General features: G+C 38.9%; 8 protein-coding genes, 1 long non-coding RNA gene and 1 other non-coding gene across 22 annotated transcripts in view; 4 read left to right on the top strand and 6 right to left on the bottom strand.

The window, feature by feature from the left end:
• Positions 1 to 23,159: 23,159 nt before the first annotated feature.
• On the bottom strand, positions 23,160 to 48,303 carry QPCT (glutaminyl-peptide cyclotransferase). The gene is made up of 7 exons (XM_032410315.1): positions 48,062 to 48,303; positions 39,996 to 40,142; positions 33,937 to 34,215; positions 28,553 to 28,729; positions 26,704 to 26,803; positions 25,216 to 25,332; positions 23,160 to 23,787 (listed from the first exon to the last, which is right to left on the bottom strand). The coding sequence occupies exons 1-7, from the start codon at positions 48,182 to 48,184 to the stop codon at positions 23,642 to 23,644; spliced, it is 1,089 nt and encodes a 362-aa protein (XP_032266206.1). The 5' UTR covers positions 48,185 to 48,303; the 3' UTR covers positions 23,160 to 23,641.
• On the bottom strand, positions 29,868 to 30,009 carry LOC116636499. The gene has a single exon (XR_004300346.1). It is a non-coding gene; the product is annotated as a U4 spliceosomal RNA (small nuclear RNA).
• Positions 48,304 to 68,323: 20,020 nt separating the features above from the next.
• Positions 68,324 to 154,647, top strand: PRKD3 (protein kinase D3). 4 transcript variants are annotated; one of them, XM_032410304.1, is made up of 20 exons: positions 68,324 to 68,470; positions 72,103 to 72,164; positions 75,798 to 76,753; positions 108,440 to 108,578; positions 110,130 to 110,261; positions 111,402 to 111,559; positions 116,257 to 116,449; positions 121,732 to 121,809; positions 125,189 to 125,372; positions 126,782 to 126,905; positions 129,140 to 129,217; positions 130,301 to 130,577; positions 133,446 to 133,498; positions 137,891 to 137,963; positions 139,044 to 139,150; positions 144,946 to 145,107; positions 145,349 to 145,447; positions 147,740 to 148,007; positions 150,126 to 150,211; positions 151,103 to 154,647. In XM_032410304.1, the coding sequence occupies exons 3-20, from the start codon at positions 76,466 to 76,468 to the stop codon at positions 151,274 to 151,276; spliced, it is 2,673 nt and encodes an 890-aa protein (XP_032266195.1). In that variant the 5' UTR covers positions 68,324 to 68,470; positions 72,103 to 72,164; positions 75,798 to 76,465; the 3' UTR covers positions 151,277 to 154,647. The 4 variants fall into 4 exon arrangements, with proteins under 4 accessions (XP_032266195.1, XP_032266194.1, XP_032266196.1 ...); XM_032410303.1 differs by lacking the exon at positions 72,103 to 72,164; XM_032410305.1 differs by lacking the exons at positions 68,324 to 68,470; positions 72,103 to 72,164 and adding an exon at positions 68,775 to 68,955.
• Positions 122,638 to 124,520, bottom strand: LOC116636016 (U6 snRNA-associated Sm-like protein LSm3). Its single transcript, XM_032410311.1, has one exon. The coding sequence runs from the start codon at positions 124,338 to 124,340 to the stop codon at positions 124,032 to 124,034; it is 309 nt and encodes a 102-aa protein (XP_032266202.1). The 5' UTR covers positions 124,341 to 124,520; the 3' UTR covers positions 122,638 to 124,031.
• On the bottom strand, positions 129,260 to 186,839 carry NDUFAF7 (NADH:ubiquinone oxidoreductase complex assembly factor 7). Of its 4 annotated transcripts, none has more exons than XM_032410307.1 (12): positions 186,758 to 186,839; positions 186,290 to 186,450; positions 167,204 to 167,284; positions 166,298 to 166,408; positions 163,270 to 163,483; positions 162,379 to 162,437; positions 161,602 to 161,712; positions 157,624 to 157,767; positions 156,214 to 156,387; positions 155,396 to 155,682; positions 134,625 to 134,783; positions 129,260 to 129,743 (listed from the first exon to the last, which is right to left on the bottom strand). In XM_032410307.1, the coding sequence occupies exons 1-10, from the start codon at positions 186,810 to 186,812 to the stop codon at positions 155,470 to 155,472; spliced, it is 1,323 nt and encodes a 440-aa protein (XP_032266198.1). In that variant the 5' UTR covers positions 186,813 to 186,839; the 3' UTR covers positions 129,260 to 129,743; positions 134,625 to 134,783; positions 155,396 to 155,469. The 4 variants fall into 4 exon arrangements, with proteins under 4 accessions (XP_032266198.1, XP_032266200.1, XP_032266201.1 ...); XM_032410309.1 differs by lacking the exons at positions 129,260 to 129,743; positions 134,625 to 134,783 and adding exons at positions 147,917 to 147,998; positions 149,080 to 149,347; XM_032410310.1 differs by lacking the exons at positions 129,260 to 129,743; positions 134,625 to 134,783 and adding an exon at positions 147,920 to 147,998.
• A 36-nt stretch (positions 186,840 to 186,875) lies between these two features.
• CEBPZ (CCAAT enhancer binding protein zeta) lies at positions 186,876 to 205,892 on the top strand. 4 transcript variants are annotated; one of them, XM_032410301.1, is made up of 16 exons: positions 186,876 to 187,085; positions 189,109 to 190,610; positions 192,447 to 192,678; positions 193,247 to 193,424; positions 194,551 to 194,639; positions 196,624 to 196,677; positions 197,245 to 197,347; positions 197,447 to 197,515; positions 198,911 to 198,977; positions 200,554 to 200,654; positions 201,545 to 201,602; positions 201,886 to 202,079; positions 202,456 to 202,554; positions 204,766 to 204,827; positions 204,907 to 204,988; positions 205,747 to 205,892. In XM_032410301.1, the coding sequence occupies exons 1-16, from the start codon at positions 186,930 to 186,932 to the stop codon at positions 205,890 to 205,892; spliced, it is 3,192 nt and encodes a 1,063-aa protein (XP_032266192.1). In that variant the 5' UTR covers positions 186,876 to 186,929. The 4 variants fall into 4 exon arrangements, with proteins under 4 accessions (XP_032266192.1, XP_032266190.1, XP_032266193.1 ...); XM_032410300.1 differs by lacking the exon at positions 186,876 to 187,085 and adding an exon at positions 187,521 to 187,725; XM_032410299.1 differs by lacking the exon at positions 196,624 to 196,677.
• On the bottom strand, positions 187,101 to 196,217 carry LOC116636018. The gene is made up of 4 exons (XR_004300270.1): positions 195,128 to 196,217; positions 193,841 to 193,984; positions 189,660 to 189,774; positions 187,101 to 187,496 (listed from the first exon to the last, which is right to left on the bottom strand). It is a non-coding gene; the product is annotated as an uncharacterized LOC116636018 (long non-coding RNA).
• Positions 205,168 to 210,719, bottom strand: CEBPZOS (CEBPZ opposite strand). Of its 2 annotated transcripts, none has more exons than XM_032410312.1 (5): positions 210,652 to 210,719; positions 207,906 to 208,021; positions 206,568 to 206,612; positions 205,920 to 206,004; positions 205,168 to 205,787 (listed from the first exon to the last, which is right to left on the bottom strand). In XM_032410312.1, the coding sequence occupies exons 2-4, from the start codon at positions 208,018 to 208,020 to the stop codon at positions 205,922 to 205,924; spliced, it is 243 nt and encodes an 80-aa protein (XP_032266203.1). In that variant the 5' UTR covers position 208,021; positions 210,652 to 210,719; the 3' UTR covers positions 205,168 to 205,787; positions 205,920 to 205,921. The 2 variants fall into 2 exon arrangements, with proteins under 2 accessions (XP_032266203.1, XP_032266205.1); XM_032410314.1 differs by lacking the exon at positions 210,652 to 210,719 and adding an exon at positions 210,547 to 210,629.
• Positions 210,720 to 214,015: 3,296 nt separating this feature from the next.
• Positions 214,016 to 230,306, top strand: SULT6B1 (sulfotransferase family 6B member 1). The gene is given in 7 exon segments (XM_032411178.1): positions 214,016 to 214,214; positions 215,413 to 215,525; positions 219,888 to 219,977; positions 220,846 to 220,972; positions 224,674 to 224,768; positions 227,641 to 227,797; positions 230,164 to 230,306. Coding segments are annotated over 7 exon segments (924 nt in total).
• Positions 230,307 to 236,056: 5,750 nt separating this feature from the next.
• EIF2AK2 (eukaryotic translation initiation factor 2 alpha kinase 2) overlaps positions 236,057 to 266,424 on the top strand; it is a 32,989-nt gene continuing 2,621 nt past the window's right edge. The window contains exons 1-14 of one of the 3 annotated variants that reach the window (XM_032410297.1): positions 236,057 to 236,142; positions 241,048 to 241,179; positions 241,569 to 241,689; positions 243,192 to 243,346; positions 244,755 to 244,881; positions 245,406 to 245,485; positions 245,652 to 245,745; positions 247,284 to 247,318; positions 248,532 to 248,594; positions 250,450 to 250,572; positions 254,096 to 254,215; positions 255,991 to 256,171; positions 259,961 to 260,089; positions 265,527 to 265,628. In XM_032410297.1, coding sequence (XP_032266188.1) covers positions 241,061 to 241,179; positions 241,569 to 241,689; positions 243,192 to 243,346; positions 244,755 to 244,881; positions 245,406 to 245,485; positions 245,652 to 245,745; positions 247,284 to 247,318; positions 248,532 to 248,594; positions 250,450 to 250,572; positions 254,096 to 254,215; positions 255,991 to 256,171; positions 259,961 to 260,089; positions 265,527 to 265,628 — 1,449 coding nt within the window. In that variant the 5' untranslated portion in view covers positions 236,057 to 236,142; positions 241,048 to 241,060. Of the gene's footprint in view, positions 236,143 to 236,176; positions 236,443 to 240,510; positions 241,180 to 241,568; positions 241,690 to 243,191; positions 243,347 to 244,754; positions 244,882 to 245,405; positions 245,486 to 245,651; positions 245,746 to 247,283; positions 247,319 to 248,531; positions 248,595 to 250,449; positions 250,573 to 254,095; positions 254,216 to 255,990; positions 256,172 to 259,960; positions 260,090 to 265,526; positions 265,629 to 266,424 lie in introns of those variants that run through there. The other 2 variants (XM_032410298.1, XM_032410296.1) reach the window with 2 other exon arrangements.

Below are 266,424 nucleotides of genomic sequence, written 5' to 3'. Positions count from 1 at the left end.
TATATATATATATATATATACATCTTTATTCAAATGAAAATGAAAGCACAGCATGCCAAAACTTACAAGATGTAGCAAAAGCATTTCTAAGAGGGAATTTTATAGCAATAAATGCCTACATTAAGAAAAAAAGGTCTCAAATAAACAACCAAACTTTACATCTCAAAGAACCAGAGAAAGAAGAAACTAAGCCCAAAGTTAGTAAAAGGTGTAATAGGTGTAATTTTAAAATAAGTTTCATTAACCCAGAAGCATAAAGCTCTTAGATGAAGATACACTGGTAAAAATATTATTAAAACAAGTCAGTGGATCGTTATTCCCATTGGAAACTAGGTCAGTTGGCCATTAAAGGATAGAAGAAAAGGAAGGAAATTAAGAATGGCCCTGGCCTCTCCCAGTTGCTTGCCTCTGGCAATGGGATGTGTGTGCTTGCCCAAGTGCCAGAGCCCCCATGAGGAGAAAACAGCCATATCCTTGCCCGCCAGATGGCCAGAACGGATTCCAAACTCAGAGAGCATCCATAAACTAGGGTACTCATCCCAGCTACCATGACTCAGAGCCTGGAGGACACTCTGGGAAAGGTCAGTCCTGGGGTAAAATGATTTTCTGAACAGAAATACTTAGCTCCCTTTTGGTGTTAACCCAGCATGGGTGTGCCTGATCCCAAACTCTCCTTCTAAGAGCAGTACCTCAAGCCCTCCGGATGCACAATACATTCAAATGACATCATTTAAAAATTAAATTAAAAAGTTAATAAACTTTACAAATAAAATTAATTAAATTAACCTTGTTCTCCCATCAAGCTATTGTAACCTTCCTTTACCACCAATTTTTTCAAAAATTTGTCTATGCTGACTCTTCCTCACTGCTTAGAGTGATGGTATATTTAAGTAGAGACTCTTAGGGGGTGGTGTTTAAAAGATTTAACAACTGAAATGGCCTCCATCAGAATGGAGCTCACACCAGACTGGACAGCAGCCATGGAGAGCCAGTGTGGCTCTGGGGGTTAGCACCCCTAACCAGCAACACCCACTCACCCACGTGCCAACAAAACTTCTAGGACTCTACAAGTTTAATTAACTAAAATCCTCAATTTAATACCAATGTGATAGTTACTATCAGATGTGGGCCCATTGTCTCTCCCCTAATTCCTCACAGGTCTAATTTTTCCAGGTCTTCAAGTTTATAACCTGACTTGGAATATCTAATACCCACTCCATTCTCATGCTTTATAGTCCACCTCCCACCCACAGCCTGGAAATCAGGAATCACAGGTGACTTCTCCCCTTCTCCTCCTAAGAAATTGCAGGACCTTCAACAGCTTTTATGTGTTGAATCTTGCCCCCCATCCCCGCAAAAGATACGTTGAAGTCTTAATCCCCTGTACCTCAGAATGACCTTACTTGGAAATAGGGTCATTGTAGATATAACTAACTAAAATGAAGTCATAGTGGAGCAGAGTGGGCCCCTAATCCACTATGACTGCTGTCTTTATAAGAACAGTGAAATTTGAACAGAGACACTGACGGAAGATGGTGACAGAGACAGAGATTGTAGTGACACTGCCATAAACCAAGGAACACTTGGAGCTACCAGAAGCTTCAAGAAGCAACAAAGGGGGCATCTGGGGGGCTCAGTCAGTTAAGCAGTTGACACTTGGTTTCAGCTCAGGTCGTGATCTCAGGGTCCTGAAATCAAGCCCCGCATCTGCCTCCGCACTTAGCGGGGAGTCTGCTTGAGATTCTCTCTCTCCTTCTCCCTCTGCCCCTCCCCCCATCATAAACAAACAAACAGACAAACAAACAAATAAATGAATGAAATATTTTAAAAAATAAAAGAAGCAACAAAGGATCTCTCCCTGGAAGCTTCAGAGGGATCGTGACTCTGCCAGCACTTTGGTTTCAGACTTCCAAGCCTCCAGGACTTTGAGAGAACGAATCTCTGTTGGGGTAAATTTCTCAGCTGTGGTTCTTGCTACCACAGCCCTAGGACACCTCTCGAGCAACCACCTTGAATTCTCTCACACAGGTCACACTGCTTGCAGAGCCCTTTAAAATGTCACACCTCGGTTCTTCTGCTTCCTTTTTGTGGCTGGCTTCTTCCCCCAAATCCTATTAATTTTTCTCTCCAAAGGAAATCACTTTCTTCAGTCTCCCTTGGGGCCTCCCTTTCTCACCCAAAAGCTGTCTGGGGGATTCCCCCTTTTGCATATTAAAAACCAAGGTAGATGTTAAAATGAAAGTCTGTTTTTGAATTAGGAGGTGACAAATTTGAAAGCTTTTTGTGAACTTCTTAGAAGCACATTTCATCCCACCCTGGGGTACTTTATTTGAAGGAACAAGCCAAATGTACTTCTGCCCTAGAAACTTAGCTAACTAATATTTCTGGAGAGATCTCATCCTAGCTCATTTCTACTTATGTGTCACTCAGTATTCCCACCAAATAATTTAGACATGTTCTGGACATGATTTTACAAAAAACAAAATTTACAAATTTAAGTAGTAGAAGTTCAGGTATTAGTGGATATAGATGATATGTAAACTCTGAGAACCTTATTACTAAAGGTTAGTTTTGCCTTTATCAACAGTATACTAGAGTTGATAAATATTAAATTTGCAAATATAATCAATACAATGGTCTCCAAATTGTTTTAATTACTCTCCCATCAGTTTAGGGAAAAAAAAAACTTTTGTAGGCCCTCACTGTATATGTATATTACTTATAAGATATAAACATGTATACTGTACATTAAAACATACTAAACTTTGAATTTTTAAAAGATAAAATTAACAACTAAATATAAATAATAGGGGTTTTTATTTTGTTTTCACATAGACCATCTTGAGACCCTCACTTTGAACACCACTAGCTTACATAGTAGTGTGTATATGATATCAGTAAACTATGAAATCAGCAGTAATATAAGGATGCCTGGAGGTATTCGAGAAGTATCACAGCCCTGGGCTATGGGGAATCCTTTTCAGGCCCTATTACTCTTCTCTCACTTCCACAAAACCCTTCCCAACCCTTCACAGCACAAGTTAGCGGGTTAGCAAAGCATAGAAATGGTCAGAACAGATGCTTCACCAACAGATAATACATATTTGCAGCCAATGATAAATTGAACAAGAGCAAACCTTAAATTTCAGAATGATATGGATGTACACCAAATGAAATAATAGTAAAATAGCCATCAATTGGGAGGCAATATATAATATTTAAGGTTCTGGTGTTAGACAGACCAGGTGGAGAGGAGATGAGTCAAGAATGCTAAGTCATTTCTTAATTTTAATTTCTTAATACACCCACAAACAGTGAATTCATATGACTTGGAACAGGACACACAAAACCCTATGTAAATGTCTTTCTGTACCTCTTTCTGGATTTGGTATGGATCTTTTCCAGATACCAATAAGACTATTGGTAATGGGCTCACTTGATGAGAGGTTACTTACTGAAGTAAAAAGTTTTTATAGCAGCTCTGATTTATTGAGTGATAGATAAGTACCTTTCAGGTTTTATCCCACCCAACTTCTTAGGGTCTGTTTTCTCATCTACAAACAGTAATAACCATCTGCACAAGTAACTCCTCCAGCGTTTTCATACAGCAATTAGGTCCCAAGGACAGGATTCCAGGCCAGGGCAGGTGAATGCCAATGGGCTTCACCACTCTTATACTCTCAGGAAGAAAGACTGCTTCATTCCACTTGATCACAGAAAAGACATCAAACTGTCTTCTCAGCAAGGCTAATTACTCCATTAAATCTTTTTTCCTTCTTGGCAAGTCAGATAGGGCAAAATATCATTAAGCAATGTGTTACCCATTCTTGTTTTTATCCTTATGAGCCTCAGATAAGGACGCGCTTGCTGGAAGGAGTATTTAAGGGGAGTTTATGAGAAGAGGGGCATCCAGAATCTTAAGTGCTATCAAAAGAGACATCCTTGAATTCCTTTGCTATAAGTTCAAGACTGACCTGGTTATTGCTGACATCACTCTCCAAACTGATTATATGTTGATCTTATTTTATTTTATTAGAAAGATACTATTAGACAGTTTCTGGAAGGAATGAGCCATTGATTTGGAGTGCTAAAGATTTTCTCTCAGTTTAATGATTTAAACCTGAGGTTGGGAAATGGGGGGGGTGAGGTGAAGAGGAAGTCATTTCCAACATCCTGGGCATTGGGTACCAACTGAATAATAAAAGGGGACTTATTCTTATCCAATGTTATTATATTGTTGGGCAATACACTTACAAAAAAAATTATTGCGGTTTGAAAGCCCCAGTAACCCACTTTCTCCTCTGCCAGAGTTTTGCATTTATGGAGAGTGACAAAGGAGTAAAGCAGATGGAGAGCATATTAGCGCCTCTATTATTAATAGAGGCTGTGTTCAACAGTGACAGCTTTGTCCCAGAAGGCTCTAAAACAGGCCCTAGAAGTTCCATCAATTAAATTGATCCCAATGCCACTCTTCATCCTAGGTTTAACATTCACTCCCTATTCTATTTTCCATTTCAAATTAGTCCATCCACACTGTCCAAAAATATCTTATCAGCAGTTCTGCAAAAAATAAAAATAACATCATAATAACACTCCAATGATTATATGCTAAATGCCCTATGTATAAATTTAAGCCTGCTTACTATAAGGTTTCTAGAGAGAAATTAAAATCCTCAAATTAAGTCCCTTTATAAATTTAAGTCTTAAAAAAGGAAAATTCCAAAAGGATTCAAGTCTAAAATCAAATTCACTTTCTTCTATATATTGAAAAGGCAAACCCTCCAAAATCTCTCTTTCTGGCAATATAGGACCAGGTATCATGAAAACTTCCCCCAATAAAAGGCACTTAATAATGCTGAAAAAATATACAAAGCATTTCCTTAAATGCCTAACAGCTACACTGGCAAGAAAGTGATAGAAATCCTTCATGGTCAAAGTTCCTTTTTAAAAAAATTACAAATCCAGCAAGATAACTAGACATTGAAGCCAACAGCTGCCCCCTGGGATCTACTGATCTCTGGTAACCTAGAACTTGAGTTTCAGTGAGACCTCAGCAACAAAGCTTATGTCCTGAGCAAAAATGAGATGCCAGATGAAGGAGTCCTGATAAAGGATGGGCCCCTATAATATGATATCCTCTGAGAAAGAAAAGCAATAACTCATAGAGATAGACCATAAAGAACCTTGACTCTTAGTTATGGATTTAAAGGGGAAAAAGTATATTCTCTGAGAATTTATATCCATGAACTGACCCCCAGTTGGGTTTGGACTGGAATTTATAGTATGCATGTTGCCAAAAAACATCCAAGTTGCAAATTTAAAGTCATCCCAAACTGGTAGTGCCACCAGTCACACAGAAGAACCAGGTATAAATCCTCCCTGAAGGAATGCAACATAATCTCATCCCTAAAGAATTTGTACAACTAAAAGTTCTCAGGGACATGAGCTCATACTTAAAAATCACCAAAAAATATAAAAATAAAAAAAAATAGGAAAACAAACCAATATGATTGAGAGTTGATAGAAAAAAAAAACACTGATTCATATCCACAATTAATGCAGGTATTAGAATTATCAAATATCAAATATAAATTATGTTAAATATGTTTAATGAACAATTCTGAAGTTATGATGAAGGAAAAAAAAGTTTAAGCAGGCTTGAAAATAAAATGACTATTATCTAAAAGACAAGAGATAACTAACATGGGCAAATATGCAGAGAAAAGGGAACCCTTTTCTTGTTGGTGGGAATGTAAATCAGTATACTAACACTATGGAAAATGGTATGGAGAGTCCTTAAAAAATTAACATAGAATTACTATATGACCCAGCAATCTCGCTGCTGGATATTTATCCAAAGAAATGAAAATGAAAACAGGATATCAAAAAGATATCTGCACTCCCAAGTTCATTGCAGCATTATTCACAACAGCCAAGACATGGAAACAACCTAAGTGTCCACTGACTGATGAATGGATAAAGAAGGTGTGGGATATATATATATATGAATATTATTCAGCCATAAAAAAGAGGGAAATATTGCCATTTGCAACAACATGGGTGGACTTTGAGAGCATTATACTAAGTGAAATAAGTCAGAAGAGAAAGCCAAATATTCTATTATTTCACTTATATGTGGAATCTAAAAAAGCCAAACTCATAGAAGCAGAGAATAGAATGATGGTTATACAGTTGACTCTTGAACAACGTGGGTGGGGGTTAAGGGCACCAGTCCCTGCATAGTCAAAAATCAGCATGTAACTTTTGGCTCCCCAAAAACTTAACTGCTGATAGCTTAATGTTGACCAGAAGCCTTACAAACAATGCAAACAGTTGATTAACACATATTTCATATGTTAGATGTACCATACACTGTATTCTTATAATTAAGTGATCTAGAGAAAAGAAAATGTTATTAAGAAAATCATAAGGAAGAGAAAATACATTTATAGTACCATATGAAAAAATCCACGTTCAATCCCATGTTGTTCAAGGATCAATTGTATATCACATTTTCTTTATCCATTCATCCATGGATAGACACTTACGTTGTTTCCATGTCTTGGCTATTGTTAATAATGCCGCAAAATTAATATGAGGGGGTGGGGAAGATATCTTTTTGAGATAGTGATTTCATTTTCTTCTGATACATGCCCAGAAGTGAAATAACTGGATCACATGGTAGCTCTATTTTTAATATTTTAAGGAACCTCCATACCCTTTTCTATAATGGCTGCCCAAATTTACATTCCCACCAACAGTGTGCAAGGCACTAAGATAGTTCCACATATTGTAGGATCCCATTTATATGAAATATCCAGACATGGAAAATCTAAGGAGACAGAAAGCAGATCAGTGGTTGCCTGGGTCTGGGGGTAAATGATAAATAAATGCAAACAGGCAGGAGGGAACCCTTTGGGGGTGATGGGAGTATTCTAAAACTGGATTGTGTCAATGGTGTTCTACTCCATAAACTGACTAAAAATCATCAAACTGTACACTTATAGTTTGGATGAACTTTATGATATGTATGTAAATATATCTCAATAAAGCTGTAAGTAGCTAGAAAAAAGACAGTTTTCTATGTTTAAAATAACTTTTTTTCTCTCCCTGTTATTTAATCAAATGGGTTTTTTCCTATCATTTCCTAATCACCTATTATGAGACAAGTGCTGAATATCTCACTTTTACGGTTAATAACTTATTTAATATTCATGTCCACTCTATGATGTAGATGGACTATGCCCATTTTTGTGAGGAAGATACTGAGACTTTGAGCTTAGGTCATCTGGCCAAGATCAAAATTGTGAGTAGCAGAGCTGATGCAAATCCAGGCCTGTCTGGCTTGGAAGCACAGGCCCAGTCCACAAGCCACACTGCTACTCTGCTAAGGAATGAAAAGAGTTTCAGAGAATCTTTTTTTAGCAAAAGAAAGAAAGTGGTTGCCGAAGCAACAAAGCTCTCAATTTCAAAACATATTATATGTTCTGGGCCAAGTGAACCCTAGAGTATTTCAAGACCTTTGCTGCTGGCATAAAGTGGGAATCGGACAGGTGACTCCCGACTCAGACCACCAAGGTCAATCCAGACTCTCTAGTCATGATCTCCAGTTGGTTCAGTTGGTCATAGAACAGATAAAATGGGTGTCTCTTGAATGCACATTTAAATCTTCCAAGAAGGTTGTTTAAATGCAAATTCTAGGGCCCTGTGCCCAGATGTTCTGGTCCAGTAGACTTAGGGTGGGGCCTCAGAAGCTATATTCTTAACAAGCATAGGAAAATTGTCAAAATTACACGCTTCAGAGATTAATGCATCTGAGTTGGATGCTGCTGTAAGCCATTAACTAGCGTGGCACCTTGGCCAACTTAGCATCTCTGAGCCTCAGTTTCCTTACCTAGATAAAGATGTTAATAATACTTATCTCCTAAAATTGTTGTGAATTTTTCATTACTCTATGCTTTAAGAAAGCACTCAATAAACAGTAGCTTTTTTGAACATTTATGCGTGTTTTTTTTTTCCTAGAGAGTCTGAAAGGATGGAGTTTTGCCAGCAATCCAGATTGAACACTCTCAGAATCGGGTCAGCAACAAAGACGCTGCTGGGTTGGATGAAATCAGCCTGAGAGAGGAAGCAATATAGCCAGGCCTGCAGCCCTCAGGCACTGTTGATTTGTGTCTCTTGTGGGAGATTTTAATATCTAAATTTGAACTCCATTGACTCACAAATTTATTCTATCCCTAGCTTTCAAAAACACTCCTGCGGAAAACCGGTAAGAGGAGAAAACACGAGGCAAAGCTGACACCTACTGGCAGCATCAGGCCCCTGCAAAGGGCATTTCTGTTGCTCGGCGGCTTCCAACATGGATTAATCCTTGCTACCTTCTGACACAGGAAACATTATGTCAAGGAAATAATCAGAGATGTGGACAAAGGTTTACATGTGAAAGTTTTCATCAAGTATCACTTATGGAGGTGAAATATTGGAACGACTTAGTGTCCAACCCTGCGACATGGGTTAAATAAATTTTGGTACTTGTGTATAATGAGCTATCGATCATCCATTTGAAGCTATGTTTTCAAACCATTTTAATAACACAAAGAAATGCTCATATAACGATTTTTTAAAGGTTTTATTTGTTTATTTATTTGAGAGAGAGAGTGAGCAAGAGAGAGAGAAGGAGCAGGGGGAAGGGCAGAGGGAGAAGCAGACTACTCGGTGAGCAGGGAACCTGACCTGGGACTCGATCCTGGGGCCTCCAGGATCATGACCTGAGCCAAAGGCAGACACTTAACCCACTGAGCCACCCAGGCGCCCCTTAAAATATTTTTAAGTGCAAAATGAGGGCTTTAAGGAAACAGTCAACAAAACCAAAAGACAACTGACAGAATGGGAGAAGATATTTGCAAATGACATATCAGATAAAGGGCTAGTATCCAAAATCTATAAAGAACTCATCAAACTCAACACCAAAAGAACAAAGAATCCAATCAAGAAATGGGCAGAAGACATGAACAGACATTTTTCCAAAGAAGACATCCAAATGGCCAACAGACACATGAAAAAGTGTTCAATATCGCTCGGCATCAGGGAAATCCAAATCAAAACCTCAATGAGATACCACCTCACACCAGTCAGAATGGCTAAAATTAACAAGTCAGGAAATGACAGATGTTGGCGGGGATGCGGAGAAAGGGGAACCCTCCTACACTGTTGGTGGGAATGCAAGCTGGTGCAGCCACTCTGGAAAACAGTATGGAGGTTCCTCAAAAAGTTGAAAATAGAGCTACCGTACGATCCAGCAATTGCACTACTGGGTATTTACCCCAAAGATACAAAAGTAGGGACCCGAAAGGCTACGTGCACCCCGATGTTTATAGCAGCAATGTCCACAATAGCCAAACTGTGGAAAGAGCCAAGATGTCCATCAACAGATGAATGGATAAAGAAGATGTGGTATATATATACAATGGAATATTATGCAGCCATCAAAAGGAATAAGATCTTGCCATTTGCAACGACGTGGATGGAACTGGAGGGTATTATGCTGAGCGAAATAAGTCAAACAGAGAAAGACATGTATCATATGACCTCACTGATATGAGGAATTCTTAATCTCAGGAAACAAACTGAGGGTTGCTGGAGTGGGGGGTGGGGTGGGAGGGATGGGGTGACTGGGTGATGGACACTAGGGAGGGTATGTGTTCTGGTAAGCGCTGTGAATTGTGCAAGACTGTTGAATCTCAGATCTGTACCTCTGAAACAAATAATGCAATATATGTTAAGAAAGAAAAAAAGAAGAAGAATATAGCAGGAGGGGAAGAATGAAGGGGGGGAAATTGGAGGGGGAGAAGAACCATGAGAGACGATGGACTCTGAAAAACAAACTGAGGGTTCTAGAGGGGAGGGGGTTGGGAGGATGGGTTAGCCTGGTGATGGGTATTGAGGAGGGCACGTTCTGCATGGAGCACTGGGTGTTATGCACAAACAATGAATCATGGAACACTATATCTAAAACTAATGATGTAATGTATGGGGATTAACATAACAATAAAAAAAAAAATTAAAAAAAAAAAAAATGAGGGCTTTAAAACAAAACATTTTAGGATAATGATTAAATAAAATTGATGTCTGTATATGCCCCTAGAAAGGAATCTGGAATGAAATGTAGAAAATGTTAATAGTGATCATTTCTGAGATTAACGTTTTCTTCTTTGTACAGTTCTGTATTTTGCAGCATTTCCGCAATAAGCAGGTATTACCTTATTGAATAGAAAGCACAGGAATGAATTTTTTTTATATTTTTTAACTGTTTTCCAGCTTCACTGAGATATAATTGGCACACAAATTTAAGGTATACAACCTGAGGGTTAGATACATATATATATATATATATATATATATATAGTTACATGATTACCACAGTAAGGTTAGTTAACACTTCCATCACCTCACATAATAAAATGTGTGTGTGTGTGTGCGTGTGTGTGTGTGTTAAGAACATTTAAGATATACTCTCTTAAAAAATTATTTCTTAAAAAAGAAAATAGCATCCTGAGGGAGAACAGGAGACCCAAAACAGATACTGATGGGATAGTGAGAATCCCGTGGTGACATTAACAGCATCTGATACTACAATGCGACAGGACCACGGAACAACAGAACAAAAGGCTGAAGCCACTTCGCCGACTAAGAAAGAGAAAGCATTTTGTCTTCCCCAGCCAAATCATCCCTCTTGCAACTGGCTTTCCTTTTGTATTATCTCTAGAGCGTTTTCTCACATAACGACTGTGAGTCAAGTTCTGCCCTGCTGGGCAAGTGAGTACATGTAAATCTCCTCACTGAACGTCTGACTGATGCACCTCTTGCTCCCCCCACCGTATCTGGCAAGGCTGCTGCTCTATCACACACCAGCTCTGTGAATCACCCGACTTCTCTGAGCTTCCCTCTTCTCATTGGTAAAATAATGATGATAACAGCTCCCCAGCTGTCCTCCCACAGTTGCGAGTTTTGCATGAGATAATGTGTTTTGAAAACAATGCCATGGGAATCATATGCGAGGTCATAGAAGCCAATATCCTTCATTGAATGGTTACATGCCAGACACAAGGTGTTTTCTTACATATTATTTCATTTTATCATCATAAAAAGCCTGTGAGTGAGTAGAAATGAGAAAACCTGCTCAGAGTTGAATATTTTGCCATTGCAGAGCCAGGATTTGAACTCAGTTTGATCTCCAAAGGCCAGGTTCTTGAATATTATGCTTTATGACTGCATAGAATCTTAGTGCTCAAAGGGACCCAACAGGTCATTAAGTTGAATCTCTGTAGTTTGAAGATGAGGACACAAAGATCCAGAGAAGGGACATGACCTGCCCATACAACCAACAAGAAATGCCACAAATTTCACTTCACAGAACACTATGAGCTTCTGCATAATCTGCCAGCCAATGTGGTTTCTAGTTACTCAAGCCCAGGGAGTGGGCTGGGGTTTCTCGTCTCAGCTCCACTTCTCTATTGCTGGAAACCAGAAACTCTTGGGTCCACCCTATTATTCAATGGCCAAATAACATATTCTAAACTGAGTGAAGCTTTGAACTTCTGGGGAAAGTGTACTCCCACAAAATCACTACAAATATCCACATTTAATATTTGGAGTTGAACCCCGTTGACTCACAAATTTAGTTTGGGGGAAAGTACTCCAGGCAGAGGGAACAATCTGTGTGAAAATCCAGAAGTAAGATCAAGTCTGACATGTTCCAGAAGCAGCAAAGAGGCTAATGTTGCTAGAGCAGAGTGAGCAAAGGGGGAGCCTGGTCAGAGATGAAGTCAGAGTGGTGTTAGGAGAAAGATCACAGGGGGTCAAACAGGCCACTGTAAAGATGTTGGTATTTATTCTGAGTGAAATAAGAAACTAGTGTAGGTAAGGGTTTGAGCAGAAGAGGGACACAAACTGACCTACTTTCTTAAAGGATTATTCTTGCTGCTGTATTAAGAATAGACTGAAGAGCTAAGGTAAAAGCAGGAAAACTTGGTAAGACCTGGTAAGAGGATAAGGAGGTCTTACACTCTTCAAGGCAGGGTAACAATGACTTGGACCATCGTGGTAGCAATGGAGGTGGTAAAACGCGATTGGACTTTGGATGCAGTTTGAACAGAATAGACCTGGTCTAGCTATTTCCTGACTAATTGGATATGGGATATGGGATGCAAAAAAAAGTGTGAAGTCAGGAATGGCTCCAGTGTTTGTGGCTGAGTTACAGGAAGAATGAAGCTACCGTCCACTGAGAAGGAGAAGATCAAGTGGAGCAGCTGTGTGAGGAGAAGATCAAGAGTCAGCGGAGGGATGTTGAGTGTGACCTCCCAGTGGAGCTGTTCAGTAGGCAGTTGGATACATGAGACTGGAGGGCAGTTGAGAGCTCTGGGAGTCATCAACAAACTTGAGGTGCTTAAAGACTTGAAGCTAGATGAGGTCCACAATGGATTAAGTAAGATAGAGAAGACGAGAGAGACCAAGGACTGAGCCATGCCTTCAACGTTAGCCAGTCTAGAGACAGAGAAATCAGCAAGAAAGCCTGAGAAAGAGCCACCAGTGAACTGGAAGAGAACAAGAAAGTGCAATAAAACAGATTCTAATTTCAATGGGCACACAAGCCAGGAATATTCTATTCTCCAATAACTTTATTTGGTTCCCTGAATCAGTGTGAAAAAATTCTAAACCTCCGAGTGCTTTTCTACTTTGCACTTGATGCCCAACCATTCCCAGCCCTCTCCCCATGATTACTGTGTAGGGCTGGTAGCCGCCAGAGCAGTAGCACTGATGTCAGGAAAATGGCTCAGTCAGGCAGCCTGTGTGCTGCTTTGATACACTCCACGTCCAGAGGGAGAACTGCCAATCCAAACAGATCCCACAGATTGTGCCCTACCCAACACTATCAAAACACAGAACAAGAGAAATCTCAAGCCAGCTGTCTGGGAAAACTGTCAAGGTATTGTGCAGCTTGTGGGAGCTCAGCAGCATGTAGAAGATGATGCACTGAACCCGGGGTAAAAGAACAGACTCAGGGACCTGGAGCATCCTACAACTTGGGGTTCGAAGCCAATTGCCCCTGCAAGGCTCTTGCCCTAAGACCTTGAGGACAATGTGCTGAAGTGGCCCTAGGAGGAAACAATGTCCAGGAATTAATATCTGCATTTCTGAGAACACAGAAATATCTTCAAAGCTTCAACTCTACAGTCTGATTTATACAGATCCATGTTTGAAATTCCACCATTATCAGAGTTGAATCTCTTGATTAAAAAATGTTTTTCATAAACCCTGCTATCTATCACTTTCAGCTCAAAATGGAAACATAGAGTTTAATAGAGAGGAACAGGAAGAAGGAAGGGGGCAGGGGACCAGGAGGATGGAGAACCCCCCCCAAAAGTGCTCTCCCCCACCTCCCACCCCACCCCCAGCCACCACCACTTCTACCACCTCCCAGAAAGGAAAATAGTCCAGAACAAGGAGGCAGAAAATGGAGGAACCTCACCATCTGGCATTTCCCCTGTTGACAGATGTGGGAGGGAGTCACCAGGATGAGTCAGAAACTCTTTAGTTGATGCTTTAGAGCTGCCTATGCAAATCTTCTCAGGCCTTCTGTGCTACCACAGAGTAAACACCCTAAACCCAAAGGCCTTGCTAGTGCACAGGAGATCGTGTGTGACTATTCTGAGGGGTTGTGGGCAGGCTTCTCGCTCAAAGCCTAAGGAACCTCAGCTCTCGCTGCTGTCCTTCCCACCTCTGTCAACTTCTTCTGGCCTTTTGCCCCCCACCTGAATCTATATCTCACCCTAGAACTCTACCCCGTGCTGAAAAATACCCAATACTGTGATTCTTCATTCCACTTTATTTCATATCCCATATTTCTCATCTCCCTTCCCTGAGCTCTCCTCAAACATCCTTCTTTAGAAGGAGAAAGGTGAGAGGAGGCAAGAGGGATACAGAGTTCTCTGGACCCATTGAAGCTTGTTGCTGTTCTGGTTCCAAATCAGCCACTTCTCTGAGGGCAGTGGTCTCAGAACCTGCTGGAAACTGACGGCCAGGTGTCAACCTTGAGCCCAGAGCCTGCCATCAGGCTCCTAGCTCATGAGTTGTGGTTTATTGCTACATCTGCTCCCTGGGTGACTCAGGAACATGCTCAACTTGTTTTGGAAAAGCCAGGAGGTCAGTGTGACCAGGGTGAAGTGAATGAGAAAAAGAGTGGGGGGAGGTGAGATCAGAGAGGTACAGAGGCCAGATCACATGGGGCCTGGCCAGCCATGGTGGAGGCACTAGATTCTATTTCAAGTGAAATGAGGGGCTATTGGAGGGTTTTGATTGAGCAGTAATATGACAAGATTATAATGTAAAAGGATGGCTCTGGTTCCTGTGTGGACAGGAATCTAAGGAAGCAAGAATGGAGCAGGGGAGTCAGGTGAGAGATAATGGTGTGTCTTGACCCGGAATGGAAGCAGTGCTCAAAAGTGGTCAGATTCAGGACATAGTACAAAAGCAAACAGGATTTGCTAGTGTTCTGAACTGAGAGAGAGGAGTCAGCAACTGGGTCAAAAGTTTCCATTAACTGAGATGGGAAGGAAAAAATTTGAGGAATTGCATGGAACCATGAGTTGAGTTTCACATATCTTCATTTGAGGTGCTCTTGGCCCATCCCAGTGGAGATGTCTGGAGTTAGTGGAGAGATTGGGACTGGAGATATAAATTTGAGAGTCATCTGCACATGACATTAGAGCTGGTGGGGGCTGGATGAGATCTCCTGAGAGTGAATACAGCGGGAGAAGAGGTCCAAAAACTAAGCTCCAGAATATTCCAATATTTAAGAGTCAGGAAAACAAAGACCACACAACAAAGGAGACGGAACAAAGAGATTGATGAGGTGGGAGAATCAAGAGGAAGTGGTGACCCAGAAGTCAGGAGTGAGAGAATGATCAGACAAGTCATTTTCTTGAGAACTGAGTAAAGAAATGGCTGAGAAGGAAATCAGAGTCCCCAGAGATACTCTGCAGCCCTGGGTTTCAAGGTGCCCCTGTGGGGTCTTAGCCAACAGGGTTCCAGGCCTTTTTCCCTATTTCAACCATGTCTGCTCCTCTGTTGGCTTTGGGGTTCCATGTGAGATTTCTTCTGAAGAAAGCTCTTTAAAACACAAAGCTTTGGAAACCATTGGAGCACCTTCTACCATTGGGAAAGGGGCAAGAATGTGGAGAGGGACTTACTCTGTAGTGCCACCCCCAGGGAAAAATCTAAAACTGAGGGTGAACACCATAGAGCTGATGACTTCTAAGGCCTTTTTCAGTTCTAAAACACGTGAGTTCCCCTCTCTTGGTTCCAGCCCCTGGACAACAATCTCACTTAAGACTCCACCCATGCTCTGGTCTGATAATGACCTTGATAAAGACATAGGACCTGCCTGGCCCTCCTACATGGGCTTGATAACACTTGGGGGCCTTTGAGGAACGGTATAAGAAACATCTATTTGATCCAAGTGCTGCTTTGAACTCTGATCCTCAGGAGAACTGCTGGACTAAACACCCTGCCTCCACCTGCCTCCCTGATCTGAATCAACCTCACAGTCTGTCTGGAATCAGGCAGTGTCTGGACAAGGTCTCACCCATGACTGCCAGCCTCCTAGAACAGAGGAGACTGGCTGGTCAATTTTTAAGTATTAAAAGGATTATACCTTTCCTGATCAATTTTTAAGTATTATCTATTTTTCTTGGTTTCTCAGATACTGTAGCCTCTCTGTCTTCTGCCAAAATGAAATGCTAACAAGTTCAGGTATCCATTACACCTTTAGATGTAATTTTCTAACTCTGTCAACTTGCAATATAGATCTAGGGAAGAAATGAAACAATCCTGAAGAAAATTTAAGCTTAGGGGAAACAACTTGGCTTTCCTTGGACAGACTTTCATTTCCAACACCAGGATCCAACTACAAGGAAATGAAGCATGAGCAGCTGAATTTAGGAAACTTCTCATCCAGACTTAAAGCCTGAGGCATAATCTACTCTTTTTTTTTTTTTAAGATTTTATTTATTTATTTATTTATTTATTTATTTATTTATTTATTTGACAGAGAGATCAAGAGCACAAGCTGGGGGAGCAGCAGAAAGAGAGGGAGAAGCAGGCTCTCAGTTGAGCAGGGAGCCCGACGTGCGACTCAATCCCAGGACCCTGAGATCATGACCTGAGCCGAAGGCAGACGCTTAACCGACTGAGCCACCCAGGCACCCCGGCATAATCTACTCTTATAACTCTTGTGCTTCTCTTCCAAGATTTGTTTTAATTAATTTATTTAGTTGAGAGAGAGAGAGAGAAAGCGCTTGTGCACGTGAGTGGGGGGAGGGGCAGAAGGAGAGAGAGAATCTCCAGCAGATTCCCCTCCAAGCTCGGAGCCGGACATGGGGCTCCATTTCATGATCCTGAGATCATGACCTGAGCTGAAATCAAGAGTCAGATGCTTAATGGACTGAGCCACCCAGGTGCCCCCTCTTCCAAGATTTTGACCCTGTATTTTAAGAACTTTGATGGAGGATCAAGTGTGTCTGCATCCTAAGAGATTATGTAACGCCACATCCTGTGCAAGATATGAATAATGACAGCATGGTACCATGCCTTAGGATTGCGAGTAAGCCACCTAACTCACTTACTTATTGATGTAGTTTTGAATGTAGGTGAAGTCCGGAGCCAGCAGCCAAGAAAGAATTCCTGAGACATCTTTGGTGCAAAAAGGTGGTTTTATTAAAGCACAGGGACAGGACCCATGGGCAGAAAGAGCTGCACTGGAGTCACGAGGAGTAGCCCATTATATACTTTCAAGTTGGGAGGGGGTTAGGGATAACATAAGTCTCTAAAGAATTTTAGAAACAAGGTTTCCAGGACCTTGAGGGGGCTAGCTATTGTTTGGAAAAGATCATTTATTACTGTCTAATAAAACCTGAGTCATGAGACCCTTCAGATGTATATCGGTGGTCCATATGCTTGGGGGATGATTGCCAACATATATCTTGGGAGGTAGAGATAATGAAAGTTTCCAAAGGAATTGTTGTATGTTAAAGTAGACTTACAGGATCCTGGGGGTTGGACTAAGATTGGCTTTTGTCCTTAGCAATGTATAAACATTGAGACAGCTGAGATCCTAGAAGACTGTCACTCTGCCTGTCTCAAGGACTTGTCAGTGGGCTGTAGGTAGTAAGGAAATTCAATAATTTTTCTCTGCCCTTGTTTCCCGCATCACTTACTGTGGTGAACATTTTTTGGTCTTGTCTGTACAGCATCTTTTCTCTAGACTTTCCTTTGGGGAACCACCCCTGCCTCACCTTCATCCCTGTGGTTTGTTTAGGCTAACTCGTCTTCTATCTATAGGAGGGGGATTGAGCCACAGGTCAGATTCCATCAGTGCATTCCATTCCCCAACCCAGAGACTAAGTCAGGAATGGACCCAGAACCCAACTTGGGGAAATGGCAGTCAAGCCTATGACTTTGTGGTAGTGTTAGATAAGGAGATGAATACTCTTCTTCCATTAAAAGTCAAGTTAAGGGGTGGGTACCTGGCTGGCTTAGTTGGTGGAGTGTGCAACTCTTGATCTTGGGGTTGTGAGTTCGAGCCCCACATTGGGTGTAGAGATTACTTAGAAATAATTTTAAAAATCTTTTTAAAAATAAACAAATGAGTACATCTCTTTTAAAAAAGCAAAATGAGAAAGCATATGGAGACTTCCACTATAAAAAGTAAAGTTAAGGGGATATGAGCCTGGGGCGACCAGCATCTATCTTACCCCAGGATGGAAAGCTAACTTAAGTTTGGAGCCTATTCAGAGGAGGGCAGAGCAAGGGGATAAGAAGATACAGGATTCTGGATTCAGCTGTGTCTGAACAGAGGCATGAAATAAATTTTGTTTTGGGTTAGGTAAGTTTGAAATGGATTTTCTGTCACTTGTAACCAAAAGAATCATAAATTATCCATCTTCTCCAGATCGTGATACCTGAGCCTTTAGAATGAGAGTGTTTAAAACTAGTCAGTATTTCTTAGGGGAGGCACTAATTGCATTTGGTGGGACAATTCTTTCTCGTGCAAACTATTCTGAACATTCATTTTTGCCGCTGCCCACAAAATGCCAGAAGCACCCTTCAGTTATTATGACAACCAAAAACCCACCATCTAGCCCACTAGAAACACATACACACATTTCCAAATGGCCCCTATGGGCAAGTGTTTCCCAAGTTGAGAACAAATAAACTAGAACATCTCTAAGGCCCCCCTCAACTGAAATTAGCTATATCATGTACCAGAAATCAAGTTCACTAGAGTCTAGTCTTAGCACCAACTGAAAATAACTTAGTTTCTGTGTTTGCTTATTTTAAAAATGAGAACACTAATATACAGCTATATGAGTAACCTATCAAAGGATCATTGTGATAAATTACTCAAATGAAGTAATCCTAGCATAACCTAAATGGATCCATATCATACCCAAGGGAAATAACCCAAACACTTTTTTCCCAAGTCTTTATGCACCACACTTTATTTATCCATTCACTTACTGAAGGACACTTCGGTTGCTTCCAAGTTTTGGCAATTATGAGTAAAGCTGCTATAAGATCTGTGTGCAGGGGGGCACCTGGGTGGCTCAGTTGGTTAAGTGGCTGCCTTCAGCTCAGGTCATGATCCCGGGGTCCTGGGATCGAACCTCGCATCCAGTTCCCTGCTTAGCCGGGAGCCTACTTCTCCCTCTCCCTCTCCCCCTCCCCCCCGCTTGTGCGCGCTCTCTCTCTCTCTCTCTCAAATAAATAAATAAATAAAATCTTTAAAAAAAAGATCTGTGTGCAGGTTTTCATGTGGACATAAGCATTTAACTCCTTTGGGTAAATACCAAGGGGTCTAAATACTTTTGAACACCATTGTAGCTTATAATTTGTCCCATAAAAAGATAATTTTTTAGACCCTGAAATTTTACAGTGACCTTTTCATACTCCTAATTCATCTATCAGTAAAGAGTTAAAATCACAGCTACCCTGTGTCACCCTCATTTTCCTAGACCTCTTTAATTGCATCTCTAGCAAGAGAGGTTGGCTTAGGAGGTGGGGAGGGGTCATTTCTAATAAACAAATGGGTTTCATTACTTCCTGAGTGTTACTCCAAGGATCACTATAGAACACCACGAAGTTGATGGCTGTCAGTCAGCTAAACTCACTCACTTCTCCGCACCCATCTCTTAGCTCAGATAATTTACTGCATGTCATTCTTTGTTACTGCAAACCACAAACATTAAATCCTTGAATGCCAAGGACTTCTTGTACCCCATAGTGCTCTGTAAATACAAGAGAATAAAGTTTTCAGTGCCTTTTATAAGTCTTCGGTTTGTAAATTGATTTTTTTATGGTACCTTTGTAATCTTTTCTTTTTTCTCTTCTTGGCAATTTTGCGCTCTTAATATTTATCCTCAAACGAATGGTCTAAACTCTTCATGGGCAAATTTGGATATGTCGGGAGAGTGGGCTTCGTTCCATGGCCTGCCTTTGAAATCTGAGCACAGTAAGATGACTTCACATTGCATGAGCACAGCCAACCAAATCCAGGCTGAGGGTTACAGCCACGACAGACAGCGCTTTCATCTCAGCTCTCTTCAAAACTGCCAGAAATTATTGCTGCTGAAAGTAGTGCCAGGATCCTGGGGCCAATTTTCAAGTTTAGGAGGATTTGAGGGGTATCCTATACCACCCTGCTGGCTCAACTAGCTAACGACCTCTCCTCTCCGCCTCAGCCCTTCCATGAAACATGGCGGCGACTTGACACAATGGTCCCTGCCCCTGGAGACAAAGCAAGAGTTTAGCTATCTGAAGGCTAAGAGAGATGTCTCATAGAAGTCAGAGAAGTGAGACAGAAGGAGAAGTAAGGGGAGGCAGTTAAACCACTTCAAAACTACTCTTTGACTTTCAGACTGCATAGAAAGTGGCCCTGAAACTCAGAATGAAACCTCAATCTTTTGCATATTCATCTTCGAAGCCAAAAGCTGGTGGGAAGGCTGGCTATGAAAACACAGCCCCATCCCTTCATGAACAGCAAATTTAAGCAATTTCCCCAAATTTCCTACAGCAGTATTGCTTTAGATTACTATGGCTGTTGTAAATACTGCCGTCCCTCACCTTCTCTCTCTGCCCTTCATTCCTCGCATTTGGGGCTTGCAAGGAAACTGAGATTTCATTTCAGCAGAATATACCGTGAGCAAGCCTCATGCAGGGCCCTCTGTACATTAGAGACATGGAAGTGTCTTGTGTCTTGTCCATCCCTCCTTTACAAGAAGTAATTACCTCCAGCTGGGCCAAGTTGATTGAACAAATATTCAATTTTCACATGATTTTGCTGCAGCACCATAATGAATGCACCTCTTTGATGAGATAAAGAAGGTCCATGAAATGAACAGTTCAAGGATTTGGAGCTGGAGCTGAAACATGGGCTGCTTTGTTCTTCGGACAACTGCTTCACCATCTAAAACATCCTCCCCTATTGAAGGCTCTGTCTTTTCTCTTCCAGCCACAACCCTCAAGCTACAACAACAGACTCATGATTTTGTTTGATGCCAAGGTTATGAATACTCTTTTATGAACATTTTCCTTTGAACTCATTTTTCTTGAGGAAGAAAAATAGTCCTATGTATTGCAGGGCTGACGGTAATAGACAAAACACACAAATTGTTCTCTTAGGGGCAGTAAAATGCTCCAAGATGCACATAGAAAAATTCCAAATACAACATAATGTTTAGGGAGCACCGCCTTTGCAGCCATAATTTTCAAAAAAGTAATATTTCTGACTGGCATGTATTACATAGAACATATTTCAGAGATTAATATCAAGATTAATACCTTAAAATGTCTCCCTTCACAGCATCACGCTTGCTTTTTCCCGTATCACGGCAAACGATTAGTGAATAGTATTTTAGGATGTGCCATTTGGAAGGAAGGAAACCTTCATTGGATTAAGCTGCTTATGTTTTATTTTTCCTTTTATCTCATTTCAACATGTCCTCCAACTTCCTCCTCTAAGAATAATTCAACTAATGCCAACATAACAGATTATAGCAGATCTATTAATTTCATTCTGCCTCAAAAGGAAGTTATTATTGAGGCTTATAGTCATATATGTAGTACTGTCAACTAATGTTTAGGTTCCTTATTAAAACTTCTTTTCATTCAGTGTTAATATAATCAGTGAAATCATTTCTTTTCTGGTGTTAAAATATATATATATATGTGTTTTCCCTAAGCCCCTTTCAAAAGTTTTATCTCATCCAAAAGTTAATCCAGAAAAGAGCCTCCTTTAATCCTGCTTTGTGGCTTAGATTCTTTAGCCCTGGAAGCATTTGTGTTGATTTCTGTTATATCTATGCTGATGTAAAAACCTTTGCTATGGCAGAGAAATCATTCTGCATGCAGATGGCATGCCTCTGAAGCCTACAGCACTGGCAGGTGAATTATGGCAAGGGTGATGTAAGAATGCTTCTCTGGACTGAGCGAACGACCTATAAAAATTCCAAGATACAATTGTTGCTTTGCATTTGGCATTAAGAATATTCTACAATATTCTTTTCATGTGAAGAGGCAGTACCCTACAGTGGTTCACAGCATGAGCTTTAGAGCCAGACTGCTTGGGTTCAAATCCCATTGTTGCCACTTACTAGCTGTGTGATCTTGAAAAAGACACTTAACCACCTTGAGCATCATAAAATAGGGTTAATAATATCACCTGCCCCTTAGGATTGCTGTGAAGATTTAGGCTGGTAAAAACACACAAAGCACTTACGACACCATCCGACACATAGTACCTGGTAAGTGTTAACTCATCATATTATTCAACTCACAAGGCACAACTTCCCTTTATATAGCTTTAGAAGCAGATTTGTAAAATAAAAAGAAATCCTAGAAAAATCCGATTCTATGAAATTTACCAACATGAAATTACAGACATGTGATATACATGATTTAATTAAATTCTGGCTATAAATTTATATAGTCAATAGATAAAAATATTTATCCTTTTTTTTTTTACATGGAAAAAAAGGCTTTAAAAAGTCAATTCCTTTCCCTATGACTTCCTTTGTCGCTGAACTAAAGCTGTCATTGCTCCCCCACTCAGCCGGTCTGTCTCACCTCCAACCTGGCAGACCTGGCCCCAGCACGTTCGTTCAGTGAGTATGCAGTAAATGTCTGCTCAGAACAGCGAGCCCGTGAGGAACGGCATCCCCAACTAACTGCATCTACATGGCAGGATCAATTTCCTAAATGTTCAACTGATCAAGTTTGTTTTCTAGATAATTGTTTCCTATAACTAAAGAAAAAAATCTATGAATTCCTATGTTTCCAGCCAAACAATTTTGCTTCCATGAATCTCTGGAAAGAAATATACTATAATTAATCAAATGTGAATATCATATAACTTAACTACACAAAAATTGTCATAAATTACTGTACTACTACGGTTGCCTTAATATTAACCCTGGAGGCCACACTCGTATTCATTTCAACCCAAGATCAGAATGGCAGATAAATGTCTGGTAATTATATAATTTAACAGGAAAAAAAGGCTGGAATATTATAAATACAGTTTGATTATAATGCCGGGTTTTTTTTAACCTGAATTGAAAATATGTGAGGAAAAGCTAAAGAGTGAATGGCGATCCTGTTAGTATAATGAGTTTATAATTTTCTCCATTTTCAGTTTTTTCTTACTGACTATATTATTTTTACAATAAAGATGTTAAATTTATAAAACTCTATCAAAATCGAACTAAAAGGGTGCCTGGCTGGCTCAGTCAGTAGAGCATGCAACTCTTGATCTTGGGGTTGTAAGTTTGAGCCCCATGTTGGGTGTAGAGATTACTTAAAAATAAAATCTTTTATTCTTTTTTTTAAAGATTTTATTTATTTACTGAGAGAGAGTGAGAGCGAGAGCAAGAGTGAGAGAGAAAAGCAGACTCCCTGCTGATCAAGGAGCCCGACACAGGGCTCGATCCCAGGACCCTGAGATCTGACCTAAGCCAACCGACTGAGTCACCCAGGCACCCCAAAAATAAAATCTTTACAAATGAACTATAAATTATACAATTTTTCATTTATGTGTAAAAAAAGTTGGCATGGCATTTAATTCTGATTTAATTTTTATGAAATAAACCCTACAAAGATTTCTCAAAGAAATCTGAAGGTCCTCAAACTTCATCTCTGTTTTGTATTATAAGTGAGAGATTCTCAAGTAAAAAAAAAAAAAAAACATAAAACCAAGGCTACATATTGCACATCGCCATCATATCTAAGTACTATTTGGAAGACCATGACACTGTATCTATGAATCTGATTTAGTTTCATAGTTTCTTATCTATTTATTTTCTGCTTTCCTAACATTTTTCTTTCTTCATCTCTAGATGAAAATTAATGAGCAATTTAGGACATGATGTAAATCTAGGGATTTATTGATCACATATTCAAAGACACCTATAGAATGAATCTATAGGATGGAAGTTCCACATGACATTTGTCTGGAGTGAGATTATTTTAAGTTGTGCCTTGACGTCTGAATGTGAAACTAGATACAATTACCATAAACTAAGACAGAATATTACAAATGAAGGTACTCTAACACAAAGACTTGTAGGATTTTGTTTAGATTGTTAATGGCTGTTTCATCCAAATTTTCTTCGTTGTCATCCATGGTGTGCCAGACTTCAGGGAAAGGAAATGGGATCAGATGCAAAACTGGAACACCTAATAAGAAAGAACCAACTGGTAATTAAGTGCATGTTTCCACAGAGTAAAGTAGAAAGTATCGTTCTTCAAGCACAAGTCTGAGTGGGAGCTTGGTACCATATAAAGACAGCTGATAATTCAGCATTTTCTATGTACTTCCTTGTATCTTACCCTTTTACTCCAAAACCACTCATTCATTAAACAAATGTCTATTAATTCAGTAAATAATTATAAAGTGCCTACTACGTAACGGTTGCTATTTGAGATGTTGAGATTTCATCAGTGAAAAGGCAAAGCCCTACTCATACAGAGCTTACATTCCAGTAAAGAAAGAAACAAGTAAACAAATATAAAAGTAATTTTAGAGAATGATAAGCGTTCTAAAGAATAATAAAACAAGGCAGGGGAATAGAGAATGAGGGGCAGACAGCTCGACCAAGAAAGATGTATTTAAAGTCAGGGAAGACCTCTTTGAGAATCTCACATTTAGTTAGAGACATGCAACAAAGGAGAAAGCAGGCTAGGCAAAGATCTGGGGATGAGCATGCCAGGCAGCAGGATTAGTAAGTGCAAAGGTCCTGGGGTAGGAGTATGCTTGGCCTGCTTGAGGAACAGCAGGAGGACAATGTAGCTGGATCAGAGCAGTAATTAGAGAGAAAGGCAGGAGGAGATGTTGGTGAGGAACAGAGTCAGAAAAAGGAGGCATTTGTAGGTCATGGTAAAGACTTTGGGTCTTATTCAACATGATGGCAAGCCACCAGAGCTTTAAAACAGGGAAGAAACGTAATTTTTTTAAAGATTTTATTTCTTTATTTGTCAGAGAGGGAGGAAGGGAAAGAGAGAGAGAAAGCACAGCAGGGGGAGAGGCAGGCAGAGGAAAAAGCAGGATTCCCACTGAGCAGGGAGCCCGATGTGGGACTCAATCCAAGGACCCTGGGATCATGACCTGAGCCAAAGGCAGATGCTTAATGGACTGAGCCACCCAGGCCTCCGGAAGAAACATAATTTGATTTACATTTTTAAAAGATAACTCTAGCTTCTATGTAAAGAATAGGGAAGCAACAGCAAAAGCTAGAGACCAATTGGGAGGCTACTACAAGAGCCCTTGAGTTGATTTAGACTTCCACCATTGACATCAAGGGTATTGCTTCCCTATTAATCAAAAAACACCAGAGTTACACAAAATGTAAGACTATAATCTTACTCTATGAATAAGAAGGCAAGGTCAGTAAAATATGAGATTTTATGAATATGCTGGAATGGGGGTGGGGGCTTAAGGATTTGGAATGACTTTCATGAAAAAATAGAAGTCATGAGATGATTAGTGGATGATTTAATCTATCGAGTAATTAAATGTAATGGCTCCTCACCCTTCTAGATTGTTGCAAATACACAAAATACAGTAAGTAAAAAATGCATGTGTGCCCGCACATACACACACATTACCTCTTCTTAAAAATGGAATATGGTCATCCTGAATCACACCTCCATAACCATAATTCTGGAAATACCACCTCTCCGAAGAGTGATCCTCGAGCAAACCTAATCTGTGGAGTTCGTGTTCTGCAGATGACAATTAGACAGTAGATGATTATCAATTCTTATCTGAACAATGCTCAGAATGCAGAAGGAATTTGAAATCTCAGCACATGTGGCCATCACTTTTTAAACAATATGCAGCCATGAGCCCAACTACACCCCTGACAATAAGCATCTGGGCTGAACTTGGGTACATACATGGAGAGAAGAACCACACATGGGCTCTAGCTTTACACATAAGGACCTCCTTAGAGGTAGATAGTGAATAGGACAATGGAGAGATGGAGAATGAGAAAACCACAGGAAAAGGGGGGGGGGGAGGGACAGAGGTTTGCCTGAGACTCAGGTAAAAGTTTCTCTTATAATATTCTAGATTTGGATATTGGCAAATTCTGAACTCATGGCAAAAGTATGAATTGAGAGGGTAGTGTTTTTCCCCGCTGCTTAGAAAAAATACAATTCTTTCCCACTCCAGGAAGTATATGTAACTACTAAGGAATTCCTAGCCTGAAGTTTCTTGCCTCAAAAGCAGATCTTCTGGCCTGGATTTTATCATTTCTCATTAAAGATCTATCTCATTTTCATCTCCCCCTGATGCCAATTGGCTCTGTGTGTTTGTGTGTGTGTGTGTGTGTGTGTGTGTGTGTGTTACGAGGTAGGAAGGAGTAGTGCAAGTATGAAGGAAAGAAGTCGTTTCCCCTTTCCTTCTCCAAACACCACATCTCTCTCTCTTGAGCCATAGATATTTTGTTTCTTTGCCTGGCCTGGCTTGACCTGGTCCAGACTAGTCTACTGTCATTTAACTGACACCACACTGTCCCTTAAATGACTTTTGAAGGATCCTGGCTTTCTCTTACATTCCGATCTCTTACTTCCTTAGAAAATTGAGATGGTTATAGATTTAAAGGAAAATCATGTCTGAACAAGGTAGGAAATAGAAGATGACAAAGACAGGGATAAAAAAAGAATGAAAAATTAAAGAATGCCTTTTGGTATCATAAGGATCATAACAGTCATCAATAGCCAGCATGCTTTTCTGAGTGGAGTTTTCCCTAGACATGCATTCCATACACTGCACCCAGGACTCTGAGAAAATATTTTCAAACCATTGCTAGGGATATGCAAATATTAAATGTAGCCTTGTATGTTTCCAGTTCCAAATGCAGTCTCATGCAGGGAAATAAAGTGGGCCTACTGAAAAAGATAAATAGGAACAATAAACTAATCAGTAAAGCAAGAAAAAAAGCCAGCAAAGTATATTTTCAAATCATATATTTAAGTCATAGATTTTGAATTTTCTTTTTTTCTTTTTTTTTTTTTGTTATAAATTTAAAATTTTAAAATGTAGTGTTTGTCCATAGGAAGGAACTAAGTTGACTCTTCAGTGGTGCTTACCAATTGCTTCAAGTCTATCAAACCATCTGGCAGATTTGGGGAAAAAATTGAGAAATGTTGGGTTGGGAGCTCCAATTAAATCCAATAAGACCAATAAATCCTAAGAGAGAAAAAAAATTGTTTAATCCCTATCACCAAAATATATTTCACATTCATCAATGGAAAAAAACAGACAAAACTAACCACATTTTAACAATTAAGAATAATCCAGGGAGCTCTATAAATGAACAAAAGGTTTAATAACACTGTAAGCTGATTATTTTGAAGAACTTTTTTTTTTAAAGATTTTATTTATTTATTTGACAGAGAGAGACACAGTGAGAGAGGGAACACAAGAAGGGGGAGTGGGAGAGGGAGAAGCAGGCTTTCCCACTGAGCAGGGAGCCTGATGCGGGGCTCAATCCCAGGACCCTGGGATCATGACCTGAGTCATTAGGTCGCCTAATGACTGAACCATCCAGGTGCCCCCCTTTTTTTTTAAAGATTTTATTTATTTATTTGACAGAGAGAGACACAGTGAGAGAGGGAACACAAGCAGGCGGAGTAGAAGAGGGAGATATTTTGAAGAACTTTAAAAAAAATCTTGCTTATGCAATGTGGACAAATGGCAAAGTGTAGATTTTTTGTGTGTGTAACCCCAAAAGGATATCACTAAGGATAAATTAGAAAGAGGACATTTAGATAATATTTTATAGATCAAAAAAGAATACATTTACTTTTTATTTTCAGATGGGATTCCAAGCCTCTCTATTCCATTCTAATTAGTCCTTTTCTCCATAGTCTATAAATGTTACAGGTCCCTACAGGAAAGCACTTGGGTAGTAATTATTTATTCCTCAAAGCAGCATAAAGGAAACATTTCTTGACTTAGCCACTTGGGCCAAAGGACTGAATGAGGAGCCAACCATACTCCTTGGCCAATGAGCTGCCAAAAGACAACAAGGTGGAGAGAATGCCGGCATGATGTGTTAGGGCCACAGAGGACATATAGTGTGGCCATCTGGACTCACAGGGTAAAGGTCAGTGATCTGGCAAAGGAAAGGGATGCGTGGAGGGGGTTAGGAATAGGCTTTCAGTTCACAGGTAGGGTGAGGGTAGGGATGGATGAAGGCACAGGGATGAATGAAGTCTCAAGGGTAGCATGAGGTTCCAAGCTGGGGTTAGTGAGGATGTAAGACTGCGTGAAGGTCAAATATGGGAAAAGAAACAGAGTAGGGAGAGAATTCAAAGGTGAGGTGAGGGACTAGGGATGGAGTGTGGGCCCAGAAATGCGAATTAAAATGGAACCATGTGTTGCACCCAGTACTTGATAATAAGAGCAGGATTTTAAGGCAGCATCAGAAATGTTTCCATCCCTATGGCAACAATGTTAGACCAAAACACATCCGACACAATGTCACATACACACTCGGAGTCATTATAACACTTTGAGGACACCAAGGAAGTTCTTCACTCCCATCCCCTATACCATGTCTCACTCACACTCCAGTTCCCAAGACCCCAGCCTCCTCAGGCTTTATAGAGGCCTCAAAGAAGGGATTTGCTCTCACCATCTCTATACAGAACTAGGGAATGTGCTCCCATTGGACCGAACTGAATCTGATGTTTTCTTAATCTGATTTTTTTACATTATTTTAATTATGCTCAGTCAAACATAACTTCTAACCCACATTCATTCCTTTTAGTTCTGGGATTCCTCAAAAGCCCAATGCTTGCCAAGGAATGTTCTATAATAAACACTCTGCTCCAAGAATGCCGTGGCATTTTTAGGTCTTTAATTGGCGCTAGCTTTGGTTTCCTTTGAGGCAAAGCCTGCAACTGCAGCACCATGAGAATTCCCCAGACTCACCATGCCGTGCAGTTGGTTGGTGTCTTTCGCTCCAGGTGGGTGCGGGGTCGATGCCATCTTGGGAGCTAAGTGCCGAGACCCATACAGAGAATCACGAAGAGACCAATGAAGTAAAGCCTCTTCCCCATCAAAGAAAATTAGCTGCAGTGAGAGATCTGGCTTGGAGTCTGGAATATTCTGGTAAAAAAGAATCGTAAAAAGATAGCAAAAACACTGTGAGGGTTTAAAAAAACAGCATGGTTTCCTATTAACCCGGCAAAAAGACAGATAGGCCATGAAGAAAAGGAAGATACCAAAGCAGGTGAAAATTGCCAAAATGGATTTTGTACCACTTCACCTCCAAAAATCATCCCATTTCCCACAGTCTTCACCCATGTAAATTTCACTTTTCCCCACTCTCTCTGAATACAGAAGTTTTATATGTTTTCTAATTCCTTAGAGAAATTTGAAACTGTGAAACTGTCATTGTGGACAAGGTGATACACACCCAGTTTCCTTCCAGAAGGGTGTGTCGCCCCTGCCACCAGGAGAGCTGTCTTCAGGTCTTCAGCTGTTAGTTCTTTTAGGGACTGCCTCAGCCCTGGGGGGTGTCCTATATCCAATGACTGATCTAAGCAGGTCCCACAGGCTCTATAGGACCATTCCACCTCCAGAGCTCCCCAGGGTTGGCTGAGCCTATTGTTGAACCTGCATGGCGGATTGACTTCTCCCTCTGCCTAATCCCATTTCTCTCCCCTCCTTGCTGCAGCTGTTAAACCAGGGCTACTCCCTCAGAAAGGACCTAAATGCTAAACTCCACGTCAGTGTGCGTCCCGGGAAACACAACCTGAAACAACTGCAAATCTTCCTTCTTCCCACTTTATTTGAGTCTGTAATTTTTTCACTGAATCTAGGTTCAAGGATCTGCCTTAGGAATGCAACAGGGACTCAACGAATAATAATTACAGCCTCTCCTTTGAAGGAGTCTACACGTCAGTTGGGTCAGGAAAGATAAAACAAATATGTGAACAGGACAAAGTGTGCCAAGGGTCACAGATGCAACATAAAACTTTTCTGAGAATTGGATAGAATGAGAGGTCAATCTGAAACAAATAATACATTATATGTTAAAAAAAAGAAGAAGAAGATAGTAGGAAGGGGAAAATGAAGGGGGGGAAATCGGAGGGGGAGACGAACCATGAGAGGCTATGGACCCTGAGAAACAAACTGAGGGTTCTACAGGGGAGGGGGGGAGGGGGATGGATTAGCCTGGTGATGGGTATTAAGGAGGGCATGTATTGCATGGAGCACTGGGTGTTATATGCAAACAATGAATCGTGGAACACTACATCAAAAACTAATGATGTAATGTATGATGACTAAAATAATAAAATAAAATTTAAAAAAAATTTTTCAATTAGCAATAATTGCACCTCAGATAAACCTCATTGGCTACGATACTGCCACTGTGCAAAGCTAAATTAAAAAAAAAAAAGAATGAGAGGTCAAATCCTTGGGGTGTCAAGGAAGATATTATGAGTCAATATTTGAGCAGAACTTCGAAGGGCTACTAGGATTCCCATTTGATTTTATACTTTTCACTGTCGCCTCTCCTTTCACATGAGTCCTTCTGGTACCCTACCCTCCACAGTCCTCCAGCCCCACTGGAATCCCTGATCTATTGAATCCTTCACCTGTTCACAGTCCTTCAACCCCATGAAATCCTTCACTCCATATTCAGCTTAAATTCCACAATCATTCTAACCACTCCTTTGCATACATCCTCAACTCCCTGGCCTCTCTCTGCCTTGGTCAAGCTCACATGGCAAAAATACAACCTTTAGACCAACTTTCTGCCTACTTTATGCCTGCATGCAGCAGACCTGCCTGGAGAAAAATATACAACTATTCACTCTCTCCACCTCAGCACAGTACTGGGGATATGCTCCCATCAGACTGAACTGAATCTGAGATCTCCCTAATCTGTTATGGATATCATGTCATATCAGGTTCAAACCTCTCTAAGGATATTTATTTTTTTATTTTTTTAATCTCTAAGGATATTTAAAACAGTGTCCCTTAAGTTATCTCCTGCTCCTTGTGCTTTATTTCCTTTGAATTCATTTTTCAATTCATAGTGTTTTACTCCCTTTCTTTCATGCTGGAGACTCTCCTCAAATGTCTGGTCGTCCTCTGTGTTCATTCATATTAAAGAGTAACGTACCAGGGGCGCCTGGGTGGTTCAGTTGGTTGAGCATCCAACTCTTGATTTCAGCTCAGGTCATGATCTCAAGGTCGTGGGATTGAGCCCCATGTTGGGCTCTGTGCTCAGCAGGGAGTCTGCTTGAGATTTTCTACCTCTGCCCCTCTCCCCACCACTCTCTAAAAATAAATAAATAAATCTTTAAAAAAATAAAGAATAATGTACTAAAACACTGATTAGAGACACAGATTGGTTGGCTTCACTGCAGGGCAATCGGGTGCCCAGTTGGTATTTTTCTACATATCCCAGTGCTCTTTGTGCAGACTTACAAATGCTGCCCCCCGCCCCAGCCTCACTTCTACTTCCCTCACTTTCTCCACCAATTCCTGAGCCACTCCAGGATTTTGTCAGGGGACCACTGACTTTTCCATTTCCTCCTCACTCTGGGGAATGACTTCTCTCTACTCGAATATGTCATTTGCCATTTCTCCATTTACCTTCTGTCTTCATATTGTGGTTCCCATTAACACATGTTCCCTAGTTTCTTCAAAGATGGAATTTTCCTGATTGTTTTAGGGTGATTTCCTAAGATGGAAAAAAATGTCTTTATCATCCGAAAACTAAGTTATCTTTGTATGTTAATCATTGCAATTGTTTTAATATTGCTCCTTAATTAGACGACAAGAAAAGGATAATTTACTACACTCTGAGTCTCTCCATAACTCCTGACAGCATTAAGCACAGGATGTATTTGTCTGTACAATACATACGTATTCAGGTTTTAATAACTACTAAGTAAGTAAACAGATTTTCTCATCGGCAAAAGGTGTAAGGTACATACTTCAATGGAGACATGCTAAGTTTCCAGTTGTTTAAAGGGCCTTGACTGGTTCCAAAGTTCTAGCTCCAAACCAAAGAGCATAATAATGAAATACCAGAGCAGAATAAATTGCCTGGGACCAGAGACATTCCACTTATGCCCAGGGCAGAAGCAAAAGCAGGTAGCTTTCATACTTTGTAGGCTTAAGTGTTCAGGTGCCTCACTGAAATTTCAACAGCTGAGTGACTCCAGTGGTCAGTACAATGGTTTACTTGCTGTTCCAATCATTAAGACAAGAGTAGACTGTGTAGACAATGATCCTGAGTCCCGTGAGGCACCCTGCTCTTTTTGTTTTTTTCAGGATTAGCAGGAAAATAACTGTGGCCCTCGATTTCTGGTAACACAGTCTTGGAGCTGGGAAAATCTGTGTAGCCTGATTTGTGAAGGTCTTTCAGTCCTTCATGGTACTGTGATAAATGTCTAGTTGCCAGGGTCAACAAGTAGGTGAATTATCTGTGGTCTTTCCCCATCCAAGGCTAATGCCACAATAATAAGGTATAAAAACCCACCCCAAACTCAGGGGCTTAAAGCAGCACTCATGTGTCCTCCTGGGTCTGTAGATCAGCTGGGGGACAACTGATCTAGACTGGGTTTGGTTGGAGGAGCTCTGCCTCACCATGCCATCATTAAGGTTGGCTCTGCTCCACATGTCTTATCCTCCCCAGGGGATCAGCAGGCCAACCAGGGCATGCCCTTATGGCAAAGACACGAGAGATCAAGCCCCATTACACAAGCTCATCTCCAGTCTCTGTTTTTGTCACATCTACTAGCATCCCATTGGCCAAGACAATTAAACAACCAAGTCCAGAGTCAAGGAATGAGAACCTAGAACCTGCTACACTGGGAAGGCAAAAGATGGGAATGTCTAACTGTAATCTTACCACTGGAAGGTTGCACAGAGTTGGAGCCATAATCCAGTCTATTCTCCTGTCCTCTCCCACGTCACATTCCACTACCACCTACCCAATCCATGACAGCTGAAGAACTAAAACAACTCCTTAATACAAGTTTAGTTAAAATACGACTGGAAAAATGAATCTGGTACTCTTCACATTTCAATTAAAACTAGTCCTTTTTTTTTAATTGTCCACATCACTGCTACTTCTATGAGAAAGGATAATTAAGAGAATGCATGTGTATTTTTTAAAACGGGGATGTCCAACCAACAACTCATTCAGCCCTTTCTGTTTCTAGTCACTAAAAGCAGGTATGAACTACATAGAAAAAGGCAAAGGAGCTCACCCAGAGAAAACACACCCACCGTACAGACCATGCCTGTCACTTAAAGTCCTTGCCCTAGAATGCAAACAGGAAAAATTAAACTTTTATATCAGCTTCTGAACTCTCTCACCCAATTGCTGGGGAAAGGTACTAGTTGAAAGCAGAGCAGAGAATGAGACGAAGACATTATAGAAGGTTCAAGAAACAAAACAAAACAAAAAATGGTGAAAAGGATGCGGAGAGGTTACAAACAATTCTTGCTTTCTTCAAGTTCAGCATATCCAGCAAAAATAGATCCGATATCTCTATTACTTCCATTACAAGATAAACCTTTTACTTCTTTACCCCCATTGTAGCAAAGGCTGGCCCCTTCATAAAGCTCTGAGGGGGAAAAAGAGGTATTTGTTGCCTGCGAACCAAGATTTTTGTTTTTGCTTTGTTGTGTTTACTTGGTTATGGGTGATATCTGAACAAAATGTCTTCATCTAGCTTAGCACTTTTTTCCAATATACCCTTAAGAACAGGGACTGAAATAACATCTGAGAGTCCCAGAAGTATTTTGAACTGAGAACATAACAAAAGCTCTACTATGCTACATAAAATTGAGCCGAGATTCACAGATAATAACAATAATGCATTTCTGCTCCATGCTTTTCATCTTAATATGTCTGAATTACCCACTCTCAGCACCACTTTACAGCGGCCCCCTCCCCCAACTCAAGAGCCACATCTCTCAGATTAGAAGGTTGTGATGTTTCACGGCTACAGAAACAAGAAGAAAAAAACATACTTCTCATATATACACCTGTACCAAACGTCCACCTGCTTCATTTATGGCAAAGAAATGTGGCATTTCATTTAATATGTATGCCAAATTAAGCAATCAAGTGCCAGTGAATAAATTCACTTCCGTGTGTCATAGTGTAATCTTCCAATTAATATTCATTCAACCTCACATCGTTTTGCAACAAATTAGCACAAAATGTCCTGAAAGTCTACATTTCTAAATGGCCTTCTTACTGCCCCCCAAGAATTCTAGAATTCCCTCTGAGTTCTTCTAATGTCTTTTATCCCAAGAATCTACGAGGAGGAAACAAATACCTCCAAGGAAAGGAGTTGCTTGTCTAAGGCACGGGCAAGTTCCAGCATCATTGCGCATGGCACGGCTGAATCAGTGGCTCCCACAAACACCTGGTTGTCCCAAGGGTGAAAATACTTGGAGTCGTAGTGACAGGCGAGGACCAGGTGTCGCTTAGCACTGGGATTGAGGGTGCTGATGATATTTGAGAAAGACCGGTACCCGTAGGGTGTCTGGCTCAAGAAGGTGTCTACTTCCAAGACCCAGTCAGCTTGAAGTCTCTGAATTCTCTGCATGATGTGCTGATCAAAAGAAAAACCAAAATTTCAGATCTGGACAGTTTCCATTGGTTAACTATATAAATATATGTATTTTTTAATTTTATGTGATGCCTTTCAAGTTAAAAGCACAATACGTGGTTACAGAATTAATAGCAAGGATGATTAAAGGAAAAGTTATCCCTCTCCCTTTCCCCTAATCGTCACCCTGCAAAGCAATCCCAATCAATTGTTAGTATTAACCAATGTTAATAGTCTGATGTGTATCTTTCTCTTTTTTTAAGACTTTATTTGTTTATTTGAGAGAGAGAGAAAGAGAGTGAGGAGGGGCAGAGGGAGAGGGAGAAGCAGGCTCCCCACTGAGAAGGGAGCCTGACATCGGGGCTCAATCCCAGGACCCTGAGACCATGAGACCATGACCTGAGCTGAAGGCAGACGCTTAACCAACTGAGCCACCCAGGCGCCCCATTAGTCTGATGTATATCTTTCCACACTATTCTTATTGTTTATATGAACATATACTAGCACACAAACACGTAATTGGCGAAGGGGTACATGCTTTTATAGGAATAGAACCTACATTACACATTATTCTGCCCCTCGCTATTCTCATTTAACAATAAAGCAGGGTCATTTCTACATATCAGTAGAATTCAGTACGTATTAAAGTCCATTTGCAATATTTCAGGAGGCTAAGAAGGCATTTTGAGAAGTCAGATATACTAAGATCCTATAGGTCTCAACTCCTACCCTCAGCTCTTTGAGGGCAAGAACAGCAAATGGTAGCTGATAGGTTGCAGATGGAAAAGAAACACTGCTTCTGAGTCTGGCAGTGTCTTCCTGAAGAGTCTAGAATGTGTGGTGTGAGGAGCTATGGTGAGCTCACTGCTGTTCCCTTGTCCCTTCCCACCTCCATTTTCCCTTCACCTTATTTTTCTCAGTAGGTTTCATTTATTTTATTTTATGTTGAAGTATTGCATACATCTTTGTAAGTTTGCCTGAAAGGATTGGTTTAAAACATCAAATGAAAAATTAACCATCTCCAGAACTGGCAATTTGTTCCACAATTAACATCCAGTAGGGATGGACTTTGAGGTGATAAACAAATAACTCATAATAACTGGAAAAGAATGGAAGGGTTTTGTCATTTTTTTTTTTTGTTTTTTGGGGGGCTCCCTCCCTCCAAGGAATTACAAGATTTTCCAGCGTAGCCAACTCTTGTGTGGCCTGTCCTAACTAACGTGACATGACACAAAGGCAAAGGCTTTGGAAAAACTGTGGCAGGAAGCTTCCAGGAAAATAACTAAACCAGAGAGAGGACAGTGATTCTCCACTCAACACTGCAAAAGCCAAATAAACACAGTCCCCTCATTCTCACTCCCTGCTTTCTTTAGTGTGGTGGACTTTGGCGGAGTCCCTTACCTTTTTGATTTCAAGTTTACAAGTTCTTTTTTTAAGTAATAAAAAGGAAATGTTTCTAACCTTTTTGAAATCATCGTTCACATCTCATTCACTTTGTTTTCATCCACAATTCTTAACACTGGGCTTTGCTCACAGTAAGCTATCACTAAATATGGGCTGATTATAACTAATAAGTTAGTCTCAGTGGGAATACACAAAATTAGATGATATTAAACATTGGTAGTTTGAACAGAGAGAAATCACTGTGCACCTCAGATAAGCTTTCCACAGAATATGAAAATAGTTATTCCTCGACTTTAAGGAAAAGAAATTTTTTTCCATAAAAAGGGTCATCTTAAAAAAAAAAAAAAAGGCATATACTCCAGAACATCTGGTATCCAGATGCTGAACTACTCCAAAACCAATAGCAGCCTGTATGCTTACAAAAATGAATTGAGATTTAAAATATATATATATCTGTTAGCTTTGTTCAGCTAAGGTCTCACACACAAACTCATTTCTCAACTCCTAAACAGGTTGTGGACATAATTTCTGATACCTTATGTTGACACTAAAATCCACAAAAGCATCAGCAAATGCCCCCGGAAGAGTTCTCCCTGAAGCAAACTTTTTTATGCAGTAAAAATATTTAATTATCTTAGCAACGAATTTCTTTATAAACAATCGAATTGGCTCCATACTCTAATTAGGTCACCAATATCCCTTGCTGTGCTTTTGGCTTTCAGCCTTAATCTGCAAGTTCCCACTGCAATTCTCTAGAGTAGGCTCCCAAAATTACTGTTCTGCTCTCTAGAATGCCCGAAGCAGGGAGTGCTTCCTGAAGCCAGGTAGCAAGAACTCAGGCCCACCAAGAGTGCAAAATGTAGTTTAAGACATAGATTGTATTTTGGATTATTACTGATTTATTTTTTGGAGTGGAGAAAGGAGAAAAAGAAAGATGAAGAGAGATAGAGATGGATAGATACAGACAGAGAGAGATGCAGACAGAGATAGACAAACATTGCATAGAGCCAAAAAGGATACAAAGATAAAGGTAGAGACAAGGAGAGAGACAGAGAGTGAGAGAGGAAAAGAGAGAAAGATAGATATAAATAGGACACTCTACTTTCAGCATGGGGGGCAGGCCTGGGAATTTTAGGTTAACATTAGTGAATGATTCTGGGTCTAATTTAATTTCATTTAAATTCTCATTTCCAGGTTCCAAGAAACAATGATAGTAGTAGACCAGGTTTGTTTGTTTGGAGGAAGTAGATTCTACAGTATTTGCACAAAGTCTACAAACAGATCACTGTCAGGATGCTGAATTCTGCCACCGGGACTTCAGGGTACCTATTCCTTCTTGGACGGTATACATATAAGTCTCTCCGGCTCCACGCTGAACACTCTCCGCCCAAGATCCTTAACCCAGGGATATCCATACTTTCAGCTAAAGAAGCCCAGCTTCAGCTTCTCAGATGTACTGTTCATCTATAGGGGGTTTTAGCCCTGAGGTTTCTAGCTTGCCTCTTTTAGGCAAAGTTTCTGGCTTGCTCCTTAGTGAGATTTTATCATCCTGATTTTTAAACCATTTTTTATTCCCAGCTCAGAGATAAGTCACTGAAATACCCCAAAATTTCACTCAAACTATTTAGTTTACAAATAAAATCTCTCCTAAAAATATATATTCTAAAAATCCAATAGGTATCTTTAGGCTCATTGATCAGGGGCAATAAAAATGGAGACTATGGAGGGCGCCTGGGTGGCTCAGTTGGTTAAGTATCCGACTCTTGATTTCGGCTCAGGGTTGTGAGATCGAGCCCCCGCACTGGGCTCTGCACTCAGCGTGGAGTCTACTTGGGATTCTCTCTTTTTCCTCTCCCTTTGCCCCCCCCCCCTTAAAAAAATAAAGACTACGGGACATTGTTCCCATATTATTCTCTGAAAAAGAATCTATAGCAAAGCATATCTTTATTGATAGCTGCAAAGGTCAACACAATAATCAACTTTATACCAAGTCCACGTATCTTCAGATTTGAGAGTCTTCTCTAGTTATAAACCCGAAACTCTATAAATGATAAAACATCTGATCAGGTGCTCAAAAAAGTCTCAGGAAAAAAAGTAGATTTTCCACCATTCGTATTTGAACTTAGTTCTGAGTGACAGGTACTGATCCTGGTCAAATTGAATCCATTAGCATAATTCCCTCATCATAACCTAAATATCATGTACCTCATCTTCTAAAGTGGAAACATTTTATCTTTCACAGCTTAGGGGACAGCTCTCTAAAAATTCATGGTGATTTTCTTCTCAAAAAATTACAAAATTGAATCTCTCAAGTGACATTTCTATCATAACCATCCTGTTCAGATTACTGCCACATGAGCTAGAAAATGCATAAGCAGCCCAGCAAACAGGTCCCAGCACATTCCAAAATACTGTCAATAAACTTCTCATTTGCCTCCACCCCGTACGGCGTGGAAAGTGTCATGGGTTCAGTCAATTTAATGTATTTTTTAATCACAACAGTGTCTATGTGTATTATTCATGCTATATATTCTGTTGAAAGCTAAATACATATCCAAATAGCAATATTTGTTGAGTTTATGGATTTCTAAAGCCCACAGGCAAGGACCCTCAGGTCTGAAGTATTCATAAATGTTTCTGGGTATATAGAGTCTTCTGATCAAATGGTATGGGGAAATGAAAAAAGTCGAATTGAATGAGTGAATCTATAGACCTAATTTTTTTTTTCTAATGAGGAACTGAGGATTTTGGAAAGCACCCATAAGCATCTTGAGCTTCCTTTAAGAAAATGCTCGGGAGCTAAGGCCCAGGGAATATCACTGAAATGAATGGTATGTGTCTCACTCTCCAACTCAGGCAAGAGAAGATCCAAAGCTGGAGACTGTGAACACACACTCCAGAGTTCGTTCCTCCTAGCCGCTGCTCTTTAGTGATAGTGAAGTCAAGCAGACTTGGATCCAAATTCTGGTCTCATCACTACTATGTGTATAACTCTGAAAAAGTTAACTCATATACCTAAATCTCATGCCTTTTCAATCTGTAGCACTATGATAATAATAGTACCCACATGACAGCATTGTTGTGTGAGGACCGAATGAGAAAATCCATGCAAAGAACTCCATAAAGTGCTTGATAAAAAAAAACAGTGCTCCATGAAAGTCAGCCATCATCATTATTATTCCTTGCTCTGCCTAAAGGTTAGAAAGAACTAAGGTGCTCTTTGGGTCTCCACTGTCTAATTCCTTAGGAGAAACAGGTGCCGTTTGGAAGACAGGAGCCTAATGGAGCAACAACAATGGCTATCTAGGCTAGACACGAAAGGCAGGAGCCATATACTGGGCACAAAAGGATGAGCCCAACAGCTGTGTTGCTGGATCTTGCAGGTGTCACTCTAGCACAGAAGTGGGTGCCAAGGTCTTTTGCCTGGAGAATTAGGCAGGTGGAGTACTCTCAGAGGAGGATTTGAGGGGCAAGTCACTCCCCATTCTTTCTCGAGCTGCCCCTTGAAATGGGGCTATTTTGAAAAAAACATTCCTAGGTAGGATATCAGATCACTTCAGACTGGCACTAAGGAGGCAGAGACATTCAAGGTCTAGCCCAGCTATGGTTTAATTTACTCTCTATAGCAGCGTCTTTCAAACTGCAATGGTAAAAATCAGTGGATCTTGAAATCAGTTTACTGGGTCGTGACCAGCATTAAAAAACAAAATAAAACCAAACAGCTAGTAAAGTAGAATTAACAATATCAGAGTCAATCACAGGTAACACAGGTAGGAAGAGTGCCGATTTTTTTTCATGAGACTTTTGTGTCATTTAAATCTATTTTTATGTTTGTGTGTATAAAATGTAATTTTTAAAAAATTTTTTACTATTTTTTTTAACAAGGGTTAGAGCCAGAAATTTCAGAAGCACCACACTGGTACAAATAGCTTATCACTGATCTCAACTTTCCCTCCAGGGAGAATACAATTTCCCACGAGGAATGAAGGCCCTGATAGGACAGTAACTCACCCTTGGCACAGAATTTTCAGGCAAGAACCTCCTAGGGCTGTTTAGGGGGGTGGTTAGGGTCCAAGAAAAGGTAGTTGGGTGCCTAGGGATGTGTTATAGAAATGACCAGGAGTTGAATACTTAGTACATTATCTCCTACTGTACCCCGACAGAGATTGCACACATAAATTGATTTAGATTAACATGTAGCACTCAGAACAGGCATTCACTCTCAGTTGTTTGGTTGTCTGGGTTGCTTATTTTGGTGAATAATAAGATGAGATGACAGATCTGAGTATCAGACAACTCAGAACTTGGGACATGTGTCATATCTCTCGTGTGAAAGCAAAGTGTTCAACAACCTTCACGTTCGTGGGCTGCATCCTTACCTGGCGAGCAGCATAGCTTCCAGGGGATCCGGGATAGCGCTCTATCAGCAACGGTTGTAAGTCGTTTTTCCACATTTCAGAAATATTGGTGCCTTCTGCAACTTGTCGAAGAGACGATGAGTTCAAAATGGCTGGTTGGTGATAATACTGAGGATTGAATAACATCATTTAACTGGCTATCATTTCATAAAATGGTCAAGATTTAACCCGGAGACATTTGCAGCAGAGAACTATTTCCTTTGAACGTCAGACTGAAAAGATAGCTCTTATGTCATAAAGCAAATTAAACTACTCAACTCTAAAACTGGCCCCTCAGATCTAGAAAGTTACACTGTTTTGGCAGCTTATTTTAAAAACAAAATGAATATAATGTGTTGAACCTGAGAATTAGTATTTGGCACTTCCTGTGTAACTTTTAATCATTTTAGTACAAGTGCTTTGTAAAACTAAGATTTAAAATATCAATTATTGATCTCCCATTCTTAAGAAAACCCAACATTTACAAAACTGCAGCCAACGGAACAATTATACTTTGTTAGCACAATGGCTTTATAATAGGCAATGTGGCATTCTAGAAGAAGCACTGTCTTAGAGTGTCTGGCTGTCGTTTATAGGTTGTATGACTTTGGGTAGGTCCCTTAACTTCTCATTCCCCTCAAAAAAACTAATAAAGGAATTTGAGCTACGTCTTCACTGTCCAATATGGTTGCCACTAGCCACATATGACCACTAAGCTCTTGAAATGTAGCTAGTTGAATTGTAATATTCACATTAGATTTCAAAGACTTTGAATAATAAAAAAAAAGAAAAAATATCCCATTAATAAGTTTTATGGTGATTACATATTTAAATTTCATATATTGAGTTACATAAAACATATTATTAAAATTAATTTCACCTATTGCTTTTTACTTTTTTAATGTAGCTACTAGAAAACCTAAAATTACATACATGCTTCTCATCATATAATTTTATTGGACAGCTCTAAACTAGATGATCATTGAAATTCCTTGCAGCCAGAGTTTGATGATTCTATAACCCACTAGATAGTACACTTTTTACCTTCAGTAAAATTATTTTAAAATTCTATTAACACTCACACTCTTAGGAACATTTACCTATTAGCTGAGTTAACCTTAACTTAAAGAGCTAAATAAACATAAAAATCAAATTTGTATTTTGTTTTGTTTTTTTTAAAGATTTTATTTATTTATTTGAGAGAGAGAATGAGAGACAGAGAGAGAGCACACGAGAGGGGGGAGGGTCAGAGGGAGAAGCAGACTCCCCGCTGAACAGGGAGCCCGATGCGGGACTCAATCCCGGGACTCCAGGATCATGACCTGAGCAAAAGGCAGTTGCTTAACCAACTGAGCCACCCAGGCGCCCCAAATTTGTATTTTGGATATGACTTTATACATGCTGTATTTTCTTGTGATTAATCATTCATTCATTGCATGTTTATCAGACACTCAGTGTTGGAAGGTGTTAACTCTTCCCACAGGGAAGTGCGTGATGATCAGCTGATTTCTTCCCTAAGGGGAATGATGAAGGTAATATAAGGATAGTAAGTTCTTTGGAATGCAAAACAGAAGCTGGAGGAGCCCTGTCTACTTCCCAGCTCTTCCCAGCACCCGTGTTGGTGCTGTATCTCAGTAATCACATAAGTATTTTCACTCCATGTGGCTAGTGAGAAACTGTGGAATTAAAGAATGCTAACTGCCCAATGACTTACACTCATCTACCTTTTGCTATGTCTCAACGTTACTCTCTGGGGTGATCATGCAAAGAGCATGGGCTGTGGGTACAGACACACACTCTCAACTCAGCCCCCCACCACTCACTAGCTGTAACTCTGGGAGGTTACTTAACCTCCTTAAGGCTCAATTTCCTCATCTGTAAAATGGAGGCAATATCACCTACTTCCTAGAGTAATTATAATTAAGTGAGCTAATAGATGTAAGCTGTCATAGTAAACATTCAACAAGTTGTCATTCTGTTACCTTCTATCAAATACAAAAGAGGTATAGAATTTAGAGCTGAAAAGACGACTTAGAGATGATCTAGTCCAACCTCCTGGATTTATGTCAGTGGAAACTGAGGTTCATAGAGACCAGATGATTTTCCCAAGGTGGTAGGAGAGCTCCAGGTAAGTCAATGAAAATATCTGGATTTCGTGGATTCCCAGTCCCGTGCCCTTCTGCTCTGTCTCCCTGCCTCTCTGCCTCACTACCCTGGAGGTAATCCCAAATATGGATGCTGTGCTGAACCTCTTAAGGTTTGTCTTTGTTTACTGATAATATATTTTTAAATATATTTCCTGCATAAATTTGTCGCAGCAGCCTTTAAATTCCTTGCTACATTCAGGATCTCAGTCCTTAAGTTAGCTCTCAAACAGCACTTTGAGAAGAAAGCTGACTCTAACAGACAAAACAACAGAAATGTGAAAAGGACAAAGAAGGAACTGGAGGCAAGAAGTGGGATGACATCTATGGTTAATTACTACTTAAGCAGGTCGACAGGAACCTGTCTGGTCTTTCCTACTGCCTCACCGCCCCCAGGCAGGGCCACTCACCCCAGCTCACCATGCTTCAGTCGCCCTGGCCTCCTTCCCGGTCCCCAAGCAGTGGGAGACTGCCCTGTCACAGCATTTGCACCTGCGGTGACTTCCAGCTTGCAGGCTTTTTCCTCCCTTTTCACCTGACTCTCCTGCTTACTCAGGTTATGACTTGGAGACCACTTTCCTGTGTGTTGAGTTGTTTAACATCTGATTTCGAGGGCAAGGACTGTCTTTATATCCTAGTCCCCTCCTGCATCCACATGGCACCCCGGGGCATACTGAGTACTCAGTCAATGTTGGGTGTGGTCATCAAATAAGGAATTGACAGATGAAAGGTCTCTCTGAAATTGTCTTCACTAAGCCTGTGTCTACATAATAATAAAGTAAAATGAGCATTAAAAATATCAAATCAGTTAAATGTACAAGCAGTTATAAAGACAGGAGAAACGAGAAGCTACCTGCTGCAAAGGGCTAGAAAGGGCTGTGATTCAATTTTGGTGTCTTTGCTCTCTTTTAACGTCTCTGTGACAACCAAGACCTGTTGTGTCAGGAAGGCTGTCTGACCAGTGACTCCTTTTCTGTTTAGTGTCCATTACTCCATCCCAGAGCCTACCTGGATCCTGTGAACCAGGTCCTTCACTGCATGTCCACGGTGGGAGGAAATCAAGCTCATGTTTAAACAGGCAATTTATGGCAATGTATGAAAGAGTTCTTAAGAGATTTAATAAAAAACAGGAATAAGATAAATAACCCTCCAGCACTGCTAGCTGTAACAGATACAGTAGATGAAATATAGTTGAGAAATAGCACCAAAAAACTGCTTGGTGGAAGAATGAAGGGTAAGTGCCGCAGACAGGCCCATTGATTGATGCTTCTCAATACCCAGAGTTACATGTGTTACTCCTCAATCTCCTGGGCTCAACCATTTAATTAACTTCATTCAGTAAAGAACCCCCCTCTCCTTGCCCTCCTGGAAGGAAAGATGCTCCCGTGAAACCATACAAATAAAAGTTTCCCAGTCAGTGAAGGACAGAGAAGGGGAAACCACCACACTCCGTTAATTATTTAAGCTTTCCTTTTTCATCAAAGCCTTGTACAGAAAAGCACTGGACTCTTCCAACCAAAATGGTGCCCATTCAGCTTTCATGGAGCCTCACTCTCAGAACCCAGTAAATATAAAAGTCTATGTGGAGATAAGAGGAAGGAGTGAGAGGAGAAACCTGGAAAGAAAGTGTGGGCTGGACATGAGGAAAGTAAATGAGGCAAAAACAGTGTTCAGCCCAGTGTTAAATGCAAACCCCAAGTTAGTCTAGGCTTATTTCACTTTAAAGGCACATAGACAAGTTTCTTTGGTATAGGCATTCTCAGAGGAACGAGTCTCTATTACAGCCCCTGCCTTGTCTTTTCAGCCAGGCAGAAAGGACAGTAAGTCTGCTTTGGGTGACAAGAATCTTTGAGCTAGAGAAGTGTGAACCAGATATCCTGAAACATCTCCTCTAGACTAATCACATGGTGCCAGGCCAAAGAGGGGTTTAATTACATAATTTGTAGAGTTGGCCCCACTTGCAAGGGGATTTGAGGTCCCATGCCATTGAATTAAAGGGAGATCATTATAGAAGTCCAGCAATTTCAATTCCAGTTCTCATCCCATATGAGTGTCTCCCAGACAGCACTCAGATTCACTCCTGTGTGTACTGGTAGATTCAACCCAGCCAGCATTTACAGAAATCCTTCCAGTGTGTCCGATTCCTCCGACATGACAAATGCAGTTGTGGAAAAGTTGAGAACTGAATAAGATAAAGTTCTGTCTTCTTTCAATGCAAGGAGTCCTCTACCTAAAAGAAAAGCACTGTAGGCTTTGAACCGACAATTCAGAGTCAAATCCCAGGTCCCTGACTTACTGGCTGTGACTAGGAAAGGCTTAATGATCTGTAAGGACGTCATAGTACTTACTCGCCAGGTGGTAGAAGCTCAAAAATGGCACATTTTGTCTTTCTCCCCCCACCAATGTCCCGCCTACCACTGCCCTCCTCGTGCCTGCCTTGGAGTCTCCATTGCTGTTTCCCTAAGAATCATGGCAGGTAAAACAGTGAATGGTTAAGGACTTTAAAACCATGGAAGAGGGGAACCCTAAAAACTTTCAGAATATGTGTAACTCCAGAAGCAGAACAATGGGCAGTGCTGAAGACAGCAGTAACAGCGTGCAGATATGATCCCAGAGAGGGACCCCCAGGGGAGGCCAACCCTCCCGTATACAGTTCCTCTGTTCAAAAAATCTGCCCCTCCACATCCAATATTACTTGAGATGTTCACCTTTGTTATAATAAAGGAAAATTCTACCAATTAAAATACATTGGTTCCCAACTTTATGACAGAGCAAGTTTGGAAACAACCTAAATATCCAACAATAAGAGGATAAATTATAGAATATGAATGATTTTGCAATCATCAAGTGATGATTTCAGTGAATTTTACTGGCTCAAGGAGATACTCATAATTTTAAGTGACTTAATAAAATATAAAACCATATATGCAGCGTAATCTCTAGTATGAAAGAAGTATTTGTGTGTGTTATTTTAAAAATAAACAATTAGTCTTTATTGAGCATTTACTATAGGGCAGCAAGGTGCTAAATGCTTTACATGGATAGCTCTATTCTCATAAAAACCTACAAGATTGGTATAATTGTTATCCATTTCCATAAATAAAAATACACATCATACATACACATGTGTATGTGTGTGCATATGAATATGATATATATATATATATATGTATAGAAAGAAAGAGGGAAGGAGGGAGAGAGAGAAAGAGAAAGAGACTAGGAATAAAAATACCAAAATGGTTAACAGCAATTATCTCTGAATGTGGGATTCTGGGTGACAATAGTTTTCTTTTACTTTTCTGTATTTTCCTAATTTTCTAAAATAAGCATGCTAACTTTATAATTGGGAGATTTCAATAGAAGCCATACTTTTTAACTAATAGCTTCCTTTAAAAAAAATATGCAAACTTCCTAACAGTCATCAGTCTTTCACACCTAAGAGAGGACTGATTTAATGAGATTCCTTTTAATAGCCAGTTGACAAGGTTGTACCAAAAGAATGGATCTGTACCAAAGAAACAGGGTTGAGGATCAAAGTTGGGACAGGATTCCGGAGAAGTAGTTTGGGAATATGGTCAACCCCCAGAATAATAACCTTTAAGCTCCAGGAGGGAGATCAGGAAAGGGGGGAAATAGGAGAGAAGTTTCCAGAAACAAACTATTTTGGAATTCTATTTAGGGTCCACTATAACCCAGAAAAAGGGAAATAAGCTCTTCCTCTGGCCCCCCAACCTTCCACCAGTCCCACCCTCCTTCACTAACTGAACAGTTTTCTACACCATCAGCCAGGACTCATTTACTTTGGAGAAGAGAGTGGAAGAAGACAGAGGAAAGCTCTTCAGTTCACCGGTGTAGGAGTGGTCAGCTGTCCTCACCTGTAAATTGGGGATGAATCTCCCCTCCCCCCAGGGGCACTGTGAGGTTCAAGTGAGATGATTATATATAAGAGTCCTGGTGCTCAGATGCCAATGTGCCTCTAAATACACGCCCGTAGGCCACCCTGAGAATCTAACCATTTACATTATTGTTTCTATGGGAAAATGTCTGCAGATTTCAAGTAACCAAATCATAGTCCTCTGAACTCAACCATCAAGTAGTTTTTACATTCTAGATGCCACTGAAAGAGACACACCTTTAGTTCAAAGCAAAGAAAACAGATTTCAGAATCAATGTTTTCTTTACTAAACCTCACCTTTTGGCAGACCAGTGTACCTCAATGACTAAAATAATTAAATGCCGTATATAGCAGGAAGGCGTGTATTTTAGTATGGACCAATTCATTTCTCAGGCTGACACTGTACCAGCCACCTGCAGGGCTTTATGTAGGCCTACAGAATACAGGAGGAGGGGACCAGAAATTGGGAATTGTCATGGCTGATTTTGCCATTCGCTTCATTTGCTTACGGCGTTTGAAAGCATCCAGCTTTCTAGTAGAACAGTGATTAGAAGCTTCTTAAAATAAATATAAAAGGGATTCAGGCTTTAAAAGACTTTTCTCCAAAGTTAAATTCTCATTAGTTCAAAACGTGTCCAGAATCCAACACCTCCCACCTACAAATGCATCTTGCCTACAAATGATTCCTAAAGAACAGCTCATTCAAACAGTTCCCATCTTACTTATTCACCCATTTAGATGAATCAGAAAGACACATTTGGTGTGGCTCCATATTCTGGTTATTAGTGCCCCCTTCCCAATTTCTGACCAGGAAGGTACTCAGGGTGAAGTGGAGAAGAAAAGGATTTAAGTATGGGACTCAACGTCCCTTAAAGGACGTTACTCCTACTGAACGCCCATGGAAAGTTTTTCTTCTAATGCAGTTATTCTTGAGTTGCCTTCCCACATCCTCTCCAGGGTCCCTGTGGCTGGTGGTCTCCATGTGTAAGCGGGGGCACGTTGTGCCGTCTAAACGGTGAAGCAAAGGAAACAACACAGAGAACTGAAGTGGGCTATTCATATACACATGCGGGTGGTTGCGTACAAGTCTGCATGTGACCCAGACAGGGCCGGTGCATTCACCAGTGTGCCCTGTTTTCCCACCGTGTGAGGAAATACAAGCATACCGTAAGCATTTAAAAGATCTGTTCCACAACACTGTCAAAGTTTACAACCCTTTACTGCTTTTCTTAGTATTTTTAAAAGCATACCGTTTTACTCCAATACCATTAACGTATGCATAATTCCCTAGCAATGTCCTGATTTCAAAACTGAGAAAAAGGAAATAACTTTGAACCTATTTACTTCACACAGAGGAAACTTGCAACCTAAGTTCTTTATATGAATTTCCACCTACAACTAGATCTATCGCTCTGACAACTGCATTTATTCTCTTTTAAGAAAAAATATATTTTTTTTAAAGTGAAGCTGGTCTCCAGTTAGAGCAGCTGCGCTTAAAAACCTAAAACAAACGGTAACACACATCTGTCCGGAGACTGCATGGAAACTCCAACGTCCCAAGGGCGTCCGCGGATGCCGCGGTGGGGGAGCGCTGAGCACACCCACGGCGCGCCCGGCACCCCCGCGGCCGCCAAGCGCCGCGACCGCCGGCCTCCGGGGTCCCGAGTGGGCGGCGGCGCGGCGAAGCGCCCCCACCTCCGCGCTCGGCCGCCGCCGGCTAGACACACTTCCTGTGCCTATCGCTACCCGCATCAGACCGCAGCCGAGGGGAGGCTGGTGACATCACTCTGCTCCCGTGGCGTCTCCAAAGCAGCCCCGGGGCCAGTGAGGCACCCCGACGAGGACGCAGAGCCCCGATTCCTCCGGGTGCCCTTTGCGGGCACGGCTGCCTGGGCCGGCGAGCGCGGCTCTGCGCGCCTCCCACCCTGCCAAGGTGGGCTCTCCCGACCCCGGGTGCCCGCACGCCGCACCAGCCGCGCAGGTACAGTCACGCAGCGGCAGCCGCTCACCTTCTCCTGGATCCAGTCCGCCGAGCCTCGGTGTCTGACCCCCTGGGCCGCCAGGGGCAGGGCGGCCACCAGCAGCAGCAGGTGGAGGGTGTCCATGACGCGCCGGTCCCCGCCGCCTGCCATCTCCGAGACTGTCTGCGCGCCGGCTCCTCTGGCCGCCAGCGGTCACGAGCCCGGGAACGCGCGTCCTTCGCCGTCCCCCTTCTCCACCCTTGGGTCGACTGCGCCCGCCTCCCCATCGCCTCCGGGTCCCCTCCCCACTGCGCTGCGCAGGCCGAGGACGCAGCTCTCCTCCGCCCACCCTCGACCTTCGCACCCCGGGGGGCTGGGCTGTCCTGGGAGGCAGAAGCTTCGGAACGGAGGGACGGGAGCGGGCCACTTCCTTGTCCTGGAGAGGAGAGACAGGGAAGAGGCATTTTTTATGATCCCCAGGGCCGTGTAACTGGGAATTAATTGAAAGGGAGGAGAGAGAGTTCATCAGACCCTGTGTGGTTATGAAGTGTTTTCTCACAGGGAATCGACGTTTACTGAATACGTCTGTACCAGGCCCTGTCCTAGGTACCTGGGTCCTCTGATGTCCCTTCTGTAATCTTCATAACCACGTGGGGTAGGTATTAACCCCACTTTACAGACGAGCAAACTGAGACTCCCCCTGCACAAAGCCTGAACTAGAAACCCTCAAAGTATTTCCTTTATAACAGCCCAGCATATCTCTTCTTTTTCTCACACATAATTGCCTTGCCTGCCGTATGCACATCATCATACTCCCCAACCGCGAGGGATGGTCGAAGTGATTATCTGAAAATGTTTGCAGTGGCTCTTTAGATAGTCCTCTTCTCCAGTGCATACCTCCCAAAAGAAAACCTAAGCACAATTGTATTTACTTTGTAACATCGAAGATCAGTGTTATCAAGATAATCCTAGAAAAAAATACAACAATATCTCAATCTTGTCTGTAGGTATGTGGTCACATACCTCAATTACCTCACCATCCTCTTTTTCTTCCGGACAGTGAGGATCAGGGTGTGGTCTGCCTGAGTCATCTCCTAGTAACATATAGATCCCAGAAAAATCAAAGCAAGGAAACTGAAACAGACTTATTTCCCAGAGATGGAAGGTCTGAAGGTAATGGAGTTGGCCAGAAGACTCACCCACTCTGTCTCCTAAACTCTTAAGAGTGAGTTTCAAAGACAGGGCAGGCCTGGGAATCCACTGTTCTGCCCTCCTCTGGAGCTACGGGGGAAGACAGGATGGAGTTCCTACTTTCCTGTTTATGTTCAAAATTACTAATCCTATTCATGTCTCAGAATTCTGAGTGACAATTAAAATCTTCAGGCTTAAAATTAAATTCTTTCTTACCTTCAGGGGCAGTTCTTTTAATAATCAGACCACTTCAGAACTTTCTATTAGTATAATATTGAGAACAAAACCATTGCCACATCTCCCAGTATGTTTCCTCTCTTGCTGCTTAAGCCAACCTTGAAATAGTGGATTTCCTGAGTGGCTGGGGAAGAAACCACCTAATTGTTTTTCTTACCCTGTTACCTTTTTATCTTTCCACAATAGGATTCCTGTAAGAAAGGAAAGGTAGGGGGGCGCCTGGGTGGCTCAGTCGTTGGGTATCTGCCTTCGGCTCAGGTCATGATCCCAGGGTCCTGGGATGGAGCCCCACATCGGGCTTCCTGCTCAGCGGGAAGCCTGCTTCTCCCTCTCCCACTCCCCTTGCTTGTGCTCCTGCTCTCGCTATCTCTCTCTCTGTCAAATAAATAAATTAAAAAATCTTAAAAAAAAAAAGAAAAAAGAAAGGGAAGGTAGGAATAGCAAAGTGATATGAAACAAAATGTTAAAGGTAGTATCACGCTAAGTATAAGCAGATCGAAATGAGAAATAAGGAAACACTTGAGTTAAAGTGTTAACACGTAATTTCATGATGATTTTCCATCGCCTAGCGTTCTCCAATTTTCTTCAATTTTGGTTACAGTTTAGTCAATAGATGCTGCTGTAGTTTGGGAGCTACGGGAAGCCAACTCTGAGACAGAGTTTAGCATTCAGGGTGTGTCTCAGGGAGTGCCCTTGGGACAAACCCCTGAGGAGGGTAGAGGGAGGAAAGGGACTGGGCAGAGGGAAAGGCTAACAGGGAAGTGGGTCCCCCTCCACAGCCGCACCTAATCCCGTGGGGCGCCCTTGAGCTGAAAGCCCTATCAGAGCTGTCACACGGTGAGCCAAAATGTCTAGGGCTTTCTACCCCCACCACAGTGGACTGACTTCCTGCAAGCAGCTCTCTGCTGCCAAAGGAGCTGACAGCTAGAGGCTGTCTGCCAAAAGCACTCCACCAGCTGGAGAGGAGTCCTTCCCTGAAGGGGCATCTGAGCGGTGCCTCTCTGCATCCACCACAAGTGCATCCACAGGGTGCATCTCGTACAAATAAGTGACGCTGATTTTAGTAAGTAAGTAAATTTAGTTTAGTTAGTAAACTTTTTTACACGCGAGGTCTTCTGACAACTCTCCATAAAACTACAAATCCGACACAGGCCTCTATGTGTCCCTACTACCTTCTTTATTAGTATCTTTTCTTGTGCCTGATACACTAAATAAATATCCTTCTTCCCTTTTCCTTTACTCATTCTACTTTTCTCCCCTCTTTTGTTCTGGAAATTGTCAGAAATCCCTTAGATCTGCTATTTTTTTTTCCCCTGCTGCAACTTGTCCCTTCTTCACACTCTTCCCATGACTATTATATCCAATTAAAGAATTTCAGGCCCCATTTCTCATCCTGGAAAAAAATCAGTTGTGTATGCAGTGACAACACTAATCACGAGTGGAGTGCTTATCATCTTTATTAGAGAATAGATTCTATACTGTGATACATATTAAGGACCCAACTGCTATAAAAGATCATCCCCGTGCAGTTGCCATGGCAGGATTTTCACACAGCTAGTCCCACCATTAGACTAATGCAGTCATAACCAGAAAGTTTGTTAAAACAGTAATTCTCAGGGCACCTGGGTGACTCAGTCAGTTAAGCGTCTGCCTTCGGCTCAGGTCATGATCCCAGGGTCCTGGATTAGAGCCCTGCGTTGGGCTCCTTGCTCAGTGGGGAGCCTGCTTCTCCCTCTCCTTCTGCCCCTCTCCCCTGCTCGTGCTCTCTCTCTTTCTGTCCCTCTCTCAAATAAATAAATAAAATCTTAAAAAAAAAAAAAAAAAAGACAGTAGTTCTCAAAATGTGACCCATGGATCCCTGGGGATTCTCCAAGACCCTTTGGAATGTCTGCAAGGTTGAATCAATATTTATAATGATACTAAAGCAAAATTAGCTTATTTTACTGTGTTAACTTTACACGGATGATGCAAAACTGCTGATACCTTAGCACTTACTAGGACAGGACACAAAACTGTACTATTAAAAAAACTGTTACTTAGAAGTCATTGTATTATTCACTGATTTGCACAGGAAAAAAAAAGGAAAGGAAAAGAACAGACAAAAGAAAACAAAAGAGCCAATCTCACTTAAGAATATCACAATGAAGCAATAAAAATTGTGGTTATTATCAAATCTCAACCCTTGATTGAGTACATGTCTGGTTTTTAACAGCTTTATTGAGATATAATTAAAATACATTAAACCATACAAATTTAAAGTATATAATCGGATGAGTTTTGACATATGTTTACACCTCTGAAATGATCGCCACCATCAAGAAAATGAAAATGTCCATCTTTTACCCCGGGTTATTTAAATTATGTTATTTAGTTTCCAAATAGTTGAGGATTTCTCTGATATCTTTTTGTTATTGATTTCAAATTTAATTCCGTCCATGGTCAGGGAAGAGACTTGATATGGATGAATCCTTTAAAAATTTTTGAGAATTGTTTTATAGCCCAGAATCTGATCTATCTTAGGAAATTTTTCCTTCTTGACATTAAAAAAATATGTATTTTGCTGTTATTGGGTGGAATGTTCTATAAACATCCACTAGGTAAGGTCATTGATAATGTTCTCCAAATCTTCCAGTTAATAACTGGTTTTCCATCTGTACATCTGATTACTGAGGGAGTGAGGCTGAAATCTCTGACTAATTGTGGATTTTCCTACTTCCTATAGTTCTATTAATTTTTATATCATGTATTTCTAAGCTTTCTTATTGAGTACATAAATATTTAGAATTGCAATGTCCTTTTGACAAATTGACACCTTTATCATTACAAAACAACCTTCTTTATACTTTGCAATATTCTTTGCTCTGAAATTTACTTTTTTTCTAATATTAATGTAGCCACTCCAACTTTCTTTTGATTAGTGTTAAAATGGTATATCTTTCCCATTCTTTTTACTTTTGAACTATTTTCTTATTTACATGTAAAGTAGGTTTCTTGTAGGCAGCGTATAGTGAGGTCTTGCTCTTTTTATCCAATTGGACAATCTCTGGTTTTTAAATGGAGTGCTTAGATTATTTATATCTGATGTGATTATTAACATGGTCAAATTTAAATGTACCGCTCTATTGTTTTTTTTTCTATTTGTTCCATCTGTTCTTTGGTCATTTTTACCACTTTTTCTGATTTATCTTGGATTAATTTATTACTTTTATTATTTCATTTTATCTCCTTTGTTAGGCTGTCAGCTATACCTCTGTTTTTAGTAGCTGTTTTAGGATTTATAATATATATCTTTAATGTGTTACTGTCTACCATCAAGAATTTATTATATCACTTAATGTATAGTACATGAATCTTATGGGGCACCTGGGTGGGTCAGTCAGTTAAGCATCTGACTCTTGATTTCAGTTCAGGTCATGATCTCAGAGTTGTGGGATTGAGCCCCGTGCTGGGCTTCCCACTCAGCAGGGTTTGCTTCTCTCCCTCCCCCCCTGCCCCTCCCCCCCCCACATAAATAAAAAAAAAGAATCTTACAATAGCATACTTCTATTTCCCTTCTTAGTCTTTGTGCTATTTTACTTACATATTTTTATATATATTTTACTTGATTATCTTTGCATTAAACAATTACTTTTCAAAGAAATTGTTAAAATAAGGTCTTTAAAAGTCTTTTTCATTTACCCAGATATTTACCATTTCTGATACGCTTCCTTCCTTTGTATAGATACATAGGTCCATCTGGGATCATTTTCCTTCTGCCTAAAGGACATCCTTTAACATTTCTTGTAGCACAGGTATAGTAGCAATTTTTGTATGCTGAAAAAAATTTATTTTCCCTTCATTTTTGAAAGACATTTTCACTGAGTACAGAATTCTATGGTGACAGCTTTCTTCTTTCAGTACTTTTTTTAATAAAGATTTTATTTATTTATTTATTTATTTATTTATTTATTTTATTTGAGAGAGAGAGAGAGAGAGAGTGCATGAGCGAGCATGAGCAGGGGGAGGGGCAGAAGGAGAGGGTGAAGCAGGCCCTAAGTCTGGCTCCCTGCTCTACAGGGAGTGCCCCTCTTTCAGTACTTTAAAGATAGTTCTCCAATCCCTTCTTGCTTGCTTTGTTTCTGAGAAATCGACTATCATCCTAATCTTTGTTCCTCTGCCCGTAATGCAGTTCAGTCTGTCTTCAGATTTTCTCTTTATTACAGGGGCGCCTGAGTGGCTCAGTCGTTGGGTATCTGCCTTCGGCTCAGGTCGTGATCCCAGGGTCCTGGGATCAAGCCCCGCATCGGGCTCCCTGCTCGGGCGGGAAGCCCGCTTCTCCCTCTCCCACTCCCCCTGCTTGCGTTCCCTCTCTCACTGTGTCTCTCTCTGTCAAATAAATAAATAGAATCTTTAAAAACAAACAAAAAAAATATCTTCTCTTTATCACAATTCTTAAGCAATTTGATTATGATGTGCCTTGGTGGAATTTTATGTTCTCATGCTTGGGGTTCACAGAGTTTCTTGGATCAGTGGGCTTTAAGTTTTCCTTAAATTTGGAAAATATTTAGCTATTACCTCTTCAAGTATTTTTATCTGCCCTCCTCCATTGGGGCCCCACTTATACACATATTAAGTTGTTTGAGGTTTTCCCACAGTTCACCAGGGCTCTGATATTTTTTTCTGGTTTTTTTCCTTTGTCTATTTCACTTGTATCTATAGTTTCTATTTCTATGTCTGCAAGTTCACTAATTTTTTTATGGTACCTAAACTGTTATTGATTCCATCCGGTTACTTTTCATCCCAGACATTGTTGTTTTCCTTCTCTAGAGGTTTAATTTAGATTTTCTTTACACCCATCCTTAATATGTTCAACCTTTCCTTTACCTTCTTGAACATATGGAATATAGTTATGACAACTGTTTCTAATATCCTTATCTGCTAATTTATCATCTGTGTCATTTCTATTGATCGATTTTTTTCCCTTCATTATGGTTGTATATTGCCACTTCTTTACATGCCTGGTAATTTTTTATTAGATATCAGATGTTGTGAATTTTACTTTTTTGGGTGCTGGGCATATTTGTTTTCCTTTAAAGATTCTTAATCTTTGAAACACCGTTGATGTGAAAATAGTTTGATCCTTTGGAGGCTTGCTTTTAATTTTGTTAGGCTGAAGCAGAGCAGTTTATATTCCAGGTATAATTTGACCCCTAGCTGAAGCAATACTCTCTGGGCATTTACTTTTGCCCCTTGCCTCTTTTTTTTTAAGATTTTTATTTATTTATTTGACACAGAGAGAGAGAGAGCGCGCGCACAAGCAGGAGGAGCGGCAGGCAGAGGGAGAGGGAGAAGCAGACTCTCCGCCGAGCAGGGAGCCTGACATGGGGCTCGATCCCAGGACCGTGGGATCATGACCTGAGCCGAAGGCAGACACTTAACCGACCGCACCACCCAGGCACCCCTGCCCCTTGCCTCTTGTATGTTGAGATTTTTCCACTTTTTTTTCCTTTTTCCTTTTTTTTTTTTTTAGATTTTATTTATTTATTTGAGAGAGAGAGAGACAGAGAGAGAGCACAGAGGGAGAATGAGAGGGAGAAGCAGGCCCCCCGCTGAGAATGGAGCCCAATGCGGGACTCTATCCCAGGATCCGGGGATCATGACCTGAGCCGAAGGCTGACACTTAACCAACTGAGCCACCCCGGTGCCCCTCCACTTTGACTAGTAGAAACACAAAAGATTCCTGACCCTATCTGTGCCCTGGAGCTTGTTATGCCTGCTCCTTTCTGTTAGCTCTTTCCTCCACCTTGGTGAATTTCCTCACCTGCACATGTTGATCCATACTCAGATGAAGACTTACGGAGAAACCTTAAATGATCTCTCTCTCCTCCACTCTGTCCTGCAAATTCTAGCCACCTACCCATGTTCTCAACTCTGTTCTTTCATCTCACAGAGACCACCTGCCTCTGTTGGGATTCCTCCTATCCACACTGCATCCTGGAAACTCCTCAAGATGGCAAATGGGGAAAGCATCTAGCTCATGTCACTTACTTCCCTTCTGCCATCCCTCTTTTGTGATACTTGTTTCCCAATATTTGAACACTGTTGTTTGATTTTTTTTTTCAAGATGGGATGATAAATCTAGTCTCTGTTACTCCATCTTGACTAGAAGCAGAAGTTGAGAGTATGAATCTTTTTATATTCTGCATGACAAAATAGGAGGTACATGGGTGCCTGGGTGGCTCAGTGGGTTGGGCAGATGGGCATCTGCCTTGAGCTCAGGTCACGATCCCAGGGTCCTGGGATCGAGTCCCACATCGGGCTCCCTGCTCAGGGGGGGAGTCTGCTTCTCCCTCTCCCTCTCCCCTCCCCCCTGCTCTGCTCGTGTGCTCTCTCTCTCACTCTTGCTCTCTCTCAAATAAATAAATAAAGTCTTTTTAAAAAATGGGAAGTACAAATAAAGTACTCATCCTGCCTACTGAAGGACAACTGTCTCACGGAGAAGTACTCGTACTACTGTTTGAGATGTGTAGTGAACTATCTTCTTTTTTCATAAGATTCTACTTTTACTGATAGAATAATAAGTGACTGATCACATATGATTATTCAGAGTTGGATATTTGGCAGACATTTGTTAAAAAATAAAGTGTGCCTATGCCTTCAAGGAAACTAACTGGCAGTATTTATCACCAATGATAAAACTAGATCTTTCAGGTAAAAACTGGAATTTTGAAAAACTGGTATAAGCTACTATAAGCCTGACAGTTTCCTTACATGTAACAACTTTCCTGACAAAGTCAGTTATTTTAACAAATGTAATTTTTTAATAACATATAATAAAATGTTCAACATTTGGAGTATCTGTGTAACTCAAAGAACCAATATTTTCCACATGCTCAGTGCCCAAATCACAGAGAAAAGATCCATTCAAAGTGTGAGAGAGACCAATGGATTTTAATATAATGAAGTAAAAAATTTTATTCATATGGTCTTAGATTCTGCATTGTACCTAACTTTTATGACATTACCATCTATCATGCTTTGATTGAATAACAAAGAAGATTTTCCACAATTATCTGAAGAGGCTATTAAAATACTTCTTTCTTTTCCTACTACATGTCAGCGTGAGGCCAAATTTTCTTCATATACTTCAACCAAATTAACATATCTCAGCAGACTGATTGTATAAACAAATCCAGTTATTTTCTAATAAGTCAGACCTTAAAGAAAATTTTCAAATATTCAAAAATGTCAGTCTTTTCACAAAATTATTTTTGTTTTTAGAAACACAGAAATTTTCCATAAAAATGTGTCATTTAACATGCAATGCTTCTGTTATTTTTAAATTAGTCATGATTAAACATTTATAAAATGCCCATTTTAATTTTCAATACAGGCGACATTGATAGACATAATTCACACGAACAAAAGCTATTTGTGTTCCTCAATAATTGTTAGTGAAATAAAGGAGTCCTGAGACCAAAGCATTTGAGAACCGCTGTGTTAACATTATTTTACCTGGGAAAGATAATACATTAAGCCAATGGTTTTAACTTTACATAGTGAAATCATGTAGAAAGCCCTTTTTTTTTTTTAAATAATGATGCCTGAGTGCCACCCCTGCAGGTTTTGATATGATTAGTCTGGTGTGTGGCCTGGACATCCAATGTCTTTAAAACTTGCCAGGTGATTCTAGCAGGGCTAAGAACCATTGCATTAATCCCACACTCTGAGAAACACATGAGCAAAAACCATATAATCAGATTAATGATAACATTAATAATCATTTTGTGAAAGCCCTGAGGACAATGATAAAAAAAAAAAGATTGGTAAAGTGGGCCTGTCCTAGACAAATTATGAAGTAGACAAGATTAGATCCAAAACTCTCTGCTTTCCCCCTCACTTTTTTTTAAAGGAAATTTGCATTTTATTTTATTTTATTTTATTTAAGATTTTATTTACTTATTTGACAGAGAGAGAGAGAGACAGCAAGAGAGGGAGCACAAGCAGGCGGAGTGGGAAAGGGAGAAGCAGGCTTCCCGCCAAGCAGGGAGCCCGATCCGGGGCTCGATCCCAGGACCCTGGGATCATGACCGGAGCCGAAGGCAGACGCCCAACTGACTGAGCCACCCAGGTGCCCCTCCCCTCACTTTTTGTCAGTGTACAAGCCTCACGCCAAAACACCTTGCCCTTTGTACCTTGAGTAGCCACAGAGACTATAAAGACGCCCACATTATATCCCTGGCCAAATCTGTCCACTGCAGCTTTCAATAATGGAATGAAAAATTAAAATGTTTGCTTCCGCTGTACAGAGTCAGACCTTTGCCGTTCCTCAGAAATCTCAGGAATCCAGATTTCCTGTAAATCTTCCCAGCTCCTTTCACCTTATCAGAGGTCAAGTAAAGGTGGCAATAAAAGTTAGGGGAAAAAAAATCTCCTTTCCTCTGGTTTTGTGGCCCTCTCCCTTCCCAGCCCTTTAGAATAACAGTTCACTCTCCTCTCAAAGAAAAGGAGGGCAACATTCCCCATAAACCCTGATTCCTTTCACTGACACTCATCTTGCCTCCAAACAAAATTCCTCTTACTCCTTCATTAATTTTATCTTGCTTTTGAATCAATTTTTCTCTGCAGGCTCTAAAAACCAAAAGCTTTCAAGATCCAAAAAAATACACATATACACTTAAAAAGGAATTTTAATCTACTCAAGGAGATGAGGGTAGAGAGAATCAAAAGATGAAGAACCCCCTCCCAAAAAGTTCATCTCTTTACTGCTCACAGAATAGATAGCTCTGATCTGTAGGATACCAAAATTGACTGTATAGTTTCAATAAACCAATTGTTATGAAGAATATGTATCCATAATAGTGTATGTTTGTGTATTTGTAGATTCATTTTGATTTTTTACTTAAAAGATTCTGTCTCCTTTTTTTTTTTTTTTTTTTTTGCATTTTAAGGATTAAATAGGTGACAAGGCACCAATTTCTGGAAAATGTCAATGATAATATGTGAAAGACAAAAAGCTATTAGCATAAGAACTTGTTTCCATTCAAAGTTACTAACTAAATATTTTGATCAAGGTAAAAATATGATCAGAGATAGTAGGTATGTCAATGATATGTTTCTTAAGATCCTCTGATTCTATATATTAGTATGATGAAAGATATTACTATTATCCTCATTGTTAGTGATAAGAAAATAAAAGCACAGGGAGGTCGAGTAACCTGCCTGGACACACACAAAGCCGACTCAACGGCAGGCGGTGTATGTTCACTGTAACCTACAGGCTTTGCCAGTTTCCAAGGAGAAAATTTAAGTAGTTATAAAATTTTTAATATATTAAGGTAGGCTTTTCCTGAAGGTAAAACCAGACACCTTTGAAATTATTTTATTTACAAGTGTTAAGCAGAATACTCATTTTGGGTTGCTGTCTCTCTTCATCAGATGTCTAACACCATACCTATTAGAAGGGGAAACGTGACTCTTTTTTCAAAAAAAATGAAATACCACAACGTAAACTAATACAATCTAAAGTCAAGGCTAAGGCACTTGGTTGTCTTTTGCTTTGGGGTCGCTTACAGATTTTCTAAGGTATTCTATTCCATTTATCTTTGTTCTAATGGTATGAAACTGTGAGGATTTTCTACTGATCACACTACACAGTCTGTAATCAGAGTTAACTGTAAAAGCACCCTTTCTCTCAGTTTTGTGATCCTAAAGCAGTATTAACTGTGGTTGTTAATTAGGCCCTTTCTGACTTTTCAGGAAAGGACAATAATTCCAAGAGTAATTTTCAAGTCGTAAACAAAAAAACAAACAAACAAAAACTTGTTTTAAGAGTCAGGTTAGGCCCAGCAGCTCAAATGAGAGAAGAAGGAAGGCTCTAAAATCTCTTGTCGCAGGATTCCAAAATAAAATGTTAAGAAAGCAAATAAATATGACGCAAATATACAGAAAATAGCAACACTCATTTAAAAAAAAAACAACACGTTGGCTATGCCACCATAGCTATTAATAATAATGATAGAAAGCTGCAACATGATACCATAACCTAATTCTGTCTTAAACCACATATGCTCCTATATATATCTTTAGTTTTGCTTAAATTTAGGTTTAAAGTTAGGATGAATTTATGATGTTTGTTTTATTTATATATCTGAAAACATTAGCAAAATATTTCAAGTGTTTCTGTAATTCTAAAACAGCCCAGATTGAGGTCATAAAAAATCCTTTCCAACCCTACGGTTTATATATACAACGTTGTTCAGACCGTAATAAATTAGATGAGCTAATCCACCTTCAGTTTTAATGTTTGAAAAAGCATTTCAACAGGGTTGTCATTAACACCAGGCCGAGAATATACCTGAATTTCCCTTTAAAAGAAGCTTAAATTACCCAGCATACAATTTTAGTAAGGCTAATCCCCTTCTGTCCCTGGCCAAACCTTGATTTTTTTCTGATTCTCACTGCGTTAGGTCACATGCCTATTATGAGCAACACTAAAGTTTGAATTTAGAGATCCGTAAGAAAGTGAAAGAGATCGAATAATTGTCTTTCATGATGTTTATCTAGTCTTCCAAGAAAATCTTTCCGACAGTCTAGGGTTAAACCTGTATTACAAATTAGGAAGAAACAAAGTTGAAATTTTAGGAAGCAGACGGGGAGGAAATTTTGCAAGCAAAGGAAGTGACCAAAGAAGAATTGTGCATCTTCATTGCAGTCTGAGGCAAGTGGTCCCCTTTCTTTCAACTCTACTCTTAGATTAGAGAAAATAAACACCGATCAGAAAACAAGCTAATGGCTCAGACAGGAAATACGTGACATTCAGGACCATGCCCTATACATAGGATACAGGAAAAATTATTATTCAGGGTTTTTAGAGACTGAAAATATGAAGGAAACTTGGTATGGTGGCTACCTAATACCTTTCTTACACACATCTCTGTGTGCTAGTATTTCACATGTTTATTATATTCTGCAGCTAGTTACATAGTACTATTATTTTATAGTACACACACATCTTTAGCATATACTTTACATGTGCAAAACGTTTGGATAATATAATCCTTACAAGAGCAGGGACCTGGAAGCATACGAAATTCTCAATAAAATATTGAATGTCTGAAAACAAATACCTTATGATTATTCAGAGTGGGACCTGCCAAAAATACGAGGAAATACTTGACTTGTCATAGTGCATATAATAGCACAGTCTACCAATAACAACAGGCAGACAATGATCTTGCTTTGGCACAGCTACCTTCTTTAATTATTGCCCTTCTTCCCTCAGCTTCTATTTTTTTTTTTTAAGATTTTATTTATTTATTTGACAGAGAGAGAGAGAGAGACAGTGAGAGCAGGAACACAAGCAGGGGGAGTGGGAGAGGGAGAAACAGGCTTCCCGCTGGGCAGGGAGCCCGATGCGGGGCTCGATCCCAGGACCCTGAGATCATGACCTGAGCCAAAGGCAGATGCCCAACGACTGAGCCACCCAGGCGCCCCTCAGCTTCTATTTTTAACGTAATTAACACCATTAGTTCCCAAATGCTAGTTCCCTGTTAACACTTGTCCATGACTATCCTTATTTAGTCTGTTACAAAATGAGAAAATTAAGAAAAATCTGTTTTGTCAACAAGGCAATTGTATTTAATATTTATTTTTATACTCCTCCTTCATGTTTGATGTTACATATTTTTTAATTAATGTACTAGCTGGTGTAAGTTCCTGAGTTAGTGTTGCTCTATTGTTGTTGTGTTTTTTAGTTGTGGGAAAATCTACGGGACATAAAATTCGCCATCTTAGCCAATTTTAAGCGTACAGTTCAGTGACATTAAGTACATTCACGCTGTTGTGCAACCATACCCACCATCTCTCTCCAGCACTCTTGTCATCTGGCAGAACTGAAACTCTGAATCTGTTAAATAATAACTCTCCATTCCCTCCTCCTTCCAACCCTTGACAACCACCATTCTACTTTCTGTCTCTATGAAATTTGACTACTCTAAAGACCTCACATAAGTGGAATCACTAGTATTTATATTTTTGTGACTGGCTTATTTCACTGAGCATGATGTCCTCAAGGTTCATCCATGTAGTAGCCTGTGTTAGACTTCCCTTTTTTTCAAGAGTAAGACCTCAATAAATGTAATTTCCACTCCTGGTCTTCCTGCAGGTAATTTCATCCCTTCACATAGTTTCATTCTCCGCCCTAGGCAATGACTCCCAAATCTCAGTGGAGCACTAAGACTGGGTAAAGCACTCTGCAAAGAAGACAGGGATGAGTTATATATGGTCTCTGCTTTTCAGGAGCTTTCAGTTTAGTAAGAGAGAGAGTTGTGTGATAAAGTGTCACAGGTGCTAAGAAAGCAACCTGTCTGGAGCACAAGCAAAGGTGTGGTTATTCCCAGTCTGCCTGAAGTAGACAGGAAAGGCCTCCTAGAGAGAGCCTGGACTGATTGAGTCTTGGTTACCAGGTGGAAAAGGGGGAGAAAGGTGTCATATCAGCAAAAATACAGTGGGAAACTGTCAGCAGTTCCCCACTGCTTGAGGTGCTAGGTATGTGAGGAATTGGAGATAACAATAGAAGAAGGCAGGAGGGGGCACATTGTGCACCACGCTAAAAAGTTTGCACAGTGAGGGCATCGGTTAGCTACTGAAGGATTTCAGCCACAAGGAATCATATTCTGCATTTTAGAACAATCACTCTGGTGGCAGGGTAGAGAATGGACCAAAGAGAAGATTCAATCAAGCAGGGAAATGTCTTAGAAATTTCTTAGATGGTCATTTCAGTAGATCAGGTAAGAGCTAACAGAGGCCTGACCTAAGACAGTCATAGGGAAAAAGAAGAAGAGGCATACAACACAAGAGCTAGGATGGTATGAAATTGATGGGACTTGGTCACTAATTGGATTTGAGAATGAGGGAAAAGGAGTCTAGGCTGACCAAAAGTTTCTGTCTTAGATGACTAGACTGATGGTAACACTACACACTAAGATTGGAAATATAGGAAGAAGAAAAGGTTTCAAGGCAAAGATGAGTTCAGTTAGGGACACTTTGAATTTGTGATCCTTCTGTGGAACATTCAAGTGGTTATGGAAAGATATCAAAGCTGGGGCGCGTGTGGGTGGCTCAGTCGTTAAGCGTCTGCCTTAGGCTCAGGTCATGATCCCAGGGTCCTGGGATCGAGCCCCGCATTGGGCTCCCTGCTCAGCGGGAAGCCTCCTTCTCCCTCTCCCACTCCCCCTGTTTGTGTTCCCTCTCTCACTGTGTCTCTCTCTGTCAAATGAATAAATAAAATCTTTAAAAAAAAAAAGAAAAGGGGGCGCCTGGGTGGCTCAGTCGTTAAGCGTCTGCCTTTGGCTCAGGTCATGATCCCAGGGTCCTGGGATCAAGTCCCGCATCAGGCTCCCTGCTCCGCGGGAAGCCTGCTTCTCCCTCTCCCACTCCCCCTGCTTGTGTTCCTGCTCTTGCTATCTCTCTCTCTCTGTCAAATAAATAAATAAAATCTTTAAAAAAAAAAAAAAGAAAAAGAAAGGGATCAAAGCTAGAGGTAGAGATTTGTTAAGTCGGTAGTTGAAGCCACGTGTAGCAAATACAGTGTGTGTCCTGCCAGTAGCCCCTCCACACTCACCATTCCCCCCACCTGCCCACCCAAGGCCTTCCAACTGCAAGTAACTGGAACTCCATTGGGAGCCCTCTTGGTGGGCTGGCCACCTCTGGGGGTCACAGGGAGTGACTGCTTATGGATACGGAGTTTCTTTTGGGGGCAATGAAAATAATATTCTGAAATTAGACAGTGGTAATGTTGCATAATTTGTGAATATACTCAAAACCAGTAAACTGTGCACTTTAAAAAGGTGAATTTTATAGTTTGTGAATTACATCTCAATTGTTAAAAATTGTGTGAGGAAAAAAAATCTACGGCTCAGCCTAACTGAACTATTTGGTCCCCATGTTTTTATACATATGTGCTTCTTCTCACTGTTGTTTCCACCTGGACTTTTCCTTTATTCCCCATTCCCCTCTCCCATATTTCCAACTCCTACTCGTTCTTAAAAGCCTAACTAAAATCCTCTTTGTCCATGTATTTAGCCTTCTCCAGGTTAAGGATATGTCTTGTTCTTCTTTGCCATCTTCTATCCTTTTATTTTGCTTCCTACTTACTTTTTTACTCTTTTCTCCATGTGACAGATCTTAACATACCTTATTTAATAAACAGTAGTCCCCAAGAACAGCAATTGTCTCACCTATAGATCCTATCAAATAAATGCCTTGCACCTAGTAGCCTCTCAAAAATGTTTATGGAATCAGTACACCAAGGACTGTAAAGTCTTAAGGGGAATCTAGGAAAAAGGGCAAGCCAGCCAAATTCACCTCAGCTTCCAGCTGCACACTCCATCATCATTTAAAGACAGTTTAAAGTCTAGGGTTAGTCAGAATTCTTTCTGGAGATACTTGAGATTTGGACATTTGAGATGTATGATCAGAGTACCAATTATAGTAAAATGTTCAGCTCAGTATAGTCTGGTTAACTTTACTAAAAACAATGGGCGCCTGGGTGGCTCAGTTGGTTAAGCGACTGCCTTCGGCTCAGGTCATGATCCTGGAGTCCCTGGATCGAGCCCCGCATCGGGCTCCCTGCTCGGCAGGGAGTCTGCTTCTCCCTCTGACCCTCCCCCCTCTCATGTACTCGCTCTCTCTCATTCTCTCTCTCTCAAATAAATAAATAAAATCTTTAAAAAAAAAAAAAACACAACACCAACAAACATAAAACCACTTAGTGATTTCATCCTGCATGGGAACACCTGAAGCTATCAGCATAGAAAGTGGCACAGTGATGGCTTCTGGTCAACCGGGTTCCTGTGCAGTAGGATCTTCCTTTGACGAAGTAAAAAAGAATTCACTCTATGGCCATAGGGATTTCTGTGTCATTTAAACTCTTCGCTATTATCTTAAATTTCCCTTCACAGACTCAAGCTTATTAACTTTTCTTTCTCTGTGCTGTCAGGAGATGTGGCACCCTGCCGGGAGATGTGGCACCCTAAAAAGCTCTAACCCTTTAGCGTGAATAATAGCTAACATTTACTGAGCATTCACTTGTGCATTTTTCAAAGTGTCTTCCACGCGTTGTGTCATTTAGTTCTTGCACAGCTCTCGGGGTCAGGAGTGCTATCATCCAAGGATGATACCGGTTACCTTGGATGTAACTGGTGCTGAGGCGGAAGCTGACTGAGGTTGCTGTGCGCATGGCCACACGGCTGTTCAGTGGCAGAACCACGATGCGTACCTGGGTGGACTATCTTCAATGCCCACTGCATGTGTGGTGCACTCGAGGCATCTCTTCCTTCTCACAACAACCCTGTGGGGTACATAATCATCTTTCCTCGTTTCACAGGTAAGAACATCAATTCTTAGTTGAGATTGAGCAGCGTGCCCCTGCGACATGGCAGAGACTGGGTTGGATTCTGTCTTCCGAGTCCCATTCCAACCCTTTCCTTCTAACTGGCTCCTCCAGGCTGCTGCAGTTTCCAGACTGCGAGGGAGAGAGCCCACTTGCCTAACTCCTTTGCTCTGGCCAGTGTTGGCATGAGAACTAATTTTAATACTGGCTCCCTATCCAGGTCCATAGCACCTTTGTTCTCCTTCTCAGTTGGCTTTTAAAATACATTATAACCAGTCTACAGTATTTCAAAAGAGAGGTTTTTGGGGTGCCTAAGTGTCTCAGTTGGTTAAGCATCTGACTCTTAATTTCGGCTCAGGTCATGATCTCAGGGTCGTGAGATCGAGCCTCCAAGTTGAGCCCCAGGACAGGCTCAGTGCTGCTGAGCGTGTAGCCTCCTGAAGATTCTCTTTCTCCCTCTTCCTCTGCCCCTCCCCCATGCACACGAGTGCTCACTCTCTCTCTCAAAAAATAAGTTTTTAATTAATATTAAATTAAAATGAAATCCAAAAGCACATTTATGCATTATTTTGTCCTTCCTGGAGAAACATATTTTGCAACCATAAAGGTAAACAGGAATTACTGGGGATGAGCAAAGCAATCGTTTTTTTATTACAGATTACCCGAATATTAAATTTTAAGGACACTGTATGAAACCTGAGGTATAGTTTATACAGTAGCCTCTCCCTTTAATTACCAGATTTTTTAACTCCTTTTAGTTGAGCCCTCCTTACCACAATTGATTATATACTACATTATATTGGTAGCTATAAACGTGAATATCTACAAATATATTTTTAACATCAAATGGTAAGTTACATAAAGCTAAATATAAGTGCATATAAAGAAAAGGGAGAGGTTATGTGTAATAAACAGAGAAAGCTATATAAAAATAGATGAATGTGCCTGGTTCAGAGCTGATGTTCAATAAATGATAAATATTACTAGCTTTTATATCCAAGCAGAAGACCATGGTCTTCTACAAGTTCAGTAGGGGGAACTTGTAGAGAGAATCCAGGTGGATCTGATGTACACTCAGTTTATAATAAAACCTGATAAATGACATGAGAATGATCTATCAAGGGCTGTAAGAACACATAACAATTACCGAGAGCCTGCAAATCGGAGAAGACAGTTCCAAGGATGTAACAGTTCGAGCTAGTCTAGGAGACTGAAGTCTCTTGCAGTAATCCAGATGTGTGAGTTGTTGGGGGGGGAGGGGTTCTGGTTTAGGGTAGTGGCAGTGGAAACTGAGGAAGGTCATTTTGAAGGATATATAAAGTGTGTCTCTGCTGATTAAAAAAATAGATACTAATGCATTTTCTCCCACAACTATTTTACTCTGTAGTGACACCCAAATGCTTTCTGCACTTTTCACCTATGTTTCAACATCATGAAAAAAAACCAAAAAAACAAAATAATTTTTTCAGTAATCACATTCCATAAATTAAACCCAGCCGAAGTTTTAAAATAATGAGCATTTCCTCTAGTAGGGGCCTTAGCAAGTCATCTTTTTCTCCTTTTAGGATTCTGAATTAGGTAACTCTGCTCTCTTAAGTCACAAGTGTTGACCCTCTTCGCTTGTATCAGATACACATCTGAATGATTGTGTCACATGGCATTGAATACAAGGGAGGCCAGTGAATGTGGGACCAGACTTGCAACTGTAGTCCCAGAAGAGGAAGATTGTAAGCTTCCAATTTTCATAGGCCACCACCAAGAAATAAAATCTTTTCCATCATGGTCACTCTCTCAAGGCTAAAAAAATCTCACATGGGAATACATTTACTTATTAAACCAAATCTTAATCACTGCAATGCTTTTGGAATAGGAATAAAACGCCTTGACAAAATTGTAGTTCATGTCAAGCAAAAACTACAGGTACAAAGATAGTCTTACACTAAAATATATTGTTGAAAGATTCATCTAAAGTGGAGGAGAGAATTTTATTTTTAAAATGAGAAGCAGAACAGTGGATATATACATATTTTTTTCTCTCACACAAATCCTTAAATCTCTATATAATGAGCTTGATTCGCTTAGAAAAGTTACTTCTAGGAAGAGTAACTTCTGTCTCTTTAAGGACCACGAGAGAAAATGGAAGTCACTAGTGAGATGGGACTGGCTGTAAACTGCTCCAATGAGGTCCTGGGAATCTTGCTGAGAAGAGAATATTTGGGGCTGGACTAAAACGTCTGTTGGGAAGTGGAAGGAAGAAAAAGGCAAAGTTAAGTAAGAGCGTTCCTTAAAAAGAATGTAGACTCGAGTGGATTTACTTTCAATTTTAAAATAAAACAATAGCAGAATAAGACTAAATATAAAATATTAGATCAAATTAGATGCATACTACGGGATATGGGACATTTAGCAGCTTCCAATTCCTGAGAATATTTCAGAAATGTCTTTTCGAAACAATAGCTTCAGAGTAGATCAGAGTTATACACAATTTTACTTGCCCCATCTTTAATATAAATTATTTAAAAATTCCCATTTCTTAAGTTTAAATACAAGAACATCCGTCAAATTGATGACTTAGTATAAAACAGAGGGACCCACTTAACTTTCTTTTCTTTCTGTTCTCAGAAGCTGCCGTAGACCACTGCGTGGGGATGGATGGATTGTTGACAGCAGCTCATCCAGCTTGTTTCAATATATTTCACTTAAGTATTTTTGAGATAAAATACTGACAAAAGGAGAACGAGGTCCTTTCTGGGACAATAACTGTCAGCTGGTCAGGTTTTCCTCTTACATGAAAGTTATAATTTACCACATAGTGTATTTTCCCTCTAGATCCTCCATCCTGACACCCACCCTCCCCCTTCCCCGGGCATTGTTACGCTCGTTTCCCTGGACGTGGAAGCGTAGGTTCGTGATTCTTGACTGCACTTCACTTTGATGGTAGGCGACACCCGCGAGTTGAATGATAGACAAATAGGAAACACAAAACACACTGAAAGTAACCACTTCAGTTTACTCTGCTTAGATGAAGGGCTCTGGATGTCTCTGCCTCGGGTGCGGAATGCCCGGGGCTGCGGCGCCAGGCGGCCACCTGGGAGGCAGGCCCGAGGGAGGAAAACGTGGCGAGCAGGGAGAAGGGCGCTCAGGGTGGAAACTGCTCTCTGCTGTGGACCCCTTCCAAGTCCCCCGTTCAAGTTGTCACCTCTTGGTTCCTTGCCACCGTGGCGTCTGTCAGAGCGGACGAGAAAAGAGAAAAAGGCAATGATGGGGCTCAAGTACCATGTGTAACTGGTTTAAATACACGGTCGCGCCCCGCTCCCCCGCGCCCACGGAGACACAGGGACGTCCGAGGGCGCAGAGCTCCCGCTGCCCCTGCACGGTGCAAAGGCACAGTGACATCCCCGCGCCGCTACCACCCGCTCGGGCCCGCCCGGAAACTACAGCTCCCGGCAGGCCCCGCGCCGGCCGCGCGCCCCCGCCCCGCACGCCCCGGCCCCCCCCTCCCCCGGGCCTCAGGACGGGACGGGGAGGAGGGAGGGAGGAAGGGGCGCCAGCGGCGGGCGGGATCCTGCGAGGCGCGTGAAGCCTCGCTGGCGCCTCGTCTGGGATCCAGACGCTGGCGGCTGCGGAGTTTCTCACGACCGGCGGAGCTCGCCTCTGTAAGTAGTCGCCTCAGGGAGCGCGGATCAGACACCGAAAAAGTTAGCGCCGCCGCGGCCGCTGCTTTGTTCTCGCGGCCCGTCGGGTGAGGCGGCGGCGGCCCTTCCCCCACCCTCCCGCACGCGGCGGCGGCGGCGGCGGCGGGACTCGGGACTCGGGCCCCGCGCGGGGCTGGGCGGCGACCGCCGGCGCTGGGCGGGAAGTTGGCGGAGCGCGCGGCTGGAGGAACTGGCGGGGGGCGCCGCGGCGAGCGGGGGCGCCCGCGCGGCCGCCTGACGGGGCAAGTTCCGGCGTGGGCGCGGAGGCCAACTTGGGTCCGCGCTCCGCGGGCGACCACCGCCCGCGACCGCTTCGGGAGCCGGCTCTTTCGGGGTGCCTCCAGCTGGCTCCCGACGCCAGACCGGCCACAGTCAAGCTGCCGAATCCGGGATGAGCCTTTTTTTCTTTTCATTTCATCACTTCGTCTTGTAGCCGTCTCAAAGGAGTGAGTAAATGGTGCTTAGAAAACGTGTGAGCCCCCACCCCAGTTTCCTGACTGTGCTTAGAGTTTTGCAAGTTGCAGCCTTGCTCTGAGTTGTTCTTACCCCCGGGAGGTTTTTCTTGAGATGAAACGCTGAGGAGTGCGACTGTTTCTTTGAGCAGTAACAATAACCACATACTACTCGATTGCCAGTTGGATATTTTGTTTGAAGTCGTCGCAGCATAGGCCTTGCCGACTGCAGGCACGAATATAAATCAAGCGACAAGCGTGTGTGAGACCTGCAGACTTTTCCATATACAGATTGATGGCTTGGACATAACTGTCTCTTCAACCACACCCATCCCCACAGGAAGTAAGATATCGGTGTCATCTTTGATAAGGAAGGATAAGTTACACCCTGAACGACTAGTCTGTACTACACAGCTTTAATGAGCTGTAGCCGCAAATGAAACAAAAACTTTTTAAATGCCTTAATCTGTACCCTAGAAAATGCTGTATTGTATTACTCTGACACAGCTTCTACTTTGTACTTAATGTTGCAGTTCTTTCCTACATTTTGAGCGACAGTGATTTCGCTTAGATCAAGTTTACTTACCAACTTATAATGCGTCGAGGTCGGGGAATACCTCTGGATTTGCTGCTGAGGACATCCATAAAGTTCCCTGACCTAGCTCTGGACTTCTGAGTTTTATTTTATCGAAGAACTTTTTCTTCCTCCCCTGTTAGGATCTGAATTGAGAGTAAGCATGAAAATTCAGCCAAAAAGAAGTTTCAAGTTTTAGTAAAAGTATTTTAAACATGTCACAGAAGCCTTCATGTTAGGTTTTGCTTCAGTGGGTAATATAGATGTGGTAGACCTGATCAGAAAAGCTTGGAGTATTTGACAAGCCAGTTTCCATACTAAGTTCTGTAATTTGGTGGATAGCATTTCACTTTTTAGGATGACTCACATTCAAGATGTTGACTGTTTCATATCTTGAGACTAATTTTTTTAAGCATCTCAGATAGTAGTGAGTCTTTTAGATACCCAAATTTTATAAGCTTTCAGTTTCAACAGATGACCTCTTTAAAATCGAAATTTCTCTCAGTGGGTTGTTTTTAACACTGGCATATGCAAAAAAGGCTTTAATAAATCAAGCTTTTGGACATTAAAAATTTAAAATTACATTAGGATTGAAAAAACCTCATTTAAATGCACTTTTAAGGGACATTTTCTCGTCTTTTAAAAAGACTTTCTAAAATTGATGAAAATATTACCGTATTGAAATTAATTGCTCATTTTTAAAAGAAACTACTTTTACAGAACTGGCTGTATGGGGAAATTATTTGCTAGTACAGATTTTTATTTGGTTTAGTAATAATCTTATGGTTCACAGCCTTCTGTGCTGGTACTACTTTTGAGTCTCCGATTATGTAATTTAAATTGAACTTGTATGTGTGCCTCTTTGGAGCAGTGGAAAAATTTGAGATGATATACTTAGGAGATGTTTTAATTTTAATTTTAGTGCAGAAAAAAAGTTTTCTCCACTTGTGTGGTTAGTTTACAGTGACATTGTGTGAGAAATTGCTCATTGGCTGTTAGCCAGTCAGATTTCTCAGATACCACTGGGGCAAAGAGAGGCGATGAAGGTCCATCAAGCCCAGCATAGATTGATACAGCATTGGCCAGATTGGCAGACTGTAATCTTATTATGGGATAAACTTTTCAGTGCCTGAGCAGAGAGCAGACATGGTGTGCTCTCTGTACTCTCTCTGAGAGTGGAAGGACCGAGGTTCAAATATCGCTGGTCCAGATGAGCAGAATTTTAGCAGCAAACAATTTAGTTGAATGCTGAGCTCTTAGGAAAAGTATTATATTAACCTAAGGTAGTAGTTATATTTTTGAAAATATATAAATAGATGTCGGGATTGCTACGGACTACGATTTAAAAAACCGAACACAGTTATTTGAATTGTTAATGCAGTATACAATATAAAAACAACACTGGGATTATTAAGCCAGGTCAAGCCTGTGTCAAGGCAAAACATAGACGTTGACTACAGGACAGTCATCAGGATTGCCCTGAAAAAGGCCACGTGTTTTTTTACGTGCTAAAGGAATACGTGTACATGTCAACAGGAGGGAAAAAAAAGACCCTCCATTCATTAGCATTCCTAGCACACAAAACTCAGTGGAACCAGGACAACCCATGACTGGTAGGAAGTCATGGTAAATATTATGCTATTCGGGATAGGAAAAGCATTTTACCTCTTTAGGCTTTACTGATTACAGAAAGGACACTGGCTATACTAAATAATGAGCTTCCTTTTGAAGTATTTAAGAACTGGATTTGTTTTGTCTTCCTGGAATCCTCTTCCCTCCTCTCTCTCCTTCCCTGACTCCTACTTATCCTTTAGGTCTTAGCTTAAGCACCACTTCCTTAAGGTCACCTCGCGTGAGACCCCGGTTTAAATTAGGTCCTTTAAGTATACTTTGTCATATCGCTTTTTTTATTTTGTAGTTAACTTGCTATTTATGTGAATGGTACTTGTTTAATATGTGTGTCCCACATCACACTGCAAGCTCTAGAGAGAGCAGTAGCCATGTCTGTTTTGGTTACTGCCATATAACCACAGTGTCTCTAGTAACAGTCTGGCAGATAATAGGCACTCAGTAAATGTTGAATGAAATGCTGCTATTTGAGCTTCTAATTCGAGGCTTTGCTAAATTATGAGATATGTACATGCAGGGGGGAGGTAGGGGAGTGAGAGAGAAAGGTAGATCAACTTGTGATGTTACCATAAAGTAATGGACCTGTTTTACCTTGTCTGTAGTAATAGGGCAGGGTGGGCTCAAGATTCCTTTAATATTTCATCTTTTGATTCCATTCAACAGTGGTGATGGATATATAAGCTCATTTGAATTGGATATGTGACACATAACTCCCCAAAAGAATATTTGAAATGTTCCAAATAAACATACTAGAAATGCTTGCCAACTCATAGCTGCTAGAAACAAACATATCTAATTGATATACAGTTTATAAATTAGTAATTGTCTTGTCTCAGTTTTCCTAATTGAAACATAAAGACAAAATAAATTATAGTTATTAGATTTTTTTTGATATTAATCTTAATATTTTTCATCCTACATCTTGTTGCATCTTACAGAGCAAATCAGGGTTCCATAAAATAAAAGGAGAGAGAAGACAGATGGGATGAGTGGGCAGAAGGTAATATGACAGCTCATTTAGTTTCTTCTATTTGTTTTCATGCTGAAACTTTAAAAAATATTTTTATACAAAGTGTAACATAGTTTATTAATAGTTATCAATAGTTCTGACAGATTGGCTGATTGTATTATTACTGTTATTTGGCTAACATTAACAGGTATAATAAAATGAAAATTTAGTGGGAAGACATCCATTGAAAATAAATTATTACTGAAACACAGCAGCATCTTGTATTTTGAAGTATTTAACCTGAATACAGTATTATTCGTAGATATTTTATTACCTTTTTTATGATAGTTGTTCAGCTTTTGAAACTACTCGAGTTGTATATGTTAAGTAGCTCATCTCAGGAGGAAACCTGTTCTGTTGTTAGGCTGTTGGAGGTGGAATGAAATAGTAGAAAGAACGTGGGCTTTGGAGTCAGGGAAACTTTTGTTTGAATCCGAGTTCCATCTCATATTAGATGTGAACAAGGAACTTCTCTGAAACTCTGGTTCCTTTTCTGTAAAACAGAGTCAAACAAATCCCCTCGGGTTGTTGTAAGGATGTCATGATGTATCATATCTCAGTTGCAGCGTTTAGCATAAATTATTATTAATTATTAATTCTTTCATGTAATTACTATGAAAATTATTGGAAGTTACTGAGCACTTCATTGTAAACCAGGTCCTGTTGAAGGTACTTTATATGCAGTAGCTCTATCCTCATAACGTCCTGTGAGGTAAACAAGTACTGCTGTTACCTTCATTTTACTTCTCTGTGGTGATACTGAGTAAAGCCGATTATTCTCTTAACACCTTTTCAAATATTTGAAGACCATTATTCTGTTTAGCTTTGTTAAGCATATATTTGTCACACGACATTGTCTTAACCCTTATCTGGATACATGCTTTTATTATTTTTAATCAGTATAGCTCTTAAAAATGTGGAGTGTAGAAATGAATGCAATGGTAATGTAGGCTGACTAGCAACAGAGTTTACAGACTGACGTTGATATGTTCTCAGGGTCCGAGGGAGTTAGATTTGCACTGGTTCTTTTAGTCACCGATTAGCAGCCCTTGTTAAACTCTTAGGTGGCTAACTCCACTTATGAACAGCTTCTAAGTGAGCACTTCATTTCTTCTCCATTGCACTTTTTACTTTTGAAACTAAATGTAAAGCTTTACACTCACCCTTGTTACATTTCACTTTAATTTTAGTTTGTTTCTCCTGGATTGTACACTCTGGGGATTTTATAAGCATGTCTTCTGTGTCTTTATCTTATAAATAATCAAAATCAATGTAGGCCAAGGACAGAGTTCCAGGGCACATCCCCTAAAGACTTCTTTCATCTAGGTTGATATAGACCAGTAAACTTACCCAGCTACACTAATATCCAACTGACACTCAAACAACTTATTTGCAAAAACAGCGTAAAAAACCATCTTGAATACTGTTTTGGCCAGAATACACTTTTTTCCCCTGGCTTTGCTAATTGTGTGATCTTGGGCAAGTACTTTAATTTCTAAGACTGTTTTTTCAACTATAAAATAGGTTGTTGCAGAGGATTAGATGAAGTAACACATATGAGGCGTTTAGAACAGTGTCTGACAGATAGTTGGAGCTCAGTGACCACAAGTTATTATTTTTCTTTCCTGCATCTAAGAAGTGTGGTAATCAGTCTCTTTCAAGATGTAAATGTATTGGATTTGGCATTATTTGTTTGAATTCATGCTATCATCTAGTGATTATTATATTCTTTTTTAAGTATTCAGAAACCACTTGTTTTCATAATCTATTCTCAGATTTGACTAAAGATTAATATTAAGTTTATATGTCTGTGATTTCTGGAATCCACTTCCCCACTCCTCCAGCTCATAAAATTTGAAGCACCTCTGACCCATCTCCAGGCCCTGATTGTTTCTTTCTGAGCTCTTTCTCCAAGATTATAGGAGTCAGCTTTGTGATTATACTTGCTAATTGCTTTAGCAGCATAGAATGAATTGCATCTGGAACCAAAGACTTGCACTCATATAAAGTTGTTTTAGTCTCTCATTCACCAGGCTTGGGTTTCGGTTCTCATTGCTCTTCTACAACTTTAGTTTAAAAACTGAGAGAAGATAAGCAAAATAAAAGTTGAGCAATTCTGCCTTCTCTGCGTGCTCTCTCAACCTTAACAACATCCTCTCTGAGCAGTGATTCTCTCAGTTCCTTGTTCTCTTTGATAAATAATGTGTTATTGTGGAGACAGCACTTGGTAAGAAGGTATAGAGACTTAGGTACTAATTCCCACTCTGCCTCTTTTTTTTTTTTTAAGATTTTATTTATTTTTGCTAGAGAGAGAGAGACCAACCATAAGTGGGGGGGAGGGGCAGAGTGAGAAGCAGGCTCCCCGCTGAGCGGGGAGCCCGATATGGGACTCAATCCCAGGACCTGAGATCATGACCTGAGCTGAAGGCAGACGCTTAACCAACTGAGCCACCCAGGTGCCCCTCCCCCCCACCACTCCTCCTCTTAATACCCATGTGATGCTGGGCACATTGCTTTATCTGCTTGTGCTTCTGTTTTTTCATCTGCAGAAATCATATTTGTCTCCAAAGATATGCATGAGGTAAAGTATGTAAAACATTTATAAGATGTTAAGTGCTGTACCATATAAGTTGGAATAATATTTATTTGAATATAGTTATAAAAGTTTTTGTTATCTTTAAGCAATTTTTTCTAAGCCTTAGTTTTTCCTGAGCTTTCAAATTCCTGTTACCATATCTGTATGTTTTTGCTCTTCTGTTATGTTCATCCTAATTTATCTAGCCCCATTAACTACTCTCCAGAGAGTCATTCTGCAGCCACATTGGATGCTTCACTCTTTTTCATCATTGGAATTGTTTACAGGTATATGTGTAAAATTTAGAAAGATCCCTTCTGAGCCATTTCCCTTAGGCCATCAGGGTCATACCTTTTGTTTTTGAACTGTCTCTTGTAAACTGTGATACATTTGTAACTGAGCCTAGTGCTCTCTCTTTTTTTACTTTCAGAAACCCTTTATAATAAGATCACTTTCTCCTGTGATCCTGTCATCAATACATCGTTCACATTATAACTGTGCATAGTATGTTCCCTTCTGCTTCCTTAGCTTTCTGAAAGAAATCTGTCAACAAAGCAAGTCAACAATCATATTTTGGCAGAATTAGATTTTTTGATATAAAAAAAGAATACTTTTGACGTGTCTTTAGTAGGACAGTATTATACATCTTTTGTATGGCTGAGTGGTTTGTACTTTAGTTCTATGACAGTGTCCATTTTAACCTTCTTTTAGTCCCTTCTATTTTTCGTTGTTTCTCTCCTAACTCAGTTGTATATTTGTGGAATAAAAGTGTTTGATCTTCAGGTTTCAGGTATTAGTGAGGAGTGCCAGGGACTTGGTGGTGGTGGTGGTGGTGGTGAGCAGGAGGCTCTCCCTAAAATTATACCTCTAGGAAAATAATGTCTCTGTTAACTAGACCCCCCCCAAAATGGCTACCCATTAGGATTCTTGGTGAATTACAAACATACAACCAAAACTTACCATTTAAAAAAAATACAGGGATTCTTGGTTTTTTAAAATAATGTCAAATGAGTATAAAATATTAAGAGTGTTTTTAAAATTCCTTCCAGGCTGACTGCATTTCAGAAAGCATCAACTTTTCTCAGTGGACCCATTCATCAAGTGAAATATGCCTGTACTGTTTTAAAAAGTTTTGTGCTTCATCATGGAAAAATTTGCCCCCCCAAAAATGAAAGTAAAGACATTTGAAAAGGTGATTTAAGGTATGGACATTTGAAAAAGTGTCCCATCAAATCAGTAAACCTCAAGATAAGGGTTAAATAGATTAATCCTAAACACTTATTTTTTAAACCAGGAGGATTTCATCTTAATAGAAAAACAACTTTTATTCACTATGTATTTTCTGAAATTAAAAGAGAGAGACAAGAGTAGACTTAAAAGAAAATAAATGAAGATGGTTAGTAAAGAAGCAATGTCAACTCTTTTCTGATGAGGAAAATACAGTGATGTTAAATCCTTTCCAAATCTCTGGTTGTGGTCCTAAAGACAAGACTCTTTTTTGATGGGACTGATACTAAGGGAAGTAGGACCTTTTGTGTATTCAACTCACAGTTGTAGAAGTTGCAATCATTGGCATGAGTGGCTTAAAAGAGGAAATAAAGAAGTTTTCAATTAAATCCAAAAGTACAGTCATTTTTTTACTGCTGTGATTTTAAAAGCCTCTTCATAACCACTGAAAAAAAATTGACAACTATTTTAAAATATTAAAGAAAGGCAGATGTCTGCAAACAATTCCCCTCCATCAGCCCAGAAGTCTGTATTACCTGCAACTCTTCCTGCTGTGCTTCCAGCTCCTTCTCCGTGTTCAAGTCCTAAAACAGGACTCTCTGCCCGACTCTCTAATGGAAGTTTCAGTGCGCCATCACTCACCAACTCCAGAGGCTCAGAGCATACAATTTCATTTCTGCTGCAAATTGGCCTTACACGGGAGAGCGTTACCATCGAAGCCCAGGAACTATCTTTATCTGCTGTCAAGGATCTTGTGTGCTCCATTGTTTATCAAAAGGTACCGTGCATGCTATTTATGTCAATAGTTTTTCTAATTAATATTGTATCTAACGCCTTCCTATAAGTTATACATGCAACAGTGAGTTAACATATATGGATCAATTGTTTATATCCTAATTTGGATCATTTTGGTAGAGTGCTAATAGATTAGAAGCCTAAAGTCTGAAATTTCAGATTCTAACAACTGGAGCCTTTATCCTAACTTTAAAATACTGCCTATTTATTTTTTCTTTTAAGAGCAGGAAAATCATATAAAATCAAGAGGACTTGAGAAATCTCATTTGTTTTTAGAGAAAACAGGAGGCAGAGAATACAAGGCATCCAGGTGGCTTACCAAAAGGATGGGACACAGCTGTGGCTGAGTCCCAGGTCCACACCTGTTTTTCCTAGGTGGCTCATATTCTGCACTCTTTTTTGTACCTTCTTCCTTCCCTTTAGGTCTTGATTTCACCTATACTGCCATTTAATATGAGAAGACCACTCTCTCTTGCTTAAAAAAATTGGTAAATGAGTTTTGCATATATGACAATATAAAAAAAATTTGAAATTGAGGGTGGTTTTATTTTGTTTCCCTTTTGCCTACCTCCTGCCCTATACTATACCATTTTTTAAGGAACCTTAACTAAATGTCTTTAATAATCTTGATTTGATGGATAAGTGGGTATGTTCTCTATTTTGTTATAGAACTATATGTTTAAGTAGTAAGAATTGGTTACATTTTATTTTTAATGGACTGAGCATATGTTTCAGATGTGTTTCAAACAAATTAGTGTACTTTTTATTGGAAAAATCATATCAGGTGAGAATAATATATTTGTATTTAGGCTCCTCATTTTACTGTTTTTGTTTTAATTTCTTATGCTTTATATGATTTGTTACTATCTTCTGATGTGGAAGTAATTAACAGTCTTAAAAAAATGTTATGTGGTTTGTAGAAATAGCCTATGCCTCCTGTGTGGTAACAGTAACTTGTCTATTGAAATGTAGCCTAAAGATTCACTTTCCTTTTGTAGATCTGTAGAATCATCTGCGTGTCTTTTAAGGATTTTTGCTTTTATTTTCCCTTTCATTAAATGTTATAAGGGTTTTTCACAAATATCTTGGCAACTAGGTTTTTAATTTAAAGATAAGAATTTATCTTAACTACAATTTGTAACTTGAATGTTTCCTTTTTATTTGAGCCTATAGAAATTTATAACTAATATTTTGGTAGAATCTGTATTATTGTTTTCAATCTTAACAAATTTCATTTCGTTCTTATATTCATACAGAGGCATACTGATTTTCTACAGGATTATTTTAGAATTCATGTTACTTCATCTTTAATACAGATGTGAGATGTGGGTCAGATGGGTTAACTCTTAGGAAACTAGATTAAACATCATAATCCATGAAAAAATACAGTGATACCAAGGAAATAGGATAGAGCTGGAAAAATAACTCAGGGTAAACTTTATATAGATATAAAATAGAATTATTGATTATAGAGATAGCCAGCATAAAAGGAATATCATAGTAAACTGAATTTGAATCAATATTATAGTGAAATGGGGATGTATTTGGCAAAAATATATAGTATATATAGGCATAAGCATATTACACATTCCTTTTGACATTTGCTGGGATCCTAACTGTTGTTTAAGTGTAGTGTAAAAGAGTTTTGAGCTTGAAACTAGGTCAGCTGTATTGTTTATTTACTGTATAACTTTGCACAAGTGATTTGACTTCCCTGGATTATAGTTTCCAAATCTATCAAATGATTGAGTTGGGATGATTTCTGGTGTGTAATTCCAGCAGTGAGATTCTGAATCATTTAATCTAAATTTGGGTCTTCACTGCTAGAGACAGATAAAAGAGAAAGGAGTTTCAAGGGATGACCTGTTTCAGGCTAAATCAGAGAAAAATCTTAAGGGAACCAGCTCAGATCCTAAGATTTTCTAGAGATGTTTCATGGATCCCTAACTCATCTGGAGGATGGAAAAACCTGTCAGAAGTTCTTTCTCATTTTTACCTTTCCTGTTGTCTTGGGCACTTGCTCATCAGTCATCCATTTTACACATGTACAGCTCCAGGTTTACTGCCAGGACTGTCATGGGCACACCTGCTTTTCTTTTATCTATTCTTAGTAACTGCATCTACCTGAACCTTCTAAAAGATAGGGTACTGGTTAAATTTTAGGAAATAGATTAATCAGATGTCCCTTCCCTCAAAAAGCTTAAAGTCTACTGAAGGAAACCTATTCACCAGAGTAAAACATAAAAAGTAGAAAGTGAAGTTACAGAGTGCCCTTCTCAGTTTGATAAAGGATGTAGAAGACTTGGAACAGAAAGTAACATTTCATTTGATACTTAATGAGCAAGATTTCAATAATATAGGAGGTGAGGAATACATTCCAGGCAAAAGAATCAGGAGGAGCAAAGATACAGAAAGGGAAAAGAGGAAGATTATAATAGGCAACATTTATTGAGTGCCTACTCTATGTCAGGAGCTTTACACGCACTTTCTAACTAATCTCACAAGTTTGTGGTGCATCTCAAACTGTAATGTGTATGCCAATCATCTAGTGATTGTATTAAGATGCAGATTTTGAATGAGTAGGTTTGGGGTGGGTCTGCATTTGTAATATACTCTTAGGTGGTATTGATGCTCCTTCTCCAAGGACCTCACTGAGTGGAATGGGTATAGGTGATATAATTGCTGCTGAATAAAGGAGGAAACTAAATTTCAGAGACATTTAATTACTTGCTGAAAGTCAGACTTCAAACACAGATCTTTTTTTTTTTTTGAGATTTTATTTATTAGACAGCAAGAGAGAGTGAACAGAGGTCGCACGTGAGCGGAGGGGAGGGGCAGAGGGGGAGGGAGAAGCAGGCTCCCTGCAGGGAACCACACGTGGGGCTGGATCCCAGGACCCCAGGACCATGACCTGGGCCGAAGGCAGACGCTTAACTGACTGAGCCACCCAGGTGCCCCCAAGCACAAGTCTTTTTTAACTTATAAATCTGTATCCTCTTTTCACTGCCCCACACTACCTTCCTCATGCCAAAGAAAAGTTTCACACTTGATTCCTGTAAGAGTGTAGATTTAACAAAGGTCTATGTGCAGCAACCCAACATGATCAGATTTGTGTTTTGGAAAGCTTAAATGTGTAACCAAGTATGACATAAAGTAAGGAGATCAGATAAGAAGCCATTGTAATAAAGATCTGAACTGAGATGGTTGGAAAGTGATGATGATATATTTGAAGGGTATTGGGAAAGTAGTGTTGGTAAAACTTAACAGCCTATTGGACATAGAGGAAGAGCAGAGGATGGAAGGGCAGCATGGGTGACTAGATGGGTGGTGATGCTGGTAACCAAGATAGAAAATTCAGGAAGAAAAGTAGCGTTTTTCTGGGGGAGATAATGGGACTGATTTTTATCAAACTTTAATAAGACAGAGTTCCTGTGTTCCAGAAATTTTTGAAGATTATGGCCCTAGTGTTCTGCTATGACTCTTGAAATGGAATCATTATTCCTCCAGAAGAACCTTCCCATCTCTCTCTTTTTTTTTTAAGATTTTATTTATTTATTTGACGGAGAGAGAGAGAGAGACAGCCAGAGAAGGAACACAAGCAGGGGAAGTGGGAGAGGGAGAAGCAGGCTCCCCGCTGAGCAGGGAGCCCGATGCGGGGCTTGATCCCACGACCCTGGGATCATGACCTGAGCCGAAGGCAGACGCTTAACGACTGAGCCACCCAGGCGCCTCCCCATCTCTCTTTTTATAGAGAAACTAACAAGGCTGAAAAGTGATGAAAAGAGCTCTTAGTTTAGGGGACCAGAAGAAAGGCCTCTAAAAGTTAGTGAAATAAACCCAGAGGGCAACCCAAGTTTTAAATTAAGCGAGGAGGGTTACCTGACCTATAATTTTATATTAATAATATTTAAGGTATTTTAAAATCTATTTTTAATGTAGTCATAATACCAAAGGTATATTCCGTCTATTTTACATTTTTTGCCATCCAAAGCTAACAATGTATTAGTAATAATTGACCACAGACATAAGGAATGGGAATTTGACCCCAGATTCAAGAATAGAGTTTACAAATTTACAGATTTGTAAGGCTTTTTAAAGTACCACTGTAGTGATCCAAGGTGTAGTTTGTGGGATTCTTTAAAAGTTTTTGCAGCTATTAAAAAAGGAAACATTTTGTGTGTACGTGGATGGGGGAGAGGGAGATCTGCAAGATATATAGGATATATAGATAACGTAAGTGCAGAACAAGGCATACTATGCTATCATTTTGTATTACACACACTTAAACATACATATGTATGCATACATTTAATTTCTTGATTGTTTTTATTTTTTTATTTTATTTATTTATTTATTTTAAAGATTTTATTTATTTATTTGACAGAGACACAGTGCGGGGCTCGATCCTAGGACCCTGGGATCATAACCTGAGCCGAAGGCAGATGCTTAACGACTGAGCCACGCAGGCACCCCTCTTGATTGTTTTTAGATGACTTTGGAAGGAGAGAGAGGTTTCTTCCAGGAAGGGAACTGGTGACTGGGGAATAAGAGTGAAAGGGAGATTTACATTTCATTGTATACCCTTGTGTGCCTTTTGAATTTTGTGCCTTATGCGTGTATTCCATATTCAGAAATAATATTTAAATATTTTTTAGAATGACAGTGCAATGATCTAAAAAGAATAACTATTACATTTTTAAATTATTTTACTGGGTAAGATTGGATTTTATAGTTTTTCTAGCACCTTTCAGACATTAAATAGAAATGTGCCATATAATATATGCAGTTATTTTTTTCCCTTAAGAGCTATTTTTATTAGGTGTTTGTTTTTAAAAAATCAGATAAGATAGAATTTACCTATAATAAAATCCATCCCTGTTGAGATCATAACTTTGATGAGTTTTAGCAATTTTATGCGGTTGTGCAACTATCACCCATTCAAGATCTAGAGCATTTCCATCAGCCCATAAGTTCCCTCTTGTACTTCTGCAGTCTCCTTTCCTCATCCTGGTCCTGGGCCACCACTGCTCTGCATTCTGTTACTATGGTTACACTTTTTTTAGATTTTCATATTAACGAAGTCATAGTATGTAGTCTTTTGTCCTGCCATCTTTCACATACCTCAGTGTTTTGTGTTTTTGTTTTTAATTCATCCATGCTGTTAGGTATGTCAGTAGTTCCTTTTTGTTGCTGAGTACTGTTCCATTGTATGGATATACTATACTTTGTTTATTCAGTCATCAGTTGATTGATATTAGAGTTTTTTCTAATTTGGGGGCATTATGAATAGAGTTGCTATGAACATTCTCATTCAAATCTTGATTGTAGATACATGTTTTCATTTCCTTGGGATAAATATTTAGGAGGAAGATGGCCATATCCTTGCCAACACTTGGTATTTCCAATCTTTTTAATTTAACTGTTCTGGTTGGTGTGTAGTAATATCTCCTTGTGGTTTTAATTTGCATTTTCCTAATGACTAATGAGATTGGTTATCTGTCCACGGGCTTAATTGCTATTCACATATTTTCTTTAAGTTCTGTACAGATTGAGGTATAAAAGTTCTTAAACATCTTAGATACAAGTTCTTATCAAATATAAAATATAGATATTTTCTTCCAGTCTGTGGTTTCTTTTCATCCTCTCTCTTTTTAATCTAAATAATAGTCTAAATAATCATCATTTTAAAGGCTACTGCATTCAGTCATCTTGAAGCATAAAGTTTACAACCAGTTTCTTATTTTGGTCATTTATGTTGCTTCTAATTTTTTTCCAGTTTTATGGAGATATAATTGATATATAAATTTGTATTAGTTTAAGGTATACAACATAATGATTTGATATGTGTATATTTAGCAGAATAATTACAATAAATGTAGTTAACATAATATCACCTCCCACAGTTAATTTTTTTCTTGTGATGAGAACTTCCAAGGTCTACTCTCTTAGCAGCTTTCAAATATACAGTAAAGAATTGTTAACTATACGCACCATGCTGTACATTACACTGCCAGAACTTATTTATCTTATAACTGGAAGTTTGTACCCTTTGACTACCTTCACTCATTTTCCCCATTCCTGCCCTCTGCCTCTGGTAACCATCAATCTGTTCTCTGTCTCTGTGAGTTAAGTTATATGAGATTCCACATACAAGTGAGATCATACGGTAGTTGTCTTGCTCTGCTTGACTTACTTCACTTAATAATGCTTTCAAGGTCCATCCATGCTGTCGCAAATGGTAGGATTTCCTTCTTTTTGTGGCTGAATAATATTCTATTGTATATATACCACAATATCTTTATTCATTCATCCTTGGATGGACATTTGGTTGTTTCCATGTCTTGGCTATTGTAAATAATGATGCATTGACATGGAGTACAGGTATCTATTAGAGGTAGTGATTTCATTTTCTTCAGATATATACCCAGAAATGGCATTGCTTGATCATATGGTAGTTCTCTTTTTAATTTTTTGAGGAACGTCCATACTCTTTTCTTTTTTCCTCATCCGTACTGTTTTCTATAGTGGCTGCACAAATTTAGATCCCACCAGTAGTGCACAAGGGTTCCCTTTCTTCCACATTCTCACCAACACTTCTTATCTCTTGTCCTATTGATGTTAGCCATTCTGACAGCCAGGAGGTTATATCTCCTTGTGGTTTTAATTTGCATTTCCCTGATGATTAGTGATGTTGAGGACCTCTTCATGTGCCTGTTGGCTACTTGTATGTCTTCTTTGGGGGAATGTCTATTCAGTTCTTCTGCCCATTTTTAAATTGGATTGTTGGGGCACCTGGGTGGCTCAGTCGTTGGGCGACTGCCTTCGGCTCAGGTCATGATCCCAGGGTCCTGGGATTGAGCCCCGCGTTGGGCTCCCTCCTCAGCGGGAGGCCTGCTTCTCCCTCTCCCACTGCCCCTGCTTGTGTTCCTACTCTCGCTGTGTCTCTGTCAAATAAATAAATAAAATCTTTAAATATAAATAAATTAAATAAATAGGATTGTTTCTTGTTATTTTTGTTTTTTTTGCCATTGAGTTATAGTTCTTTATATATTTTGGGTATTAAACCCTTATCAGATACATGATTGGCAAATACGTTTTCCACCTTCTGTGGTTGCGTTTTGATTTTTGTCAGTGGTTTCCTTGGCTGAGAAGAAGCTTTGTAGTTTGATGTAGTCCCCCTTGCTTATTTTTGCTTTTGTTGCCTTTCCTTTTAGTGTCAAATCCAAAGAATCATTGCCAAGAATGATATCAAGGAATTTATCCCTTATGTTTTCTTCTAAGAATTTTGTGGTTGCAGGTCCTACATTCAAGTCTTAAGTCCATTTTGAGTTGATTTTTGTGTATGGTGTAAAAGAGGTGTCCAATTTCATTCTTTTGCATTTGGCTGTCCCAGTTCTCCCAGCACCATTTATAGAAAAAGACTATCCTTTCCATTGTATATTCTTGATTTCTTTGTCATAAATTCATTGGCCATATATGCATAGGTTTATTTCTAGGCTCTCTGTTCTGTTCCATTGATTTATATGTCCATTCTTGTGCCAATACCGTACTGTTTTGATTACTATAGCTTTGAAGTATAGTTTGAAATCAAGAAATGTAAATGCCTCCAGCTTTGTTCTTCTTTCTCAAGATTGCTTTGGCTATGGGCGCCTGGGTGGCTCAGTTGGTTAAGCAACTGCCTTCGGCTCAGGTCGTGATCCTGGAGTCCCAGGATCGAGTCCCACATCGGGCTCCCAGCTCAGTGGGGAGTCTACTTCTCCCTCTGACCCTCTCCCCTCTCATGCTCTCTCTCACTCTCTCTCTCTCTCAAATAAATAAATAAAATCTTTAAAAAAAAAAAAAAAAGATTGCTTTGGCTATTCAGGTTCTTTTGTGGTTTTGTATAAATTTTAAGATTGTTTTTTCTATTTCTGTGAAAAATGCCATTGGAAAATAGGGATTGCATTGAATCTGTAGATTATTTTGGGTAGTAGGGACATTTTAATAATATTCTTCCAGTCCATGAACATAATATTTTTCCATTTATTTGGGTCTTCAGTTTCTTTCATTAATGTCTTATAGATACAATTTTTGGGTCTTCAGTTTCTTTCATTAATGTCTTATAGATACAATTTTTAGTGTGTAGATCTTTCACCTTGGTTAAATTTATTTATAGGTATTTTATTTTTGATGCAATTATACATGAGATTGTTTTCTTAATTTCTCTTTCTTATAGTAACTTATTAGTGTATAGAAAGGCAACTGATTATTGTATATGATTTTTGTATCTAGCAACTTCACTGAATTTGTTGATTAATTCTAACAAAATTTTTTGTTGGAGTGTTTCATGTCACCTACAAACATAGACAGTTTTACTTTTTCCTTTCTGATTTAGATGTCTTTTATTTCTTTTTCTTGCCTAATTGTTCTGGCTAGGACTTCCAGTACTATGTTGAATAAAAGTGGCAAGAATGGACATCCTTGTCTTATTCCTGATCTTAGGTTTTCCACTGAGTATGATGTTAGCTGTGGGCTTGTCATATACACCCCCTGTTATGTTGAGGTATGTTTTCTCTATACCTCACTTCGTTTAGAGTTTTTGTCATGAATTGATGTTGAATTTTATCAAATGCTTTTTCTGCATCTATCGAGATCACTTATTCTTATCCTTTATTATGTTAATATGGTATATCACATTTATTGATTCCCAGATGTTGAATTATTCTTGCATCCCTGGAATAAATCCCACATGATCATGGTATATGATCCTTTCAATGTGTTGTTGAAGTCAGTTTGCTTATATTTGTTGAGAATATTTGCATCTGTGTTGATCAAGAAGGTTGAGCTATAATTTTTTTTTTCCTTGTAGTGTTATTGTCTGTCTTTAGTATCAGGGTAATGCTGGCCTCATGAGCTTGGAAAAATGTTCCTTCCTCTTATATGGTTTGGAAGAGTTTGAGAACAAATGGTATTAATTCTTTAAATGTTTGGTAGAATTTATCAGTGAAGTCATCTAGCTTTTTTTTGTTTGTTTTGTGACGATTTTGATTACCAGTTCAATCTTTTTACTATAGAATTGGTCTGTTAATATTTTCTACTCGTTCATGATTCAGGCTTGGTAGGTTGTTCTAGGAATTTATCTATTTTTTCCAAGTGTCCAGTTTGTTGGTGTAAAATTATTTATAGTAGTCTTTTATGTTCCTTTGTATTTAAGTGGTATCAGTGTCACCTCTTTCATTTGTAATTTTATTTGAGTCCTCTCTTTTCTTTAAGCTAAAGGTTTGTTTTGCTTATCTTTTCAAAAAACTAGCTCTTAGTTTCATTGATCTTTTCTATTGTCTTTTTAGTCTCTATTTGATTTAATTTCACTATGATCTTTGTTACTTCTTTCCTTCTGCTAACTTTGGGCTTAGTTTGTTACTTTTCTAGTTCCTTGAGGTGTAAAGTTAGGTTGTTTATTTGAGATCTTTTTCTTCATGTACGGGTTTGCTGCTATGAACTTCTCTCTCGGAACTTATGCATCCCGTCAGTTTTGGTATATGTATTTTCATTTTCATTTGTCTCAAGGTATTTTTTTATTCTCTTTTGATCTCACCTTGACTAGTTGTACAATTCATGTTGTTTAATGTCCACATAGTTATGAATTTTCCAGGGTTTTTTTTTGTTTGTTTTTGTAATTGATTTCTAGTTTCATACCATTGTCATAGGAAAAGATGTTTAATATGATTTCAGTCTTCTTAAATTTATTAAGACTTGTTTTGTGGCCTAACATGATATGTCCTGGAGGATGTTCCATGTTTGCTTGAGAAGAATATGTATTCTGCTGCTTTTGGATGGAATGTTACAGTAAATGTTAAGTGTCTGGTCTAATGTATAGTTTAACTCCAGTGTTCCTTTTTTGATTCTCTGTCTGGGTGATCTATCCATTGTTGAAAGTGCAGTACTAAAATCCCTTTATTATTATGTAGTTGTCTATTTCTTCTTTCAAGTCCGTTAATATTGGCTTTATATACTTTATATATTTAGGTGCCCCTATGTTGGGTGCATAAATATTTGCAAAGATTATATCCTCTTGTTGGATTGACTCCTTTATCACTATATAATGACCTTCTTTGTCTCTTATTACAGTCTTTGGCTTAAAGTCTATTTTGTCTGGGGGCGCCTGGGTGGCTCAGTCGGTTAAGCGGCTGCCTTTGGCTCAGGTCATGATCCCCGGGTCCTGGGATTGAGCCCCGCGTCGGGCTCCCTGCTCAGTGGAGAGTCTGCTTCTCCCTCTCCCTCTGCCTACCTCTCTGCCTACTTGTGCTCTCTATCTGTCAAATAAATAAAGAAAATCTTTAAAAAAAAAAAAAAGTCTATTTTGTCTGATCTAAGTTAGTTTATGTACTTTTCATTATAATATGCTATATTCTTTGTTCTCTTAACAGTATCATTTGGAGAGCCAAAATTTCTAATTTTAATGAAGTACAATTAATTTTTTCCTTTATGGATAGTGCTTTTGTTTCATATCTAAAAAATATTTGCCTGAATGAAGATAACAAAGATTTTGTCCCCTGTTTTCTCCTGGAAGTTTCATAATTTCAGCTTTTATCTTTATAATCCATATGTTAGTTCTGTGGGACTACCACAGCTGCATGGCTTAAGCAATAGAAATTTTTCTGACAGTTTTTGAGTCTAGCTGTCTATAACTGAGATATCAGTAGAGTTTGTTCCTTCTGTGAGGGCTGTGAGTAAGAATCTGATTCATGCCTCTCTCCCAGCTTCTAATGGCCTCAGGCATTCCTTAGCTTATAGATGGTATTCTTCCTATGTCTTCATATTGACTTCTCTCTATAAATGTCTGTCTGTGTTGACAAATTTCCCCTTTTTATAAGGTCACAGTCCTGTTGGGTTAGGGCCCTCCTTAATGACTTCATTCTAACTGGATCATCTATCTACAGAAACCCTGTTTCCAAAGGTCACATTCACAGGTCCTGGGGGTTAGGATTTTAACATCTTTTGGAGGAACACAACTCAACTCGTAACAATCCATTTCAAAATAATTTTGGGGGGCGCCTGGGTGGCTCAGTGGTTAAGCGTCTGCCTTCGGCTCAGGTCATGATGGGATCGAGCCCCACATCGGGCTCCCTGCTCCATGGGAAGCCTGCTTCTCCCTCTCCCACTCCCCCTGCTTGTGTTCCCTCTCTCGCTGTGTCTCTCTCTGTCAAATAAATAAATAAAATCTTAAAAAAAAAAACAGTAAACAGCTTCCAACCCATTCATCTGAATTTATTTAAAAAATAATAATTTTTGTATATGGTGTGAGATAAAGGTTGAGCTTCATTTCTTTGCATTGGACATCAAATTTTTTCAGGATCATTTGTTGAAAAGACTATTCTTCCCTCACTGAATTACTTTAGGACCTTTATTGTAAATCAGTTAACCATACATTTTGATCTATTTCTGAACATTGTTTTGCTTTATTGGCCTATATCTGTGTACCCCTAAACTGATTTCACATTGTCTTGAATTCTTTAATTTTATAAAGACATGAGGTCAGGTGCATTAAGTCCTCCAACTTTGTTCTTTTTTCCAAAATTGTTTTGACCGGTCTGTGTCCTTTGCATTTCCATTAAAATCAACTTGACAATTTCTACAAAAAGAAAACCCTATAGAAATTGTGTACATCATTTTGCTGATGGTTTTGGTGCTATTATAAATGGGGTTTTGGTGCTATTATAAATGGGACTTTAAAAAAAATCTCAGTCTGATTTTTCATTTTATTATATAGAAATATTGTGATTTTTGTACATTGACATTGTGTCCTGCAACCTTGCTAAACTCATTTATTACTTCTAGTAACTTTAAAAAATTCTTTAAGATTCTCTATATAGATGATCTTGTCTTTTGTAAATAAAGATAGTTTTATGTTTTGCCTTCCAAAATTTCATTTCATTTTCTTGTTTTGTACTGGAGGCTAAACCTCCAGGACTATATTGCATAGAAGTGGTAAGAGTGGACATCTGTGCCTTGTTACCACTCTTAAAAGGAACAGCATTTGGTCTTCCACCATTAAGTTGCTTGTAAATTTTTTTAGATGTTCTTCATCAAGTTAAGGAAATTCCTGTCTATTCCTAGTTGGCTTAGACTTTTTATCTTGAATGACTGTAAATTTGTTAAATACTTTTTCTGTATCTGTGTATTTTTATCCTTTAGTCTGTTAATATTGATGAGGTATGTTGGCTTACCTTTGAATGTTAAGCCAACCTTGCATTCCTGCAGCAAACCCTCCTGGTCATCATATATTTATCATTTTTATACTTTTCTATATTTTCTTAATATTTTTCTGTCTAAGATAATGTGTTGGCCTGTAACTTTTTTTTCTTCTATTATCTCTGTGTGGTTTTGGTATCAGGGTAAAGTTGGCTTCACAAAATGAGTTTGGATGTATTTCCCTCCTGTTTTCTGAATAAATGTGTACAAAACTGTAATTATTTCTTCTTGACATATTTGGTAGAATTCACCAATGAAGCCATTTGTGCCTAGAATTTTTTTTATGAGAAGGTTTTTAACTCAATTTCTATTTCTTTAATGGGCATAGAACTATTCAGATTATCTATTTCTTTGTGAGTGCACTTTGGTAATTTGTGTCTTTAAAGGAAAATTTTCATTTCATCTGAGTTGGCAAATCCATTGGTGAAAGTTGTGTTTTATGTTCATTACCCTTTAAAGTGATTTCTCTATTATTGTCTGTTTTCAATTTTTTAATTTTCTTTTTTCTACCTTCTTTGAGTTTAACTTTATTTTTTCAGTTTCTTAAGGTGGAAGCTTGGGTCATTGATTTGAGTCTTGTCTTTTTTATAATGTGTCTAGTGCTATAAGTTTCCCTCTAATCACTATTTTAACTGCATGCCACAAACTTTGATATGTTGTATTTTCATTTACATTTTGTTTAAATTAATTCCTAATTTCTCTTGTGATTTCATCTGCGATCCATGGATTGTTTAATTTGGAAGCATTTGAAAAATTTTCAGATGTTTTTATGTTATAATGATTTCTAGTTTTATTTTAATTTTGGCCCAAGAATATAATTTCAATGTGTATAATTTGAGGGGTTTTATTTTTAATAGTGTAGGATTCTATCTTACACTACATTCTGAATGTTACTTATGCAGTTTTTTTAAATGTATATTCTGCTCTTGTTGAGTGAAGTTTTCTGTGAAGGTCAGGAAGAGTTGGTTGATAGTGTTTTCTTTATGGATTTCTTTTTACTCGTTCTACCATTTATTGAGAAAGGAGTATTGAAATCTGAGTATAATTTTAGATTTGTCTATTAGTCCTCTCAGTTTTAATTAATAGAGCTTAAAAACATGAAGCAAAAATTATTTGCATGCACATTTAGGATTTTTACGACCTTTGATATATTGATTTCTTTTTCAGTGTAAGTTTTTTTCCTTATCTCTGGTAATGTACCTTGTTCTGAAGTCACATTTGTGTGGTATTGATATAACCAGTCTTATTTTTTTCCCCAAAAGATTAGTGTTTGCATTGTGGTATATTTTTATATGTTTTTGCTTATATACTTTCTGTCTTCATATGTGAAGTGGGGTTTTTTGTAGATTACATATGTTTGGGTCATGCTTTTTAAATTCAGTCTGACAACTTCTGTTTTTTAAGTGCTTAAACCATTTATATTTAATATAATATTTAATATAGATGCATTTAAATGTATTGTTTTCTGTTTGTTTCTTCTGGTCTTGGGTCATTTTCTCTTCTTTTGAATTGAGTATATTCTGTAAGTCCATTTTATCTCCATTGTTGATTTATTCTCTTTAAAAAAATTTTTTCAGCAACTTCTCTAGTGCCAGGGTCAGTAGACTACATCTATGGGCCAAATCTCACCCACCATCTCTTTTTGTGAATAGAGTTTTATTGGGACATAGCATGCTCATTCAGTAATATCTTGCCTGTGGCTGCTTTTATGCTACAACAGCAGAGTTAAGTAGCTGTGACAGAGACCATATGGTACACCAAGCCTAAAATATTAGTATCTGGTCTTTTATAAAAAATTTTTCATCCTTGCTCTAGTTTATATAATATGCATCTTTATTTCATCAGAGATGTCTTCAAACAATATCATACTATTCTAAGTATGATGTAATGTATACCTTAGAATAGTATATTTCTATTTTCTTTTGTCACTTGTACTATTGTACATTTTATTTCTGTAAACAGTTGATTCTCATAATTTGTGATAGTTATATTCTGTAAAGTGACCTCAAACATTAGTGAATTAGTGAATTAGTGAATATTGAAGAGTTGCTCCTAGGGGAAATACAGGGTTGGGTTCCTGTGAGCATCTGGTCACAAAATTTTTGTCAACCAGTAAATACATAACGTTGTTTTATATGTGTTTCTGTTTAAAGATGCCTTATTTAGTATATATAGGTGATTCATTAACATTGATCTCACAGCCAACAGCACTGTAACTTATGCCTGAATGAAGCTTCTCTAACACACATATTCTCTCCATAAGGCATATTATAGACTACTTGATCTTAGGAACACTTGACAGCACTTCAGCATGATGCTTGGGGGGTCATTTTAAACAGAAAAATCACCATCAAAAAAGCCCCCAAATTCAGAACACATGACAATAAACAGACCGTGAAAAGGACATGTGTTTTTACACCGTGAGAATTGAAACAAGAGCATCACCTTGTTTGACTTCAGCTGGGAACATGCACAAGAGTGACTCAAATTTTTTGTCTTCTTTGCATGTCTGTGAATGACTGTAAAAGCACAGAAAGTATTGATTTTTGGTTACAAATAAATTTTGGCGAGTAGGCATGTTCACAGATCTAGAATCTGTGAATGATGAGGATCATCTGTTGCTACAAATCCCACAACACATTGTTTTTCTTCTTGCTTTTAACAGTAAATTATGTTTTAAAGAAATTAAAAGTGAGAAAAATTACCTTTTATATTTACTTCCATATTTAACGTTTTCATTACTTTTCATTACTTTGTGTTGGATCCAAACTATATGCAATATGTTCTTTTCTCCGGCTTCATTTACAATTTTTGTCTTCTTGGTTTTCAGCAGTTTGAATATGATTGCTTTATTGTGGTTTTTTTTTTTTCTGTTTTTGTTGCTGGGGTTTGTTGAACTTGGTCTTGAGGTTATAGTTTCCTCAACTTGGGAGACTTTTTGTATTCGTTAAAGCTTCCTTTAGTCTTTTCCTGTGTGCCATTTTTACTGCCCCTACAAAATTTTCCTGCACATGTTTGTTTGCTTTCCTCCTCGTCTTTCTATCTAATATTTAGGCTTTCACTTGAAATATATAGTGTAATGGAAAGCTGTATTTGAATTGCCCCCAGGTTGTGCCATGACCACATCTTGAGTGAATGCATTATTGTAAAATATTTTTCAGTCCCAGCCTACTGTTGGAAATAGGTTGAAGGAGTGTGGACCAAGCTCCTTATTAAAGTTTTCCATGATTCAGTAATTTTTGATAAGATAGTAAATTGATTACAATCAAATGAACAATCTCTAATATATATACTTTGACAAATACACTTCAATGTTTGTGTCTATTTGTTTTCTTTATAAAATCTTTTTTTTTTTTTTTTTTTTAAAGATTTTATTTATTTATTTGAGAGAGAGAGAGCACATGAGAGGGGGGAGGGTCAGAGGGAGAAGCAGACTCCCTGCCGAGCAGGGAGCCTGATGCGGGACTCGATCCAGGGACTCCAGGATCATGACCTGAGCCAAAGGCAGTCGCTTAACCAACTGAGCCACCCAGGCGCCCTCTTTATAAAATCTTATCCAACTACTTTTAAACACCCCACAAAATTTTTTGATAACTGTGTCAGTGGCATTTCCTAAAGACCAGCTTTTTTTTTTTTAATTAGGAGCAGAATCTTCAAATTTTGGTTTGTCATATTTATGCAAAAGTAGCTAAATTTTCAAAAATCTTTATCATAGGCCACATGTTGTGAAGGATCAAGATTTTTAAATGTTTACAGATTCCACGTATGCGGTTTCATGGTTACATGCAACTTAGTTTGTAACAATGATTTTCAACCCTGGCTGTCCCTTAGAACAATCAGGAAGCTTAACAGACCTTTCCCCAGACCAGTTAAGTCAGGCTTTCTGGGAGTAGAGAGTCTGTTTAAGAGCTCTACCTATGGTTCTAAGGAGTAGCCAGAATCAAGAACTTAAGTGTAATGGAAATCAATAAGCTTAAGAGACCAGATAAGTAATAAACTGAAGATATTTTTTCCAAATATTTAAATTGCATATTTTGTTGTATGAGCTTGCCATCATATAAAATATAATTATATGTATATTTTAAGTCTTGTATACAAATTCATAAATTCAGTGAGGTCTGCATCTGATTATAGGTTACTATGATAGTTGAAAATTTTAGAAAAATAAGAGCTAGTGATTTCATTTCTTTTACTTGGCAGTTTGCAGAGAGCTAAATAGTGTGGTACAATGAGCCTTTACCAGGGGCCATTATCTGTATGGCTTCATGCAATTGAACAAATATTTGTGGTGCACTTATTCTGTTCAGTCACAAGGCTGGATACTGTAGAGTTACCAAGATGAAAGATAAATTTTCTGCCCCAATGATTTATGCTCTGGAAAAAGAGAAGATGAGTGAATGTAAAATTACCGTAATATAGGGTAGATCATGGTAAGCCCAGAAATAAAGGTACAAAATGGTAAATGACTAAAGGAATAACTACCATCTCATTCAGGAGGTAATGAAAGCTTGCTTTAAACCCAACTTTTTGCTTTTATTGTCACCAACTATGGCCCTTCACCTGAGGAAATAAACCTTAGTGGCTAGTAAAGTGCCCTGCTACTACTTTGATAGCTTGTAGCATGGATAAAGCAAGATGCCTTTAACATCCTCAATAATCAGAAACCTGTGTATTTATGCACATATGGACTTTTCCCCCCATGGGCAAATGAATAAAGCTGTATGATTCTGCTTCCTAGTAGTGTTCTAAATTTTATGTGAGCTAGAAATCCGTGGTGATTTCTGTTCTGTTCATGGTAATTTCATTTACCATCTCCACCATCATTTTTCTTCCAGTACATTAAACCATAGTTGCCTTTTATGGAGATTGTGAGAATAGTAAAACATAACATTTTATATATATCCATTTAATTACCATGTGCTATGCTCTTCATTCCTGGACAACTTGTGTTTAAACTTTCATTATATTGATTGTTCTTTTACTTGAGTATAGCCACCATAAAACTGTAAGCTCTGTGAGGTCAGACATGTCCACAGTAGGTGTTCAACAAATATTTTTTGGTTGAATAAATTTTAAAAATTCATATGAAACAGTATAGTATGGTTATTAAAAACATTTGGGGTCAAATTTGGGCTTATCTCTACCACTTACTAGTTGTGTAACCTTGGTTTCTTATCTAAAAAATGAGGTTTAAAATAGTGCTCATTTCATGGTTGTGTGTGTATAGGTATATTATTTGTGTGTGTGTGTGTGTGTGTGTGTGTGTGTGTAGTAAATTTGTTTTGCTTAGCCCAGTACCTAGCATATAGCAGTCTCACAGTATTAGTTTCTTAATAATAATATTAATCTGACCTTAGTGGTTTCTAAACTGAAAAAACAAAACTTAAGTCACACATACTTTGGGAACCTTTTTCTGTTGGGAGTTTATTGGAAATTAGTGGTGATCCAGAAGTGAGTGAAAGCTACTACCAGTTAAGCTTATGTTTCGCTTTTGTGCTTTATAGAATATACACATGTCATAATCTATTTTCTGCTGTGTAGAAGACAACCCAGTTGTTCCTTAATCTGTATAGGTAAATTATTCATGTTTTCTATTAGCTCTACAAATGTTCTCTTTATTGGTGCAGAAAATTGGAGGTTAATGGTATATCAGTTCTGTGGCTTATCTAATTGTTCTTGGGCCGTATGTGTCTATTTCATGTGCGTTCTTTAGCTCCTGAAAACCTGTGATTTTTGTCTTGGTATATTATTTTATAATATAATAGTATATTATATTCCTCAGGGGATGAGGTAGTTATATGAGTCTTTAGATTAATGGTGATTACAGATGTGACTTCAGAATCACAATTTTGAGCTCAACTGATTTAATTAGTTACTATTATTGAGCAGTGAGTAAGCATGCTTTTCTGTATTCCTGCACCGTATGCACATTCCCAAGGACTAAACGGCCAGAAGGAGCCTATAGAGCAACTACAAAGGCCTAGGGATAGTTAACTGAAACTATATAAGATCTTTTGATAGCAAAAGAAGGACATGAAAACTAACCAAGAGTACATTAATATTTCCATTAGGAAGAGAATGAGTAAAGTATTTTTTGATAACTGTCTTAAGAAATGGATGAATCAGATATAAATAAAATTTAAAAATTTTATGAAGTATTTAAAAGACTTTGTGAAATGTATTATCATATTCTGAAAAAAGAAGACTAACAGTGTATAATTTTTACTTCCCAAATTAAATTATGTTTTCCATTCAAGGTTTTATTGGGATTCTTTTTACCCTAACAATATTTTTCTAAAGTTTAAAAAAGTAGGCAAAAGCACTAAGTTAAAAGTCTGAAAAATAAGAAAAAGGGGGGAGAAAAACAGCTACAATAATGGAAACTGTATATGACTTGAACAGTAATAGACCCATCGTACATTTTAGGTATATGGCTAAGGAGGCATGAGAAATAAAAGAGAATCATTTTTCGGAAATGGAGTTGAGAAAACAAGTTAGGCAATGAGAGGAGCATTAACATAGACCTCCACTTAACACCTGACACCAGGATAAATTTCAGAGGAATTAAAGTAAAGGTTAAATATTGAGAATTTGGATCAAAGGAAAAAGAGAATAAAATGGAATTGAATATTTATCAAACTTACAGAGAGGGGGATATCTCACTTTCATATCAGGAAAAGGAAGCACAAGGGTAAAGAACAGTTTACAGATTTGAGTATTGAAAATTAAAATATTTACATATATAAAAATAAAAACAAAGATAAGATTGGAGAAGTACTACACAAGTATTAAATATCTAACATCTTTCTTCTGTAAAGAGCTCATGTATTGGTAAGAAAAACATTGATCTCTAAATATTTAGTCAAATGATATAAAAATACATTTCACAAAAATATTAAATTAGTAAACAGGCATGTGGGGAAATGTTGAAAATAGTAGTAATAAATACAGATTAGGTATGGTGTTCAATTAGGGGGAAAATGAAATTGGTATTTCCAGTATAGATGAGGATATATAAAACTTCATAGAAATAGAAAGATTTCAGACTTATATTTAGTTAAAATTGGGATTGAATTCTAATACAGATAATACAAAACATATACATTGAGATTTTTGTTTGTTTCCAGGAAAATATCTAACAGATCACTTGTAGTTGAGCTTTGCTTAAAACTTGGATATGACCAAAAGTGGTCACTCTTTGAATTCAGTCCAATTTCATGACACGTTCCGAGGGCGGATTGGGTGGAGTTTCTTTTGTTGTTGTTGTCTTTAACTTAAGCCAAAAATTTAGCTTCCTTTTCTTGAAGATTTGAAATGCTTCAACATTTATGTTACATTGAAATTGGTTCTGTCTTACTCATCTTTCTGTCCCCCCAAATGCCTTAGTCTCAGTAGACATTTGTTAAAGGATACGTTCTACCTGCTTTTACTGCTGAAAATAATACTGCAAATAATCTGTGGTGATAGTTAACCTCTGTTGATTAAATGATTTATAGAAAGAAATAAGCAGATAAGCACCAGTATTCTTTTCCATTCTGTTTCATGTATTGGTACCTTAGTTGTACCAAACCTGCTGTGACTAGTTTATATTTTCCAGATATTTAATTCAAAGAACTCTTTCTTCCTAGGATTGTGCAAAAGGCCAGCTTCTTGAAATACTTGAAATTCTCAAAGTTATTCACTCTGAGAACACCAGTAAACCTTTTCCTTATTCCTTGTAAGAATGTAGATTAGCACTACTTAATTGGCAAATATTATAGCTCCAATATCTCATTTTAATGTATAAGATTAAATTAAACCAGTGGTTCTCAACCAGAGTGATTTTGATCCCTGGCAACATTTAGCAGTGTCTGGAGATTTTTTTGCTTGGTTGTCACTACTGGGGAGAGAGGGCGTGCTATTGGCATCTAGTGGGTAGAAGGCAGGGATGTTACTGCAATGCTCGGGGGAGCTCCCCACAACAAAGAATTATCTGGCCCAAAATGCCAGTTGTGAATCTTCTAGATGTAAAAGGGTATGTATTTTGTATGGGTATGTATTAACTCAAAATTGTAGTTTGAGAGCTTTCAAATAGGATTGCTAGTTTGGCTTGGATGTGTTTGTTTTAAGTATATAGTACACTGTTTCTGTTGTGAGTATGGATATAGTTAATGTAAATGTTAATTTTTATTGACGTATAGTTGACATACAGTGTATATTAGTTTCAGGAATGAATATATTTTTAGATGTATACAGTAGATTCCTTTATCAACATATTGGCTTATAAAGCAGACTTAGCAACAAACGGTATCTCTGCCTTCTAGGAGTTTATATGCTGAAGAGAACGCTTAAACTGATGAAACTCAAAGAACTAGTGAGACTGGCTATCAGGAGAACTGAGAAGGCAGACAGATCTGAGCAGCAGGTAGAATTGAGATTGAGCCAAACGGAAACTAGATCTCTGCTGGGAGGCCACCACCAAAGAGTCAGATTACAGTGAGCAAATCAGAACCCAGGGAACAGCCCAAAAGCTTTGCCCAATCTTAGAGTGATTGTTTGTGCATGGATTCCCAATGTCAAAATTACATTAGTGTTTAAACTTGTACTATTATTTTTTGTTATTGGCGTATGTTTAAAAAAAAAAAAAGAATAATCCAAGAAAGAGATAGCAGGGTTCTAAAGCCAAAGAGACAGACTCAGGGTGGAGATTTTGATTCTTAAACTTTGTTTTGAAATTATAGACCCTTTTCAGGTCACTTACTTCAGATCTTCATCTGGAAAGCTAGGATCATGATTCCTACCTTCATTAAAAAATTACGGTGATAAAATGTAAAGCTCTTAATGCAGTGTCTGCCACATAATTAGTGCCCTCAAAATAGTAATACTCATAGTTTTAAAATCTCTCTTATCTGGAAAGATCATTGATCCTGTTCTGTTCTTAAAATTTTAGTAAATACCAAAACATGTATAGAATTTTTTCTGTACAATGACATTGCTTTACTCGTGTCTTTTGATTTTAGTATTTAGCATATGACAAACTATAAAAAATTGAGATCAAGTGTTTATTAGAGGACTGGGATTACTTGTTTTAGGAGTTTTGAGAAAATTAAATGAGATAGCAATGCCAAGTGCTTTACATGGTGCCTGGTGCATAGTAACTACTCTCCGAGAATGTTAGTTCCTCGTGTTCTTGATTTCAAATTGCCAAGAAGCTTAGAAAATAGCACTATGATGCTACTGCTGTATTGTGTTAATTTGTTGAATGAACATAGTAAATGTAATTGGAGTAATAAGAAAGGAAATTGGCCAACAGCAATTCATTTTAAGCTGTAATGGTATTTACTGAAATTGAATCTAACTAAAGCAAAACTCTCTGCTTTCAGCTGATTTAAAACATTTGTTTTTCGTTTTGACCATTTACATGACACTAGACATGAAAAATCTTTATGTATCCTAGTTTAGGAGTGATTTTGATCTACTCGTCAAGTGAATACATTGTTTCTGCAGACATGGATTGGGTATAATTTTCAGGTCCTGCTGAAGTAGAGCAAAAACCCCAGCTGTGTCTTTTGTTTTCTGGAAACCAGTTGTCATTCTGTGTTAGTTTTTTTTTTTTTTTCTCCCCTATTTCTACTACAGCTGTGTTGCAGTGGCTAGGTGACATCTTACTCTTTACCCTACATTTTTTGTCTTGGCAAAATAATGTCAGGCAACCATTACTAATCTGGAGGCTCAAATCGGAAGAAAGTTGTTTTTTGTTTTTTGTTTTTTTTCCCAATCCTGCTAGATATTCAGGTAAATATGTTGGCTAGGATAGAAAGTTCCAGAAAGTTTGAATTAAAGATAAACAGAACTGGGGCGCCTGGGTGGCTCAGTCGTTAAGCGTCTGCCTTCGGCTCAGGTCATGATCCCAGGGTCCTGGGATCGAGCCCCACATCGGGCTCCCTGCTCCGCGGGAAGCCTGCTTCTCCCTCTCCCACTCCCCCTGCTTGTGTTCCCTCTCTCACTGTGTCTCTCTCTGTCAAATAAATAAAATATTTAAAAAAAAAAAAAAATAAAGATAAACAGAACTAATAGCAAAACAAGTAAAAAGGAAATGAAAAAAGATTACTCTGGTTTGTGTCAAAGAGAAATGGTGTTAAATGAAGCAGCTCCTCTAATGTATCATATCCAGAAAATCCTAGGTTGAAGATTAATGATGAAAGTTCAGAATAAATTCAGAGTCCCCACTGAATAATTTTCTCATTGACTCATCTAGACTGTAGTGCCATCTATCTGTATATAGAAATAGTCATTGAAATTCTTCTCTTCAACTACATACTTTCCTGAAAAATGATGTTAAATAGGATATTTGTTTCTGGGAATTTTATTAGTGTTAAATTAGTTACCTTTGCTCTCTAGTCAACAGCTTTTTTCAGTAAATTAAATACTAAGTTCTAGGTACTGGACATTCAGTAGGGAGTAGGAAAAGAGAATGCGCTTCCCCTTGTGGAGCTTATTTACTATGATCTGGTTTATTATTAGACTTACTATGATTTACTTGACATCAAATTTAAAATTAGTATTCAGCTTCTCAAAGTAAGTGAATGTAAAGAAACCTGTGGTGCTGAGAATGTTCTGTATCTTGACCTGGGTGGTAGTTACATGGGTGTGTATGCATGTGCATGTATGTGGTGATCTATTCTAATTCAGATTATTGCATTTTACTCATATTTCAGTGTAAACTTTAAAAAAAAATTAGATGTGCATTGAAACTCTGCAGTGGTTCCCATTGCACTTAGAAAAACCCATAGTCCTTTAAAAAAGTGTACAGTAATAAATTTTTGTTCAAATAGTGTTAAATTCTGAAGTTGTGTTAATGTATAAAAATTGTATTTGACCAAGGAGAATTAAAAACTTGAAAACTTCTACCTCATCTAGCATTTTACTGATAGGAATTTTATGATATGAATTTAAACTGTTCACATCAAATAGCTCTCAAAATATAGTATTGCTTGAAGGAATTTTATTTGCAAGTATTGGAACCTTTTAATTACAAACAAGTGTCAACACCATCAAAAGTTATTTCCGTAAGATGGTTCTAGAAAGATAAGATGCTCTGTTTTTTATTATTGAAGCCATCTTTACTGCAAAAGTAAAGACATATGGAATGTTAAGTGGGCAAAGAGAGCAGTGCATAAGGGGTGAGCATTTGATAACTTAGAATGAAATTCCATTCCTCTCCCATATGGACTGGGAAAAGACTTCATTTTGCACAGTCAAGAGGAGTCATTTGCAGTCTGTAGAAAGCAAGTCCAGAAAAGCCTGGGGGGAATTTGGAATGAGGCCCAATTAAAGGCCTATTTTACTTCTACCCTGCTAGTTCTTTTGCTGTCTCTTTCATTTCCTATTTTCTTCTTTTAATCAAGGCTTAGGTAGGCTAGGGAAGGAAATATGGGCATGTGTAGTTTTCAGAACTTGGTCAACTTCCTTCCACATTTTCCAGTCTCTCTATATTCTTGACCCCTTTATTCCCCAGAGCAGTGTTTCTCAGCTTCAGCACTGTCAACATTTTGGGTTGGATAATTGTTTTGTGCAGTGTCCTATGCATCATAGGATGTTTAGCAGCATCCCTGGCCTCTGTCCACTAGACACCAGTACCTCACATTGTAACGACCCCAAAGTGTCTCAAGACATTACCTTCTAGGGGACAAAATTGCCCTGATTAAGAATCCTAGTTTAGGAATATACTAAATAAATGGCCAGTGACAATTACAGTTACTAAGCATGTTACCACCTCTGCTGCTCTTCTAATCTTGTTCCCTATCACAAATTGCTTTTTTCCCCATGAAAGTAGAATGCTTAGAAAGCATTATACCATTTTATTAGCTAAGACTTGCATTCTGAATGGTAAAGAGAAAGGAGTCCAATGAAAATAGTGGATTTATAAATGTAATCAAGAATTGATTATCATTAGTTTGCTAGAATATTTATTCCTCTTAAAATTATACAATTTTGAAAGGGAAAAAAGTTCTCTTTTGTTCTTTTCTACTGGAGTCTGGTGTAGGTAAACAGCTATTATTTTGGTAAAGCTCTCTTTTCCTGTATAGGATGTTTTATTGGCATCAGATCATTTTGAGAAATTCAACATATATGCTATTAAATATACAGGGTTTTTTTTTTTTAATATTTTATTTATTTATTTGACAGAGATACAGCGAGAGAGGGAACACAAGCAGGGGGAGTGGGAGAGGGAGAAGCAGGCTTCCCACCGAGCAGGGAGCCCCATGTGGGGCTCGATCCCAGGACCCTGGGATCATGACCCGAGCCGAAGGCAGCCGCTTAACTGACTGAGCCACCCAGGCGCCCCAATATACAGGGTTTTTGTTTGTGTTTTTTGATATGTTGTCCAGGACTTATTAAGGGTTTCCTGTATAATGAGAAACATTTTGAGGAATGTTTGGATTTGGAGTTTTAAAGATCTGTTAATCCATTAAAAATGGTCAAAGAATATGAATAACTAGTGTATACAGAGGAAATACAGTTGTCCCTTAAGCATGTAAAAGATGTTCAACTTCTTATGATTAAAACTATACTGAAATAACCATTTTTTACCTAACATTAACAAATTTGCTAGGACTAAATTGTGTCTCTCCTCCCCACCCCTCACATTCATATGTTGAAGCCTTAACCCTCACTCAGTGTGACTTTGGAGATAGGACTTTTAGGAAGTAATTAAGGTTAAATGAAGTCATAGGGTTCTAATCCAATAGGATTGGTAGCTTTATATAAGAAGAGGAAGAAAGAGATGTGTCTGTCTCTCTCTCTCCTGCCATGTGCATTTTTGGAGGAGAGGTCAGTGAGAAGGTTGCTGTCTGCAAGTGAGGAAGAGGCCTTTCAAGAACTTGACCATGCTAGTACCCTGATATCAGGAGTCTAGCCTCCAGAAATCTGAGAAAATAAATTTGTGGTATTTAAGCTACTCCATCTATGATATTTTGTTAATGCAGCCTAAGCTGACTAATAAAACACTGTAAAATAGAATGTGGAAAAAATAAGCACTCAATATATTACTTATGGAAACATGAATTGGCATGGTCTCTATAAAGAACATTTTGGCAATATCTAAAAGTGTCAAGGGGTGCCTGGGTGGCTCAGTCAGTTAAGTGTCTGACTCGTGATTTTGGCTCAGATCATGATCTCGGGGTCATGAGATCAAGCCTCTAGTCGGACTCCATGCTGGGTGTGGAGCCTGCTTAAAATTCTTCTTCTCCCTCTCCCTCTTTTCTGCCCCCCTCACTCTCCCACCCCCATGCAATTGCTCTCTCTAAAAAAAAATAAAATAAAATAAATTAAAATGTCAAAATATTCTTTGACCTAGCAAATCTACTTCTAGGAAGTAATCCTATTCATATACTCAAAAAGTGGAAAAAGATGTGTGTATAAGATTATACATCAGGTGTTGTTTGTAATGACAAAAGATTTGAAACAGTAGCTAAGATTTATATAGTGCCCAAAATGGATCGGTTCTAAGCTTTTTATGTGTACTCATTTATTTAATTCTCATGATCACCTTATGAAGTAGGAGATAGAGAAACTGAGGTTAAGTAAGTTAGCCACAGTTACACAGTTAGTAAGTGAAATGGATCAGGATTTGAACTCAAAGCAGTTTGGCATTACTTTTATTCCTCGACTCCTATCCCATCAGTAGGGAACTAGTAAAATAAAACTATACAATTGTGTAAAACAACAACAACAACAACAACAAAAACATTTTAGGTACAAAATATCTTCAGAAGGATACTAAGAAAAACTGGCAACAGTGTTGACTGTGGCAGGGATAACTGGGCAACTCCAGCATAGATTTTGCACTATGCTCTTTTGTACTTTAAAAATTTTGAGCCATGGGAATAAATTACCTATTCAAAAATAAATTATATTCTTAAAGAGTGTATATTATATCCCAAAGTATTAATAAATATCTGTGAGTATACATGTGTATATAAATGATTGGATGAATAAATAAATGGGGAAAGTAGATAAATCTCCGTGCAGAAAAATTCCAAATAATTTATATACATACTCTGCCTTCAAGGAGAAGGAACACAACTCACCATTCCTTAAGAGTGGGCTGCACGGGGGTGCCTGGGTGGCTCAGTTGGTTGAGCATACGACTCTTGGTTTTGGCTAGGGTCATGATCTTGGGATTGTGGGGTCAGGCTCTGTGCTCAGCATGGAGTCTGCTTGAGATTCTCTCCCTCCCTCTGCCCTGCTCTCTTCTCCCCAACCCCCTGCTCATGTGCACACATGTGTTCTCTCTCTCTCTCAAATAAATAAATAAATAAATAAAATCTTAAAAAAAAAAGAGTGGGCTGCACATAGTGACTGACTTACAAAGGGTACGGGTATTAGGGGTTCAGAGGGAATAGCTTTGCAGTGAAGAAACCTGACAAATTCTGCCTTAGCCAGATAATCAAGGTCTACATCAATAGCAGTAAATCATGTTGGTAGTAGGTACGCTTGATATGATGTGATGACAATGACACTTTACCTCTGTGATCTTCCCCAAAACCTGTAACTCCAATCTAATCATGAGAAAAACATCGGATTAATTTTAATGGTGGGGCATCCTATACAATACCTGATGTTTAGTCAAGGTCCTCAGAACCCAGCAATGTCTTGAGAAAACACTGTCACAGCCAAAAGAGGCCTAAGGAGACATGATAGCTGAAGGTAATGTGGTATCCTGTATGGGATCCTGGGACGGAAAAAGGAAATTGAGTAAAAGCTAAGGAAATCTGAATGAAGGAAGTATGGACTTCAGTTAATGTATCAGTATTAGTTCATTAATTGTAATGTACCATATTAATGTAAGATGTTCATAATAGGGGAAACTAGGTGTGGGTAATATGGGATCTCTGTGTACTATTGTCTCAATTTTTCTGTAACTCTAAAATTGTTCTTAAAAATACGGTTTTTTAAAGTCTGTTTTTTTAAGAGTATATATATAAGTATATTAAATAATATAAAAGTAAACTTGAAATTCAGGTGTCCATGTCTTATTCCACAGACCTTAACCATAAACCTGGGAGGAGAGCCTTAGCATCTTTTAAGGTCCACAGGTGATTCTAGTGTATGGTCAGAGTTGAGACATGGCTTAACAATTTACTCCTGCTTGAAAATCTTATTCCTGAATTTTTTTTAAAGATTTTATTCATTTGAGAGAGAGAGCACGAGAGGTGGGGGGAGTGGGGAAGGGGCAGAGGAAGAAGACTCCCCAATGAGCAGGGAGCCCGACACAGGACTCGATCCCAGGATCCTGAGATCATGACCTGAGTTGAAGGTAGATGCTTAACTGAGCCACCCAGGTGCCCCTCTGAATTTTTAAAAATTATGAAGTGTCAATACCTGTATATTCAAATCATTATCAACAAGGTTTTGCTTTTTTGTTTTTTGTGGGGGGAGGGTTTCCTAGTATAATTGTTTAGATCTTTCAAAGTGTGTACTCATGGTTTATTTCCTTGTTTCTTCTTTTTAGATGTTTATCTTTAATATGCCCATGTCTCAAGACTTCATAATGTTTTTAAAACTTGGCTACAGTTTTTCTCTGATGTTCAGTGGCAATGTTTAATATTCTCTTGCTTTTTTTTCAGGCCCTATTTTCTGTAACTTCATTTTGTGCTGACTTTTCAGATGATTCCTAAATATCCTACCAAGTCACAATTACAAATCATAATTGTGAATAGCAGAAATCTATTTTTTACAAGCTATTTAATACATTTTTCCCCTTTTGGAACTCTGTAATTTCTCAACCATATAGATGAATATAGTTTATGTAAACATTTGCTAGACTGGAAAATTACTTCATTCTTTATCATCACTGAAGGCTTTCCAGCCTGGTACACAAATACTTATTTTAAGTAAATATTCATAATACATTCCCTGTCATTCTTTTTATTTGCTCTTCAGTTTCTTAATGCCAATATGAATTCACTAGGTCATGTGTTTATCAAGATTATTTTATATGTATTTTTTTCTAAGCTACACATTTTTTGATGTTTTTCTTCTTTCATTAATGTGTTTATTTAGCTCTTTAGTTTTTGGGACTTCTGATTTGGTCAAAACAATACTAATGATCCATGTAATTTACCAAAGATAGATTTGAGGGAGAAGTGTTCCTTCTTGTTTTGCTTTCCATCTTCTCACTGAATAATCCAGACCCTGCTACCTCTTTCCTGACCAGTAGCTTCAGCCTTCTTTAGGAGCTTGCTCTGGTCTCTTCCTGTTCCAGTCCCTACTACATGTCAGCATTATCTTTTTAAGATAATAGATTTGATCATGTCGCAGCCTTGCTCTGGGATTCTTTCTCTCTTCCCCCCTTAGATATAAGATAATAAGAACCATTAGTACTTACTGATCATGGTACTACTTTATAGCATCAACTAAATAAATTTTGACCAGAACCCTATAAAGTCAGTATTCCTGTTATTCCAAATTTATAGCCAAGAAACAGCATAGAGAGGTTGAACAGCTTATCTAAGGTGCTATATAGTTAGTAGTGGGCAAAGCCTGAACCCCAATCTGTTGACTCCCAAGTTTCTTTCTTAAGTATAGTCCCCATGGGGCTCCTGTGTGCATTTTTGCCCTCTTTCTACCCAGCCCTCCCCTCATTCTTCAGTCATAGGGGTCCACTCAACTTTCTCCCATTTATGTGTTTTCTCAACTACGACCTTTATACTTTCACTTTCACTTTCTGCCCATGGAAACCTTGCTTCTCTTTTTTATCACTGTTAAGGTGACATTCCACATTCCCGGTTAAAGTTTTTTCCCCCTCTTATAGAATTTTATTTTTCATTTTTGGCATTTCCCTTACTATGTTATACATTTGTTTTATTTCCATCTTCCTACTAGATTGTAAACTCCTGGGAGGGGATGTCTGCCTTACCTTTACAAACCATGGGACCAATGCCTTGAACTTAGAAGATATGCAAAAAATGTGGAACTTTTAAAATGAGTTTTATTCATATAAAATTTTGTTTGTTTTTTTTTTAAAGATTTTATTTATTTGAGAGAGAGTGCAAACAGGAGCAGGGAGAGGGACAGAGGCAGAGGGTTGATCCCAGAACTCTGGGATCATGACCTGAGCTGAAGGCAGACGCTAAACAGACTGTGCCACCCAGGTGCCCCTTGTTAGTCATTTTTATATAAGGATGGAGTGTGGAATTTTTTTTTTTTTAAAGATTTTAATTCATTCGACGGGGGTTGAAGGGGAGAACAAGCAAGGGGAGAGGCAAGCAGACAGAGAGGGAGAAGCAGGCTCCCGCCGAGCAAGGAGCCCTTATGTGGGGCTCCATCCCAGGACCCTGGGATCATGACCTGGGCTGAAGGCAGCCACTTGACCGACTGAGCCACCCAGGCGCCCCGGAATCTTTTTTAATTAATAGTTAAGAACTGTTGCAACTAATTTATGGAGATGTTTTACTCCTATTAGATGTTTTCTAATTTGATAATACTTAATAAAATTTTATAACATTTTAATTTCAAGCTTTAAAATGTAATAAAAATGTTTTTTGATTCTGTATTTTTACTCCCTATCTTTTCAGTTGAAAATTGTTATACTGTTAGATGTATGTTTAAAGCATATTATAAAGTTTTGTCGGTAACTCAGTTGAAAGTAGAATATTATAAAAAATCTAAATATTTCTGTACTTTTTCATTATTTACTCAGGTATAAAAAAATGAAATCAACTCAAATTTCTAATTAAGTCATTGTTTTCAATTTTTTTAATTTAATATTTTTCCAATAAAATTTAGACCTTTTTAGACAGATATATATATATATATATATATATATATATATATGGATTTTTAATGGGAAAATTAAGTTCAGAAGATAAGAAGACATCTCCAACTAAAACACACACTATAATATCCTAGATTCATGTTGGAAGTGGGCCACAAATTTAGCTTTACTTTTTCCAGTGAGTGAAGTAAACAGAAAACATGATTAGTTGGATGATCAAATTGTTCATATTACAAAACCAACCAGAGAAATTTCTTTTATGAGTCCTCAAAAAGAAGGGCTACCATATGAAGTAGGTGAACCATATCAGCAGCAGCATCCCTGCAATAAATGCAGTTACAGTTTAGAGTGACATACGTATCAAGCCATTCAGTGCAGGCCAGTGACGTACTGTATAGTGCATTAAAGGGTATTCTCTGAGGAGCCAAAATAAGCCCAAAATATCTCAATTCTGAGATAAACTAAAGAAAATTGAAATACGTAGAGCAGCATTTCCCAAGCCACTGGTATTTTAGATGATCTTGGTTTTGATTTAGAAATTAAAGTTATTTTGTAAGGCAAGTACTTAAAATTTTCTCTTAAATAACTTTATTAACTACAAAAACTTCTAGAGCTCATACCTTCATATTTTAGTCCTTGGTATGCCAATCCCCAAAGTGTCAGCTCTGTAGTCACAAAGTGTAGAAGCCTTGGAATAATATACATAGGGCATGTGAACAGATCTGTAAGTCTCCTGCTCTGGTCAAAGGTTTTTTAAAAGAGCAAGTTACCAGGGTGCCTGGGTGGCGCAGTCAGTTAAGTGTCCAACTCTTGATTTCGGCTCAGGTCATGATTTCAGGGTACTGGGATCAAGCTCTGTGTAGGGCTCCATGCTCAGTGATTTTCTCTCCCTCTCCGTCTGCCCCTCCCGCTTGTGCACATTCTCTCTCTCTCCCTTCTCCCTCCCTCCCTCTCTCAAATAAATATTAAAAAAAAAAAAACAGTAAAAAGAAAGTTACCATAAAGAATCATGTATTTGTAATAACAGTGAGTAAAGAAAGTATTAGATGCTAGAGACCATAGGTGCATTTGTCAAAAATGTTGGAATTGATACTCTTGTGTCGGTAGTTTGGGAATTATTAATCTTCTACTAGCACCATTCAGTAGAGTTTACCATGATGATAAAAGTGTTCTGTATCTGCACAGTCCAAAATGATAGGCAAGCCAGTAGCTAGGGTGGTGATTAAACGCATGAAATGTGGCTAGAGTGACTGAGGAGCTGAACTTTTAATTTTATTTTATTTTAATTAAATTTAACTGCATTTAACATGGCTAGTAGCTATAGAGGAAGCTCAGTTCTAGAGGACAGGAAAGACTGCTTATCTCAGGCAATGTAAGATAGAGTAGCAGTTAAATTCAAGATTATATTCTCCATCAATAACTGGATAAGGAGAATCCCATATTTCTAAGAGACATGTGCTTTAAGATAATCAATAATTATATTTAAGCTTACTGTTCTATTTTTGAACTTGAACCAAGGATGCTTGAGTACATGGTTGATCTTTTAGATATTAATAGAATTGTTAGCAAACAGTGTTAAGTTAAAAACTACATGTAAAGTTCTTTCAGAAGATTGAGACATTTACTCATAAAAATAGAAACCTATGGGTATACTGATATAGGACTGTTTTCATGTAGTTTCCAGAGTGTGGATTCTTTGGCATGTATGACAAAATTCTTCTCTTTCGCCATGACATGAACTCAGAAAATATTTTGCAGCTGATTACCTCAGCAGATGAAATACATGATGGAGACCTAGTAGAAGTTGTTCTTTCAGGTAAGTAAATAGCTCCTTTCATTATGTTGTCTTTTTCTTCACCGAGCCTTATTTTTTGTACTAAATGCTATGTTCAGTTATACTTAGTCTTCGTGGTACAGTTGCTTAACTTCTTTCATCTATAATAATGGTGACCATGTGAATTTTACTTTCAGGAAGGTTATATCACAGATGAGAAAGTAGGAAAATAAGCCCTGAATTGTTTATCTGAATGTTACTAAGCTAAGGGAATTATCATTGGAACTGGAAGAGGAATATACTCTTTGAGTCAACGAAATAAAACAATTATACTGAAGTTCAATTTCTTTTTCCCCATTTCTGTGAAGAGCATAGAAGAGGAGAATTGGGGTCCAAAAAGAAAGGAGAAAAGGAGGAATAATGAAGATGTGGAAGAGGAAAGTGCAATACTGAATGTCCCCCATGATTTCAGTATTGCTCCTTCCCTGTGTGTTCTCAGTGGGCATTTTCTTACCTCCCTCGTTTCCCCCTCACCCACTCTTGCTATTTGTTGTTCCTTAGCTCCTTTTATTTCTGATCTCATCCAGCAGCAGATGGGCAGGATTGTTAGCGAGGAATGTAAAGGAACAAAGAATGCACTTAGTAGGCCTACAGAACTTCTTGTTTGACAGGAAAGGAGGGAGGGAGAGAGGAAGAGAGAAAAGAGAGAGAAAGGGAAGGAAAGCCAGCCAAGAGTCTAGACTCCTCCACCATTTTTTCCACTCTCAAACTCATCTCTGCAGCCTGTTCTTGAGATCCTCTCTATCAACACCTTTCCTTATTAGTCCTTGATCTTTCCATTCGTCTAGCCCCTACATTAGTCATGCATCTGCACCACCACCCCATCATGTGTACATTTCCCAGTCCTTCTCTTCCTCTCCACTCCAAAAGGGCTTCACTTCTTGTCCTCCCTGGAGGTTGTACTCCTATCCATTCCTTCTTTGCACTAGACCCTTCATCAGGCCACAGGGATATCCACTAATGACTTGCAGGTGGAGGTGAGAGGCTAGCTACTGGTGGATGTGTCTACTAGTGTTCAGTTGCTCACAGAGGAGAGGAGTCTCTTTTTCTTAACTACTAGGACTATCAAGAAGACAGCTTATGCTGAGATCATAAGTTAGAACTCAGAGTGTTTACAATTGAGGTTAAGTTCCACAGTTTCTGCAAGTTTCACATTTTGTGGGGTTTTTTGCCTTTTTTTTTTACTTTACTGTTCTATTTCCCAGTGCGTTATAAGTTAAACAGTTTTTAATTATAAAAATAGATGTACCAACTATTTGTGATCTTATCACTATGTAAATACGTTTTTGGAGGTTGAAATACCTACCTACAAACCTACTTTTGGAGCTCAAATTATTTGGAGTTGATGAACTTCCTAAAATAGTTTGAAAACCACAATATTAAATGCTGAAAATAATTTATTTTTTATGATAAATGAAACTTTCAAAGAAAAAAGATTCCATGTACTTTGACATAAGTGAATATGGTCAATGTTCTTAATCTCATTGCCATTACAGATATAGGGTTTATTTTGCTACTTTTCTTTTTAAAAAGCTTTGGCCACAGTAGAAGACTTCCAGATTCGTCCACATACTCTCTACGTACATTCTTATAAAGCTCCCACTTTTTGTGATTATTGTGGTGAGATGCTCTGGGGATTGGTACGTCAAGGACTGAAATGTGAAGGTATGTGTTCTAAGTTTTTGTAACATTTGAAATAGGATTTTGTATTTGCATTTTCTAATCATTAATGAAAGAATAAGATCCAGGGGTGCCTGGGTGGCTCAGTCAGTTAAGCATCTTCTTTTGGCTCAGGTGATGATCTCAGGGTCCTGGGATCGAGCCCTGCATCGAGCTCCCTGTTTGACAGGGAGTCTGCTTCTCCCTCTCCCTCTGCCCCTCTCCCCGCTCGTGCACGCACTCTCTCTCTCTCAGATAAATAAAATCTTAAAAAAAAAAAAAAGAATAAGATCATTGGTTGGTGACTAGGTGGTAACCAGGGTTTAGAATTGGACAGATATGTTTTTCTGAACTAGAATTGCCAGGGGGCAGGAGTCAGGTGCACATTTCTGAGTCCTCTAAGTCCTTAAGGTGGAGAATCAATAAAGTTTTTCTGTAAAGGGCCAGAAACTAAATATTTTAAGTTTTGTTGGCTAATAGTCTCTGCCACAACTACTTAACTCTGCTCCTGTGCCATGAAAGCTGTAAACAAGATGTAAAGAAATGAAGAGCATGCTGTGTTTCAATAAAATGAATTATGAACACTGAAATTTGGATTTCGTGTAACTTTCACGTGTCATGGGAGGGGTTAGTATACAGTCCACAGTTTGCTGAAGTGTTTAAGTTGGTTGTTCTCAAACTTTCCCATGTATCAGAATCACCTCAAGGACTTGTTAAAGCATACTTTTCTGGAACCCATCCCCAGAATTTCTGAATCAGTCAGTCTGGGGTGGAGGCCAATAATTTTACACTGAATTTTTTGGCTTCCACTTAGCTTGTCATCCAGGTTCTTAATTAGGATAACTATTGCTGCCAGAGAAAATAAATTAAATAAAGAAGCATGTATTTTTTATGTAACATACTTTATATATTAGTTTCTTTATTTTTTTTGTTTATTTGTCAGAGAGAGAGAGGGAACACAAGCAGGGGGAGTGGGAGAAGGAGAAGCATGTTCCCCGCTGAGCAAGGAGCCTGATGCGGGACTCGATCCCATGACCCTGGGATCATAACCTGAGCTGAAGGCAGATGCTGAACGGACTGAGCCATCCAGGTGCCCCTAAAGTTTCTTTAATCTACTATTTTTTTTACCTTTTAAAATATATTTAGGCTGTGGATTAAATTATCATAAACGATGTGCCTTCAAGATTCCAAATAATTGTAGTGGAGTAAGAAAGAGACGTCTATCAAATGTATCTCTGCCAGGACCTGGCCTCTCAGTTCCAAGACTCCTACAGACTGAATATGTGGCCCTTCCCACAGAAGAGGTGTGTATTTTAAGGCAATAAAAGGGCATTTTACTACTTATTCCTTATGTTTCTAGAGGATATATGACATCATCCTAGAATATAAATATGTACTAAAGACTACTCACATTCCTACGCTTCAAAAACTTAAAATGTATTACTGGAGACAGAGTTTACTAGTAGTAATGAATTGCATTTTATCTACTTTGGGACCACATTATCACTTGGACCACTGCATTAACCTAACCAGTATCCAGCTTCTGGTTCCCATACTTCACTTCATCTTACATACTGGAGCTAGATCATTACATTTCACTACAGCTTAATACACAACTCTGATTATATCACTCCCTACTAGGAATTCTTTATATATTCTATGTTTCCCATAATCTGGGTTTTTTTTTCCCCCCAACAATCTGTTCTATTCAACATTCCCTGAACACACCATCGTTCCCTCTACCTTTGCTCTTATTGGTGTCCCTTCTACATGCTTTTTCCAGATCTAGCTCAACAGCTACTTTTCCTGGATTCTCCTGTTACCTAGAAGTTACTTTATTTGCTGAATGCCAGACCACTTTTCAAACCTCTCTAATGGTGTGTATAGCATTCTAACTTAATATCATAGTGTCCTCAAGGAATTTATGATCTGTTTAGAGAAGACAGTGCTCATGTCTTTGTGTGCCCTACCATGTGCAGCACAATACCTTGTAATTAGTAGGTATTCAGTGATGAATGAATGAACCCATTGATCCTCACAGTATTCCAGTGAGATGTCTTAGTAGATCTGTATATAATGAGACAGTTGAGACTCATAATGGTCAAGTAGTAACTTGACTCAAGTCACAGAGCAAATTGGTAAGCAACATTAGAATTAAACCCAGATCTGATTATTTTTAGGCTAGTGATTTTTTCCTAATATATTGTACCTCTGAAGAATAAAACAGTAGATCAAGGAAGAAAGAAAGAACTTGCTTATTTGCTAGTATTTAAAATGACCTCCATCCGTAGATTGCAATCTTATCATTTAGTTGTTTCTGTAACCCCCTTGGTCTTCCATAAATTAATGGCAAAATCAAGCCTTTGGGCTATTGTCCTGATATCCTAGTCACAAGATTTTGCTGTACGGAGGCATCAGAATAAAAGCTTCTGAAGTTCTTTCACAAAAATCCCATGTTTCCATGTTGTTTAGCCCTAATGAGAAATGTTTAACTTAGAAAAAAAGAGTGCTATGGTATAAGGAACTGAGAGCAAAGAATTATAAAAACATATGCAAGAGCTCGGGAAAAGACTGGTAATTGAAAAGTTAGTGCATTTTATAGATGAATTGCACAGGAAACTTAGTTAGGAATGGGGTCTGTAGGATAGAGAGATGTTTTTTTAAGAGTCCCACAAATGATGCTGAGATGCCATCTACCCCAGATAAGTAATACTAGATTAGGAAATAGCAGGACAGAGCATATGAATAAGGTGTTAAGTTTTAATTCATTATTTTATATTTTATCCTGAAGATGAAAATTCCTTAGGGAAGGAGAAGAAAATAAGAGTGATATGTTTGTATTGGTTAGATTGTGGAGAGTATTTCAGAACAAGTAGAAATCATAGAGTGGAATGTGTCTCAAAAAGGTTGTTTTTATCAGTCCAAGCATTCAGTCTCAAAAAGGAAAAAGGTACAGTAAGAGAAGAGCTCACAGAGGAAAATTAGAGAAGGGAGAGTGGGAAACGAGGACACTCTAAGGAATAGAGGAGATAGTAATGAGGAAATGAGTGCAACCTTGAATCTGAACCAAAGTTGGAGAAGAACTAACTCCAAATAGCTGCGAGGTGAGAGCCTCCTGAGTTCTGTGTGGCAGGCTTCATGCTGGATGCTTTACTTGTCTTTTGTCATGTAATTTTCACCACAGTCCTGGAAGGTAGGCAGCTCTTATCCTTATTTCATAGATAAGAAAAGTTTCTGAGTGGTCAAGATAGTAACCTTCAGTGACCACTGAGATAAGCTTGAAAAAGGCCAGTTGGGAATAGAAACTTCTGAATCTGACTCTGAGGTGTCATCGTTTACATGTAAGAAGGCAGTTTCTGTTACAGCGTCTGAAGTCAGTCTAAAGGGAAGCAAGTAAGAAGAGGGAGGAGCACAAGAAGATAGGCTTTTCACTGAATTTGGTTACAACAGGACCACTAAGGTTGGAGAGACCAGAACTGAATGATGGCTCTTTGGAGATGAGAGAAAGAGGAATATTCCTAGCAGTACATTGGGGCAAATGCCCAAGGGGCCAGGACAGGACAGAATCAAGGTAGAAAGAAACTGATGGGGCTAAGTGTGTGCATAAAAGTGGAGGTATTTTTTTTCACTGAATAATATTCCAAAGTGAAATATATATAATTAGGGAATTGCCCCCTTAAATGCTTTTATTGCCTTTATTATCGCATCTAATTGAGAGTTGGCAACATTGTTATAAAGTTTTTGTGAGCATATGTTCACTTAAGCAAATATTAGTTGAAACTCACACTGTGGAAATAATTGGATTACTTTTAGAGAATTTCTGGCTACACATTAATAAGAAATAAGAATTTAAGTAGTAGTTTGTAAAGAGGGGCCATTAGAGCAAGGCAAGAGAAGAACTTTCACTCAACTGTATTTACTCTAGTCTCAGTGGTCCCATTTTCAACAAATGCTCCAGGGAATTTTACCAGTGTCCTCCTTCCTCCAAATTCTGGTTCAAGCTTCCATACCTTTCCTGCCTTCCTCACTCCACAGAGTGGTAAACCACAGTCATTAGTGAGATTGTAGCATATGCCCAGGTATGTTGAGATGGGGAAAAGATTAAGAATCACTGGACTTCTATGTAGAAGACCTAAGGCTAGGTCTTGATTTTGATACTAGCAATTAGTAATATTAATCCATTTGAGCCTGTTTTTTCATTTTTAAAATAAATTACTGCTTGTACTAGGCATGAAAAATTAGGTGGCTGCTACAAGCACAGTCCCCTGTGTAGTTCTTTGCACACATGCTGTGTACCATGTCCCTAATACCCAATCCCAGGAGGACCTGACAAAAGGCAGTCAATCACCAGCTGGCTGTTGGCATATGAAGGGGTCTGTTAGAAGGTTCTTCCTTACCAGGGTATCCTATATATTTGATGATGACTGGCCAAAATCAGTCTTATTCCATCTTGAATGTTTGAAACTTGAGACAAACCAAAAGTGGTAGAAGCAGGAGAAAGAGAAGCAGAGTGTTGAGAATAGGGAGCCAGGGATGAACAAACGAACAAAAGCCTACAACATCTGTTTCTGGTTCTTGCTGGCTTCTTTATTAGCTTTGCAGGATCACTGTGGCACTCCTTTTGCTGAGGGTGCTCTGTACCTGGCTGCCTGGCGGTAAGCCAGACCAGAGCAGGAGACCTTGGGGAGCTGAAGCAAGCAAGCAAGTTTGGCTTGGGTTTTAACCTTCTTTTTGTACTTTTCTTAAATTAAACTGCTTCATAATTTGCTTTAGAACATTTGTGGCAAGACATTAGTGAAAAACCATCCATCAGAGATTATATTTGTGTTCTTTAATGTTCTCCTCCATTTGTATGTCCTTTTCTTTTTCTTCTTTTCTGTCTTCCTGCTTTCTTCCAAAAAGCCTTTTTTTTTTTTTTTAACTCCTCCCTTCACTTCTTTCATACACTTCTGTCTCTTGGTTCCTTCTGGTTTCTTCAGCTTTTATTGGTTGAACATTTCAATGCAGAATGATTCGACTTCTCTGGGCTACAGACATTACTAGTTATGGAAGGCATATGAAAGATCTCAGGACCTCAGTTCTAGCAGTGAAGGTGCAAGCAGCTACAGCAAAATGTATAATACATCTAGATGGTCATTAGGTATTTTGTGCTTGAGAGCATGGACTGTACTTCATTCATTTTTGCTTGTGTGATACAAACTGAAGGGGTCTGGCCTACAATATAATAATCAATGAAGGTTGAATGAATGGGATAGGCCATATTGAACTGGCCTGTAATTTAATTTTATTATTTCCTTTGTATATATAGAAAGGACCATAGCTACAAATATCTAGTTATCCCTCAGGTTACACAAAAATTTTTAATCAACACCTTTAATTTTCCTTTTTGCTCATCTAGGGGAAAAGGCCCAAATACTTAAATATCAAGGAACCTCCTAAAGCATAAGTACTGGGGCTAAAGTTGTTTAATTTGTATCTGCCAGTTTTTGTATCATCATCATTAATTAGACTTAAGTTTTTAACAAACATATTTTAGTATTTATAAAAAAATTTGAAAAACCAAGACTTGTTTCAAAATATTTTCAGACATCATGTTCAGTAATTCAACATGAGTAATAATAACACTTTCTGAATTTAATTTTCCTATGATTAATTTCTTGGTAACGTTTTTCAAGGGATTTAAATATGTCATAAATTCATTTTAAGGGTTTTGTTTTTTATTTGTAAAATGTTGTATGTGCCTGGCAAATAATAGTTCACAGGGAATATACATATGTGAAGATGAAAAAAAAATTTTTTTTAGCATAAATAATAACAAAAACATTCGCACTGTTCACATTCAAGTATTGGTAAGTTAAGCTTCCAGAGGAAACTGCTGAGATGTACATTTTTAGATTCTTGGCTTTAATGTTCAAAATAAATGACTTTTGTGGTCAAGTCCTGCTCTTAATACTTTGTTTTTAATATTGACTTATACTTATGAAAATTACTTATGTTTTAGTCACATGTTCACCAAGAACCAAGTAAGAGAATTCCTTCTTGGAGTGGTCGCCCAATCTGGATGGAAAAGATGGTAATGTGCAGAGTAAAAGTTCCACACACATTTGCTGTTCACTCTTACACCCGTCCCACAATATGTCAATACTGCAAGCGGTTACTGAAAGGCCTCTTTCGCCAAGGAATGCAGTGTAAAGGTAGGATTGGTTGTTATTCTTAAGTACAATTCAAATGTTTTCATTAGCAGATTTGATTCAAAATATTTATTTCAGAAGCGTTAGGCAAAGAAATTGGTTTCCTAGTTGTTAACTTAAAAATTAAGACAATACATGCATACACACACGTACATTATTTATTTATTAACAGCTGCTCTCTGCAGTATATGTACTATGTACCAGGAATTATGCTGCAGAAAAGTTAGAATCTAAACAGAAAAACTAGAATTTGGTTCTATAAGGTATGGTTGCTTAACACGAGCCAATATGGGACAGTTAGTAAGCAGGTAAGCAGATATTTGAGTTTAAAAAATGTCTTTCTGATTTCAGAGTCAGACACTACCCAAAATAAAAAATAATGCTTTCCTCTTTCCTTTAAATATTCATACTCACAAACAAACATATTACAAGAGTTTTATTGTTTTTGTTTTTAATTATGTAGCTAGGAGAGCTGTATCAAAACTGTTATTCCAGATTATAATCACACTGAAATAGGAAGAATATAGCAGAAGCCACTGGAATTGTGATAGGGATTATCCATATTTGGATACAAAGCCAGAACACTATCAAAATATTCTAGAAACATCTCTTAATGAACCAGGTTTTTAATAGAATACTGGAATATTTTTTCCTATAGTTGTGGAATGTTTTTATGCTTTTTAAAGATGATTTTATCTTTTTGTCTCATAACTTCTTCACAACAATGCTGTACAATATAGTGAAAACCAAAATAGAGTTTAAAATGTCTTATTAATTATTGAGCCAGTATGCAGTATAAGTAGCCTATCTGTAATCCTATGTACTTATTTTTTATGTGATTATTTTAACAGTTCTTGGTATCATACCTTTTATATAATAGATGTAGTTGTGGAATTGAATTATCTAGTTTTATCTAAATAAAACATTAGAGTTGAGGTCTTTGCAGCAATAAACCTATTTATAATACAGAATCAAGTTAGTTATACATAAATTTAACTTAAGTATATAAGAAAACTTGTCTTGGCAACATATGGCAACATAGGAGAACATCAAATAGAGAACAGGTCGTGCCTTTGTTGCCAGGTATTTAATAACTAGCAGACAAGCATAATTAAATGTTGAAATTCTATTTCAACAACTTACTTTTGAATATGAGTTAATATATAAATTAATACTTTAAAATATCAACACTAAAGTGTATTGGCAAGCAGCCACTAAGGAATGTTTTGGGAAAGAACATTAATAACAGATGTGCAAATTCTAGCCAACAAATAATCTTAGTAAAGATTGTAAATAGTGCTGCTCTGTTGAACAGAACAGAAACATCCTAAAACCATATGCAGAGCAGTACGATATTTTATAGAGGACCTAAAATATATATGTAGATTAATGAATTTTGAAATAAAACCAGTTAACTCTGCCACTGGGTTATTGGTTTAATTTCTTAGAACTCTAAAAGAATAATGTTTTGTGTTTATATTGGTTCAGAAATATATATATTTTTATATAGCTATTTTAATTATCAGTCAAAAACAATCACTTATTTCAGTGATTTCTATATTTTTGTGATATGAATTAAGATACTTAAAAAGTAGGGGCACCTCAGTGGCTCAGCTGGCTAAGTGTCTGCCTTTGTCTCAGGTCAGGGTCCCTGCTCAGCTGGGAGTCTCCCTCTCCCTCTGCCCCTCCCTACCTCTCATGTGCTCTCTCTCAAATAAATAAATAAAATCTTAAAAAAAAAAAAAGTAAAGAGTCATTTTCATTCACCTTGTCAAGCTAAGAAAGAAAAAAGTAATTAAAACAGTTACTCTGAATAATTTGAGAAAACATACAGTTCCAAGAGCAGTATTCATTCATTCATTCACTCACCTGTTTATTTTCTACTTTGTTATATTAAAACTTCAAGGCAGCTTGAAAGCATATATAAAATATAAGAAAACATAAGTTAATAAAAACATGAGTAGGCAGGAGGGCACTTGATGTAAGGAGCACTGGGTGTTACATGCAACTGATGAATCACTAAATTCTACCTCTGAAATTGATAATACACTATATGTTAAGTAACTTGAATTTAAATAAAATCTAAAAAAAAATCCAAAACCATGAGTAGGAGTACAGAGAAATAAAAATGCCTGCCATTCGAAGGTACATACTTGCTCAGGCAGGCCACAAATTTGGCTCTACGTTTTCAAAGTGAAAATGGAAATCTTGTTATTGTCACAATTTGTAAAACCTCATGAGATAAAAAGCACATCAATTATTTAAGATAAATGGAATATATTAATATCATATATCAATTTTTCTAGGGCATTTCATTTAAAAAGACCGTGTTCTTTAATACAAGTTTTGTCACCCACCAAATTATTAATCATGGGACTTTTTCTTATAATGACCTTTACCTAATGCTATTGGTATGATACCCAGAATTTTCTTGAATCACAAGGATTACAAAATCATTCTGAGTCAGGACTTGAAATTATTTTTATCCAGAATTTGCTGGTAGGTGTATTTCCAAGGTAGAAGGTGGTAGTAGACAGTAGTTATAGCAGTGGGTCTCAATTTTGGTGTCACCTTAAAAATACTTATTAAAACACATTTCGCAGCCCCACTCCCAGAGCTCCTAATGTAATGGGTTTGGGGTAGGGTACAAGAATTTGCATTTCTAACAAGTTCTTAATAATGCGGATGCTGCTGGTCTGGGAACCACAGTTTGAGAACTTACTGAGTTACACGGTAGTATTGAACAGCTTATACCTGACACTCATCTGCAGTACTATCAACTCTGATGTCCTTGCAGGCTAAAGAGAACCATACATAAAGGTGGGAGATCTTGTGCATGAGAAGCTCAGTCCTTCCATGTAAGGCTGTATGGGAAAGCCCTTACTAATTCCTAATAAAAGCTTGTAGAATCCCAGTCTCTCTTTTGCATATGCACCAGGCCCCAATAATTAGGAACTCAAAGTAAGTGCTTGACATATATTGGAAAAGTAGTCAGCCTGAGAAACTTTTCTTTCTCAGGAAAGACGAATGTTAGGTAACGGAAGGAAACATGGAGCTGCCAGTAACATTTTGGCAATGTGTCATACGAATAGTATTAGCTTCATTAAAGAGATAAACTGAGCCCTGGTAGAAGTGGGGAAGATGACGGCAGAGTAGGAAGAACCTAGGCTCACCCGTCCCATGAATATAACTAGATGATAACTATCAAAGCATCCTAAATACACCAGAAATCTACCTGAAGGCTGTAGAACAAACTCCACAACTAAATGTAGAGAAGAGGCCACAATGAAGAAGGTAGGAAGTGCAGGACACAGTTTAGAGGAGAAATGGATCCTGGTTGCTGCAGAAGAGAGGGGAGCCACAGAGAAGGGCAAGAGAAGAGCACTCAGGGGAATGCACAATGAGAATGCTTCCCCGTCCATTGGCTTGGAAAGCAAGAGGGGTTAAATTTCGTGGGTTCTTGCAGCCAGAGGGGCTTCAAGCCTGAAGTTGTGTCAGTGGACTGGACTCCGAGAGAGTCCAGAGGCATCAGGGAATCTAGAGGCATCGGGGCTGCTCTTGGCGAAGCAGGCACACAACCCCAGGGACACACAGTGTGGAAACAGCGATCTGAAGAGTGCCTGGAGCACACAGTGAGGGGATTATTGGCTCTTCTCAGAGCCTGCCCCTGAGAAGCAGCATTTATGAGAGACCTCTCTGGGAACATGGGAGCTGGCTGGCACCATTTCTCTCCCCTGCCAATCAATGGTGATAGATCAGTGGAACAGAATAGAAAACCCTGAAATGAACCCACAACTATATGGTCAGTTAATCTTCAACAATACAGGAAAGAATATTCAATGGGAAAAAGACAGTCTCTTTAACAAATGGTGTTGGAAAATTGGACCATTCTCTTTCACCATATACAAAAATAAACTCAGAATGGATTAAAGACCTAAATGTGAGACCTGAAACCATAAAAATCCTTGAAGAAAGCAAAGGCAGTAATGTCTCTGACATCAGCCATAGGAGCTTTTTTTTAGATGTGTCTCCTGAGGTAAAGGAAACAAAAGCAAAAATAAACTATAGGACTATATCAAAATAAAAAGCTCTGCACAGCAAAGAAAACAATAAAACTAAAAATCGGCAACCTGTGGAATGGGAGAAGATATTTACAAATGACATATCCCATAAGGGGTTAGTACCCAAAGTATATAAAGAATTTATACAATTCAACACCCCAAAAATGAATAATCCAATTAAAAATGGGCAGAAGACATGAGTAGACATTTTTCCAAAGAAGACATACAGATGGCCAACAGACACATGAGAAGATGCTCAACATCACTTATCAGGGACATGTAAATCAAAAGAGATACCACCTCACACCTGTCAGAATAGCTAAAATCAACAACACAAGAAACAAAAGGTGTTGAGGATGTAGTGGAAGGGGAACCCTCTTGTACCGTGGGGGGTGGGAATGCAAACTGGTACAGCCACTCTGGAAAACTGTATGGAGGTTCCTCAAAAAGTTTAAAAGAGTTAAAAGTTAACAATATGATCCAGCAATCCCACTACTAGGTATTTATCCAAAGAATATAAAACTGCTAATTCAAAGGGATACATGCACCTTATGGCAGCATTATTTACAATAGCCAAATTATGGAAACAGCCCGTGTCCATCAGTTGGTGAATGGATAAAGAAGATGTAGTGTATGTATGTATGTACACACACACACAATGGAATATTAATCAGCCATAAAAAAGAATGAAATCTTGCCGCTTGCTAGATGGAGCTAGAGAGAATTATGCTAAGTGAAATAGGTCAGTCAGAAAAAGACAAATACCATATGATTTCACTCATGTGGAATTTAAGAAATAAAAACGAGCAGAGGGAAAAAAAAGACAAACCAAGAAACAGACTCTTAACTGTAGAGAACTAACTGATGGTTACCAGGGAGGGGGTGAGCGGTTGGGGGCGTGGGGTGGGGGGTGGTGAACTAGGTGATGGGGATTAAGGAGGGCACTTGTGATGAGCACCAGACATTGTATGGAAGTGTTGAATCACTATATTGCACACTTGAAACTCATATTACACAATGTTAACTAGCTGGAATTTAAATTAAAACAAAAAAAAACAGTCCTGAGGAGTTAAATACCTGTTAAGAGGTGTCATAAGAATTTGAAACCAGACCTTTATTCCCAGACTTGAGTTCTTAGTAAAGGAAAACTTTAAAAAGCCTCTAACCATATCTGATACTGCCTGACTTATTACATAAATTAATAAACCAAATACTTGATTTCAGATTGTAAATTCAATTGCCATAAACGCTGTGCATCAAAAGTACCAAGAGACTGCCTTGGAGAGGTTACTTTCAATGGAGGTAAAATTCTTTTTCTTAATTTCCATAAAAGATCAGAGAAAGTCACAATTCTTTTGTGTATTATCTTTGTATAAGATTATATTTGCATATTTTATTTTACTTTGTTTCTTAACTTTGCTTTTTTTATTTAATAAACAAAAAGCAGACATCAGCTATGGTACACTTTTATTAGTCATTATGCCTTCCCATTTTTCCTTTAACCCACCTACCACTTTGTAGTCTCATATTGCCGGTGGTGCTGCATATTCTCTTCCATCTTAGACAAAAAAGACTTTAACACCCTGCTGTTATCCCTAGAGGTTTTCATAGTTCTAGTACTTACTGACTGCCAGGCACTGTTCCACACTCTTTACGTATATTGACATTTAACCTAAGAACAGCCCTTTGAAAAGGTTAAGTACTTACAGATGAGTAAACTTGGGCACAAAGACATTAAGTAACTTGCCCAAGAAATGTAGCCAGAAACTTACAGCGTTGGGATTTGAACCCACATGTTCTGGTCCCTGAATCCACAGTCATTAGAACACATTATACTGCCTCCCTGTCTGTTTCTCCATCAGTCATTCCCTAGACATTTCTCCTTGCGTGCTGTTGTGTTGTTTTGTTTTTTTTTCCTCATTTCAAGATTATATTAATTGAAGTGATTACCTTTTTGGAAGGAAGAAGTAATGATTCTAAGCATAATTTTTCTTTAACATTTACATGACTGGTAATAATTGAATGTAAGTAGTTCTATAGGAGGAAAAGCATAAGGAACGGAAATTAAATTTTATTTAAAATTAAATTTTATTTATTAAAACTTTAATGTTTTCTTTAATGGCACGTTTTTTATAGTTGCTGTTTAACACCGTTGATAGCGTGATTGGTTTTCTCATTTGGGTTACTCTGAATAAATGTAGTTTTTCTATAGACCAAAGTCTTCTCTAGATTTATGGTTCATGTCTTTTTGCACTTTTCTACTGTTGGATAAATGGGTATCAAATACTATTTATATTGATTTTACGGTACATTTGTATACTAATGAGTTTGAACATCTTTCATATGTTGACTGGTTACTTACAGTTTTTTCCCCTGTAAATTACCTGTTCACATGTTTTGTCCATTTTTCTGTTTGTTATTGATTTGCAGGGAGTTGTTGATAATTCTACCTAATAATTCTTTGTCAGTTATACTGGACACAAAATACCTTCTGTGTTGTGGCTTATCATTTTTTTAAGTAGCTTTATTCAGATAGTTTTTGTACTTTACACATTTAGTTTATTCACAAAGTTAGGCAGCCATCATTACAGTCCAGTGGTGGGACATTTTCATCACCCTGGTCACTCCCCACTCTTCCTCACCAGCCCCTGGCAGCTGCCGTCAACTTTCTATCTCTGTGGGTCTGTCTATTCTAGACATTTCATATAAATGAAATTGTATAATGTGTAGTCTTTTGGGACTAGTGTCTCACATAGCTTAATGTTTTCAGGGTTCATCCATGTTGTAACATGTATCAATACTACCTTCTGCTTTGTCAAGAATAACATTCCTCTGCATGAATATACCACATTTTATTTATCATTCGATGGACATTTGAGTTGTATCCACTTTGGGGCTATGATGAATATTGCTATGAACATTTGAGTACAGTTTCTGTGGACATACGTTTTCATTTCGCTTGGGCAGATATCTAGTTGTGGAATTGTTGAGTTATATGATAACTCCATGTTTAACATTTGGAGGAGGACTGCCAGACTGTTTTCCGGAGCACCTGTACATTTTACATTCTCACCAGCAGTGTGTAAGGATTCTGATTGCTCCGCATGCTCGCCACCACTTGTTATTGTCCGTCATTTTGGCTGTTGCCATCCTAGTGAGTGTGAAGTGATAGCTCATTGTGGTTTTTTTGTTTTGTTTTGTTTTTTATCAAAAAAGGAAACATCAAACTTAATTTAAAGGAAAAAAATCAGAAATTGAGAAAACAACAGAACAAATCAATTCCTGAAAAAAAGAGTTCTGCATCTTGGTGATCACATTTATTGAAAGGGTTGGAAAAAAATTAAAATGCCCTTTAGCTTAAGACTTTTTTAGTTATCCGCAAATCAACTCGTTTCAGGAGTGGAAGAATCCTTGGTCATTTCTTAATATCAAAATTTACGCAGGTTTCTCTTTTGAATGTCTTCTACATTTAAAGAGGCAATCATACGAAAGCTCCTATATTCCATACATGAAAATTCTTTGTTTCAGCCAACTCTTAATGGAGGGGCAACTAGTACAACACCATCTCCCCGGACAAAAAGCATTGGAATATTCCGTTTTGTTAATTTATATATCTCTTCGTATTTTTCCTCATCAATTTCTATAGTAGTCACAGTTTCTTCCACATCTCCCAATAGCATATTTAAATGCTGATCGTAAGCATGTAATCTGCCTCGAAGCTCTCTCTCATTTCTCATTTTCACATAAATTCGCTCATCCAGGCTGAGCCTGATGAGATCCAGGGGCTCTTCTACAGTGTTGGTAGTTTGTTGCTGATCCACATCGTCCGCCATGTTTCAAACCCTGCTCATTGTGGTTTTGATTTGCATTTTGCTGATGGCTAATTGTTACGCACATCTTTTCACATACCTGTTGGCCATTTTTACATCTGCTTTGGGGAATATCTATTATTCCTGTCCTTTCCCTATTTAACTGGTTATTTATTTATTATTGAGTTGTAAGAGTTCTTTAAATATTTGGGATACAGGTCTCTTATTTGATATATGTAAATATTTTTCCCCTTCTTTGGGCTGTCTTTTTACTTTCTTGAGGTATCATTTGTAGCACAAAATCAAGTCCAATTTTTTCTTTTGTCACTTAGGTTTTTGGTGTTCTATCTAGAAGGCTTTGCATAACCCAAGGTCACAAAGATTCACTACTATGTTTTCTTTTAAGAATTTTATAGAGTTAGCTCTTACATTTAGACCTGTGATCCACTTTAAGCTTTCTATTTGGTTTAAAAAAGAGGTCCAGTTTCATCTTTGTGCATGTAGATATCCAGTTGTACTAGCACCAGTTTTTGAACAGACTATTTATTCTTTCCCCAACAAATTGCCTTGGACCCTTGTGGAAAACCACTTAACTCAACAAACAATAGTGGTGGCTAATCTTTTACTTTGTTTTAATATCTTCTGTCATATGGAGATTTAAATTCTAATTAATCAAATTAATTTTCTGCCTTGTGGTGTGTGAATTTTATATCTTCCTCAAATACTACTTTACCTTGAATCATAAAGATACTTTCCTAGATTTTCATTAAGAGTTTTAAAGCTTTTTTCCCCACATTTCATATACTCTTTCTATTTAGATGGATTGATCTCCCATTAATATAAAACTCTGAATTCATTTTAAACTTTGCCAGAACCTTCCAGTCTGGGAGCGGATACAGATATACCAATGGATATTGATAGCAGTGACATGAACAGTGATGGTAGCCGGGGCTTGGATGACATAGAAGAACCATCTCCTCCAGAAGATAAAATGTTCTTCTTGGATCCATCCGATCTTGATGTGGAAAGAGATGAGGAGGCTGTGAAAACAATCAGGTAGCACATGTCCACGGATACAGGGTCAGTCCAGGCACTCCCTTGAGAAAGAATCTCTTTAAATGGAACCTAAAATGTAATTTAAAATCTAATTAAATTGTTGCTAATTCTTTTACATGCACCACAGGATTTCTGAAATAAATTATATCACTTACGCCATCCACTCAACATGGGAAGGTGTGAGAATCCTTGTTTTCTTGAAGAGAAAAACACTTTATTTAAATATAGTCAGGATGTGATATCTCCCTGTGGAGCAGCCACCACAAGGTGTCAGAATTGAACTATCAGTTAAAGCAACCAGTTGCTTCATACCAGCAGATTATTGGACGTTAGAAACACCAGTACGAATGTATACCTACAAATGTTGCACAAAGATGATGGTGATGAATTTGTGAGCAGTTAATTAGACTATTAGCACTTTGTAAAAATGCTATTGGATTATAAAACTTCTAAATATCCCCTTATGTTTATAGAAATTCAGTTTTTCTATATATACAGCTTTATAGGATGTACTACTTTGTAATAAAATGTTAATATTTTGGCAGGTTTTGGTTTTCATTGGCAACCAGGAGGAATTTAGAGAAAATGGATCATTTATCAATCTCACATGGCTGAGTGGTCATTCATTCATTTTGGCTTATCATTAGATTACAGCTATTACTATCATTCTCATTCTGAACTAAAATTTAATGTTTACCCAGTTCGGAGACTATCAAGAGAACTTACCTGGCTTCCTAATCATGAATACATCATAATTTAAGAGAATATATTTAACTGAGACTGAAATTGAAAAACCATGTGTTTTTCACACATACCCCAAATTGTTCTTTTCCTCTAGCTACGCTGTTCCTGACCCATATTTCCGTATTACCTGATTTGACTTGGTGCATTATTTATTATTTTTATTTTCTTGTTATCTGTAAATCATTTTCCTTTCAGTGTCTTCTACTAGGAAGACTTTTTGCTAACAACATGAATAATAGAATCTGACATTTGAACCATGTAAATTTGGGTATAGGTGTACTTACTTTTTACCTTGTTATGAATTTACTAATTAACCATGCTGCCTAGGGCAAAAGAAACTTTCTCAACAGCAATCCCAAATGAGACCCTCCCCCAGGCTTCATATCTTCCAATTAGGGAGGATTCTTTCTGCTCTGTGCATTGTTTTGTGTTATGACCCGTCAAAAAATATTGATGACAAATAATGAGGACTTGCAGTATTATCTTAGTCTTTTATAAATCAACTGTGTATCATCATAATGGGATTTTTTCTTAAGCTATTTCTCTAAGATATTTTGAAAAATTTTAGCTCAATTATCTTAAGGGTAATGAGTTTACAGTATTTATATGATTTTTTAAAAATTGAAATTATCAATATTTTATCATAAATTCTAAATGTTTTTTAGTCCATCAACAAGCAGTAATATTCCGCTAATGAGGGTTGTACAGTCCATCAAGCACACAAAGAGGAAGAGCAGCACGATGGTCAAGGAAGGGTGGATGGTCCATTACAGCAGCAGGGACACCCTGGTCAGTAACCACAGACATTGTAATATGGTAGTGAAACTTTGTTATATGCTTTACTTTATGCATTTTTAAAATCAAAATAATGAGATATATATTAAGACATTTTAGTAAACTGGAACTGTAGTTACGTTTGTAAAGAGTTTTCAAAAGGCAAAACTGAAATATTTTTACAAATTAGTAGAGCAGTAGAGATTCAGACAGTATCTGGGGATACAACACCAAATACAGAATCCGTGAAAGAAATAATTGATAAGATGGACTTCATTACAGTTAAATCTTCTGCTCTGCAAAAGACAGTGTCAGGAGAATAAGACAAACACAGACTAGGAGAAAATATTTGTAAAAGAGACGTCTGATGAAAGACTATTCTCCAAAATATACAAGGAACTCTTAAACCTCAACAGTAAGAAAACAAACAACCCAATTAAAAAATGAGTCAAAGACCTTAACACATACCTCACCAAAGAAGATACACAGATGGCAGATAAGCATATGAAAAGATGTTCCATATCATATGTCATCAGGGAAATGCAAATTAAAACAGCAGTGGAATACCACTACACACTGATTGGAATGGCCAAAACCTGGAACACGGACACCACCAAAGGCTGGCAAGGATGTAGAGCAACACATACTTTCATTGCTGGCGGGAATGCAAAATGGTATAGACACTTTGGAAGACAGTTTGACGGCTTCTTACAAAACCGAACATACTCTCACCATATGATCTAGCAGTTGCACTCCTTGGTTTTTACCCAAAGGATATGAAAACTTATGTCCACACAAAAACCTGAATATGTATGATTTCAATAGCTTTATTCATAATTGCCAAAACTTGGAAGCAACAGGATGTCCTTCAGTAAGTGAATTGACAAATAAACCATAGTACATCCATCCAGACAATGGAATATTATTCAGTACTAAACAGCAATGAGCTATGAAAAGGCAGGAAGGAATCTTAAATGCATATTACTAAGTAAAAGAAGCCAGTGTAAAAACTACATACATACTGTATGATTCCAACTATATGACATCTGGAAAAAGCAAAACTATGGAGACAGTAAAAAAGATCAGGGGTCGAGGGTAGGGGACAGGTAGGCATGAATACGCAGAAAGAACACAGAATTTTTAAGGCAAGGGAAACACTCTATAAAATACTCTGTAAAATATAATGATGGAAACCTGTCATCACACATTTGTCCAAACCCATAGAACATACAACACCAGAGTGAGCCATAACGTAAACTCTGGACTTTGTGATTATGATGTGTCAGTGTAGGTAACAAGTGTAACAGTTGTAACAAGTGTACCACTCTGAATGAGGATGTAGATAATGGGCAGGCTATGTATGTGCCGGGGGCAGGGAGTATATGAGAAATCTCTGTACCTTCCCTTTAATTACGCTGCGACTGAAAATGGCTAAAGTCTTCATTTTAAAAAATAAAGAGATATGTAAAAAAAAAAAAAAAAAAAGTCAAAAAACAAAAGCAAAGACACATGACGCACTGGAAAAAGTATTCTGAAGTCATAATTTAGACAAGGATTAATTTCATTATATGTAAAGGATGACAACAAATTCATCAGAAAAAGACCATAACACAGTCAAAGAATGGGCAAAGAATATCAGCAGAGTTCACAGTCAGGGAAATACAAATGACTCTTAAACACAAGAGCTTGATCTCATTTTTAATAAAAAGTACAATTTAAAATTTCACTGAATTACCAGGTTTTATTTATCAGTGTAGCCAAGATCAAAAAGTTTAGTAACATAACTACCTTAGTGAGAGTAAATAGGTACTCGTGTTGCTGATGAAACTATAAATTGGGTCAAATCTTATGAAGGGTGATTGACACTGGCAAGCAAAATTACATGTGTATATATCTTTTGAGCCAGAGAGCCAGATTAGAAATGTAGCCTATAGGTAAATTACGTATCTGCACATGTGTACCACGTATGTATTTGAGTGTGCATGCATAAAATTCTCTAAAAGGATTCCCCGAAACCTACTACCATTGCTTACCTGGAGCAGGGTGGGAGTAGGATGTGAGTGGTGGTGGGAGTATACTTGTCACTCTATATATCCTTCTTATATTTGCAGAATTTTGACCCTCATGAATTTTAAGGCTACTCAGAAATACAAACTTATGAATAGAAATGAAAGGAAAAGGAAAGGTACGGGTACTTTGGAGGAATCATTATTTTTATACCTCAGAGTTTTATGCCCTTTATTTTATAGAGAAAGAGGCATTACTGGAGACTGGACAGCAAGTGTCTAACGTTGTTTCAAAACGAATCTGGATCAAAGTATTATAAGGTAAAGATTCCACATTTTGAAAAATATGTACATTGAAATATTGTATTTTGAAAAATATGTACATTGAAATATTGTATATTTTCCAAATATTCAAATAATATTCATTAATTATGTTGGCATATATCTATTATGACTCTGCCTAATATCATGTATAGAAATCACAGTTAAGTTCCCTGTTGAAATAATTGTCCCACACCCCTCCATTTCACCCCTCACAATAGCCCTGCTACCCAAGGTTGTTTTTTGTTGTGAGTTCCTTTGGTTTTGGCCTACTTGTCAGGTTGCTACTGATTGCCTTTTGGACACTATGATTTAGATTGGGCAGTTCAGTAAGTCCCATGATCATTGCCTGTCCAGAAGACGCCAGTGTGGTATTTGGTGTTCCCCACTGGTCCATTTTATCTTAGGCCTGATTCCCAAAAGCTTCTTCTTCACCTTTGTATAGTCTTCTTTGCTTGGCTTGCTCCACACTTTGCTGTGTCCCAGACGGACACCAAACAAAATTGTAGGCTGTAGCAATTATATCCTTAAGAAAGAGAATAGAAACTAATGACTTGCTTTGATCTGGTTGGGTTAAGTACTTTTTTTTTTTGCGTTAGGAAGTGAACTACAAGTAAATACTTGTTACATTTATGGGCAGAACCAGACGGAATGCTTGAACAACCTATACTAACATTCTACTTTGGCTCTTATTTTTCCTTTGTTCTCCTCTGAGGGCTGTATCTTGCAGACAGCTGCTGGTAGAGAAGTAATTGCTGAGCTGATTTAATGACAATTAGAAAGTGACAAGTGTTGGATATAGTGGCAGTTACCCTCCACGATCCTCTCCTTCCTTGCAGTCTAATGACCTGCTGCAGGCCTGAAGCACTGGCTTAGTTATATTCCATGCTCAGCCTTCAGCATTGTTGGGCATGCAAATCATTCAAGGCAGATATTATCCTAAGACTTGACTATGTGTTCCATGTACCACATACTTGCGTTCATCTTAATGCATTCATTAGAAACGCATATCTCTGTTTAGTGTATTTGAAAATAAAAACAAAGATGTATTCATATCTTTTAATGCTTAATTTTTTACTTCAGGAAATTCCACTTTCAGAAATTCTCCGCATATCTTCGCCACAAGATTTCACAAACATTTCACAAGGCAGCAACCCACACTGTTTTGAAATCATCACTGATACTATGGTATACTTTGTTGGGGAGAACAATGGGGACAGCTCCCACAATCCTGTTCTTGCTGCCACTGGAGTTGGAGTTGATGTAGCACAGAGCTGGGAAAAAGCAATTCGCCAAGCTCTCATGCCTGTTACCCCTCAAGCAAGTGTTTGCACTTCTCCAGGGCAAGGGAAAGATCACAGTAAGCAATAAGCTTGTTGATGGCTTTTCTCCCCCTCTGGTTCTTAAGCATTTTGTGGGTGTGGTTGTGTTTCTGCATGTATTTTTTTTTTTTCTTTTTTTTAAGTTTTATTTATTTATTTGAGAGAGAGAGAGAGCATGAGCAGGGTGGAGGGGCAGAGGGAGAAGCTGACTCCCTGCTCGATCTCGATCCCGATCCCGATCCCAGAACTCCGGGATCATAACCTCAGCCAAAGGCAGATGCTTAACCGACTGAGCCACCGAGGCGCCCCTCTGTATGTATTTCTAATGCTCACTTTAAGCTTCATCTGTACTAACCAATATTGTTAGTTAATTCCTTTATATAGTTATGTTAGTTATAATGTATCCATACAATCCCCAGAGCTAGGTTCCAGAGTCAGTCTCCCTACATTCAAATCCTGGTTCTGCCAACCTGTTATATGATCTTAGGCAAAACCTTACCTCTCTGTAATAGTACCTACTTTATAGGCTTGTCAGCATTAAAGAAAGAGAACCAGTAAGGGATAGAACAGTGTTTGGTATCCATGAACTCTCATTGGATTAAGCAAACTTCTAGTATTTTGCTTCATGGTGGGATATAAACAGGTGACAAAGTATTATGGTTCACATCATACTTGTGAAATCTATGAAGTCAGAAATGCTGTTTTTCTTTTAACTGAATTAAAACATTCAGAAATACTAAAGAATTACTGAAACATGTTCTTTGTACCAACAAAATTTATAAAATAAAACCTAAATTTGATAAAGGATCAAGTGAAAGCCATGATGTGACTTTTATGCCATTGGTGTTGTTATTTATGGGGAAACATCATTCATTAGACAAATATATTTAAATCAAAATAAGTATCAACCAGTTCCTAAATGTACTTTATATCAGTTCAGCTGTATTATTTCATGCACCTATTCTTGGCATAATGCTAGGCTCTGAGCTAAAAACACAGAAATTAAGGGAGATAGGACATACAAACATAAGTGTTAAGTGGTAGCATAAGGCAGTAGAATGCAGAAATGAGTAATGCATTACTTGGGGGATGCAGATATGGATAGGAGGAGTAAGCAGAGACTTCATGATAGAAAAAATTTGATTTGAACCTTGACCTTGGATCTCAAGTAGGTTAGGATAGGAAAAATTAAAAGGGAAGGGGGGGGTAGTGTTACTCTAGTTAAGGAGACGGCTGTGATCAAAGGGATAAAAGTAATGACCGTGAACATGTTTGGTGTTTAATATGGATTCTTAGAGGATGAATTAGATGGATATTTACAGTGCTTCTTAAGTTTTGGGGGATTTTAGACAGAACTCTGATATCCTAATTAAAGCCATAGACCTTTTCCCCCAGAAAATAATACAGGGACATAAAGACAAATTTTATGCAGTACTGGACATAGGAACCTTCTCCATTCTCCAGCCCATCCATGGACCTCCTCCCTCTAAATAAAGAGTCTCTAAAAGCAGAATTGCGGAAGGGTTAAGAGTGAGGATGCTAGACAATGAAAGCATAGTCGCCGCTTACTGGCTGTGTGATCTTGGTCTCTGCGGTCGCTAATCTAAAGTGGGAATAATAATAAACGCATATAATGCACTTAGCCCAGTTCCTGACACGTGAGTAATACTATGACTGGGTTGTTGGCTGCTTGCTGCTGCTTCTGGAGTAGAGTTCTGGGAAGCAATAGAGAATAAAACTAGGTGGAGCTAGCCAGTGGAGGCCTTTGAAACACAATCAGTATTGACTTACACAGGAAAATGGAACAACTGAAAAACAAAGCTTTAGACACCTTAATATCGTCGATGCTGTGCCTTTTTGTTCATTACTATTTAATATTTGAGTTATTTAAAATATTTTAAGATTGACTTAATATTTTTAAATGCAGTCTTTGACGGTCATGTTACTTATTTTTGACATATAGTATGCTTACATTTTCTTGTTCTAAATTTTTATATTTGGGATCATAAAGGAAATATCACATCTTGTTTCTTTGAGTTCTCTCCGAGATTCTAGATGTTTGAGACCTAGTCTCTTACTTTCCATGTGGCCCTTTTCTCTTTTTTGTCAGTTACTTCCTTTGCTTACCAAAGTAATATAGACATATAAACTTTACAGTAATATGGAATATAAAATGAGAAAGTCCTTCCTGTATACTTGTAACACACCCCCTTATTCCTGCTCCTATATCTCCCCCCTCAGAAAACCATTATTAACAGTTTGGTGTATATTTCTTGGTTTGGGGAGAAGGGAAGCTGATATTATCTATACTGTATTGTTATATTTTTATTTTTACAAAAAATGTGGTCATACTCTGTTCTTTTTGCAACTTGCTTTTAGCCACTATTAATGTGTATCAGATGTATTTCAATGTCAGTATATAGATTTATCTAATTTATCTGATTTTTTACTATTAAAGTAATGCATGCTTTTTATGTTTTAGAAAATGCAGGCAGTATAGAAGTATATAAAGACTAAAGTCTTTGTTCCCCAACCCTTACTCTCATTCACGAGAAGTATCATATTTTCTTTGTTTTTAATTCAAATGCTGCTGCCTTACAACTTGCCTTTCTAACTTAATATGCCATGGATAGCTTTCTAACTCAGTATGGATAGCTCTACACCATTAAATGTTTAGATAGTATTTCTTTGTATGGATGTATCATATTTTATTTGACCAGTTTGTTGTTGATGGGTTGGTATTGTGTGTGTGGGTAAATTTTTTTAAAGAACATAATTATATTAACTGTATGTTAGCCAGTTTTTTAAATTTAATATACTGTGGGCATTCACATGTCAGCAAATGTTAATATTAAGTCATATAACAGTTTTGTTCTTTTCTCATACATCATCCTTCTGTTTTACAGAAGACTTGTCTACTAGTATCTCTGTATCTAATTGTCAGATCCAGGAAAATGTGGTAAGTAAAAATTACAGCTAAAATATGCAAATTGGGTAATTAAAATAGGTAAAATAAGATGTGAAAATCTTATTGGAGAAATAAGTTCGAGACAAAAAACAAACTTTTAGAATTAGAGAACAAACTGGTGGTTGCCAGAGGGGTTGGGTGGGGGGATGGGTGAAATTAAAGGGAATTAAGAATACATTTATCTTGATAAGCACTAAGAAACATTTAGAATTGTAAATGACTATATTGTACACCTGAAACTAATATAACACTGTATGTTAATTATATTTGAATTTTAAAAAAAGTTCATAGGCCAAAGTATTGAGTACTTGGCCTAAAGAAGCTAGACTTCGTGGCTGATAACTACTCTAAGGAGTTCTGCTTTATGAAGGAAACTGAGGCAGATTTTTTAAATTGTGAAAATAAAGATAACTTTTTCACAGGTGATAGTAGAATATTACATAGTGATAGACTAGTTCAAAGAGAAGGGAGAGATTACTTCTTGCTGGGTCAGCAGGGAAAACTTCCTCAAGGAAGTGAAACCCAGAGCTGTGCTGCTAAGGATGGGAAGGAATTTCAGTTGAAGTGCAGAGGATGAGGGCAGGGAACAATAGTTCATGCAAGTACAGGGACTGGGATGGGCAAATAGAGGGAAGCAAGACATACAAGACTTTTAAGGAATAGTGAATAGAAGAAGTTTGCCTGCTATATGTATGCACATATTGGGGATTATGACAGGGGTTAGCATACTTTCTATAAAGGAATAGATAATAAATATTTTAGGCTTTGGGGACCATACCCAGTAATTTCACTCTGCCATGGTAGTGAGAAAGCACCTATAGGCAGTACATAAAGGAATGAGCATGACTGTGTCCCAGTATAACTGTATTTATGGACACTTGAATTGAATTTTATATCATTTTCACATGTCAAAAAATACTACTATTATTTCCCCTTTTTTAACCATTTAAATTTAAAGTCTATTCTTAGATCAGGAGCCTGTACAAAAAGAGCCAACAGGCTAGATTTGGCCTGCAAACTAATTTGCCAACCCTGGATTAGAAAGAAAAACGGCTAGAAAAAGAAGTCTTAAAATAGTTCATTGGCTATATATAAATTTCTCTGATAAAAATCTCACCGTCTTCCACTTGGGGCATCCGGCTGTAATAGCTGTAGCATATAGATGTTGGCTTTTCTAAGACTGCAGTGAAGACTGGATATCCAGTAGTGTTCCAGGGAATAGAGGGTTTCGAGGAGATGTAATCTGTGTATCTCTTGTCATAGTGGTGGGTAGATTCTTGGGGAGGGAAAGAGGGATTACACAAACATGAGATCACTAACTTTGAAGGATCCCCTGAGCACTTGAGTGACATGCCTATTCATAGCTGAGAAGGGAAAAGGTTCAGAACTGGTCTTTGTGAAGACCTTCTCTAGCAGTTACTATTTGACTAATGGATGTTCCCTCATCTAATTTGATTAGAACAAAAATTTCATTGGTTAAACAAAAAGTTGATTAAAGTTGGGAAGCATATAAAAATGATTCTTATAAACCTTAAAATTTTCATTAAACCTTAAAACATGCATATATGCACATTGATTGATTTGCTTTTGTCACAGGGCTGAGACGACTTCTTTAAGTATGGGTCTGCTAAGTAGAGTTGCACTATGTCTTTCTTGCATCAATCACATCTGTAATGTAGTAATGCAGTTCTGATGCTAATCACCCTGATTTTGTGCAGACTCCACAGGTTAAGGGCACAGTTCCTAACAAGGCTGCCCTCACTTGAGACACCAGCCACAAGTGCAGGAGTCCCCAGTTCACCCATACTTCTGACCAACTGGCTACAGAGTCAGAGGATTCCCACAAATCCACACTGAGGTTCAGTAATTCACTAGAATGTCTCAGAACCCAGGAAAATGCTGGACTTATGATTACAGCTTTATTGTAACAGATAAAAATCAGGACCAGCCAACCAAAGACACATAGGGTGCAGTCCGGGAGAGTTCTGAATGTAGAGCTTCTGCATTCTCTCCCTGAAATCAGGACATGCAAGCCTACAGCACATTGATCTGTAACCAGCCTGGAAAGTTACCTGGGCCTTAGTGTCCAAAGTTTTTATTGGAGTTTCATTAAGTAGGCATGATTGACTGAATCATTGGCCACATGATTGAACTCAATCTCCTACCCCCCTTGTACCCCCTGAGTTTGGACTGGTTCAAAGCCTCAACACTTTAATCAAGTGGTTGGTCTTTCTGGTGACCCTCCCCCATCCTGAATCATCTTGTTAGCATAATTCAGGTGTGATCCAAGGGGCTCATGAATAACATAACCTAAGATACTCCTATGACTTGGGAAATTCCAAAGATTTAGAGTCTCTCTCTTAGGAACCAGGGACAAAGGCCACTCAAATTCTTATTATACAACAACACCCATAATGCATTCTCTATAATTTCCACTTTTTGTTTCTTTAAAGTAGAACCAGGGATACTTGTGAAATATTCTGGGAACAGAATCCTCACTCCCACATTCTGGTATTTGTTTTGCTCACAAATAAATTGACAGCAGTTGTTTTGGTGTCTCATCTTTATGGAGTTTCTTTTCTTTTTCTTTTTTTTTTTTTTTGAGATTTATTTTAGAGAGCGCAAGCAGGAGGGGCAGAGGGAGAGGGAGAGAGAATCTCAAGCAGACCCCACACTGAGCACAGAGCCCAGTGTGGGGCTCGATCTTGATCTCACCACCCTGAGATCAGAACCTGAGCTGAAACCAAGAGTCAGACGCTTAACTGACTGCACCACCCAGGCACCCCCTTAATGGAGTTTCGTTTTGTTTTTTTTTTTTTTAAGATTTTATTTATTTGTCAGAGAGAGAGAGCACAAGCAGGGTGAGCGGCAGGCAGAGGGAGAAGCAGACTCCCGGCTGAGCAGGGAGCCCGATGCAGGACTCGATCCTGGGACCCTGGGATCATGACCTGAGCCGAAGGCAGATGTTTAACCGATTGAGCCACCCAGGCGTCCCTTTTATGGAGTTTCTAAAACTACTTTGTTTTCATAGAAATCTCTCATGTTTCATTGACTTATATAGTATACATATTTAATTTTTTGTAATTAAATTATATAATCTATAACAAGCACATTTGGCATAATGGGTTCGGGAACAAATTCAGTTTTAAGAGTTACTCATTGGGATACCACACCCATTTTATGAGGTTACTGTAGACATCAGTCAATATATTCTTTTCAGAGGGAATGGAAAGTACAGGTTATTCTGGTGAGTTAGTAAAGAAAAGGTGTTAGGAGAGCCTCTTTAAATAGGTAGTACTTATATGACCCTGATATGTCCTGAATTATTTATCTTCTTAAAAGATTTTTATGTTTCCCTAATACATCATAAACCTCTTAACTAGGTCTGTTTTACAAATTAGCTACCTTTTACAGAGTCCTCTATACAGTTAGGGCTCAATAAATGTTGATGACAGTCATAAAGTCATGGGCATTTTTTAAATTAGGAGGGACCTAGAGATGTAGACCGATACTTTTTTCCAGATGAGAAAGCCAAGTCCCAGGGAAGTCAGCAATTTAAGATTACCTAATTTAAACGATTTTTATATGCCAGGCCCTGGACTTGACACTTGGTATATATCTTCATTTAATTTACTTAAAAATCCAGTGAAATAGATGTTATTATATCCCCTTTACCAGTGAGAAATTGAGGTGTGTGCCATTCCATTTACTTAATTGAGTTACCACCATGAGACAGGCGCCGGCGGGGAGTGTGACACCGACGGAGATGGAGCTGACTCCTGTGGACTCCTGCAGACTGTGGCACATGCCCAGACAAGGGGGCCCCTGACTGAAGCGCTAGGGGGGCCTGGAGAGTGCCCCCAGAATATTCCCACAGCAACAGCCAGCACCAAGAATGAGGGGAGGGAGGGAAGAAGAATGGGGAGGGATCCGAGTTACAGACTTTCTCACACATACACTTTTTATCAGGCTTTCAAAATGAGCCTAATCTCAATTAATATGAACCTTCTGAGTTTTTCTCTCAAATCAAAAATAGCAAATCTCTTTAATAGTGAAATAGGTAAAATTATGTTATTAATTTTTTATGTTAATTTACTTTATATAGATCATTACTTACTAAATACAAGATTTTCTTTTATTCAGAGCGTTTTTCCCCCCAAAGGCCTTGTTACAGAATACATTATACTTGTATATTAAGACTCATAGTATTGAAATTGGGCTTTTCTAGGAAATGAAAAGTCTGTGTTCATAAAATATTTGTTAGGAAACTTAGCTGCCTCTCTCATAAAAACAAAAATGTGTTCAGTATTAGAATGAAAAGAGTCAGAGGTGTTGACAGTGTTGAATAGAGGGAAATAATGCTGCTTCCTCTTTCCTAAATAGGACATTAGCACAGTTTACCAGATCTTTGCCGATGAGGTGCTTGGTTCAGGCCAGTTTGGTATCGTCTATGGAGGTAAGCGACTGCAGCCTGGTGCATATTGTACATACTCCAGAAATTTGTGAAATTTAAAGATCTCTGCTAGCTCTTGTGTCTTGTCACAATTTTGTCGAGTGGCTTTTTTCTGAAGGGTTGATTTGCATTCTTTTAGCTCCACCCTTTTCACTCTGAGTATTCATTCCTTAATTCCAACTGCACAGTTTACAAAGTAACAGAATCAGGAAATCAGTTTCACAGTAGTCTTACTTTATCTCTTCTTGTAGCTCACTTATAAAGATGTTTGTGAGGGAAACATAAATGGCTTGAAGCTTTTGTTGGGCTGTGTGGGCTCGTTTATCCAAGGATATGCCCTCCTGCATTTCCAACACAAATGGCCCCATTCGTCTACTGTTGGCATGAATGTTGTGTCAGGTGTGAAGACCTGAAATCTCACTGTGACTCATGGTATTGGCAGAGTCATTTAATTTAAGCTCATTGTGCATTAGTATCTTCCTCTGTTTAATGGAGCTAACAAAATTTGACCTGCATAGCTCACAGGGTTGTTAATTAAGCCTAATCTACATAAAAGTACTTTTTTTATAAGCTATGATCCAAAGTATAAAAGAAATGTTAAATCCTATTCCTCCCTCACTGACGCTCTTTAAGTAGCCTCCTAGTTGGCCTTTCTGCTTCAAGGCTTGCTCTGATATGTGGTTAAATAGCTGTGCTGACTCAGTGAACCTAGAATAAAACTAATTCATTGATAAAATGTTTCTATCTTGACAGTGTTTGAAGACTAAGAGTAGTTAACTATCATTTATTTAATAAGGTGGATTATTTTTCAGCAAACAAGTTCATTCAAATTTCCTTCCATTTCAAGTAATGAAACCACCTTTAATAGGAGCAACCATTATTAAGGGAAAATATAATTTATTTCTTAAAAATAAAGATGAGTGAAGGAGAAAGAAAAAATCAGCCAAAGAAAAGAAATCTAAGAGGAAATACATATCTGTTTCAGTCTTTGTTCAACTTCCTGATAAAGCTTTTATATTGTATATGAGCTGTCAATTTGCTTTTCCTTTCTTTTCTATACTTTTTTTTTTTTTTTTTGAATAGGAAAACATAGAAAGACTGGAAGGGATGTGGCTATTAAAGTAATTGATAAGATGAGATTCCCCACAAAACAGGAAAGTCAACTCCGTAATGAAGTGGCTATTTTACAGGTAAGAAACCCAAGTTGCTTTTTATTGGCTTTAATTTTTGATTTGTGAGTTTTTAAATGCAAGTCTGTTTAGCGTGCTGGTAAGAATAAGGCTTATTTTTTCTTCTGTTTTCATCTTATGGCCTTTGGGCTCAGTGAGAGACTGGTGGGCATCTATGTTAAATCCTTAAGTCTTTGTTTTTAAAAAGGAAAAATTAAGTTATAGTAATCTAGGAGTTACAAGAACTGCCATTATGATAGTAGTTTAAAACATATTTTCATAAGTGAAGTCTTAACAACAACAACAAAAGCAAAAATCTATTCTTAAGTCAGCACTCCAGAAGCTCAGAATACTTGGATACTTGTGTCCCCACATTTGACTAGGAGGTCAGCACTGTACCCATGCAGTGCTCACAGATGATGTGTTTGGTTATTATAGCAATTGCTATAAAAATCAGGTCTGCTTAAAAATTGTGTACCTTTTCATTTGTTATTTTATTCATTTAAAACTCTATAAAGATTTAATTTTAAAATGTTTTAGTCCATTAAGGTATATTTTTAAAGATATGTTGGCAATGACTTAACTCCCATTAAATAAATTACTGTTCTTATTTTCATCTAACATTTTTTACCTCTTTTGGGGGTCATCTGGAAGACTAAAATTTAGCTTTATCTTTATTTTTATGAATATCATATAAATTATAATATGCAAATGTCTATTCACTGTGTAGCTTTTGCATAATATTTAAGAAATCATGGTGATATAATAGTTAATGCTGTCAGAACCCCATTTGCTTGTGAGTGAAGTTCAAGAAGACACAGCCTACTGAACTTAGGCTTCCTTGAAGAAGCAGGTAAGAAACTTTTATAAACACAGGATTCATTTTACATGTATTACATTATTGGTTACCAGCAGTGACATCTGCCTCCCGTGTTTTTCAGAGGAGTGATAATTGAAAGATTGTGGTCTGCAAGCTCCCTGTGGTCCCGTCAAGGTCCCTTCCTCCTATACAACTACCTTCATATAGAAAATTAATAGCATTCAGACTGTGTTAGGATATGAAAATTGTTAGCGATCTTTTCTCCTATCTAATTCTGGAATCTTGCTCATTGTCCAACTAATACACAAAAAATAAATATTAAGGATATATTCCTAAGGCTTGATTCATCCTTGTCACTCTGATGACAGACACATCTCTAAACTACACACTGAATAAACTTAGGGATTTCTGGGTCATGCCCAAGGCAATACTGGCAGCACAGCCTTCTGGGTATTTCCATTGGTACTGCTCTCCAGGGAATACAGGTGAGTGACTGTAGTGTGTCTCCAAATACACTGTTTTCATCTTAAATTTATTACCATACTTTTTGTTGTAGATTCTTTTCAAATTTTTATATCCAAATCTATATTTAGTGAATGGCTTACTTTGTGCCAGAAACTACACTTAATAAGTACTTTTTCTTAACATCACCCAACAGGAAGAGGACAGGTTTAGAGTTTGAATCTAAGAGCAAACCACATGCTCTTTCTGCTCTACCACGTTGGACCTGTTCTGTGTGTGTGTGTGTGTGCGCACACTTGTAAAATTGTGACTTCATTTCCTTTGCAATGTAGAAATTCAACAAATTCTTCTATATATAAAGATCAACTTTAGCCTACTTTGTATTTGAATTACAATTCTCTTGGAACAATCTGAATGTGGTAAAAACATTTTTTAAAGGAAACTTTTTTCAAATACTACCTCATTTGCTGAAATTCATTACACAAGATTTAATCATATGAGCATTTGACATGGGTTGAAAGGAACGTCCTGCACTCCTCTACTCACTCACTCCGCCCTTTGGTTCTGCACCTCCCTTCCCTGCTGTGTCATTCTTACTTTCCAGTCTTTGGCCCTGGTTCTTGTACATAGTCCTCATTAAACAACCTAAAAGGCTGGCTGAACCCCGCCTGGTAGTTGATTCTGGTACTGTCGGTTTCCTGCAGCTCCACTGACATCCCTGGTTTTTCTTCCCCAGGTCCTCACCTTTATAAAGAAAGGTTAGGGGGTAAAGACTAAGCATCTGACTGAGACTATAGTTTTGGCCTTCCCAATGGCAGGGAGGAAGAATTGTAGAATCATTGTTTAAGGAGTGACCTTATAGTTTACCCAGAACATCCAGCCTCTCTCTTGCGTGCTTGGTGATAATCTGTATTTCTATCAGTTTAATAGAAAGGAGGACATGACATTTTCAGACATCTGCAAATATTCTGTTAGGCTGAGCCAAAATCTGTTGAAAAGGGTTCCACTATAGACACTACACTCAACAAATTGAGTCTCTTTTCCGAAGGATGGCCACACTGACTGTCTTGCTGTTCCTTAAATATGCCAAATATGGTCCTGTCTCAAGGACTGTGCTTTAGCTATTCCCTCTGCCTGGAATGCTGTCACCCCCAATATCTGCATGGCATATTCCCTTTTCTCCTTCAAGACTTTGCCCAAATGTCATTTCCTCATGAGGCCCTTGCATTCTGTTCAGCATTATGTACCCATCCACCCTCACCCTCTTCTTCTCTCCATGGCATTTACCACCTTCATACTGGGTAATTTACTAATTTGTTACCTATTGTTTACCCCCACCTTGCTAGAATTAATAAGCTCCATGAGATGAGAGATATTTGTCAGTTTTGTTTGCTCATGAATCCAGACTACCTACATAGGACCAGGTGCATAGCAAATACTCATTTAATATTTATTGAATAAATATGTTTATATGGGGGATTACCTGTAACATACTAAATTTTTCAAATGGAAACGTGAAATGGTTCCATTTGTATAGTTTCTTAAGGTAAGTGTACTTTGCACATGTGTACATACAGTTATGTAAAGAAAAGGATCCATTCCTACATAAACTACTAACATATGACTACATCTGCTGGAGACTGTGTTGTGGGGCAGGAAAGAAATGGAGGCTTTTTACTTTTGTTTCATAGGGATGTGGTAATATAAAATGTCTTTGCTCTTACCTGAAGTGGGTAGGTTAGAGAGTAGTAATGGGAGAAAATATGTGGCACTCTCATGGCTACCCTATGTAAATGGGAAAATGTCATCAGAAACTTAAAGAGAAATTTCTGGTTCTAGTATTAATTCACAATTTTCCCCTTCTCTTTTTGGAAGTCACCTAAAAGCTACAAGAAAAATGATAAACAGAAATTAAAAAAAAAAAACTAATAAAAACAGAAGAAAGTTCAGACCTATAAAATAGGTAGAGGAGTTTTTCCAGAAACACTGGAGATGGAGCCAGGGTGCATGTAAGAGGCACCACAATAAGGGCTGTTTTTGCTGGCTCTTTCTGAGACCTACAATTGTGATATCCTCTCTAGGTGCCTCCTCAAATAGAAGAAAGCCAAGGGGGTCATGATCTGATAAAATTTAACTTAAGTGAGAATACAGTAAGTGAAGGGAAGAAGGGCACTTTAATAGTGGAAGAGTGCAGATCACACCAAATAACAGTAGCAGCCTTTATAAAGGAAAATTAGAGAGGAGACGGGGAGAAACTGACAGGCACATCAGTAGTCCTGGCGGATGAAGTAGCCCAAACTAACAACATGGTAGGTCTAAACAGTGTAAGGTAACGTAATCACTTTATACTGAAGTCTGTACCCTAAAAACAAAGAACAAAGAATACCTCATTCATTCAAAACATGGTAATTAGTATTCTTTGATCCTAATGCAATAAAACTAGAAATAAATTATAAAATCAAAAAACAAAAAGCTCCCACAACCTGAAAATTTTTTTAAATATCGTAATTCATAAAGAGCAAAATCAAGATTTCAAAGTATTTAGAAAATAATCGTGAGGGGCACCTGGGTGGCTCAGATGGTTAATCGTCTGCCTTCAGCTCAGGTCATGATCCTGGGGTCCTGGGATAGAGCCCCACATCAGGCTCCTGGCTCAGCAGGGAGCCTGCTTCTCCCTCTCCCTCTGCCTCTCCCCCTGCTCATGTTCTCTCTCTCTCTCCGTATCTCTGTGCCTCAAATGAATAAATAAAATCTTTAAAAAAATAATAATCGTGAAAATACTGTATCAGCTTTTAGACTATTGCTCAGAAAATTATAACTCAGATATTTACACAAGAATGAAAATAAGTGAATTAAGAATGCAACTCAAGAGGTTAAAGAATGAACAATAAAGGAAAGCAAAAATAAGAGAAATAAGAACATCTTGGGGAGATGACCACAAATACTGAAAAAAATTTAAAGGCATTTTAAGATGCTGCCTTGTCCAATTCTATCAAATAAATTTGAAAACCTGGAGAAAACGATTCTCTATGAAAGTATAATTTACCAAAAGACTCCAGAGGAAATAGGACATTTAAACAAACAGAGGAAGTTAAGAGACAATAATGTTATAGCATACTTCTATTTTTGTGTGTGTGTACCCTTTACAGGGCGCGGGGGCGGGGGGGCATGGAGAAACTTACAAAACAACTACAGCATGGGGACAGCCAACCACACTTCGAGCTCTAAGCTGATCAGAGTTGTGATATTCTGAATCTTCCTCTGCTCACCTACTATTATCACACCCATGTCACTTGTGTTTACTATATAAAATTGTCATTTTTTTATTTTGCTGCTTGGAATACCATCTCATTAAATTGTTTTAAATTGATTAGTAAACAATATTTTGCACTTGCTGATCATTTTTTTAAAACACCAACCATGATTCAGACATTGAGCTAAAATGACTAAGACAGTCTCTGCTGTCTGGGAACTTACTAGGTCCCAGAGCAAGATGCATACACATGACACAGTACCGTGGGATAGGTATTGCTGCATGTGTATACAGTGTTAGGTGAAAACTACCGCAGTTGTCCCCAAAAGAGGTAATGGGAGCTGAAAGTAAAGCCACTACAGTGGGAATTGAGAGATGGGGGCAGATTCAAAACACATTTTAGAGATGGTGCTCAACCTCACATAAGCCAAAAAGAAGTTTGTCCTCTTAGCATAATTAGGTACCTATAATAAGGATAAAAGCATATTAAGAAACATATATTTCTAATAAAAAGTTTAATCACCTGGGCCAATAGAGCATATTTAAAATTGAAGAGGGAGAATGAAGCCGTATTAGTGAAGGTATGAAAGTCCAAGCAGAGGAATAGATTTATGTCCAGGAATAAAAAGCCATTGAATATTTCTGAGCATGGCTGACTTAGGATAATTTGCTTTTGAGGAAGGTTTTTTGGTTTTTTTTAACCAGTAAGATAGATTTTTTTTTTTTATTAGCATAAACGGTATCACATTCAACTTTGTATTTCTCCAACCCTGGTAATGTACTGGTGCTCAAGAAACATGAGATGAAGGAGGTAGAGATCTTGAGCCGGAAAGGGGGAAAACCAAATGGAGGTATGATTGAGAATCCAGACTTAAAGAAACAGAACCATCTCTTGAGCACAGACCTCCACTGATACAGCCCCAAAGAGTCAAAGTTCTGTGTAATTGGCTAAAGTTTTGATTGGCAATTGGTGCCTGTTCGTGGACAGCATAAAAGTAGCATAGTGTCAGAAGACTAAAAAATGAGAAAGAAAAATGTAGTAGTAATGGACAAGGGCGCTTATGTAATCAGTTGGGAAGACATCCTTTCCCCTAGCTGCATCCACTGTACTACAGATCTTGGAAAATCCGAATCCATGACCCCATTTGTTTGCTTTTACTGCTTATTGTTCTGTTTTTCTTTCTATGCCATGTAGTCCAGACAATCGCAGTACATTGTTAGATATTTGCATAGTAAAAATATTTCTCAAGTTGGTCATATAAATATCCTGCAACTCTTCAGAATTTACACCATCCTGGGATTGTAAACCTGGAATGTATGTTTGAAACGCCAGAACGTGTTTTTGTAGTAATGGAAAAGCTGCATGGAGATATGTTGGAAATGATTCTATCCAGTGAGAAAAGTCGACTTCCAGAACGAATTACTAAATTCATGGTCACACAGGTATTTTAACTTTTTTTTTTTGAAACGAGAATACTTGAAAACAGAGAATTAAATAGCAGTGCTTTTACATATTGGGATATTGTGGGAATTTTTAACCTTGAAGAATAGAGTAACACTTCAGTTAAAACTTGATGAACTGTAGTGGACTTTTCAAATTATCATACCATTCAAGAGCTCAGGTGGGGGTTTAGCTATGATTTTTTTCCAGGCACTGAAAAAATTCTGTTTTCTTCAATAACAGATCCTTGTTGCCTTGAGAAATCTACATTTTAAGAATATTGTGCACTGTGATTTAAAGCCAGAAAATGTGCTGCTCGCATCCGCAGAGCCATTTCCTCAGGTGAGATACTCTCTAGAACCATCTGACAATATTACAGAGCACCTATGTAATGAAAGGGAGTGCTTTAGGTTTAGATATATAACCACCTTAACAGAAGTAATTAGCCTGTACCTGCCAGTGAGGATTAATACTTGAAATAATTTGAACTCAGACCTTATTAATTATATTGTTTATTTTCATTAAGACTTTTTAGACTTAACCAGACCTCAAGGAATAACTTTTTGCACGTAGACTGCAGTTCACTTTCGCTGTGGTTTGGGAATGATGCAAGGAGAATCAATCTTGGCTGGTGCCTGGTGCTCAGGACAAATTCCCCATAAAATAAAACGGGTAAACCTTGAGTGGGGGACACTAGATTTTTTTTGTGGGGGGACACACTAGACTTTGAGGCTGGCAGCCAACTTCTCTTCCTCTTTAGAGTACTTTATTTCAAACATTTTCACCAAAACCTATGTAAGAATTACATTTCCCATTACTGCCATCACTCACACATGTATATCCCCTGTGTGTGTGTGTGTGTATGTGTCCGTGTCCTGTGTGGACTGCACTGATTTTTTTACTTGGTTAAATTTCATTTCATAAAGGGTATTGATCTTGATCCAAAATTATTTCATAACCTAAGAAAACGCCTCATAAACCCAAAGTTTGAAACAATCTTCCTGAGGAATATATGTTGGCAGTACCCATAAATATTTTTCATGCTTGTCATTGGTGAATTCTCCAGTCATCTAGAATATCTGTTGACAAACTATTATTTATATACATTTGAAAAATGCACAATTAGATGGCTAGACTAAGGACTGTTATTTCACTTGAGTTAAATACAACTCAAATTGTCTTTCAAAGAAAAAGATTATTTTTAAAAGTTATTCAACTCTTACAAGGAAGTAATCCTATTCTTTTATAACGTCTGTGTGGTTAAAAGGGATTCTCTAACAATGTGAGGTCAAAAAGGGTTCCCTAACAGTTGGTTTAAATAAAGTGTTTCCATACATTATCATCTCATTTGATCTTCAGAATAGTCTGGGCAAAGGATGCACACCCCACAGTGAGGCTGAAACTCCCATCCTTCTGACTTCTGTTATGAACAAGGGGAAAATAACATCATTTACTTGACATTCCTTGTTGCTCAAGTGCTAGCCATGGCCACACGTCCTTATTCAGTTGCCAAACTGCCACGGCATCTTTTCTTTATCAAGATGTTACCGGAAATATGGCATTTAACAACAACAAAAAAGACAGTTCACAGGTCTTCATGGTCAATAATCCTGTTGTTCCAGGACTCAATCAGAGGGAGCCACATTCAGTAATGACACAGAATAATTATCATAAAAACATGCACCAGGGTCCGTGTCCTAGTAATAGCAAGCAGCATTTGAATACACCTTCATCTCTGCTTTACAGGCACTGTTTACACCATTGGTTGTAGAGGCCAAATCCCTTTTTTCTCGATTTATCATAATGCTTTTTGTGAAGACATTTTGTGGGTCAGGGCATTTCCTCTGGAAAGTATTTGGCATTTGCTTGTTCAGCATGGATGTGTCATTACTTCCCAAAAGGATATTGTAGTGACTGTGGTTACCTTCAGATAGAACTTTTTTCAGATCCAAAATCTGACTAGCCATCGTGTTTCACAGTCCTAGAAAACACTTTTGCTCTTGTTCTTTCAAGCAATCTCTAGCATTGCTCTTTTATGGGCTACATTAATAATTCTCTTTACTACACCTCAATTTAAGTTATTTGCCAACTGATAGTAATACTTGGGAATACAGATTCTAGGATTAAGCAAAATAAAGGGTCAGTTTTTAAATACCAACTTACTTTTCATTCAGCATTTATTGAGTACCTTTATGTGTCCAGGCACTACGAGGTCACTGAGGATTCAAAAATGAGACACATAATTTCTGCTCACAGATGATAGAAAAGTAGCTCCTTAAAAGCCAAATGCTAAAAAATCAGCACCCTCACATTTCATCAAAAAAAACTTTGACCACTTACACCACCAGTCTGGTTTTTGGCATTCTGGAAGCTAGAACTTAAAAAGTGGTTTTTGAAATAAGCACTAGGAAAAACCTCTTCATACTATGTCAGTAATACATCACAGGGTTATAAATGTCTCTCTCTTTTGGGAAAAGGGTATTTTACAATTTCCCTCTCTGCATTCATTTGACATTCATAATCAGTACAGTTGGCAGGTGTGTTGAAATGATTCAGTATCGTACTTAGGGACAGGTGTGTATAGAGAGATTGATGGATGAAAATGCAAAATTAACATCACCTTTTTATTTCCAGGTGAAGCTGTGTGACTTTGGTTTTGCACGCATCATTGGTGAAAAGTCATTCAGGAGATCTGTGGTAGGAACTCCAGCATACTTAGCCCCTGAAGTTCTCAGGAGCAAAGGTTACAACCGTTCTCTAGATATGTGGTCAGTGGGCGTTATCGTCTATGTGAGCCTCAGTGGTACATTTCCTTTCAATGAAGATGAAGATATAAATGACCAAATCCAAAATGCTGCATTTATGTATCCACCAAATCCCTGGAGAGAAATTTCTGGTGAAGGTAAAAAAAAAAAAAGTTTCAGCTCTATGCCTTTTAGTCTAAAAATCTTTGTGATTCCCAAATCAGCCAGTCTCTTCTGGCTCATCTTTTTAATTTCTCATATTCATCTTTCAAATTCAACCAGTTTTTGAGCACTCTTCCTTCTGCATTGTCTCTTCTTTAATTTCCTTATAGTGCCCAGGCATAGCACTAATCCAGGCCCCAGTTTCTTCCTTTTGAAACTACTAAAATATCTTACCAGTCCTATCCATTAGACTCTTTCCCAGTCACCACTGTGGCCAAATCGGTCTTTAGGAAACACTACTTTCGTCTTAATCTTCCCCAAACACGTTGGCCTCCCTTTAACCACATTGCAGCTGTAGGTTGCAGCTGTGGGTCTCCCTGAGACAGCCCTTGTCTACCCTCCCATGCTCCCCTCCATAAAACCTAGTTGTTTATTCTTCCCAGCTACTTTCTGCATTTTGCTTAGGCCTTTCCCCTGCCTACAGTCCCTCTTCCTTGTACTGAAATCCTTCTAGTCCTTCAAGACTTGTGGCTCGTCTATGAAGTCTTCCCTGAGGCCCTCCTCTGAACTTGGTAAGATCAACTTAGGCTACTAGGAGGAGGTATTTTTCCTTAAGTATTCTTTCTTTTCATAATTACTTATTTTCAGAACTAGATTATAAGCTCCTTGAGTGGAGACCTGTCTTTCAAGTTCTTTATACCTAGAATGAACTTTATAGACATTCTCCAGTTTATTTGCAGCCATCCGGTGGACCAATCCTAGGAAGCAGGATACATCTGTTTTACCCGCCCAGTAAAGTTTTTGAGCCTGGGCTCTATACCCATCAAGAATGCTTTAGCTGTCCCTCTTTAGTTTGATTTTGATACTGCGGGAAGGGCACACAACTTACTTAATAGCCGCATATTGAATAGAAGCCTCCTAGGGAAATACCCCCATCTGGATTTAGCCAACCTTTAGAACAGAGCTCTTTTCTGTTTTCCAAAAGTACCAGACCTAATCATAGGGATTAACAGCCCATTAAACTGGGAGAGCTTGAGGAGCAACATGTAAAGACAGTGGCAGGCTTACTTGGTAATGAACAGCTAACTGAAGTATATATGAGGGTTTCTCTTAGAGTTGCTGGGCCAGTGTGGTCTGCAGACCTCTTATATTGGAGTAATCCGTCGGTGAGTGTGCTAAAACGAAAACCCCTGGCTCTTCACCAGTTGGCATGACACCAGGAATGCATTTTAGTAAATACCCCAGATGATTCTGATACACTGGTGGACAACCACTTAAGGAACAGCGGGTAAAAGTTTGAAGTATTTGGAACCAGAGATGTTCATAATTAAAATACCTGTGGTATGAAGAAGAGAAACAGAACAGGTACAATGTAAACCTTTCGTTTGGCTCATCCCTGGGTCCAGGCCTTTGTATCAATATTTCAAATGTACTGTCACATCGCTTGTAGTCAGTATGCGCTCTGGTGGTTTTGGTTTTGCAATTGCTCCATTCCTTCAAATAACTGAATGAAATAAGTATGCCAGCATCTCACCGTATACACCAAACACCATGAACGTATTTGTGTAAAACCTGTTGAGTATGAACTTGTGGTAATAAGTTATCACGTCAGTCTAGCCCCATGTGTAGAGGCAAGGCGGTGGCTTTGGCTCCTTCGCAGACCAAGCCAGGGACTAGGGAATGGTGTCATTGGAGGGACACAGCAAGTCTGTCTGTAATCAATTTTTTTTAACTCATTCTGAAATAATAATAGCTAATACTAAGCACTTACGTGCTAAGCATGATTCTAAGCCTTTTACATGTATTATTTCATCTTTTCAACTTCATTTACAGATGAGGAGAAACGGCCGCGGGTACTAACTGACCCTCTGCCACACTGAACGTGTACTCTGCACTGCCTCCTTAACCAAAGAGGCACACCCCCTAAGATAGGTACTCTAAGTTCAGTAAACATTTATGGATCACTAACAGGTTAGCTGTAAGACCGTGGCCTTGAGAAGCGAAAACCCTCAACCCTGTATTTCTGTGGATTGAACTGCCTTCTTAGCAGACTCACAGGTTTGGTTTGCCCCATATGCCCAAATCCACGTGTCTGATTTCGTCTTTTCTCTTAGCAATTGATTTGATAAACAACCTACTTCAAGTGAAGATGAGAAAACGTTACAGTGTGGACAAATCTCTCAGTCATCCCTGGCTGCAGGTAAAAAAAAAAAAAAAAAAAAACTTTCTCTCTGGTGATAGTCATTTGAGCAGTTCGTTGTAATTGTCTTACCTAATGAAACCACTCTATTACCTAATGAAACCACTCTAAGATCAACAGATTCTCCCCGTCTTAGACTACTGTGTCTACAGTGATTAGCTTGTCCTGTGGCTGCATCTCTGGAGGTTTTGCAGTAAACCACTGAAGTGCAGAACTGATAGTTCAACTCCCGTGAACTGAAAGCAGTGATTTAGCCTTTTTATAGGACCTTGTTTCATTTCACCTTTTTGTAAGATAAGCATCTTATTTTGTCAAATATATTTTACTTTAAAAACATCCACTAAAAGATTCATATTTGCATTGATGAGATCAGAAATGCCATTTAAAATGTTTGGCCGAATTCCCCCAAAAGCTATTGCGTAGATTTGTCAAAAGATACCCCCAAACTTCAGAGTAAAGAGAAGCTTTAGAACTATTTTAAAGGGAGTAGGGGGTAGCATTAACTTCAAAACAAATGCAATCATAGTTAGTCTCCATGATTATTAAATTATCCTGGTAGTAGATTCTAAGTACTTTACCCTGTTTTGAGGAGTAAGGTGTGGGTATAAGGTCAGAGTATAGAACAGAATGTTTTAGTGATTATTATTAGCTATCTCAGAAGCCTCAGGTAATTTTTTCTTTTTAGTTGTAGAAACTAGTTACTTCACTAGAGATTCTAAATTTGAAAAAGTATTTAACATCACTAATTTAAATGTTACAAATGGAACTTACTGTGTAGCAAGTACTTAGAGGAGTTTGGGTTGTCAATTTTGTGACTGGGGTGCTAAGAAAAAAAAAGTTCACAGTATTTTGTTTCTTTTATACTTTATAATCACTTCATGTTTTTCCTAGGACTATCAGACTTGGCTTGACCTTAGAGAATTTGAAACTCGCATCGGTGAACGTTACATTACACATGAAAGTGATGACGCCCGCTGGGAAATACATGCATACACCCACAATCTTGTGTACCCAAAGCACTTCATTATGGCTCCCAATCCAGATGATATGGAAGAAGATCCTTAATTATCAATGAACTAACTTCAATAAGGAAGGATTTCATTTTATGGACTGATACTTTCCTGCACAACTGTTGTTTGTAGGTTGTCATCTGCAAGGGTGCAAAGACATGGGGAATATGATAAGGAATCCGTGACACCAGTACTGTAGTTCATAATGAGTAGGTACAAGAGGGGAAACTGAGTAATAAAAATATACAATGGAACCAAGATGAAGCTTTTCATAGCATAGCAATGACTGGTTTTTGTATTTTTTCCTAATCCTTCACTTTAGTACTATAGTGGCATTTAATTTATCTTCCCTTTCCTGTTCCATTATTTTTTAAAAAGGAGAAAAAGGAAAGCTTAGAATCCAGCCATTGCAAAGCTTAATCAAATCATGTAAGAGCTCTAACCAGGTGTGCATTTAAGAGATTACTGAGGAGGGGCCACCAGCATGAGGTTTCCTGTGAGGACTCTAAACATTTGTTTAACCACAGACGCACGAGGGGTTTTTCCTAGGAGCCTAGAAATGTTTCCTAGATGCTAGGCTGTTTTACTTTTTTTTTTTTCTTTTTCTTTTTTTTAGGTCAGTCCAGAGTCCAAAACCATGATCCCTAACCTTTGGAGCTACATTCTTAATATGCTCTCTACAACATAAAAATTAAGTTAGTCCCCCTTTGTGAGTATGTTGGAACGGCCTCTAAGATAATTTGGGACAATTGGTGTCACAGAACCAGGAGGAGGGCCTGCTGGTCTGTCCGCCCCTCGCTCAGCTCCCCTGCTGTGTACGCACGGTCCCACCGTAATGCCCCAGCCGGTTTCCAGCACTCAGTGAGTACAGATCTGAACTTGTATCACACAACTTATCGCTACACAGAGTTAAGTAATTTGAGGAAGAAAATTATTAAAAGTAAGGCCAGTACAGGATCAATTAATGCTACAAAGAAGAACAGCAAAGAGTGTATCCTTTTTTTCTTCCCTTAGGTTAGTGGAAGGCTTTACAGATATCTGGAATGTTTTTAAATCAATTATTTTAAGCAGTTTGGGGGATGGGTGGGGTGGAGCATGAAACATTTATTTTATTCTTTCATTTGCTCTGCTGATACCATAGCCCTACCCTTATAATTTTTTTTTTTTTTTTTTTTAACATTTCAGCACCAGCAGCCCGCTAAAGAAGTGTTTCTCTACTCAGATATAATGTTTAAGAGGATAGACTTTTTCATAGCTTTTAAAAAGTTACTAATGGTTTTCTTCCCCCAAAAAGTTTAAGCTCTGGGACCACCCACTTATTTAAAAAAACTAGTGGCTTTTTGGTTTCTTCATTCCACAGTAATCACTGTAAACTTTTTTTTCCCCCAAAAAAAGAGCAAAAGATTTGGAGTCAGAAAATCCAGTCTTAAGTCTTGGCTCCAATCTGTCTGAGCCTCAAGATCCTCAGTCTATGAAATGAAGACCATAATTCTTGCCTCTACCTTCCTCACAATGCTGTTGTGAAGATGGGCTATGTATGAAGATATTCATACTCCATAAAGTGTGAACTATCATTGCCCCACTGAGTCTGAGGTAGCAAAAGAAAAGAATGTCCCTGGATACAAACAGTCAGAGCCAGAGAGGGCTTGAGAGAGCCCTGAAGCTACTCCATTATTCAGGACTAAAAGTACTGTTGAGAAAGGAGCCATCATGCAGTCTCCTCTGTTCTGAGCTCTTTTACTTACTTACCCTCACAACAGCCACAGAGTGAGTTCATTATGGACTCCATCTCACAGATCAGGAAGATTAAGTAGCCAGCTGCAGAGGGTCACAGTATGTGGAGGTGAACCCCGGTGACACCCTGCCCCCACCCAACCACTGTGCTGCACTTCCTACCCGTACACATCGCCAGGAAACACTCACAGTGTCTCTCGGTAGGTCATTCTCCTGGGGGAATTTTAAAAATTTCATCAAATTTTGCAAAACCTTTTAGGGATGACTTCCCCACATTTGTCCAAAGTAAGTCTGTTTATACCGGCGTGCTAAAATGGACTAATTCTGAGTCCTGAGGCACCCTATTGTGCTTTTACTGCATACGTGAAAATTAACTGGAATGATGTTTGCTATACTTACATAATCAAACTTTACAAGCCATGAAATTAATTGCACTCTTTTTGTTTGTGTTGTTGAATGCCTACGAAGTTTTCTAAAAATATTTGTAAAGGCACTGTCAGATAATGTGGAGTTGAGTCACGTACTCCAGATCCGTATAACCTGCATAACCTTTTTTTTGGTCTTGAAGTCGTTTTTGTATAAGAAATAATTGTTAGAAACATTTGATAATGTACAAAGTAGTCTATAATGACACTGTTCCGTACATTTTTATATTTTTTGTTAATCCCACTTTTTGTAAATATCCTCAAAAAAGCTTGATAATAAAATGTATTTCCGTATCACCATACTTTTCCATGTGAAAACCTGAGCCTATCTCTAATAGAGGTATCCAAAGAAAATTTTATTTGGTTGTGTTATTTTTCCAGGCCTTGGTAAAAGAATTATTTTGGAAATAGTATTTGTAAATGGAACTAATGCTATATTTAAAACACTGATTTTTTTTTAACTACCTAAAATAAAAAAAAAAACTCATTATTTCAATTTTATATGAAATCTGAGGTAATTATCTGGAGGTCTTATTTCTTGGCATGAAAGTTTAGAATAATTGTAACTATAAATTATTCAACTATTGTAACTGCTACAAGACTTAAATAAGCCAAATGCCATTCAAAGTAAATTTTCTAGGTTTTAAGATACAAGGCATTGCCTGATTCCTCCTGTTAATTATAAAAACTATTAAATAATCGAGAGGGGCCAGTGTTGGGCATTTTCACCTTCCAAAAATTCTCCAAGTCTTTGAAAAAATAAAATATGGAAAAAAATAAGGGTGACTACGAATGGCCCAAGGCAGGGCAGCATATGAAAAATAAGCCCTCTATCTTCCTACTTACAGAATGCTAGTCCCGTTCTGAGTTAAGCCAAACAAGCAATAGAAAACGGAGAGTTCATCACTCTGCCAGTGAACTTCCAATATAGTTAAGCTATAAGTTCAAAACATACGTCTAATACTCTTTTCCTTTAATCTCACTGTAAATTTTTGTTGCCAATATAACAATTCCTCAGAAAGTATATATCTGGTATTAATATAAATGTTCTGTGAACCAAAAAATGAGAACTTACAGAATGAAAACTTGACATTTATCTGAAAATAAGGGAGAATTAGCTCAAATCAGAAAATATTCCTGCTATGTAGTCTACGTTTACTCTCATATTTCAGGTACATGTTAGGTTTTTACTAGTTTCACTGGGACTTAAATTTTTTTTTAAGATTTTATTTATTTTGAGAGCAGGAGAGGGAAAATCCCAAGCAAACTCCACGCTGAGTATGGAGCCTGACATGGGACTCAAGAGCCCACAACCCCCAAGACCATGACCTGAGTTGAAATCAAGAGTCAGACACTCCTCAGACTGAGCCACCGGGGCACCCCTAATTTTTTCTAATTATAAAATTCACAGAAGCAAAGGGTAAAATATTTACCACAAAGGAGAACGATTTCCACCCTTTAAGCCCACTTCCACATTGGGATATTTAATAGTGATTACTGGGCATCCTTTCCTTACTTTTTATAAACAAGTAACTATCACAGAAAACAACCAGTCTGCACTAATATATTAATTTCTATGAAATTAGTTACAAGCATTTCTTTAAATGTAGCTTTTCCCCCAAGAAAAATGGAATCATAACTATAAAACATTCTCCACTATACTTTTTTCACTTACCACATTCTTAGAGATGGGTCAGAAATATTGCTCTACCTCATTTTTTTAAAATAATATGTGGATAGTTCTATTTAATCCATTCCCTGTGAAAGGCCAGTTAGGTTTCTGGTTTTTGCTAAACCAATCAGTGTTCATGTTTACTTTTTAAAATAAAAATACAGCAACTACCCTTATTTAAAAGGACACTCAGTTTCTCAGTAACTTGTTTCATTAAGCTGAAAGCACACAATTGTGCCAAAAGCCAGACACAACCTTAAAAGATCAGTATTTAGTTGTACTGTATGTAAGATGGGCTATTTTTATTGGCTATAAAGACAAAATATTGTAATACTTATTTTACCTGTGATATATGAAACGTGTTCCCTTTATTTTGCTTTCTTAGGCAGACTTAGGGGTAAAACGTCCACACTGAGATCACCGCCAGGCAAGTTCACCAAACCCAGCTACAGGTGACACAGAGGGTTTTGACTGACATGCATTCATCGGATGGCTTCTACCGTGAAGTCTCTGATGAGGTAGCAAGGCAAAAAAGTTAAATCTTTCTCCCATCTTCTTAGGATTCATCAACATATCATATCCCTGAAGTAACTGCTGCCTGGCTGGCTCATCTGATTTGTCTAAAAGAACCTGAAAAGGAAAGTAAAAATAACCAGAAGGATTCCTAGTTACATGCAGCAATGCTAATGACCATTGGCTACTCAGCAAAGCAGGGCTTCAGATGGGATTTCTCATCACCTGCCTCAGAATCATGGGGTGCTTATTAAAAACATAGGTTGTTAAGACCCAAACCTGTGGATTTGTATGTTTAACAAACATTCCCAGGTGGTTTGATCTACACTGAAGGGTTAAGATGTTTTCAGGACACTTCTAAAACTCATTCCCATAAACACAGTCAAGTTTTCTTTCTGGACATGAACACTATTCGAAAGCCTTCATTCTGGCTTGTGTGGAGATGCAGGGGCGTGCACAGCGGCCCCACCCCGGGCAGCCCGGCTGCACCAGGCCCTATGCTACCAGAAAGACTACAATACCCGGGGCCTGCTGACCGAGAAGAGCACTGGGGGGGGGGGGGGGGGGAGGGGGAGATGTATTATTTGAAACATTTTTGTGAAATACTACAAAATTAAAATATTTAATGATCATGAAATAAATCATTACCTTCAGCCGGACATCAATGCCCATATTTTTTAAAAATGTCTGTTGTTTTATTGGCCCCAGAGAAGCTACTTGTCCCTCTGCCATTCTGCGCAGATAACTGAAGTCCACATCGGCTGTGAGGTCCGCTGTTCCTGGGGCAGTCAGGACGTCATGGAGCTTGTGGCCACAAAACCCCTTGAACATAATTTGTAATTTTAAAAATGATGAGTTTTTGTCCCTTTGTGGTTATCATTATCAAGATTAAAGAAATGCTATCATTTTAGTACATTTTACATAACTCCTAAAAAGAAAAACATAGCTTAAGTCAGTGGTTTACAAACTCTTTATATAGTAGCACCCTTCCTCAAATGAGATGCTACGTGGAAAATCCAATATAAAGGGTGACACTGGAGTGCCTGAAAATGGCTGCCTTTCACATTTCATTACTGCTCGTGGTGATGGAGTAGAGATCTCATCGGAGATCCCATCAGTTCTCCACGTAAGTTAACTTGTTTCTTACTAGAATCAAGCTAAACTTTCACCAGATTCTAGATGGTGTTTGACAAGGTGTATCCATCAACTACATGCATCAGAATCACCTGAGACCATGTTACTGCGCTCTGCCCAGACCTACTGAATCAGAATCCTGGAGGTAAGGCTAGGGAATCAGACTTTTTAAAAAAAACTCCAGGGTTTTTTTCTTTAGTTACAATAAAATCAGAAATTGAGAACCACAGATCTAGAAAATGACTAATAGTAGTATCCAGTTAAATGTATTTCAATTAAAGTACATTGAACACAATTGATAAAGAACATAAAGGATGTGGGGTGCCTGGGTGGCTCAGGCATTAAGCATCTGCCTTCGGCTCAAGTCATGGTCCCAGGGTCCTGGGATCGAGCCCCACATCGGGCTCCCTGCTCAGCGGAAAGCCTGCTTCTCCCTCTCCCACTCCCCCTACCTGTGTTCCTGCTCTCGCTATCTCTCTCTGTCAAATAAATAAATAAAATCTTTAAAAAAAATTTTTAAAAAAACATAAAGGATCTTAGGAAGAATTAAAGAATACTTCTAGAAAGGAAAAAAGATTGAAAATATGATAGGAAAAGTCTGATCATAGTAGCTAGATCAAATCTGCAAATCTTCCCGTATGTATTACTCGGATGCTAAATAGGATCTATGCAGACCCAGGTTCTGCAGCTGAAGAAGAATGTAGACGATTCAGACCCTGCTCCAAGGCCAGTCTGGACAGTGAGATCCTATGGTTAAGGGCAATTATAATAATATGAATTAATACTCGTTACGAATAATGTAAAATTACAAGGCCAGGCATCGTAGAAACCAAAGGTAAAGATCTTCAACGAGCTTCAAACCTAACAACTTAGTAGATGATATCAATGAACTTATGGTAAGTCATGTTAATGAGTCATACATACTCTGAAGGTATCTGTCTTCGTTCCGTCATGACCATAATCGGCAATCAGTGCAGCTCCTCCGGTTAGCGCGATGCGCTGAGAAAGCTCCTGAATGATAATGCCAGCCTCAGGACACACTTCCACGTGGTCCCTCATTTCATCATGCTAATAAGGAACAGGTGAATCAAAATGCAGCACTGAAAAGAACAGTTTCCTTAGGGTTTTTCTACAATGAGCATTTCTTAGTTACAATAAAAATAAATTCCTTCTCAATGTGTATTATATGTTGTCTACATTCAACCTTTCACAGGACATCCTTTTTATTATACAGAACTCCCTAGTGCTTTGATGCCGTTTACTAAGTTTACAGACATTTTAATTTTAATCCTTTTTATAAAAAGGCATATGCTCTCCCAAACTCCTAGATGACCAACATTATCATTTTATTTATAGTGATATTACTCTCATAATTCATATAAATATATTTCCCTGGGTTAAATGCGTGGGAAAGGAATTTTTGTCTGCCTAGAACAGTGCCTGGCAAATAACACTCAAAAATTTGTGCTAGAAGAGCAAATGATACAAAACCCGATATAACAGACCCTAGCAAGCAAATATATTATGATGCCTTCTGCTGGGGCAAAAGATATTCCAGTGGGGCGCCTGGGTGGCTCAGTCGTTAAGCATCTGCCTTCGGCTCAGGTCATGATCCCAGGGTCCTGGGAGCGAGCCCCGCATCGGGCTCCCTGCTCGGCGGGAAGCCCGCTTGTCCCTCTCCCACTCCCCCTGCTTGTGTTCCCTCTCTCGCTGTGTCTCTCTCTGTCAAATAAATAAATGAAATCTTTAAAAAAAAAAAAAAAAAGATATTCCAGTGATACACCCTCTATTTAGAAACCTCAGCTTATAAACTTGCAATGTACCTGAGGCCCTAATTTCCCAAGATGTTCAACTATTTACTAAAGGGTCCTCAATAAGTGCCTATTAATCTAAAAAGTGAAATGACAGTATCGTAACTTGTCAATTGACCAGTACATAGGAAATTTCCTAATCCCTGAGAAAATGGGAAAAAACTTTTTTCTTCATTATGAAAATATACAGTACCTTTTGCTCGTTCCTAACACCCTATTAAAAATGAAGTACTGGGCGCCTGGGTGGCTCAGTCAGTTAAGTGTCTGCCTTCGGCTCAGGTCATGATCTCAGGGTCCTGGGATGGCGCCCTCCGTCGGGCTCCCCGCTCAGTAGGGAGTCGGCTTGAGGATTCCCTCTCTCCCTCTCCCCCACTTGTACAGGCTCACGCACTCTCTAAAATAAATAAATCTTTAATAATAAAAAAAAAAAGAAGAAGAAGTAACCTGCCCTGATCTTGCCTATAAATGGCACAGAGCTAAGAGGTATGGAGTCACACACACTTAGCTCTTGAGCCTCTGCTCTTCCTACTACTTAAAACTAGAAACAAGTTAAATTCTCAGAGTGTTTCCTCATTTTGTATCTACTAGGCTTACTGGGAGGATTAAATCAAATAAACTACTTAGCCCCCAGTTCTATTAAATAAATCACTGTGGTTGAACTGTAAAAACATGAGGTGAGCCACTTCAGGCATAAGCTGACACACCCCAGCGTACAGTGCTGACATTCTAGACCACTCTTCAACACGGCAGATTCTGTTACCATTCGCCCCATCCAAATGAGAGAGAAAAATCATCGCTCCCTCTTTCATAAGTGAGTACTACCAAAGTCAAGAACTAAAAACAATCACATCTCCCAGGGCCAAGGAGTCAGCTCTTGGTAGCTATGAATTTGCTCGTCATTCAGGTAAAATTGGGTAGCCAGAATATGAAAAAATAGAAATGTTCATAAGTACTCAGACTGATATTTTAACTTACTTATGCTCTGCAAAAAAAGCTTAATTGATAGGTTCATGTTTAAAAGCTCCTGTGCTGGGACGCCTGGGTGGCTCAGTCTGTTAAGCGGCTACCTGAGCATGATCCCCAGGGTCCTGGGATCGAGTTCTGAAACAGGCTTCTTGCTCAGTGGGGAGCCTGCATCTTGCTCTCTGACAAATAAATAAAATCTTTAAAAAAAAAAAAAAAGCTCCAGTGCTTTTGAAGCGAGTAACTTCTGAGGAAGAAGTTGTTAGTTACGGTCCAGAAAGCAGACCTTTTTAAAACAGGCAATCTATTCTGTTCAGATGGCCTTCACTGAATTATGTTCCTGTAGGTCATACAGAGGTTATTCAGGTCCAGTAAGACTCTTGCAGGTAGAATGTTAAAACTTAAGGAGCATGGGAATTTTGTATGAGAAATAATGGGAAAAAGGTGATTTAGACTTTTAACTGCTGTAATTAAAGCTTAGTAAAACAAATACTCTAAAGTAACTTGATAAGAAAATGAATGGTTTTTTTTTCTTTCTTTTTTTTAGAGAGAGAGTGGGGGGGGGGGGGGAGACAGAATCTTAAGCAGACTCCACGCCAGTGCATGAGCCTGATGCTGGGCTCAATCTCACAACCCTGAGATCATGACCTGAGCCAAAATTAAAAGTCAGATGCTTAACCAACTGAGCTGCCCAGTCACCCCATCTAAAGAAGTTTCTAAAATCTGTAAAATGCCCTTTCTCATACTAGTCAGTGTATATCTTATAAGAAGTGATCTTTTAAGAGAAATTAAGCATGTTTTACATAGTTGGGATATACTTTTCTAAAAAAAGAGAATGGATTGCTCATCCAGAATGAAAACCCCATAAACTTATATGTAATTTGCATTAGAATAATATGTAGATTCTTAGAAAGGTTTCATGAATTTCACTTTTTTATTGTTAAAAGGCCAGGCTATCAACAAAGTCCCCAAATACATACATAATGTCATGACTGATTTTCAGCAAGAATAATCTTATTTATTTTACCTATCTATAATTAAAATATTTTTTGTTAGTTTTGAAAATGTATATTAGTTAAAGTTATATTTTTAGGTTATGAGACAAGGCTTTCATAACTATTTGAACTCTTACAGTAAGAATGTTTTAATATAGGCTATTGTCACTTTATTTTTTTTTTAAGATTTTATTTATTTGAGGGAGAGAAGAGAATATGAGCAGGGGGAGGGGAGAGGGAGAAACAGACTTCCGCTGAGCAGGGAGCCCAATGTGAGGCTCAATCCCAAGTCCCCGGATCATGACCTGAGCCAAAGGCAAGATGCTTAACCGACTGAGCCACCCAAGAGCCCCTAATATAGGCTATAGTCACTTTAGATGAAAAATTACCACAGCTTCTGTTTTTCTTCATGATTACTTGAAGCTGTTAGTTAATTTAGTTGCAAAGATATTTTTTGTCTGTCTAGAGGTAGATATTTGCCATATGGATATTTATTGTCTGTAACTATATTTACACATATAAGACTTGATACTATAGCTGTAAACTATTAAAAATTATCACCATTCTTTAAAAGATGTTAAAAAATAAAAATAAATAAAACAAGCAATCTAAAGCCCAAACATTCCTGACAAGTAAAAGGTTTTTTGAACCCCTAAACATGACCCCAGGATAGAAAGGCTCTTATGATTATTCCTTGAGGTCAACAGAAAGCAGCAGTAAATGTACCATTCTGACAGTAGTAGTTTTGAGAATTAAATGAGAAAATTCAGAGTAATACATACAAAGTACTCAATAACTAATTGTTTTCACAGACCTCAAGCTCTTCCGGTCAGATAGACAATACTCTGACCGTGCCACAGGGAACTGAGGGAAAGGGAGAAGGTAAGGGACTTGCTTGAGTAAGCGCTTACTAACTTCCTTCTCACATTACATTCAGGTCACGCAGTCCATAGATAATCTGAACCAGGCTCCTGATTCGAGATCCTCTGCACTTTTCACTACTACTGAAAAGCACCTCACATGTTATGAGCAACTCTCCCCTTGCCCCTGTCAAGGAACACTAAAACAGGAACTCAGAAAATAAGACTATGAAGATTTGGTTGGCAATAAACTAAGAAGAAAAAACTTCCTACTTGTATGAAGACTTCTGCTGGTGTGACACAAGGCGCCAAAACAAACCGCAGCTTATCAGAAACTTGTGGATCGATATCAATGAATACTTCTCGCCATCCTTGTGGGGTTTTCTAAACACAAAATAATGCATAAAAACAAATTTTTACCAGTTTTTTTCTCAGAATTGCCTCTAACTAAAAATAACTATTTTTCTCCCCCTACCATATATGACAGATGACTAACATTTACAGAGTACTTTACCACTGAAAATTATTTCAAGGCAATACTGGAAGGTGCAAACTACTGGTGTTGGCTGGATAAGAGGCGGAGCCGTAGGGATAAAATGAGCGCATGGCAAGTGCTCCCAATAATGGAGAACAGACTGTGAAGGATGAATCGGAAGCTTTTGCTAACAAATCAATACATGCTCTTAGCCTCAGACACTACGGTGCGCATACATTACCACCAAATCTTAAATCTGCTCACTTCAACTTCAGTGAGGAAACATTTTAATCTTTGGATATTAAAGCTATTTGCTAAAATGTAACCCTTCCTTGTACTTTAGCCATTTACCATCTTATATCTGCGCACATCTTTATCCCTGGAGAATTAAGCATTCTTACTAGTTATCCTAAGAGAATGAAGGTTCTACTTAATACTTCACTTTTGCTTTTCAATTATTTCTATTCATCAGAATTCCAAATGTAGTTAACTTCAACAATACAACAACCATAAATGTTTTTTCTTACAACATAAGGCCCTTTGTTATTCAATTAATGACTTTAGCCCATCAATACCTGAAACTTATGCACAGGAAGGACGTCAAAAAATTCATGTGCTAGATAAAAGCTGTGTCCTATTTAAAAACAGAAGAAAAAAACTGTTTTCAGCATTTTTAAGGCAATACTTGATTCATTCATTTGAACACGAACAAAAAGAAAACACCTGGTTCTCTGTGTAGGAACCCGTGGTGTTTGCACAGCCATCGCTACAGAGAATCATCTACCTCATTCACATCTTCACCTACTCTGCAGAACAGACAAAAGAACATTACTGTTCTCATTTCCCACACAGCAAGACCAGACAGCTAGGCTATCTCAATTATCAGTTTAAACTTTTATCCCTCACCAGGCATGAAAGAAATCAGAACTCAAATTGGTTAGCTCAAAGAGGCCTTGAACTTGCTAAAATCTCTGAGACAGCTGAGCCCGGGGCTGGCTGAAGTGGCTTCCCCGAGAGCTGAGCACCCCTGCAGGTATGAGCAGGGACTCATCAACACAGGACGCCTGTCCGGTGCAGGGATTTTCCATCCCCCTGAAAGGCCAGCAAGAATGTTCAAAAGATGACAGTTAAACTAAACCCACCTAACGCTGCTTCCGTCAGGCCCCACTGCCTGGGGCTGCTTCAGCACCAGCACTTTCTTAGGGGTCAGGAAAAACTAAAAGGTACAACAGAGATCCACACTGTCGCTTCTGCAAAACCACAGGAAATTCATTGCTCCTATTGTTAGCCATGTTATTTTCTAATACAATGCTCTTTTCAAGAAAAGGATTCGCTCTTCCCTATGAGTAAGGGACCTGGCAGCACTAACTCAATCTATTAGCGTGTCCTCTGTGGCTCTGGTCACCTATCATTGCTGGGATGGGATGCGATCAAAATGATCTCATTACATCGTGTAAAAGAATTACCTTTTGGAACATCATGCAGATCTCGGTACCATGAGACTGGAATCCCAGATTTTGTAACACCTTTCATATATACAGGGGATCCAGCATTTCGCTCTAGTGGGATCTTCTCTTCAGTCAGTGTTAATGCTTGAATCTCACTCAATTTTCTGCTCACCTCTACCAGATGTATTGAAATGTCACAGTTTTTCAGCACAGATCCAAGCTGACTGAACACCTAAAGACAAAAAAAGGGAAAAATACAAGTGTTGAGCAGATTTGGGGTTTTTCTAACCATTTACCTTAACAATTTGCTCATGTTACAGGAATAACATTTGGTTTTGGAGGAATTTGTTCTTCACACAAGCCACTCTCCAGCAGTCTATGAGAATCATAACCTATCCGTTATTATACATTGTCCACATAAGAGATGAACAGTACACAATTTGGTTTCCTAATGATAAAAATTAGATTGACTAATAAAAGAAAATTAAAGATTTAACATCCAATAAATAAGCAGATTAAGGGATCTAAAAAGAAAACAAGAAAATAAATTGTATATATACCCTTGATTTTATAAAGCTGCTATGTCTATGAAATAATCTCATCTTTGAGATGTTTAAACTGTATCTTCAGGAAATAAAATTTGAGTGGCTCTAAAAACTTGACAGTTTAACTTGGTAATTCTTCCACATTTTTAATTTTTTCTTAGCTACACACATTTTTATAACTGTTGTAAACATGAGGAAAAAAGGAATATACTAATACTTTATCAATATTTTAATGCTAAAAATTCAATGCCAAAGCATAAAGTACATCAATAATATTTTTCATCTGAATTTAATTTTCATTGGTGATTTGCCTCCTGCTTTGGAGATCTGATTATGCATGTATAGGCTGATAATAAGGACAAGATGATTTTTCCAAATTTTGTTTTGAAATGAAACTACAAATAGAAAAACTTCCCAAGAGAAAAATCCTTCAGATATTATGATCAAGAAATGAAAACAAGTCTGCAAATATGTCTTTGTCTATTTTCTTAACATTCCTTTAAATTCTTTGGCTTTTTAAGGTTCTTAGGACTGGATCTAGGGAAGCATCCTTTATACATTTTAAGAGCTGTGGGCTTGATTTTTAAAGTACTTGAAACAAGATGGTATTATTTGAGGACCTTATCAAATATTTTATATTCAAATGACTTTGCCAATTTAAAGAGATATAAAATAGAGCCCCGGAAACCTAAATCAGTGGTTGGTTTCTTTTACCTCCCAAATATGATATAATCAAGGTTGTCAGATTTATAAATTAAAAGCCTTCGATTCCTAATTTCAAGCAAAAATCATACAGCATCAAGGCATTTAAATGTATACTGAATATGTGTTTTATTTTATACACTTAAGATAAACTAAAAAAGACCAATGGATTCCAAAACAGTATAACAACAAAAGTTTAATACAAGTACTTATCATGTACTTTAAACATTCCTCCTTTTTAATGTTTTTAGAAAATCTTAGGTAGAATGGAAGAAAGAACAATACATGGAAAAATATCAGCTATCTCTGATTAAAGGAGAGTGACCTGACCCTTCCCATTGGAGCCCCCATGTCCTCCCTCACTGTCAAAGGTCACCACTGTTCTCAATCTGGAGTTTATAATTTCCCACTTTTTCTTTATAAATGTTACTGAACACGTTTGAATCACCAAACACATATTGTTTAATGCTCTTTGGGGATTTTATATAATACAATCATATGATGCGAATTCTTGTACAAATTGCTGTTTTCATTCAACATTTGCTGAGTTTCATCTGAATATCGTGCATTCTGCTGTGACTTCATGCATTTGCACAACGCTTGGCATTCCATTGTATGACTGTACCACAGTTTATTGATTTATTTTCCCACTGATAGTCGTCTGGGTTGTTTCCAGTTTTTTGGCTATTCTAAACAATGCTGTCTTCTTGTACATGTATCCTGGTACGTATATGCACTCATTCCCATAGGGCATACACCTAGCAGTAAAACCACTGGGTCATACAGTATAAGAACTTTGACGTTGGCAGATGATGCCCAATAAGCACTTCGAAGTGCTTACGCCAAATTACACTCTTACAAACAGTGTATGAGAGTCCCCAGTGTGCCACATCTCCCCATCCTCACCAACTCTTGGTGCTGCCAAATCTTCTCATTTTGAGGGTATAGTAGTATCTGTGATTTTAACTTTCATTTCCCTGACTCCCAACCAGTCTGAGCATTTTTTTGGTTTTTCCTGGCCATGTAGATTTCCTCTTTCATGGTGGGCCTGTTCACATCTTTAGCCTGACTTTTCTATCGAGTTATATGTCACCATCTTAACAACTGAAAGGAATTCTTTATGTATTCTAACTACCAGTTCTTTGTTGGTTATATGTGTTGCAAATAACTCCTCCCACTCTGTGGCGGCTTGTCTTGTTCCTCTCTTTACAGTGTCTTTGAAGAACAGAAGTTCCTAATTTTTTTAAAGAACAAAAAATTTGGGACGGCTGGGTGACTCAGTCAGTTAAGCGTCTGCCTTCAGCTAGGGCATGATCCCAGGGTTCTGGGATGGAGCCCCACATCGAGCTCCTCGCTCAGCAGAGAGCCTGCTTCTCCCTCTGCCTGCCACGCCCCCTGCTTGTGCTCTCTCTCTGACAAATAAATAAAATCTTTAAAAAAAATTTCTTTAATGTAGTTGAAATTATCCTTCTATTCATCTTTTCCTTTATGGCTTCTGCTTTTTATGTAATTCAAAAACTTTTTTCCTACCTAGAAGACAAATATACTCTCCCATAATGTCTTCTAAATGTTCTAAACTTTTACCATTCACATTCTCTCCCACCCTCATTTTTTAGATTACAAACAGACAACAAGTTACAATTCATTGTATTATTCTGACATTGTACTTCAGCTGAGAAAGAGGTTGTTAAGGAGGTAGGACCAAAAGCCAAGGAAATCAATGGAGTTTGCAAACAAGTCAAAAGAACAAAGATTCAGGTGAGTACGTGAGGATCTAAAGCCATTCTTTTATTACCTACCCTCAAAATATCTCCTGCGAGGGTACCCCTGCCTGGGCCCAGTTCCACCAGTTGGAAAGCTGCATTTTTTCCAGTAGCCATCCATTCGCTAATGAACCATATACCTAGCAGCTGTGACAAGGAAAAAAACTACACTGAAGTATTATAAAATATAAAAGTATACCACAATATAAAACTCAACATAAACACGTACTTTATGCCAGAAAGCAAAATGTTTGCAATGTATGTACGTATGTATGTTACTTAATATGTACATGTATGTATGCACACCCAGGAGCTTCACAGAGACTACATTACAAAAGACACCACTTAGAAAGCTTAGTAACAGGAGAAAACAGTTAAAAGGCAGTCCTCCTGTAAGAGGTCTCATAACACAGGTAAGAGGATATCACTTACAGGAAGGTGTTAGTCTTTGAAAGCAAATAAACACATGGAATAGGATTATGCCACTTCTTCATATTCATATGATTTCAATAATTACGTGGCTTTTTAGGCATAATTAACATTTTTTAATACCTAGATTCTATTTCCTTTTTTGTACTATTTCCTATATCTAAATTTATCAAGGGGTTTTTAGCAGAAATCAACGAACTAAAATTCCTAAGAAGAATTCAGAATTTCTCACAGGGGGACTTCTGTCTAACTATGGTGCAGTCTTGGGCAGGGGCTGTAGAGTGTGTCTCTCCCCGCTAACACCTTAGTGTTTTGCATCTTTTCTCTCTTTCTTCACTTATCTCTCTCTTTAGACCTCCATTGTTCTCTACTCCTTCAGCATGATTAAAAATGAAAACTAAAAAAAAGAAAAAAGAAAGAAAACTTGAATCACAAAAACAAAGCTGTAAAACGCTATATTATAGAAGAATACAACTTGATCTGCTTTCATTTACAGTTTACATTGAATATTACCTCCCCAAAGATCTGACTTATTTCCGGTGAAGTAATGAAATCTCCTTTTTCTCCTAGCATGTCACGGTACACATAATATCCCTGAGTAAAAAGAGAAAGTAGAGAAAACAAATTAACTTTCAAATAAGCCTTTTAAACCACCCCTCCAAAATCTTATATAATGTATACAGTAACATAATCATTTGGTAAGAAAGTTCTCTCTTTTCTAAATAAACAAGATAAACACAGTAACTTAACCTAAACTTTACAAAGTGCCAGTCAAGTTGCAGAACAGGTAGAAACATGACCACTCCTTGACCATAAAGGTAAAAGCCATGCCATGTCCATCTTCACATCCCACATCTTCCCACCCCACCCTGCTCCCCAACCCAACACAGTAAGACCCTGCCTGCCCCTCCCTCCAGCCTCCTCTCCCAAATGCTCACTGTTTCAAATTAGCCCTGCCTGGTGATGTCGGTGGTGATGTTGCTTGACCTATGTGCTTGTTATGTGGGAGGGTTCACTTTGTGAAAATTCATGAAGCTATGTGCCTGTGACTTATGCATTTTTATAAATGAATATTTATATCTCTGTAATTTTTTTTTTTTAATTAGCCCTGCTTGTCCATACATCCATGCCATTGCAAATGCTCTCCTTTCTCCCTTCTCATTTCTCCCTGGCAATCTTATACTCAATAAAATTGAATCTGCTCAAATGCCAGCTTCCCTAACCTCCTCCTCCAGCCCTCCAACCTCAGACTAATTGCACTGCTTCCTTTTATGTGTTAATTTATTTATATGTCTGTGCTCCTCACCAAGAGGCATAGTTACTTGGTGAAGAGGACCATCTTATTTACCCTCCTATCCCAAGTTTTAGCATACTGTCTAAACGTCAAGACATACTCAAAAATTCTTTCTTAAAAAATTCCCTATGCTCCTCAAGCCCCTTCCTCCACCACTTTACTCAGCAGGGGACCTAGACTCCTGCCCATAAAGGAAGTAAAGAAGGTTATAAAATAGGATTTACTCAGTGCCCTGACCCCACCTGGCCTTCACCTGGCCTCCACCTGCTCCCATTCATTCCTCAGAACTGAAGATGAAATGCCTTTACCTTCTGCTCTTATCCAAACCTAATCCCGCCACCTGTGCTCTGGATCATTGCCTCTCCTCACGCAGCTCTCATGGGCCAGGATCTCATTACCACCCCCTTCTCTAAACACTTTAACTTCCCTCTCTCAGCAGCAGAAATATACTTGAGTCACTCCCATTTAAAAAAAAAAAAAAAAAAACTGTTTTCATTTCATACAGCATCTCCTCTCTAGCTTTTCTCTTTCCCTTCATATGTGAACATTTCAGCGGTGTTTTTGTGGCACATTATGAATCACTCTGGTAGATGAAGACTATGTATTCCTTCATAGAATGTTTTTAAATGCAGGACTTAAAACACAGAGGATTACCGCTCCCTCCAAAAAACTGAAAAACATTCATCCAATATTTAAAAAACAAACTTGTGATATAGTAACATATATGCATCCTTATAAATACATTAATAAACAAAGCTAAGCCTGAGGTCTAATAAGTAACAAAGTTTTAAAGTATGGAAGAACACAATGTATTTTCAGATACCTATGATCACTATTGGTATATGACAATATCAGTGATTTCCATGGATGCTAAAATCATTGGTATTACTGATGCCAGTGATTATTTCCTATGTTCATAATAAGAGAAATGCTAAATTTCAGTTAGAGGCTAATGGGGAAATGCAAATTAAAACCATGAGATATCCCTCATGCCTATTAGAAAGACCACCATTAAAAACACAAGAAACAACAAATGTTGGTGTAGACCCTCTTATACACAAGGCCACTACATTCAAGACCAGAAGATGTAGCTGATTTACCTAATACATAGATAAAAACACAGAGAGTTAAACAAAATGAGGGGACAGAGGACTATGTCCCAAATGAAAGAATAAGACAAAAATCACAGAAAAAGAGCTAAATGAAACTGAGATAAGCAATATGCCTGATAAAGAGTTCAAAGTAATGGTGATAAAGCTACTCATCAGACTTGAGAAAAGAGCAAATGAATGCAGGAAGAACTTCACAAAGAGCATAAATATTCAAAAGAACCAGTCAGAGTTGAAGAATACAATAACTAAAATGAAAAAACACTAGAGGGAATCAACAGATTAGAGGATGCAGGACAGATTAGCAATCTGAAAGGGTAAAGAAAAGCAAACAAGCTGAACAGCAAAAAGAAAAAAGAATTTAAAAAATGAGAATAAGTTGAAGGAACTCAGCAACATCTTCAAGCATTAAGAGCATTCACATTATTAGGGGTACCAGAAGGCTGAGAGAGAGATGAAGGCAAAAAAACTTATTTAAAAAAGTAATAGCTGAAAACTTCCCTAATATGGGGAAGAAAGCAGACATCCAGATCCAGGAAGCACAGAGAACCCCTAACAAGATGAACCCAGGGAGGTCCACGAGACACAAAAAAATTAAAATGGCAAAAAATAACGATAAAGAGACCATCTTAAAAGGAGCAAGAAAACCGTTATAAACAAGGGAAATCCCATAAGGCTATGAGCTGATTTTTCAGCAGAAACTTTGAAGGCCAGAAAGGAATGATTTTAAGGCACTGATATTAAAAGCATTGAAAGAAAAAAACCTCAAGAAAGAATACTCTACCCAAGCAAGATTATCATTCAGAATAGAAGGGGAGACAGAGTTTACCAAACAAGTTAAAGGAGTTCATCAACACCAAACTAGCCAACAAGAAATGTTAAAGGGAATACTCTGATTGGGGAAAAAAAAAAAGTGGGGTGTGGGGTGTGGGGGTGCATAACTAAAAGGAAATTACAAAAGCAAAAAATTTCATAGGCAAAGCAAACATATACCAAAGATAATAGATTCATTTATTACAAAGATACGATCAAGGTTAAAACACAAAAGGAGTAAAATCAATTATATGTACAAAAATTAGTTGACAGATACACAAAATTAAAAGATGTAAAATATGAGAGAGGAGCAAGATGGCGGACTAGTAGGAGAACTAAATTTCGTCTGGTCCCAGGAATTCAGCTACATAGGTATCAAACCATTCTGAACAACTACAAACTCAACAGGAGATTGAACAAAAGAATAGCAGCAACTCTCTGAACAGAAAAGCAACCACTTTCTGGAAGGTAGGACGTGTGGAGAAGTGAATCCGCAACGATATTCAGGAAGATAGACCACGGGGAGAGGGAGCCTCCGTCAGCTGGCTACCAGCAAGTAATAGAGCAGCAGAGCACAAAACTGGAACTTTTAGAAGTCTGCTCTGCTGAGGGACATCGCTCCAGTGGCTAAGCGGGAGGTGGAACCCTTGCTGGGACAGTGTGGTCTCAGGACCCTCGGGGTCACAGAAACACTGGGGGTGCCTGAGTGCGGCAGAGCTCCCACGTAGCAGAGCGGAGAAGCCAGTTGCAGAGATGGAGCCGAGGAGCGGGCTCTCAGCTCGGGGTTGCCATAAACTGTGATCCGTGGCACAGTCGGGCCACTGCTCCTCCAGCAGGGACCCAACAAGTGGCAGATCTGGGGAAACTCCCCTTCCTCCCCCGGGAGGAGCGGTACGGGAGCGCACCGCAGGGATCTGCTGGGTTTGGAGACTCCACACAGGGCCGGGTGCCAGAGATAGAAACGCTCGGTCACAGGCCAGGTGGGCACAGAGTGCGGCTGGAGACCGGGAAGACAGGAGTGATTGACTGCTTTTCTCTGGGGGCTCACTGAGGAGTGGGGCCCCGAGTTCTCGGCTCCTCCAGAGCTGAGACTGGGAGGCCACCATTTTCATTCTCATCCTCCAAAGCCGTACAGAAATCTTTCAGGGCACAAAAGCTACCAAGAGCAAACCCGAGATTACTTAGCCTGGCCCGCAGCAAGGGTAGGGCAATTCCGCCACTGGCAAAGAACATTGGAGAATTACGGCAACAGCCCCGCCCCCTGGCCAGAAGATCAGCAAGAACATCCAGCCAAGACCCAGTTTACCAATAAATGAGAACTGCAGAACTCTAGCACTAGGGGAATACAGCACATAGAATTCATGGCTTTTTTCCCCATGATTCTTTAGTCCTTCAAAGTTAATTTTTCAAATTTTCTTTATTTTTTTTCTTTTTCTATTTTTTTTTTGAATTTTTCTTTTTCCCTTTTTTAACCAACATCTTATCAATTCGTTTTTCTAAAATCTATTTTGAAGTTTCATTCTTAGAGTCATATTCTATCCCTTCATTGTAGTTAACCTTATTTTTTGCTTATATATATAAGTTGTTCTCCCTTTAAAATTTTGGGATACAGTTTCTTCTAACAGACCAAAATATACCCTAAATCTCTAGTGTATGGCTTTGTTCTAGTCTCCTGCCTGATCACATTCTCTCCCCTACTTTTTAAAAAAATTTTTCTTCTTTCTTTTTTCAACCAACTTCTTATCAATTCCTTTTATAAAATCTTTTATAATTTTCATCTTTACAGTCAGATTCCACCCCTTCATTGTATTTATCCTTATTTTTGTACATATATAAGTTTTTCTTTCTTTAAAATTTTGGGAAGCTATTTCTTCTAACAGACCAAAATATGCCCAAAATCTAGTGTTTGGCACTGACCTATTCACCAGCCTGATCATACTCTTTTTTTTTTCTTTCCCTTTCTTTTCCCCCTGGTTTCAGGTCTCTTCTGATTTGTTTGGTGTATGTTTTTCTGCGGTCGTTGTTACCCTTTTAGCATTTTGTTCTCTCATTCATCTATTCTCCTCTAGACAAAATGACAAGATGGAAAAACTCACCTCAAAAAAAAGAACAAGAGGCAGTACCGACTGCCAGGGACCTAATCAATACAGACATTAGTAAGACGTCGGAACTAGAGTTCAGAATGACGATTATAAAGATACTAGCTGGGCTTGAAAAAAAAGCATGGAAGATACTAGAGAATCCCTTTCTGGTGAAATAAAAGAACTAAAATCTAACCAAGTCGAAATCAAAAAGGCTATTAATGAGGTGCAATCATAAATGGAGGCTCTAACTGCTAGGATAAATGAGGCAGAAGAATCAGTGAGATAGAAAACCAAATGATGGAAAATAAAGAAGCTGAGAAAAAGAGAGATAAACAACTACTGGATCACGAGGGCAGAATTCGAGAGATAAGTGATACCATAAGACGAAACATTAGAATAATTGGGATCCCAGAAGAAGAAGAAAGAGAGAGAGGGACAGAAGGCATACTGGAGCAAATTACAGCAGAGAACTTCCCTAATTTGGGGAAGGAAACAGGCATCAAACTCCAAGAGGCACAGAGAACCCCCCTCAAAATCAATAAAAATAGGTCAACACCCTGACATCTAATTGTAAAACTTACAAGTCTCAGAGAAAAAGAGAAGATCCTGAAAGCAGCTTGGGACAAGAGGTCTGTAACCTACAACGGTAGAAACATTAGATTGGCAACAGACCTATCCACAGAGACCTGGCAGGCCAGAAAGGACTGGCATGATATATTCAGAGCACTAACTGAGAAAATATGCAGCCAAGAATACTATACCCAGCTAGGCTGTCACTGAAAATAGAAGGAGAGATAAAAAGCTTCCAGGACAAACAAAAACTAAAAGAATTTACAAACACCAAACTAGCCCTACAAGCAATATTGAAAGGGGTCCTCTAAGCAAAGAGAGAGCCTAAAAGCAACATAGACCAGAAAGGAACAGAGACAATATACAGTAACAGTCACCTTACAGGCAATAAAATGGCACTAAATTCATATTTTTCAATAGTTACCCTGAATGTAAATAGGCTAAATGCCCCAATCAAAAGACACAGGGTATCAGAATGGATAAAAAAAACAAAACCCATTGATATGCTGCCTGCAAGAGACTCATTTTAGACCCAAAGACACCGTCAGATTGAAAGTGAGGAGATGGAAAACCATTTACCATGCTAATGGACATCAAAAGAAAGCTGGGGTGCCAATCCTTATATTAGACAAATTAGATTTTAAACCAAAGACTATAATAAGAGATGAGGAAGGACACTATATCCTACTTAAAGGGTCTATCCAACAAGAAGACCTAACAATTGTAAATATCTATACCCCTAACATGGGAGCAGCCAATTATGTAAGCCAATTAATAACAAAATCAAAGAAACACATCGACAACAATACAATAACAGTAGGGGACTTTAACACCCCCCTCACTGAAATGGACAGATTATCTAAGCAAAGGATCAACAAGGAAATAAAGGCTTTAAATGACACACTGGACCAAATGGACTTCACAGATATATTCAGAACATTCCATCCCAAAGCAACAGAATACACATTCTTCTCTAGTGCCCATGGAACATTCTCCAGAATAGATCACATCCTAGGTCACAAATCAGGTCTCACCGGTATCAAAAGACTGGAATCATTCCCTGCATATTTTTAGACCACAATGCTTTGAAACTAGAACTCAATCACAAGAGGAAAGTCAGAAAGAACTCAAATACATGGAGGCTAAAGAGCATCCTACTAAAGAATGAACGGGTCAACCAGGAAATTACAAGAATTAAAAAAATTCATGGAAACAAATGAAAATGAAAACACAACTCTTGAAAATCTTTGGGATACAGGTGGCGCCTGGGTGGCTCAGATGGTTAAGCGTCTGCCTTCGGCTCGGGTCATGATTCCAGGGTCCTGGGATCGAGCCCCGCATCGGGCTCCCTGCTCTGCGGGAAGCCTGCTTCTCCCTCTCCCACTCCCCCTGCTTGTGTTCTCTCTCTCGCTGTGTATCTCTGTCAAATAAATAAACAAAATCTTTAAAAAAAAAAAAAAAAAAAAAAAAAAGAAAATCTTTGGGATACAGCAAAGGCAGTCCTAAGAGGAAAGTAGATAGCAATACAAGCCATTCTCAAGAAACAAGAACAGTCTCAAATACACAACCTAACCATACACCTAAACGAGGTGGAGAAAGAACAGCAAATAAAGCCTAAACCCAGCAGGAGAAGAGAAATAATAAAGATCAGAGCAGAAATCCATGAAATAGAAACCAAAAGAAGAGTAGAACAGATCAATGAAACTAGGAGCTGGTTCTTTGAAAGAATAAGATTGATAAACCCCTGACCAGACTTATCAAAAAGAAAAGAGAAATGACCCAAATAAATAAAATCATGAATGAAAGAGGAGAGATCACAACCAACACCAAAGAAATACAAACAATTATAAGAACATATTATGGGCAACTACATGCCAGCAAATTAGACAATCTGGAAGAAATGGATGCATTCCTAGAGACCTATAAACTACAAAAACTGAACCAGGAAGAAATAGAAAACCCGAACAGACTCATAACCAGTAAGGAAATTGAGGCAGTAATCAAAAATCTCCCAACAAACAGGAGCCCAGGGCCAGATGGTTTCCCAGGGGAATTCTACCAAACATTTAAAGAGGAATTAATACCTATTCTTCTGAAACTGTTCCAAAAAATAGAAATGGAAGGAAAACTTTCAAACTCATTTTATGAGGCCACCATTACCTTGATCCCAAAACCAAAGACCCCCATCAAAAAGGAGAATTACAGACCAATATCCCTGATGAACATGGATGCAAAAATTCTCACCAAAATACTAGCCAGTAGGATCCAACAGTACATTAAAAGGATTATTCACCATGAGCAAGTGGGATTTATTCCTGGGCTGCAAGGTTGGTTCAACATCTGCAAATCAATGTCATACATTAATAAAAGAAAGAACAAGAACCATAAGACCCTCTCAATAGATGCAAAGAAAGCATTTGACAAAATGCAGCATCCTTTCTTGATTAAAATTCTTCAGAGTGTAGGGATAGAGGGTACATACCTCAATATCATAAAAGCCATCTATGAAAAACCCACAGCGAATATCATTCTCAATGGGGAAAAACAGAGCTTTCCCCCTAAGGTCAGCAACATGGCAGGGATGTCCACTATCACCACTGCTATTCAACATAGTATTAGAAGTCCTAGCCTCAGCAACCAGACAACAAAAAGAAACAAAAGGCATCCAAATCTGCAAAGAAGTCAAATTCTCACTCTTTGCAGATGATATGATACTTTATGTGGAAAACGCAAAAGACTCCACCCCAAAACTGCTAGAACTCATACAGGAATTCAGTCAAGTGGCAGGATATAAAATCAATCCATAGAAATCAGTGGCATTTCTATACACCAACAAGACAGAAGAAAGAGAAATTAAGGAGTCGGTCCCATTTACAATTTCACCCAAAACCATAAGATACCTAGGAATAAATCTAACCAAAGAGGCAAAGGATATGTGCTCAGAAAACTACAGAATACTCATGAAAGAAATTGAGGAAGACACAAAGAAATGGAAAAACGTCCCATGCTCACGGATTAGAAGAACAAATATTGTGAAAATGTTTATGCTACCTAGAGCAATCTATACATTTAATGCAATCCCTATCAAAATACCATCAACTTTTTTCAAAGAATGGAACAAATTATCCTAAAATTTGTATGAAACCAGAAAAGACCCCGAATAGCCAGAGGAATGTTGAAAAAGGAAAGCAAAACTGGTGCCATCACAATTCTGGACTTCAAGCTCTATTACAAAGCTGTCATCATCAAGACAGTATGGTACTGGCACAAAAACAGACACATAGATCAATGGAACAGAACAGAGAGCCCAGAAATGGACCCTCAACTCTATGGTCAACTGATCTTCGACAAAGCAGGAAAAAATGTCCAACGGAAAAAAGACAGTCTCTTCAACAAATGGTGTTGGGAAAATTGGACAGCCACATGCAGAAGAATGAAACTGGACCATTTCCTTACACCACACACAAAAATAGACTCAAAATGGATGACAGACCTAAATGAGAGACAGGAATCCATCAACATCCTAAAGAAGAACACAGGCAGCAACCTCTTCGACCTCAGCCGCAGCAACTTCTTCCTAGACACATCGCCAAAGGCAAGGGAAGCAAGGGCAAAAATGAACTACTGGGACTTCATCAAGATAAAAAGCTTTTTGCAAACAGTCAACAAAACCAAAAGACAACTGACAGAATGAGAGAAGATATTTGCAAATGACATATCAGATAAAGGGCTAGTATCCAAAATCTATAAAGAACTTATCAAACTCAACACCCACAGAACAAATAATCCAATCAATAAATGGGCAGAAGACATGAACACACATTTCTGCAAAGAAGACATCCAAATGGCCAACAGACACATGAAAAAGTGCTCAACATCGCTCGGCATCAGGGAAATCCAAATCAAAACCTCAATGAGATACCACCTCACACCAGTCAGAATGGCTAAAATTAACAAGTCAGGAAAAGACAGATGTTGGCGAGGATGCGGAGAAAGGGGAACCCTCCTACACTGTTGGTGGGAATGCAAGCTGGTGCAGCCACTCTGGAAAACAGTATGGAGGTTCCTCAAAAAGTTGAAAATAGAGCTGCCCTACGACCCAGCAATTGCACTACTGGGTATTTACCCCAAAGACACAAATGTAGTGATCCAAAGGGGTATGTGCACCCCAATGTTTACAGCAGCAATGTCCACAATAGCCAAACTATGGAAAGAGCCAAGATGTCCATCAACAGATGAATGGATAAAGAAGATGTGGTGTGTGTGTGTGTGTGTGTGTGTGTGTATATACACACAATGGAATAAAATGCAGCCATCAAAAAACGAAATCTTGCCATTTGCAACAACGTGGATGGAACTAGAGGGTATTATGCTAAGCGAAATAAGTCAATTAGAAAGACAAGTATCATATGATCTCACTGATATCAGGAATTTGAGAAACAAGACAGAGGATCATAGGGGAAGGGATGAAAAAATGAAACAAGATGAAAAGAGGGACTCTTAATCTCAGGAAACAAACTGAGGGTTGCTGGAGTGGTGGGGTATGGGAGGGATGGGGTGGCTGGGTGATGGACACTGGGGAGCGTATGTGCTATGGTGAGCGCTGTGAATTGTGTAAGACTGATGAATCACAGACCTGTACCTCTGAAACAAATAATACATTATATGTTAAAAAACAATAAAAAAGAAGAAGATAGTAGGAAGGGAAAAATGAAGGGGGAGACCAACCATGAGAGACTATGGACTCTGAAAAACAAACTGAGGGTTTTAGAGGGGAAGGGGGATGGGGGGATGGGTTAACCTGGTGATGGGTATTAAAGAGGGCACATTCTGCATGGAGCACTGGGTGTTATATGCAAACAATGAATCATGGAACACTACTTCAAAAACTAATGATGTAATGTATGGTGACTAACATAATAAAATAAAATTTAAAAAAAAAGTGGACATTGTGCTCAGCTAAAAAAAAATAAAAGATGTAAAATATGACATCATGTACATAAAATGTGGAGGGAGGAGTAAAAATTTAGTGCTTTTAGAATATGCTCAAACTTTAGCCACATCAACTTAATACAGACTATTATACACATAGGATGTTATATATGAACACAATAGTGACCACAAATCAAAACCCGTAATAGATATACAAAAAATGACAAGAATCCAAGCATAACACTTAAAGTCAAAAACCCACAAGGAAAGATAGCAAAAGAGAGGAACAGAGAATAACTACAAAAACAAATAGAAAATGATGAATAAAATGGCAATAAGTATACATATCTATCAGTAACTACTTTAAGTGGACTGAGAGTTCCAATCAAAAGACACAGGGTGACTAAATGGATAAAACAACAAGACTTTTCTATATGCTACCTACAAAAGATTCACTTCAGACCTAAAGACACAGACTGAAAGTGAAGAAATCAAAGATATTCCATGCAAACAGAAGCAAAAAAAAAAGCCAGAAGAGCAATCCTTTTATCAGACAAGGCAGACTTTAAAACAAAGACCATAGGAGGCACCTGGGTGGCTCAGATGGTTAAGCATCTGCCTTAGTCTCAGGTCTCAGGTCATGATCTCCAGGTCCTGGAATTGAGCCCCATATCGGGCTCCCTGCTTAGCAGGGAGTCTGCTTCTCCCTCTTCCTCTGCCTCTCCCCACTGCTCCTGCTCTCTCTCTCATTCTGTATCTGTTTCAAATGAATTAAAAAAAAAAAAAAGACCATAGGAAGAAACAAAGGGCATTACAAAATGAAAAAGGGATCAATCCAACAAGAGGATATAACTGTAAATATATATGCACCCAACATAGGAGCACCTAAATACATAAAGCAAATAAAAGGAGAAACAGTAATATAATAACAGTAAGAGATGGTAACACCCCACTTACATCAATGGATAGATGAACCAGATGGCAAATTAACATGGAAACAATGGCTTCAAAAGACACATTAGACCAGATAGACCTAACAGATATACACAGAACATACCATCCAAAACCAGCAGAATACACATTCAAGTGCACATGGAACATTCTCCAGGACAGATCACGTATTAAACCAAAAAACAAGTCTCAATAAATTTAAGAATACTGGAATCAAATCAAACATCTTTTCCAACCATAACAGTATGAAACTAGAAATCAATTACAAGAAATACCTGAAAAAAACAAACACATGGAGGCTAGAAATATGCAACCAAAAAACCAATAGGTCAATGAAGAAATCAAAGTAAAATCAAAAAATACATGGAGAGAAATGAAAATGAAAACACAACGGTCCAAAATCTTTGGGATGCAGCAAAAGTAGTTCTAAGAGGAAAGTTTATAGTGATAGGCTTACCTCAAGAAACAAGAGAAATCTCAAAACAATCTAACCTTACACCTAAAGGAACTAGAAAAACAAAGCACAAAGTTAATAGAAAGAGAAAGAAATAATAAGTATTTGAGGAAAAATAAATGGAACAGAGACTAAAGAAGCAATATAAAAGATCAATGAAATCAAGAGCTGGTTCTTTAAAAAGATCAAAAAAAAATGATAGACATTAAGCCAGACTCATCAAGAAAAAAAAAAAGACTTAAATAAATAAAATCAGAAATGAACAAGGAAAAATAACACCACAGAAATAAAGAATTATAAGAATACAATATATTGGGGAGCCTGGGTGACTCAGCTGGTTAAGTGTCCAACTCTGGATTTCAGCTCAGGTCATGATCTCAGGGTCATGAGATCAAGCCCTGCATTGATTGGGCTCTGCGCTGGGTATGAGGCCTGCTTAACTGCTTTAGATGCTCTCCCTTATCCAGTTTCCCGCCCACCCCCCGCTCATGCTCTCTAAATAGAGAATACTATAAAAATTGCCCAACAAACTGGGCAACCTAGAAGAAATGGAAAATTCCTAGAAATACAAAATCTTCCAAAAGTGAATCAGGAAGAAATAGAAAATTTGAACAGACTGATTACTAGTAACAAAACTGAACTGACAATCAAAAAACTCCCAACAACAACAACAAAAAAACTCCCAACAAACAGAAGTCCAGGACCAGATGGCTTCACAGTTGAATTCTACCAAACATTTAAAGACAAGTTAACACCTATTCTTCTCAAACCGTTCCAAAAAACAGAAGAGGAAAAAAAAAACCTTCAAATTCATTATACAAGCAGAACATTATCCTGATACCAAAACTGGACAAAGACATTGTGAACATATATGCGAAGATCTTCAACAACGTATTAGCAAACTGAATTCAACTGTACATCAAAAGGTCATTCACCATGATCAAGTGGGATTTATTCCAGGAACATGGGTGATTCAATATTCACCAATTAATCAATGTGATACATTAACGATAGGAAGAATAAAAAACATATGATTATCTCAATAGATGCAGAAAAAGCATCTGGCAAATACACCTGTTCATGATAAAAACTCTCAACAAAGTAGGTTTATCTTTTTTTTTTTTTTTTTTGAGAGAGCATGCAAGCAGGGTGAGGGACAGAGGGAAAGGGAGAGAGAAACTCTTAAGCAGGCTCCACACCCTCCATGGAGCCCAATGTGGGGCTCGATCTCACGACTCCGAGATCATGACTTGAGTCAAAATCAAGAGTCAGACACTTAACTGACTGAGCCAACCAAGCGCCCTCAAGAAAGTGGGTTTAGAGGGTACAGACCTCAACATTTTAAAGGCCATATATAACAAACCCACAGCTAACATTATACTTAAGAGTGGCAAACTGAAAGCGTTTCCTCTAAGTTCCCAGAAACAAGACAAGGATGTCCACTTGCACTACTTATATTCAACATAGTACTGGAAGTCCTAGCTGCAGCAATCAGACAAGAAATAAAAGCCATTCAAATTGGTAAGAATGAAGTAAAACTGTCACTATTTGCAGATGACATGACATTCTATGTAGAAAATCCTAAAGACTCTACCAAAAAGCCATTAGAACTAAAAATGAATTTAGTAAAGTTGCAGAATATAAAATTAGTATACAGATACCTGTTGTGTTTCAATATGCTAATAAGAAAGTAGCAGAAAGAGAAATTTAAAAAACAATCCCATCTACAAATGCACCAAAGAGAATAAAATGCCTAGGAATAAATTTAACCAAGGAGGTGAAAGATCTATAATCTGAAAACTGTAAGACATTGATGAAAGAACTGAAGACAACATAAGTGGACAGGTAAACCATGCTGATGGATTGAAAGAATATTGTTAAAATGTCCATACTACCCAAAGCGATCTATAGATTCAACGCAATCCTATCAAAATACCAACAGCATTTTTCACACAACTAGAACAAATAATCCTAAAATTTGTATGGAACCACAAAAGACCTCGAATAGCAAAAGGAATCTTGAGAAAGAACAATGCTGGAAATATCACAATCCCAGATTTCAAGATATACCACAAAGCTGTATTAACCAAAACAGAAATGGTAATGCACAAAAACAGACACATAGATCAATGGAACAGGAGAGCCCAGAAAATAAACTCAAGCTTACATGGTTCATTAATCTATGTCAAGTCAGGCCAGAATATATAATGGGGAAAAACAGTCTTTCCAATAAATGGTGTTGGGAAAACAAATGGACAGCTACATGCAAAAGAATGAAACTGAACCCTTTTCTTACACCACACACAAAAATAAACTCAAAATGGATTAAAGACCTAATGTGAGACCTGAAACCATAAAAATCCTCAAAGAAAAACATAGGCAGAAATCTTCTGGACATCAGCCTGAGCAACATATTTACAAATATGTCTCCTTAGGCAAGGAAAACAAAAGCAAAAATTCTACTGGGACTACAACAAAAGAAAAAGCTTTTGCACAGCAAAGGAAACCATCAACAAAAAAAAGGCAGCTTACTGAATGGAAGAAGATATCTGCAAATGTTGTATCTGATAAGGCATTAATATCTAAAATATATAAAGAATTTATACAACTTATCACCAAAAAAATCCCCCCAAAATCTAATAAAAAATGGGCAGAGGGGGGCGCCTGGGTGGTTCAGTTGGTTAAGTGTCCAGCTCTTGATTTCAGCTCAGGTCATGATCTCAGGGTCATGAGACTGAGCCCCATGTTGGGCTCTACACTGGAGCCTGCTTAAGATACTCCCTCTTCCTCTGCCTTACTTCCCCCCACTGCAAGCACATGCCCATGCTCTCTCTTAAAAAAAAAAAAAAAAAAAATAGAGGAACTGAATAGATATTTTTCCAAAGAAGACATTCAGATGCCCAACAGACACATGAAAAGATTCTGAACATCACTAATCATCAGGGAAATGCACATCAAAACCACAGTGTCACCTCATACCAGTCAGAATGATTAATATAAAAAAAGATAATAAATAACAAGCATTGACAAGGATGTGGAAAAAAAGGAACACTTATGTACTGTTCATGGGACTATAAATGATGCAGCCACTATGAAAACAGTATGGAAGTTCCTCAAAAATTTAAAAATAGAACTACCATATGGTCTAGTAATTCCACTACTGGATATTAACCCAAAGAAAATGAAAAAACTGATTCAAAAAGATAAATGCAACCCTATGTTTACTGCAGCATTATTTACAATAGCCAAGATATGGAAGCAACCCAAGTGTCTATCAATATATGAATGGATAAAGATGTAGTATTAAAAAAAAAAATGTGGTATATATATACACACACACACACACACCAATGGAATATTAGTCATAAATCTTATCATTTATGACAACGTGGATGGACCTAAAGGGTATTATGCTAAGTGAAATAAGTCAGATGGAAAAAAACAAATACCATATGATCTCACTTACATGTGGAATCTGAAAAAAACAAAACAAACAAACAAACAAACCCCAGACTCTTAAATACAGAGAACTTGTAGTTGCCGAAGGGGAAGTGAATGGATGGGTGGATGGCAATACAGGTGAAGGGGATTTTCAGAACTTCCAGTTACAAAATAAATAAGTCACAGAGATGAAAAGTACAGCATACAAAACATATTCAATAATATTGTAACATTGTATGGTGTCAGATGGTGACTACCACTTATTGTGGTAAGCAGTGAGTATACAGAATTGTCAAATCACTATGTTGCACACGTGAAACTAATACAACATTGTATGTCAACTATACTTAAATAATCTATTTTTAATGAGAAAAAATTTGTGGTATATATACACACACAATGGAATGTTATTCAGGCATAAAAAAATGAAATCTGCCTTTTGTGACAACATGGATGAACCTTTAAGGCATTATGCTAAGTGAAATCAGAGAAAGACAAGTACTGTAGGATTCACTCATATGTGGAATCTTAAAAAAAAAAAAAACAAAACTCGGGGCACCTGGTAGGGGGCTCCCTGCTCAGGGAAGAGTCTGCTTCTCTCTCTGCCCCTCCCCCTGCTCATTCTCACTCTCTCTCAAATGGATAAATAAAATCTTTAAAATAAAATAAAAAAACTAAAACTCATAGAAAAAGATATTGGACTTTTGATTACCAGATGCAGAGGGTAGGGGGAGGGAGAATTGGAGTAAGGTGGGCAAAAGCTACAAACTTCCAGTTATATAATAACTAGTATGGATGTGATATACAACACGATGACTACTGCTAACATGGATATATGATACGCAGAAAAGTTAGTTAATCCTGAGTTCTTACCACAAGAAAAATTTTTTCCCCTTTTTTTTTCTTCTTATTGTACCTATATGAAAAGATGGATGTTAACTGAACCCACTGAGGTAATCACTTCACAATATATGCAAATCAAGGGGCGCCTGGGTGCTTAGTGGTTTAAGTGTCTGCCTTCAGCTCAGGTAAGGCTCTCCCTGCTCAGTGGGGAGCCCGCTTCTCCCTCTCCCACTGCAGCTCCCCCTGCTTGTGCGTGCTCTGTCAAATAAATAAAATCTTAAAAAAAAAACAAAAACGGGGGGAGGGCACCTGGGTGGCTCAGATGGTTAAGCATCTGACTTCGGCTCAGGTCATGATCTCCAGGTCCTGGGATCGAGCCCCTCATCGGGTTTCTGGCTCTGCAGGGAGTCTGCTTTTCCCTCTCCCTCTGCCTCCCCCTGCTTGTGCTCTCTTTGTCTCTGTCTCTCTCTCTCAAATGAATAAATAAAACCTTTTTTAAAAAAATGTTAAAAAAAACCCTCAGACTTCATTATATGCAAATCAAGCCATCATGCTATATGCCTTAAACTTACATAATGATGTATGCCAATTCTTTCTCAATAAAAATGGTGGAAAAAAAGTTAATGCAAATAGAGGTGTAATTTTTATTCCCATCTAACTTCAGAACCCCCCGGTTTCTATTCAAAGATCCCTAGGTTAAGAACCTCTACTCTCAAATGGTAGCTACACTCGTGGTGAGTTTAGCATAAGATATAGTTGTCAAAAATCACTATGTTGTACACCTGAAACTAAGCTGACATCCTATCAACTGTACTTCAATTTAAAAAAAGTTTAAAAAGGGACACCTGGGTGGCTCAGTCAGTTAAGTGTCTGCCTGCGGCTCAGGTCATGATCCCAGGGTCCTAAGATCAAACCCCGGGTCGGGCTCCCTGCTCAGTGAGGAGCCTGCTTCTCCCTCTCCCTCTGCCACTCCCCCTGCTTGTGCGCTCTCTCGCTCTCTGTCAAATAAATAAATGGAATCTTTAAGGAAAAAAAGGGTTAAACCAATTTTTAAATAAAATAGAAATTAAGGCTGATTTAAAAAAGAAAAGAAGAAAAAAGAAAAAAAAAAGAAAAGGAAAAAAGCCTCTACTCTAAATTCAAGGCTTAATCCTGGGTAACCTCCTGTTCTCTAAATATACTCTCCCCGATTCCTTGGATTTAAACACCATCTATACACAGATGATGAACAAATTTATATATGTATATCCAATCTTTCTCAAGAACTCCAGACTTTAAGATTTTATTTATTTGTCAGAGAGAGAGAGAGAGAGAGAGAGAGAGAGCACAAGCAGGGGGAGGGGCAGAGGGAGAAGCAGGCTCCCCACGGAGCAGGGAGCCCAATGTGTGACTTGATCCCAGGACCCTGGGATCATGACCTGAGCTGAAGGCAGACGCTTGACCGACTGAGCCACCCAGGTGTCCCAAGAACTCCAGACTCTTACAGCCAAATGCTCACTTACTGTCTCCACCTGGATGTCATCACCAAGATGCATAAAATGCACCTGCTGATGGTTTCCCCTTGCACTAACACAAAAATCTAAATTCCATGAAAGCCTTGAATGAACTGGCTCCTCTCCAAACTTCTCATACTACTTTCCTCACCATTAACCTGCCACTCCAGTCACCACCCTCCAGCCATACAAGTGCCCTTCTCTTCTCTGTATGTGCCAAGGCATTTCCCAGCTCAAAAACTTTTGAGCTTTATTTCCCCTTCCTCTACTGGAAACTCACTCCCAGTTCTTTACCAGGCTGGCCCAACCCCATCCTTCAAGCCTTGGCTCAACCATCTGGCCTTTCCTGGCCACCTACCTACCTAGAGAACTTTTCCAACCCCTACTCCCACTGTACTACTTACTTTCAATCCCATCAACCTTTTTTTTTTTTCTTTCCTTTCCTTCAGAAGCACTTACAGATAATCTACAATTATCTTGTTTGTTTTCCTTTTTTTTTCTAAATATTTTATTTATTTGCGAGAGAGAGAGAGCACAAGCAGGGGGAGCGGGAGGGGGAGACGCAGGCTTCCCACTAAGCAGGGAGCCAGATGTGGGGTTCGATTCCAGGACCCTGGGATCCTGACCTGAGCCGAAGGCAGACGCTTAAGGACTGAGCCACCCAGGCACCCCTGTTTCCTTGTTTATAGTTCATTTCCTCACTAGAACATAAGTGCCATGTTTCACTGTCCACTGCAGTATTCCCAGGGCCTGAGATAGTGTCTGGCACTTCTGAAGCCTCAATAAATGAATAAATGATAAGTGGACCTCCACTGTCAGAGATGTTTGTCATAAAGTAGGTATGAAAGGATCCCTATCTTTATTAAACCTCTGGACACCATCAACAGCAACAAGCCAAACCCCAGAAATCCACAGATACCATATTTCGACCCAACAAAAGGTAAAACATTCTAAAATAAAAGGACCACAGGCTTTTACCTAGTGGCTCTGCTGAGCAGACAAGGAAATCCAGGATACAGAACAAGGGCAGTGCTTGATCCTAAAACAGTAGAGACCCGGACCTGCCATTCCCAAGAAGAAAACCCAGAACATGCTTCCATTGCTTGCTGATGCGATCTCAACACAGTCAACTCCCCAGGTACTAAATTCGTATTTCCAGATGCCTACTGGAGATTTCCGTCTGAGTCCCATCTGCACTTCAGATTCCTATTTCGGACTGAACTCTGTCCTTCCCCTCCCTCTTAAAGCAGCTGCTGCTCTTCGTCCTTCTGCATTTCCCTTTCCCGGAGAAATGATACTATCATCTACCATCAGCCTAGATAGGAAAGACATCCTGACCCTCATTTCCTAAATTCAGTCGGTTACACTGCCTCCTGAACAGCTTTGGATTTATTCTCCGTTCTTCATGGCACTGCCATGACCTGATCCATCCCTAACCAACCACCTGACATTAATTTAGCTATCTCCAGGTCTTCGGGGGGATGGCTCTTCCCCCGGAGAAGGCAGCATCACTGCCTGAGCTGAGGACCCTCGGGCTTCTCCGCGCACACCCCTCCTGGCTCACACCTCGCAAAGCCGCTGGAGCGGGCCTGGTCCTCGGGCTCCCCACCCGTACCTTGGCAGGGTTGGTCAAGACCTCCTTCATGTACTCAGCCACAGTGATGGGGCCAGTTGCCTTGATTTTGTATATAAGATGCCGCAGCATTGGAGTCACCTGGGTTTCTGCCGGCTCTCTCCCGGAGCTGAAGTATTTCCCTCTCCAAAGACAGGGAATGACTACGAAAAACAAGTAAACGGGACCATGAAAACATCTTAGTATTTGCAAGTGCAAGCAGCCTGAGTGCTTCCGAAGCTGCTGCGTTGACTCTTAAGCGCGTCCGGAGCACGGACAGCGGACCCCTGGCCTGACCGCAGTACGGCCACAAGGCGCCGGCAGGCACGCACAGCGCCCACGGCCACACAGGCACTCCGGCTCTGAGGCCGGACTCGTCTGCAGCTCAGAGCGCCTCAGGGGCCCCCAACTGAGGAAGGCGCCCCAGGCGGTTTCCCGCACAACCGTTGCTCCGCCGTGGCGAACGCTTACCCGCGCGGGCCGCCGCACACAGCGGCCCCGAGCCGCCCCTCGCAAAGACGCTCATGCCGATCTTGGGGCGGGCAGTGAAGCCATTTCCGGGAGAGGACACGCCCCTGCCAGAAGTACGTCACTCAGCCAAACGGAAGGAGGCTGCGGGCCGTGTGCGCGTGCTTTGCTGGTCATGGCGGCCGCCAAGAAGCCTTTGGAGTTCCATCCCAAGCGGCCCTGGCGCGGAGAGGAGGCGGTAGAAGATCCGGACGAGGACAACGAGGAGGATAACGATGAAGCCGAGAATGGGTTCTCTCTGGAGGAAGTATTACGGCTCGGAGGCACCAAGGTAATGGCCTCGGACTCGCGGACAAGGGAACAGAGGCGCGAGGAGTGGTCTCCCGAGTGGCCCGGCCACCCCCGGGCGGCAGCGTGGGAGGGCGTTCTGCATCCAGATCCCAGCTTCGAAATGTGCGCTGTGCGCTTCCCGCGCTTCTTTTCCACAGCTTTTTACAAGAGAAGAGTCCTTTGGCATTGAACGTTTTTGCGGTGTGGCCTTTCTTAGGATGTAGGTGACCCTCTCATTTCACTGATCTATAACTGGCACTCCATCAGGTCGGTGAAGACTGACCTTTTTGGGTCCTGACGTCGTGGCATCAGTGTTCTGAACTTCAGTGCTGTTGGAATGTTAACTTCTGTTCTCACGGAGTATACGCACATGTTTACGCTCTAGAAGCCCTCTGCTCTCGGAATTCACATCCTAATTAAGGGAAAGAATCAGTAACCAAACTTTTGAATATTATATATCAGATGCTGAGTAGTGCCACGGAGAAGAAGAAGAAAAGATAATCAGTGGGAAGGGCGTAGCAGTTTTAAATGAGGTGATCGGGGAACTCATCATTGAGATGTTTGAGAAGAAAACTAGGAAAGAAAGGAGCCACGCTGTTCTGTGAGCAACAAAAACGTCAGTGTAGCTGAGGCAGAGTGAGGTAAGGGGAGAGTAATAAGAAATGAGCTCAGAGAGGTAAGAATATAGGCCTTTCTCTGAGTTTGATGCAAAACCTTAGAAGATTTGGAGCAAATACGTGATGGAATTTAGCTTACTTTTTTAGCACATGTTTTGTGACTATCGGTGGGGAGACAGGTAGGGGCAGGAGAAATTCAATTTACGGGGCAGATTCACAGTTTGCTCTGTACTTGTGTTGTATTTAATTTTTGAATAGGTAGTATTTCACGTGCTACAAAAAGTTATTTTAAAAAGGAGGAGTACTTGGTGAAAAGTCTTCTTTCCCACTTTTATCTCTAACCATGCGATTACTAGTCAAAGCAAGTATTTTTATGTGTCTTTTATATCTTCAAACACACACGTTATTTTTTACACAAAAGGTAATATGCTGTATAATATTGTGTATATATTTTTTCTTGCTGTCGTATAGATTCTTCCATATCATTATATAAAGTTGGGTTATTGGTTTTATGCCTGCATAAATCATTGTTTTAATCTAACCAGCCATTTATTGTGGATGTTTAGGTTGTCAATCTTTGCTATTTTAAATAATGCTTCAGTAAATAACCTTTAAAATAGATCTTTTCCCACATTTGTGAACATATATGTAATCTAAATTGATAGAAATGGAACTGCTGGATCAAAGGATGTGTGTCTTGTATTTTGATTTGAAGGTAGCAAGTTGCCCTCCATAGAGGTTGTGCTAGTTTACATTTCCATCAGTCATGTAGGAAAGTGCCTTTTCCTCCTACCATCTTCCCAACACCACCTGTCACAATTTTATCTTTCTCATCTGACAGATTAGAAAATGGATGCATCATGGTGGTTTTAATTTGGATTTTTCTTAATGTCAGTGAAGTTGAGCATCTTTTCACATTTTTAAAAGCCACTTTCCCCTTATGAACCATTTGTTTATATCCTTTGCAGATCTTTCAGTTATCACTTCCTTAACTGATGTGTAGGAACTTTTACATTAAATATTAAGCCCAATTACTCTGATATCAGTTGCCAGTATTTTTTTTCCAATTTATTTGTCTTTTGACTTTTGTATGTTTTTTGTCTGAGAGAATGACAGTTTTACCCATCTTTGCCTTTAAGGGCCTGCATTTAATGTCATTTGGAAAGGTTTTCTCTACTCTGAAATTATTTTAATTATGGTGTGCATTCTTCTATTACAACTTTTTTTTTCACATGTAAATCTTTGATTCATCAAGTATTTACTTGGTTGTAGGGTGGGAGCCCAGACAATACCATGATAATTGAATTTAATTGATTTTTAAACATAATAAATTTCAAATTAACTTTGGAAGTTTTTCTAAACTTTGGATTTGTAATTTATTTTTAACTTTCTTATGTTTTAATGCAGCAAGATTACCTTATGCTGGCTACTTTGGATGAAAATGAGGAACTGGTGGATGGAGGCAAAAAAGGAGCAATCGATGACCTTCAACAAGGTGAACTGGAAGCATTTATTCAAAATCTTAGTTTGGCCAAGTATGCAAAAGCTTTCTTAGTTGAAGAAGATGAACCAGCTGAAAAAGAAAATGCCAGCAAAAAAGAAGCAAGAGTATCTAAAGTAGATAATAAAAAGCAAAATGCAGCAGAAAGTGAAAGGACATCACTCGGTAAGGTGAAAAATAAGAAGAAGCCAGAACAACATTCTGATGAGAACAACAGTGTCACACCAAAAGTTAAGAAAGATAAACAACAGGACATCTTTGAATTTTTTGAGAGACAGACATTGTTACTCAAGCCTGGAGGCAAATGGTATGATCTGGAGTACAGCAATGAATATTCTTTGGAACCCCAGCCTCAGGATGTTGTGTCTAAGTACAAAACCTTGGCTCAGAAATTGTATGAGCATGAAATCAACTTATTCAAAAATAAGACAAATAACCAAAAGGGAGCTTCTTCTACCTGGATGAAGACAATTGTGTCATCAGGGACGCTAGGTGACAGGATGGCAGCCATGATTCTTCTTATTCAGGATGATGCTGTTCACACACTGCAGTTTGTAGAAACTCTTGTGAACCTTGTTAAAAAGAAGGGTAGCAAACAACAGTGCCTCATGGCTTTGGATACTTTCAAAGAATTACTCATTACAGACCTTTTGCCAGACAGTCGGAAGCTACGGATTTTCAGCCAGCATCCCTTCAACAAACTAGAACAGTTGTCCAGTGGCAACAAGGACTCGAGAGATAGAAGGCTGATATTATGGTATTTTGAACACCAGCTGAAACACCTTGTGGCTGAATTTGTGCAGGTCTTAGAAACTTTAAGTCATGATTCATTAGTAGCCACTAAAACTCGAGCTCTTGTTGTAGCTCATGAGCTTCTTTGTAACAAACCTGAGGAAGAAAAGGCTCTTCTTGTGCAGGTGGTAAATAAACTGGGAGATCCTCAGAACAGAATAGCCACCAAGGCCTCCCATCTGTTAGAGACATTGCTTTGTAAACATCCCAATATGAAAGGAGTTGTATGTGGCGAAGTAGAAAGGCTGCTCTTTCGCTCAAATATCAGCTCCAAAGCGCAATATTATGCAGTTTGCTTTTTAAATCAAATGGTCCTTTCCCATGAAGAAAGTGAATTAGCTAATAAGTTAATTACTCTTTATTTTTGTTTTTTCCGGACTTGTATCAAGAAAAAAGATATTGAATCAAAAATGCTTAGTGCCCTTTTAACAGGAGTAAATAGGGCATACCCTTATGCCCAGACTGGTGATGACAAAGTGAGGGAGCAGGTCGACACGCTCTTTAAAGTGTTGCATGCTGTGAATTTTAACACCAGCGTACAGGCTTTAATGTTGCTTTTCCAAGTAATGAATTCTCAGCAGACGATATCAGATCGATACTATGCAGCATTATATAGGTAAGTACATTCCATTTCAATAGGTGAATGAGGAATAACATGATTTAATAATGTGATTTAATACACAGCACTTACTGTGCCCCTCTATGGGGCAAGAAACTTAGAAAACTGGATTTTAGGCCCCCCTCAGCAACTTGCTAATCACCAACTTTGAGTAAGTCACTAATCTTTGTTTTCCTCTTGGAAAACGATGTTAAATATTTTGCATACATTATTTTATTTTTTGTATTGAGAACTTGCTAAAATACAGAAAAATACCCTCCCCCAAAACATCCATATCCTACCACCTAATATTTCAACCTTAACATTCTGCTATATCTGTTTTAAATCTTTAGAATATTAAAAAATTAGAACTGCAGATATAATTGAAGTTTCCTTCAGTCCCTTCCCCCTCACTCACATCCTCAGTCCTATATTTCCTCCCCCTGTCCTTCACACAGCCATTTAGTAATTCATTCAACAGCAATTTTTTGAATGCCATCTATATGCTGGACATTTCCAGGTGCTTTGGATATAGCACTGAACAAAATTCCCACCCCTAGAGTTGCTTACACTCATATTGAGGAAAACAGATGGTAAACAAGAAAGTCTGTTAGGGACGGTTAGGGTTGCATTTTTGGAATTTTTTTAATTGGGATTAAGATTTTGTTCATTGAATTTTGCTGTTGTCCCGACATACTTATTGAGGGATGATATTTTGAACAGTGTGAACACTTTGGAACTGTTTAAGTATACCAACAAGCTATATATTCCTTTAATTCACTTTAATAATTTTACATAACATATATCTTGTGAGAAATATAATGTACTGATTAATATCTTGAACTTAAGCCACAGTGCCTGGATTTGAGTCCCAGCCATTAGTTTGCTGTGTAACTTTGGACAAATTACTGAATCCTCTTTAAAGCCCTATTGGTAAACACGATTAATGCCATTTTACTGTGGCCCAGTTTGTCTATAAAATGAAGAGGAGTGCACCTATCCTGTAGGGTTATTGTTACAATTATAAAACTTCCCAAGGTTACATAGCTAAAAAATGAGAAAACTGGGACTTTACTGAGTTCATGTGTATGTTAACCCATAAATAAAATCTTTAAAAAAAAAAAAAAATACTGAATAATATAAGATATCTCAATATCACCAGAATTATGGAAGTAACAAATGGGGGAAAGTGGGTATGCAGAGCAATATGAAAATGCTTCACAGGGTCAGATATTTCCATTTCTAATATTAATGGAAAAAAGTTAATAGAAATGCTTAGAATAAGAAGTAATATTGCACATGAGCATATACAGAGGATTGTGTTAATTCTGGATATTCTAATGTCTGGAAGGCAAGAGCAGTTGGAGCATCTCTAGGATTTAGCAGCTAGGATAAAGAGAAAATTTTAAAATTATCATGTTCAATTTTCTACTCTACGTGTGTTCGTTAGAATCATGTGGAGGCCTCTGGTCCCCCAGCTAGGGGGTAGTGATACAAGGATAAGAACACTGGTCTAGTCCACTGCTTTCATAGGTCAGCTTTCATTATCTGGTTTTGGATTAGCCTTTCGTGTGAGGTTCTGTATCTGTATAAAAATTATGCTGTTATCCTAGAGAATGAAAAACCCCTTAGAAAAGAGAAAACACACAAAAAATGTCTTTCTCCTGTTGATATTCCCACCCTCCCCCAACATCATTCTTTCTGTTTTGGTCATTGACTTCCATTTTACGTCTTAGGTCTCTTGATCTAAAATAAACAGGAAGGTTATCCCTAAGATGAGGTTAGCAGTTGCCTCTACTACTGGTTGTAGAGATATTTTATGAATAAACATTTGATCTTGTTTTTGTTTTATAGGAAGATGTTGGATCCAGGATTGATGATGTGTTCTAAGCAAGCTATGTTTCTTAATCTTATCTACAAATCTTTGAAAGCTGACATCGTGTTGCGCAGGGTGAAGGCTTTTGTGAAGAGGTTACTCCAAGTTACTTGTGAACAGATGCCACCATTCATATGTGGAGCTTTATACCTTGTGTCTGAGATCCTTAAAGCAAAACCAGGTTTAAGAAGTCAACTAGACGATCATCCGGTATATCTTACAACTGCTTTTTAAATCGAGTGGGTTCTGAAATATATTGGTATTTTTCTTCTTAGCTTCAATGACAGTAACTTACTTAGTTCTCTGCAGCATGAACATGTGTGAGTCCTGAAGTTGGACAGACCTGAATTTTAGTCCCAGGTGTACAGTTTTCCTGGGTGGGCATGTTGCTTGATCCCTTTACTCATTGTAAACTGTACTATACTAAACTGTAATTGTATGAGGTAGTTACAGTTACAGAGCTAGTGGATCTCTTAAACCTGTTTCCTCAGTTGTGAAATGGACATAGTAGCACCTACTTAATAGGGTTATTTATAACACATCAGAAATTTGAGGGCTGAATGTTTTCATGTAAAAAAGTCCCAAAGTCTCAGGGAATTGTGGCTCAACTTAATTCTCTTACATTTAGAAAAAAGAATATGGTGTCTCATAAATTTGATTGATGGAATTTTCATGTTTTACCATTATAGCAATAAGAGGGTCATCTTCAAAACTCCCTCACATAACTGAATACAGACTTCCAGTTGATTAATGCAGATTTATTAAACCATTGTTTTAGGAGTCTGATGAAGAAAATTTTATCGACATAGATGATGAAGACATAGAAAAATTCACTGATGCAGATAAAGAAACAGATACAGTAAAAAAAGCTGAGACAGAAGAAACTGTGTCTGACAGTCCTAAGAAAACAAAAAAATCAGAGTCTGCTTCTTGGGTGCACTTTGATAACTTGAAAGGTGAGTTTCTTAAATCTTTAAATTGTTCTCTTGAACTTTTAAACAGGAATTGGATTCTCCTTTGATCTTTTTTTTTTTAAAGATTTAAATTTTTTTTTTAAGTAATATGCACCCAATGTGGGGCTTGTACTCACAACCCCAAGATCAAAAGTTGCATGCTCTACCGACTGAGCCAGCCAGGGGCCCCCTGCTTTGATCTTAATAGAAATTAACACTATACCATTTTAGAAATCCTCTGTATTCTTTTTTTGTTAAGTAGAGCTTTTATAACCAGATATATTCAGGAACTTAGAAGTAAATTTTTTTTTTTTAGAAGTAAATTTTTAATATAGTGAATCACTTGTCTACTTATTAATAATACTACAGATAGTAACACATTTTAAAGTAATTTTGATCTTAGAAATTAAAGCAGATACCTTTTGGAAATGCAACCTCTTCATTTGAGCTGTAAAGAAAAGCACACTAAACCTTGGGGATCAAGAAATGTGCCAGATGCATTTCTTGAAACTTGTCGTGGAACTCTTGGTCAACTTATTTCATTTCCCCAAACTTCAGTTTGCCTGTGAAGTATAAAAGAGAAGTGTGGAAGCAACCAGGAAAGTGTTTAAAAGAATCCATCAATTTCCCTGAAGGCTAAACTGAGAATAATCCTTTAGAAGGATGATGAACATGTGCATTGTGAAGTAGACAGTTTGTTGTAATGTGTTCTGAAAGTTCTTTGAAGATAACATAAAACTTGTTCCAAGTGAGAATTATTCCTGGACCTAATTTAATAACAAATATTCAGTGCACTTAAAGTTCCAAAAGAATTTAGACCTATTTAATCTTCAGGCTAGTTGCCATTTTAACCCTTCTAACCCAGTTGACCCAGATTTGGGCACCTTTTGCTGCCTGGTTTATTCAGTAGCAAATGCTATCCTGGGGACCATATCTAATTCTTGTTGGGGCTTGGGACGTTTAATCTGGGTAGGATACCTGGCTAACTAAGAATGTTGAAAATTATAATTCTATTACATATGCATACATATTATAGTTATTGGTGACAACATTAATGGTGGTGGTTTTAGTGAACTCTTGGGCTAGGAATAAAGCATTTGAGAATTAGTTTATTTGTTGTTGTTCTTAGGTGGCAAACAGTTAAACACATACGATCCATTCAGTAGAAACCCTTTGTTCTGTGGAGCTGAAAATACAAGTCTTTGGGAACTCAAAAAGGTAAAGTAATTTTATTAGTGCTTTATATTTGCCCTCATGGATTTAACAGCTTGAAGTTTCCATTTGGCTCGTAAATGATCAATATAGTTTAGTTTAGACATTAGTTAATTGGCATAAGGGAGCAATTTGAAGCATGTCACCCAGCCAGCTGTAATGCTTTATAACCTGTATTTCTGTAGCCTCTGATAAACATTAAATTTACACATTTATACATTTCTACATTCACATGTAGCAAATCTTAAATAATGTGGATGCAAAATCAGGATGTTGTACATGGCTATAAATAAATTTTGCTTTTTGTAGGTAAATTACTGCATATAATGGCTCTGTAAAATGGGTAAATTTTGCTTTATGCATTAGATCTCCCTGAGAAGTTTTGTGATGATAGAACTATTTGCAAATAAAATAACTTTTTAAATGCATTAGAGGAACCCATATTTCCAGTAAACTTTCTATGGTATCTTTGGAAAAGCAAGTAAGTGTCTTACCTCACAGACTCCTGTGGGCCCCTTGACACCTTTTCAGTGAGTCTGCAAGGTCACAGCTAGTTTCGTAGTGCTACCAAGGCACGTTACTTGCCTTTGTCACTCTGTTAACAGTGGCACTGATGATACTAAAGAAATGCTGGCTAAAACTGCTAGTGCCTCAGCGCAGATAAGGGTAGGAGCCATTATATTCTTCACCGCCATGGACCTTCAGGGAAAAAAGCCAGTATCACATAAGAATGATGAAACAGGAAAAATTAGTGATTATCTTGACCCTAAAGTACATGTCTTTTTCATAGTCTGTGTACATATACAGAAGGAATTCATAACATACTTCTGCTGCATACCTAAGTATGAGGTTGTCTCGTGTCTTGGGAAAAGTACCTGTGTAGTTTGTTGTAAACTCGGCTGCCTTTTTCATAAAAGACTGGTTGATAGACTGGTTATTCAGATTTGGTATTTGGGAGACATTTTCTTGAGTGAATGAAGTGAATCTGTTATTTCAAGCAAAACTGCTGACAATATTTGCTGTCAGTGATAAAATTCAAGCTTTTAACCAAATTAAAAGCTTAGAAATCTTGTAAACACTACCTTGAACTGGACACTTTCTCAATATGTAAAAACTTTTCTGATAAAATCAGTGGTGATACTAACAATGTGATTTTTGTGATAATGTAACCAACATATGGAAGAACTACATAACTTACTGAATCAGTATTTTCCAAATGACTAAATGCACAGTGTTACAAAGTCATGGTTAAAAGATCTATTCAAAGTAGACTGATTAATTTTAAGTAGCAAGTACCAAAAGCTGATTGATATGGTTTCAAATTCCATATTGCAACTAATCTTCAGTTTGGGTGTAGTATCAAAGATAATCCACAATTATGTGAAAGGTTATCAGTTAACCCTCCTATTTCCAACTATATATCTGTGTGAGGCAAGATTGTCTTCATATACTTCCAACTAAAAAATGACATGGAATACAGAAGCACGTATGAGAATCCACTGTCTTCTATTAAGCCAGACATTAAATAGATTTACAAAACTGAAATAATCCTACTCTTCACTAATGCTTATTTGTTCTGAAAAAGTTACTTTTCATAAAACATTTATATTAATATATAATAGGCTCATTGTTATTTTAAATTGACTATAAATGTTTCAAAATTTCCTATTGTGGGCGCCTGGCTGGCTCAGTCGGAAGAGCATGCGACTCTTGCCCATGCGGTCATGAGTTTAAGCCCCATGGTAGGTGTAGAGATTACTTAAATAGAAACTTAAAATTTCTGTTGTAATTTCTAATAAGGTAAATATCAATAGATATATCCCACTTAAACTAAGGAAGCTCTTGAAGTCCTTGACTTTTAAATGTATAAAACACTCCTGAGACCAAAATTTTGAGAATCACTCTTCTCTAATGTATTGGCTTAAGTTTCAATTCTTTGGATCTACAACTGTAGTAAGAGATGACTTTCCTCGCCTTTTTTTTTTTTAAGCTATCTGAGCATTTTCATCCCTCTGTGGCCCTTTTTGCAAAGACTATCCTTGAGGTAAGTCTAATATTCTAAAGTCAAGAAATAAGAAAAAGTAATCTAGTTTTAGATAATCAATAATTGGTCATAACAGTGTTTTCTGTCCACAACATAGAATCATAAACATGTTCTGCTGTTGGAAAGGACCAATGACTTGTTTAATACAGTACGGCAAGTAATTCTTCCCACTGTGTGGTGAATAGAAATACAGGATATTAGAAAATTGCAACAGTTATTTATTACATTCTGGTTTTTCTCCTGAAGAAAGACTGCCCTCCCCTTTCCCATTTGCTGTGTTGGCCACATCAGTGTTTGGTTCCTGGTTAATAGATGACCTACAGTATTACTGTTGTTTACCTCTTCATAAAATCAAAAGTGTATCATAAAATATGTATTTATGTGTATGACTCTGTTTAAATCTTCAAGTAAAGAGGGATGAGATGGATATTTGAAGGGTCATTTATGGCATATATGTGCCTTTGATGCATTGTAGTAGATGGTGTTTTGTTTGTTTTTTTTCTTATCTGGATGCATATATATAATTTGCATTAAGTTCTTAATCCTCCCACCCCCTCCACCTTTCAGGGAAACTCTATTCAGTATTCAGGGGACCCACTCCAAGATTTCACATTAATGAGATTCTTAGATCGATTTGTATACAGAAATCCAAAGCCACATAAAGGCAAAGGTATGCTTCTATTTAAGTATTTGGTTTTCACTGTTGACATTTAATAAATAAGCATACAACTAGGTTTTATATTACACTCTCTTGATTTTTACATTTCAGAAAACACAGATAGCATTGTGATGCAGCCAAAAAGAAAACATTTTATGAAGGATATTCGTAGTCTTCCTGGTAAGTATAAAGCCTAGACGGTTGAAACTGACAAGAATAGTACAAGTCAATAACATAAATTGTATTATTCTTTGCTCCATTTTACCAGAATAAATCTAAGCACCAGAGACATTATCCATCTTTTGTTCCCAAAAATGTGTATGCATTCTTAAGTTTACTATGTCTTACTGGGTCTTTTATTTTTTTAACTTTATTACAGAAAATTTCAAACATATCCAAAATAAATATACAGATAGTATAACAACTCCCCTGTAAGTATAACCCAGCTTCAACAATTAGCAACATTTTGCCATTTTTGTATCATCTATAGCTCTGTTAGTGACCCCCCCCATATATATTACTATCTTTTACAGTTAAAGACCATCTTTCTTTTTTTTTTTTTTTTTGAGAGGGAGTGTGTGAGCAGGGGGAGGGGCAGGGGGAAGGGCAGAGGGAGAGAATCTCAAGCAGATTCCCTGCTGAGCAGGGAGCCTGATGAAGGGCTTGATCCCACGATCCTGAGATCACAACCTGAGCCGAAACCCAAGAGTCAGATGCTCAACCAACTGAGCCACCCAGACACCCCTATAGTTAAAGACCATCTTAAGCTCTCTAATATGGGTTCAGCAGAAAACCCACAACTAGTTTTTGTCACAGAGCATCATTTTAAATTAGTTGATAACTTTTTATGGGTACTGCGTACCCATCTTGTATATCTGACTCTTTGTTTCTATATTCAGAGCAAACATTTCTTTATATAATAAATCACAGCTCCTTTTCATTCAGAGACTAGGGTTAATTTGTACTTTATTAATCATTTAATTTCCAACTGATTTATTTCACAGAGGTCCAGAGATGTAAATGGACTCCCCCAAAGTAATAGAGTTAGAACTTAGAAGCCAAATCCAGTTTTAATCAAGATGAGTTAGAAATTTTTATCGTGAAGAGAGAAAACTAATATTCTTGTAGTTCGTTGGTCTTGTTCCTTAATTTTCATCAATATTAAGTAAAATTGTGGATAATTCTGTTTAACTTTACTTCCTGTTCCAGAATGGCAGGAGTTACTGCTTTTTTCCCAAGATGATGAAAAGTTTAAAGTGATTATTAAGAGAACTCTTTCTCTTAAAATTGGGGTCCTGGATACAGTTGGAGGACAATGAAAACCATGTTCTTTCACTGTGATGCATGCACTGATGGCTACGTATGTCATTGTAGCCAATGAACAGTTTCAAATGTTTGGTCTTCTGCACTCAGACTTTCCCAGAGATTGTCCTTTGCACTAGAAGATCCCTTCTGTCCACATTCCTTACATTTTAAGACTTTAGAATTATAGGTATGCTGTATGTAGTCTTACGAGCTTGAATAACATAAAAAGGATTACTTTAATAAAAATATTTTCTTAATCTATTTTCTTAGTGAACAGTAAGGAGTTCCTTGCAAAAGAAGAAAGCCAAATACCAGTGGATGAACTATTTTTCTACAGGTAATACACTTAATGCAGTTTCTTTTGGAGAACTATTAAAATTTAAATTTTTAGAAAAAAAGATTATAAATTTTTTAGATTCCATAAAATGCTTCATTAACATAGGTCTGTCTTGAAAAGATCTAAAGATATGTCAGTTGGGGTGCCTGGGTGGCTCAGTTGGTTAAGGGGCTGCCTTCAGCTCAGGTCATAATCTCAGGGTCCTGGGATTGAGCCCCACATTGGGCTCCCTGCTCACTGGAGAGTCTGCTTCTCCTCCTCCCTTTGCCCATTGCCCCCTCTCCCCCCCACCACCCCGCTTGTGCTCACTTGCTCTCTCTCAAATAAATAAAGCTTTAAAAAAAATGTGTCCTCTCATTTTTTTGCAAAAGGAATTTATAAATCATTCCGTTTGCTAATCTTAACATACCTAAGTGAAACTTAAAACAAGTAAATTTGTGGGTATTTTTAATAATGTAGCTTAAATTTTATGACTCTTGACTTTGTAAAACCTAATTTTTAATTTCTTACTTTTTGTAATATAGTAATTGTCTTACAGGCTTTAAATCTGTTATCAGTCTAACATAATGATAAGCAACTCATGAGTAATTTGTCCAAAATACGACTCTAGGCAGAATTAGCAAAATTCACTGTGCTGTTACATAGAGAAGTCCTAAACTTAATAGTATTCTTATTGTTATCTGATTGGTTAATTCTGTTTGATTTGGGTTTTTTTTTTTTTAAATATTTTGTGTGAAGAATTTTGAGGGTATGATCCCATCTGCAGAATGCTAAGTTTCACTCTACCCTAGTATTAGAATGGATCTAACTGATAAAATACTGTGATTAGATGTTATCTAGAGCCACATTTTGTCTTATTTCTAACACATCATTAGTGTTGACACTAAACCTTTTACTATGTCATTTAATTAAGATGAGTTGAGGTGTTTTTATGAAAAACTAAATCCTGAATCTTTGAAATTTATTTTACTTCATGTTCAGAAGTTGCTATTTTAATTCAAAACTCTTGTTTATAATAAATACAAATTTTAGTCATTTATATCCAACTGTTTTTACACTTGTGTCACTGGTCATAGGTGCTTTGATTATAGCAAAGTGGGCCCTTTAATACAATTATCAAGTAAGGGCACCTGGGTGGCTCAGTCAGTTGAGTGTCTTCCTCTTGGTTTCTGCTCAAGTCATAATCTTCGGGTTGTAAGATTGAGCCCTGCGTCAGGTTCCATACTCAGCAAGGAGTCTGCTGAAGATTCTCTCTCTCCCTCTACCCCCCCCACCTCATGCACGCACATGCACGCATGCTGTCTCTCTTAAGAAATAAAATCTTAAAAAATAGGGCGCCTGGGTGGCTCAGTTGTTGAGCATCTGCCTTCGGCTCAGGTCATGATCCCAGGGTCCTGGGATCGAGTCCCACATCGGGCTTCCTGCTCTGCGGGAAGCCTGCTTCTCCCTCTCCCACTCCCCCTGCTTGTGTTCCTGCTCTCGCTATGTCTCTCTCTGTCAAATAAATAAATCAAATCTTTAAAAAAAAAAATCTTAAAAAATAAATAATCAAATATATAACATGCATTTTTTTCAGGTATTATAAAAAAGTTGCAATTGTTAAAGAGAAACAAAAACGGAATGCAGATGAAGAAAGTATAGAAGATGTGGATGATGAGGAGTTTGAAAAGATGATTGGTAATTTGTTTTTGTTGACTGTTTAATTTGTAAAATAATCTTTCTATTTACTTATAGAACCATGGAATATTAGTGGTAGGGGTGATCTTAGTTTTAGAAAATCATTTAGCTAAGAATACCATGCACATGACAATGGAGGATTAAAAAATATTTTGGTGGCATATGGTAGGTCACCCTCACTTGCTCCAGAGATTTAGGATTATGCATGGGCAGTTCGTGGGAAAAATAAATTTGTATTTACGTGGCATATATTCATTCTGAAGGAATATACTCATCCAATCTCTTACAGAAGAGAAACCATTTTTATTGTTCCTAATTTTCTTGCACTATTGGTAGCAGTAGTCTGCTGTTTCATCTGTTTCCTCTGTGATCCACACAGCTACAAAAATTTTAATCTATATTTAGGCTGAAACAAAAAAGGGGAAATTAGAAAAGTGGGGTTTTTTTGCTTTTTTTGCACATTGTAGTATTTCCAACACTGATAAGTTTTGGAGGTGGGAAGAGTGTTCACCCTACATTTGCAAATATTGGATAACCTTATGGATAAACCTTAAGGCAACTTTAAGAAGGCAGATTAAAGGATGCTAAAAATAAGCACTTAAAAGGATTGCAATTGCTAAATACCATTTTGATATTTACCCTCTTTCCATCAAAGAGTTGTAGAAAGAAACAAATTAACTGGAATCCATTTTAGTTTGGGGATTTAATTAAGGTCAGTATATTCACAGGTTTATGTAGATTAATAAAACATACCAGTAGTCCGATTATGTCATTTTGGTGTTTACTTATCATAAACAGCAGAATGACTATGTTAATTCGTTCAGATAGAAGACTTGTCAACTTTGTTATTCCTTGCTACATCTGACAATTTGTATATTATTCTCTGACAGACACATTTGAAGATGATAATTGTTTCACCTCTGGAAAGGATGACCTTGATTTTGCTGGGTAAAAAAACAGTCTTGTTTTTTAAAAAACTATTTTCTCAGCATTTCCCAAATTGTTTTCCTCAGAACAGAATACAGGACTCTGATGTGTAGTAGAAATTTATTGAAATAAGCTTGGGAAATGGATATAGTACTTTCATTTTAGACCTTTATAACACATGTTAGTATATTAAATTGAGGTTCTAGGCTGTCTGTAACCTTGTTAGTAGCCTAGTATTAGGCTAATCACCAAAAAACACTTTAGAAAACAATGTTCTCTACTACACGTTGTTGTTTTTCTTCAGCAACATGAAAAAGAAAAAAAAAGGTGCTAAGGGAGACCCAGAAGATGAAGACTCAGAAGGCAGTGATGATGACCTTGATAACTTGGATGATGATGAAGTTTCTTTAGGAAGTATGAATGAAGAATTTACTGAAATTGATGAAGATGGAGGAACATTCATGGACGTGTTGGATGATGAAAGTGAAGGCATTCCAAGTAAGCATTTTTAAAATACGAGGCAAAAAGTGTATTTTCCTTTTTTCCTCAGTGTAGGCTAGTTTTCCTGTTGAAGCATTTCTTAAATATTACTTTGTATTCAAATTAATAATCAGGTTGGCTAGAAATTTAAATAGGACCTTTTCCCCCCACTTATTTGGAACTGAAAGAGGTTGATTTTTGAGCTTCTGTTTTAATCAACAGTTGGGCTCTTTGCACAATACCTGTTGAGCTGTTAAGTTACCCTTTTTTTGTTGTTGTTAGAATAGTAATTATTTCTCAAAGTTAATCAAAATATTCATCATTTATCTTAGCCCTGTAGCAGTTCTGTTGTTTTTAAATTGCTTAATAGCATGTTTTTGTTTTTGTTTGGCAGGGGAAATAGAACTTGATGATGAAGTCAGCTCTAAAATCGGGACAAAGAGAAGCAAGAGAAAAGGTGCAAATGATTTTGACTTTGCTGGATCATTTCAAGGTAAGAAAATGTCTTTTAAACCTAAGCAGTGGCTGTGTAAAAGTTACTAATTATCATTTTGGGAAATTTTCTAAATTGGTTAGTATAATTTCATTTTTACTTTTATAATGGATAACAACAGTTTCTTTTTTTAATATGTGAAAGTTGTTTCCCACATTATTTTTTCCTCATAACTTCCTTTCTCTCATTTAACTATCTCTAGATCATCTTTAAAGTATTGTAAGAGATTATCCTTTTAATGTTAACACTTGTAAGATGCTAATAAAAGAAAAAGGTACTATATCAGGTGACATTTTTAACTTTTTTGATAAAAATGTAGAAAGCATTGTAAGTATTTTATTCCTGAAACCTGTGATAAATTCACAGGCTTGCTTTTTTTTCATGCTTTGAAAGTCTCTCGTTTATACCTGCAAAACTTACAAGCTCTTTCAAATACAACGATAGGCCTCTTAGATGATTTACCTGATACATAAATTATAACATGTTATCTTTCAGATTCTGTCTTCCACTGAGTGATGTACGGTCACACTTTAATAGTAGCATATTCTCAAATATAAGATAGTTTTCCCTAAAATCATCTCCAAAAAGAAATGTTGCTTTATTCTTAAGTCCTACTGAGCCTGTCATATTAAAAGATGCTGTTTCGGTTTCAGAAGACAGTAGCCTGAAAGGTGTCAGGTCTCAGCTGACAGTAGTTTGGGATGCAGATTAAAGGATACCTGACAGAACTGATTAAAACAAAAGGAGGCCACGGAATTTCCAACACTGATAAGTTTTGGAGGTGGGAAGAGTGTTCACCCTACATTTGCAAATGTTGGATAGCCTTATCGATAAACCTTAACGCAACTTTAAGAAGGCAGTAACCGTGCTTACTAGTTAATGTTACAGTTATATACCTGTAAGATGAATGAAAACTGAAAAAAACCTTTCCAGGTGCTATACAAATGGGAATTTTAGCTTAAGAGAAAATATTCCACAATAGCATCATATGCAGTTCCTGAATAATAGACACAAAATTTAAAATGAAAGGCTCTAGAAACTGTTTATCAAAAGTGGCTCTGGTATCCATGCAGAGGCTTTACATGATTGTTCGTAGCAGCAGTTATTAATAGCCAAAAAGTGGGAACAGCCCAAAAATCAGACGTTCACTGATGGATAATGGAATATTATTTAGCAATAAAATGGAATAAGATTCGGATACATGCTGTAAGATGGATGAGCTTCAGAAATGTTATGCTAAGTGAAAGAAGCCAGATACAGAAGACCACATATCATATGATCCTGCTTACATGAACTAGCCAGAAAAGGCAAAGCCCTCTTGGGGCGAGGGCACATGACTGCAGATGGGCACCAGGGGTCTTTTGGAGTTGATGGAAATGTTCTAAAATTGCAATGTGATGATAGTTGAACAACTAAGTTTACTAAAACACTGAATTATACCCTTAAAAACACCTGAATTTTATGATGAATTTTACTCCCTACTAAAGATGTTTTTAAAAAATGGCCCTAGTAGATGCAAAGAATTTGAATAACACTGTTCCAGGAAAGGTGAAAATGGATAAAAGTAGTGTTTTTAGTTAATATATTTTTAGATAACGTGATTTTAAATGTGTGAATTAAAATATAATAAATATTAAAAATAGATGTTTTAGTTTCTTTTGAAATGTTTATATGTTCAGAATTACAGGTTCAGGAGAACCACTTTGATAAATATAAACAAAATTTCATTTATAACATAATAAACATACTTTCCATCAATTTCTTCACAGTTAGACCAAAGAATAAAACCTCTGACTTAAATAGAATATAGTTTGCCTTAAGGATTCCAAAATTCAACCATGGTCGACTTTGTAGTCAGTCTTGCCTGATACTGTGGAAAACGGTTAAACCTTGATCAGTGGCCAAATCTGAAAGTTAGGAAGACACTGGTGTCATCTCGACAATTTTATTAGGGTACTAACTCTTAAATAAATTCTATTTGTCTTTAAATGTCAGCTACTTAATGGTGCTAGAAGATAATTATAATTCTGTATTTTAACCCAAATGCAACCTTTTTGTAACAAAACCATGTTGAAAGATTGTTGAATCACTGTTGTACACCTGAAACTAACATTGTGTGTCAACTATACTCCGATTAAAAAAAAAAGTGTATTTTTCCAAAATCATTGGAAATGATTACAATTTAATAATCTAGGCTTATACTTTTTTTAGGACCAAGAAAAAAAAAGAAAGGAAATTTCAGTGACTCCAACCTATTTATATCTGCTGAGGAGGTAAGACTAAAAAACTGCTTTAAGAAGTTACTTATTCCACATTATTTTGAGTTTTCTAATAAATGTATCTCTGTTTAAGTTTGGCCACCTATTGGATGAAAATATGGGATCCAAGTTTGATAACATTGGCATGAATGCCATGGCTAACAAAGATAATGCAAGTAAGTAACTTGAATTTTTTTTTAAGATTTATTTATTTATTGGGGGGGGTGGCACAGAGGGAGAGAGAATCCCAACAGATTCCCTGCTGAGCACAGAGCCAGGGGCAGGGCTCCATCCCACAATCTTGAGGTCATGACCTGAACTTAAATCAAGAGTCAGACAGAACCGACTGAGCCACCCAGGCACCCCAAGTAACTTGAATTTTTCAGAGGTTTTTAAATGGCCTTAACTTAGAACTTCTGAAGATGTAAATATTTTTTGGAGGACCATTTTAGTAAGGATGAATAAAATGGTTCCTTATAACCTGGAAGGAATGGCTTTTTCATCTGTTTTGGGAGCATGTAGAGGATTAAAAAGCATTTAGACTACAGCAATAAAGACTGTAGTTTTTATATTAAACAGTTACTTTAGTTTTTTTAGGGAGGCAGGCTGTTTTTATATAATGTGAGTTTGTAAGTACTTTATAGACATTTTAATTCTGATACTGACAGTTACTGGCTTCTCTTCTTTTGCCAGTGAAAGTGTTCAGGGGAAATAAAATCTTCAGAGCATTTGTTCATTTCTTCTCCTAGTCTTTTATTTGTTAAACAGTAGTCTTTAATAATAAATGCCAAAGGAAAGCAACAAACAAAAGCAGGGGATTTGCATAGGGGATGGGAAATGACTGTGAGCCATGGCAGACCAGAAGTTCCTGTTTTGTTCTGTGGGGCCAGGAGTCTGCAGTGTGGTGTGCTCATCTTTCTTCTCCCCCACAAAGGTCTCAAACAGCTTAGATGGGAGGCTGAACGTGATGACTGGCTACACAACAGAGATGTGAAAAGTATCATCAAGAAAAAGAAAAATTTCAAAAAGAGGCCAAAAACCACTCAAAAAATTAAAAAGCAAAGAAAAGGAGTTTTCTAAATAAATTATAAATTAAATTGTACTTACTCCTAATTTTTGCTATTCAACCATTTTTCTTGATCTTGCTGTCTGACTCCATACATTCCAGACTGTTCAATGGATTTGTAATAAACTATAAATAAATATAGCTGTCATTTATAAAATCATGTAAAAGTGTTAAAATTATATTGAGAGAAATCAAACCTCTTTTCCTTATTTCTACATGGTAAAATGAAAAAGATAATAGATACATATTTCATGTATAAGCCCTCTGGCATCTGTACTAATCATTGTAATGAACACTATTAAGCATTACTTTATACCAGATTATTGTACTAAGTGATTAATAATGTCATCTTTTTTAATCGTTACAACTCATAAGGGGGGCATTATTACCGCTACTGGACAGAGAAAGAAACAGCTCCAAGAAATTAGCAAACCAGAGGTCACGAAGTTTTAAGCTGTGGTTTGTCACCACCACCTCAGATGTTTCATTCCAAAGTTTTTAACCACTGGTAACTACTCATCTCCAAAACAGAATTTTCGCCACCCTGTGTTCTCAGAAAGAGCTAAAATAGGGATAAACAGTAATTTTTCTTGGAAATTGACATCACAAAGTAAAAAGTCCTTTAACCCTTAATTGGTCATAAATTACTTATTTTAAACTTACTTTATACTTTTAAGAAAAAAACCTACCTTCCAAGATGAGGGGAAATTTCTTGCTCATTGTTTGCCTGAAATCTGATGAAAAAAAGAAGTCTTAAAATTAGACATGACTAGACATTCATTGTATTAAAACATGGAGCTATAATTTAGTGCTAGCTTTAGGGTCTATGAGCTAGGGATCCTACAGATGAGAAATGTGTGTTAAGGTCCTTCTGGTAATCAGGAACTCTCCTGCACAGGGTGTAAGTTGCACTTGCCTTGCCTGTTGCCCCCCATAGTTATTTTGGAGTTTTTAAAATTTGGCCTGTATATATGATGTAATTTATTGAGAAAAGTAAGTTTTCAGTGTTAATGTGTAACTCCCTTATGTAACTATGAAGTTTTGAGATCAACTTCAAAAACCAGGTAGAGTCTTACTTCTAACTCCGTAGCAAGGTAAAATGGAATCCGTAAAAACAACAGTTTTACAGATCCCATTTTACCTTGTTACAGAATTAGAAACTTGAATTTGCTTTTATATACTGTTTGGATGTTTTCTTTTATACCCTTACACTTGAGAAGTGACTTTGTGGGCATCCAGTAGCATCCTGGGGCGCAGTGTTCCAGTGAAAAACCTTAAGAGGATAAATGACAAGTCTCAAAGATGGCCACCACGCCCAGGACTACTATTACCAGCTCCAGGGAAAGAGAAAACAGCCCTTCCTCATTTTAAAAGTTGAGGGCTCTAATATAAGATTTCCCTCCAGAATGTATCACAGCACTCTCAGTGACAGTGGCATGAGAAAGGTTTTAAGTGCCCAGTTACTGATAACAGAGGAGGAACTCTGATAGCCTTTGAAACTGGTTACTTGACAACTCCCTCTGCCACCACTACTCAGTCTACCAAACAATGAGGTATAAGCAGCAGGCTGAATTTCTTTACCTGTGTTCCCAAATTAAGCCAGACCAGATACTTGCTCTATGCCCCAGATGAGTAAAATCCACTGAAGTGTGAAACATTTTCCCTAGTCTACAAACAACATTATTTAGGGAGAAGAGTCATTAAGTCCACAATAATTAACACCAAGTTTCTTCTTGTGTCCATAAAAATGCCTAATATATATAATTAACATATAATGTATTATTTGTTTCAGGCGTACAGGTCTGTGATTCATCAGTCTTACACAATACACAGCGCTCACCACAACACATACCCTCCCCAATGTCCATCACACAGCCACCCCATCCCCCCGACCCCCCTCCCCTCCAGCAACCCAAAATGCCTAATATATTGAGGAAGCAATTTCTCTAAAAATGCTGTTTAGTAACTCAATGCATTAGCAAACTGCACACCCCTCTAGAAAACATTAACTTCTGAATTAGGATTACCTTGGCTTGTGTTCATCTTATTAAACAAAAAATAAGCTCCAAAAACGCCCAAGAGTTCAACTACTAAAACTCCTTTAAAGATCTTCTTTGCCACTGGTTCCATAGTGCGGGCCATCCTAAGTTCAACAATAACAAATACATGTAAACCTGAATGAGCAGACACAAACTTAATACCACTTCCACAAAAAAAAACTCCAATTCATTCTCACAGTCGGAATGATCTAGGGATAAAACCCTGAAGTTACTGTATGCTTATTTGTATTTGATATGTCCCACATTCCTAGTTTTCAATCTCTACCCCACAGAATGAACTAAAGACACCACTGGATAAAGCACAAAACGGAGATGAAACTGAAAAAAAGCACTGTAAAAAAGAACAATTTATGGAATTGAGATTTTTTAATTGCCTAAGAATATAGAATATTGATAGGGTAAATCTTTTTTTTTTTTAGCCAAACTAGGAATTAAGATATGATCTAACAGTCACCATATGTGAAAGCTCTTTGTAAGTACCTGCAAAGGTAAGGTTATTTTATAAGTGGTTTTATATGTTCCATAGCTGGAGGTTTTCATTTATTTATACAACATATATTGAACTATGTTCCACAGCCCAAGCATTTTATACAAAGTTGAGCAACAAACCAACTTGTTCCTGAGGAGCTGCTATTCTAACAGTAGTTTCAAACTACTTACATCACCCAAAAGACTTGTTAAAAATGCACATTCCTGGGCCTCAACCTGCAGTTCCCCAGTCCTGTCGTTCCCCTAGATTCTGATTCAGCAAATCTAGGGTTACCATCCCAGTAATCTGCACATTTGCAAGCAACTCCAAATGGCTTCTATACGAGAGGCCCTGGACCACATTAGGAGAAAAACTGACCACCATCACCCAGTAAGTGGAAAATTAGACTTTAGATCTTAATTCTCCTCCTTTAACTAAAACAAAAGCTAATCAAAAAAAGGGTTTGGGTCTTCATTCTCTTTCTCCCAACGTAAAAGCTAAACAAGGGAAAGGGCTATATAATAAGCTAAAAAAAATAGCATATATGACTCTTACTGAATATATGAAATGTAAATGCAAGTTTTTCTCTGCCTCCCTATAACCCCAACAACAGGAGAAACCAGTCCTTCTTAATCTCAGGATTTTGATACTGTCCAATGTATGCTCTTTGTCGTACTGTTCTCTGCCTCTTTGCAGAGAGGGTAAGATCTATAATACTCTACAATCCCAGCTCTCTGCTCACTGCCATTCCCTCTTGACTCCTTTTCACAATGCCTCAGAGTGGTGTAATTAAATACTTTTGTAGGATTATCCTATTAATCTCTTTACCAGGTGTCCCTTCCCTCCAAAATTCCCTTCCCTCGTTTTGATAATGCGATCACCCTGGGGACTAAAAGATTAAAACTTTATTATTATCTAAAAAAAAAAAAAAATGAAGCAGAGGAAGTTAAGAACCCAAGTATAACCAACAGGCAGTTGAGTGGGTGGGAATGGAGAACTGTTTTGCTGTTTACAATGCTGTACCTGACAGGAAGTAAGTCACGATCAGTACCGGGACCTCTCAGGGTAATTTTTAATGTGCAATGGGTGAAAAAATGTTTTTAATTAAAAATAAAGCCTGCCTGCAGCAATATCCGCAGTAAAAGGAATCCAAGTAAAATTTGGTTTTGTTTTGTTGGGAGAAGGTGAGGTTAAGAGTTCAAAAAATAAAGTACAAATAACACTGCTACAGCATTTACCTTTTAAAAAAATATATATACACATTTTACATTACAAGTCGCTCAGCTTCAGGCAAGGTGTTTATAACGACTACTAAAGCCTAGTTGATAAAGACCACCAAACGCATACCCGTCCACGACAAAGTTGGCTTACTAGCTGGCAGAGAAAGAACAAGATTAGACGAGATTTTGGAGAAGGACGGAATTTAGGTGAAATTTAAAATAAAGCAGTGCTCGAAGCACCTGGGTGGCTCAGTCGGTGGAACCACGGAATCTTGATCTCAGGGTCCTAAGGTCAAGCCCCGCATTGGACATGAATCCTAATTAAAATAAATGAGTAAAATAAAGCAGTCCTCGAATGGGCTCGAAGAAAAGCATTGCTGTGTGTCATGGGGTTCACATCACACTGGGCTGAGAAGCTGATTCAGGGTGCACAAGCTTAAAACAAAGGTGCAATGTTGCGTCCGAAAACGCCTCATCTGTGCACTACAGTTGGAAATCGACACGGCTCAGCATCGCAGGCAAAATGATTTAACCAACAGCAAGGTCTCTCGCACTTTAGACGGAGAACAAGGTTTCTCAGCATCCCTGGGTTTAATTAGCTAAAGCGCTTTTTCCAGGTTCCCACGGTCCAGAACCAAGGCACCAGCGAGGCTTCCGAGAGCTGCCTCAGGCCGGCTACCCACGATCCTCAGGCCGTCGCGGCTCCCCACCCCCCGGGTCTCCGGTGCACCCCGGCGGCCCCCCGCGCCCTCCCGCCTGCCTGGGCTCCCCGGACGCTCCCGCCCGGCCCGCGGCCAACTCGCGCGGGCAACGCAGGCCGCACCGCCCGGCCGCGGCGACAAGGTCGCCGAGCGACCCGGAAACACTCGGGCCTGTCCCGCGCCCTCCCGCCGAATGGATATAGTGACACCCAACTTCCCTCCGTATGATCCCAGAACTTTAGCGAGGCCCCCACAAAACGGCCCCACTCCGCTCTGTGGAGAGCCCACGTCAGGACGCCCAACTAGAGGCCCTGCTCTCTTACCTGAGGGGCTAACACGCACGACTGCGCGTGCGCAGGGTTTGGCATAGCCCCGCCCCTCATGGCGTTGGCCCCGCCCCACACCGAATTACCTTTTATCGTGCTCTTCTTACTGAGAGCAGATCCAGACTGCGGGCTATGTCCGTTAATTTATTTAATCCTCACAAAAACCCTATGTCCTAATAGGTGCTATGAGTGTCTCATTTTACATAGAAGGAAAGAGTTTTACCCCGCCTACAATCACAGAGCTAACAAGAGACAAAATTGGATTTGAACTTAAGACACTGACTCGAAAAACCTGTGCTCAATTATTTTCTACACTCTGCAACCCAAAGTGTGATAGTCTCCAAGAATCAGCAATATGGTCATCACCTGGGAGCTTGTTAGAAATGCAGACCTGTTTCAGTAAGCAGGCGTAACTAACGTGCCCCAACCGTAACCCTGGAATGCAAATGCCCAAATCCCCAGTTCATTAAAGTCCTGTTCATTCTCCTCTAAGTCTCCAGCACCCCTCCCAAAGGCTCCTTTGGGAGGCTGTACATTCCCCAGTGTGACCCTGATTTGCTAACTCCAGCAGAGGGATGCAAGTGACCAGAAAGAAGTTCCCTTGCTTCATCATGCCCAAGGCACGGAAGTTGGCCAAAGTCCCAGTCCTCTGTAGTGGTCATAAGAGCAGGGGCAGCAGGGATCTCTTCATTAATAAGTACCTGGGAAGTTTGCTGTCCATTTTCCCACGGAAAGAGACAGCGCAACCTGTGTGGGATCCTCAAAATAAAGCTCTCTCAATCAGCTGACAAGAGGTTGCAGACCATTGTTACTAGTGACAAAAAGCACCTACTAGAGAAGAGAAGCCCAGGATCTTGGTGATGACCCAGCCTTCCCTTCAGATGGCCACAGGACACAGAGCAGTGGCACCTGCAGCCTCTGGCAGCACTGTCCCTAGGGCGAGGAAGTGGGGGCAGGACTCCTGCTTGCCAGCATCCCCGTGCTGGAGTGGGGTGCTTCTCCATCACCCCCAGTCTAGGATGCCAAAGTGTCACCAGTTAAACTGCCCTGGGGGCGCCTGGGTGGCTCAGTTGGTTAAGCGACTGCCTTTGGCTCAGGTCATGATCCTGGAGTCCCTGGATCGAGTCCCGCATCAGGCTCCCTGCTCAGCAGGGAGTCTGCTTCTCCCTCTGACCCTCCCCCCTCTCATGTGCTCTCTCTCATTCTCTCTCTCTCAAATAAATAAATAAAATCTTTAAAAAATAAAATAAAATAAAATAAACTGCCCTGGACCCCGAATGTTTCCAGCATCCACTAACTAGACTTCATCCCTGACTTCCTGGTGTTCAACTTCTGAAGAGGGGAGCCAGTTTTTAATAAACTCCCAAAATACCAATAGGTTACACCCTCTCCCTATATGTGGGATTCCAAAGTAAATTTCAATCCTATACTACACTAGGAAGTAGCACTTCTCTTGGTAAAGAAGAGGGAAAAAGCCCAACTTAATCCTGAAGGGGCACTCTACTACATAAAGAGGAGGATGGCATAGGAGGCGCCGATTTACCTGCCCCTAAAAATCAGCCTTGGGCCAATTGGCACACAAGGGCCACATGCTGCTGCTTTTTTTTCCCCGTGATTCACTGGTTGCATATAACACCAGTGCTCATTCCATCAAGTGCCCTCCTTGATGCCCATCACCCAGTTGCCCCGTCTTCCCACCCACCTCCCCGCCAAGAACCCTCAGTTTGTTTCCAAGAGCCATATGCTTCTTGATTCTTGCTTCCCTGCTTTACTAATCAGACTAGAGTTCAATCACCCTAGACATTTTTGGTCACCAAGTTTTTTTTTTCTCTCTCTCTCTCTTTCTCCCTCTTTCTCTCTCAACCTCTCAATCTCTCTCTCTTTCCAGAATTCTCTCTTCTCCCCTCCACCCAGTATAAGTCCATAGCCTAGAAAAAAAAATGAAAAGAAAAAAAATTAAGAAGGAACAATGTCTTTAATCTCAAGGAAAGGAGCTTTAAACAAACCTCCTGTGCTGATGCCACCAGGAGTGTGAGCCAAGCCAGGGCGGTGCCGTCTAAGTGGTCCCCCACCACTTATCTCAGGCCTGGGTGGATCAAGGAGCTAAACAGAAGCTGGGATTGCACAGAACCGGAGGCCCACCTGCACTCAAAAGCACACCAGTGCAAATGTATCATATAATCTAGGTTATTACACAATCATTCATGCTGTTCACCTCCACCATGCATGTAGACAATTAAGAGTCAAGTGGGGGGGGCACCTGACTGGCTCAGTTGGTGGAGTACGAGACTCTTGATCTCAGGGTTGTGAGTTGGAGCCCCACACTGGGTGTAGAGAATACTTTAAAAAATAAAATCTTAAGAAAAAAATAAGAGTCAAGTAGGTAGAACTGTAAGACTGACAGCCTACCCTCAGCCTAGGGAGACTAAGAAGAATCAGAGCTCACATTACCAATTCCAAACAGCCCCCCAAATCCTCCTATAATTACAGACACGAGTGTCAAAACAGGATCCAGGCATATTGTCTTATCATTTTACTCATTAAGAAGCATGCAAAAGACAACAGCAACATTTGAATTAATACCTTAAATTCTACCTTCCCCAGGAAAACAAAGACTATAATGTAAGGGACAATCCCACTAAGCAGCTTGGCAAGGAGTCCAGTCTTACTCCTTTTCTTTTTTGGGAGGGAGATTCTGAAATACACAACCTTCCCACCTACAGTGAATAGCATCCCATTGTTATGTAAGTAATAAGATCTCCAACAGGGAAGTGGTTTATGGAAATATAAAAATAGTAAGACAGTCAGATATTCCAATTTTACCTTTTGACAAACATTTTAAAAATACATTATTACAAATATAATGAAACCCAGAAACCTATCCAACTAGGAACCCTCTCTGGTCTCTTCTTTCCCCACTGTAAAATGGAGATTAAAAGTTGCTCTCCTACACCTACCACCTGCCTCAGTAAGATATGTTCTGTTGACATACAAAATTTCCTCAATTCTGTGATGGAAAATTGTATGTCTGATTCAGTTAAAGAACTGTTTGTTAGAAAGTTAATATCTGTTATCTTCTGGTAATGGACTCTATTCTTACTTTCCTTGGGAAGATTGTCTATAATGGTAATATAATCAACCCCTGGGGTTATATTCCCTAATCCTCACACTGCTCTGCACCTGCGGTTTGCCTTTTGTCGGAGATGGGTGTGCAAACAGGCAGGTGGGGGCGGGGAGAATTCAATGACTTATTTCTCCTGTGAGCTGGGGGAGCCCTTTATTCCACCTCCTGAGAAACTCCATTAAAAGCTGTCGCTGCCCCTGGACGACCACAGAACAGGTTCATCAGCAGGGAGCCAGCATGGCCAGTAAGTCCAAATTTATTGACTATATTGACGAAGCTTTGGAAAAATCCAAAGAAACTGCGCTTTCTCTCTTGTTTTTCACTCATCAGGGGATTCCGTACCCAATCACCATGTGCACCTCAGAAACTTTCCAGGCCTTGGACACCTTTGAAGCCAGAAGTGATGACATAGTGCTCGCATCTTATCCAAAGTGTGGTAAATGACAAATCATTTTCTACAAGGGCACTTTTTCATCGTGAGTAGTTGGGCAGGGTGCAAGGCCAAGGTCGGGGAGGAGGGCAGTTCATTGCTGCATGAAGCCAGCCAGAAAGCAGTGGGAGGATGATCAAGACGGTTAAGAGCAGGGGCGCCTGGGTAGCTCAGTCGTTAAGCGTCTGCCTTCGGCTCAGGTCATGATCCCAGGGTCCTGGGATTGAGCCCCAAATTGGTGGGCTCCTTGCTCAGCGGGGAGCCTGCTTCTCCCTCTCCTACTGCTTGTGTTCCCTTTCTCGCTGTGTCTCTCTCTGTCAAATAAATAAATAAAATCTTAAAAAAAGGAAAAGATGGTTAAGAGCATAACTTGTGAAATCAATAACTAGAACTGCTAGATTTAGAAACCTCGGTGTCTGAGGGAGGAGGTCTGCTGGATGATGGATGCAGAAAAGATTCATGGTGGGGCAGGCTACCAGAAAGATGAATGCAGGGGAGTCCATTTGCTATCAAGCACTGAGAGCAGTAAAGATTTTCATCTTGATTCTTGACTAAAGACAAAAGCATGCCCATGTCTATAATGCATATGATGATTTCCACATAATAGATTATTTTTCAGGATCAAACATCATCAATCCTTTAGTTTTGCAAACCAGTTTTACATGGTTTACATTCATCAATGGAGGATGAGACATTGAGAATCTAAATTCTCCTATTTCATAAAATCTCACAATCTACTTTTGATTTTTTTTAACTGGTATTTCATCTCTAAGTGTTTATTAAAGCCATCTTCATTTGATTCTGTTAATTGATGCTGGGTTTTAATAAAATCAAATTTATCAAAATTATAATACTCCTATAGAAAATATTCATTAACGTAAGGGAAAATAATACATGATATATAATAAAAAATCATTTCTATAACATAACATTGTTCTGTAAGGAACATATGATAGATTCAAGAAATATTGCCACTTGTTAAAGGAAAAATCTGAAAAATAAGATAACTTGAATTTTGTACTAATGTAAGAAGTGCTGTTTCCACAAAACTGTTTCTTTTATAGCCCAGTTTATTTCAAATGTACATTGTACATACCACAGGATGGCTGTAGGTTTTAATTTTTATGATATATATGTGAAAGTAACATGACTTTGCTATATCAAGACTCCTTAATGAGCTTTGATTCTTTGATTTTTCTCATAGTTTCAAATTGGATTCTCCACATCATTAGTGAATTGATATTTGCTGAATCTTAAAAAAAGTATGAATATCCAGAATTCCCAATTCTTGAATGTGGGGACCCAGAAAAATACCAGGTTAGTACCAAACAGCCTTTAAACTTATAGTAAATTATCATAGAAAGAATTCTTCCGTTTGGGGGATATTTTTAGTTTTGCGTTCAGAAAGTACACTACTTAAATCATGGCAACTTATTTTGTGCTTACCATATTATCCCAGCACTTTTCAAGGATTATCTCATTTCATGGCGAAATAACCTCATCACGATTTTACAAAAGATAAAACCATTAGAAACTTACCCAAGGTCAAGGGGCTAATAAATGGCAGGGCCAAGATTTGAACCCAAGTTTTCCAATTCGAGCTTCTTAACCTCTGCACAATATAGACAGCCTACTTATAAAAGAAAAATAGGAGGGAAAGCAAGCCGAGAAACCTGAAGAAAAATTAAAACCAGGGGTGCCTGCCTGGCTCATTCAGTAGAGCATGTGACTCTTGATCTCAGGGTTGTAAGTTTGAGCCCCATTTGGATGTAGAGATTACTTAAAAAATAAAATCTTAGGGGCGTCTGGGTGGCTCAGTAGTTAAGCATCTGCCTTCGGCTCAGGTCATGATCCCAGGGTCCTGGGATCGAGCCCCGCATCGAGCTCCCTGCTCAGCAGGGAGCCTGCTTCTCCCGCTCCCTCTGCCGCTCCCCCTGCTTGTGTTCCCTCTCTCGCTGTGTCTCTCTTTGTCAAATAAATAAATAAAATCTTAAAAAAAAAAATCTTAGGGGCCCCTGGGCGGCTCAGTCAGTTAAACAGCCAACTCTTGGTTTTGGTTCAGGTCATGATCTCAGGGTCTTGAGGTTGAGGCCCAGTCTGGCTTGGCACTCAGTGTGAAATCTGCTTGTCTCTCTCCCTACCCCAACACCTGCTCCCCCCGCCCCCCACCGCCTGGCACATGCTCTCGAACTTTCGCAAATAAGTAAAATCTTTATTTTAAAAAAATCTTAAATAAATAAATAAAAATAAAAAGCAAAATCTTAAAAAAAAAATTAAAACAAAAAAGCTTTGTCTCTGAAGACAGAGAGTTGGGTGGGATGCCAACAGGAGGGTTCCTCTAAGGCCCAGATAATCCTGCCCTCAGTTTATGTCAGCAGTCCCCAGACTTTTCCTAGGAAGACATTACCTTTGATGTCTCTGCCTCAGGGATGACTCAAGTAGTAGCTGAGAGAGTAAGTCACTGGTGTGTGTAAAGGTTCTAACAGGTCATCCTACCTGTTCTAATTCACCTTACCACATATTATTACTCGCTTTATCAGTATAACTAAGTGGGGCTTGGGTGTGAGACAGGACGCTCTGGTCCCTGCCAGGGAAGGCAAGAAAAGGGTGGGAGGAAGGATCTGCCTCAGGACTTCAGTGCTTGGGTAGGACAAGTGAGAGGAGGACCATCCCTGGCCCTACCTAGATACACCAGAAATGCATTTGGGAAGGGAAAGCTGTATTCAAGGGGGAACCACAGTCTCAGCAAAACTTTGAGAAGTGTTTACTACCAAGACTCCCAACAAGCAGACAGAAGAGCTCAGTTACTAAGAAATAAGTCATTGGATTGAGACTTAGGAAGTGGTTTCTGGAAAATGACAGAGACACTTGGCATGATGACAAATATAAACTGAAAAGTTGGATCTTAGGTGGAAGGAAGCCCATTTCCGTGGATCGGACTAAAGTCACAAAAAATTACATGCAAATGAGATGTACAGGGACTTGGGGGTGGGCTGGAGTGGGAGGTAAGTGTGCATCCTGCATGTGGTTGGCTGCAACCTCAGCAGGCATCCGAGGCGCCAGCAGCCACATCGGGGCCCAGACGTGGGCGGTCAGGACTGGCTCGGGATGCGTGGACAGGAGTCTTCAGCAGCTTTTTCCTAGGTAAGAAACGATGGGCCAATGAAAAGCCCCACTGGTTTCTCCTGTCCAGGCCATTGCACAACATTTTTTCTAAAGAGGGTGTTTCGCATCAACTTTACAATTTATGCTAACATTTCCCCAGTTTTCCGCTTTTTTGAAAAATAAACTCTATACCCAAAGTGGGGCTCGAACTCACAACCTGGAGATCAAGAGTTGCATGCTCTGACTGAGCCAGCCAGGCGCCCCTATTTTAAAATGGAAATCGGTAAGAAGATGAGCTTTACTCAACAGTTACTCACTTTACAGAAGGCTTTCCTAAAATACATATATTTTCCTGGGGTGCCTGGCTGTCTCAGTTGGTGGAGCATGCAACTTGATATCAGGGTTGTGGGTTAGAGCCCCACATTGGGCATAGAGATTACTTAAAAAATAAAAGAAAATAAACATACAGTCTTTACGTTGCTTATAGTTTGGCCATATCACATTTTCATCAACATTTTATTATATGCATATCAGTTTTGTTACAGTTATTTCTCATTTTCTCCCTGGATATTTTTCTAATCCTTTTAGGAACTTTACCATTTCTCATGTCTTTTTGTGACTTTTGGCTCTTCGGTGTAGTGGAAACAGCATACTATAACTTAATCTGAAAATCACCACCTGTGCGATTTTGTATAAAGCACTTAAAACCCCAAAGCCTATTGTTAATCTCTAAAATGGGGGTTATAATACCCACCTGAGAGGATTGCTGTGAATGAATATAAAAGTGACATTCAAAACTAAAAATTAGGACAGTTTGATATAAATCAAGTATTATGACTATTAATCACCACTTGGGCCCATATCATTGACTTAATTTTTTTTTTTAAAGATTTTATTTATTTATTTGACAGAGAGAGACACAGCGAGAGAGGGAACACAAGCAGGGGGAGTGGGAGAGGGAGAAGCAGGCTTCCCACTGAGCAGGGAGCCCGATGCGGGGCTCGATCCCAGGACCCTGGGATCACGACCTGAGCCGAAGGCAGACGCTTAACAACTGAGCCACCCAGGCACCCCTTAAATTTTTTTTTTATTTTTAAAACCTCATTTTATTTTTGCCCTTGCTTGAGTTGGGATCTCCACTAAGTTTTTACAGAACAATTGGCTATAAATATCTAAATATCATTTTATCACTGGAAATAATGTGACCAAGCAGTGAGTGACCTCTACAAGTGTGGAAATAAACTTGAAGCTTTAGCCCGTATAACATACTAAAGGCCTAATATTAAGATGAAACCCTTACCCCTGGCAGATTAAACAGCTAACTTCATTTTTTAAATTATCAGTAGAAGTGGATACACACACACAAAGAATCAATGACTGAGTCCTCACACTGACAAGAATTTCTCTTGTAAAATATTTCTTTTTTTTTTTTAATTTTTTATTTATTTATTTTTTTATTCATGAGAGTCAGAGAGAGAGATAGAGAGAGGAAGCGGCAGAGGGAGAAGCAGGCTTCCCGCCTAGCAGGGAGCCCGATGCGGGACTCGATCCCAGGACCCTGGGATCGTGACCTGAGCTGAAGGCAGACGCTTAACCATCTGAGCCACCCAGGCATCCCATCTTGTAAAATATTTCTCAGATATTCAAGTGACTGTGCCCTTTCAGGTTCTGTTGGGATATTTGAATGGAAATTTAAATTTTTTTTTAAATTTATTTGTTTAGTTATTTATTTGAGAGAGAGAGAGGGCATGAGTGGAGTGGAGCGGGGGGGAGGGAGAGGCAGGCTCCCTGCTGAGGAGGGAGCCCAAGGTGGGTCTTGATCCCAGGACCCGGGGATCATCACCTGAGCTGAAGGCAAATGCTTAACTGACTGAGCCACCCATATGCCCCTGGAATTTTTTTGGTAAAAAAAAAGCTAGATATTAAAAATAGGTTTGGAGGAGCTGTGAAAAACTTGAATATTTCTGTTAAAGACCTTGACTATAGAAGAGAGCCAAATTAAGTCAAAGAGTAGACCGCAGATTATGAGCTGTCTTGAACACAAGAATTTGATGTGATTTCGAGAAAAGGTAAACTTTTCAAAAAATGACAAAAAAAAAAAAAAAAAAGATAAGCCAGTTCCTACAAGGAAGTCCAAAAGGACGATTTAAATTACTTGTTTATGATTTTCTCCATTCCTCACTCCCACAAAACAAGAAAACAGAAAAAAATTAAAAATTGGAGGAGGGGCACCTGGGTGGCTCAGTCAGTTAAGCATCTGACTCCTGATTTTGGCTCAGGTCATGATCTTAGGGTTGTGAGATAGAGCCCAGCAACCCCGTCCAGGGCTCCCTGTTGGGGGTGGAGTCTGCTTAAGATCCTCTCTCTCCCTCTGCCCTTCCCCCACCCCTGTGCGCAAGCGCACTCTTCTTTTCTCGCTCTCTAAAACAAAAAAAACAAAACAAAAATTGGAGGAGGAAATGGAAAAAGCACAACAATAGTGATGCTTGAAACTACCATTCAGATACTACACTTAAGAAAGATTGACCATAAGACACACACACACACTTTCACTTTATTGTGTATATTTTTAAGAGAATGAGACAGTTTCCATCGCCAAGGATTTTGGCAACTCACCTCCATTATGACAAATTACCTGGGTCCATCTTCAAGAATAAAGCCAAGGTGAGTGTCCCTTCTTACTCGTATTTCAATTTGAAGTTTTTAACGTCTAGATATTGCCTTTCTGAGCTATGTGATGAAGTTTGCATCTTATAGAATTTTAATAAATGAAGTGTGAGATTTAGTATTTCTTCTGTTGTTTCTTTCTTCAGATTATATTTGCTATAGTTTCATGCAAAACAAATGCATTTTCAGCTAGGATATAAAACATATACCTAGAATTGAACATATTTTAAAATCTGTTTTGTAGTGAATAGATTTCAGAATCCCACTAAGATATTTAGAGTGTTTAACAAAAGAGTACAATCTAGGAAAACAAGCAGAAGGGTTTGTTGTTGTTGTTGTTGTTCTTTCTGGTGAGCATTATTTACCTGAGGTCTGAAACAATTTTATTTCTGAATTTCACATATAATAGCAAACTTCAGGTCATGTGTACGTAACTATAGGTGCGTTGGTTACTCTTATCACTGTTTGATCTTCTCCCACCAAACTCTGAACATTATTTTCATTTTCCTTAATATTATTTTGCAATTTTTACTTTGCATTTTAACTTTCCAGATCATGCCTTTATGACTATTCTAATGAGCTTGCTCTTTTTTCCTTTTCGATATCTTCTACATACAACTTTTTACTAAGTTCATTAGCAGAAGTTCTCTGCTACAACATCAATCTGCTTTTTCTTCTTTTTTCTCCCTTCTCCCCAAATTTCCCCATCTGCTACCCCCTCTTCTTCAATTTCTTACTGTCCTTTCTCTATTTGTTAACAAAATTAAGTTGTATACAGGATTACACAATGATATTGCTCACCCCTTCACTTTTCCAAAGTTCAAAACATAGACCTGAATAAATTAACTTAATTTTCTCTCCCTAGATATTGGTAATATTTCGAAACCCTAAAGATACGGCAGTGTCTTTTTTCCATTTCCACAATGATGTCCCCGATATTCCAAGCTATGGCTCTTGGGATGAATTCTTCAGACAGTTCATGAAAGGACAAGGTACAGCTGTTGGCAAAATAATTCTTTCTTCAACAGATGACCACATTAAGTACAAAAAAATCAAATGTGTCTTACAGTAAAGAAAGAAAGAAGATTAAGGAGGATCCAGGCACCAAAAAGTTGCTTTTAAATGAAGTTTTATAGCACCACTACTTCTGTTCATCAAACAATAATACATTAGTGTTTTTAAAAATGATTTGGGCAATTCATATGTTGACTATGAGTAGGGGGTAGGCATCAAACAGACATGGGACAGGGGCACCTGGCTGGCTCAGTAGGCAGAGCATGTGACTCTCGAACTCAGGGTTGTGAGTTCGAGCCCCATGTTGAAGGATAGAGATTACTAAATAAATAAATAAATAAAAACTTAAAAAATGATAATAAAATAAAATTTAAAAATCTTAAAAACCCACACCTAAGATATTCATTTGCCAGAAAGGAAATCAGCTTTGCCAGACCATGTTGTTGTTTCACCTCTGGTTATTGCTAACTGCAATTTTATAAGTGCCTACTGATGCTCCAGGTACTAAAGTAGGTGTTGTATGTGCATGATTTCGCTTAGGACCATAACAAATTATGAACAAGGCAGTAGTCACCCCTTGCACAGATGAGGAAACTAATCAAAAAAGTTAAATCCCTTGCCAGGGGTCCCACTGCTTGTAGGTACCAGTGACTCTATCCCATGGGTAGAGTGGCCAGAGATTAAAGATGCCTTCTCTAACTCATGGCTCTCTTGAGTCTTATGTGGAGTAGAAGGCAGAATTAATGCCAGATGACCCTAGAAAGGAAGCTATTGACAGGTCACTCCAAGAGGACCACTTTTGAAGGTGACCAGCCCAGCAACCACATGCATGGACACGGGGGCAGTCAGTACTGGCCCCAAAGCAAAGATGAAGTCTGGGGATTGGGGTGTAGGAGAGGAAAAAATAGTGCTCAGAAGGTGCTTATGAAGGGCCTTGAAGAAAGTTTAGTTTGTCTGGAAACCACTCACTGAGACTGGATGGAGGAGGCAGTTAAGGAAAGTCTGAAACGGCCCCCCGTTGATAACATGAGAGGGCGTTTAGTGATGAGAAGCTGTCATCACTGGAACAATCTATCGCAGGGAATCTTTGTGGCTCTAGCCACCCTTTCAGCCTAATTATTTGATTGACAATGATAAAATGTGCTGGGCTTAACCTGAATAAAGTTTCTGCCTTACAAACTTGTTAAATTCAACCTAGGGAGGAAACTGAATGTACTGGGAAACATACAGGATTTGGAATGAGAGGTCTGGATTGGGCTTCATCACTTACTACTATATATTATAATTAATATTAGAGAGAATAAAATAGTTACCACTTACTGAACAATTACTACATGCCAGGTACTATATGCTATCCCTCGCGTACGTTTTTAAATTTCATTTCTCATGAGAACCCTATGAGGATAAATACTATTATTGTCCCTGTTTTATAAAGATGGAAATAGAGGCATAAGAAAGTCACACGGCCATTAAGTAGCAGAGCTGGAACATTTTTAGATTAATTAATTAATTTTTAAATTTAAATTCAATTAATTAACATATAGTGTATTATTAGTTTCAGAGGCAGAGTTCAGTGATTCATCAGTCTTATATAACCCAGTGAGCAGAGCTAGAACTTAAACCCATGTTCAAATCACTCATGCCTGGGTGATTTTGAGCAAGACATTTGATCGCTGTGAACTTTGGTTTCTTTACTTCTAAGGTAAGAAGAGTATCCGACCTACCAGAAGTGGGACAGTATAGCATTTTGTTTGGCAACCCTAGCTTTTGTGTCAGACAGATGTCGAAAGATGACCACACCCATAACTTACTAACCCTGTGACCTTGAAGTGGTGACTTAGCTTCTCTGGGTTTCTATTTCCTCATCAACAAAACAGGTTTCAAAATTGTACCTATCACATTGGATTGCTTTAAAGACTGAAGGATAAAATGTATCAATTAATAGTGCATTTGGAAGAATAGAAAACCTGACCACAGTGGCCTAAACAGATTGGGTTTTATTTTTCTCACTAAACAAGAAGGCTGAAGGTAGGCAGCTGGTTCCGCTGCCCAGTGATGTCGGGCCAACACCTCTGACATTCCCTTGGCCTCTCCCTTTTGCGCCTTTTGCAACATACTCTCAAGTTGGCTACTGTCCTTCCAAGCATCCCCTTCAGTTCACGAAGAAGGCTTAACAAGACAGCAACAGGTTTGCTAGAAACCTTCCAGCAGACTCCTGCTTGTCTTGCTGGTCAACCACAGCTCTGAGGGAGGCTGAAAAACAGGAAGCCAAATTCTCACAATTGGCTGAGACCCAAGCAATCAGTTTAGGTAACAACAAAAATGGAAGTATATCGGATACTGGGTGTGAAACTTACAGTGTTTGCCACAACAAATAAAACATGTAGAAACAGCCTGGCTCAGAGCAAAGACTTCATGATAATGATAATAATTATGAGAATATTACTATTATTAATGATATAGAAATAATGGCTAAAGTTTGTTGAGTGGGTACTATAAATCAGGGGCCGTTTTAAGCATGTGATATGTGTTAATTCACTTAAACCTCCTAACAATCCCATTTTACAGATGAGGAACCTAAGGTACAAAGGGGTTCAGCAAATTGCTCAAAGTCACACAGTCCACAAGCACCACAGCCCATCAGTGTCTCGATCTGCACTGTCCAGGATGGGGGCCACTAGCTGCATGTGGCAACTGAGCACTTGAAATGTGACAAGTGCAATCGAGGAGCTAAATTTTAAATTTTATTTAATTTGAATTAGCTTAAATTTAAACTTAAAAACAGATACTCAGTTCAGTTACTGGAGACTTTTAAATAAGTTTGGTACAAGTTGAGTGTATGAATCTACTTTTTCAACCAAAGTTTTAAAAGTCGAAAAATACATCAAGTATTTTTTTAAACGATTTTATTTATTTATTTGACGCACAGAGAGAGAAAGCACACAAGTAGGCAGAGTGGCAGAGGGAGAAGGAGAAGCAGGCTCCCCACTGAGCAGAGAGCCCAATGTGGGGCTTGAGTGTAATAGAATTTAAATAAAATAAAAATTATAGTTGTGGCTTGCATTAAATTTCTACTGGGCAATGCTGATCTAGATAATATCTGTCTCATCATTTCTTTCTTTCTGGCACTATCTGTCAGTTTTCATGTATCATTCACTATTTCTGAATTATTTTATTCACCTAAATATTCATGAATGTCTGATAGTTTTTATCAAACCACTTTTGCAACTAGCTTAGTTGTGTTATTATTTATGAAAATAATAAAATGAATAGAAATCTGACAATAGGAATGGCTTATGCCAGTTCTTTTGGAGCAGGGATTTGTAATAACAAATAAACATCTTGTTTGAGGGATGCCTAGGTGGCTCAGTCGGTTAAACGTCAGACTCTTGATTTTGGCTCAGGTCATGATCTCAGGGTCATGAAATCAAGCCTCTCGTGGAGCCCTTTGGTGGGCTCCTCGGCGAGGAGTCTGCTTCTCTCTCGCTCTCTCTCCCTCTGCCCCTCCCCCCACTGGCATGTGTGCTCTCTAAAATAAATAAATAAATCTTTAAAAAAAAATCTTGTTTGAGCATATACACATATGTATAGTTTATATTTTAGAGCATAAATTAACCATCTATCATTTTAACCTCAGTTATTTAAAATTCCTTAAGAATTTTTTTCCCTGTGTTTTTAGTTTCTTGGGGAAGTTATTTTGATTTTGCCATTAATTGGAACAAACATCTTGATGATGAAAATGTTAAGTTCCTATTATATGAAGACCTGAAAAAGGTGAGATTATGATTATTGACATTCTATAGCAAAATTTCTTATAAAATATAACATAGAGCACTTACTTTTAATGTCTGGTTGTGTGAATATTGTATTCAATTTAAAAAAAAGAATATTCCAAATATGTGGGAGAGGCTAGGAAAAAAAATACAATGCATAGGGGCTTAGGTTGTTTATTAAACAGAAATAAAATAATGCTTAGCAACTTATGATTAAGAGTGGCTGCTTTATTTTCCTGCTATGATAGATGGTCCAATTTAAGAATGGCAAAAATAATAGGTAGGTTTCAGTTGAGATTTAAATGAACATGCATTTGGCTGTGAATTGATTTTTCCATATGATGTTATTTTTTTTTTAAAGATTTATTTATTTATTTATTTATTTATTTATTTATTTATTTGAGAGAGAGAGAATGAGAGACAGAGAGCATGAGAGGGAGGAGGGTCAGAGGGAGAAGCAGACTCCCTGCCGAGGAGGGAGCCCGATGCGGGACTCGATCCAGGGACTCCAGGATCATGACCTGAGCCGAAGGCAGTTGCTTAACCAACTGAGCCACCCAGGCGCCCTGATGTTATTTTTTAAATTGTTTATCCATGAACATTTAGTGAGTGAGTGCTCAGCATTGTTCTAGGCCCTTGTGATACATCAGTGAACAGACCAGACAAAGTTCACTGCCCTGGAGAAGCTTACCTTCTAGCTGAAGAAGGCGGGGAGAGAGAATCATAAATAATAAACACAGTATTTTTTTAATGTTTATAATATTTAAGACAAAAATGGCATAGCTGATTAAGGAAAATTGGAAATGTTAGGTAGGGGTGGGGAACTGGGATGCTGGACATATCCCAGTATAGAATAGGGTAGTTGGCGGAAACCTCATGGAAAGTAAGTGATTTGAGCAAAGATCTAAAGAAGAGAGGGAGTGAGCCCAGTAGGTAATTGGAATAAGAGCTTTCCAGGCATACACAATCAACTGGAGCAAAGGATCTAAGGTTGGAGTGTTCCTGGCATCATTAAGTGACATGAAGGAGGTGAATGTGGCAGGGTCAGTAGGGTTGAGCCTGGGGAGATTAACCAATGAGAACAGAGGCAAGGGAATGAGGTAGAGTGAAGTATGGGAATCATGTGACAGGCCATTGAAATTCCTTTGGCTTTCACTCTGAGTGAAATGGGAAGCCATTGTAGGAGAAGAAGAGTGATAGGAGTTGGTGTGTTTTTAATAGGTTCATTCTGGTTGGTGTATGAGAACGAAATAGGGAGAAGCAAAGACAGTGTAGAGAAACCCATGAAGAGACTACTGCAATAGTCCAGGCAAAGGAAGATGATGGCTCAGGCCAGAAGGGGCAGTGGCAGTGATAAGTGGTTGAATTCTGAATATATGTTGAAGAAGAGCTAATAGGATTTGCTGCTGGACTGAATGGGAGAAAGAGTGGTGAGGGAAAAAGAGAAATCAGATAAGACTCCAATGTTACTGGCCTGACCAACTGAGAGGATTGAGTTGTCATCATTTGAGTAGGAGATGCCAGTAGGTGAAAGCGGGATTGTGGGAAAGATTAGGGGTTTGGTTTTGGATATGCTTAGTGTGAGATGTTTATCAGTCATCTAAATGGAGAGGTCAAGTAGGCAGTTGGGTATAAAAGTCTCGAATGAAGAGAGAGTTCTGGGCTGTATATATAAATTTGGCACATGAGATTACATACCCATGTATGTAAGTATACAGATGGAGAAGAGAAGAAGACCAAGGACTGAGCCCTGGAGTCCCCCATAGAGAGAGTTTGGGAAACAGGGGGAATCAGCAAAGGAGACAGAGGAGTGGCTATTGAGGTAGACAGGAAACCAGGGTCCTGGAACTCCAGTGAAGAAAGTACGTTAAAAAGAAGGGAGTATGTCAGATGCTTTCTAGTGGAAGTGAGTTCTTAACACCAGTCTCCCCTGAAATTCTTATCAAAGGAAAGTATAACTGAACCCGTCCCTTCCCTTGATAGAGTGCATCTATGGAACATGAAAGAACATATCAATTTAATCTGTTCTCCTTCTAGCCTAGAGTAATGTCTCTAAAACTTGTGTTCTGTGGAATGTCAGTGTTGCCTGGATGTTAATAATTCTTGCTTAGAGGTTGCCTATTCAAACTGATTTGGGGACTGCTACTCCTTTGGGACATTCACACTGTAGCTGGCATAGTAAAGATTCAGAGATCCTGTAGGAAAAACTAACAAAAAGTTATCTTTATTTAACCGAAAGGATTCCAGCCTTATTTGACCTCAACCCTTCACCCTCCTTCTTTTTTTTTTCATGAAACATCTATAACCACCTTAAAGTAAATTAGTGTTCTGTAGAATACAGTTTAAGAAACTGTTCTAGGAGATTTATGAATCTTCATGGTCAGGGATACTGTTGAGGAGGTTCATGATTTACAAGGGTATTTAGACAAGATAAATTTCAAGACTCCTTCTAGTTTTTATGATTCCAAAAATTAGACTTTCGTGATGGAATTAAACATAGAATTCAGAAGAAAAGAGAATTGGAATGAGCACGCACAATTACATTAATTTCCTCATCTCATCTAGACTGGTGCTTTTTAATAAAGTATCACCTTAGATGAGATTCTTACCTACTACTTAACGCTTACTATCATTATTTATATCCTGAAAAGTTCAGGAAGAGTCATATATTGAAACTACAAAGTAAAATCAATACAGAATATCATGTAGGGCCATCTTGAATATTGATACAGAAGTATCAAAGGAAGTCTAAAGATAGTGAGATAAATAGTTAGAGAGCTAAGCTAAATAAATCCATTCTGGCTAAGAAGCCTGTCTTTGCTACGGCATGATTCCCATGCAAAGAAGTTTATCCTTGAAAATTTTGTTTTCAGAACCTGGCTGCTGGAATAAAACAAATTGCTGAGTTCTTTGGATTCTCTTTAACTGGGGAGCAGATTCAAACCATCTCAGCCCAGAGTACCTTCCACGCAATGCGAGCAAAGTCCCAGGAAACACATGGTGCTGTTGGCCCGTTTCTGTTCCGCAAAGGTAAAGTCACCCTGGTTTCTGGGACACCCACAAGTTGCATGTAATAGGCAATCCAAATAACTAGACCTTAAGTTAAGACAGGATTTCCTTTTTCTCTCCCTCAACAAGAAGTTTGACACGGTCAGTTCAGAACTAGACTGGCAGGTCTGCAATATCTAAGTTCCTACTACCTTTCTGCTTGTCACTTTGTGATGGCAAGATAGCAGCCAGAACACCACCATTACATTAAAATTAAAGGATTGTTTTATTAAAATAAGGGACTAGCAAGAGACAGAATCGCGTGTATTAGCTGAGTGGGGTCCCTTTAAAGAACTTTGTGGGAAGCCTCATCAGTAACTTTGTACACTTCATTGGCCACCTCTCTCTGCCCTGTTGGCTGGGAACTGTGATTTTTTTTTTTAAGGTGGGAACATTATTACTAAATTAAAATCAGGGTTTTGTTAATAAGGAAGGAAGAGATAACGAGTATTGGATAGACAACTAGCTATGTCTGTCACTTGATGATTTTACCTAAATTTCATTAAAGCATTCTAATTTCTTACAGAAATTTATGATAATATAGCTTAGGGATTACCAGGCTTTTTAACTGCATATATAACGAAAGTATAATGTGATTTAGAGCCAGCACACATCACAACGACAACTATCATTTATCAGGCATCTATCGTGTGTTAGACCTCTTGCTGGGCATAAATTTTATAGCAAAAAAAAAAAAAAGATATTAATGCCTTAATTTTACTAATGTGGGCACCAAAGCTCAGGGATATTAATTTGTCCATTGCCACAAAGCTAATAATTGATGGAGTCAGGATTTGAACGTCGGTTTACTTGACTCTACTACACTTTATCAAATGAAAACCCATTTAAAATCCCCACCATGAATGGAACATTGAATATAAATCTGGCTTTGGTTTGATTCCTGAGTTTATCCCTGATTTTTATGCCTTGTTTGATGAACTTTAAAGGAGGGGAAAAAAGAGAACTTTTCTATTCATTGTTAATCAAGCACTATTCAGAACAGAAAAATTCGAAAATAAAGTAATAATTTAAAATTTTTACAATATTCCTCATAGAAAATTCAGAAAGCATGGGAAAATGTGCAAAAGCATTAAAAATTATCCACATTTCTCCCACCAGAGGCATGTTTAACTTTTTTGGCATATTTCTTCCAGCCTTACTCTGTGATGTCAGCAGATGACGTCTGTAAACAGTTTTGTGTTTTACGTTATTCCCTTCACATATCTAAGCATTTCCTCCTGTCATCAAACCCTCTTAATAAACAGACATTTCAAATGGCTATTCAACAAGGAACTTGCACCTTCAACCCAAATCACCAAAAGATTCTAAAGAAAGAAGTAATTTCCTTTGCTTTTAAAAGTAATAAGAAAAACATATACTAATCTCAGGAAAATAATAACTTCCTGCAAAATTTTCAGTATCTGAGGTCTTCACAAAAACCTGCTGTAAAATGACAACTTCTCAAGGGGAAAAGTATTTAAAAGACTTCACAGAGAAAAAAAATGACTCTCAAAAAGTGGAATTTTAGGTCTCGAGGCTTGAGACAGGGGTGGGGATAGATCACTGAAGCCTATTGTCCCCTCAGTGATGTAAAGAGCACATCACTTCCCATGCCACGGATGGGGAAGCCCCAGTGATACTGTTAATTTTACAAGACTTACATTCGTTCTTAAGACTAATTTTCTTCATGTGTCTATTTTCACATTTCAAAGTGAAAAATGGTAAAATCGAGAAGAAATAGGGGTGGGGGGATGGGCAAAAGGGGTGAAGGGGAGTGGGGAGGTGCACATCTCTGGTTATGGAATGAATACGTCACAGGAATAAAAGGCACAGCATTACGAATATAGCTCAGTGGAATTGCAAGGTGTTGTATACAGGTGACAGAAGGGAGCTACACTCGTGGTGAGCCCGGCATCACTTAAAGAGTTGTTGAACCTGAAACCAATGTAACACTGTGTGTCAACTACACCTAAATAAAAATAAAAATAAAAATAAAAATAAAATAAAATAAAGTAGCTAAAAAATCAGGAAGGAATATTCCTTTTTTTAGTTTCATTTTATTATGTTATGTTAATCACCATACATTACATCATTAGTTTATGATGTAGTGTTCCATGATTCATTGTTTGCGTATAACACCCAGTGCTCCGTGCAGAACGTGCCCTCCTTAATACCCATCACCGGGCTAACCCATCCCCCCACCCCCCGCCCCTCTAGAACCCTCAGTTTGTTTCTCAGAGTCCATCGTCTCTCATGGTTCGTCTCCCCCTCTGATTTCCCCAAAAAAAAGAAGATAGGAAGAAATATTCTAACAGATGTCCGGGTCTGTTGTTTTTTGTGTGTTGCAGGTGAAGTTGGCGATTGGAAAAATTTGTTCAGTGAAACTCAGAACCAGGAAATGGATGCAAAATTCAAAGAGTGCTTAGCAGACACTTCCCTAGGAGCAAAGCTGAAGTATGAAATCCTATTGCCAAGCTTGATTTCTGGTTAATGCTGCAGGCGTGGATATTTTATTTTGATGAATAATAATTAAATTTAAATAATGAAATAAGTTAATCAAATAACCAAATAATGATAATTCAATAACATTTAGATATAAATAACGTGAATTTAGTAATACTGACAACATTTGAAGTTTCTGAACTCAGACTTGTTTGCTCGCTTTTGGGGAAAAGGCCATTTAGCTGTCCAAAGGGGATAGTCTTGCTAATGGGGGATGCTGGGCTTTTCACTTCTTTCATGCTCTGGGTTCACATAAGAGCATAAGCAGATACTATCAGAAACATGCGTAAATCGGTGTTTGAGTGTAGATGAGACAGCTCTCCCAATGATGCACAAATTTTTGTCCTCCCAGAATAATTCCTCTCTCACTGAGGATCAAAGCACTTGTGGTGGCTATCTCAAACTTAGAATTGGGGGGAAATGTAATTCCAACTCAGCACTGAAGTCAGATGACTAAATCCCGTCCTCATATAATTCAAGGAAAATGCATTGCTCATCTACTCTGTACATGTCTCTTTAGGAGGTCCTGTGGAGGCCCCTCTCTTAAGGGGCTTTATATTTCTAGTTAACACAACGTTGAGTTCAAAGCTAAATATTAGAGATTGTGTTATTGTGGCATAAAGGCTTTTCTACCACAGAGGCCCAGGTAGTCATGTGGAATTTACAAGAGAAGGTAAAGCATGTTCTGGAAAAAACCTCTTAACAATCCTTAATCTTTACACCTTTACTTCTTTACAGTTAAGAATAGAATGGTTCATAGAAGTTAGATAAAATTGCTTTGACAAAGACTGCAGGGCTACTATTTCTGGTAATATTGTGGATTACATAAACTAAAAACCCTTCCTTCACAACACCAAGAAAGACTGGATAAAAATTCTTTAAAATTCTTTTAGTTGATGAGGGCAGCTGGGTGGCTCAGTCGGTTAAGGGTCTGCCTTCGGCTCAGGTCATGATCCCAGAGTCCTGGGATCGAGCTCCCTGCTCAGCGGGGAGCCTGCTTCTCCCTCTCCCTCAGCCTGCCGCTCCCCCTGCTTGTGCTCTCTCTGTCAAATAAATAAATAAAATCTTAAAAAAAAAAAAAAAGAATCCTCTCTTCCTCTGCTTTCTACTGTAAACCAATTTGTGTTTGATTTTATGTTTATTACATCAAAAGCATCCTAACTGATCTAATATTCTAAAAACCACTTCTTAGTAAAAAAGTCACTTCATTCACTAATTTATTCAATGAATCTTTATTGAGAGCCTACTATGTGCAGCGCTGTACTGGAAATGTGATGTTGGGCAAAAACCATACCGTGTCCGTAAGTGTTTAAATAGAAATTAGTTTCTTTAAAAGAAAAAAAAAATTATTTATTTATTTTGGAGGCGAGGAGGGGCAAAGGGAGAGGGGAAAGAGAGAATATCAAGCAGACTTCCCGCTGAGCTGAGCTCAGAGGCCCTTCACCACTGGATCGCGTGACCCATGAGATCATGACCTGAGCTGAGACCAAGAGTCAGACGCCCAACCCACTGAGCCACCCAGGCACCCCGCTCATTTTTTTAAAAAGATTTTATTTATTTATTTAAGAGAGAGAGTGAGCACGGGGTGGGGGGGGGCAGGGGCAGAAGGAGAGGGAGAGAGAATCTTAAATAGACTCCCTGCTGAGCTCAAAGCCTGACACAGAGCTCAATCCCATGACCCTGAGAGTATGACCCAAGTCAAAACCAAGAGTCAGCCACTTAACTGACTGCACTGCCCTTCTTTTAACAGACTGGTCTAGGATGTGTCTGGTTCAGGTGAGGCTTGATCAGACAAGGACCTGATTCTTAATCTTCACTTCTCAACTCTACTCTCTCAGTGTAGGCTCCATGTCCAGGGAGGTTTCTCCTGGTGCAGTACCGGAAACAGAAACCACTAAGAATGTCAAGCGTAATGATTTAGTAGGAAATGAACGCGTATGTGTTGGAAGGGATGGCAGAATGGAGACTTCCACTGTATCTGCCATCCAGAGTTCTGCCACCACAGATGCCCCATGCCCTCGGAGCACTGACAAGGGCACCTGGAGTCCAGCTCCACTGAGCACAGGTGCTTGCTTGTCAGCTCGTTCTGTCACAGAAGGATGGCTTTTTCCTCCCCTCCATCTTCCAGATCTTGCACCACTGTTCATCAGTCATCAGCAGAACTCAAATTATGTCCAGAATTTTAAGTCCATAGAAATCTGGAAAATGTGATTTTAACCTTCCATACATTATAACCCAGGGGATAGGGAGACATAGAAGGGAGTGAGAATGGAAGCTAAATAAAAATTAACAATATCTAGTGCAGTCCACAGCTTCTGCTAATAATCTTTCAAGCCAACAACAGAACTCTGTTCCCACCTAATGCTGCTGTTCCCTCCTTCAAACGAAAATATGCTTATCCTATCCCTGAATCTTTACACCCATTGCTATGTGATGTTCCTTCCTCTTCTCTTTTAGGCACAAATTCCACCTTAAGACACTCTAACCTAAAGACCATCTTATAAAATTCACCACCAGCAGCAAATCTCATATAAAAGGAAAAGGTAAAGCAATTAAAAGAAGTTCATTAATACCTACAAAAAACAAAGCCAGGAAGAAAAATGTGTAGCTTCTACAGTCCTTTATTCTGCAACAGGAAATGAGACCAGAGATGGTGTTTATTACTTCCTTATTCATTGTTCTCTTTGCCCTCAGAAATCTTCCCAGCCAGTAGGGTGACACAAATCCTTCAATCCTGAAGGATTTGAGCCCCAAACAGTCCTTCCTTGTTGAACAGCTATAGATTTCCATTAACATGTAACACTGAACAGGGAATTACTAGAAGCAACTTTGGAGGAACTCCTGGGTTGAAGACATGCTTGTCCCTGACTCTGTTGTGTGGCTGCATCACTGTTTTCCCTTATCGATCCCCCCAGCCAGTTCAGTAACCCCCTTATTTCCTTGCTGGCTGATGGCAATATCCAGATAGAGTTTCAAATTCCTCTTCAAAGAATTATGTGTCCCTTAGTGGAAACACAGCCCAATGTCATAGGAACAGGAAGCACTATTTTGCAAGTGCATAACTAGGTTTATTTTTTTATTTTATTTTTTAAAAGATTTTATTTATTTATTTGAAAGAAAGAGAGCATGCGGGCAGGTGCACAAGCTGGGGGAAGAGGGAGAGAGAGAAGCAGACTCCCTGCTGAGCAGGGAGCCCGACGCTGGCTTATCCCAGGACCCTGAGATCATGACCTGAGCCAAAGGCAGATGCCTAACTGATTGAGCCACCCAGGTGCCCCTAACTAGGTTTAATTGTGGGACACAACCCTCTCGCTTTTACTGTTCCCTGAGTTCATGTGTCCTGGCCATGAAAAAAAAACAGCAATTTGGTTTAGAACATAACTGCCCATGAAGGGCAGCACACCCAGCTTGCTAAGTGCTGTCTCCTACTTGGGGCTGTACCTGAGTCTTCCTTACTCCACCCTACTGTCCAATATGGCCAGCTGCTTGGGGTAATGAGGTTCAGAATAAAGTCATTGAATCCTATGGCAGTCACTTCTTTTTCTGTAAAATGGGTTTCTTAGTGAGGGATAAGATGATGGTGAGCAAGGTATTCAGAATGTCCAACAATGATGATGCCGGCAAACGCATTGCAGGAAGGAAAAGCAAATCCATATCTGCAATAAAGGTTTACCCCCCAGAGGGCAAATCCCTGCCCACATGGTGATGAAAGGTCCTGGTGTTACCTGTCTGCCACAAAGTGGCTGGCTGGTCTCTCTTGGTGTATGGTCCTCTCCACTGGGGCCCAGAGTTGGTCCCCGATGTGAGATATTGGGTGCTCAGCAGCCAGATCAGCCTTGATGAGAATTTCATGTTGATGAACTCACACATATCATATGTTCCTACTGCCATAGTCTCCTCATTCCTTGAACAAGCGCCCCGGGGTGGCTGGGGAAAAGACTGACTGACATCTAAAGAAGTCTTCGTGCCCACCTGCTTCTCAAAAGCCTCCTCAGAAGAGGATGCCTTTGATGAACATTCACAATATGCTCATACTCTGTGTCTAACTGGTTCACCCACATCGTTTTCCTCAGGCCCCCTTATCACCAATCCTCTGATCTTGTTCCTTCCAAATCTCTGACTATTCAGCTGACCTGCTAGACACTGGTTCTATCCAAGCCACTAGCTCTCTCTTTCCACGTGACAACTAAAGGTGCTGCTCAAAGTTGTGTCCACGGGAAGGATTTCCTTTCTCCCGCTATCCTTTAGGGCCACCTCCCAGAGGGGCTGTTGTAGAACATCAATCCACTTCTTCTTCTTTTTTTTTTAAGATTTTATTTATTTATTTGACAGAGAGAGACACAGCGAGAGAGGGAACACAAGCAGGGGGAGTGGGAGAGGGAGAAGCAGGCTTCCCGCGGAGCAGGGAGCCCGATGCGGGGCTCGATCCCAGGACCCTGGGATCATGACCTGAGCCGAAGGCAGATGCTTAACGACTGAGCCACCCAGGCGCCCCTACATCAATCCACTTCTGATTAATGCCAGTGTACTGTGCTTCATGCAACTTTTCCTTTCTTAGTCACCTGGTCACAGGGAACTCCCCACAAGCTCAGTGATGTGGGTCGACAGAGCTTGTCCTTTCCTTTCTTTAAACGACAACTTGTCACTGTTACTCCCGCTGCTGCTGCCACAGCCACCACACACCCACAAGACTGGCAAATGGTCTCATGCAAATTCCTGCCATTGCTGGAGCTTTTTGTCATCTGGAAATGCCCCAGAAAGATGGCTCTGCCTCCTATCTACCTTACAAACCTTCCACCAGTACTTCACATTTGTGGAATTTAACTCATGCCCAGGACATGAGCTATAATGGAAATATAGTGTTTAGCCATTGATACCCTGAAATTCCAGAAGGATGTAGGAGAGAAGTGGAGAGGGACTCCTAGAGCCAATGCCAAATACTGAATGTATGTGCGAGGTCCATCTTGGCACCACCTCACTCCCCACTCTAGCTAAGATGCTGAGGGCACAGACTTCTGGTTCTAATCCCAGTTCTCCTGCTTACTGACTGAATTGCTTCTCTGTGCCTCAGACCTCAGTTTTCTCATCTGTTAAATAGGTATAGTAATGGCACCTACTTGTCAGTATTGTTTGAAGTCCTCAGCAATCCTCAATCACCGTGTCTGTTTCTTATAAATAGAGGACTACTTAGTGGGGCTTTGGTAGGAAAACTCCACGAGGTCCCACAGGGAGCAGGTAGGTGGCTCTCCTCATTGCTGGACTGGCTGGTGCTTACAGCGGCGCTGACAAGGACCTGTTGAATGAATGGATGGGGTGGAAACTGACCGAAGGAAGGCTAGGTCCCCAGGGCTCTACATCCCCCCGCCTTGTAAAGGTGAGGAAGTAGCAGAGTGAAAAGGGGACGGAGTACTTTGGTGTTTACGGGCCCGACCTTGAGTTGAATCCTGGCTTTGCCACTTAGCAGCAGGACTCTGGGCGGGTTAATCTACTGTTTTTTTGATCATGAAATGGAGCGGATAATATCCACCTTGGCCGACCGCCGGTGCTGGGGGACCTCGGTGTGCTCCCTTCCTCCCTGCTGACCCTTCTCGCGCACCGGGGCAGGGCAGAAGCAGACGCGGGAGCCGGGGTGGCGGGGAGGGCGCAGAGGAGGGGGTACCCCCGCAGGGTCCTTGCGCGCCTGGCGGCCAAGGGGCTGCACGTAGGTGGTAGCGCGCCCGGCGCGAACTCGGAGGGAGGCGGAGCCCGCGGGGAAAACGAAACCGAGAGTGAGCGGCCGGGACCCTGCGGGCAGTCGGCGGCGGCGGCGGCGACGGCGGAGCTGGGTGAGCGGGGCTCCGGGCGTCCGGGGAGCGCGGGGGGCTCTGGGGTGCAGGTGGGGGGCGGCGCGGGCGCGGCGAAGGGCGAGTCCCGGCTCGAGACTTGGACGCTGGTGAGAGGCCCCCGACCCCTAGCCCGGCCGCGCGGGGAGGGCTGTCCGAGGCCCGGAGCCCGGGAAGCGATCGCGCAGCGCGCTGGGGACTGACAGCCATTCCCCCCCGCCCCCGCGAAGAGTTTCTATAAGAGCAAGTAACGAATTTCCCCGGCCGGAGTGGCGGGGTGGCGGGGGATCTAGCGGAAAACAGGTAAGTTGGGAAATATGACAGATGGGAAATATGGAGGCCTGGATTTGCCATAGATTGGCTAAATAGGCCCTGGCTGAACATCTCCTGCCTACACAGTTGCAATTGTTTCTCAATGGCCGGGCCTTTTAGCCCACCCCACCCCACCCCACCCCTCACCCCCGCCCCAACTCCGTACCACCCTGTCCCCCATATCTTTTCTCAACACTGCAGCTGCCGAGGGGGTCCTTTAAGTCAGAACAGGACACTCCTCTGCTCGGATCATCCCAATAGCTCACCATCTCCTGAGAATTCCGTCAGTGGTGGCCCCTGGGTGGCTCGGTTAAGCCGCGGACTCTTGATTTCTGCTCAGGTCTTGATCTGGGGGTCGTGAGATGGAGCACAGCCTCCAGCCATCTGGAGCCTCCCCGCCTCCCACCACGCAGGGCTCGGTGTTCAGCAGGGAGCCTGCTCCAGATTCTCTCTCTCCCTCTGCCCCTCCCCCCCAGCTCTCTCGCGCTCTCTCTTTCAAATATATAAATAAATCTTAAAAAAAAAAAAAATCAGTAAATGGCGCAGACAAGGCCCCTTGCTCTCTCCACTGCGACCAGACAGGCCTCATTGCTGTTTTGGGAGGCAGGCAAGCACATGCCTGCCTCTGGGCCTTTGCTCACCTGTTTCCCCTTCCTGGAAAGCTCTTCCCCCAGATGCCTGCATGGGTCATTCTTTTGCTTTACCCTGTACTTCTTGCAATGTCATCTCATCAGAGCAGCCTTCTCTGAACAACCAGCTATGTAAAAGAAACCCCGCCCTTCCCTGACTGTCCCCCCCTTACTCTGCTTCAGTTTTCAACATAGTAGTTATCAGCCTGTGACATTGTTTTATGGATTTGTCTGTGTTCCTCCGCTAGTAAGTTCACAAGAGCAGGGTTTCGTGCTCTGGTGCCACCCCAGCACCTAGTAGTAATAGGGCCTCTTTAAATATATGTTTAATGAATAGTAATAGTAATAGTAATAGTAATAGCTAAGCATTGTGCAGGACCTGGAAGGGGCTGGGTCCACAGGGAGCTCAGAGTCTGCCAGAAGGAACAAGATGAGGAAGATGGACACATAACCCCTGATAGTGATTTTTGCTGGAGATTTCCTTTAGGAAAATGATAACGTAGAATCAAAACAAGATTTATTGACAGTAGTTGAAAAGAAGCCTGCTGTTTCTTTTTTCCAGACCTGGAAGTACTTTTTCAAACATGTTAATTCAGCACTTTCTTAGTTTGCACATATAGTTCACTTAAATTCGAACTGGCTTGTCATTCTGATGAGAGGCAGTTACTTAACATTAAAAGCGCCAAGGGTTTAGAGTAGTTGATAGAACTTCAGGTTCTAATTGCTAAGGGCTCTTCCATAACTGCTCTTCTGATATCTGTGATCCCCTCCCAATCTGATGTATGGTCTCATGGTTGTAACTAAAGTAAATGACACTGGTTCCTAAAAATAATGGTACAGCTACGAACCCTTATCAAACCCCCTTGGGCATGTTCTGGTATTCCAAGAGTTTGGGATTTTAGAACAGTCAGGCAGCATAAATCCTGTCTATTATAGAATGCTCTCAGCAGGATTTGGGGGCAGCCCTCTATAATAAAACAATTTCTGTAGTGAAATGTATACGTGGACAACAAAGTATCATAAAGACTATAAATAGCTCATGTCAGCCCAGGTCTAGACAGGGGGCTACCAACCTGTCAAAACCAAAACAAATGAAAACAAAATGAACCTCAGTTTTTAGTGCGTTTTGGGTTTCAGAATTGCAGACCAGGAGCACCATCTATTGAGGGTTAATGGTGTGGGGCACTCTGCTGGGTGCTCTTCATCTGATTTATTCCCCACAGCCACCTCTGAATCACGTGTTTTTATTCCTGTCTTCAGGTCACAAGTGAAAGGTTCAGAGAGGGTGTAGCCCAGAGCAGTGTGGCCTCTAAAACTTGACTGTCTCCACGACACTAAGCAGTAACGTGACGGCTTTGCCTTTGCTCACACTCTCGATACTCCCACCACGCACTTCCAGCCACCATCATTGCTCACTCACACCACGGCAGTAGCCTTGCTTGGTCTCCTTGCTTCTGCTCGTGCTCTGCTCGCCGCCCACGCCTGTCCCTGCCCCCAGACCCTGTTCTTTACATAGTATCAGAGTCATCACTTAAAACATAAATCCAGTCACATCCCCCCTCTACTTAGAGAATGTCCGGTAACTTCCTGTTGCGATTGGAACACCATCCACTGGTTCCGACCATGACCTACCAGGTCTATGTGCATGGCGCTTGGACATCTCTGACTCATTTCCTGCTCTTTTCCCCTCACTCACTGTGCAGCAGTCCCCTTGATCTTTTTGTTATCCCTTCAAAGGCCATGCTGGTTCCTGAGATATTCTTCCGCCATATCTTGATATGATGGACTTTCTCATCATTCAGTCTTCATTTAAAATTGCCTCCTAAGAAAGGTCTTTTGTGACCACTATGTCTAAAACTGCTTCCCCCTTATCTCTGCCCCTATCTACCAACTCACCCTCTATGCTGCACCCTATTTAATTTCATTATAGCACTTCCAGCCATCTGGTCATCATATTGTCCGTTCCTGTTATCTGTTTCTGTGCATGGTCATTTTCTGTCTTCCCTCAGTGGAATGCAGGTCGGGTGTGAATTTATCCTGTCCACATCTGTATACTCATTGTCAGAATAGTGCCTGGTACTTGCTAAGCATTTATCGAATAAATGAAGAAAGGATGCACGGAAAACAGCAGATGAAGAAAAGGGGGAAGACAAGGTGGTTTCAAGTAGAGTATTTCATTTTAATGAGTCATTCTTTCATTTTCCTATACACCATCCAAGTGTTTGGCATTTACTACTTGCCACTGGGTATTGGTGATACAAAATGAGTAAGACATAGAACCTGCTTCCCAAATTGCTCACTGACTGGGCTGTTATGGGAGCTGGGCAAGGTGGAGTGGTGGGCCCTTGGAGGAGGACTGGCTGCCCCTCCAACATCAAAGAAAACATGTGAGCCTCACAGATGAGTGGGAGTTGCCTGGTGGACGGAGGTGCAGATATTGCATTCAAAGCAAAGAGAAAAGCATGTGACAAGTCATGCAGGTGGGGGAGGTCTGCAGATATTTTGGTATTCATTCATTGATTATGGAGCCCCTATTATAACAGCCTGGCCCCATCCCTCTTGTAGCTCATGGTCTCTTTTAGAAGACAGTCAGTTATACAAGCAATTGCAGGAAAGGGGACAAGAGCTGTTGTGGAGCACCAAACCAGGACCTCTTCAGGGGTGTCTGGAAAGTGACATCTGAGCTGAAATCTATAGGAAATAAGAGTTGATCAGGTGAAGACAGTGGATGGGGTAGAGTCAAGAGCATTTCAAGGAGGCAGCCTATTGGACAGAAGCAGTTAGAGTCAGGAAATAGTCAGGGGTAGAGGTGTTCTTTTGATAACCATCATTGTGTAGGTGGAATTTAAAGCCATAAGTCTAGAGGCGATCTAGAGGGGAGTGAGTGTTAGTAGAGCAGAGAGGAGATCTAAGGACAGGGCCCTGGGGCACTAGAATATTTAGAAGAAATGTCTGTTCAGGTCCTTTGCCAATTTTTTAATTGGGTTGTCTTTTTGTTGTGGGGTTGTAAAAGTTCTTTATATATTCTGGATACTGGACTCTTATCATATATGAATTATAGATATCCCATTCTGTAGATTTTCATTTTCTTCATAGCGTCCTGTGTGACACAAATGTTTTTACTTTTTTTAAAAAAAGATTTTATTTATTTATTTATTTATTTATTTGAGAGAGAGAGAGCAGAGAACCCAGAATGCTGGGATCATGACCTGAGCTGAAGGCAGATGCTTAACCACCTGAGCCACCCAGGTGCCCCTGTTTTTACTTTTGATAAAGCCCAATCTATCTTTTTTCTTTTGCTGTCATCACAAAGATTCCATTGCCAAATCCAAGATTCTGAAGATTTACCCCTATGTTTTCTTCTAAGAGTTTTATAGTTTTGGCTCCTATATTTAGACTCTATATTTTTTAGATTTTCATTATGACTTAAATCATTGCTACTCTCTTGGTCTAATGAGACCCATAAACTGGGGTCCTAATTTACCCAGGTAAATTTATCTATAATTGACTAATGCAAATTTTAAAGGGAAGATTTTTGGGATTTCATAGGGGAATCTGTTTCTGTATAGTGAAATCTTTAATGATTTCATAAACTTCACTTTACGTATGTACTCTCAACCTTATTCTTCTCAACATGAAGAGTTCTGATTCTACTTGTGTAGTTCAAGCAGGTGGATAAACCTGTCCCTGACCCTCACTGGAAGCAGAGAGCAGAGTGGAAGAGAAAGACCCTTTTCCTTTTTTGCCAGCTGAGTTTTGAACATAGAAAGTTTTGGAGAAATTAGCTTGGTGTGCAGATCATGAGAGAAAAAGATTTTGTAAGAAAGTTTTCTCTGGATTTATGTGGGGCTGAGATGAGTCTTATAAAGAAGATTCTTCTTATCCTGTTTTGTCTCCTACACTGGATTGGGATAATCAGGTTAAATATGTTATGTCTCACTTTTTTCAAACATCTCTTCTGTTCTAGGTTACTAGAAGAAATGGCCAATGAGCGTCCACCAAGTTTTTCTATAGAGGAACTTAATACATACTGTCAGAAGCACAGCTTGGTACCTAGGTATTATGAACTGTCTAAGGAAGGACCTGCGCATAACTTAAAGTAAATTGCTATTTTTTTAAAAGATTTTTTTAAAGTAATCTCTCCACCTAATGTGGGGCTCGAACTCACAACCCCAAGATCAAGAATTGCATGCTGTACTAACTGAGCCAGCCAGGCACCCCAAATTGCTGGGGTTTTTGTAAAGGTATATCTCTATAAAATATGAACTAGAAGAATGGCACCTCTGGCACAATTTGGAAGTCAATAATTTAGCTCTGGAGTGAAGATGATGTGCTGTTTTGCTGTTTGAGGGTAACTGCTTAAATTCTATACTGAGCCGGTTAAAACCTTCAAGGTAGTCAGTCACAGGAGGCAGTGTGACTGGAACACTTGTCCTTAGACAATGCATGGGTTTTATAACATTTTGTGAATATTGTCTTTGTAATCAGGTTTACATTTCAAGTTACCATAAATGAGAGAAAATATTCAGAAGCGGAAGGTAAATCAAAGAAGGAGGCCAAAAATGCTGCAGCCAAATTAGCTATTGAAAAACTTAATGAAGAAAGCAAGGTGAGTTAATGCCCTTTTTAACTTTACTCTGTGAGAAAACACCCACAGAGTAAAGCCATTCGCAGGTTCTTTCCATTCAGAAGTACAGTCTTTTTCCTCCATCTCCATTTCTGTAGAGCCCTGAGTCAGAGGTTCATCTAAGAAGTAGTGGGCAAAGCCTGCCAATACCCATTTAGAGTGCCAGCAGTAGAGACCACCTCTGAAGTTGAGTGAATGCGAAAGGAAACAGCGAGAAATGAGCTGACGAGTTCTGGCAGGAGTCCCTCCACCCGACTGAGGGATGGAAGGACAGTGGGGAGGAAGGACAAAGGACAAAGAGATGGAAGGACCATGGGGAGGATGATGGATGAGCAGGACAGGTGATGGAAAACCAGCATTCATGGAATTGGTATCCTGGAGGCTGAGAACAGAGTAAAGAGTACAGAGAAAGCTATCTGAAGAGATTCCAGTTGAAAGTGTTTCTGAAATAAAGGAAGACCTCGATGCAGATGAAAGCAACTCAACAGATAGAGAAAAACACAGAGCCACCAAGAACATTGATCATTGGGAAAGTCCTGGGCTCTAGGGATGATGAAAAAATCCTATAAGCATCGAGGCAGAAAAAGGAAATTATTCAAAATGTAAAAACGAAAAAAAAAAATCATGCTGTCCACAGCATCATTTTAAACCATGGGATAGCAGAGAACTGGCCGTAAAATGAGACAAGCAGTCGTTTACATGTGGGACCAAAGAGGATTGTTTCTCAGATATTGAAAATTTTGAAAACATTGACTTTCAAGATACTTTCCTGAAAAATCTTCCTCGATGATGTCACCCTTGTAACCCAAATTGGGGAAAGTAAATCAGGCAAAATTGCAAACTCACGAATTGTTAATGAGCCAGAAAATCAAGTCAAGAAGTTAGGAGAACAATAGACTACCTTTCCCCAAAAAAGCAGAAGACAGAAAATAATAACAAGGCCCAACATTGATGTAAAAGAAAACTAAGAAACAATAAAGAAGGTCGATAAAACCAAAAGTTAGTTCTTTGACAAAATTAATAAAGTAGAAAAACTTTGGACAAGCTTTTGCCAGATTAGGAAAAAGGTACAGATAAGAATGGAAGGAATGGTGCTGTTATATTCCTCTTTCCCCATAAGGTGTGATCCAGGATATAGCTTTCCTTAAATATTGGTTATCTTGTTTTTTGAGATTTACAAAGGGTAGAGTGAGCTAGACAGTGTTAGAGTATTTTGCATGGATAAACAAGAAAGTTCACTATTTTGTTTTTCCATAGAAAACTATAAAAGGATGGTTCCTTTCCTACTGTTACCTTTTTTCTTGTGGATTTTTTATGGTAGAAAAAGATATATACTTAGACTTTTACTCAAGGTAGTAGACTAGGGCAATACATAAAATCTGAGTTGTCTTTCAAATTATTCATTTAGTAATTTTATTAGAGGAAACAAAATGGTTAAATCTTTGTTTTCATCTGTATTAAACAAGATTTTTTTTTCTTTGTAGGCAGTTAGTTCTTTATCACTGACAACAGATACTTCAGAAGGATTAGGAGTGGGATCCTTTGAGAATTTCATAGGCCGTATGAATAGGCTTGCCCAGAAGGAAAAACTATCTGTAAATTATGAACAATGTGAATTGAAAGAATATGGGCCAGAAAGGTGAGATGTAGTTCAGCTTTTCCTTCTATTTCATTGTATCTAAGCAATAGAACGGGCTTGTTTTCATGTCTAATTTTCTAGAAATATTTGTCCTCCTTTTGGGGACCTTTTGCATGGAAGGTTTTATATGACTTATACACAACTGGTCATCTTCATAATTAAAATATGAAAATGCTTAATTGCTGAAGACTTGGGACCCATATACCATAATGGATCAAATCTGGGGAATCCTTTGTTTCTGAGGTCTATCTGGATGGTTTAGTCTTCAGGAGACCGAAGAGAGAATGGGGTGCCCCTGCTGGGGGTGTGTGTGTGTGGAGATGTTTCTCTCCCACAGATCACAGTGGGAGTTGCTGTATGACAATGACTGGACCACATGTGTAGGTAAAATGACTCTCTCTTCACCATCATCAGATTAGAGAGCCGTTTGTCTAGGTGTTTGTCCTTCACATTCAGTTAAATGGTGTCACTCTCTAGACAAATACCAGGTCCTAAAAGGAATGGGTTTTAGCCACAGGCTGTGAGGAGACCCGGATTTAAGGATTATAAAGGGTGGGATGGAGTAGAGCTTCAGAGTTGCCAAGATTTTGGAAGTGGAGATAAGAATGGATAGGAACTAGGAAAAGCAGAAAGTAAATGAGCCTGAAGGAGATTGTTTCTTGGCTACAACCTACCCATTGAATGAGAGAGAGAGAGAAAAATCTAAATGGCGAATAGTCCAAATGACCCCTTCAGAATACTGTCCTCTGAATTGACTCAGTTACGGACTTCTTAGCTCTGATGGCTTTTAGGCCAGAACCAGGAAGAGGAAAACGGAAGAGTATTCATTGGCATGAAATAGTCCAAAGTGAATTGTGTGAGTCAATCTCAATAAAGTAGGAGGCTATTTTTTCGTAGCTCACCTGTTGGGTTCCTTGGGATTAAACACTCTAACATAAGTTACCTAAAAGAGAGAAGTCTACTTAGCGGTGCCCGGGAGAATAGGAGCTGTAGAAACCACCCAGCCACTCAATCTAATTCTGCCTTCAGGGCCCAGCAGGGAAGACTCAACCCTGGTTGGGTGTATTTGCCTCCATGGCAAATAACACTGGAATAATTTTGAATTAATGCATAGTAACTCCCTGATACACATTGCTTTTCCATATTCAGTAGAGTTCTCATATAATTGTCCGAGGTTCCTTGCCTAACACAAATGCAAGCTGATGACATCAAGCTCTCCTGGTTATTCTGGCAAATTGGTCAGTCATCTTATCAGAGATTTATATTCTACAAGATACAAACTAAATGTACCCATTAAATTGGGGTTATATTAAGGTCTTTGTTCATCTGTGTTTGTTTCCAAATCCTAAGTTAGATTTACTGGGTTTTTTTTAGTATTTGGGTAAATGCTCTCTATCATTTCTCCTAGATTTTACTATAGATGCAAAATTGGGCAGAAAGAATATGGTGTTGGTGGAGGTGCTACCAAACAGGAGGCAAAACAGATGGCTGCTAAATCTGCATATGAGCGGATACAATCAGAGAAAACCTTAATGGTATGAAATGCCTTTGGATTTCACTTTTAAATTTTAAGATTCTTTCTGAAGTTGATTTGAGGTAAGACTGTTTAGATGATGCCAAGACAACCAATCACATAGCAAAAGGATTCCTCCATTCTGTGTTTCCCCAATGAGCCAAGAGCCATGGGGCCATGAGGCCCCAGAGAGTAAAATTCTGTTCACAACTCAGGATTGGTTTTTTTTTTTAAGATTTTATTTATTTGAGAGAGAGAGAGAGTATGAGCTGGGGGGAGGGGCAGAAAGAGAGGGGGAGGAAGAAGCAGACTCCCCACTGAGGAGGGAGCCCGATGGTGGGGCTCGATCCCAGGACCTTGAAATCGTGACCTGAGCTGAAAGCAGACACTTAACCAACTGAGCCACCCAGGTGCCCCCAGGGTTGGTTTTTAAATCCAGTTCAAGCATCCATAAATAAATGTGGTAGTTAGCACACAGAGACTGAGCCAGTATGGAGAAGTAATGTAATTGCTCTTAAAACTCCTGAGGGGTACTCTGTCTTTCAGAAAGATGACTCACTATCAAGTGATTCTTGGACTACTTCACCTAGTAACTCGGGAAACAGCACTTCGGTGAAAAGCATATCGTAAGTGTGGACAAGCAACTGTGATAATTTAACAAATTCAGATTGCTGCCTGAGAGCACATTTTTATGAAAATGTTTAATGTTTAAGGAGAATTTAGAGAAAGAAATTCTGATCAACAAAAAATAGGCAGAATTCACAAACTAATAATTATCCCCTTTTCTTCTAGTGCTTCTAAATCACCACTTGAAAATGATTTCTCACCAAATGCACCAGAAGGAAATTGTAACAGCAACAGTATAAACAATTCTTCATCTCCTCTGGTATAGTATTAGCCTCTAGCTTCCTGATGATCTTTTTCTCTATTGTGTTTCTTCATTTAAAAATTGCCTCAGTACTCAACCATAATTTTTGTACTTTTATCTCATGCATTCTTATTTCATATTAATATGTGGCAGCATTTTGGCTTTCTCCTTTCTTTATTAACCCCTGTTCCTCACTTGCAAAATTCTTCCACTCTTCACTCCCATCTTCCTCTCCCTACTCACCTTCATGTTTTCATATATTCCTGTTATCTTGCTTATCTTCTACCAGCTGGACACTACTTAAAATGTCCATTAATATAGTCTGCTCCTGTTTTAAAAAATCAGAACTAAACTTAAAAATCAGATAATTTTTGTGGTGACAATTAGTGTTACGTAAGTGCCCTATTTATGATGAACTGTAAACAAATCGATAAGAAAAAGAAAAGCAACTCAGAAAAATGTACAGAAGATCTGAACAGACAACAGAGAAGAGATACCCAAATGGGCAACAAAAATATGAAAAGATGCTTTACTGCATAGTAGTAGGGAAAATGCAAATCAAAACAACAGTTAGGTACCTTTTTTAAACCCATCACCATGGCAAAATTTGAGTCTGGCAATACTAAGCATCGGCACAGCTGTATTCCAATTATAACTACTACATGCTGCGGGTGGAAGTATAAGTTGGTACAACCATTGTGGAGACAGTTTGGCAATATGTAGCAAAGCGGAGGGTGTGCACGCCATGCCTTCAAGCAGTTCCATTCCTGGGGATGTCTACTAGAGAAGCACTCCTATGTATGTACAGAGAAACATATGTAAGTGTGTTCTTGCAACCTCATTTGTAGCAGGAGGAGACTTAAGCAACATTGTCATTTGACAGAATGGCTAAATTAATATACTGTAGTCATCATACAGTGGGAAGTGGTATGAGCTCAAAAACTCTTAGTTTGATGCTCCCTGCTCGATGTCAACGTATTCAAATTGGTAATACTACAAAACCTACCAGAATAAAAGTGAATATGAATAAAGAATAGCTCTGTGAAATTCATTTTTGAGATATATTGAAGATTCCTCTTTTTTTGCTAAATATTAAAATTTAATTTGTGCTAAAAATGAAATTATTAGTATTGCCATTTTTTCTTTTTCTTTTTTTTTTAGCATTGCCATTTTTAGCCGGTTACCAGATAAGAAACACTTGGGGAATTATTTTAGACTGGATCCCTGAGCTCCATCTGTGTCTCTAGCACTGTGGAGAGCTGTGATGCACGCCTTCTTGTTGAGACCCAGTGCTTCTGCTGAACTTGCCCCGATTGCTTTTTTGTCCTCCCTGCCTTATCTGTCTGGTTGCTAGAATAGATGAGAACATTGATCTAGCCAAGTAAACTGAGAAGCAGGGCTTGATGGGAGTACACAACTTAATGAGGCTGTTCATCTAACGGACCAAAAAAAAAATGTCACAGAACCATCCAGAAGTACAGGAGGAAAAAGAACAAGATAAAGCAAGATAATTGATTTAATCATCTACAATTGTTTTTCATTTTCTTTTGTTACAGAGCGATGTCAGAAGTAGTGAAAAGAAGGTGAAAAGGTGGGTATCATTATGCAGTGCACATATTTGGAAATGAAGTTTTGTTTCAGACTTAGGTTATTAACCTTATTTACTAAGTCTTCAGTATTTGTAGAGTACTATATACCCTTCTTTGAGTGGAATTTCAGAGGTAGAAAGCATGGTTAAGGATCCCAAAAAGTTTGAAATCTATAAACAAATGATTTTACATATGTAGAGAAATCTTTGAATGTATGTACACACTGCACCATAGATGAAAGGGCCTGTGGGGATCACTAGGGTCATTGGTTAAGGGCATTATTTTGGAAGAGGTTGACAGAAGTGAACTTGGAGGGACACTTTCCAGAGAACTGCATTATTTTGCAGACAGGCAGGTAGGGTAGAGATGGCATAATGACTTGGGTAAGAAGAGAAAAAGATCCAATATTATATAAATGATGGTGGATTGGTTTCTCGAACGGAAGAGAAAAACAAGGACATAACCCTAAGTCATCAATGAGGGCAAGATGGCAGTGGGAGCCATTATGAGCCACCAATATATTCTGAACAGTAGGAGATGTGTCAGGGAAGGATGATTCCCGATGTGGGTGTTTGAGTGGAGAGAAGAGAGGTGTGTGTGTGTAAGATGATCCAGCTGTCAGCCATGGTTATCACGGCAGTGACGAGGGATGAGGATAATTTGCAAGACAAACTGTATGGGAAGAGTGGACAGGATTTGAGGGAATAGAGTTCCAATAAATGGGTGAAGAAGAGGCAAAGGAGAAGGAGATACAGACAGGAATCATGGACACTGATGGGGTTAAGGAAGTTCAAGACTTGAGGGCTTAGGGGGAAGATAGCAATTGGAATATGTTTAGTTACTAGTGGGGTTCGAACTTCCAATAGCACATGGTTCACCACCAACCAGGAGTAAAGTACAAAGACCAGAATGACGGTGCAAGGAGATCTATTTCCTTGGGTTTGAGTCTGTAAGGAACAAAGGAGAGGCTGGTGGCAACACCAACAGTGAATGTGTTAAGGCAAAAAAAAAAAAAAAAAAGGAATCAGGAAAGGAATGAAAAATTATTAGTGGATAGAGGAGAACTGTCAGTATATTGTTTTATAAAGAAAGGTTATCACTTTCTACCTTGTAATTCTAATAGTTGACTCAAAATATAAAAAAACTAGCACATGACATAAAGTTCTATTTTATTTGAGTTTTATTTGAGTTTTATATTCTTCTCTTAAATTTTAGAAGTTTGGCACCTACCTTTAACTCTCCTGTGACCAAAGAAGACAAGTACACTGTGGAAGACAGGTAAGAGGGAAACCTGTAAAAAAGAATCTGTTTAAAGATATGTTTGCGCATTCAACAAAAGCTTCTGAAGGGACTGTTGTACATCAGCCAGGTTAAATTCTATTTCTCCCTGAACAGTTAATTTTTTTTTAGTACAGTCAGACCCCCAAAGAATCATCGTCTCTTGGAGAGGTAATGTTTAGATGAATCCAGATGGAATGTGGTAAATGTAGATCTGTGTGATACTGATGTGAGTTTTTCTGACACCCATGGAAGTTTTTAATATTGAAGGTAAATATTTCTATAAACCAGTGATTTTTTTTTAAAGACCCCTGAAGGAATCCAAATAGATCCACTCAAACCTGTTTTCCATATTCCAGCTCCATTCCAGATTTCACATTGAAAAAAAGGTTCCTCTTGTGGTAGACTATGTGTTTGGGTTTGAACAAAATATCTAAAACAAATGTGAAGCCTCTTTGCAACAGGAGGACATTGAATACAAGTGTAAAAAAAAAAAAAACGATAAAGAATCAACAAACATTTAATAAGAACCTCATATATGCCTGGCACTGTGCTGGGCATTGGATTTATAGTGGGAACAAACAGAAACAGCTTCTGCCCTCACAGAGCTTTGTGGGGATGATAATTATGTGAAAAATCTGTAATTATAATCTATGGTCAGAGGTCTCAAGGGAAAGCAATGACCTGGTAAGAAATGGAAATAGGACTGTTGGGTTTAGTGTGAGGGGTGAGGCAAAGGCTTTCTCTGGGGTCAGCCATGTCGGGGCGCCTGGAGGGTGAGTTAGCACAGGAAGGTGGGGTCTGTGGCTTCGTAAAAGCAGAGCATGTGGGAAAGTGAAGGTAGGAACAGTATGCGAGCATTCAGGGGGCAGACGCTGTGTGCTTGGAGTGCGTGAGCAAGGGCGTGGTGCCATGGGACAAGCTGGGGAGGGAAGCACGAGACCCCTTTTAGGCTATCTAAGGACTTTCTGGGGTTTGCTGAAAGCAAAAGGAGGCTATTGGAGAGTTTAGGCAACAGAGAGATGGGCTCAGAGTTTTTCCCCCTGCTTGCTGCGTGGTTCATGGATTGGAGCAAAGGAAGGAGACTCGGAAGTGGAGTGTCCGAGCTAGCACGGTTCTGTGGTGGCTGACGGGAGCTTAGACTGGTGTGAAGATGTTGGAGATGGGGAAAAGTGGGCACACACCAGTGATATGTTTGGGGAGTAGAACTGGCAGGGTTTAATGATGGAATGTGGGGCAGGAGAGAGAGGGGAAAACCAGGTAGTTACACATGTAGGTGGGCTCAGAGACCATGCTCATTTCTCTTACGACAGCTTGGTGGTAGCTGGGGAACCGAATATGGTGCTTCCTTCTGAAGTTTTATACCTTAAGTAAGCATCTTTATTATGGCTTTTGTGCAGCCAGAAGTTGAATGTCATTACTAGGGTGATTTGTTACAATGGGAGCAGGAGCGAGAGAAACTATGACTGTGATTCAAGAGTTTCTGTGGAGTGGACTCTTCTTTTTTTTTTTTTTTTAAAGATTTTATTTATTTATTTGACAGAGAGAGACACAGCGAGAGAGGGAACACAAGCAGGGGGAGTGGGAGAGGGAGAAGCAGGCTCCCCGCAGAGCAGGGAGCCCGATGCGGGACTCGATCCCAGGACCCTGGGATCATGACCTGAGCCGAAGGCAGTCGCTTAACCGACTGAGCCACCCAGGCGCCCTGGACTCTTCTTATATAGAAGGGTAGAGCTGTGTTTGTTATTCAGTCCGTTGTGCCGGTGATGTTAAGGGGAAGTGGAAGTGTTGGGTGCGGGGCGGGGGTGGGCTATGACCACTGAACTCAGAATAACAGTGGCATTTCTCTTTTCAGGTTTGCTCGTGATTTTACAGAAATAACACCGATTGGCTCAGGCGGATACGGTCAGGTTTTCAAAGCAAAGCACAAAATTGATAGGAAGACTTATGTTATTAAACGTGTTAAATATGATAAAGAGTAAGTAGTACGTTTGTTTCTTTGAATGAGAAGGTGTGTGAACGTGCACGATTCTTTTTTTATGTCTCTCTCTTCTTCATTAGCAGATTATTTACTTTTTTCTAGTCTTCCTTAAAAATGTCACTCTCTCATCAGGAGCTTGGCTTCCTCTGACATGACTTCACTTTATTGTGGTTATTTCAATAAAAAAATTGGATAGACCATTGACCATTCTTTTGATCCTGTCTTGATGACAACTAAAGTTATAGAATCATCTAGCTTACAGTGACCTTTGAGATTTTCTGGTCTCCTCCCTTTATTTTACGGATTAGGAGACTGAGACCCAAAGAGGCGAACTGATTTGTCAAAGGTAAAACCTAGTTGGTAACCATCCCATTTGTCTATTATTGCATAATACACCACTCCAAAATGTAGTGGCTGAAAAAGAACAAGGTACTATTATCTGTCACTGTCCTGTGATTGGTTGTGTTCATTGGGCCATCCTCATCTGGGATCTGTTATGCTTTTGTAGTCAGAAGTCATCAGAAAGCTTGGGGGTTAAGCATCTGCCTTTGGCTCAGGTCATGATCCCCGAGTCCTGGGATTGAGCCCCGTATCGGGCTCCCTCTCACCGGGGAGCCTGCTTCTCCCTCTCATTCTGCCCCCCCCCACTTGTGCTCTCTCTCTCTCTCTCTCCCCCACCACCGCCTCTCTTTCACAAATAAATAAATAAAATCTTTTTTAAAAAAAGAAGTCATCAGAAAGCTTGGCCAGGGATGGCTGTCACCCATGGCTAGCAGTCAAGCTGGCTGTGGGCTGGAAATTCAGCGGGGATTGTTAATCAGAGCGCCTCCACCTGCCTTCTTCATGTCACCTGGGCGTCTCACAACTTAGTGCCTGGGTTCCAAGAGCTATTGTCCCCAGAGCAAGTCATCCCAAAAGGGAATAGCAAAAGCTACTTTTGACCTAGTCTTGGAAGTTCCACATTATATTGGTTAAACAAAATCACTAAGGCCAGCTCAGACTCAAGGGGAGAGCAAATAGACTCTACCTCTTAATCTGAGGAGTGGTTGCATGTATGAGGAGGAAAAGAATTGATGACCATCTTTGGACACTACCTACTATGGTAACAAGGTAGAGATTTATTTATGTTTAAATTTTATTTTATTTAAATTCAGTTACTTAACATATTGTATTATTAGTTTCAGAGGTAGAATTCACAAGGTGGGGATTTAGAACTTGTTCTCTGGAATGCCAATCCACTGTGTTCCCACTATAACCCATCGCTCCCCGTGTTGTTTTATATATTATCTGCACCTACTGACTCCCACCCCCCACTTACTGGATAGCAGAACTCCTTCAGAAAAGAGAGCACATGGTAAGGAGGTATTAAATCACATGCTCACCAATTCACCAGTCTTGCTTGTTGTTTTCTGACAGTTGTACTATGTGTAACTTACAGACCTATCCCTCAAGGTCTAGGGAAGGAGATGGGGAAGGCACACGGGCTAAGGAAAACGCTGTGAGCAAAGGAGAAGCAGGCATGGAGTCCTAGCCATTCCTCATCTCAGCCAAACAAACCTACCTCCTGTCCCATGGAAGATGCCTTGCAGTTGAAATCCTTCCATAACCACCTAGCATCAAAACAAGGCTTTCTCTTTCCACATTGTTTTGTGTGTGTGTGTGTGTGTGTGTTTAAGGTTTTCTTTATTCGTTTTGAGAGAGAGAGAGACAGAGAGAGCACAATCAGAAGGAGAGGCAGAGGGAGACGGAGAGGCAGAGGGAGAGGGAGAAGCCGACTCCCTGCTGAGCCGGGAGCCCGATGTGGGGCTCCATCCCAGGACTGGGAGATCATGACCTGAGCTGAAGGCTTAACGACTGAGCCACCCAGGTGCCCCATTATGTGTTTTGGGTTTTTTTTAAGATTTATTTATTTATTTTAGAGAGAGAGAGAAAGAGCACACAGGGGGAGGGGCAGAGGGAGAAGGACAGAGAATCTCACGCAGACTCCATGCTGAGCACGGAGCCTGACACAGGGCTGGATCCCAGGACCTGAGCTGAAACCAAGAGTCAGACGCTTAACTGACTGAGCCACCCAGGCGCCCCTCTTTCCACATCGTTTTGCTTGACAGGAATGAAGTATTACTCCTTCTGTTCAATTCCATTGTTTTTTTACCGGTAATACTTAATGATGATAAGGGCACAGTATCTTGGACATTTTTAGTGGCTTCATAAGTTGGTATAACACAGTTAAGAATATACTTGGAATATTTATACACCATGACCCATGGGTTTCCTGTCTGGGAACCTATTCTAAGAATATTATCCAAATGATGGAAAAAGTTATATAAGAATATGTCAATTACAGTGTCATTTATAACAGTGAGAAATTAGAACAAACCAAATGTCCAGCAATGAAGAAATGATTAAGTATGTTTTATTCTCTCCCCTGCTCAATGGCTATTTTGCAGTCATTAAAAAAATGAGGCTTGTATACTGAAAATACTTACACATGAAATGGTATGATGCTGGAATTTGCTTCAGATTAATCCAGGGGAGATGAGGAAGTGGATAAGAGCATAGATGAAACAAGATTGGCCAGGAGTTAATAACTGTTTCATCTGGATGATGGCTAGGTAGCGGTCATGACACTATTTGTTCTAATTTTCTGTACTTTTGAAATCTTACATGAGAAAGTTTATACATGATGGTTATATAGGTTGTGTAACAAGGAAAATGGTAAAGATAACCTGTTATGTGGAAAAATAGGATAAAAATTATATACTATAATTACAAGTATATAAAAATGTGTGTGAAGAAAGACGATAAGAAACAATCCAAAATAACTGATTATATTAGGGCTGTTGATGTATGAGTACTTTTTCTTCCTTTATTCTTATAAGTTTTATGTCATGTAGATACAGAACTTTTCAAATTAAAAAATGGAATTATAAAATGTTTGCTTACCCCTTCTCACCATTGAAATCTCAAATTTATTTATTCCACGTAGCATAGAATTATCTTTGCTCTTGACTCCACATCCCTGTAAAGCTCCCACATGTGCTGTGTAGTCTCACTTTCTCTGCAGAGATGATCTCCTTTGTGTATTTTTGCTATGCATTGAAAATTCTGATTTATGTTCTTCAAGTTGCCTGGATTACCCTTGCTGCCCAAACAGGGTTTGCTTGTGAAACCCAAAGTGATTTTAACACAAGTCTAAACAAAATACAATGTGTGAATTAGCTACCAAAATTTGCGTGACTGGCATTTCGGAGACCACCACAAATGACTTTTAAATTTTCTGATATTTGGAATTAATGAAGTCACCGCTTTTTTTCTTATATTGAGTGTGAGAACAGCTATGTTTTTTTCTGTGTGTTCAGTCTTTCCTTTTGAGTGCTCCTGGCTTCCTTTTAAATACTCAGAGTGTGGGAACCATGGTGACCATTGACTAAGGGAGCATACATAGCTGTCTTCTGTTACTCAACCTGTAGTTTTTACAGGGATGTATAATGACACTTTTATGTTCCCTGTTTCTTTAAAGCAAGAAGGTAGAGCGTGAAGTAAAAGCTTTGGCAGCACTTGATCACCCAAATATTGTTCACTACTATTGTTGCTGGGCTGGGGAAGATTACCATCCTGAGGACAGCGTAAATCCTTCAAGGTAACTAAAAAGAATTCTCATAGCCCTAATAGGATGGAGGAAACTGTCATTTACTATGTGTGGGCCACCGGATAAGGCCGTTAATTAGCAATATCACAACCACACTGTTTGAGACACTGTTATGTCTCTATTCACCAGGTAAGGAAATAATGAATAATCTTTTTGTGGCTCCTATTCCTTGCTCCAAACTTGCTTAAAAAAAATTTTTTTTTTATTGTCCTCAGCTATTTTCAGAATCTCAGTCAATGTGTAGGCTTACTCACATGCCCCAACCTCAGACCAGGCTGTAAATGCAGCTTTGTGGAGAAAGTTTGAACATGTTACACACACGACAGCTGGAAGCCCCTCCTCAGCTGCCAGCACTTTTCTGGCCTTCTCAGAGGCCCTTGGTTGGTGGGGTGCAGTCAAGAGGGTCTCTCTCTCTCTCTCTCTCTTTTTTTTTTTTTAATTTTATTTATTTATTTTACAGAGACACAGTGAGAGAGCGAACACAAGCAGGGGGAGTGGGAGAGGGAGAAGCAGGCTTCCCGCTGAGCAGGGAGCCCGATGCGGGGCTCGATCCCAGGACCCTGGGATCATGACCTGAGCCGAAGGCAGACACTTAACCGACTGAACCACCCAGGCGCCCCTCTTTTTAAAATTTAAATTTTTTTTTTTTTTTTTAAAGTAGACTCCATGCCCAGCATGGGGCTTGAACTCACGACCCTCAGATCAGGAGTCACCTGCTCTACCGACTGAGCCAGCCAGGCGCCCCGAGGAGTCTCTCTTGAATACAGCCACACCACTTACGGTGGCGTGGTGGGCAGGGAAAATAATTTTAAGACTATGAGCTGAGATGCGGGTACCCCATCTGGTATCACTCATGTTTTGTCTCAAGCCCCTGACAAAGGACTGGAGGGCTCTCAAGACCTGACATCTCCCTCTGAAAGTCAGCCAGTGTTTCTTGGGGGGACCGTCCTCACGGAAATCCCGAGGACACTGAGGCCTGTTCATTCATCGACTCCCGACTCCAGCCCTGGCTGTGCCCCATGTAATTGAGAGCTTTATCATTGGTTTCAGGGGTTGCTGACCATCAGCATACAGGCAGGACTTTAGCTTTCCACAGATTCTTGGCTTTCTCTTCCTATTTTCTAGCCAACATAAGTTCAAAGAATATAAATTAATATTGAGGCCAACCTAGTTGAGAAAGCAACATAAAAGCATGGTTAGCAAAATCAGTCCTCACAGGTATCTCTTAGCAATTTATTGGCACTTCTCTTTGAGAACCTATCCTTACGCTGTTGTTTTTGATTTGTTTTGCCCATATTTCTTTCTTATTAAACCATAACTCCCATGACAGCAAGGACGGTATCTAACTCATTTTTTCTTCATCTCTAGGTGCCTGTTCTGTGCTTTCCACAAAACAGATGTTCAGTAGGTCGATAGTAAATTAAAACGTTCCAGAATTATTTTATGTAGTAATGAGCTTTGGTTCTCTTTAATGCCATTGTATTAATGTTCCTATTCCTATTAGCAAAGGGGATCAAGGATCCTTTACCATTAAAGAATGGGCAGGCTCAAACTTTATAAAATAGTTAACAAATAGCGCTCTGGACATTTAGGAACTTATGATTTAAATAAAAAATGATGTATTTTGATTCAAGTTTATTAGATTTCTGTTTTGAGACATGTTTTGGGGTTCTTAAGGAGATACAGTGTAATTTTAAAAAGAAAGGTTATTTTTTATGAATTTATTTTTATTGCTACGTGTAACGTACTGCACATTTTATATCCAGACAAAAGATTAAGTGCCTTCTCATCCAAATGGAATTCTGTGATAAAGGGACATTGGAGGCATGGATTGACAACAGAAGAGGCAAGAAGCCAGACAAACCTTTGTCTCTGGAATTATATGAACAAATAGCAGCAGGTGTGGAGTATATACATGGTGAACAGCTAATTCACAGAGACCTTAAGGTAAATGGAAAATGTACTCTTCAGATTTGATGTGATTTAGTAATTTTAAATCTATCTTCTCTAGTTTTAGAATTGATTGACAGTCCTGAGGAAATAATATCTCTGATCCTTTAAAGTTAGAATGGATCTAGAACTTGCCCCAAATACCATTCCATAGCACCACTCAGAAGATCTCCAGGATAAATGAATGTACCTAGATAATCGGAAGGAGCCCTGTAGGCAGGAGCTCATTCCCTTCTGGTGTTATCTGGCTGCTTGTCATACTCCAGTTGCAAAAACCAAAAGCTTTCGTAAGCTGAACATTTCTGTGCAGATCATTACCATGGTTAGCACAGCCAACGGGCCGCTCTGTCCCTGCTTCTGCCGCTACTCAGGCTTGTTTGAGAAGCAGAAGGGACTCTCGTGACTGGCTTTGGGAACATGGTTCTCCTAATTTCTTAAGTCATTACTCTTGAGGGCAGTCACAGCTACTAGATCCAGAGTCTAGAATTTTCTTGGCATCTGGTTAGACATTTCTACCCCATGATTGGAAAATTGTACTGATCCAAAACTTGGAACACATAGCTTTGTATTTTTATTTTCTGCTGGCTTCCTAGCTTCTTTCATGGTCCAGATGAGCTGTTTTCCCATTTTACCTTCTCATCAAAATGAAAGAAGGGACAGAAGAATTTTTCATGGTGTCCCCCAGTCTCTCTTCCCTATAATCTGTCTACTCCCATCACAAACTAGCCATGCGGAATCCTAACACTGTTCATGTTCTTCTTGCACGGCACACTCTTCTGCTTGTCTTCTTTGGTCTCAATTTCTTTACATAGTCTTTCCTGATCACTCTGGATCTGGCAGAAGCAACTAATCTATATGGATCTTGGCTGTCTGCTTATCCTGCCCATCTACAATAGCCAGGAATGAGGAATGAAGTGAAAGAGTTTCTTGAGAAAAAGAAGCACTTGTGTATAGAGTTGTTGGGTCTAGATAGGAATAACTGGCCTATAAAAGATAGTGTGTCTTTGGTCTGCCCCCAGGAGCTGGAGGCTTGAGGCCTTTGTGTTGGAATCCACCTGGTTCTTTCTTTCTTTCTTTCTTTTCTTTTCTTTTTAAGATTTTATTTATTTGAGAGAGAGAGAACATGAGGTGGGGGGGGCAGGGACAGAGAGAGAGAGGGAGAGAGAGGGAGAAGCAGACTCCCTGCCAAGCAGGGAGCCCAATGTGGGAATCGATTCCAGGATGCCGGGATCATGACCTGAGCTTAACGGACTGAGCCACCCAGGTGCCCCTGGTTCCATCTTTCTTTAACGATATCTTAAAGGTGCATTTTAAAGTTGGAATGTTATAAGAACTATGCTCAAAAGAATAGATTTAGAATGGCTATACCTTCACTTTGGAATAAATCATATATATAGTTAAATAAAAAATTTAAGCACAATTACTTATAAAGTAATCTGCAAATAAATGCAGACGTTTGGGTATTAACTCCCAGGCCCCCCTCTGGATGAATTCATGAAACTGACAGGTGCTACCTGGCCGTTCTTTTCCCTAGCACCTCTGTCTCCCACGCTGCCTGTGCCCTGGGTTACGGGGGGTTCTTCTCTTGGCTGTGTTTGCAGACAGTGTTCGCTCCATGGCCGCAGTTGCTCAAAGGTCAGACTTTAATACTCCTGAGCCTTCGTGCCTCTCCTAACTTTTCTAGCTTTACTGCTAGAGTTGCTGCTTTCTCCCAGCCTAAAGAAGATGCCAGCGAAGGCGTGCACCTTTTTCTGTGATGCTTCACACGATACCAGCTGTAGGTGCTTTTTGCCAGAGAATGGTCTTTACCCCAGAAGTCCCTACTGTATAAAGTCTACCAGCATTTACCACTTTCTGTCAGAATCTGCAGAATTAGACCATCAAATCATTACATCATACATCTGAAACTTATATGTTAATTATATGTTAGTAATAAAAAAAGATATTACAGCAAAATGGAGAGGAAAAAAAACTAGACGAAGATACTGGTGAGGGACATAGAGGTTTCTAGAGTAAAAGCTTTGGAGGTTCTTTCCCTCTGTCGGCCCAGGCTCTTTGGTCAGCCTCGGTCTGCGGATTCAGTCCTTTCTTCCTGTACCCGCTGTATAAAGTTTGCACTTTTTTTTTTTTTTTGGCCTTATTATACCATAACTGATTAGACAAAATGTGACCTTATTGTTTTTCTTTTTCTTTTTTTTTAAGATTGTATTTTATTTATTTATTTGAGAGAGAGAGCGAGAGGGAGCACCAGCAGGGAGGAGAGGGAAAAGCAGGCTCCCTGCGGATGCGGGGCTCGATCCCAGGTCCCTGGGATCGTGACCTGAGCCGAAGGCAGACGCTTAACTAACCGAGCCACCCAGGCGCCCGTATTTTTTCTTTTTAATGAACTATTAACAAATGATCTGCTATTTTTACTAGACAGTCTCATCCAGCTTATATATTTAGAAGCATTGTAAATGCAACCTCAGGGTTGCTCAGAGTCAAGTTATAGACCTCTGCGGGAGGAGCCGTTGCACTTGCAAACCCAGCGTCTTCCTACATGGTAACCTGAATACTGCCTTGGGAGGTTTTTCTCTCTACACCCACCCCACACGCATCTGCAGGTTTCCGTCTTCATTATCAGCAGTAGATTCCAATCTAACTGTGAATGGTGCCAATCTAACTGCTAATTTCTGCACAAGCCTTTTTAGGCTGGCTTCTTGGAAGCTCCTCTTTCACCCTTCTTGGCTTTATGGTCTCTTCCCTGTCAGCTCCTTTGCTAGGCCCTCTCGTGAGTATTACTTACCTCCCAGAGTCTGCATGTGTACATCAAGCCCAACATCATATTCAAAGTTGCCTTTTCAAGAATGACAGAATATGTTTTTTTAAATATTTTATTTCTGAGCAATGTCTACACCCAATGTGGGGCTCGAACTCACCACCCTGAGATCAAGGGTCTCATGCTCCACCAATTGAGCCAGCCAGATGCCCCAAGATTGGCAAGATATTAATCTCCTTATCAACAACCTTCCTGTTTTCATGGTCTTTAGAATGTTCATCAATACCACCTACAAAATGGTGGAATAGAATGAACAACACTCCCCATTCCCCCCCCCCCCCGCCGCTTTTTCGATATGCTTAGAGAATTAACGTACATGAACAGAAATACTTAAGTGCTAGTTATCAGCTTCCAGTTGATGTGGCCTGCCTTCAAGGACAGAGGGGGTGTGTTTGTTAAGAAGTTGTCAGGGGTCTGGAGAAATTGACATCAAGGAAATCCCCAGGAGAAATTCTTCACATGATATCTTAACAGCTTTATTAAGAAGAGACTCATTCTGAGACTCTCAAACTTAGAGATCTGAAGGGCTTCTACTTCCACCCCCAACAGATCCTGGATTCATATTTGCAACATTTCTACCAAGTCGGTGTCCAGCCCCACCTGAGATGGGAACTCTCAAATTCCCATTCTTTGGACCACACTATTAGTATATTAGGATATATTAAAGCAAGCGTTTGGTTGTTTCTATCCTCTAGTACTGTGCAGAGTGAATCCACCTTCCACTAAGCATATCTTCAGATATTTGAAGGCAGTTATGCCCGAAGCCTTCTCTGCTGACAGAGAAGTCCTTACTTCCTCAGCTGGTACTTTAAAGATCTGTGACTAAGTATCCTGTTTTGGGCTACCCATGTAAGGGTAGATGCCTTATAAGGAAATATAAAAATAGCCCTTGTTAAATATGATTTGGATATGTGATAACAGTCTGTTGAATTGGTACTTATAAATATTGGATTTTTTTTTTTCTGTAGCCAGGTAACATATTTTTAGTAAATACAAAACACATAAAGATTGGAGACTTTGGACTTGTGACATCCTTGAAAGAGTATGCAAATCGGACAAGTAATAAAGGAACTCTTCGATACATGAGCCCAGAGCAGGTGAGGTCCCTTTCCTTTCTATGTATTTTCCACTTCTTTTGTATTTCTAATTATAGAGATAATAGACACCTCTTATAAAATTAAAACAACACAGAAGCATATAGAACAAAAGGGGAATATCTAAATGGACTCTCTCTTCTCAGGGAGTCTATTGTTTATCCTTTTAGATAATTTTCTGTTCATATATATATATATATATATAAACATATATAAACACAAATATATATGTATATAGAGACTTCATAAAGATATAAGGACATGCTTTTACAAAGTTACTGTAATGTTATTTTGCGACTTAATTTTTTTCACTCAACAATGTATCCTAATCTTTCTATATCAGCACCTGTGGATCTGACACATCCATTTTAGCAACTGTATTGTATGCTGACCTATACCATCATTTATGTAACTGTTTCTTATTGATGGGTATTTATTTAGGCTGTTAGCAAGTTTTTACGTTTCCCCCCTTATCTTTGACTCTAAAAACAAGTATTTCCATGATCATCTATGATAGGTTCCTTCAAGTGAAATTATTGAATAGAATGACAAGTGCATTTCAAACTTGGCCAATACTGTGACGTCATCCCCAAAAAAGTGATTCTACTATGCCTTCCTCCCAAAGTGTTGGAGAATGCTGCCTTCTCCTTCCCATTCCCAATCAGACTAGGGTGCTAGCAGACTGCAGTTTGGGCCACTGCGATGAATGAGGAGTATCTTGCTGGTTCAATTTGCATTTTTCAGATTTTTAGTAAGGTAGACCATCTTTACATGTATTTACTTAACGATTTTTCTGCAGATTCTCTGTGTCCTTTCCTCATTTTTCTTAATTAGGTTATCTGTTCCTAATTTATTTGTAGGGAATATTTATATATTTCAGTTACTGATTCTGTATCTGTTAACCATATTGCAGATTTGTTCTCCTTGATTGTTCCTTATTTCTTTGTTTATGATATATCATGGAAGCTTAAATTTTAAGTTGTCATGTTTATCAGTATTTTCTTTATGGCTGCTGGGTTTCTCATTTTTATTTTGGAGGCCATTTCTCCCACAACATTACAAAAATATTTTGTGTTTTTACTTTAGTTGAGCTTAACTTGAATTAGTTTTTGTATACATCTGAGGAAGGGATATACCTTGATCTTCCTCATGTGGATATGCAGTTGCCCATCACCATGTATCAGATAGTTCATGATGTAAGCTTTTATTTTAAGGAAAATTCATAGAAACAAAAAGTAGAACAGAAGTTACTAGGGCCTGAGGGAGGAAGAATGGGAAATTGTTTAATGGTGCAGTTCTGTTTGGGATGATGAAAAAATTTTGGAAATAGATACCGGTAATGGTTGTGTGACATTGCGAAGGTACTTAATGCCACTGAATTGCACACATAAAACGGTTAAAATGATAAATTTTATGTATATTTTACCATAATAAAAATGGTATTTGTAATCAAAACAGTATGGTGGTAGCACAAAAATAGACATGTAGATCAATGGAACAGAATAGAAAACCCAGATATGAACCCACAATTATATGGTCAATTAATCTTTGACAAAGCAAGAAAGAATATCCAATGGGGAAAAGACAGTCTCTTCAAGAAATGGTATTGGAAAAATTGGACAGCCACATGCAAAAGAATGAAACTGGACCACTTCCTTACACCATACACAAAAATAAATTCAAAATGGATTAAAGGCCTAAATGTGAGACTTGAACCTATAAAAATCGTAAAAGAGAACATAGGCAGCAATCTCTTTGACATCAGCCATAGCAATCTAGATGTGTCTCCTGAGGCAAGGGAAACAAAAACAAAAATAAACTCTTGGGACTACATCAAAATAAAAAAAAAGCTTCTGCACAGTGAAGGAAACAATCAACAAAACTAAAAGGCAGCCTACGGAATGGGAGAAGATATTTGCAAATGACATGTCCCATAAAGGGTTAGTATCCAAAATATATAAAGAATTTATAACACTCAACACCCAAAAAACAAATAATCCAATTTAAAAATGGGCGGGAGATATGAATAGATATTTTTCCAAAGAAGACATACAGATGACCAACAGAGACATGAAAAGATGCTCAACATCACTTATCATCAGGGAAATGCAAATCAAAACTACAGTGAGATCTCACCTCACACCTGTCAGAATAGCTAAAATCAACACAAGAAACAACAAATGTTGGTGAGGATGTGGAGAAAGGGGAACCCTCTTGCACTGTTGGTGGGAATGTAAACTCTGGAAAACACTATAGGAGTTTCTCAAAAAGTTAAAAATAGAACTACCCTGTAATCCAGCAATCACACCGCTAGGTATTTACCCAAAGAATACAAAACTACTAATTCAAAGGGATACATGCATCCCGATGTTTATAGCAGCATTATCTTACAAATTATGGTAACAGCCCAAGTGTCCATCGACTGATGAGTGGATAAAGAAGATGTGGGAGACACACACACACACACACACACACGAATATTATTCAGCCATAAAAAAGAATGAAATCTTGCTATTTGCAATGATATGGATAGAGCTAGAGAGAATTATGCTAAGTGGAATAAGTCAGTCAGAGAAAGACAAATATCATGTGATTTCACTCATATGTGGAATTTAAGAAGCAAAACAAATGAACAAAGGGGAAAAAAACAGAGAGGCAAACCAAGAAACAGACTCTTAACTATAGAGAACAAACTGATGGTCACCAGAGGGGAGGTTGGTGGGGGGGATGGGTGAAATAGGTGATGGGGATCAAGGAGTGTACTTGTGATGAGCCCTGGGTGATGCATGGAAGAGTTGAGTTACTATATTGTACACCTGAAGCTAATATTACACTGTATGTTAACTAACTGGAATTTAAATAAAAACCTAAAAGAAATGCTATTTTATCATACATGAAATTCCCACACACTCATGGATCTGTTTTTGGATGCTCTTCTGTCCAAATGACTTATTTTTATCTTTTTCTCTTTAATATCATACTGTCTCAGTTATTATAGCATTATAATATCGGTTTTAGTATTTGGACAGCAGGACCTCCCACATCATTCTTCATTTTAAAAATGTTCTTAGTGTTCACATTCACTATTCCATTTGGAATAAACCATAGAATCAGCCTGTCATGGTCCATCACTGGTGTTGAGATTTTTGACAGCAACTGCATTAAATTTAAGGATTCAACTGAGGAGAATTGACATTTTTATATATCTGAGACTTCTGCTCCAGGAAATTGACAGGTTTCTCCCACTTATTCAAGTCCTCTCTCAAGTCAGCCTTGGCCAGGCAGTCTTATGGTAACCGGTGACTCCTAATCTCTTTGTGGCATACAAAACACCAAAGATTTATTTCTCGCCCACGTGATGTGTTGGCTGCGATCTGGCTGTGGTTTTGTTCCATGTTGTCTCCTTCATTCCAGAACCCAGACTGAAGGAAGCACCCTGTCTGGGTCATTGCTGTCCTCACAGCCGGCAGCGGTGGTAGAACCTTGTGATGACTTGTGTGGGCTCTGCCCAGGAGTGGCACACATCACTACCCATCATGGCCCTGCGTGAAGTGCATGGCCCAACCCAAGGGGTGGAGATGGCAGGTGTCGTCCTCTTACTGGGAGGCCAGAGCACAGCCGGGGGCAATGATAAACCTACCTTACGGCCATTTTTATATTCTTCAATGAAGTTTTAAAATATTTTTTTCTTCATGAAGACCACTTATATTTTTTTTTTGACCACTTCTATTTTTAAAGCATTTCCCTCAATATGTATAGTGTTTTGCTGTTAAAATGGGACTCCTTGTATCTAATTGGTTATTAATAAGTCTATTGATTTTAAAACATATTTATTTTTAATTGTGGTAAAATACACATAACATATAATTTCCCGTGTTAGCCATTTTTAAGTGCACAGTTGAGTGGCATCACGTACTTTTACGTTGTTGTGCAATCATCTCCACCATCCGTCTCTAGAACGCTTTTCATCTTGCAAAACTGAAACTCTGCACCCATCGAATAGCTCTGCGTTCCCCTCTCCCCCAGCCCTGGCAACCACCATCCTACTTTCTGTCTCTATGAATTTGTCCACTCTAGATATCTTGTGTGAGTAGAATCATACAGTATTTGTCTTTTTGTGACTAGCTTTTTTCACCCAGCATAATATCCTCAATATCACCCATGCTGTAGCATATGTCAGAATGTCCTTCCTTTTTAAGGCTTAACAATATTCCATTGTATGGATAGACCACATCTATTCATCCATCAGTGGATTCGTGGGTTGCTCTACCTTTTGGCTCTTGTGAAAATTGCTGTTATGAACCTGGTTGTACAGCTATTGATTGTGAATGTTTGTCTTATATATAGATTCACTATTCTAGTAGCTTATATTTTTTGGTTGGCAGTTTATTGTCTATTTTTCATCTTTTTGATGTTTGAGAGTCTAGAATGGAGAGGAAATCCACCTGTTCCCTTTGGGGACCGTGTGGCACAAAGACATAATTTAAGTTTATTGTGGAATGTGAAAGTGGGAGACAATAGGTAGCTAATGGCCCCCCTTTAACTCCCACTTTATTAAATATCTCCTGCACCCTGTATTGCCACCCTAAAAATATTTTTTAAAAATTCATTCATCATTGTGCTTTTCATTTTCTTAGTGGTTTTTAAATTAAAAATCATTTTATTAGGGGATGATTTATACACCATAAAATGTACATATCTTAAATGTACATTTTTTTGACAAAGGCATATTCCTGTGAAACCCATAAGCTTATGAAAATGTAGAACATTATCCTCACCTGTGAGAATTCCCTCAGGCCCTTTCCAGTCCATCCCTCCTTCCCAGAGGCAATCAGTGCTCCGATTTCTATCACCACAGATTAGATTTCCCTGTCTTGAGCTTCATATGAATGGAATCATACTTTATGTACTTTCTTGTATTTGATTATTTCCCTCGAAGTAATGTCTATTGGAGAACTTCTAGTTGTTGCTTATGCCAACAGATTATTCCTTTTCGTTACCGAGTACTATTCTATTGCCTGAATAAGCCACAGTGTGCTTATTCATTCTCTTGCGGATGGACATTCAGATTGCTTCCAGTCAGAATATTAGAAATACATCTTCTATGAACATTTGCATGCAAGTCACTTGTGAGAAATATTTTAGCTATTTTACCTGCTGCATCTTACTTAACACCACAGTCAAACTCTGAGGTTGGAACTTTCGTTATCCCCGTTTTATGGTTGAGATTATTCTACCCTTGATGGTTCATTTACATGGGTGATGCAGCTATTTAGTGACAGATTGGAACCAGGGCAGTCAGACTCCACAGATGTTGCTAACAAACATGTCTTGTAACATGGTAGAAGATATTTGGTCAAATAACTTTTTTTGGCTTCAGAAGAACATGGATATTTATATTGGGTGAGTAACGAATGTAAACATATCTTGGTCTCTTTAGATTTCTTCAGAAGAATATGGAAAAGAAGTGGATATCTTTGCTTTGGGGCTAATTCTCGCAGAACTTCTTTACATATGTCCCACTGTTTCAGAAACAATACAGGTAAATAATCTCTTGAATATATTCGTGTTGACTGAAAAGGAAATACAGATTTTATCTTTTCCATGTTTGGGCAACCAAAGCTTTTTGTTTAAGACCAAAACCTTTGGTCTTCTTTGAGAGGTATGTACAGCTCATAAAACTACAGCTGTTTCTTATTTGAGTCAGTCAGTAAACTTTTATGGATTGCCTGCTTTGCATAAGACACTGTGCTAAGTGCTACAGGGTTATAAAAATGAATAAGCCTTGTTCTCAAGGAGCTTATATTCTAGAAAGGAAAATAAGAGAATGCCATACATGTTTTGGGAGAAGACATGAAGTTTTGTGGAAATGACTAGGACAGAGATCTTGCTAGCTAGAGGGATTTCGGTTTCATGGGGGTATTTAAGCTGAGCTTTGAAGGATTGGTTCGCTTCTAATGGTCCAAAATAGAAAGAAGGCAGATCCAGCCTTCAGACAGCAATGTGCAGAGTGTGGGAATAGCAGGCAGTGGCATTTTTATTGGAGTATATGTGACAAGGAAGCGATGGTTGATGGCACTGGAAAGACATGTTGGGGCTAGATGAAGGCAAGATGATGGACTTTCTTATGGAGGCAGTGGGTTGCCGCTAAAGACATTAGGCAACAGGACAACTTGGTCTGAAGCTCAATAAAGGGAACTTGCCTGGAGCCAACAGCCTTCTCTGTACAATGGGGTAATGAAAATACCTATCACATAAGATTCCAAAAAGGATGAAGGGAGATAATGCATATGATGCTCTTAACACTTCAGCATATCATGATGTTAAGGATGGGGCAA

This window comes from Phoca vitulina, unplaced genomic scaffold (assembly GCF_004348235.1).
Source record: "Phoca vitulina isolate PV1807 unplaced genomic scaffold, GSC_HSeal_1.0 scaffold12, whole genome shotgun sequence".
Lineage (NCBI taxonomy): Eukaryota > Metazoa > Chordata > Mammalia > Carnivora > Phocidae > Phoca > Phoca vitulina.
This window is presented reverse-complemented; position numbering and strand designations above follow the sequence as displayed.

Bases quoted from the DNA above. Each gene is read 5' to 3' on its own strand.
- LOC116636016 (XM_032410311.1), bottom strand. From the start codon at position 124,340: ATGGCGGACGATGTGGATCAGCAACAAACTACCAACACTGTAGAAGAG.
- PRKD3 (XM_032410303.1), top strand. From the start codon at position 76,466: ATGTCTGCAAACAATTCCCCTCCATCAGCCCAGAAGTCTGTATTACCT. The intron at 116,450-121,731 runs GTAGGATTGGTT...ACTTGATTTCAG, and splicing joins CCAAGGAATGCAGTGTAAAG to ATTGTAAATTCAATTGCCAT. The intron at 137,964-139,043 runs GTAAGCGACTGC...TTTTTTGAATAG, and splicing joins GTTTGGTATCGTCTATGGAG to GAAAACATAGAAAGACTGGA.
- CEBPZOS (XM_032410312.1), bottom strand. From the start codon at position 208,020: ATGGCCCGCACTATGGAACCAGTGGCAAAGAAGATCTTTAAAGGAGTT. The intron at 206,613-207,905 runs GTAATCCTAATT...TTTTTTCATCAG, and splicing joins TAAGATGAACACAAGCCAAG to ATTTCAGGCAAACAATGAGC. The intron at 206,005-206,567 runs GTAGGTTTTTTT...ATTTATTTATAG, and splicing joins ATTTCCCCTCATCTTGGAAG to TTTATTACAAATCCATTGAA.
- CEBPZ (XM_032410301.1), top strand. From the start codon at position 186,930: ATGGCGGCCGCCAAGAAGCCTTTGGAGTTCCATCCCAAGCGGCCCTGG. The intron at 190,611-192,446 runs GTAAGTACATTC...TTTGTTTTATAG, and splicing joins TACTATGCAGCATTATATAG to GAAGATGTTGGATCCAGGAT. The intron at 192,679-193,246 runs GTATATCTTACA...CCATTGTTTTAG, and splicing joins GTCAACTAGACGATCATCCG to GAGTCTGATGAAGAAAATTT.
- QPCT (XM_032410315.1), bottom strand. From the start codon at position 48,184: ATGGCAGGCGGCGGGGACCGGCGCGTCATGGACACCCTCCACCTGCTG. The intron at 28,730-33,936 runs GTATTTGTTTCC...CTTTTTTACCAG, and splicing joins AGCAACTCCTTTCCTTGGAG to AATATTCCAGACTCCAAGCC. The intron at 23,788-25,215 runs GTAATGTGTGTG...CTTTCTTATTAG, and splicing joins TATTCCATTTTTAAGAAGAG to GTGTTCCAGTTTTGCATCTG.
- NDUFAF7 (XM_032410307.1), bottom strand. From the start codon at position 186,812: ATGAGCGTCTTTGCGAGGGGCGGCTCGGGGCCGCTGTGTGCGGCGGCC. The intron at 186,451-186,757 runs GTAAGCGTTCGC...TGTTTTTCGTAG, and splicing joins GTGTGCGGCGGCCCGCGCGG to TCATTCCCTGTCTTTGGAGA. The intron at 163,484-166,297 runs GTAGGTAATAAA...TTTTGTCTTTAG, and splicing joins TCGCAGGAGATATTTTGAGG to GTGTTCAGTCAGCTTGGATC.